Here is a 288,358-nt window from a genome sequence, read left to right as displayed (position 1 = left end):
AGGGGAAGAAAAAGGGTCACAATGGGGGATGATAATGGGAGGAACGAGGTGAATGACACATTACACAACTGGTATCACAGGCGTAATGTCTCCGTGGCTTCTGAGGATTCGACAAAATCAAACGCTTTCTCGTAATCAGTGAAAGCTATATATAAGGGTTGGTGATATTCCGCACATTTCTCTATCTCCTGATTGATAGTGTGAATATGGTCTATTGTTGAGTAGCCTTTACGGAATCCTGCCTGGTCCTTTGCTTGACAGAAGTCTAAGGTGTTCCTAATTCCATTTGCGAGTACCTTAGTAAATAGTTTGTAGGCAACTGACAGTAACCTGATCGGTCTATACTTTTTTTAAGTCTTTGGTGTCCCCTTTCTTATGGATTAGGATTATGTTAGCGTTCTTCCAAGATTCCGGTACGCTCGAGGTCTTGAGGCATTGCGTATACAGAGTGGTCAGTTTTTTTTAGAACAATCTGCCAACCATCTTTCAACAAATCTGCTGTTACCTGATCCTCCCAAGCTGCCTTCCCCCTTTGCATAGCTCCCAAGGCCGTCTTTACCTCTTCCAGCGTTACTTGTGGGATTTCGAATTCTTCGAGACTATTCTCTCTTCCTTTATCTTCGTGGGTGCCACTAGTACCGCTTAAATCTCTATACAACTCGTCAGCCACTTGAACTATCTCATCGATATTTGTAATAATATTGCCGGCTTTGTCTCTCAACGCGTACATCTCATGCTTTCGAATTCGCAGTTTCTTCACAGCTTTTAGGCTTCCTCCGTTCCTGAGAGCATGTTCAATTGTATCCATATTATACTTCCTCATGTCAGCTCTGTTACGCTTGTTGATTAACTTAGAAAGTTCTGAGAGTTCTATTCTAGCTAGATTAGAGGCTTTCATACATTGGCGTTTCTTGATCAGATCTTTCGTCTCCTGCGATAGCTTGCTGGCATCCTGTCTAACTGAGTTACCTTCGACTTCTATCGCGCACTCCTTAATGATGACCATAAGGTTGTCGCTCATATCCACACTTAGGTCCTCTTCATGAGTTAATGCCGAATACCTGTTCTATAGCTTGATCTGGAATTCCTCTATTTTTTCCTTGTACCGCTAACTCATTGATCGGCTTCTTATGTACTAGTTTCTTCCGTTCCCTCCTCAAGTCTAGGATAATTCGAATTCTTACCCTCCTATGGTCACGTCAACGCACATGGACGAGCACTTCGACATCTTGTATGATGCCAGGGTCAGCGCAAAGTATAAAGGCTATTTCATTTCTAGTATCGCCATTCGGGCTCCTCCACGTCCACTTTGGGCTTTCCCGCTTGCGGAAGAAGGTGTTCATTATTCGCATATTATTCTGTTCTGCAAATTGTACTAATAACTCTTCCCTGCTATTCCTAGGGCCTATGCCATATTCCCTCACTGACTTGTCTCCAGCCTGCTTCTTGCCTACCCTGGCATTGAAGTCAGCCATCAGTATAGTGTATTTTAGTGTATAGTGTATTTTAGTTTTAGGTATAGTGTATGTATTACATCGCCGATTCCACGTCTTCATAGAAATCTTTCAAGTTCCTGGTCCTCATGATTCGATGTAGGAGCGTAGACTTTTGCAACCTTCATTTTGTACCTCTTATTAAGTTTCACAGCAAGACCTGCCACCCTCTCGTTAATGCTAAAGAATTCCTGTATGTTACCAGCTATTTTCTTACTATTCAGGAATCCGACTCCTAGTTCTCTTCTCTCCGCTAAGCCCCGGTAGCACAGGACGTGCCCGCTTTTTAGCACTGTATATACTTCTTTTGTCGTGCTAACTTCACTGAGCCCTATTAGATCCCATTTACGGCCCTCTCATTCCTCCATTAGCACTGCTAGACTCGCCTCACTGGATAACGTTCTAGCGGTAAACATTGCCAGGTTCATATTCCAATGGCGGCCTGTCCGGAGCCAGGGATTCTTAGCGCCCTCTGCTGTGTCACAGATCCGACCGCCGCCATGGTCAGTTGCTTCGCAGCTGCTGGGGACTGAGGACCAGGGTTTGATTGTTGTGTGCATATAGGAGGTTGTGGCCAAGTACTGCACCAGGGTGGCCAATCCTGCTCTGGTGGGAGAGTGCGTTACCGGTTCTGGTCACCGGGATCGGGCCCCATTCCAGGCCTCCAGGCCACTTTCATACGTATGCAATGTGACGTATCAAAATTTACAGCTTTTTATTCGGAGAGTAAATATCCAGTATAGTTTAGTAGGAAACTCAAATTCTATCTTAGCTTAGTAGCCGTGAGGCAAGTGAAACTCACTGTCCTTTTTGAATTGTTCTGCCAAAGCGCACCGCCCATGGCATATGCGTCATCGGCTATTTGACAGAAACTTCGTTACGTCAGTCGTATTATGCGCAAATATTGCACGGTCAAGTATCCTGTTAATTTATGCCGACACTCTCTCATCTTTTTTTGAGCAATTACTAGCCCTGAATACCGGGCGATGCGAACTTCTTGTGAGGTGCAGAAAACGCGGGAAATTCAAAGTGGCGCGGCTGAAAGTTCCTGCTTTTACGTTTCTTGCATTCAAAGCCAACGCGCCCAGTATCACTGATTTATTTCCATTTCTGCTGAACTTGATCAATCTATTGTAACAACTGTATTTGGTCTTTAATGTCCTCCGTTTATTGTGTGCTCAATTTGGCTGCCAGAAAATTCCAGATTTTTTATCAATTTCCAATTGACGGCATATTTCACTGACTGCCATGTGTGAAACAGACAAGAATAAAAAATTGACAGAAAATTGATTTGATGTTCCTGTTATAGAGTTTGGACTCGAGTTTTCGTGAGGATGTCGATCGACCTTGGGCCTGGTGGCAGCACAGCCGACATGGCCAAAGTGTCGACTGTCAGTTGAATGCCCCCGAATCGACCGTCATCATCAGAAAATGAAGCAGAGAAGGTAGGGGGAATTTTCACTTTGGAACAGAATACTTACAGCTGCCTTATTTTATGAAGAACTCAATGATGTATTTACAAAAACAATCATCTTTTCACTTTGCGAAACCTACATAGAATTTGTTTTGCTTGTTATACGGATCTGCAGACAGCAGCACTTCTGAATCCTTTTTGCATGCACAAGTAAATAAAGAGGATTGCACTTTCTAAGGAAATCGATGCACTAAAATGTGCATTTGAGACCCTAAGAAATGCAAAATAACCAAAAACTTTAAAGCAGTAAAAACAATAAACAGGTTTGGAAGATGTTCTAGCATCCTAACCCGCCTTGGAATAGAGAACTAAATGTAACAACAACAGAGGTGCATGCAGAGAAGTTTTTGTAAATGTTTGCAAGATATGCACATTGTCTAAGAAATTGTTTTTATTTACTCGGAGATTCTTGCTGCCATGGCAGTGCAGTAAAACTTCAATATGTTGTCCTGCTCCCGATGAAGCACCTTTTAATTTTTAAATTAAATTCTTGGATTTTACACGCTAAAGTCACAACCTGAAGTTTTGGCCAACCGGCCTTCTTTAACGTGCACCCGAATCTAAGTGCATAAGCGTTATTGCATTTTAGCACAATTGGAGGGCAGCTGCCATGGCCTTCATTGAAGTTAGGACCAGGATGAGTGAGCAGCATAGCACCATAGTAACTGGGCTATAACACCAGGTCAGGCTGAGAAATACTGCTTAGGACTATCAACTTCTTGGCTCACAAGCACGTTGCACTAGGCTAAAGATGTAGGGAGTACTGACTACGACCATTTATGTACAAATTTCTTTTTTGGCTGTTGACTCCATTATTAGGATACAAAGCATCAATTAGTCAAAACGTATTAATACGTATTAAAACAATTTCAATAAATGTTTAGGCATCACTTAAACTTAACCATGCTTTTTTATCACAATGCAGGGAGAAAAGGTCCCGATAACATCATGCATTCAGTATGGTGGCCCAGAAGTTGTGCATGCGAGCCACCTCCTTCATGTGGACTAAGAACCACTCTTCAGTGTCTCACAAAGACTTCCACGCGAAGTTCTCAACATTGTCGTCAGTGTGAAGTGGTTGCTCTTCTATCAGCGTGACCCTCACCAAGACTGCCAGTTGTAAAGCTTCTGAAGCCTATTAAGAAAGCTTATTTATTTTTTTTACATTTTACAGTTGGCCTTGTAGTCTGAACATTCTTGATGTTTCTAACATATTTACCTAGCACAAAGTGGTGCAATAACTTTTTATAACAGTGTTTAATGTATTTAAGGGCTGCTCACTCTAATGCCTATCTAGTTTCAATAGTGTTTAAAAAATCTTAACGTCTGATACATAACAGCATCTGCATTTGTCATCGCGGGTCGTTAATGAGCTACAAAGAAATAAGACGTTACATTTACCACACGCCAGTTGTAGAATGTTTGTTTTCCTGACTGCAGTACACATGATTCAAAAGATTGAAAGTGTAAAAAAGTCCTCAAGAATATAATCACCCTAGAATTGTCCTGTCCGAGTAAAGAAGACCTTCTCTAAACAATAAGCACATATTCACTTGAGCTTAAAACTAGAGTCATTCACTACTAGTGACTGCTTATTAAATCATGCTGGCAGCTTACAGCTCTGCAATGACTAACGCCTCATACATCTTGGGAGCACATTGGCCCCGATGCCTACAGGTATATTTGTTAAGAGAATTGCTTGCACCCAGATTTGCCACACAGTTGATGGCTGATGGCTTTTTTGTGTCGTCTTCATGTTACTACCACGTATTTAATATTAATCTAGATGTAAAGGTCACTAGAGTCATTGGAGTACCAAATGGAACTTGCATCTCAGGGGACAAAGTGTCCAGCATGCCCCTCACGAAAGGTGTTCTAGGGGCTAAATTGCCTCTATAGGAAATGGACACCAGATGGTATGTGTACAAGTAATCGGTGTACTTGTCTGGATGGCTTGATAGATGTGCTCCGGACTGTACTGGCAGTTTCTGCTGATAATGCATGGTTCTAGAAGGCTCGCAGCTGAGCATCTACCACCACACTGAAGGAAATCTCCTAATTTGTTTTTGTCGATGTCGTTGAACCGTTAGGAGCTGCAATGAACAGTTGTGACTGTGGCAGTGCTGCAGAACTAAAACACAAATAAACACCTCGGCTCACACAGTTCACTCTGAAAGTTTTGCTATGTGGTATCTGTGTTTGCTACCTGACCTTATGTCACCTTTACGAGCAGTCGCAGGTGATTGCAGTTGCTGAAGCTTTGTCAAGTGGCAAGGTGAAAAAAGAATGCTGTGCAATCAGTGTGGCTGCACACTCCGAGATGCAAGCTGTCTTGAACTAGGTGCTCGGTAGACGGTACCTGTTCAGCCAAGACATGGTGTTTGAGCCATACAGACAACTGCCTTCACAACTGCACACAAGTGTGCTGTCACAACAGAACGTTGAGAACAAGCAGCATTGTTACTCTTATTTCTTCGCAACATTAGTGCAATTCATTCTTTCACCAAGGCTGGTTATGATGCATATGTATTGGGAACAGGAAATTTGTGGCACACAAGGCGTCATGGACCTAAAGCTTGAAGTAGCAGTTCTGCGGAAACCCGCAAGGTGGAGAGAAGTAATGAATAAAGGGAAATCAGACATCCACCCGTTCGTAGCAATTGCTACAAAGGAAACCCGTACCGCTTCCTCGAATGAAGAGCCTGATATTTGAAGAAAAATTCGTCCTGGTTTGGGACTCGAACACGAGCCCACCGCCTTTCAGGGCAGCCGCTTCACCATCTGAGCTAACCAGGCGGCTAGCAGATGGCAGAGCGAAGTCGAATTTGTCAACAACACGAAGCAAAGGCAAGAGTTTGACATAGTAGTTTTGCGGAAACCCGCTTAGTGAGACCCAGTAGTCTATGAGATGGATTGATAAAAGGTATATGTTTTGTTTCTCAGTGGTCTCTCTTGCAGAGACGTGACAAAGTTTCCGGCAGTTTTGACTTTTTATGTCTAAATCTAGTGTTTATATTGCAACTATAACGCACAGTCAGTGCTCTGTACTCTCCAGTTCTTATGCTGTATTTGTGATATTTGAAATATTTTGCAGTTGCTTCAGCTGAGCCAAGTACATGTCCTTATTATTACAAGTTTTCATGTTCAACTTTTGTGCAGTGCTTACTAGTTATTACTAGTCATGTTTTGTTGACATAGAAACACTCATACCTGTGCTTTCTTATGTGGTAGGATATTTTCGTACTTTAGGACAAGATGCAGTGCTTTTCGAATGAAAGCGTGTGTTAGTTTGTAGGGATATTATTTAAACAATCTGTTTTCTGCTTAAAATGTATTTGAACAAGCCTGTGCCATTATTCGATTCTTATGTCTTTGCATTGCTATGATTTTACTCCTTACTTTCCTTCTTGCTTTTCAAATGTGCAAAGTTTATTATGTAACCATTTCTCCTTAAGGATATAAGAAATATTTTGTTCTGACATTTTGTCGCAAATTTTATAATGATTCTGTTCAGTTAGGTAACCTTAGACTAGCTGATTGTTATTCTGATAGCTTAACTTACAATGCCTGTGGGATACACGGTACAAGCACAGGGTGACAAATAAACTAATTAATTTGGTATAAGTAGGTCACTGGCAGGAAATGGAGCATACAGAAATTTGAGGAAATAGTGCAGAGAACGTTGTCAGTTTCAGATTCCAGATGTCTTCAGATTACTTGGTCCGTGTTGCGACCAAGTACAACTGCCTTCAAATTTCCTTCTTAGGCAACATGTATAATTACGGTTACTTTACAGTCAGTAACGGGATGAACGCTAGAATGGCAGTACTTTTCTGGGCCTACCTGTTAAAAACAATTGAATCACGTGTATAAGAGACGTGACACTGCCACAACTCAATTAGTGCAGCACCTAAGGACTAATATCTGACAAATGTAACTTGTATACATAAATGTGCTCAAAGTGGACGCAGTTGACATATTGCACAAGAACGTGCTTTGTGACTGCTCGGTTCGCACAAGTTGATTACAGTTTAAATGCGAAAGGATGAATGAAAGTTGGAAGTAAACCTTGCATATATTTTGATTCCACGCAGTGCTGAAAGTTGCCTAACGAAAGTTAGAGTGAGCCGGCAAGACAAAACTCGGCTTATTCATAAGTCATGGGCAGCGCATGGCGACAACGAAAGCATCTCCCGTAGCGACGGAATGAGCGCTAACTCTACACAGTTTTGGCCTTTCAACCCTACAAAAAAAACGTTCACTAGCCAAGACCACTTTGCTGCAAGAAGGTTTGTCCCACTAAGAGAGAACTTATTTGAAAGGAGGTATAGAGATCGGTCAAAGCTCGCGAGTTCGAGAGGCTACCTGGGGGATACACGGTAGTCTACATTTAGCTCCCCGTCGCACAAGCCAAGGCGACGGGGACCTAAATGTAGCCGACTAAAACAAGAATTCGCTCAGTTTTCCCATTTTTGCTATTCAGCACAAGTCATGTACTAAGCCTCTGAATGCACTAGGTTGCATACTGACGATGGTAAGGGTGTTTGGTTCAACACTTGCGTATGTGGGCTAAACAGTAGACCATCAGCCTTCTGAGCAAGGGTATCCATGTTGACACCTGTATCCTTATTGATAATTCTTTACTGGGACTGGGTTCCGCCCCTTATTTAAGGTTATCGCTCCGTGCAAGACCCGCATGCATGATTTGGAACATACTCGGATGTTATCGGATATTCTAGTTGTGGTGTATGTTCTCTCCGAGCTTTGTGTAATACGACTCTATGCGCTTTCTGTAAGGCACGCAGGGGCCAGTGATTACGCTGGAACGTTCGAAGAGTCATTTATAAAGCCGGCGTACTTTACCTGCTGGACCCGCAGATCAAACTTTTGACGATAGCCGACTCTGTCCACAGCTATCATTGTGCCTTAAATGTTGCTTGCTTCTAGGGGCACAAGTTTTCCCAGTAAAGGGTAAGTTCGGTCATTCACAGTTTTATAAAACTTATGGAGCTTTACGTGCCACAACGACGATATGATTATGAGGCACGCCGTAGTGGGGGACACCAAAAATTTGGCGACATGGGGTTCTTTAACGTGCACGTGAATCTAATTAAACAGCTGTTCTCGCATTTCGGCCTCATAGAAATAGGACCGCCGAAGCCGTAATTTTATCGCGCGATCTCGCGCTTCGCAGCCCAACGCCACAGCCACTAAGCAACCAGGCACAGTTTTGCTACAGTGTTCTTTAGCGTCACTACAACGTGGCAGTATTCTAAACCCATCATCTGGCTCGTGTATATATTATTGACTTACAGCACGTCATAAATTAAATTGTGAGGTTTAAGTGCCAATACCGCTTTCTGAGTATGAGGCACGACGTAGTAGGGGACTCCGGAATTTCGGACCACATGGGGTTCTTTACCGTGCACCTAACTTTAAGTACATGGGTTTTCTCGCATTTCGCCCCCAACGAAAAGCGGCCGCTATGGCCGGGATTCGATCGCGTGAACTTGTGCTTAGCAGCCCAACACCATATCCACAAAGCCACCACGGCGGGTAGTTAGACCATGTGCTGAGGAGTAAAGGAGAGAAACCGGCTGGCTCAGCCATGCTGATCTTTAATCGGCGCGAAAAACGATGCTATCACGCTAACCGGAAGAGGAGTAGGAAAAGTTAAGCTTCGTTTCGAAATATGTGACCTGCCGAGGTAAAGCAAGGTATTTTGTTCTTTGACTACGTAATTCCACGGGCCAACTTTTCAAACGAATGACATTCTACTTTCTTTTCATCTACACAATTCGCATTAAGTTCCATTCTTAGTATAACAACTGTGCGGCGCAAACATATGTATAAATACCTTGGCTTCAACCATCACGGCGGGAAATCCCATGTCGATTCCTTTGGCTTCCCGCACTGAAGGCGAGCAGACCATGCCGCCACTCTCCGTCATTGCGTACAAGTTGACGATGCACGTAAGGTTCACGAAAGATTTGAAAGTGGCGTCATATGTTGTCTGCGGAAGTGCGCCTCCACCAACTCCGATGCGACGAATGCTCTTGATCCGCTCTCCAGTACGCAGAATCTTCTCTGTCAGAGCGTGAAGTCGGGTTGGGAATGTAAACATGGAAGTTATCTGCGTGGAAAAGTGCACGATGACGACAGAATGTGAAACGTGGGCACGAAATTTGTTGCAGGCCTTTATCAACCAAGACTCATACTGCAAGCGCGAAGACATAACTTGTATCGGTATTGGTACTGGGGATAACCGTTGATGGAGAATACGTTAGTAACTTGCGATTCGCTGATGATATTTCCTTGCTTAGTAAATAAGGGACCACTTGCAATGCATGCTCACTGACCTGGAGAGGCAAATCAGGAGGGTGGGTATAAAAATTCTTCTGCAGAAAACTAAAGTAATGTCTAACAGTCTCGGAAGAGAACAACAGTTTACGATACGTAGCGAGGCCCTGGAAGTGCTAAAGGAATACATCTACTTAGGGCAGGTAGTGACGTGGATCCAGATCTTGAGACTGAAATAATCAGAAGAATAAGAATGGGCTGGGCTGCACTTGGCAGACATTCACAGATCATGAACAGCTGGTTGTCATTATCCCTCAAGAGAAAAGTGTATTACAGCTGTGTCTTACCAGTGCACAGTACGGGGTAGAAATCTGGAGGCTTACGAAAAGGGAGCTATGGAAAGAAGAATGATGGGTGTAACGTTAAGGAGTAAGAAAAGAGCAGATTGCGTAAGGGAACAAACGCGAGTTAATGGCATCTTTGTTGAAATCAAGAAAAAGAAATGGGCATGGGCAGGACATATGAGGGAAGATAACCCATAGTCAATAAGGGTTACGAATTGGATTGCAAGGGAAGGGAAGCGTAGCAGGGGGCGGCAGGAAGTTAGGTGGGCCGATGAGGTTAAGTTTGCAGGGACAACATAGCCACAATTAGTACATTACTAAAGTACAGTTATTACTTTAGTTTTCTGCAGATTAATTTTTAGACCCACCCTATTGCTTTGCCTCTCCAGGTTAGTGAGAATGCATAGCAAATAGTCCCCTAAGTTACTAAGCTAGGCAATATCATGAGCGATTCGCAAGTTACTAAGATATTCTCCATTAACGCTTATCCCCAATTCTTCCCAATCCAGGTCTCAGAATACCTCCTGTAAACACTCTGTGAATAGCATTGGAAAGATCGTATCCCCCTTCCTGACGCCTTTCTTTATTGAGATTCTGTTGCTGTCTTTATGGATGCCTACGGTGGCTGTGGAGCCGCTATAGATATCCTTCAGTATTTTTACGTACGGCTCGTCTTCTCCATGATTCCGTAATGCCTCTATGACTGCTGAGGTTTCGACAAAATCAAACGCTTTCTCGTAATCAATGAAAGCTATATATAAGGGTTGGTTATATTCCGCACATTTCTCTATCACCTGATTGATAGTGTGAATATGGTCTATTGTTGAGTAGCCTTTACGAAATCCTGCCTGGTACTTTTGTTGACACAAGCCTGAGGCGTTCCTGATTCTTTATGCGATTACCTTAGTAAATACTTTGTAGGCAACGGACAATAAGCTGACCGGTCTATAATTTTTCAAGTCTTTGGCGACCCCTTTTTATGACTTATTGATTCTGGTAGCATTCTTCCAAGATTTCGGTACGCTCGACGTCATGAGGCATTGCATATGCAGGGTGACCAGTTTTTCTAGAACAATCTGCCTCCCATCCTTTAACAAATCTGCTGTTACCTGATCCTCCCCAGCTGCCTTCCCCGTTTGCATAGCTCCCTAGGCTTCGTTTACTTCTTCTGGCGTTACTTGTGGCATTTCAAATTCGTCTAGACTATTCTCTCTTCCATTATCGTCCTGGTTGCCACTGGTACTGTATAATCTCTGTAGAACTACTCCGCCACTTGAACTATCTCATTCATATTAGAAAAGATATTGCCGGCTTTGTTAACGCATACATCGGATTCTTGCCTATTCCCAGTTTCTTTTTCAGTGCTTTTAGGCTTCATCCGTTCCTGAGAGCCCGCTCAATTCTATCCCTATTATAATCCCTTATGTCCACTGTCTTACGTTTGTTGAATAACTTAAAAAGTTCTGTCAGTTCTATCCTAGCTCCAGGGCTGGTGGTTTTCCTGCATTGGCATTTCTTGATCAGATCTTTCGTCTTCTGCGATATCATACTTGTGTCCTGTCTAACGGATTTGCCACCGACTTCTATTGTAGACAACCTTAAAGATGCCCATAAGATTGTCGTTCATTGCGTTAACACCAAGTTCCTCTCCCTGAGTTAAGGTCGAGAACCTGTTATGCAGCTTCATCCGGAATTCCTATATTTTTCCTCTTACCGCTAACTCATTGATCGGCTTCTTATGTACCAGTTTCTTCCGTTCCTTCCTCAAGTCTAGGGTAATTCGAGTTCTTACCATTCTATGGTGACTGCAGCGCACCTTGCCGAGCGCGTCCACATCTTGTATCATGCCAGGGTTAGCGTAGAGTATAAGGTCTATTTCATTTCTAGTCTCACCATTCGCGCTCCTCCACGTCGACTTTTGGCTATCCCGCTTGCGGAGAAAGTTATTTATTATCCGCAAATTATTCTGTTCTGCAAACTCTACTAATAGAAAGTTTTAGAATTGGAGGCGCATAGCTCTGGGCCCCCAAGCCTCGTTGCGTCGGTTGCTCTTGGGCTTTGAGTAGCAGCAGAGTTTGAGGATTCGGTCGAACGCAGACAGCGTTGGGTTGAGCGCTCCGGGGCGCCGCAGTTTGGAAAATAGAAAGGTGCTTGAAAGCAAAAAAAACCCCTTTTCTTACAAGTAAGAACGAACAGAATGCATTTTGAGCAAGAGGAGCAAACAATAAAATGTAAAAAACGTAATCACATTCTTAGTACCGGTTAGTATTACTAATTAAGTGTGCGATTCTAAGCTAAGTAAAGCCAATCGAAGCCAAGTGCTCTTACTTGATGTTTTCTTGCGACGCGCTGCTAAAGAAGTACGAGTTCACCCGCGTGAAATGGCGAAAATCATAGAAGTAACTAAAGCTTGCTCTGCGGCCATCTGCTGTACGCCATTGCTGTCACCCGCGAGGGCGGCCCAAGACGGCTTGGGAGCCCACGCTAGTTTTCAATTTTCGGGTCTTGGGTTAACGCGAGTGCAAGAACCCAAGACTGGCTTGGGTTCTGCGCATGCGCACTTGTGGCGCGCAATTTTCTTGGGTCCCCAAGCCACTTGGGCGCCCAATTCTAAACCTCTCTTATAACTCTCCCCAGCTATTCTTAGAGCCTATGCTTCTTTCCTCCACTGACTTATCTCCAACCTGCTTCTTGCCTACCCTGGCATTGAAGTCGCCCATCAGTATAGTGCATTTTGTTTTGACTTTATCCATCGCCGATTCCACGTCTTCATAGAAGCTTTCGACTTCCTGGTCACCATGACTGATTGTAGGGGCGTAGTCCTCTACGACCTTCAATTTGTACTGCTTGAGTTTCACAACAAGACATGCCACCCTCTCGTTAATGCTATCGAGTTCCTGTGTGTAACGGCTATATCCTTATTAATCAGGAATCCGTCTCCTAGTTCTCGTCTCTCTACCAAAAGTTGCCAGGTTCAGATTCCAATGGCGGCCTGTTCGGACCGAGGTATTCTTAGCACTCTCTGCTGCATCACAGGTGTGACCGCCACCGTGGTCAGTTGCTTCGCAGCTGCTGGGGACTGAGGGCAGGGGTTTGATTGTTGAATTCATATAGGAGGCTGTGGCGGTTCTGATCCCGGTGACCGGTTCTGGTCAGCGGGATCAGGCCGCGCTCCAGGCCTGTGTTATGCAATTTTATCAACACGCGAATGTTTTTTATTGAGGTGGAAAATTGCGCGACAGCGCGATTCGAACCACGGTCCACTTGTACGCGACACGGATGCTCTACCTCTACGCCACCGCTGGGGGGATCAATATAGCGACACAACATATTACCACCGCCAAATCGAGGTATGAATGATGAGTACACTGCAGCGGGAATCCCCTTTCTCGCTTTCAAAGAAACACTCGCTGCCATCTAGTGCCGCCGCTGTGAAGCCTGGGCGTGGCCTCCGATATGCATGACAAACCGGTGCGTTCGAACGTTGAGAAACGCGTCATGCGGCAACCGGGCTCCTGTTTCGTGCTTCTTTCTGAGCACGCTGCGCGACCTAGTTGTACTGCCGAGAAGTCCGCGGGTTGCCTGGCAGACAAGAAGCATGGCACGCCAGTGCCGGCGAACACAGGTAATTGTTCCCTCTCTAGCCGAACACACAGTGACACATACTCAATGACCCAAACTGGCGACACATTTTTAAAGAGTGACACTTACCCTGTGGATTTGTTTTTACAGCCTTCCAATGTGTCAGATTTCATGGAACGCACCTAGTTACCCAAGTTGTCGTGAAAGAAGTTCACTGATGAGCGGCACACGCCTAATGGCACATACCCGCCGTGACACAAGTCACCTTTCATCAAAGATGTTCATTGAAGACGGGCGCAGATCGAGTGGCATATAGCCAGGTGTAAAAGATCTTCTTCGAACAGCGCTGACTACCTGGTCCGTCGTCTACAGTTAAGCATGTCGACGTGAAAAAGATTCGTTAGTCACGTATGTACACCACTGACACATATTGATCACCCGATTTGACCAATTGGTTTGTTTCCAACCGTGTTACGTGAGGATACCTGCCCGATGTGGTAAGAGTTCGACCACACTACCCGTGTCTCAGGTAGGCAGGAAAAGGGGTAGATACATAGATAGGCACATAGAGAGATGGCCCACGCAAAGTATGTGATGTACCCAAAGAACGCTCACGCAATCATATCAGCGTGTGTATGAAAGTTCGTAATACTAATGCCGGAGCCTCTTTCGTCGTTGTTATAAGAAAGTCATGACGGCGTCAAAAATGTGTGCCAGTGCAGATAATTAAAAAAAACAGATAGTATGGGATTTGAAATGGCAAAACTCTACCAGCGTGCATAAGTTTGATCCAGATTCCCCCTACTGTGTGCTAGTCTTCGAAAAGTTTCTGCAGAAATGGGGAGACCTTGGCGAATTCTCCGGCTTTACGAGAGGCACTCGGCATGTTTTAAGGAAGTTATGTGGGATCTTCAAAGCGTCGATGTCACCTTAGTTCGCAGCGGTACGGCCTGCTCATTGCGCCAAAATGCAGGCACCGACGTTACAACTTTCCCATTGAGAGCAGCGCAAGGAAACGCCTACACTGTGAAGTAAGAACGTTGCGCGATTGCTCAGGGCTCGTGCACCTACAGCTACAAATACCATGCCTAATATATTATCTGAGCGAAAGTTTTGAACTTTCCTTGCGGTAGATGACGCAATTCTAACCTTTGAGATAAATTACCCGATGAGACGGCCGTAATTTGGAAGTGTAATCACAATTATTCTTTGACAAAAAAACCCAAAAAAACTAAATAATTTCTGATTAATACTGTAGGGCACTTTTTTTCTATCTACAAGATATAGCTGGCGAGTTCGCAAGGCTGTCGACTGAGAAATAATTCTCAGGGCTACACCAGTGTCAAGACAGTAATATTCAATCTGTTTGAAGAAATGCAGCGGTGTCCTAGGTACTTTTCTGCTGCAGTGTATAAAGCAGCGTCTTCGTTAAAAGGTAAGTGGAACAACAATGGATTCGCATGCAAGTTTGGCGGCGCATATTTCGAAGCAGGTGTCGTGCTGAGAATTCGCAGATTTCAATATGTGCTGTAAATAATTTTTACATAGTTAATTTGTGTAATTAGCTTATTAGGTATGTTCTTATGCATCAATTATGCATCTAGATTTCTCGTAGAAATAATAGCCGCCTCATCGAGTAATTTATCTCAAGGGTTAGAACTGTGCTATATGTCACAGGCAATTTCTAACAATATGCAGCAGCTAAAAATGTACCTTATACTATTGTTACGGAGGAAGACGCAGACGAAAAACTATGTACAAGTATATTTACAAGAAAATAGGCAGCGCTTGACCAAGAGGCAACAGCCCGCGCTAGCTTCCAATCGTCGTCGTCGTCTTCTTACTGCTCGGCTCTTCGTCATTGGAAATACTATCCCGTAGCACTACCCCCGGCGGCAAAAGCGCCGTCCCGGAGCGACTAAAGGCCGGAGTCTGAAGTAATGTAGTAGGTCTTGAGCCTACTGACGTACACGACATCAGTATATGCCAGAGTAGATGACGAGGTTGAGCTCACAGGAGCAATTTCGTAAGTCACTGGCGTCACCTGGCGCAGCACGCGGTAGGGCCCTGTGTGTCGCGAAAGGAGCTTCTCGGAAAGTCCGACTTGACGAGAGGGCGACCACTGGAGCACGAGTGCACCAGGCGAAAACTGTACGTCACGGTGGCGGGCGTTGTACTGACGCTGCTGCGTGGTTTGCGAGTCCGTCAGTCGAGCACGGGCAAGCTGGCGTGCATGGTCGGTGAGGGCGATGGCCTCGCGCGCATACTCGGTTGTTGAGATCGCAGCAGGAGGAAGTACCGTGTCAAGGGGCAAGGTCGGTTCGCAACCGTAGAGTAGATAAAATGGAGAAAATCCGGCGGTGTCGTGCCGGGAAGAAATATAAGCAAATGTGACGTAAGGAAGGGCAACGTCCCAGTCGTGGTGGTCCTTCGAAACGTACTTGGACAACATGTCGGTAAGAGTACGGTTTAACTGCTCTGTCAGGCCATTGGTTTGAGGATGGTATGAGGTAGTCAGCTTGTGTTGAATAGAGCAGGAACGGACAATGTCGGCGATAACTTTCGAGAGGAAGTTACGACCACAGTCAGTAAGCAGCTGTCGCGGGGCGCCATGCACTAAGATAATGTCCCGCAAGAGAAAGCGCGCGACGTCAGTGGCGCAACTGGTAGGGAGAGCTCGCGTGATAGCGTATCGCGTGGCGTAATCAGTTGCGACGGCTACCCATTTGTTCCCAGAGGATGACGTGGGAAAGGGACCATGGAGGTCTAATCCAACACGAAAGAACGGTTCCACAGGGATGGTGATCGGCTGTAAATAACCGGAAGGTAGCACCTGAGGTGTTTTCCGACGCTGGCAGAGATCACAAGGAGCAACAGAGCGTCGGACGGAGCGAGCGAGACCAGGCCAATAGAAGCGGCGGCGGACGCGGTCGTACGTGCGGGTTACCCCAAGATGTCCTGCAGTGGGTGCGTCATGCATCTCAAAGAGCACAGTCTGTCGTAGATGCTTTGGCACGACAAGAAGAAGATCAGGGCCATCAGGGAGGAAGTTCCTTCGGTACAGAATGCCGCCCTGGAGGACATATAGGCGAAAGGATGCGTCGGTAGGTGTAGACCGCAGACGCTCGATGAGTACTCGCAGCGATAGGTCTCAGTACTGCTCATCGGTGATGTTAGCGAAGGCAGACACAGAGAAAATGCCGTCGGCGCTACTACTGTCGGCTTCGTCAGGCTCATCTACCGGGTAGCGAGACAGGCAGTCAGCGTCCTTGTGTAGTCGGCCAGATTTGTAGGTGACAGAGAACGAATATTCTCGGAGGCATAAGGCCCAGCGACCAAGTCTTCCTGTAGGGTCTTTCAATGAGCATAACCAGCAAAGCGCGTGAATGTCTGTGCCAACGGAAAAGGGTCGGCCATATAAGTATGGGCCGAACTTCGCAACCGCCCATACTAAGGCCAGACACTGACGCTCAGTGCTGGAATAGTTGCGCTCCGCTGGCGACAGGAGCCTGCTGGCGTAAGCGATAACACGGTCGTGGCCACGCTGGCGTTGTGCCAGTACTGCGCCAATTCCGTGACCGCTGGCATGAGTACGGACTTCGGTAGGCGCAGAAGGATCGAAATGGGCCAGACCGGGAGGCGTTGTGAGAAGGTCGATCAGAAGCGAGAATGCAGAGACCTCGTTATCGCCCCACTGGAAAGGGGCGTCGTCTTTCAAAAGCTCGGTTAGTGGTCGTGCTATGGCCGTGAAATTTTTCACGAAACGGCGGAAGTACGAGCAAAGACCGATGAAGCTGCGCACATCCTTGACACACTTTGGAACAGGGAAGTGCGTAACAGCATGGATCTTGTCTGGGTCCGGTTACCCTCCGTTCGCGTCAACAAGATGTCCAAGGACGGTAATCTGGCGACGGCCGAATTGGCACTTCGATGCGTTGAGCTGCAGACCGCCTCGCCGAAAAACGTCCAGGACTGCTGAGAGGCGCTCGAGGTGCGTAGCGATTGTTGGGGCGAATACTATAACTTCGTCCAAGTAGCACAGGCACATGGACCATTTGATACCGTGAAGAAGGGAGTCCATCATGCGTTCAAAAGTGGCAGAACCGTTACATAGACCGAACGGCATCACTTTGAATTGATAAAGACCGTCAGGTGTTACAAAGGGAGTCTTCGCGCGGTCGAGATCGTCCACGGCAATCTGCCAATAGCCGGAGCGAAGGTCAATAGAGGAGAAATAGCGAGCACCGTGGAGGCAGTCAAGGGCGTCATCAATCCGAGGTAGGGGATACACGTCCTTTTTGGTAACCTTGTTAAGGTGCCGATAATCCACGCAAAAGCACCATCAGCCATCCTTCTTTTTTACCAGCACAACAGGTGACGCCCATGAACTACATGACGGTTCAATAATGTTCTTGGCAAGCATTTTGCGAACTTCGGTGTGAATAACTTGTAGCTCAGCTGGTGATACTCGATACGGGAGGCGATGAATAGGAGGGGCATCGCCGGTATTAAGGCGATGTTTAACAGCTGTTGTTTGGGCCAAAGGACGATCATTCAAGTCAAAAATATCTTGGTAGGACATCAGCACGCGGTAGAGCACACGAGCGTGCTCGGAGGGCATGTCGGGTGCAATCATTTTCTGTAAGTTGGCGATGGTACAAGTTGCCGACTGCGACGGTAGAGGAGGATCGACTGAATGGTCGTCTACTGAAATCGATGCTACAGAGTGATCCTCGAATGAGCAAAGTTGGGCCAGAGACATCCCGCGTGGCAGCACTTGTGTCGTCAAGCCAAAATTCACCACTGGCAGGCAGACGCAATTCGCCGTAATAGATAAAACTGTATGAGCTACTGTGATCCCGTGTGTTAGGAGGACGTCTTGCATAGGAGCCGCGATGTAGTGACCGTCGGGGACTGGTGGGGATGACTCGAAGTCAACGTAAGTCAGTGCCGAAGGTGGCAAGCGAACGAAGTCGACGGAACTGAGGCGATTAGGGTGTTGTTCAGCGGGATCCAGAACAGGCAGGTCAAGGCGGAGAGTACTGGCGGAGCAATCGATGAGAGGAGAATGTGCGGAGAGGAAGTCTAAGCCGAGGATGATGTCGTGGGGACAGTGAGCGATCACTGTGAATAGCACGATTGTTGAGCGACCGGCGAAGGAGACGCGGGTGGTACACATACCAATTACGGGGGCTGTTCCGCCATCGGTGACACAGACAACAGGCGTCGTGGCGGGCGTGATAATTTTCTTGAGCCGGTTACGAAGGTCAGCGCTCCTTACGGACAAATGCGCCCCAGTGTCTATGAGTGCAGACACAGAAACACCGTCGACTTGCACGTCAAGAAGGTTCAGATGAGTGGGCAACGTCAGGAGAGGATTTGGCGGCGTAGGGAGCAATTCAGCGTATCCTCGAGGCGCTGCATCGTCTAGTTTTCCGGCTGGGAGCGGCGCCCGAAGGGAGTCGGCGAATAGGAGCGACGGGGCTGGGGAGAGCGAGATTGTCGTCGTTGGGGCGAAGGCGAACGAGAATAGGAGCGGTTCGGTGCAGGAGAATCAGCGGCGGCGTTATCGGAGCGTGCGGCATAGGGACGAGAAGGGCCACCTGGGGGACGAGAGTAGGCAGTGTAAGTAGGCCGGGTCGGGGAACTCCAGCGACTGTGACAGTGCCGAGAAATGTGCCCGATTCGATGGCAGTGAAACAAATGGGCTTGTCGTCAGCAGTGCGCCATTCGGATGGGTTGCGGAAACCTGGTAGGTAAGAAGATGCGGGACGGGGCGGAATCGAAGAAGCCGGGCGGGTATCAGGACGATGGGCCAAGAAGATGGTGTGAAGACCCATGTTTTCGAACTCTTGGCGGACAACTGCCTGGATCAGTGAGACCGTGACTGCAGATGTGTTGGTGGGACTAGAGTCGAAGGCAGCCGGATAGGCAGCCTCGATCTCACGCCGGACGATCCTGGTAACATCGGCAGTGTTGCTGGTACGAGGAGTGTCGGCACAGGAAGATGTCGCTGGGGTGTGGGGCAGACGGGCAAACTGCTGGTCAATACGTCGGCTTTTAGCGAGTTCCAGGCGGCGGTACTCTTTTATAACAGCATCCACCGTCACTACGTTGTTGCAAACGAGCAAGTTGAAGGCGTCATCGGCAATGCCTTTGAGGATGTGGGCAACCTTCTCGGACTCAGTCATGTGGGTGTCAACTTTGCGGCAGAGCCAAGACGTCCTGAATGTACGCGACATAGGGCTCTGTTGACGTCTGCACACGGCCGGAAAGCGCCTTCTGCGCGGCAAGTTGGTGACCGTAGGGGTTGCCGAACAAGTCTCGAAGCTGTCTCTTAAGTGAATCCCAACTGGTGAGGTCATCTTCGTGCGTGCGATACCAAACTATAGGTGTGCCCCCGAGGTAAAAGACTACGTTGGCGAGCATAATAGTAGGGTCCCACCGGTTATTGCGGCTGACGTGTTCATACAGGCTGATCCAGTCATCGACGTCTTCCCCATCTTTGCCCGAGAATACGCCAGGATCATCGGGAGCGCGTAGAGTGATGTGGGTCGTCGAGGTGGCAGCAGGTGTCGGAGCCGGCGGAGTCGGGTTGTCGTCGCCAGGAGCCATGAAGGACGGCTCGACGTACCATCCACTGCGAAGCTCCGTGACGAGGTACAGGGAACGTCCACCTCCAGCAGATATGTTACGGAGGAAGACGCAGACGAAAAACGATGGACAAGTATATTTACAAGAAAATAGGCTGCGCTAGGCCAAGAGGCAACAGCCCGCGCTAGCTTCAAATCGACGTCGTCGTCTTCTTACTGCTCGGCTCTTCGTCATTGGAAATACTATCCCGTAGCAATATTAAAATAGCTGTGAAGGCTACCGCGCTTTTGTGATCTAAAATACGCTAAACTGAAGAGTATCTCTTAAAGATTTCCAGTTGAGTGGGAAACTGCTTAAGTTCACATGCAATTTCCTAATCATGTGGCGTTTCTCAAAAGGATAGCGCACAGGTTAAGACTGCTCATGTCCTTGTCTATTGAAACACCTGTACACTCCGTGTTAAAATCATGAGATTGTTGCACTACTTTATTTCAATCATTTTTATTTGTTTTGAACACTACTGGAACAAAAGCGCATACATGAAATTTAGAGAATCGTGGCATGTATTGAAGATGGTTTCTCTAAGTTGGGGACCTGGCATCTTAGCCTAAAGAGGCCGTTAGTATGTGCAGCTTGTGAAATAACTCAAGCAAACATTAATTCTGCTAAGCAATGCTCTTAGGCGCTGTTTCCGAAAATTTATGTTTGGTGCAGGGAGCATATTATAGATAAGAAAAAACTTCTCGTAGAATGAGTTTCTCTGAGAACATGTGGAGCGTCAGCACATTGTGACTACTTTAGAGCTCAGCACCAACATTCCAGTGGTCGGCACTTCTGGTATTCAATAGCTTTTGTCAAAACAAAGAAATAGCAAGCGCGACAGCGGAGCTGTAACGATGATACCGGAGATAGCTACAAAACGCAGCGCCAGCTCACGCTGGCTGATTTCATTCACAATACCGCATTTCCTAGAATTTTTGTCGAGAGATAGAGAGACAGAAAAAAAATTATTGGAAGGCAGAGAGGTCAGTCTGAGGTGCACTCCACTATTCTGCTACATTTCGCTGCGAAAAGGTAAGCGGGAAAGAAAGAGAAACATGGTGGATGACGATAATGGACACTCCTCTTTATAAAATAACGCTATAGAGAACATAAGGTTAGGCTTGAATTTATGAGTGCGTATTTGCCGCAACTGCTAGACGCTTCCAGCTGCAAGAAGGTTGTTGGTACAAAGTGGAAAATGTTGCTCCTTTTATGAGGAGACAAAGGGAAGTTGAGTTGTCCTAAAGTACCGTGATCATACAAGCCACGGCAAAGGAAGCCTTAAAGGTTTGAGGCGCCACTTAGGACAAGTTGAGACGCCCGTTTGTTGTGACTTGTCTATTTAGCTTAGTTTGTGAACTGGGTCGTGATGGCACGAGATAAAAATGAAGTTTGCGTTATAAAGGTAGATTAGAAAAAGCGCAGCATTTCGACGCATATTCAAACTTTTCTCCATAGAAGGCCTTTTTTCGTCCGCCTTACATTCAAGGAAATGATATTTTCTTAACATTTCAAATTTCGAGAGGTAGCCTAGAATCTAGATTGGGTCGAATTAAGTAGGTCTTGATTTAAGTATGTTGTTTGTAGTGCATTAATACCTTCGAAAAACAGTCACGTTATGACTTATTTTGGTGGTGACGCTTGCTTAAGACATCAGCGAGCACGATTAGAAATTCTAGCCTACTTTCTATCCGGATTTTTCCTCTCTCAAATAACCGTGAATTCCTTTTTAATATGCTACTTGTATGACCCAGTGTTTTTCTTAGATTTCAAACGTTTGGAATTAAAAAGTACTTATGCAGCTTTTCACGTAATCCGAAAAAAAGGCTTAGCGATGCCAGCGTGTTACTCCATATCCTTTACTTCCTTTCAGAGAAAGCTTATTTTTACTGTTAATAACTCTCATCCATAGACTACCCCATACGTCAATACAAAAGGAGACTGTCCTTTATGCATCAATAGGCCAAATATTTGAGAGTGCTAGTTGGAATCGGTTTGCGCAGGACAGGGGGAATTGGAGATCGCAGGGAGACGCCTTCGTCCTGCAGTGGACATAAATTGGCTGATGATGATTATAGTAATGAGGATGAGGAGGACATGATAGAAATGCTACATTCGCCACGTTTTAATTGCGTATAAGAAATAGCTTAAGCAATTATTATTTCAAATATTGGTACTATGGAGGGAAGGGGAACAGATGCATGCATCCATTCCTTTATTGCGTTAGCATTTAAACGAACGCTCAAGGTGTATTTTTTCTGTCGCCGTCGGCGTGACGTTTCATAAAACGTCCAAGGCCTAGAAAAACGTCGCCACGGTCCATATGCTGTATGTGCGATGAAGGCTTGCGAGGGTGGGCGGGCGATCGCGGCTCAATCTCGCGCGGTCAAGGGAGAAAATCAGGTAGGAAGCGTGCCGTCTTTCGTTGCGCACACGGAACGTGGCAGCAACACGCAGTGATGCGGGCTTTATCTTGAAAGCGATCTACATTGGGAGCAGACGCTAGATGGGCCGAGAGCTCGAAGCTTTGCAAGTGCTGCGTTCTCACCGCTCAGTTTGCGTTGAGGTGATAGACAGCACGAATGCCACTTCGCTCGCTGCTGCTGTAGCGCTTCCTTACGACAGCAATTCGACAGAGAGTGTCCGCGGTCATCGAGTGAGAGGTGGGCATGTGTACCTGTGCGTGCTCATATCTTGTTATTTAATTTAGTTTGTAAGCGAGTGTTTACAACTTTATGCGGTCTATCCAACTACTATCATCAACTCGTATGTCTGTCTACTAATGTGCTATCGTAATCTATGCTTTCCCTTTAGGGCGAAACTGTTACTTTATTTACATAGGTTGGTAAAGGAATATTTTTTTCACATGATAAAGTACTTACATTGTGCTCCTTGATAAGTTTAACCATCTCCTGCAACTTGACGCCTGGCTGCGTTAGGACACACATTGATCCATCGAGCACAGCCATCAAACCAAGAAGCAACCCAGATAGGTGGGCGATGGGAGCTGAAGCTAGCACAGTATCTTTTTCGTCGGACGAACTGCATGGTCTGAAAAGCAAGAAGGCTTGTTTTCCCAAGTTGTCCGGCCTATTTTTACCAATTTATTATACACGCGTGATGACAATTCAGGGCTTGCTCTTTAGACGTCCTTGGTACACAGTCTCGTCCGACTTTATATGCTTGACTGTACGAACGATGCCTTCTAGTAGCATATCACACTCCCGTACTCCTCAATGCTATCTGATATTCCAAGGCAAACATCCTAAGAGTACGAAGCTGGCAGCAAACAAATCACTGTGTTAACAAACAAATGTAACTTTGCAGCAATAACTGCAGGTCGCAGTACCTTCGCACCACATCCCATGGCATGCTGGTGTTACAAGCCGAATTCCTCAATCGATCTATCAAAAAAGAGAATGAGCAGTGCTTGTTCAAGTAAGTAGTGTCAGCTAGTACCATAAGGGGCCATATCACAGAATGGTTAGTTAGACACGATTGAAACATGGCCTGTCTTTGCCTTCCTAGGGAAGAGAATGTCAATGTTGTTTTTCTAGTACTTCAAAGTTTGCCAATACTGCCTGCAGAAGCACGGCTCCCTCGGAGGATGAGGTAAAATTATGCATATAGAACGCGCACGTTTAGAATGCATGTAACGCAAAGCTTTACCAAAGCGGTTATTTGATGCAATGCAACTAACACTCCCGGTCCGTTACTACTACACGTATTCCTGGCGATCGGCTAATTGCGGTCAAATACCACCGCAGCTGGCTGTTAGCATTCATACCAGCTCAATAACTGACCCTCATCAACAAAACAGATCTCATTACTTTTTGTTGTCGTCCTGAACTGAAATACATGCGCCCTGTCCTAGCAACCACTACACCCGCAACCAACCATTCGTCAAAATTGCAAAGAAGCCGGTCTACTTCGCCGCTAACTGGTCGGTCCTTCTCAATGTTCTCTCGTGGGCGCTACGTTTCGCGCAGCTACGAAATACAGCTCCCGGAGGCGGCTGACATGGCTGCCCATCTCCTCTTTACAATACTTACACAGCTTAACCGACTCAACAATCATGGAGATGGTGTTACGGTATTCGCGGACACCCCAGCTCAGGCCTCAGTAATGAGGGCTGATCTGCGGTATCAGCTCCGAAGAGCTTCTATAACAGTGGCGCAACCGTCGACATCGGCCGTTCTTTCTTTTATTGAAATGAAAATAAAAGAAAGAGACGTAGTCACCTTATAATCGTGACGGCTACTCCATTTCTCATAGCGGGAACAACAATATAAAATATACGCAGGAAAATGAAAATAAATCACTTCATACGGTCAGAAATCCTCAACACAGTCATATATGCCCATGAACATACCAGCTTAAAAGTCAAATGGAATTGCACCACGATGAGTTCGAAAACAGTCACAATCACACACAAAGGCCATGATGTAGACATCAATGAGCATATAAACAGATGAGGAATTACGCAGTCTTAAAATAATGCACGCACAGAAAAAACAATCTATAACACGTCATATGCGAGTTCTAATAATTACAAATAATTGAGAAAAGCTATAGTAACATCGTGCAATCATTCAGTGCAATATCTTTACTCGTTAAGGATGCCTGTTTCTTCATAAAAATGTTCAAGTGCGTTCTGATGCTTTTCACTGTGCTATTTTCGATGGCCATGGGCCCAACAATATTGCGCGTGAGAAAGGCCAGTGAGGATCAATGGATGGTAGCTCTTGTTCTAGCTGCTGTCTTTGCATCTTGTATATGGGGTATTAGAGGAGTAGATGGCGAAGATCCTCATCGTCGTGGCCACAGGAGCAAGCCAGGGAAGGAGGCCGTTTGATGCGATATAGGAAATGTTTGGTGTGTGCTGCCCTAAGGCGCAGTCGATGAATTAGTGTCCCGGTATTTTTAAAAAGTTGAACATCCAGCTGGTATTTGAGCTGAGGGTGCACTTCGTAAAAAAATGATTCCTTAGTGTTTTCATTTAACCGTGTTGACCTACACGTCTTTCTTTGGTACTCTCAATATCCGTTTTGTGTCCATTGGTGTTAAAAAAATAGGTTGAATTTCTGCATCTGTATGGGCCGATTTTACCAAATAGTTCAGTAGTTCGTTGCCTGCTCTACTAGCATGGCCCGGTGCATATTGTATTATCACTTCATATTTTCTTTCCTTAGCCTGAGTTAAACTGTTCAGCACTGCATATGTTATTCGTTCGTATGGTTGGCTGTCATCAATATTTTGAAGACATGCTAAAGCCGATGAGGAGTCCGTGCAAATTACCCACTTTGTTGGTGTCTCATATATTTTGATAAAATGAGTGGCTTGGAGAATTGCCAATAATTCTGCTATTTTTGGTGACGACGTGCATCCTAGTCGACAAGCGTACTCTACCACTAAGGATGGTATAACATAAGCTGCAGTCGCACTTCTTTGATTACAGAACCATCCGTGTAGACGTGAATATATTCCTGGTACTTTTCAAATAGGTGGCATGACGCTAATTGTTTTGCTGCTAATGTGGAAACGTTTCTTTTATTTTTAAGCCCTTCGATTGACGTTTCTATTTTCGGCGCTTGCAGAAGCCATGGTGGGTAGCAGAGGTCTGAGTGCCGAAAAAAGTGATCGTGGGAGTGGTGATTTATGCTCTTCAAGCATGGCGTGTATCTGTGCACCCGAACGGTTCTCTCTCAGAGAGAGAAAGGGGTGTGCAGAATGCTAAGTAGAAATTCTGAAGAGATCTCTGCAAGTTTCCAGGCTGCGAATCACCGTCAAATGGGGTTCCTGCGCTTCTGCAATGGTGACGTGAATGTACGTAGCTTGCAGGACTCCTAGGCGCACTCATAAACTCCGATCCTGCAACAGCTGTAGCTGATGGAGGGACGTCGCAGATAATTTGTGCAATATAGGGGCGGAGCAAGCAATTCCCTGACGCACAAGTGCTGAGTGGATGTGAAGCAGGGACGCTGTTTTGCCACCCCACTTCGTTCCTGCAATTCTTCGGAGAACATTTATAACACAACTAATTTGTTTTCTTCTTGTTTTTGTGCACCGTGCGTATAAGCAGAGCCTGCTACCAGAACCGTGTTTTAGTTGGCGTGCTCAACCAGCGTCCTCTGTTTTGCACTTCCAATTCATACTGATACCCCCAATGTAACATGCCGGCTATACTTTCTAGAGCTCATTCATCCACAGCCTCATAGGCACCCCTCCTGCCGTTTTCGCCATCATACCTCAAGTTCTAGACGGCGACTGTTTCTTATCTGCAGTTCTTAACATCGTTTTCAACCACTCTGTAACTCTTACGGAAACCATGGGTACCTTCTGCGAAAACAGTTCCTCTTGCAGCGCTTACCTTTCGTTTCTCCACTCAGGCGCTCCCATCAAAACTGCCTTATAGACACAGCCTCCGGTCTACGACAGTCGTATTTCTGCGTGTGAATTTGTCTCTTTATGCTCATCAATTTCGTTGTGTTCGCCGCACCCAACAACGGCAAATTCGGAATGATAGTCCCGGCCTGTTCCGAACCCGAGCACAAGGTCTTCGTCACGTGCTCAGCTATTTCCATTATGACTGCAGCTTTTACAGCAGTGCACGGGGCCAGGCTAACTCTGCCAGAATAATACCAGTGACTCAAACTTTGTATGCGTGCCGATTACTCTTCATAGCGAGACTCATCGAAGACTGTAACTGGTCTACCCTGCGTCATTCCCACGTCGAAGAAAATATTATGTCTCAATGTTCAGCAATCCGGCGGTCTGCTACTAGCCCTTGATCACATTGGTTAGCAAACAGTTTTATAACTGCGCGAACAAACGACCAGAGAGAGTGCACACAAGAACAGGCGCATGTATCTGTGTGCTTTCTTTGAGGTCATTTGATCGCGCAGTTATAAAACAGTTTGCTAATATGCCACAACTCGCCAAACACAAGTTCTGAAAGCTCTTATAAACTTACATTGGTTCCATGCGTCGTCACTTTCTCGGAATGCGGCTGCAGAATTAGGCTCGCCCATTATCAGAACACTTCTCTGTTGCTTGTGCAGTATTCAATCATCATCATCATCCTCCTCATCGTCATCAGCCTGGTTACGCCCACTGCAGCGCAAAGGCGTTTCCCATACTTCTCCATGTACCCCGGTCATGCACTAATTGTGGCCATGGTGTCCCTGCAAGCTTCTTAAATTCATCCGCCCACCTGACTTTCTGCCGCCCTATGCTACGCTTCCCTTCCCTTGGAATCCATTCGGTACATCTTAATCACCATCGGAAATCTTCCCTCCTCACTACGTGTCCTGTCCATGCCCCCATTTCTTTTTCTTGATTTCAACTAAGATGTTATTAACTCGCGTTTGTTCCATCACCCAGTCTGCTCTTTTCTTATCCCTTAACGTTACACCTATCATTCTTCTTTCCATAGCTCTTTGCGTCGTCCTCAATTTAAGTAGAACCCTTTTCATAAGCCTCCAGGTTTCTGCCCCGTACGTATTCAGCACGTACAAAGAAATTTGCATAAGCTTCTCGAAATAAAAAAATTGTGCGTCAATCTATCTCTACGGATGCTTCATACACCAATGCTTAAGCACGACGTGCCGGCACTTTAACAGCAATGATACAATCGTCGGCCGCGCGCATGCAACGTCCGGAACCTTAAACCTTAGCACACTAGCCCTGCGTACTTAGAAATGAAGTAGTTGGCGACGAAGCTGTAGTGCGTGTGCTCCACGCCCTTCGGAAGTCCCGTGGTACCTGACGTGTAGACGACGACGATGATCGCTTCACGGGGATCTTCAACAGGACACCCTCTGAAGGCTGACTTGTCCAACTCTTTGAAGGAAGCCGTAGAAACAAATCCGCTTGCAGTGTCCATTGCGAATAAGAGCTGCATAAATTACACGTTTTGGTTAGTCATTCGGTGGGTTACTGCAAAGGACTGTGCTCTTTATATTGGTGCATAAGCATCTGAGAAGTATGACCTGTAGGAAGAAACAGTTTCAGGTAATATCCTTCACTGTAGTTACAAATGCAAAGTGTTAAGCGATAATAAAACGCTTAGGACGAGGAGATTGAGCACTTAATGGCGCGTTTGCTACATTCGAATACGTTGCGCGGCAAATACTGTACCTGTACGGATCGAACTTGGAGACGTAAGTATAGTTGTAAAATAACTGACGCACAAAACAAAGTTAACCTAATACCGATCTATGAAGCAAAAACATGACGGTGATATCGATGGTTCATTAAAACTAAAATTCCTTTATTTTTTCCTTACAACAACTTTGGGGAAAGGACCTCAAATTAAAAGCTACAAATGGAGAGCTCGAGTGCGCCTTAGGCCCAATAATTCTTAACCGAAAGCAAAAATGAATGACTTTGAATTCGTTTATTACAACGAAGCTGTTTACCTCTAGCCCCTGTATGCATCTCCGTATGGTTTCCTCGGGGTTGGGTGGGGGGGGGGGGGCACCCTGGCCGTGTTATGTCCGTATGGGCTACAGGAATGTGTGAACCAATCCCCCAGATAGTGCAAAACCATACATGCCTTTCCCCGAGGGGTAACTCTGGTCGGCTAAAATCCCTATAGGTGGCAGGAATGTGTGCACCAATCCCGGACATGGCGCAATACCGGACGTGCGTTCCCAGGGGCGGGGGCACAGTGTTGCCCTGGCCGGCTTACGTCCATATCACGGCACGTGAGCCTATCCCGGAACACGTGCAGCAGGCTTCATGCACTCTACCAACTTGGAAATGTAGGTTTAATGTCATGGATCCAAATAGCACCCCATAAACTTGGCGTTGCAAGATATATATATATATATATATATATATATATATATATATGCTCACATTATTAGCCTGCGTTATCTCGGAGATCCGCCCAAGGTAATTGGTACTTGAACCATGCCTAATACAGAAAAGTGGTGGTAACTCTCTCAGAACGACTTGTTCTTACATAGTTCAGACATTTTATGTCTGCTATCTGCATACCTTAAGTTTGAGGTTCGAAGTTGCGTTCTTCACTTTCTCAGTCAATTCAACGTCTGTGAGAACGTGCGTGCTGTCGCTGTCGATGATCTGACCACGTAGTTCATCTGCACAAATGAATAGATCCCAAGATGTGTACCAAAAATAAAATTGCGAGATCATTGCCTAAGAGAAAAACGTTTAAGGTGCCGTTGCCTATATTTTGCGAAATATTTCACCAAATACATGGATGAAGAACTATGCAGTGTCAGTGTCACAAGAAAGAAAAATAATAAGTAGGAATTGATTGTTTATTGGTGCACTTCCTTTACTTTTTTTCTACTTCCCGGAGTAAGTTTTTCTGTTTGAGTTCGAAGTGGCTAGTTTTCTCACTTTATGAAAAGGAGCCGCGACGGCTTCAGTTAAGATTACAGTTTGCGAAAGAACTGTCTCTTCTTCTTCAACAATCAAGATAGCATGTTGCTACTGTAATGGAAGCATTGTGCAATAACCTATTGTGGTGTAGGTAGTTTATGTAACGTTAAGTGTTAGCACATTCGCTGTAATCTAAAGGAGTAACGACCTTGAATAATTTCTTATCCGTCGAATTCACCATATTGTGATCTGAAATTGTAGCTGTAGTATCGCCACTGTGACAAAAATTGCAAAACTGTTCAACATGCAAGAAACAAATAACATAAGAACACATCAGCGAGACTAGCACAGATCATTGTGTTATTCCGGTCGGGATATATTTGACGAGAACACTATTTGTTGCCGTATCCTGCAGATGCTCATTCATTAAACTAAAGAACAGTTAAGGAGCGTCGGCAAAAAAAAATGTAGTTGCACAATTGACGTCACGATTGCTGTCGATGGTAATAATATTAACATTCGGACACTGTAATGACCCGCTAAAGTGCTGAACAGTGAAGAGACGTCTATTGACAATTTGTAGCGGTTATTCTGAGAAGTCGATGTTTCGGCTGCATGCGAAATTGACTGCATTTGGTACTGGCCAACTTTGCTTGAGACTGTTTTCCGAGGTCACGACGAGCATGTAGGAATAACGACGGCGGCATGAGAACGAGGCAGTGGCGATGATACAATGGCCAAGAAGGAGTTAAGTCGATGGTACCGGTAAGGCGCCATAATGATTACTGCATAACAAAACTGAGCTGATAATTCTGCAATGATGACGATAGTATAATCACTAAAGCGTGAAGGCATTTAAGGCAGGAAGACAATAGATTGATGATAAGTTTATCAGGACGCCTCCATGAAGGCGAATCCGTGAGGATGACGTTGAGGACAGCTGTATGAAGAAACTGTATAGACGATAATAAGACGACCACGATGGCAGGACACCGCATGCACGGCGACGAAGTAATGCGCAAGACAACGGCGGCGTAAAATCACGATTGAACGGGAAATCATAAATACAGTAGAATGTCTAAGAACTGTTGATGTTTGTGGAACGACGAGGGCGGGCAGACAATGATGCCACGGCGACAATGTAAGGATGTTTAAGTAGTAGTGACGATGATAAGACGAAAGAGTAACGATGACTGTCTGCCGAGAGTTACGCGACAAATTTAGTATTACGGTGATGCGGGAACTACAACCGCATTACAAGAAAACTATGGCAATGGATGCGTGGCGACCACTGTAGAAGACGACGCATTGACGACGATGGCATGCATGACAATGCTAACGACACAGTGTGATGATGACGAGGGCACAGCGACAATGGCGTGACGATGAATGTTTGGCAACGATGGAATGACGACGTCGTGAGAAATATCGGATGACGGATCTGGAGCGACGATGATGAAATGAGAAAGACGATATCACATCGAGGGTATAGACGAATGTCCGAAGAGTATGTGTGTGACGACAATGACATAACCAGAATGAATAACGAAGCTGGAATGAGAATGATGGAAAGGCCATGACGGCAGAACAACCACAATCACATTGCAATTGTCATGTGCTATTAAACAGCTTCGGTAGTGATGGCGATGGCATTGTCACCATCTCAACTACTTAAAACTACTTGACGCATTGCTGCTATACTAGGCAAATCACTCTTTCAACTCATGTTTTTTTTTGTTTGTTGTGTTAGTCACCCACTGACCGCCTCACCGGCTCTTCTAATGCCACAAAAACATGCCTCCAATGACACCTCTGAATGCTCCCTAACCTCTCTCTTCCCCAATGCCCTCCCATGCCCCCTCCTTCCTTTTTGTTTTTTTTTCTTTCTCCTTTTATTATTTTTTCCTTTTAGTATCCCTATGGGTTTTCTTTTCTTCTTTTATTTCTTTTCTTTTCTCCCCGCCTTCCCGATCTCCCGCTCTTGTCCCCTCGTCTTGGGAACGACGCTCACAGACGTCAGGCCACAGCGCTTATTACCTCTGAAGTCTCTCCCTTTATAACCAACCACCACCGACAACACTCGCACGTGACGTCACTGCACTAACCCTCTAAAACTAGCATGCCGAGGATGACGAGGCCGCCTTTGACGAAGATATGTCCTCCTGTCGAAAGGTTGGCCAGCCTTTCTGAGGCAGCTTATCTCTGTTTACAAACTTTATACTACTGTCTTGAGCTGACGGCATGACAACGATTGCATAAACACGATTGAATGACGAGAGTATGATTGCTATACAGTGGAGATATTGATGTCAAAAAAAAATCAAACGACAAAGACGATGTAAAGTCAATTGACTGACGCTGCTGAACAATGACGACGGCAAAAAGCCGATTTGAGGACGACAGCATAACGACTGATATGACGATGACTGTGTGAGGGTGATGCCCTGACGAGGATGCCATTTCTAGAGTTGAATGACAATGTTAGAATAACGACAATGGAAGATCTCATGACGAAATCAAGACTTCGGTGTGACGATCAATGCACGATCACTGGATGACGAAGATGGCATGACGATAGTCAGCTGAAAGGGCTTAGAGGAGAGCGATGTAACTATTTTGAAGTCATAACCACGACGTGAACACGCGTAGTAGCCCAAGGTGTTAGACAAGCACCACTGGGTGGGAGTAGAAGGCGTGATGACGACATGACAAGAACCAATTCACGAAGCTTCAATGACGACGATTGAATGACCACCATGGCATCATGACAGTGGTGTAGCAACATATGACCACTGTATGACAACGATGGCATGACGAGAGTCAGATGACAAATCTGGAAATGCTACGATGCAACCACCACGATGACATCATTACCACACATACCTAGTGGCGTAATCTATGAGGCGACCTGGGTCACTACGTCGTGTTTTGAAGGCTTGATGAGTATGGTACGACGAGAAAGAGATGACGAAGCAGGAATGACGATGATGAAATGTCCATACACACAGCCCGACCACACACCTAAAGGTCCAAGCAGATAGACAACTTGGTCCACTGGTTTGGTGCAGGAGGCTAGATTCATAGACAAGCTCAAAATAGCTGAAGTAGGCAAATAATGCTAATCGCATTGTAGATAGATAGCTTAGAGACGCCAAACTACCCAATGAATGCTAATCGCATTGAAATCTATACTGCCGCTCTTTCAGAAGAGCATTCCGAATGCCGACTTCCTGGTCGCATTTAACGTCATCATATTTTTGATCAAAGACAGACTGGGATTAACCGACTAGGTCAAAAAGAGTTCTCCTTCCATGCACAATAATGTTCAGTATTCTTAGAGAAGTGTACTTGAGGTTTTATTCGTGTTCAACAGAAAGGGAGAACGTGCTATCTTTTCGAAAATATGTTATATTACCAAAGCGCCACTACATTATTCTAGCAAATTTTTGAATAATAATAATAATAATAATATTAACAGTAGCCACTAAAATGGCCTTGTTCAGATTACGTGGTCACCGTCTTTCATGTATCTACAATCCCACCCATCAATCAGTCAGCTGCGACTCCGATCAAAGCGCGCGATTGAGTGTCAGTGAGCACGGGTGAGTAAAATTTCAGTGAAACACAATCAGAGAGCCTTAAGTAAGAATTATACTTTGTAAGTGAGTCTGAGCGAGTTTCATTTGATTTGTCGACCTAAACAAGTAACATTGGAGACAGAAAACTAAGCGCACTGGGCCGAGCCTGTTTTGCGAACAGAAACTGAACCGGAGCGAGGTTGCATTATATTGTAGTATGCTTAGTGTGAGTGAGCCGGCTTAGAATTTTGACGAGTCCGAGTCCAATTAATTAAACAGGCAATTTTTCTTACTTCGAAGCCTTTCAAATGATACAGAGAAGCAAGCGTGGCGCAATTGAGGGTGGTGTGGCTTTCCGCGCGTGTGCGTATTCGTTGTTTTTTTTTCTTTCTTTCTCTACCATTCGAAAGAAGGGCGCATCGCTGCAAACGATACGAAAGACGGAGCGCTCCACACAAACAAATTTTTTTTTAATTCAGGAGGGCTGGCTCTATCGACATCACCCCTGTATAAAAAGCCAGTCTCGTTTTGAAACTTTGGGTATTTAACAAAATATTTTTTTTTCTTTATTGATCTCAATCATTCGATAAAAATGTGGCGCTCATTTGGCTAAACACTACAATACCGGTCTCTTGATTGGACACTCTGTGCCACCACACACAAACACAAGAGTGACAGTTTCTGACCAAAATTGTTCAACATAAAATTCCTATAAATGTGGCAGAAATAAATTCACAGTCAATGCATAGCAAGTAGTGTACAATGCCAAGTTGGCACAAAAAAGCCAGTACTACGCCGCAAACATTGCGAGCAGATTTCCTGGAAAATTTCTTACTGTGAACATGGTGTAGTGTGGCTATTCACCGAGGTAACTGAGCAACTGGGAAACTTCAAGAGGCTGACGCACAAATCACGAAGTACCGTTATCTGACCAGGCTTTCTTAAAAATACTTAACTTCTTTTTGTGCATATTACTCTCTTAATCCAGATTTGGGCATAGCTCTTTGAACCGTGTTATTGCGAATGGTGGCTCATAGCTCAAATTTGGCAATTAACACCCATTATTTCAAATATAGTAGGAGGATAACCAACCGACGTACTTTTTAGCAGAGAAAAAGAACAATGAAAAAGAACACAACCAATGTGTGGTGCTATAGTTACTAGCGCTAACAAGACACACAAATAAAAAGGTCGGACTCCCACCTTTTTTTTCGCTAGTCTTGTTAGCGTTAGTAGCCATGTCAAAGCAAATGCGTCAAGATCAACTAGCGCAACTTTCTACGTTAACAACTAATAAGATTTGAAGCTGTCACGCATTACCAAATACGATCTCGTCCAGAAATACAATCTATGTTTCCTGTTCCACAGACGAGCATCACTACATTCCAGAGACGAACACGGCACCTTCTCGAAGTATTTCGTAAGCATAAGGTGCCTGATAAGCATAAGGTGGTGTTTCCGGGAAAAGCGTATACGGTGGTGACGACTCCGCCCCCAGTCTTCACGGCGAACGCGTCAGCCCATTCCAAGGCAGGGCTCTCGCTCGTCGTCGGCTATGCATAGAGTGCAACGGCCGCACTGTGGTTATTTGCGTAGATCGCCACGCATCAAACCATCATCCATCATCCATTTTGACACATCTGGCCTCACACGCAGCTGGAACACATAGGCTGGTACAATTTTGCCGTATGCTTAAGATGTTCTGGCTCTATAGAAGACGCCATCGTTTTGGTTTACCCACATCACGAAACGCTGGAAATGAGCCCGATAGAGCTCCGCTGTAAAATCATATACGGCCCCATTTTGCTATTGGTGTGAGAGACGTATCTACAATGGGGTCCGAATTCAAAAAGCTTTTCACCTGTACCTCTGCTCAGCCACTGGCCGGTGGCTTCGTGATAATATTGACACGCGCAATAGTTTATCTTTCTCCTGTGACCGCTTTTCACCGGTTAACAAATGTTAAAGGTCATCGCTGAGCGCAGGACGCACTTAAATGTATTCGAAGTTTCTCGAATGTTATCGACGGTTCTGTCGGTTGTCTCTTGTTACTGAACTTTGTCTAATCTCATTCTACTTGGGACGGGAATTGCGTACTACTTTCTGGAAGACACGCGGGCACCATCGATTACTCTGGAACTTTCGATGACTCACGTACAAAGCCCACTTGCTTGTCCCGCAGATCAAATTTTCTAGGATCGCTGACTGTGCTCGGCGCTATCGTTGTACATTTAGTGTAGCCTGTTTTTGTGAGGTCTGGTTCTCCCAATAAAAAGCTCGTTTTGTCATTAACACTTTTGCTACAGTGTCCAAGACCGTAACTAATAGGAGACAATATTCCGAACATCGCGACTGTCTAGCTATTCACCCTACGAACCTCACTTCCGTAAGGACTTCTTCTCGACAAAGTCATCCGATTGAGTTCTGGGGTTTCACGTGCTAAAACGACGATTTGAGTACCAGGCATGCCATAGTTAAAGTCTCTTTATGAGCTTTAAAAGCTAATTACGGAAATGTTTGCGGCGCCGCTCACGCACTACTTTGGACAGCGCCCACTTCCAGCTGGGAGATTCTTCCATCCGCCACGTTCTTCCTAAGCCAGTCCAGCTACTAAACTCGATGGCGTCAGCACGCTTGTATCTTGCGTGTGCTGCTGTGTCGGCTACAGATTTTCATCGAAGGTGACTTCTGCAGATTTGTCGCTGTTTGCTGGAAGTCACCGCACCTTTCAAACGCTTCTTGTTGCCCGCTGCTGCGATGTTTCATTCTTCGCCTCGAGACAATGATTTACGCATAATAAACGCACAGATAGCAGAACTGCAGGCGCAGTGCACGTTTCAAAAAGCCCAGTATCAGTTTGATTAGCGCTAATCAGATTTGGCTACGAGCGGAAAATTTGGCTTTGTGATCATGAGTTCGTTCCTGAGCGCCAGTGACGCGTAACCACTCAGTGCTACACCCTACTCAATATCGCTTACTTAAGCTATTGTTGAATATTTAAACAGCAACATAAAGGATATTCGGTATTAGTTTTAATACCGTACAAAACGAAAGAAAATGACGCTGCCGACCGCGGTATTTGCTATATGAAGTTTTGTGTACACAAGCTGCGGCCGTCAGAAATAAGACGGATAGGGAAAACATGGCTAGGGGAGGGACTGAGGATGGTGAGCAAGGACAGAGAAGGAGTTATGCACACTGTTTACTAAGTACGAAAATAATATTGCACCGCTCGCACGTAAGTTTTCAGGCACACTTTTGAATTGTGCCACGGGCCAGTAACCATTGCAAATTTCTACAATACCACGCTTGACATGCAAAGCTGGAGGCGCAGTTCTGCATCGTACTCCGTAGGGGTGACTGATCGAAGCATATGCAATAACACTCTGCATATGCAAAAATGCGCGCGTGACAGTTCCCTCACGAACTAGGCAGCCGCACTACGACTACGCAGTTTCACCGATCGCATCACCTATGAGAAAACAGCACGTGAATAACAGCTGGAACGCACTACTGGCACGTTTCCCTTCTTGCCAGCACCTAACTCATTTGCCACGTTCCTTTACTGCCTCTCACAGCAAAGCCGTGACTGCAAATGCATACCGTTGATGTGCATACAGCGCGTACAACCTCGCCGCCGGACTGCGTCAGGAAGAACATGGCGCCCGACGCGAGCCGCGAGGGAAACCGTGGCAGGAGAGGAGGGACTTGTCGCTACTTGGCAAAAGCCGATCTAAGAGATTTCAGGCGTAGTGAGCGACACCGGAATAATTTTTAGCACCAGGGGATTTTAGCGTGCCCCCAATGCACCTGACACAGGTGTTTTTCCAATTCGCCGCCATCGAAATGCGGCCGTCATGGCCGGGATTTGATCCCGCGACCTCGTGCTTAGCAGCGCAGCCACGTTGCCGCTAAGCCACCGCGGCGGGTCAGTCAGCACATTGTGCGTGGTCTCAAGCTTTAAAGCAGAGCGTACAGCACATTTCTATGGCAACCGCAAGAGAATGCACCGAGCAGCTGGAAACTGTTTTTGCAAACAATATTAGAAGTTAACTGCACTAGTAGGTATTTCCAGCTGCGAATAACGTGCACGCTTTTGGTGAGAAAAGCCTTCACCAGCGGCAAATGTAAACAGAATGTCGTGACCCCACAAGTTCGCGGTAACAAAAATAATGTGCGGACAACAGCTTGTTATCTTACCTTGTGATAATTGAAGACTAGATAATATAAATGGGAATTTTAATGTTTTAATGGTAGATTTTTAATGGCTAATGATCTACGCACTTTCCGTGAGAGAAGTCTTCGCAAGCACCAATGTAGCCCCGGTGAAGATACAACCATACATGGCAGCGAGATTTTCCACGCTGTTCTTCAGGTGAGTGCACACGCGGTCCCCCGGGCCAACACCGTGCAGCTGGAAGCCAGCGGCATAGCTCTCCATCAACGCCAATAAGTCGCCCCTCGTGGTTCGTACAGAACCCTCCACCTGCGAAAAAAGAACAATTCTAATAAACGTCTACCATACATAAACTTGAAGGTAAGCGGCTCTCTGTCATAAAGCCGAGACCAGCATAAAATTTGCAGTGTACTGTAAACAAGACATATGTAAACATTAAACATCGAGAATGGGAAAGGGTACGTTCCTGAGACGACAAGCCTCCAGTGGGGATACCCGCCGCGGTTGCTCTGTGGCTATGGTGCTAGGCTGCTGAGCACGAGGTCGCGGGATCGTATCCTGGCCACGGCGGCGGCATTTCGATGGAGGCGAAATGCGAAAACACCCGTGTACTTAGATTTAGGTGCACGTTAAATAACCCCAGTTGGTCGAAATTTCCGGAGTCCTCCACTACGGCGTGCCTCCTAATCAGAAAGGGGTTTTGGCACGGTAAAAACCATAATTCAATTCAATTCAATTCCAGTGGGGATGACCAAAGTTGGCATGATATACTGGAGTTAAAGATGTAATGTTGATAGGTGGTCGTCAGATACAGCGCCCCTCGATGTCTCAAGTGCACAAAGGCGGTGCGATGGAAGACTCGGCGTTCGCTAAAAGAAAGACTTCATTTCTTCAACAGCGCCTGGAGCGGCTGCATCTAGACGCCTCTATCTCGGAGCGCTAGTTTTTTAAGAGGGCTGGTCTAACTCTCCTGTGTCACTTTCCACACACTACAGTGGAGTCAGATATCCACGACAACAAAAGATGTTTGCTTTCAACCTTTATTTGCGCTTGCCTGCTCCCGTCCCAACAGGAGCAACGCGACATTTCGTCCCACCGCGCAAGCATTTCAAGTTAGGCGCGGCCAGCTGCCGCCGATCATCACACGCCTGTGAAATCAACTATCCGTCCTCACTCCTCTGAAGCACCACATGTCGAAAAGCCGCACCGAACGGGAATTCCTTTCTCCCTTAACAAGATCCCATGGAACGGCTTAGCGAACGCTCCCCATTACCCCATCCAGCGTCATTTCATTCACTACCCTCATGCGCATAACTGAATGACTTTGGCACTGCTCCAGCCGAATCCAGCACGATGAACGTGTTTCAAAAATGACTGTGCAGAGAAAGATTGCAAAGCGCTGCAACAGCCTGAACCGTTAAACTCCGAACTCATTCCTAACCCCTCAGTATTGTTACTGCACACTTGCTGTCCACGTAACATACGGTGAAACAGCGTGCGCTTTATCAAATAAGAAAAAGAAAAGAAATACAACAGTATCGCTTCCTCAGTATGAACTACTACCCCTTCAAGATTGTTTCAGGCGATGCCAAGGAAGGCCGACAAGCACACAAAAAAAAATTCGGCGCCTTTCCTCTCTGTAAAGGTGGATGACCAGCGAAGCGTCTTTACGGCAAGCTGTCCATTGCCGTGCCTCAGGCGTCGTATGCACATAAATGGAACGCGAGGCGCAGCTAGTCGCTCCTGCACGATCTTGAGCCTCCGAAGATGATGAGGCACTAGGGGGGGGGGGTATATGCACGCATGTATTGATGCAAAACGCGGCACGACACCTTTTAATAACGAATCCCAGCACGTAGAACAGACACGCTACTCACCGCGCTCAGAGGCACACACTGGCTCACTGCCGCGGCAGCGAAGGGGATCGTGCGTCGGTCGATGTCCCGCACTGGCGTAATCGTTGTGAGGTGACTCGAAAACCACAAGTGGTCACACACAACACAGGCTACACAAAATTGGTTCCCCACAACCTTCCTCTGGAACCTGGCCGTTGCTCCAGTGAAACGTACCAAGGCTGCGGCATCGGGGCCACATGGACGGTTCGCATTTTTTTCCGCTTCTGGGTACTGGCGGCTAGCACGTTTAGCGGAACGCCACGCAGTGACATACCAACTATTTTTCGAGTGGGAGGGCTAGCCACCGTTTTTCGTATGCTTTACCCCAAAGCCCAACACAGAGCGTTCCTTACAAGGGGAGCACAGGTTTGGTTAGCGGCACCTACGCAACCTCCCTATCACCCGGCTCCTTCCGTGCGGGAGGGAGCCGGCGTGCCTCCCTAATCTGATGGGGGTTTTCGCGCGTAATACCACAAGTTTCTTTTTGCTTTTGCTGTGGAAGTTTTACGCAGCTAACAGTCCTTGGGTCAGATCTAAATACACACATAAATACCCAAGACTGGAGGACGTGGGGACTGCTGTCGTCGCCTTAGCACAATTTTTACTGCAACGCGCGCGAATGCAGAGTTGGTGGATTCGCCTCTCACCATCAGCCATATTCCATATTCTCGCCCTTGATCTAGCTTAAATCCAGCGTGACGTACTGATTGGTCTGAAAGGCGTGAGAAACGAAGCGATTTGATTAGTCGCGCGTGAACGAGCTAAACCGTTCCGATAATTACGCTTTTACGCACTCCAAATTTCTTATTTGTCTGCCCTGTTCTAAATCTGAACGTAAAATTTATTCCACTTGGTTTTGATAAATTAGTTCACTGACACGCTTGCCAAGCGTCTACCAATCGAATGTACTTAGTGACGCCGCTTAACCAGCAACGTTTAAACGCTGCGGTATCACACAGGTTTTACAATATTCAATTACATGCACATTCGATAGGTTTTGTAAGTAATAAATAAACTTCAACTTTGTGACCACAATGTCAAGGCTGTGGTGACCACTGTCCTGTGAAACACTACCACAATGTGAACGCTACAAAAGGAAAGGCAACCGTTGGTTCATCATGGTCAAGGAGCCTACGAATCACACAGGGAGTTTCGGCCACCTACAAGTGGCTTTTGAATATGAAAGCGCGTTCGATTTTGAAGGCCATTTTCCAAGGAATCTTTCTAACTTTTAAGTAGTTAAGATATCAGCAACTTTTCATTAAAGTTAGTAAATATGTCACTGATTACTTGATGGTAAACTCCGCCGTAAACAGGCAAAAGAGTCGCAAAATCTAGCGTCGAAATCGTTAAAAAGGTAACATGGCTAAAATACTGGTAAATTATAAAAGCGAAATTGATTTTGTGTTTTTAAAGATAGTTAGGTTGGATGGCCCCAACAAACAGGCGTTGATGCAAGTGATGGTAGATTAAACTTGTATTGGACAGCCTAGCGATAGCTTACTCAGCAATACAGGCTTGCAAGGCACGTCCTACAGGCACCTCGCACCGCACAGTGCGGAGTAACGCGTCACCTTCTGCAGCAGGTGAAGGCGAGGCCCGAGTACAGGGGATACGTAATAAATAAATCGTACCTATCTGAGCCCAATTCTGATAGACTAATCGGCCTCAGCTGTTGTTGTATTTGTGCAGTTGGCAGCAGTTAGCGCTCCTCTTCGCGTGCGCGTAGGGGGGCGGATAAATGGCCGACATTTCCTTTTCAATTCTGACGGTGGGGGGAGGGGCACAATTCCCCTCGAAGCGATAGATGCATCTGTGACGAGCATGGTGCGACGCACGTACAGTATGACGTGATGGAGACTACCGACAGCGAGAAGCGAACAATTCGTGCTGGCTCAGGTTCCTAACGAGAACACCTTTCAGTACTAAATAAGCGAAAGCATTCTTAAAGGTTCTAGGAACCTCTATTGCACTATTGAGGTTCAATTGAATTTCTGACAAGCCATGTAGCCCGAATCAATATACAGATTAAGACTTGAAAGACTACTGTAGCCTTGCAGAGGTGAGGAAACTTGCAGACTGTCACAGAGGAGATTCTGTGTGCTGTATAAATAGCAGTGATGAGTGCGCTGAAGAACCAATGTGGCCGAGGTTTCACGTGCAGCTAGTGGAGAAGCCAGACCTCCATTCTCAGTGCTTCAAACCAATTTCTATACAGCCGAGTATCTTCCTTCGGACTCCAGTCTCATATATTCCCGGGTTTCAAAAGTCGGTGGGCAAGTGGCCTACTTTGCCCTCCCAGTCCTCAGAATAGCGCGGGGGGGGGGGGAGGGACAAGTGCCCGCCTTGCTCGTCCCTCCGGTGGATACGCCTATGCCGCCACCACGAGAGAGGGGCCGGAAAGGAAAGGAAATACGCAAGCCCTTGGAACGCAAACAAAGAGAGGGCGGTGCGAATGCAAACATGGCTGACGAAGGTCAAGTTCAGTATCTATAATTAGGAGCTTTATATGAAATGCGGGTTGTGTTGGCGTAGTACTTAAAGCCTGCTTCCCCTTCACCGAGCATCAGCCCGGTATTACACGATCTTCGCGATCGGCCCACGTGTGGGGAGAAATTGCCTATCTACACGGCTCGACAGACGCATGCAATTTTTTGCCGAAGCTAGCCATTGACAGCTTCTCTGAGAAAAACTGCACCTAAACCCTTTACCTGCATGTGTTCTTGCATGTGAGACCCATTCCAAGCTCTCTCCTGCTGTGCATGCTCTTTTGATGGGCGTAATTATAACATGGTAGTTCAGTGCAACTAATCTGTGCTGCTTCTATTGCACTGACGAATCGCTAACACATATTTTGAAAGCGCACTGTACCATCCAGCGCTTACTGAAAACCTATTGAAGGACTATATTACCAAAACTTAAAAATACACATTGCTGCACAAATTTCAAAAAATGATGCGATCTTTATCATAGTAAGCACAGTTGAAGTAGCATACACGAAAGAATATTACAAAAAATCCACCTCGCGCACTAACTGGCAGAGCCTCGACGAGCGTCGCTATATAAAGACCAGCCACACATTTCCTGCTACCCGGCAACTGCCGCTTCTGGACTCGTAATTTTTACCGGAAAACGCTTGCGGCGAACGCTGCAAAAAGGCGTGCTTTCCGGTTTTTTTATAGCAAAGCTGTTTTCCTCTGGTCGCGATGTGCGCGTCTGGTCGCCAATGCGTTCCCACAGCCGGTACCATGTCCGGCCTGCCACCGTATCGTGTACAGGAAGGCACGCAGCCGGCCATTGGCGCGAGTGGGGGAAAGAGTGTGACGATGGCGCCTGTGTATGTAGCCTGTGCTTCTGTGGTTATAACGTCAGGCGCGTCAGAGGTGCAGGCGGTGCTTGAATGGAGAATGGTAGGACAGAAGGGAAAATGGTGTGATGGCGGCACTGCAGCAATGTAGATACGTAGGGGGAAAGGAGGAAAGAGTGCGGCGACGGCGCCTGTCACATGACCTGCGCTTCTGTGGTTATCACATCATGCGCGTCGGAGGTGCCAGTGGGGCTGCAGCATCGGGTGCGCTAGACGCAGGGGACGTGGGGTGACTGCAGCGGCGCTTGTGTCTACGCAGTGTGGAGCCGTATGAAGGAAATGTATATCTTCATAGTGCATGCAGCCCATGTATGCACCATAAACAGCTTCGCGGATAATCCATCCCCGTATCAATGTTGCAGCCTCACGAGTTTTTTTTTTCTTTTCCCCCCGCACGGCTGCTGCCATGGTTGCCTGGACATGAGCGCCATCTGTTGGTGCTTCAATGTGGCGTCCTCTGCCTTTCCCATCATGCTTCCTCTCCAACCTCCTCAGCTGCTATCCTTCTCGTGCTCTCTGCTGTCACCGTCTTTCATCCCCCGCTGCCCTCCGCATTCGCTTTTTCATTTTTCGATGTGCTCGTTCGGTCAGTTACACCGAAGTACGACACCGACAAACAGAGACTGTCAAAGCAGGAACGTGCGCCTAAGAGCTCCGCTCTAAACATGGCGTTCTCCCTGCCATGTTATGCGTAGGGCACATTACCGGTGTACCATTATAGTTACAGAGTAGATGCCAAGGGCATGGACGTGCAGTCGAACATGACTGAAAATTCGATGGGGTGATGAATAACAAATTCGCAGGTACACTTTGGAATCGCGCAAGACAGGTGCAATTGTACGTGGCTGAGAGACGCGTTTGTCCTGCAGTGCACGTAAAAATAGGCTAAAGGTGGTGATGTTAACATATTCTACAGTGACCTCTGGTTCTAGTGACTCCGATTCTACCACTTTATTCCCTCACTTTTTACATCAATTCTCTAAGTGTCTCTTACTTATCTCGGCTGCTGACCAGTATATGCTAGAATCCGCTTTGATTCTCCCCGCTTCTGAAACTCGGACGATTCCGACGGGTACTTGCAATGATGATGATGACGATGATTAATTGGCATCTCTTTTCAAATGTGGCGGTGACAGGCAGTCACTTCATTTTCTTTTTCTTCTCAAGGACCCCCGTTTTGAGGGTATTGCATAAAGGATGGGGTTAACATTGGAAATTATAACAGTTCTCTTGTGCTGACAGGTGTGCCGAAATTTTGTCTATGAATGCTGATGAGCAGGTGGGAAGGTCGTTGCATTGACTTGCTGTTTGGATGAAAAATAAATTGGAAAAGGTAGTCGTACACAGACGTCAGCCTGAGACCTTAAACGGATGACCGGTGCGTTGAGACGTGCTTAATGCAGGTGCGCGGATGTAGTTTACTTCTTTGAGCTGGAAATGCTATAATTTCTGAAATAGACATAGTCTACAAATTCGGCGAATGAGGATAGGAGCGGATAATTGGGACTTTAGTTTGAGACATGGCACAATAATATTGTGTTAGAATAAGCGAAGAATGAAGCTCTCTTATGCACGACTTCTAATATATCAATAAATATGCGCCTCGTGGACTCCAAAGGGCAGATGCATATTCAAGTTTTGGTCTGATCAGTGGTTTGCAAGCAATAATGTTAAAGCAGGAGGGACGTCAAGTAGATGCCGTTTAAGGAAGCCAACTTTTCTGTTCGCGGGTGAAATTAGGTTTGTCACATATTCACGCCAAGACAGATCGTTGTTCATAGTGATGCCTAAGAAAATTTCCGACTGGAGAAGTTAGACAGGTGAATCAGGAATGGTGTATGTAAAAAAATGCGGGTTACGATGGTGATTAAAACACATAAGGTTCCATTTAGTGGCATTACCGGACATCAACCAGAGATTACACTATGCTTTAATATCATTAAGCTTGTCCTGGAGGAATTCTTCATCAGTGTTATTAGCAGGTGGGGTATAAATAATGCACTCGTCGGCGAACAGGCGGCCTTGACGTGATACATTTTGCAGGAAATCGTTAATATCGACACGTGTACTTGTTTATCTTTTTCGGGTGAGCGCTTTTCACCGACTAGCAAATGTTATTGCTCAGCGCAACAGGCGCCTGCAGGTATCGGAAGTTTCTGGAATGTTACCAATAGTTCTATCCGCTGTCTTTTGTCGCCAAACGTTGTGTGATCTGATTGCATGCATGGGCAACGCGAATGGTGTAGAACTTTCTGGAAGACACGAGGGCACCAGCGATTACTCTGGAACATTCGACGACTGACGTATAAAAGCCGACGCGCTTGACCCGCTGATCAGATTTTGACGATCACCGAATGTGTTCGCCGCTGTCGCTGTTTCTGGAGTGTAGCCTATTTTCGAGAACACAGGTTCCCCCATAAAACGCTAGTTTCGTCGCTCACTGTTTCGCTGCTTTCTCTGCCGTCACTACCACGTGATATCTGGTACAGGTGATTTTCGTTCATGTACCGGACGCCCCCGACAAGCCGTGATCCAAGCCATGACTGGAAAGCCAATACCAACGTCATCCCTGGCCATCGAGCAAGCCACCGGCTACAACAGTTGCCAATGGAACACGAACTTCTGCCTGAAACGACCAAGCAGATTGAGGCCAATACAGCCCCAATGGCAGCCGCAGCATCTGCCATCGTTCTGCAACAGCCAAGGGAGGCACCGACCATCCGCGGATGATCTTTTGATGACCCTTGAAAACCGGCTGGAAAGATACGAAAGGATGGCTGCTCTAAGCAACTGGAACAGCGACGACAAGCTACGGCGTGTGTATTTCGCCTTAGAGGACGCCACCAGAAACGTGATTTGAAAACCCGGGATTGACATTGGTTACATGGAACCTGTTTGGCAACGAATTCCTGCAGGCCTTCACGAGCATCCTACGCAGAGGCAGCCCAAGCTCTACCGGAAACCCGCATGCAGCTGCCCAAGGAGAACATCACAATTTTTGCAGAGGAAATACTTCGCCCTTTCCGCCACGCCGACCCCGATATGTCTGAAGAAAAGAAGTTCGGTTCTTGATGCGGAGTGTCAAAGAACAACTGTTCGCCGGATTCATAGGCGGTGGAGCCTCAGACTGCAATATTAAACCATCAGTGTAACCTACAAGTCCGCACGAAAACACTCTGATGCCGAGTGCCTATCGCTGCCCCTATTGACCCGCCGCCGCAAGATGGCGAGGACGACGACCCTAAGCTTGTTCGGAATAATAGGTGTGGAGGATTTCGCTCAGCAGTAACGAGCAGACACGGAGCGAAAAAGCCTCGTCAAATATTTGGAAGTGAACACTGACGCTGTCCCTAGGGCATTCATGCGAGGATTTTCTTCTCGCTACAAAGCAACCTACTCGTAATGAAGAAGTTTTCACCAGTCCATGCAAACTGCTTTCTTGTTCCCTCAGCGCAGCGTCCTGAGGTACTACACGCTCTACATGACGATCCGACCGCTGGGCTCCCTAGATTAGATGGGACGCTATCGAGGATACACGAAAAGTACAACTGGCCAGGCCTGAGAGCCGACTTCGCCCGTTACGTCAATACATGCCGAGACGGTCAGCGACGCATGACACCACTAACAAGGCCAGCGGAATTACTACAGCCGATTGAGCCTCCTTGCCGAACATTTCAAGAGATAGGGATGCTTTTGTTGGGAACCTTTCTGTCGTCATCATCAAGAAATAAGTGGGCCGTCGTGGCGCAGGACTGGTCACCTGGTTCGCTGAAACGAAAGCTCTGCCAAAAGGTAGCCTAACCCAAGTGGCGAAATTCTTCGTCCAGAACATCCTGCTGCGACATGGCACCCCCGAAGTCATCATCATCAACACAGGAACGGCCTTGACAGCGGACCTCACCAAACCCACTCTGCAATACAGCCAGACAAAGCACAGGAGGACATCTGCCTACCACCCGCAGACGAATAGTCTGACGGAGCGCCTGATTAAGGCTTCCTTAATGTGGAAAGGAACCGCGACTTCGAACGGCACGTGTTGAAGGCGTGGACAGGACGAGCGGTAACTAGCAATGCACCCTGTCCATTCCTTCGTCACGTCCCGTCTGAAGTCGCGGTTTTTTTCCTCTTTAAACTTGTCGGACCAACTGGCCCAAAGTTCCCCTCCTCTTGAACCTGAATAAGACCCTCGCCGCTATGCTAACAATGTATGTCGACGTCGAACACAAGACATGGGATGCCATCCTGCCGTACGTAACCTGCGCTTACAACACGGCGGTGCAAGAAACAACACCGATCACCCCGTTTCAGTTGGTTTACTGCAGCAAGCCGGCGTCTTTTCTCGACGCCATACTACCGCACGTCCCCGCCGAAGAGAACTTTGACGTCGCCACCCATAGACAGCGCGCCGAAGAAGCCCGACAGCTCGCCCGCCTGCGGATCAAGAAACAGCAGAGCACCGACCACCGACAAAACCTTCTACGAAGCTACGTAGAGTATCAGACCGGTGACCGTGTTTGGGTTGGGACGCCAATACGCCGACGGGGACTTAGCCAGAAATTTTACGTCACTATTTTGGAGCCTACAAGATCATCCAACGTATTGGCGCACTCGACCGTGAAGTCGTACAAGACGACATTTCGATATCATAACGGCGCCACTCACGACCTGAAATAGTCCACGTTCAAGATTCAAGATTCATTTATTTCTCCAAGAGAAAAATGCGGGGGACAAAAAGCTGCCTTAGAGCAGTTTGACGGGGTGTGAGACTAAAGCCGTTCTACGAGTGCTAATGAACTTTCGAACTTTGCTTAGCTGACATTTGAACTCTCTTTTACGGCGAAGCTTTCTTTGCCTGATGACCGGCACGAGTAAGAGGAGAAAGGCGACTGGAGAAACCCGTTTTCACCCCACCGTGTCGAATGTGCACAACGCCCTCTGGCAGTCTCTGGCCGTCGCCACATTAATCGCTTGACAGCTGTAATTATCGTGCCTCCCCTCAGAAGCATTGTAGAAACTGCAGCGCTTTCCTTTCTGCTAACGTGTGAGGCCAGACGGGACGCAGATAGAACAGTAGACAGAAGAAGAGGAGAAGAAAGAGAGGTAGAAGAGGCAGTTCCTATATAAGAGAGGTGGGGGAGGTGACGTGAGAATACAAGGAAACTCCACCACTATATGAAAGCGGTGGCGGGTAACATGATTTATTTATTTATTTATTTATTTATTCTTTATTTATCGATACTGTGGTCCTGTTTCCAGGAACTTAGCAGGGTGCACACCCAAAGTGAAATTACATCTAAGTACAATATACAGCGGTAGATAACGTAGGTCACTCGCGATGTGCAAAGGCAAGCAGTTACTGAACCACACAGAGTAAATCACTCGCTGCATGAACATAGATGCGACTGAAATAATGGGAGTGAGCATTGGGTTACAACGTCATCACTAAGATTATTCCATGCAACAATGGTTCTAGGAAAGAAATGAAAATTTGAAGCAATTCTTTTTCGTAGTTAATGGTGTTATTGTCTGTGAGTGTCAATGATGTGTAGCATAACCAGTAGAAAAAGTGAGCAAGCGTGATGTGTCAATGTTCTGCTGCCCTTTTATGCGCTGATATAAAAATTTTAAGCGGCATGCTGGGCTCCTTTGTGTCACAGATGGCAATCCACTTCTCTTTAGGAGCTCTGTAACTGAAGTGCGGCCATACGACTTATATATGAAAAGTACTGCCCTTTTTTTAAGTTTTTCTAGTTTAGTGATGTTTCGTTTAGTAAAGGGTTCCCATATGTGAATCACGTATTGCGACATTGGTCAAATGATGGCATTGTAAGAAAGAAAAAGCGCAAGACGTGTAGCATGTTTTAGAGAGCGCCTTAGCAAAAATGGATTTCGAAGGCAGTTTTCTGTAACAATCTCAACTTTGTTCCACGAGAGAGTGTTAGTACTCCAAAGGCCGAGGTATTTACATGCGGTGATCTCAAAAAACATGATGTTTTCGGCATTCTAGTTGTACAAAAAAGGGTTATTTTTTAACGATATCCTCATAAAGACAGTTTCGTCAAAGTTAATTTTCATTTGCCATTCATTGCACCATGTTACTATGTTTTTAAAGGATCATTTTGTCTAAGCTGATTGTCAGCAGAGAAATTTTTTTGTACAAGACACAGTCATCAGCGTACAGCCTAATATCCACAAAAATATGGTCCACAATGTCATTTATATAAAGTAATAACAGAAGCGGACCAAGAACTGATCCTTGGGGGACGCCAGAATCAACGGGCACCTTATCTGAACTGGCTGAATTTAGTGTTACAAACTGACGTCAGTTAGTCAAATAACTCCTTATGCAGCTGACTAGTTTGTTATTTTGCAGAATGTAGCTTAGTTTATACAGCAGTTTGTTGTGCGAGACCTTATCGAACACCTTACGGAAATCCATAAAAATTACGTCTCTTTTTTTGCAATGGTTTATGGCTGCTGCAAAGTCATGAATGACTTCGACAAGTTGGGTATTAGTTGAAAATCCTCTCCTAAAGCCGTGCTCCATACATGTGATGATTGGCATAATTGTGGAATGCGGCCAATCATCAGGTAGTGCAGCTTTGTTTAAACATCTAGTATACAGAACATGTATTTTTGCAAACCACTCAGCATAACGTTTCAAGAAAGCATTTGGAATGTTGTCTGGTCCAGGAGATTGCTGAATGCATTCGGGAATTACCCCTTTAAAAAAAACCACAGGTCATTCACCGAACAAATGTTGTTTCTGAAAGAGCCGTAATTAAATCTGAGAGCATCAAGAATTGACTCGTCTTCTGCTTTAGAAAAACTTCGAAACAACTTTACATCGCCTCGCTGTTCCAATGTGACGTCCTCTAACGTCAAGACTACTGCTTTGTGATCTCAAATGCTGGACGTGACGCTGCAGATCACTTTGTTATGTTCGTATGTTTCGCAATGAAAGCAGTTATATGTTTGTGAGTGATGTGCTCTAAGATTTTACAAGCTGTTCAGGTTAACGAAATTGGACGGTAATTGTGAATGAGGGTATTGTCACCAGGTTTATGCAAAGGCATGGTTCTCCAATCCCGCCAATCATCAGGTTGTGCAGCTTCGTTTAAACATCTAGTGTACACAACATGTATTTTTCACACCACTCAGCAGAACGCTTCAAGAAACCATTTGGGATTTTCTCTGGTCCAGGAGATATTCTTACCTCAAGGTACAACAGCAGATTGAAGATGCCATGTTTACTTATTACAACATCTGCAATAGGAGGTACGGACACTTCAAAAAGCGGAAGAGGGTCGTCATATTGCGCAAATACGTCTTTCAAATTTTGATTGAATGCCGTCGAAGCCCATGCATCATCACACACGCAACCACCATCAACTATATATCCTTCGTTAAAGCGAGACTCCGGGCTCACCAACCTCCAAATTTTGTCGGTGACGTTTTGATAATGGATGGCAGTGCTGTATCGAAATAGTTTTTCTTATCATGCGCAATCTTGTTCTTAACTATTGGTCGGATAGATATATATATCTGTCCGACCAATAGTTTCAAGTCAGACCTGTTTGTCGTTCTCGCTCTCCCCTTCAGGCATTTCAGTTTTCGCTACAACTGCAGCGTTACTCGTCTTATCCATGGATTACGAAAGTTATGTTTTTTAGCTATCCTTGGCACGAAACGCTGAATGCATTCGTGAATTACCCCCTTTGAAAAGAAATCCACAGGTCATTCACCGAACAAGTGTTGTTTCACAAATATTCATAATTAAATCTGAGAGCATCAATAATTGACTAGTCTTCTGCTTTAGGAAAACTAGGAAACAACTTGACATCGCCTGGCTCTTCAAATGCGACGCCCTCCAACGTCAAGGCTACTGCTTTGTGATCTCAAATGCTGAAGGTGACGCTGCAGATCACTTTGTCTTTAATATTCCGTCTTATAAGGAACAGATCAAGGATTGACTCAGAAACGTTTTGAATTCTGGTTGCCTCATTTATAACTTGTAGGAGGTCGAAGTTGAACACAATATGTAACATTTCATTCTCGACACTTTTGGCACTGGTTATCAAAAAAGTGTTCCAAAGCAGATTAGGAAGGTTAGAATGACCTGTCAGAATCACTTTGTCTTCAGGCTTTATATGGCGATGCATATACTCGTTTAGCTGCTCAAATGTTGTGGCCGATGAATTCAGAAGCCTGTAAACTGCTATTAAAAGGTAGCAGGCTTTATTTATGTAAAGTTAGCAAAATTGGATTTCCACGCCTGTTACGTCAGGCATTGCTATAACATGTAATGAACGTTTGACGAACTGCTACGCCTCCTCCTCTTCCATAACGATGTTTTCAAAAAACGTTGTAGTTTCTTGGAACGAACTCATTGTCAAAAACGTCTTCGCTCGACCACCTTTCTGTGAGCACAACTCAATCAGGATCGTGGCAGACCAACAGCGCTTTGTGGCACGCGATTTTATTAACGATGCTGCGGCAGTTACCATTAAGGATGGTGATGTTGCGCCTATCTAATATTATAGGTCAGGTCTTATTTTTTGCTGTATTTAAATGCCCTCCCTTCTCATTCCTCCCGTACAGCGTGCCATTTACGATTACCTTGTCGAAGACCAGCTGAACTCCCGCGCCTTCAGCTCGTTTTCCTACTGAGATCAGCCAAAATTTCTTCCTTGTTTCGCGCCCGCTTTTTGAAAAATCCTCTGATATTGAATAATCACTTCTTTTTAGTTTCGGACAAGCCTTGAGTATTGATACTTTATCTCGGTGATAAGGTTAAGTTCAAGGTACGGTACAGTACGTTGCTGCTATTTCTGAAAAATAGATGACATGTAAATATGTCAAGCGGGCAGCTTACCCTGGGCTTAAAGATGCAGAGCAAAATTAATTAAAGCGCCCGCAGGGTCCAGGAGACACTATGAAAGCAGTCGACCGTCAAATCAGCACTTGTGTGCCCGCCGCGTTAGCTTTGCGGCTATGGCATTACTGGAGGTCGTGGATTTGATCCCAATCACAGCAGCCGCATTTCGACGAGGGCGAAATAGAAAACGCACCTGTACCTAAACTTTGGGACACGTTAAAGAACATCACGGTGTCAAAATTAATCCGCTGTCCGCCACTACGGCATGCCTCATAATCAGTGTGCTTTTGGCACGTACAGCCCCATAATCCAGTTCAAGTGTATTACTACTGCCACAATGCCATGTGCCATGTGAGGAAATGACAACGCTCAACCCTCTCAGAGGTTATAAAATATGGCGCACAACAACGTCTCAAGCAAACACCTCTCGCTTTGTGTTCTGTGTACTATACAGACAAACATCAGTAGTGCACGAAAGGTAGCGTTTAACATCAACTCACCACTCTTGTGTTAGAATAAACGTTGAACAAATTCAGCTTTAGCCGTCAACCTCACCGCTTATTATTGTCAATCAAAGCATCCAGCACGAAAAGCTTCGCTTACATCGAATCCCACAGTGCGTGGGATCTGCATAATTTTTTAAGGACTGTGTTACCTTGAACTTCGTTTGATAAGTGTCATTTTGTGTTTAGCTCTCCTGTTATGTTTGTAGCATCGGGAGGATGCTTTTTGAGTGGAGGACATTGACACGTGGACTTGTCCAGCTTTTTCAGGTAAGCGCTTTTCACCGAGTAACAAAATTTATCGCTCAGCGTAGGACGCGCTTGCTTGTATTGGAAGTTTCTGTAAAGTTATCGATGGTTCTATCCCCTGTCTGTTGTCACTGAACGCTGCGTAATCTGATTGCATATGTGCGTGACGCGAATGGTGTAGAACTTTCTGGAAGACACGAAGGCACCAGGGATTACTCTGGCACCTTCGATGGCTCGTGTGTAAAAGCCGACGCACCAGACCGGCAGCTAAGATTTTCGACGATCGCCGAATGTGTTCGCCACTGTCTTTGTTTCTTGAATGTACCCTTCTTTTGAGGGCACAGCTTGGCACAATAAAACGCTAGTTCATCACCCCTGTTTTGCTGCTTTCTTCGACGTCACTACCACGTGAAAATATAAATTGGGAATCGGAGGGGTCCAAGCACAGTTCGTTGCGGAGCATATGATGTTACTGGTAAACTGTTGGAGTAGGTGTTATTGATAACAACCGACTGTGAGCAATGTGTGAGGAATTCTTTTATTCATGCGATAATGTCTGCATGCAAGTTGGGAATGCCTAGAGTAAGCGTTTGTGTGTTAGTTTATAGAATGGTTTGACAAAGTCCACGAAATATGCCAGCTGTTTGTACGTTAACAAGATTAGAATGGAGATTGTGAAGGCAGATGGCAAGAAGCGTCTTGGACGACAAGCCTTTTCGAAATCCTTTCTTGGGAAGAAGGGGAAAGGAATATTAAATCTAGATGCTGCATAACCTGAGAGTAGATGCCGTGCTCTAGAGTTTGTAAGGATGCCAATTAGTGAACTGGATCGGTAGTTGAGCAGCGAATTTCAGGTACCTGATTTGAACACAGCGACGACCTTCCCATGTTTTAGTCTTCTTGGACGATACGTATGGCGAATGACTAGGAAAACAACAAGGACAGAAACATCGCAGAAATGTCCTTGGTATTCCTGAGAAATTTTGGATTAATTTCACCGATTTCAGATTATGATGAAATTTTATTTCTCTATATACTAAATCCGATTTTCGAGAAAAATGATGGCTGGCATCGCTGACTCAGTAGTAGAAGGCAACGAAAGAAGGGGTCCTTCAGGTTTACTTGTGAATAATGATGAAAGTGCCGTGTTAAAAATGTCGGCACACAGGGCATCACGGAGAGTATCACTGTTATCGTTGGTAAAAGTGATGCTGCATGATTAAGTCGGATTTTCCTACTGCCAAATTTTCTTGGGGTATTGGGTACCATGTGGGTAAGTCTTGGTGAAAAAAGGGGCTTTTCGCATAATGAAGCGGGTATTACTATGGATCTTCAGTCGCATAGCATTTTTCCGATGCAACAGAACACGGCCTAAAATTCGCAGCATGGCATACGCCGATATCTCGTGGTTTTATTTCTTTTGGGTGTTTTGGTAAAGCAAGGATTTTGGTAATCAGCGTTATGATGCTAAGTGGGATATAGCTGTTTCATAGACAACTAATTTTAAGTTTGAAGGTGGACCACTTATCGTGGATTGTGTTCTGACAGCGGGGAAGTTCTAAATCTTGGGAAAAGGAATTTAAGTAATTATTTATTGCTATGTAGTCAGAATTAACATAGAGCCTTCTTTTTTACTCATTTTTTCGATCCTTCGTTCTGTAGAAATGTTAAATTCTGTCTGAAAAACTTTATCACTGCTGATTTCCCTAAGGTACGAAATCAAAGCTAAAGTGTCAGGGTGGCTAGATAAAATCTGGTATAGAATGTATTTTCATGTCTCTGTGGCGCGTGCTTGTTCGTTTATTGTGTGGGACCGATTAAAGTTGAAAGACAGGCTCACATATTCACGAGGCACCTTAAGTATCGAAACATGAAGCAGAGGGCACCAGTTATTAGATGGATATTTAAAGTCACCAGAAAGATTAATTCGCTCGTTGTGATACTTGGCTGTTATTTCTAACAAAACATTCTTCAGTTTGCAGGGGAAGTCGGTACTAATATGGGGCGGTGGGTGGCAGTAGCGATTTAGTGTTGTTATTGACGCAGTGAAGCATAAGAGCTACAACATATCAAGGTCTGAATAGACATTACCAGCTGAGTGTGGCCGTTTCTTAACAGCTGCAATTGAAACCTTTCCCCCGTGAAAATCGACATGGTCACTGCGGAAACGGTTAAAATTTTGTCTAATCGCGTAAACCTTAAAAATCACTTACGTTTGTGTTGAGCTACGTTAGTGTTGATCTATGTTAGTGCCAGATGATGATTATGGGAGGATAGATATAAGCTCTCCTTTTGGAAGAAAGCAGTGTATGCTTGTGAAAATTACCGAAAGAACAAAATTAATTTGTAGGTTGGTTCTAGGACGAAAACTGGGACGTGGGTATTGCGGAGGCTGGCGACGAAGAGGTGTATGCTATGCCAGTTCCTTCACTGATTCAGACGTCTCGTCGAAGAAATAGCGCTGGGAGCCAATATGCAGCGTCCTATAAAGAAGCGACAATCTTACAGAATTTTCTTTTGCGGAAGCCACTAATTGCTTAGGAATGTATTGAAGATGGCAGGAATAGTCTTCGCGGACACTGAAGCCGTTTCTTTTATAATTTTGACCAGTTGGACAGAATAGCTTTTTTGGTCCGGAATGATCTGAATTTGACTACGATACGGCGTTGGCGGTTCCAGGTATGACGGGCACGCTATATATCTTTAGGAACCAAGGTTATTTCCGTATAGTTAAGAAAATGACCGATGGTAGGCTTTTCAGATTCGGCAAATGTTTCACGGGGGGGGGGGGGCGGGGGGGGGCGTATGAGGGAGTCCATACAAATGGGGTTATTTCTACGCGAGTGGTTTTCGGCATAGTCAAGACGAAGCTCAAGGTCATGAAGCAAACGCGCTCTACGGTTTGCGGTAGACTGAACTGTTTCATTGTCGGTCTGCATTTTGGGCACAGCCTGGGACTGTTCTTCAAGTTCGGTGATGCGATTGTTGAAGTCAGATATCGCTCTGTCTATGGAAAGGATGCGCCTCAAGGTTTCTTGCAATTCATTGATTAGTATTGTCTGGCCAGCAGACAGATTTTTTTCGATTCAACCAGAGCGATATCCAACTTGTCAGGTCCAAGGTTTGTTTCGATGTTACCAGCAAGCAGTAACAAAGACTATACACTCTAAAAGCATTCCACATCAACAGCAATCAAGCACTGAGGGCTCGGCAGCTCTATCAGAAAATACCTACTGGATATCTTTCGCAAAAACTCTGCGCGTTGACTAACCTGCATGATGAAGAAAGCCAGATTCGATAACTGTGTCGTTGCGCAGCCGCTGAGCCTGAAGATCGCTAAAGGCAATTGCGGCTCCTTTATAGGTGGCTCGTTGAGTGATCTAGCCTGGCTGAGTTAATGAGCTACGCTATACATGGTTTTCAATTTAGTATACTCACCCAAATGAGGCAGCTGAAGTGCTCCTTAAGAGAGCGTTAAGCAAAATATTGCCCTTAAATATGTTTTGACGCCCACATAATTCATGCAAGCAAGAAATAATACTTCGCTATCATATTATTGTTCAAAAAGGATTAAAAATCAACCCAAAACTTGCAGTTTTGTTTTCACCAAGTATCATGTACGCCACAAACTAGCCTTAAACTTTGAGGTGCGCCAGCTAGAGCCGTGTTTATTCTTGTGATAGGTTTAAGAGCGCATGTGGTTGCATAAGAACATAATAAACAATAAAAAACATTTTTAGAGAAAACTGGTGTTTCAAAAGTGTCCTCATACCATGTGTCGTGAAACAGGGACACGCCTGATAGCTCTGGTGCCATGAATGCAAATTCAAAGCAGCCTTGAATTTTGTCGTCCTGAAATTGGTGTGAACATCAGGAATCATAAGACATTCGTTTGATTACGCTAAGTACAAATGTTTACCTTCAAGGATACAAGCAGCTTCCGTTCACAAGGACCTAAACTGCGCTGTTTTGCTGGTGCCCAAGCACGCAAGCTGTTGGTGCATGTACCTGTGCCATGGCAGATGAGCAGACTTGCCATATTGTAAGTCTGCTCACAATTACCACAATTACCATTTGGTATTGAGCGCACTATAGATTACATCATACCTTCTGCGCTTTGGTCATCATCGGCCCTTGAGTCTGAAAACCCCCTACATTATCGAAATCTTTATAGAATATTGTCACGTGGTTGTGACGCTGAAGAACACAGTAGCAATACTGTGTAAGACAAAACTAACTTTATTGGGCGAACCTGTGCCCAGAAAACAGGCTACGCTTTTATCACAAAGATAGCGGTGAACACCATCGTCGATCGTCTAAAATCTGATGAGCGGGTCAAGCGCATCGGCTTTTACACACCAGTCGTCGAATGTTCCAGAGTAATCGCTGGCACCGGCGTGCCTTCCACAAAGTTCTACATTATTCGCGTCGCGCACATATGCAATCAGATTACACAAGGTTCGGTCACAGACAGCGGATGGGACCATCGATAACATTCCAGAAACTTCTGATGCATGCAGCTGCGTCGTGCGCTGTGCGATAACATTTGTTAGGTGGTGAAACATGTCGCCCGATAAAGACAAGTACACGTGTCAATACCCCCTCTTAAGAAGCATCGACCCGATGCAGTAAACAAACGAAAGTAATAAAGAAACACTCATAGCAAACAAAACAACAAAATAGGAAAAGTTTGTCAGCGTCCGTAAAAGGGTTTAACACGCACCACGTTGACCACTTCAGATCACGCGTGGCGTCGCTGTGAATGCGAAATGACGTCTGGCACGACCTCATAGTCTAGTGCGCCAATACTTCAGATGACCGTTTAGGGTCCGAAATAGCGTCGCAATAGTTTCTCACTCAGTTCTCGTTGGCGTATCGGGGTCCATACCCAAACACGGTCACCGGGCTGGTACTCGACGAAGCGTCGTCGGAGTTTGTAGTGTGGGCTGTCAGTACGCTGCTGGTCCTTGATCCGCAGGCGGGCGAGTTGTCGGGCTTCTTCGGCGGGCTGGATATAGGTAGCGACGTCAAGATTCTCCTCGTCAGTGACGTGCGGCAGCATGGCGTCGAGCGTCGTCGTCGGGTTCCTGCGGGAAACCTGCTTGAACGCCGTGATCTGTGTGGTTTCTTGCATGTCATGTTGTAAGCGAATCTTACGTATGGCAGGACGGCATCCCAAGTCTTGGTCTTGTTGCAGGTGCCAAGCACAGTCCGAATGGCATGACCTTGAACTCGTAGAGGCCGTCTGGCGTGATGAAGGCGGTATTTTCGCGATCTTTCTCGTGGACTACTATTTGCCCGTAGCCAGACTTGGGATCCATCGACGAGAGGTATTTAGCGTTGCAGAGCCGATCTAATGCGTCGTCTATCCGTGGTAGGGGTTATACATCCTTCTTTGTGATCTTGTTTGGTCTACGATAATATACGCAGAAACGTAAGGTTCCGTCCTTTTTATCCACCAGGACGACAGGGGATGCCCCCGGGCTTTTCGACGGCTGGATGATGTCGTTGCGCAGCATTTCGTCGACTTGTTGTCCTATAGCTTCACGTTCTCGCGGCGAAACTCGGTAAGGGCTCTGGAGGAGTGGTCAAGCGCACTCCTCGGTGAATATGCCATGCTTCGCGACTGGTGTTTGTTGAATCGTCGACGACGTCGAAAAGCAGCCTTTGTATCGTCGGAGCAGACTTTTGAGCTACTGTTGCTTAACCACGGGGAGACTTTGATTAAAGCCGTAGTCTGGTTCGGGAACCATGGTCGTCGGGGTAGATGCGGCGGAATGCGAGCGGACAAACTCATTGCTGGTTTCCAGAATTTCCTCGATTTACGCGATCATCGTGCCCTTGTTGATGTGCTTGAACTCCTGGCTGAAGTTTGTCAGCAACACTTCAGTTTTCCCTGCATACACTCGAGCGATTCCTCTTGCGACGCAAATTTCACGGTCTAGCAGTAGATGTTGGTCACCCTCGATGACGCCTTCTACGTCGGCAGGTGTTTTGGTGCCGACGGGAATGACGATGCTGGACCGAGGCGGGATGCTGACTTGACTTTCGAGCACGCTTAAGGCATGGTGACTACGAGAGCTCTCCGGCGGTATCGCTCGATCTTCCGACAGCGTTAAAAATTAAATTATGGGGTTCTACGTGCCAAAACCACTTTCTCATTATGAGGCACGCAGTAGTGGAGGGCTCCGGAAATTTCGACCACATGGGGTTCTTTAAAGTGCAGCTAAATCTAAGTACACGGGTGTTTTGGCATTTCGCCCCCATCGAAATGCGGCCGGTGTGGCCGGTATTCGATCCCGCGACCTCGTGCTCAGCAGCCCAACACCATAGCCACTCAGCAACCACGGCGGATTTCCGACAGCGTTATTGACTTCGACTTCAGGTCGATGATTGCGCCGTGTTGCTTCAGGAAGTCCATGCCGAAAATGACGTCTGGTGAACACTGTTGGAGGATAACGAAGGTGGCAGGGTGAGTCCGATAATGAAAGGTAATTCTTGCCGTGCAGATTCCAGTCGGCGTGATGAGGTGTCCACCAGCGGTCCGAATTTGTGGGCCTTCCCATGCACATTTAACTCTCTTTAACTGGGTGGCGTGTGACCACTCATTACGGAGTAATTGGCCTCTGTGTCCATTAAGACGGCAACTGCGTGGCCGTCTAGAAGCACGTCGGGGTCGGTGGTTCTTTGTCGGGAGTCGCAGTTAGGTCTTCGCATCGGATCACGGCTGCGTCTTGTTGAACTTAAGCTGGTACGTCGCGTCGTCAAGTCGTCCTTCGTCAGCGGTGGAGGATCTTCGTCAGTTCGACGAAGAGCAACCGCACCTCCATCGGTCGCTGCTTTTAGTTTTCCGGATACGGGCTCGCAGACCTGCCCCGGGCTGGGCCAGTGTATGTCCGGCGCTGCGGCGGCACGTGGCAGGGACGGTCGTCGAGTGCTCCGCTGAGTGGCGGCGAGGCAGTCGGCGATATCGCGAGGTCGTTCCCCAAGCTGTGGTCGTGGCGAGTTAACGGCAAACCCTCGCAGTCCTATTTTCCCGTTATGGGCATCGCTGGTAGACGTGACCCGATTCTCCGCAGTAATAGCAGAGTGGGCGGTGGTCAGCAGCGCGCTAAATGTCTGTCTTCCTCGCGTGGTGGCGCTGGGCGATGGGCGGGCGTGCTGGCGGCGGCGGCGGTGGACGACGGAATTGCGGCGTTAAAGATCCTTGGCGCGGTCGTTCAGGGGGGCTTTGGCGCGGCGGGGGATGGTGGCGTATGCCATCGCTTCCGGCTGGGGCTGCGGTAATTCTGGTTGCGCCTCAGGAACTCCAAGGGATCGCTCAAACTCATCCTTGACGATTTCGGCGATTGTGGCTACTTGAGACAGCGACCTAGGGTACAACGTCTGCACCTCATAATGAACGACCGCTCTGATAGTCTCGCGCAGATCGTCGGTGGCCAGAGATTAAATTCCTGTGCAGTTGGGAGAGTTCGTGCGGCGGTTGAATGGTCGGTTCCGCATTTCGAGTGTCTTCTTGATGCTGGTGGCCTCGCGAAGAAACTCTTCAACGGTCTTATGTGGGCTTCGTATCATTGCGCCGAAAAGTTCTTCCTTCACACCACGCATGGGAAGGCGGACATTCTTCTCCTCGCGCATATCCGGGTCGGCGTGGCGGAACAGAAGGCTCATTTTTTCCATGAATATGGCAACGTTCTCGTAAGGTAGCTGCCCTCGGGCGTCCAGCATGGCTTCGGCCCTTTCCTTGCGCACGACGCTCGTAAAGGTGCGCAACAAGGCGCTACTAAACAGTTCCCATGTTGTCATGGTCGACTCCTGGTTCTCGAACCACGTTCAGGCTGCGTCTTCTAAGGCGAAGTATGCATGCCGAAGCTAATCGTCGGAGTCCCACTTGTTGAAAGTCGCGATTCGTTCGTAGGTCTCCAGCCAGGATTCCGGGTCTTCAGTAGCTGTTCCGTGGAAGGTGGGTGGGTCCCGAGGTTGTTGCAGGATAACGGGAGGCGCTGGGGCAGCCATTGGGGTTGTCTTCGCCACGATCTTCTTTGTCGTCCCAGGTAGAAGTCCGTGCTCTGCGGACAGTCCTTGCAATCTGCGGCTAGCACGCTTGTCTTGGGCGATGGCGGTTTTGTCCTCGGGCTTCGAGCTTGGGTCGTGGCTTTGCGGGGGCGTCCGGTACGTGAACGCACAAACACCTCACCAGATGTCACGTGGTGGTGACGTTGAAGAACACAGTAGCAATACTGTGTAAGACGAAACTAACTTTTATTGGGCAAACCTGTGCCCACAAAAACAGGCTACATTTATAGCACAAAGATAGTGGCGAACACGGTCGGTGATCGTCGAAAATCTGATGAGCGGGTAAAGCGGGTCGGCTTTTCTATATCAGTCGTCGAATGTGCCAGAGTAATCGCTGGGACCCGCGGGCCTTCCACAAAGCTCTACATTATTCGCGTCATGCACACATGCAATCAGATTACACAAGCTTCGGTCACAGACAGTGGATGGAACCATGGATAATATTCCAGAAACTTCCGATACATGCAGGTGCGTCCTGCGCTGTGCGATAACATTTGTTAGGCGGTGAAACATGTCGCCCGATAAAGACAAGTACATCTGTCAATATATGGGGAAGATTCCTTTTAATTATTTGCAAGTTTGCGTTTTCTGATAGGAATCATGCGTGTGAAAAGGAACACTTAAATGCCAAGAACTGTCCAAGAAGGTATCGTAAATATGTTAGAGGGAGTCGATGTTCTCCACGCAGAAATAGTTGGGCATTCTTGCAAGCAATAATTCCTCAACGGATATGCGAGGCCACGTTGTAATTTTGGCATAGCTGCCCAAAGCCACTTTCTGGATGCTTTGTATATCCACCTTATTTAGTTCTCTAGTTCATGTAGCCTGCTTCTGTTGTCAGCCTTCACTTATAAGGAAACATATGTGTCACTAGTACCAAGATATTATTCCACTGAAGTGCCTTATAGATTCGATCTTCCGTTTGGGTTAGCCAGCAGTCAGTTTCTACGTGATGTGCCTTAAGATGACATGTTCCCTTCAGAATTTGCCAGTATTGTATTTTGCAGGAGCTCTGGCATCTGACTGTAAGTGCATTATCCTCTACCATCTGCAGGTGTAACACTAAATTCTCCACGTGGCTGTCCTATTCGCCCTTATTTTGCACATGATGGGGTACAGCTTGTTAAGCCATTAATTTTACAGCTGCGCCATCAGATTAGGCACTTGCATCCCTTCCATTTGTTGGCAGGTTTACGGCCACGGTGCGTTGCACCCGAGAATTCAGCGGCTATCGTCATACCAGCTGCAGTCACCGAAATCTGCGCCATGGTTGAGGTGCGTCGGCTACTAATAAATTAAGGGCAAATCAGTTCTGAGAAATCCATCATGGCGGAGGAATCATTCATGAAAGGTAGAACTGTCATCCACCCGAATGTAGCACGAAGCTACTAAATGAACCCACACGGGTATTTCAGAAAAACCGCTTCACAGTTGAGAAAAAATTCGTCCTGGTACAGGATTCAAACCCTGGACCAACGCCTTTCCAGGCGGTCGCTGTAGCATGTGAGCTAATAAGGAGGCTAGCAGATTGCAGCGGGAGCGCGAATGTATTAACAACTCAAAGCGCCGGGACGGAAAATCCAGCAAAACAGTTCTGTGGAATCCCACAGGTGGAGGAAATATTCATGAAAGGTGAAACTGTCATCGACCAGAATGTAGCACAAGGCTGCTAAGGAAACCCACATGGGTGTCTCAGAAATAACGCTTCACAGTTGACTTACAATGACCATAAATGAGTTGTCGTACATTCCATCATAATTCCTGTTGGTTGCGCAGGTTCTGGAAGGTACATCACTATTCGCGTCACGCATACTGTCTGATTACAGATACCACTCTTGCGCTACAAAATTGACAACACTCGTGAATGTGGGCCTTGCTGTGAGCGATATGTTGTAACAGTTGTTAGTCTACAAGAAGTAGCTGGGCGAGATAGTGCATCTTAACAAAAATTTAGACTGCGCGGAACCGAGCATGACACATATGACAAGCGCAGAATTGCAAATAACTTTTATTGCACAAACTCCAGATATAAGTACAGAGCCTGAACAGAAGATTATTGTTCGTGTTACGTATTTTGCCACGCACGTGCAGTGGTGTATTTCTGGTCTGTTCTTATATACGGTCTTTGTGGAATAACAGGTAGTTGTACGTCAGCGCCTGTCATGTGTCATTCTCACCCTGTGGCCATTAGTTCGCCAAGTTTATATTTTTCTTCAGTTGTTAGTTGGCGGGAAACGGGAACCATAAGAACGTGTGAACCCATCAATGCACCTGTTTTAAAAAAAGGCAGCCTCTCCGTGCTGCAAACAGAATATGAAGACAAAAAAGTACACATGAATAATAAAGGAAACTAATAAAGCAAGTAATAAATAGTTTGCACAGTTCATTACCTAAAGCAGAAGAATACCCACGGACAGCGGTGTATGTTTTCGGTGGCTGAGAGTGTAGTTCACTGCAGCATGCTATGTTGCTAAGCACGTGGTCACGGGATCGAATCGCGGCCATGGCGGCCGCATTTCCATGGGGGTGCAATAGGAAAACACCCTTCTGCTCAGATTTAGGTGCAGTTGAAAGAACTCCCGGTGGTCGAAATTTTGACAGTCCCCCACTACGGCGTACCTTATAATCAGATCGTGGTTTTCGTCATAAAACCCTACAATTTTTTTTATTACGCGAAAATGGTCAAAACAGACACCACTTTTCCTTCGCAACCTTCTCGAATGATCCCGATTCTAAGAGTATACTGGAGAAAAGTGGATGCATTGGCAAGCACACGAGTGTCCAAGCGGGACACATCCGAAATATCACGTCTCGAAACTCGGCGCTTGCTTCGTCAGAGGGTTCAGGAATGCTGTTTGGCACGTGCTTGCAATCCCGTGTTAATGTGTCCCCGCCTGTACGTAGTTTCGCATGTGATGCATCAGCGTTGTCGGAAGTGCTTTCTTTTAAAGCAAATTACCGGTGTTCGTAACCTAAGCCTTTAAGCACTTTCTCAGGTTTCGCCTCATGACGCAGCTTTCCTGTTACGTTTAAATATCAAAATTACACATGCTTCTAGTTACATTTTCTCAGCTGATACCCTCCAATGGAGCTTCGTATGACAATTGCTTTGATGTGCCATGGTGACATAGTAATGTGACAACGCTGAAGACAGGACGGAATCTTTATTAAACAGCAAAATAAATTTTTCTTTCCTAACGCCTCTCGCATCTACATTCAGTAATAATGGGTTGCGCTTTCATGGTTAACAAAAAGATACCGCGCCATTAAGGCGCCGATGAATACACTCGGGCGTAGCACATCGAAGCTAGCGTTCGAACTGCGCTCCAAAATCAGAAACCGAAAGTCGGGTTCATTTACTCCTGCGGGTCGCTTGTAGTGCCGCAGTCAATTAGGCTGCCGAGGCCAATGGGTTGTCCACATTTCCGACTTTTTTTGAGCATTTCGCTGTGGATATACGTTTAAAAAAATGTGCACGTCGTAATGTATTGGTGAATAAAGGGAAAATCAGACATACACCCTTTCGTAGCAATTGCTACAAAGGAAACCCAAACGGGTTACTCGAAACAAAAGCCTCATAGTTGAAGAAAAATTCGTCCTGGTCCGGGACGCGAACCCGGGACCACCGCCTTTCCGGGACAGCCGCTCTACCATCTGAGGTAACCAGGCGGCTAGCAGATGGCAGGGCGAAGTCGAATTTGTCGACAACACGAAGTAAAGGCAAGTGTTTGACGCAGTAGTTCTGCGGAAGCCCGCAAGGTGGAGAGAAGTAATGAATAAAGGGAAAATCAGACATCAACCCCTTCGTAGCAATTGCTACAAAGGAAACCGGGTTCCTAGAAAGAAAAGCCATGTATTGGATACAAAATGTGCACATTTTGTTTTGTTTAAATTTTGTTTATAAAATGTGCACATGGTAATGTTCTGGATAAAAAGTCTAAGAAATACACCGGCATTTAGAAAATCATCAATATTAACAAATGAGGTTGAACTGCCGTCAAAATGTTTCGATAGATCCTACGGCGTAATACTCGACCGCCAATATTGAAACTATTCGCTTGGTCATTGTCCTAAATTTATTTTCACATCAAGTTATGCCACAACAAGATAAAATATTGCCCAACCATCATCTTGAAAGCCATGGGCAGAGAGACATTCGAACTTTTTCACATTCAGGAAGTGCGAACTCTTGTTTAGTTTAGTTGATTTGATCAAACTAAAAGTCCACGCAATGAACTTTCTGTGAAGGAAAAAAACACAAAATAAGGTCGCCTCGCCCCATGTATAATAGTCCCGTGCACAATAGGGTATTCGATATTTGATTGTGTAAATTGCGCCACACCTCTGAGACAAGCAGCTACAGACTGACAAATACAACACGTACAACTCTATTGTCATTATAGAAATGATGGGGTTTTACGTGCCAAAGTCACTTTCTGATTATGAGGCACGCCGTAGTGGAGGACCCCGGAAATTTTGACCACCTGCGTTTCTTTAACGTGCGCCTAAATCTATGTATACGGGTGTTCTCGCCCCCATCGAAATGCGGCCGCCGTGGCCGGGATTCGATCCCGCGACCTCGTGCTCTGCAGCTCAACACCATAGCCACTGAGCAAACACGGCGGGTTATTGTCATTTGGGAATTCGTGCAAATAAAATAAAGCCCCGACGATTTCTCAACGAAATGCTCACAACTTACTACATTTTACAAACCATAGAAACACAAGCTGATTCCTAGAACTTGTTAAAATTATTATTGTATGTCAAAGCAGGGGCATGGCATTCAATTCTGTTATTCTGCTTGAGGGCCTAGGCATAAGTTTACTTGGCGTGTGAAAGTGTGCGTTTCGTAACACAAACAAATCCTTACTGTAGTCATCAGAGAAGCCTTCTTACACACTGCAGAAAAATGCAACCAAGCCATAGTTGTGCAATGCTTTAGGAAGTGTTACGTTCTTCCATACAATAGCGACGAAAAGCAGCTTTTCAGACGAAATTTGGTTGTGTTATCGTTTGCATTCTGCTCCTATGCCAAGTACCATACCTATAAATGGAATAAACTTGGAATACACATGATCTCATAGCCTGTTCAACTGGCTTTAAAATTTCCACTCAGTGTAGCCAGCTCATAGTGGAAAAAAAAACATGTATGAAATGCAGTAGGAGGTTACATCTATTGCGGTACTGTGAAACTGCTATGTCTTTTGCAAGGACGCTATCAGAAAGTTTATTGTTTATTTATTTAAAAATAGGATGGCGTCAGACAATGTTGTAAGGACGAGAAAAGTGCTTTCTGCGATTCGCCAAACATACAAACATAATGTAAACGCTTCAAGGTATTCTATTCTAACTTGTAAAAATGACAGTTTGAAAAACGTGACTGCAAGGAAACCAAGAAGCCTAGAAGACTCACACGATTGCTCACTGATAAAGAGGAGTGACTTGTTTACCTATACAACTCTATTCCGTGACAATTAAACCCGGCTTACGGAGGGTGCTTCATAGATGGCGCGGCTCTATTGCGTGCATTGTGGTTGACGCGACAGGCTCCTTGCTGATTGCATTAAAGGGCCCCTCAACCAGGCCACACAGAAAGTTTTAGTTACACGTTGTAACGCTGATACGTGTCTTCTAGGGAGCATTCTACTGGAAGGATTTTTGAAATTGGTTTAATAATAGCTAGATAGAAATACTTCGGGGCCGCCAACCCATGATTTCAGGAGGCGAGCGTCACCACCAACGTAACGCTCTCTCCACTGGCCCCGTCTAGCCTCCCCAAGCGAAATTCCTTCCCTGGGTTCTCCTATACCGCTTATGCTGTCGCGCGCAAGCTGTTGCCTTTGTCTCATTTCACGCAGCGCCCGATTTTGCGCGCCGCGTACGAAAACCAGACTGTAGCAGTATAAATCAGTGCTACACGAACACTGAGGCAAACACAGGCAGATCATGGATTATGATATGCTATGACACGACGTAAAACAGAAACGCGAAGACACTACATGTTTGTATTATATTATTTCTCTAAACTTTAACTCGTCTACTGAAGCAACAGATTACACAAAAAAGAGATGTTGACTTGAATATTTCTCGAAGTCACGTGTCAATGTAAGCGACGTCACAGCATATACATACATGTACGCAGGTGCAATTTCGCAAGTACGTCCCATCTACGGCTTGGAGCATGGCGCTCGCAAGGAGTAGGGTAAAAGGCGTTAGGTTTCAAATTTCGGCTCTTTCCGCGGTGCGTAGTGATTTAATACTTAGTAAACACGATAAATAGCACGCTTTGTATACACAGCGCTTGTCTGCTCAATATAGCCAGACCTGGGGACAGGTCCTATAAAAATGTGTGCGTGCATGCCTGTTTTTGGACGCTGTCGCTAGCATAATTGCAAAAGGTGTGCCATCTCCCCGCACAATAACCAAGTACAGATAGCGATATAAGTTGGTGCAACCTGATGCAGTCGCCATAAATGCACGATAGCATGCTTGGGCGATTAATTAGGCATTTTACCTTATTTACTGCGACCGTATCCTTCTGCTCCAGTAAAGGCCACCATCTTCTTGTTCTTTTATGCTTGTAGCGCACATCCTCACTCTATAATTCGCCATAAATTTGATGGTCAAAGGAAACAGTCAAGAGAAGTGGGAAATAAAAAATTAGAAGTTCTCCAAATATACGTGAAAAATCTAGCAGTCTGGAGGAAATATAAGAAAAATTGAATACCAAACGGAGAATTTCATTACATAACTTATATCGATCGGCAGATAAATATAAATCGTCTTTGTTGTCTTGTGTTTCCTCCCACCTATTTTAGAATTTGTAATAGAATGCTACATAAGCTATCTATCGTTTTAAATAACCTAGATATGATATCTAGCGGCTTTATATTTATTTAAATTTACTTTAGCAAAGCTTGTTATTTTACTGACTGAGAAGATAAGAGTATTGTCAACTTTGTCGGTGGCAAGAAAAGAACCACGCTGGAGAACAATGTGGATGTAATTCTTAATACATTTCTCCGGCAACCGTCTCCGAAGTTTTTGTAGCCAGCGAAAATATTTTGGCGAAGTATAGGCAAAAAAAAAACAGCATCTGTGCTTCAAGAACAAGAGTGCCCCTCTGGCATACACATAGGCTCAACGTACTTCACAAAATAAACCTGCGTTCATTTTCTTGCAATGCTTTAAATGTGTATTGTGTATGTAATGTCACACACTGATCGTTTACGCCATTCTTTTCAAGAACTTACACACAAACTTCAGCTTCAAGAAGCATATTGTACGCACGAACAAAAAATAAACAAGATGCACGTACAGCGTCACCGGCTAAGTTCAGCACTTATCTAAGTATAGCTATGAATCGATAAAATTCATCATGCAGCTCACAAAAAACTACAATGTGGTGGTCCGCAGGACTATTAGCAAAATGGCGTACTAAAGAACACAGTGTGGTTCTTCTTTAATTATTAACAAATTGTGATAAAGTGTGGCGTATGCAAACTGCCCCAATACTGTCTATTGTGTCACATCACACCTGCCTATAAAATGTATGCGCTTTGTGAATAAATGCCACTAGGTGTTTTGTGGCCGCTAGGTCATATCAAGTGGCGACGAGGACGCTTAAACCCCGTAGGCAAGTGCGGCGAATGAACCGGACGGCAGAATAGTAGGCGCGCAAGTCTTTGGATGTCAACATTCAGGTGGATGGTAAACCGCTTAACATGCTAATTGACACGGGAGCGCCTATGAATGTAGTACCAGAGCACGTGTACGATTCACATTTCAGCCCACAAAAATGCAGCTTCAAACGCACACCAGGTGATCAAATGATACATAAAAGGCAGCGTGAAGGGGGGGGGGGGTTATACCGTAGTGTACATATCAGAGCATGATGCTGCCAATAGTAGTAGTTAAAGATAAGGGACCGAAACTACCATAGTGCTTGGGCGGCACGGGCTTGAACGTCTTAAGCTAGACTGGGGTGAGATCGGTCAGGTAACTGCAGAGGACACAGTTGTTTCATTGCTGAAAATATAGCCTGCAGTGTTTTTTCAGACACTAGGCACCATGAAAAATTTTGATGCATAAAAAGCCCTGAATGCAAACGCTGTGTCAATATTTTGTAGGGCCATGTCTGTTCCATTTGCACTTAAAGAGAAAGTGGAAAAACAGCTGCATGATATGGCGGAAGCAGGGATGCTACGACAAGTAACGCATAGAGACTGGGCAGCACCGCTTCTGGTAGTGCCCCCAAAAAAATAGCAGTCCTAGGCCCTGCGGAGACTACAAAGTTACATTTAATGCACTATTAAAAACAGACCATTACCCGCTACCCAGGCCAGAAGACATGTACTCAACAATTACAGGCGGTAAAGTGTTCGGTGTTCTCGACCGGTCCGCAGCGTATCAGCAGGTACAACTGTATCCCGAGTCACGACCATTTTTTACTATAAACGCCAGAATGGGTTTGTTCCAGTTTCAGCGCCTTTCATGTGGTGTGGCTAGTGCGCGCGCAATATTTCACTCCTTTATGAACGAGGAATTCCGCATGCACTGTGGTATATCGATGATGTGATCGTGGCAGGATCTGACACAGCTACCTGTCAAAAGACGCTAGAGCGGGGCCTTGAAAGGCTACGTGAGTATAAGATCAACTTGAAGGCCGAGAAACGCCGTTTCCTTCAAGGAACCGTAACTTACTTGGTTCACACAGTGTCTGCTGAAGGGATTTATCGCGCGGAAGCAATAATCATGGCGATTGTTGATGCACTTGAGACCACCAACATCAAAGAACTAAAAGCATATTTGGGCATGCTAAATTTCTACTCAATGTTCCTGAGGAACTGTGCAACGTTGCTGAGCCACTGCATCGGCTTTTAAAGAAAGATAAAAAGTGGTCGTGGACAAAGGAATGCAGCGATGCCTTCTCAGATACAAAACAGCGGCTTGTTCGCAGCAAAGTCATCACGTTCTACGACGTTGAAAAACCGATCGGAGTGCTTTGTGACGCGTTGTCCTAGATCTGGCGCAGTCATATTTCATGAAACTGCTGATGGAGAAAAAAAGCCTATCGCGTTTGCTGCGCGAACTCTCAGCGCTGCGGAGAAAGTACGCACAGTGTGAACGGGAAGCGTTGGCTTTGATATTACGGCTTAAAAAGTTTAACCGTTAGCTGTATGGGCGGAACTTTACAATATACACTGACCACCAGCCACTACTTCGTATCTTTGGCGTAGAAAAGCTTACACCAGCGTTAGCAGCAGCTCGAATGTAGCGCTGGGCAATGACCTTTGCAGCCTACAGGTACCGCCTTAAATACCGTAAGGGAAAGAACATGAATGTGGCTGACGCCTTGTCCAGATTACGTCAAGTAGTGCCGGCTGAAGAAGAGTCGGCAGAATGTTTGTTAGTATTTCAATGTTTTCCATTGAGAATCGACGAAATTGCCAAAGCGTGCAGAAGATGTTTGACATTAGGTCGTGTAGCTGACTTTACTCTAAGCGGTTGGCCTAGTTGCTGCTCAGAAGAACTCAAGGCGTATTACGTACGCCGAGATGAATTGTCACTGGAGCAGGGCTACGTAACGTGGGGAGTCCGGTTGGTTGGCTGGTTAGCTTGGGTTTAATGTCGCAACGGCAACTAAGGCCATGCGGCATCAGACACAAGACAAAATGAAACATAACGTTAGAGCAGGTAAACATGTATTACATTATAGTTGGTGTAAATCACCAGTTTTTTCCAAAAAGTCAAGCAGGTTAGCAAATGGCACTAGCGGATCATCTGCCAGTAATAGGGTAGGGTGTAATGGGGCGTGCAAATTATAGAGGCTGTGTAAAAACCTCCGTCTCAGTGTGTCGATGTGTGGACATGTTATTAGGATGTGCATGACTGTAAGAGGTTCATGGCATTTTTCGCAGGTTGGCCGGTTTTCTTTTCGGAGGAGGAAATTGAGCGTCACATGTGTGTGTCCAATTCGAAGTCGACACAAGATCATCTCGTAGAACCGTTGATGGCGCCTGCACGATTTCCACTCGCCAATTACACGCTTAATAAGATGTAGCTTGTTTTCTTTACAATGGTGCTATTCGTGTTGCTACTTTGAGGTTAAGGCGTTCCTAATTTCCCGGATACTATCTTTATATGGAAATGTTGTGTTTAATATGTCTTTGTACGCTGCCATCGATGCGCATCTATCCGCTGCTTCGTTACCCGGCATACCAACATGGCTTGGTACCCAGCAAAACTTAATTGACCTGCCGTATTTGTTTATCGTTATCATGTTTAAGATATCCCCTATCAGGGGTTCACATTCGGATTTCATGTGAAGAGCCTTCCGCGTGCTTAATGAATCGGTGTATATGATTGTGTTTTAGTGTTTTTCCGCGATGATCTTTTTAACCACAGTCCATATTACATAGACTTCAACTGTGGAGACAGAGGCGTGCTGTGGCAAATAAATACTTCTTTTCCAATTTTCTGTTATGGCCCCCACACCCACGTGGTCTTTTGTTTTAGAGCCATCAGTGTGAAATTCCGTGTAATTTTGATATTTGGCCTTTACACAGCGGAATCCTTGTATAATGTGTTCGTGTGGGGCGTCTTTCTTCCTTAAATGTGTCAATGTCCAATCACATATAGGTGCGAAATCATGCCACGGGGCAAACGCTGTGGCTTTCTCGCAACCTGAAGGACTTCGCGAGGAATGTCATAATCCCGAATATTGTCACCCAGCTATTACAACTAAAACAGTTTATCACCGACAGATTGGCAAAAAAAACGTCTGTCTTTAGCGATGGCTGGTCCTCGGAGAGCGCGCGCGCAACCACAAACTTCGTCGTTCTCGCCTTAAGGGTCCCGTGTCATCACGTGTAAACTTATTTCGCGTCATTGCTCCCCTCTCAAAAGCGACCGGCCCGATCGGTTCAAGGGCAGCGGGCGCGCACTATGGGCAAGAGTGCCAACATGAAAAGACAAAAAAAAACATACCGGAATGTACACAATGTTGAAGCGGTTTGCGAGGGTTGCTTATCCCTCGCGTGCGTAGTACGGCTTCATCCGTACTACGTGGATGACTTCAGCACGGGGACGGCGTCGGTTCGAAGCAGGATCAGAGCTTGGAGGCACCACCTCGTAGTTCACATCACTGAGGCGGCGTACAACTTCTTAGGGGTCGAAATAGCGGCGCAACAATTTCTCTGAGAGCCCACGGTGTCGGACAGGTGTCCACACCCACACGCAGTGGCCTGGCAAGTACTGGACATTAGTCGGCTCCCGTTGTAACGGTAGGCGTCGGTATTCTGCTCGATGCGGATACGATTTCGAGCAAGCTGGTGAGCTTCCTCGGCTTTCTCGATAAAATCTTCATTGGTGTCATTCCTTGTGGTACCGTGGTCTATCGGGAGCTGTGCAGGTGGTCTCCTGCACAGCGGTTTTGTAAGCAAAACGTATGGCAAAATTTCATCCCATGTTTTGAGTTCCACATCAATGTACATGCAGAGCACGTCGGCTAATGTTCTGTTTAGGCACTTTGTTAAGCCCTTAGTTTGGGGATGATAGGCTGTGGTCTTTCGGTGGTCGGTGTGCGTCAGTGTGACCACTTGTTGCAATAACTCCGCTCTAAACGCTGCACCGCGGTCAGTAATGAGTACAGCGGGTGTACAGTGGCGAAGCACGATTTTGTGGACGAAGAAGCTGGCGACTTCAGCAGCAGTTCCCCGCGGCACAGCTTTCGTATCCGCATAGCGAGTTAAATAGTCAGTTGCCACGATTATCCACTTATTCTGCAAGGATGACATGGGGAACGGCCCAAGAAGGTCCAATCCCACATGCTGGAATGGCGCCGGAGGCGGATCCAAAGGCTGAAGGAGGCCGGCAGGCTTGACGGGTATTTTTGCGGCATGCGCGCTAACGTCCTCGCGAAGCCTAAGTGGCCGGCACAAAGATCGTCGTGACACGCCTGTAAAACATCCTCGCGCAGTGTCGTCGGAACGACGAGAAGGAAGGTTTTCTGGCTGTTCTCGACATTCTTCTGGTACCGGACATCGTTTCGCAGGCAGTACGACGCCAGTCCTCGTGAAAGTGGGCCTGGGACGACAACGTCAGCTCCCTCGAGATATCGGATGACTGGAAGCAGCTCGGAGTCTGCACGTTGATAGTCAGCCATGCGCACCACGTCGACGACACCAAGAAACGGCAAATGTAGCTCCAAGTCGGAGGATTTCAAGGGAATAGGAGAACGTGACAAGCAGTCAGCGTCGCTATGCTTATGGCCGGATCTGTAGACAACAGTTGTGTCGTATTCCTGGAGGTGGAGGCTCGAACGAGTGAGGCGACCTGACGGATCTCGTAGATTGGCAAGCCAGCAGAGCGAGTGGTGATCCCTGATCGCTCGAAATGGCCGACCGTATAAGTAGGGCTGGAACTTGCTGATGGCCCACACGACTTCTAAGCATTCATTTTCGGTCGTTGAATAATTAGCTTCTGCTTTTGTCAGACTACGATTCGCGTGCGCAATTACACCTGCTGTGCCATCTTGCCATTGAACCAGAATGGCCCCGAGTCTTACGTTGCTGGCGTCGGTGCGTATTTCAGTTGCCGCAGTGTCATGAAAATGCGCCAGCACTGGAGTGAATTGAAGGCGTTTACGCAATTCGGTGAAGGCCTGCTCTTGGTCTTCCGTCCATGCAAAGGGCACATCTTGTCGCGTCAGTCTCGTGAGCGGTTCAGCAATCCTTGAGAAGCCTTCAATGAAACGATGGTAGTAAGCGCAGAAGCCCAGGAACCACTGAACAGCTTTTTTGCCTTTATGGTGAGGTTGGCCTTGCGCATTGCAGTAAGGACACTTCGTAGCCGGGCGAGATGTTCATCGAACGTGCTGGAAAACACAACGTCGTCTAGGTACACTAGACACGTCTGCCACTTTAGACCAACTAGTACAGTGTCCATCATTCGTTGGAACGTAGCAGGAGCAGAACAGAGACCGAAAGGAAGCACTTTAAATTCGTACAGCCCATCGGGAGTCACGAAGGCGGTTTTTTCACGCTCACGTTCGTCCACTTCGACTGGCCAGTAACCTGACTTTAGGTCTAACGAAGAACTGAGCATGACGCAGACGGTCCAAAGCGTCATCGATCCGTGGCAGGGGATAAACGTAGCGTTTGGTGACTCGGTTAAGCCGTCTGTAGTCCACGCAGGAGTGGTTTGTGTTGTCTTTCTTTTTTTCTAGTACGACAGGCAATGCCCACGGACTTGTCGACGGCTGGATGACGTCATCATTTAGCATTTCTTGAACTTGACGCTTAATCACCTCCCGCTCTATAGGTGACACGCGATACGGATGCTAACGAACAGGCCACACCGACTCCTCTGTAACGATCCGGTGTTGCGTAATGGAAGTGCGCTAGACTTTGGATTCCGTGGAAAAACTGCCGGAGAATCCTGTCAGTAGGCCCAGAAGCTGGTCCTTCTGTACATCTGCTAAGGCAGCATTAATGTGGACGCGGGTATTCAGGCTGGCGTGAGTTGTTGCATCCGGTGAAGTCACTGGTAACGTGCCGATGTCGGAGAAGTCAGCAATGTCGTTCAGGAATGCCACAGCTCTACCTTGAGGGACGTGCTGAAACTCATGGCTGAAGTTTGTGAACAAAACTTGCGAGCACTTATGCTGCATTCGAACAAGGCCCCGGGCGATGCAGATGTGTCTTTCGAACAGCAGCGGGATATTTGCCTCGGCAATACCCTCATAGCCGTCGAATGCATCGCAGGTGACGAGGGTCACTACGCTGCTCCTTGGCGGCACCGTGATGTTCTCGTCAACAATCCTCAAGGCGTTGACATACGCGTCGTCAGTGCTGCTCCCTGCTAAGGCCTCCGCCGTCGAAAACGTTACCCGCGACTTTTGTAAGTTAATCACAGCTTCATTACCCTGCAGAAAGTCCATTCCGAGAATTAGGCCCCTCGAACAGCATGGGAGGATAACGAAATCTCTGAGGTACGTAAACCCACGAATGCTCACTGGCGCAGTGCATCTTCCAACCGCGGTTAGCAGATGGCCTCCTGCAGTGCGAATCTGCTACGCAGTCAACTCGGTAGAAACTTTCTTCAGCTTGCAGGCAAGGTCCATGCTCATAATGCAGGTGTCCGCTCCAGTGTCGATTAACGCCGTTATTTCTTCGTCGTCTATGGTGACGGGAATGTTCGACGTTACTACATCTCGTAAGGTGTTTGACTCCGTCGTTGTCGTCGTAGTGGAGGATCTTGCGTACGGTCGTCGTCAGCGGCCTCACCTCCGGAGGTCTCTCAACTCAGTTTTCCCGACCCGCCGTGCTAGGCGAGCGGCGTCTGAGAGCGCCGCGAGTAAAGGCTTGGCTTGGTGATGGTGACCTGTAACGAGCAGGAGACGACGAACGGGGCTCCTGCCATTGCTGATCAACATTCCGACGATTCGCGACGAAACTCTATTTCCGGCGGCCGCTCACCAGGTCGTGCACGAAGTGCATTCGGCGAGAATCCACGGAGCCCCACATGACGATAAGGACACATTCTGTAGATGTGTCCGGCTTCGCAACAATGAAAACAAAGGGGCTTCTAGTCTGTGGTGCACCAGACGTCGCTCTTCCTAGTCCTTGCTTCGGCGATGTGCGGTGGGCTGCGAGGCGGCTTGAAGCTTACGTCCATTTGTTGAGTGGGGTGTACCATGCTGCATGCACTTGAGTGTGGCTGAGGGCGTACTGCTTCAGCGTAACTCATTTCGGCGTGCCGTCCCTGCTGTGGTGCCTCGTACTTTCCAGGAATATGGGCGGCCTGTCGGACCTCGGCGCGCACCATTCCCGCAATGGAAAGTTGTCCCATAGGGGCAGTGGTCGTCTGCATCTTATGCAGTTCCTCCTTGACGACAGCCCTGATGAGTTCTTGCAAGGCGCCAACGTCGTTACCTAGGGTAACAGCAGAGAGTTCCCTTGAAATCATGGCGCCGCGGTTGTATTGCTTGGCCCGCTGTTGAAGGGCCTTTTCCATAGTCGTCATGGAACTCTGCAAGTGTCGTCGGCGGATTTCGAATGAGGCCAGCAAATATTTCCTCTTTGACGCCGCGCATGAGATGGCGCACCTTCTTTGTTTCAGTCATAGAAGATACCGCACGTCTGAAAAGCCGATTCATGTCTTCTACGTACGTCGTCACTCGTTCATTCGGGCCTTGAATTCTTGCCTCCAACGCTAACTCCACCCTCTCCTTCCTGGCCGCCCTGGCGAAGGCATTGAGGAACTGCCTACGATATTCTTCCCATGAAATCAGTGTCGCCTCGTGGTTCTCAAACCAAGTTTTCGCGGAATCCTCAAGAGCGAAGTACACGTAGCGTAGCTTACGCTCGATGTTCCAGTCGTTGAGGTTGGCAACCCGGTAAAAATGGTTAAGCCAGTCGTCCGCGTCCTCTGAAGCACTTCCGTGGAACAGATTCGGCGTCCGGATGTGATTGACGACAACGTGCGATGCTGCAGGAGTGGCAGGAGGTGGTTGGTTCGTCATTCTAGTTCGTTCGGCTAGCAGACCGTGCTGCGGCTGGAGTCCCTGGAGATGTCGGCTGGCACGTACGTGCACAGAGGTAAGTTCGGCTGAACTACTCGCCGGGCTTAGGTCTGGGGTATCCTCCGGAGATCTTAACGTCGACCCTACCCAGCACGTCCACGAGAAATGTCACCCAGCTATTACAACTAAAACAGTTTACCACCGACAGATTGGCAAAAAAATGTCTCCCTTTAGCGATGGCTGGTCCTCGGAGAGCGCGCGCACAACCACGAAATTCGCCGTTCTCGCCTTAAGGGTCCCGTGTCATCACGTGCAAACTTATTTCGCGTCAACATATTCCTCATATAGTAGGACAAGCGACTTATTCATGTTTGGTTTGTTTGTATAGTGTAAGCGTGAGTTACACTGTTCGACAATGTTGAAGCACATGTGTGGTCGTGAGGACTGAAGCCTGAGTACGCAAGAAAAAGTTAGTAGTGCCCTGCGCTGCCGTAAAGAAGGTTCATTACAATCAACATAAAAACTCTGGACAGGCGATATTCTGTAAGCACCACTTGCCAGTCGCTGTCGAATGTTATGAACTGGATGGAGTCGTCGGACGCAAGGCTGTCTGGCTGAACCGTATATGACGCTACCATAATCTAATAAACTGCGCTCCAAAGTACGATAGATACGTAGCAGGCATTCATGGTGAGAGCCCCAGCGCTTCCGGGACGGGACTTTGAGGACGTTAAGTGCATTGTTTGCTTTTATTTTAAGGCTCTTTATGTGAGCAACAAAGTTCAATTTTTTTAATACAGAACACCCAGAAACTTTTGTTCTTCTTTTACTGGTAGTGTGGCTTCGTGTAGCTTAAGGGTGAGATCTGGTTGTAGGCCTCGTTTTTGTGTAAAGACAACAATATTAGTTTTTTCATATGAGTAACGAAAACCGTTTTCAGACGCCAACTGTGTTAGTTTGTTTAGTGTAATTTGAATTTGCTGTTCTCAGGATGTCAGGTTCGATGCACGGCACGCAATTTGTAGATCATGCACATATATTGAATGCATTACAGAAGATGGCATTACCTTATTGATCGAGTTCATTTTCCCCGCAAAAAATGTTGTGCTCAATACGCATCCTTGCGGCACACTATTTTCCTGAATGAATACACGTGACAGCGCCGTTGCTAAACGCATCTGGAATGTTCGGTCCAACATGAAATCAGCTAGACATTTGAGCAATCTACCTATGATTCCTAAATCTGCTAAGTCCCCGAAGATACCAAGCCTCCATGTTGTGTCATACGCCTTTTCTAGATCGAAGAAAACAGTGAGACAATATGGCTTGTGTAGAAAGGCCGCACGTATCTCGTGTTCCAGCCAGACTAGGTGGTCCGTTGTCGAGCAACCTTTCTTGTACCTACACTAATGGTTATCTGGCAGGCTCTCCGCTTGAAGGTCGAATGTCAATCTTATGTTTATAATGGCTTCATAAGACTTTGCCAGACAACTTGTGAGAGCTAAAGACCTGTATCTGGTTGCTGTTGTAGGAGGTTTTCCAGCTTTCACGAAAGGGATAATGATGGCTTTCTTCCACTCTTTTGGCATTTTTCCCGTTTCACAGATTATATTAAAAAACGAAGCAAGGTTTCAACTGCATTAGAAAATAGATGAGCGAGCACTGCGTAATGTACTCTGTCTTGACAAGGTGCTGTTATTTTGTCAGTGGTGAGTACTGTATTGATTTCCGGTAGTGTTAAGACCCCCCCCCCCCTATCTTACGATCTCTCTGAACTTTCAGTGCTCGGAAGTTGAAGTTTTTCCGCTGATTGCTTATATTTTAGAAATGCAGCAGAATAGTTTACCGAGCTGGATATATCATGAAAATTCTGCCGTAATATGTCTGCTTGTTCTTCTATATTTGTTTGCGTGCCTGGAGGTGAGAGCATGAGGATAGTGTACGAAGCGTAGTCGCTTATAAACTTAAGAACCTGATCCCACATTCGTTTGGATGTTATTGAGCTATTTATAGAAGAGACATAATTTTTCCAAGACTGTCTTTCGGCTTGTGTGCCTGTGTACCTGGCTGTCGCTTTTGCTTTTTTGAAAAAGAGTAGGTTATCTTCTGTTGGGTATCGCGGAAAGATACCCCATGCCTTGTTTTGTAGTTTTTTGTTTGCGTACATTCCTTCGTCCACCAGGGCTTTAGGTTTTTCCTTACGAAGCCAGACGATGGTGGGACTGCTTCTGCTGCTGCAGCAAGTATACAGGCGGTGATCTTGTCATTTATTTCGTTTATGGTTCTCTCAGCTGATATGTTATCCGGAGTGGCTTTTTCGGTAAAGACAGGCCAGTCTGCTAGATGGAGTTTCCAACGGGGTGGCCTCAGTGGTATGGTAGAAAGAGGAGATGTTCTTTCAATGATAGTAGTCATATTGTCACTACCATAGGGGTTCTGAATAACACTCAACTGAAAATCGCCAAAAAGAGATGGAGAGCAGAGTGACAGATCTAGGCAACTCATAGCTCCTGTGCTTGGGCAGTAGTAGGTTGCCACACCGATGTTTAAAAGGCATATGTCATTTGTTAGGATATAACATCTTCAAGTGTTTGACCCCTATTGTTAGTTGTTTTGCTACCCCGCAACGCGTTATGTGCGTTAAAATCACCGGCCATTAAAAATGGTTCAGGAAGCTGGTCTAAAATTATCTCTAGATATCTTAGGGTAAAATGTGAATGTGGTGGAAGGTACATTGAACAAATGGTGATGGTTTAGTGAGCTAAAACGGTGACAGCAACGCCTTCTATGTGAATGTTAATGGAACTTCTATGGCTGCTATACCGCCTGGCAGAACAATGGCTACACCACCTGACAGCCGGTTCGCCTGAGCACGTCGCGCCGCACAACAGTGAAACCGTTTAAAATGTTTTTTGTGTTTTTCGCCTAGGTTTGTTTCCTGTAAACAGAGGGCCACCGGAGAGAAGATAGTTAACATGTCTTTAATGTCTCCCAGGTTGGGTAAGCCACCTTTTCAGAACTGAGGTTTTTTAGCGCACGAAAAGGGACGAAGGACAGTGGCAAGACGCGGACACAGCGCTAACTTCCAACAATTGTTTTATTCCACAAAGCGGTACACACATATATAGGGAACGGACACCACCGTACGCATGCGCATATGTACTGATTTTTAGTAAGATGAGACAGCAACGAGACACGTGTAGGATGATATCGAAGATGAAAAACGACCATGCATAGCTAAACATTTTTTTTGTAATTGCAAGATTAAAATGTCAGCTCCATCAGGCCACCCTCTGTGTCACGTTTAAAAATCGAATTCTTTTTTTGAACGATCAATTGAAGGCGCGATAAAGCCTCTAAAAAACCTGAGTTATGCGCTAAAAAACCAACGCTCTTTCAAACCTTTTTAATTCCACTGGTTAATAAAAGCCGCTTTGAAATAGATAGGTAATTAGAAATGGCACTACGAAAAAAGTATTAGGTGAGATGTTAGGTGACATGAAATTAAAAAGGCTAATACAAATGAGCGATAACCTTCAGGTTATCACTTTCTTATTTTAAGTGGTTATTGGGATTTTGTTTCTCTTACCACGCTCAAGAGAGCGCTTGTCCTTCGGTTTCAATGACACCGGGGTCCTTGTGTCAATCTCCATCGCTTTCCAAGAAGCGCTGGAGCACACAGAGTTGGGCGCCGGAACACGTGTCTTGGGCCTTGGGGTTCGTTTGATCTTAGGGCACTGCGGGACTGGTGTCTGCAGGTCCTTCGAAGATGACGGAGCAGCACTGGCTGCTTCCACCGCGGGGGCGGTGGAAGCAGCCAGTGCTGTCCTGCGCCAGTGAGCAGCCAGTGAGGAGTCCTGCGAGCCCACGCACAGTGGGCTCGCAGGACTCCTCAGGCCTCTGTGACGATGCGCCCCCCCCCTTCCTCACATCGGCATAACTACGTCGCGAAATGTACGACAGTCGCTTTCTGGCTGCAAAGAATGAGACTGTTTATTTCACAGTTGGAGCAATTACTTCTTTTTCTTTTTTCCAGGTAGGGCAAGACCGCGAGTAAGCGGGATGATCTCCTTTGCAGTTAACAAAATGTGGTGAACAGGTGCAATTCACAGATTGGTGATCGTTGGAGCTGCATTCAGCACAAGTTGTTTGTCCTAGGCATGCTTGTAAAGCATGTCCAAATCTGTGGCATTTGGAACATCGTCTGGGGTTCGGGATATGTGTCGCAACAGACCAAACTTCGCTGACGCAAACACCCCTGCGGGGAGGGGGGGACCGGGTTGCTCTCCCTAAAGTGCTGAGGTATTGCGTACGCGACCTGTTACACAGTGGACATCCTGGGGCAAGTGGCCTGAAAATGCTGGCCCACTGCTTTGTTTGGTGGCGTGGAATTGACCAAGCCATAGAAGGGTACGTAAGGAAGCGCAAAATATGCCAGGCAGTGCAACCCACAGGCCAGACTGTACCACTTCATCCATGGAGTTATCCTACTAGAAACTGGTCACGCGTGCATGTAACATTGCTAAAACGAGTACAAATGTGTTTCTTGTTCTTGTTGACTCATTTTCCATGTGAATCGAGGTATGGCGAATGTCGTCCACGTCTACTGCAAAGACAATTGCAAAAATTCGAAGTACTTTTGCAGCTTACGGTTTCCCTGAAACATTGCTAAGCAATAATGGGCTGCAATTTACTGCAGCCGAGTTTACAGAGTTCATGGCCGCCAATGGCGTGAGACACATGCGCACTCTCCCTCATCATGCAGCTTCAAACGGCGCAGCCGAACGAACCGTGAAAACTGTCAAATGTGCTCTGACAAGGCAAGTCTTGGAAAGCAAATCGCCAGGTGCCCGTTATTTGTTCCAGGAATTTACTGACAGTTTTTTGATGCCATACCGCAACACACCCAGTAGTGTGACAGGAAAGACTCCATCTGAGCTTTTTCTCAAGCGACAGCCACGCACAAAACTTGCATTGTTGAAACCAGCCTTTTCGAGAGCAATGCTCACCAAGCAGCAGGAACTCAAAGAACAGCGAGATAGGTGTCGCGGAAGTGAGCGCTTGTTTGATGTTGGTGATCCAGTGTTTGTGAAAACTGTGCGATGTGAATGTGCCTCGTGTGAGAAAGGTGTTGTGCACCAGGTTGTGTGTGCTGTGACGTATGTTGTAAAAGTGCGCGGACAACTCCGGTTTACGCACGCCGACCAGTTGCGGTCGCGTTATGCTGCCGCGGCAGCAAGGCTGGAACCCGAGTCGAGACTAGTAAATCCTTTGACGCAGCACAGTATCATTGCAACAGAGCGCCGGTCATCGGCCGCAGCAAACGCAGCTCCAACGCATCCAGTTCAGCAATCTCAACAGCCTATCCCACCTGTCAGCACAGACTGCCCGACACTGTCAAGGGCATCTACGCCATTAACGTCGATGTCACAGCTGGAGGCACGGTTAGCTATACCGCCAGCGGAAAGACAACCGCTACGGCGCAGCACGCGCATCCGCAAGTCACCGGACCATTTCGAGCACGAGGACTTTGCAAAATGAACAAATAATTGTTAGATGGAAGGACATGTGATAAGGTGCGGCGCATGTAAACTGCGCCGATACTATCTAATGTGTGACGTCACAGCTGCCTTAGAATGCACGCGCGTTGTCAATAAAGGTGTTCTTGCTGTGGCCACTAGGTCATATCAGAAATCAAAATCAGAATCAACATTTACTGCTAGAAGTTGGGTCAAATTACGAGTATTTTGTATGCAGCAGGAAGTCCCATAGCCAAAGACTGTATCGGGATCTCCTGTACAAGAAGAGTTATGATAATTGACATCTCAAAGCAACAGCAGCATATGATAAGGTACCATAAGTACTTCGTTTAGCGCAATACAACGGACACAAGAAAGGCAACAGGACAGGTGTCCGTTGTATTGCGCTAAACGAAGTATTTATGGATCCACACCAACTAGCCCGCCAACGCATTGTGCTGAACTATGATAAGGTATTATACAAGCAACAGGAAATTAATGTTAACAGAGCAAAATACAGAATTCGTTACAAATAATAACAAGGTTTAGCCTATCTCATGGTAGAATAAATGATCGTATGGCAAGAAAATACCAGTAGTTTATTTACAAGCACAAAAACCAACAAAAAAGAAATGAAAGCAAAAACGAACGGACAAAAACGGTTACAGTAAATTTTCTCATTTGATTGTCAATAATAAATACATATTTAGTTCCAGCTTGATTTGGTGTAAGGATCTTGTATTTTTGATAATGAGAGGAAGAGTGTTCCGCACTGATAAGCAAGTTAATTCTGCGGTTTGTGTACCGTAGTTAGTGTGGGTTTGAGGTAAAAGAAAATTGTTATTCAGCGCAAATATGGTGGTACTATGCGTTGTCAGGTTATATGGTGAAAATGTGATCGATGGTTGCTCATTGCGTAGAAGTCTGTAAAAAAACATACCTAGGTTGTATTCAGCGAGCCCAGAAATAGTAAGATGTTATTCTCGTGTAGTAAGCAAGTGGCATTAGAAAAGCGTGAACTATGGGTAACAATTATGATGGCTGGGTTCTGAACTGTTTGTAAAGATGCAGTATGAGTAATATAGGTGTTTCCCCAACATATTATACCACAAATAATGTGAGAGTGGAAGAAAGAGTGGTAAAGGGAGAGCAATGCGATACGTGTGAAGTAAGGGCGTGCTTTAATTAATATGCGTATACTGTAAGCTATTTTCTTTTTTATATGAGCAATAAGATCATGATATTTCAAAATGCAATCAGAATGCGAAGGAAAGATGAACATGAACTTGGATGAAGGCAGTGGGGACCAAGGCTGATAGGTGGAATGGAAGCTATGTTTCGCTGATGTTATGAGAATACATCAAATTTAGTTTCAGTTACAATAATAGATAACATGTTAACATTACATCACCTTAGAATGTTTTCTAAGTCAAATGAAAATGTTCCTGTAGCTTTAAATGCACGCTGGGTACTAATGAGTTAAGCTTCACATGGCTGGTGGAGTGTTCACAAAAAATAGAATGTTGGGAGACCCGACTGCTAAGACAGCGGTAGGCACTTTGGCGATAGCTTCATTCCTACGTGGGTAGCCGCGGTCGAGCTTGAGCAGACGATAGTCGGCTTCTTCCCGAAGTACGTCATGGTTATGGGAATTCGAAACGCACATTTTTAGTTACCTCGTCACGTTTACTGCATCAACAATTATACACAGTTAGAGTAGGAAGAAACGCACTGATCTTAACACCTTTCTTGATTGATGTCAGCTAGAAAATGGCAGCCGTCTATGAGAATACCCATGCAAGCCATTGGCAGCCTCAAAACTGCGCAAGTGCAAGCCTCGTTCGGAAAAAAATGAATAAAGCCCGAGATACAGGGTTTGACCTTGCGCGTGCTCCGTCGTCTGATGTTTCAGAGTGCATAGAAACTATCTGATTAATGTGACCGATTCTGTGTGTTTATAATGTCATCCAGCCTTATGTAATGATCTTAAATATGTGACGCCCATAGCATTGTGCATTCGTGGATGCATGCGAGCGCTGGTGATTTCGCCTGAATCCGCGACGGGTCAGTCATATATAGCCAACGCCTTTGACCCACAGAAATGATTCGCATGATTGGCGCATGTACTTTAGTCGCGTGCCCAAAGGTTTCGCCCAATAAAGAGTTAGTTTTGATACTCGCAGTTATGTCACGGTCGGACTTTTCGCCATCGCGACGACGTGACGATATACACACAATGTACGCAAATAAACAAACACACAAATATACGCCGAAATCTTCGTTGAAAAACAAATTTAGTTCCGTCATTTTGGCCGGGGCCCTGTTTTAATGAAAAGTGGTTTCGCACACATAAGGACCACTGTTTTAAATATTTTGGCATTGCGCCATAACTACTTCACAACGAGAATATGAGGGTGCACAGTGCATCACAAGCAAACTAGTTATTGCGCAATGTTTCACCAACAATGTAACCGAAATATATAAAACAGCGTTGTCATGGGTATTCTAAACCATTATGGTAAAGGTTGGTCACCGATCGAAACGTCGACATTAAATTTGTTTTGAACGTCGTTTTCTTCAAATAACTATACAGTTGCCAGGAACTTTTATCACGCACACGCACGCACACACACCCATATATATATATATATATATATATATATATATATATATATATATATATATATATATATATATATATATATATATATATATATATATATATATATATATATATATATATATATATATATATATATATATATATATATATATATATATATATATATATATATATATATATATATATATATATATATATATATATATATATATATATATATATGGGTGTGTGTGCGTGCGTGTGCGTGATAAAAGTTCCTGGCAACTGTATAGTTATTTGAAGAAAACGACGTTCAAAACAAATTTAATGTCGACGTTTCGATCGGTGACCAACCTTTACCATAATGGTTTAGAATACATACATACATATATATATATACATATATATACGCACACACACACTCAAGAGTGGGGCCGAAGGCTTGCGGTTTGCGAAGCCCGTCCGTTCTATGAGCTTGAGTCTGTGTAATGCGACGCTCATCATATGTGCCAATCTTTGTTTTGCAGCATTTCATCAATATTTCAGGTCAGCCCTGCATGATCGAAGCTGCACTTGAAGCAAATTGTAGTATAGTGTCGCCCCCTGTCAGATCTCTGTGTTATCATACATTTATGTTTCATAGTAGTTTAGCTAGATAGCGCACCCCCCTTCTGTCATGTGACGAGCTGGGACCAATCAGGAGGTCTCATCTGGCGTGTGAAGTCCTATTTAGTAATAAACGGCCGCAAGCCGGCTGAGTCTTCATTCCGGTTTTCATGAGGAGCAGTTAGCTCTGAGTCTCCTTCACTGCGTCGGCGCTCGCCGCGCGTTCGCTGGCCGGGGGCCCCCACTTGCCTGCCGCTGCAGGCACAACACAAATCACAAGCGGCGGCGGCATAGCGGCCAGTAGAAAGAAATGTTCCCCCGTTCACGGCTGCACTAAATCGTTATTGGCACAACGCGAAAGTGGTGGCGACAGTTGTCGCACAAGAAGCCACTAAACTTTTGTAACTGAGAGGCTTCGAAACCTATAATGGCGCATAAAATCTTAGAGGCTATGTCTAGCAGACACATCTGCCTTTGTTAAGCGTAATGCGCCAAGAAGCCATGAACAGATTTCCGAAACAACGCCTAGTTGTCGCTAATAGTTTGTCGTCCAAACAACTTTACAAAAGTATAAAGCAAATGCAAATATGAGAGTGGTCGGATGAAACAGCAGAGGACGGTGTCCTAATAGATCCGGCATGGCCGGCTTTCACCTCGATGTCGCCGCCATGTTTGCCACGCTAAACCATCGTGTAAGGGCGATGTCCATGCTCTGTGAGAAGGGAATCACGCGACTCTGTGGTGACCATTGCATTCGCGCAGACGTTCCGCCGACCCGGCCGTCATCGATTCGTATGCACAGTGTTTGCGTCCATGCAGTGTGACAGTGGCGCCGACAGAACAAGAAACGCGGCACCGGCAGTAGGCAGGCCAAAATCGAAGTCGTGTCGGCTTCGCCGGACGAGTGACTGACGAGTTTGTGCCCATTCTGGGCCAGTTTCCCAGAATGGATATGACACTGTGCGACAGGGTTTACGAAGCCACAAATGCATTAAAATATGCGTCACACTTGTGTGCTGTTGTGTCTCTTATCAACCTAAGTCCGTCGACAAACATCGTACATCGCGTTCATTTTCCCCTGCAGCTAATACGTACACACGAAACTGTTTTCGTGCCATGCAATACTGCTGCCACTTCGCTAACTCAAACAAATTTTTGCCATTTCCATTGCAATATTGCGTTGGAACTCCATGTTGTTTTACAGTTTGTAGGTTTTCGAAAGTAGAGCCAAAGGTCGTAATATATGCGTAGTGAATTTTACGAGAACTCTCTGAATGACGCCGAAACATTGGACCACGTGCAGCCTTTTCCAGCGTCCGCGCACACTGTATTGCACATAAGGCGATCCAGTCCGTTTCCCTCCGGCAAAAAATGACACCTATTGCAACGGATTTGGCACGTAAGGCAGTAGTTTTTATTGAAAAGGTGAACTGGATGCTTGTCTAGCTTTCCGGCACGAAATGTTTTGATTGGGGTATTTTTTATTGAAATAATTTAACATTATTTCCAAAGAAATTGCGCTTAGCAATCAACACGCCCTAAACATACATTGACAATTTATGTGATGAAACCACTCACCAATGCCACCCGTTCCGGAGATTTGGACAGAGCTTCTTTGATGAGCGTGTAGGCTGACCACAACGGAATATCTACGGTCGGAAATGGTGAGTACACGATGCCGTTTTCTATGCGCGCCTTCATGTTGCGTCTGGGCTCCACTGATTTTGCTGCACTTTGCCGGCTACAACTCGGCACAGCCGCTACCGCCGGGAAACCTTGCACACTGGCGAGGAGGAATATAAACAGTTGTTATTTGGGTTCTCCCGACGCCCTACAGGCGGCACGAAACTTCAAGCTGAGGTTTTTCATCTCGCCTGTGCCGACAGCAGTGATAACACGCGCCACATTAATGAACCCCTTATCGCGCTTTCGCCATTGATAGCTTTCCCTAGTTCTGTGTTATCGTGGTCGTTTGAATTGGCACTTCATATGACAGGCAAAAGCGTAAAATCCGCTGCAGTCTGTCGACGAGAGAGGGCGTGATTTCAAAGTGTAAAACAATTTACTTGCGTGTTTATGTTCGAGGTTTTAGGATTTTCTTTCATACAGGGATAAATCGCGCAAAAACTGAAATTCATACTCTATCAGCGCGCAGAGCAGGAACTCTTACCCCCTTGGATCGTGTTACGGTTGGAACATTAGTGTTCAGCCCCTCAACATAGACACGCCTACAAGCTACGCATGCACAAAAGCTTGACAGTCGCTTTTGCATACGCTCAAGAACATCAAGGCAAAAAGCTTCGCGTTCACGTGACATTAAGTAAATTACTTGACATTCTCATTCGAATGTGTTATTACTTCCTATGGTTTCTCCCCAAAAAAGTCGTGGATTGAAGTGCTCTAATTAAATCTATCTTAATTGTTTTAATTCATTCCGCTTTATTTAACGCCAAAAGTCGCGGGTTCGATTTCCATAAATTTTGATGGCATTGAATAAGTCCCCGTCGGCGAAAGCTCTGCAGAACTATAAAGTTGCTACCGACCAAGTGAATATTGGTGCTAGAACGCGGCACGGTTAATTTTTGATAAATTCTAATATCGGGTCTTTCGACCTGCGAGCCACGTAGTCCTTTCGCATTATTAACACTTCAAGCAACTTGAACCGTTTCATCGCACATCATAAACTTCAATGAGAATCGCACTTTTTGCCACCCACTTGTGTAGTTCCCATAGCGATGAACAGAAACGCCTGTAAATACCTGCGCGCAATGATTTTGTACGTTTGTTAGAAATACGTACCTTTATAAGCTTTTATACCTCTCTTAATCTTAGCAGGTGTGCAAGTTGTCTATAACTGCCAAAGAAAACATCTCCTGCTATGAAGCCAGAAAGCGACTATTGTACATTCGGCGAAGAAGGTATGCCGATGTGACGCAGAAGGGGGCAGCGTCACAGAGGTCTTAGGAGTCCTTCGAGCCTAGCACAGTGGTGCCGCAGTGACCCCTCCCGCCCCCGCGCGTGAAGATGTCAGTGCTGCTTCATCCTCTTCGAAGGGCCTGCAGACACCAGTTCCACAGGGCCCTAAAATCAAACGATCCCCAAGGCCCGAGACACGTGTCTCGGTGCCCAACTCTCGGCCCTCCAGTGTTTCAGGGAGAGCGATGGAGGTCGACCCTAAAAACCTCGGTGCCATTGACACCAAAGGACAAACGTTCCCTCGAGCGTGGAAGGAGGGACGAAATCCCGATAACCACCTTAACTAAAAAAAGCGATAACCTAAATGTTATCGCCTGTTTGTACTAGTTTTTTTTAATCATTCACCTAACATCTTATCAATTATCTTTTCATTCTTCAATGCCACTTACTAACTTTCAAGTGCGGAATGGCCTTTATTATCCAGTGGAATGGTAGAGATCCCTTACACAACTTGGGTGACATCAAAGACATGTTAATAACTTCTCTCCTGTGGCCCTGTGCTTACAGGAAACAAACCTAGGCGAACACACAAAAAGATTTTAAAAGGTTTCATTGTTGTACGCCGAGACCGTACGAAGGCGAAGCGGCTCTCAGTTGGTGTAGCCATTGTTCTGCAGGGTGGTATTGCAGATAGAGAAGTTCCCACTAACAGTCACACAGAAGCCGTTGCTGTGAACATTTTAAAAACCGTCACCATTTGTTCAATATACATTCCGCCGCATTCACATTTCACTCTAAGAGATCTAAAGTTAATTTTGAACCAGCTACCTGAACTATTTTAACAGACGGTGATTATAACGCATATAACACGTTATGGAGTAGTAAAGCAACTGACACTAGGGGTCAAATACTTGAAGATTTTATACTAACAAACGAAATATGCCTTTCAAACATTGGTGTGGCAACTTACTACTCCCCAACACAGGAGCTATGAGTTGCCTAGATTTGGCAGTATGCTCTACATCTCTCTTTGGCGACTTTCAATCGAGTGCTATTGATAACCCCTATGGTAGCGACCATATGCCTGATATCGTTAAAAAACATATCCTTTCTACCATACATTAAGACCACCATGTTGGAAACTACATCTAGCAAACGGGCCCCTCATTACTGAAAGGCCACTCTGGATAACATATCAGATGTGTTAACCACAGACGAAATGAATGATAAGATTATCGCATGCATATTTGCTGCAGCATAACAGACAACCCCACAATCCTCTGGCTTCCTAAGGAAAACCTAAAAGTCTGGTGGACGAAGGAATATACGCAAACAAAAAACTATAAAACAAAGCGTGGGGTATCTGTCGGCGATACCCAACACAAGATAATTAACTCTATTTAAAAAAAAGCGAAAGCCAAGTACACACGCACACGAGCCGAAAGACAGTCCTGGAAAAATCATGTCTAGTCCTTACATAGCTCGATAACTTCTAAAACAATGTGGGATCAGGTTCGTAAGTTTAGAGGCGACAACGCCCCTTACACGATTCCCATACTTTCAGCCCCAGGGACACAAACAAATTTAGTAGGACAAGCAGACAAATGAGGGCAGCATTTTCATTATATACGAAGCTCAGCAAACTATTCTGCTACTTCCAAAATATAGGCAATCAGCAGAAAAACTCAAGCTTCCCACCACAGGAAGTTCAGAGAGATCATATAATGCCCACTTGACACTACCGGAAATCAATAGAGTACTCACCAGTGGCGAAAAACAGCAGCTGGTCCGGACAGAGTACCAAGCAAGCTCAGCAAACTATTCTGCTACTTTCCAAAATATAGGCAATCAGCAGAAAAACTCAAGCTTCCCACCACAGGAAGTTCAGAGAGATCGTATAATGCCCACTTGACACTACCGGAAATCAATAGAGTACTCACCAGTGGCAAAAAACAGCAGCTGGTCCGGACAGAGTACATGACGCTATGATCGCTCATCTATCTCCTAATGCAGTTGAAGCTTTGCTTCGCTTTCCTAATATAATCTGGGAAACGGGGAAAATTCCGAATGAGTGGAAGAAAGCCACCATAATCTCTTTCTTGAAAACAGGAAAACCTCCCACAACAGCAACCAGCCACAAACCTATAGCACTCACAAGTTGCCTTGCAAAGTCTTATGAAGCCATTATAAACATAAGATTGACATACGTCCTTGAACTGCAGAACCTGCTAGATAACGATTAGTGTGGATAAAAGAAAGTTGCTCTACAACGGATCACGCAGGCAATATTGTCTAATTGTTTCCTTTGATCAAGAAAGGGCGCACGACACAGCATGGAGGTTTGATATTTAAGGGGCTTAGCAGATTTAGGAATCCGCGGGAGAATGCTCAAATGTCTAGCAGATTTCATGTTGGACCGAACATTCCAAGTGCGCTTATGAACGGTGCTGTCACGTGTACTCATTCAGGAAAATGGTATGCACAGAGATGCGTATTAAGAACAACATTGTTTGTGGCGAAAATGAACTCGGTCAATAATGTAATTCCATCCTGTGTAATACATTCATTATATGCCTTTATATGTTATTCATTGTATGTTATATGTTATTCATTGTAGCAATACTGTGAAAGACAAAACTAGTTTTTATTGGGTGAACCTGTGCCCACAAAGACAGGCTAAGTTTCTTCTCCCACTCATTGTACCAGATAACTAAAGATGCTCTTGACATTTTGAATTTATTCTTTGCCATTTGGCTCCCCGATGGATGAGCATTCCGACTCCACCTCCCTTTCTTTCCGACTTAGTTCTGTTGCACCCTTCCCAAGCATATTCCTCAATCACTGGCGGCTTTTCCGAGTCTCTAATGCGCGTTTCTGTAACCGCACACGCCCCTGTTTGTTTTCTACTTAACTGATCCTCAATCTCTGCCCACATTTCCTTTCTTCTGCCGCCCTGCGTGTTTATGCAGCCTATTGCATGCCGAGGTTTCGTTCTTCCTTTCTTCCTTTTCCTGTTATTGACGGTGATACTATTCTGAGGTTCCCTTAGAGGACCTTCTTTATTACTACCTACTCTGGCCTCCTGAGTGCCTGAGGGCCCCCTAAAAAAACAACAGTGCGACCCGCAAGTCGCCAGCCCAGTTCTCACGCAAGCCTGTAATTGAAGTGGATTCCGTTTCGCTCAAAACCACCACATCTTTTTACTTCGTTGTTTACTTCAAAAACCTCTAAAGCTTTCTCTCGGCTAATTTTCCTTATAGCCTCATTAGCAGCCACTACGGCTCTTCGTACGTAAATGTGACGTACAGGCACTTCCGGCACCATGCACACTAGGATCTGCACCTGAGGGGATAGCTGGCGCAAGTCGTCCACCCCTTTCGCCAAGCGATGGGCTAGTCCAGTCGCTTACCTGTTTGATGTCAGCTTTGCTTTTGCTCTCTTGATGACAGAACCCAGTGTCTGCCTTGTAAATGTCCCTACCGCTACTCTTTTATCGCCTTTCACACTATCCACAATTGCTTCTGAGCACTTAGCCAGGTTTGAGTCGCCGGCGATAATAACAATTTCACTCTCTCCTACCTCTCCCTGCTTTCGTTTGTCCTTTTCCGCGTGATTCGGACTCGACAAGGGGTACTGATCCCTGCACTCCTGCTTTTTGTGTTTGGCAGCCTCAAGGTAGGGCCTTTCTTTCCAGCTACCTCCTCCCCAGGTTTCACGCATTCCACTTGCTTTACTGAAACTCCCTCTTCTGTCACATCGGGGGACTGTGCTCCACTGTCTCGACCATTCTCGTTCCCAATGACAGCGCTGTTTAGCTTTTCCTCGGCTGGTTGAAGTCTTTGTTCCACTACGTTCCCTGAATCACACTCCATATATAGCTTATTTTTGAGCTCTTCAACTTTTTTGCTAAGGTCTTCCTGGAAAGCCTACACTTGCTTCAGCCTAGCATCGACATCACAGTGTGTGCGGATTGACTCGATTCCCTCTCCAGTCTCATACCCTCCTCATCTGCCTTGAGGGACCCCCCTCCCTACACTGCCCGTTTTCCCGGCTTTCATGCCACGTATTGCACCGCTTTTTCTGATGCAAATGCTATAATTCTATATTAACGCAGAGCACGTGACTTGTAACAAAAACCAATACGCAAAGGATATAAATCCTTAAAATGTCGCAAAGCAATCGTCACCAATGTTTTAAAAGCAAACAATGCTGCTGAGACTTAAGCTGTGACATGTTTTTGCACGTGTTCAGCCACGCGGCCAACCTCTCTCTTTCATACCAAATCAAAATTCCCGATACCAACGCACACACAGCAAAACCACTAATAGCTATTTTTCTTGCCCACTTCCAAGCTACCATTTAAAGGTTAAGCGTACTTAACATCCTACCCGGTTGCACGTGTTGAAGAACGTGGCCCGAAAGGAAGCTCTGACTATCCTGCAAAACCAAATGTACACGAAAAAAAAACCAGCGCACACAAAAAATGGGAGACAAAAAAACTACCCAATTATTATTTAAAGTGTAAAAAATCAGCAAGTAATAAACAGAAGAAAGCTCACAACATGCACAAAAACTTATGATTTCGTTGCCGCCACGGAGCCCTGAAAACACGTCCATTCGCAAAAACTCACGCCACACCACTTAACTTCCTTGGACTGACGCACGCTTGCTATAAACATTGCAATTAACTATTTAAGGCTTGGCATATGGCGTGGAAGGAGGCGCTCTTCAGCGGTGTGAGTGTGTGCAACAGGGATGACTGCTCCTGCAAGGGGCGATGGCCAGCAGCTTCAAGTAAGGCTTGGCATGAGGCTTCCGTGGGTGTTCTTGCCTCTGACACTGGTGGCACGATTTCCCCGCAATGAAGGGCAGCACTTGTCTTTTGTGGGACGAAATCTTGAGAAGAAAAGCGTAGTATCGAACAAGACGGGCTCTGTGGGGACGACGACAACAATATTACGCCAGAGTAGCACCCGTCGCTTGTATGAAAACAAAACGCTGCATGAGTTGAGGTCTGTCTGCTGCGGCTCCTGTGAATGGCGCCCAAGCGTCACCCACGCGCTGCCTCTCCCGGTCTACTATTAGTGAGGCGTTCGCGCCACACTTCGCTCCATTTGCAATGTGCCATGTGTGACAGCTTGTCCGCGCGAGCTACGATACTCGCAGCCTTTTCTTCTTAATATAAATGGTGTATTTGTATAATCATAATACAAAATGATTAGACACGAAATGAAAACACATATAGAGCTGCATTCAACTTCCCCATTAGGGACTGCTGCGCTAGATTATATTACCTAATTTTCTCGCTTTTCCTGTTATTAGCAATGCTACGGGTCAGTAATTACTCATGTGTAAAAGTTCTTGTGGTATGGAGGGCAAGCTACAGTCTTCTAAGTTGTGAGTTACTACGTGGTATGGGGGGGTGGCATAAATTCTGTCTATCCTGCTTGCTGTATGTTGCAATGCTCTTGCTGGTGCAAAGTTCTTTCCACGTTTGGCAATCTATGCATCCGGCAATTGGTTGTGTATGAGCGATTTCTTGAGTTCTTTTGCGAAAGAAGTAGAACCGCCTTGTCGCGAACATCGTATGTCAAGAATTGAGTCTAGTACTTAATGTATCCCAGTATTATTATGCTCTACGCTTAAACATCTATTATATTTAACTGTTTAGGGAAGGTATTGTCCATAGTTGTAGTAGCTGTGCCTAGACGTTTATGATCATCACTGTTCGTGAGGTGAAAACGATGTCAACGGTATTTACTCGGCCTTTAGTCTCATGTGCAGTGTGCACGTTTTCTGTGTCTATTTGACATAAAGATAATTCCGGTACCGCAGCTGCGGGCTTAAGTAAAGGAGAAAAATGCTTCAGCACTGCATCTGCTTTGCAGTTCTAATATATCACGCATTGTTCTAAAACTTCTTTCCTGTAGGAAAAAAAATGTCTATGCCATTTTGGTTGGCGAAAAAAAGTATTTCACTTTCTTTGCTCGTATCTCTAAAACCTCATATAATAGAAAACATTAATTTCAGTATTGCCATCTATTACTAAAGGGAAGGCTAGAGGAGAAAGGGAATATGTTAAGGAAAAGTGGGCGGGCTTTCTTGGACTGACGCACGCTTGCTGTAAACATTGCAATTAACTATTGTGGATTGTATTGTGATGAGCACATTATCACGAGTCACGCTTTGTCGTGTGATGCAGTTTTTCACACATCAGCAGAAATGTTTGCGACAGGGGCATAATTCAACCTCTGGCATGCCATTTCGCATTCACATGAAACGGGGGCAGAGTATGCGAAAAGAAAGGTTTAGGAGGGCCAGTTGTGCGGAAGAGCATTTGCTGAGGCTGGTGCTGTTCATTAGTCAGTTTGGTCTATTACACAATTCAAATGTGATGAACGTGTCGGTGTTCATTAATTTCTTTCTTGTCAAGGGCAAGGACTCCTTTGAATCGATTTGAAGTTTTGTGAACGGGCGCCAATCTGAGCATTTGCTCGTGCGAACTCTGTTCGTCCACCAATTCATTGGGTGTTCTCCCGTCTATCGAAAGAATCAGATACTAAGAGGGCTCTCCTCCTTGTCACACAGCCGACCAAGATGAGACGAGACTTGTCTGAGCCTAGAGGAACGCGATGTCTACACTTAGTCTTCAACTCGCATCAGTGCAGTGCATCATACACATTCTAACGCACTCGGTTGGTTGTGCGCATCAATGAACGGAAATGAAGGGGACGGGATACACACCAATGTGGATATTTTGAGTAAAAGAAAGGAAACAATACTGGTTCACTGGAATTTCAGCTGCACATGGTTGAAGTCAAACACATAAACTACGCAGAATCTTAGACTAGAACCAGCGTTGAGATATCCATCCCCAAATTATGCCATGAATCACTTTATTGGCTGAGTTAAAAATGTTTCAAAAGACTTTCTCGGTAATTTAGGAAACACAATAGTTGAAAACTACAAGAAATGTTGATGCATTTTCAGGAAGCCTAGGGGAATATATCTCAATACCAGTTTTTCTCAAGATTCTGCTAACCCTTGCAACACCGAGCACTCCCTGGGAAAAGCACCAAATATCCTGCGATTGCTTTTAGTCGTTGAAACAAACGTAAACACAAAGAAAGAGCATAGAATATGCCGCCTATATATTTGCTTCAGAGAGAGGCCCTGAAAAAAAATTATTTTGAAAAAAGAAAACTGAGTTTGCTTCTGCACAGTGCTAATAAAGACTGTACTGCGCAGCTTCAATTTGTAAGGTGATCTGAAAAGATGGGTTCCTTGCTCTAAACCAACGATACAATCACTTGGAGGAATGTCCGGGTAACCTGGCTTCGACGGCTCTGAAAATTTGAAAGTAAGAAATAGTGCACAGTACCATGGCCGCAGTGTTCGCACCTTGTCTTGATTTGCTCGGAAGTGGTTCTCTTTCAATCACACAAGGAACATTTTAAGCACACGAAGTATCTGCTCGTTCGCTTTCGATTTTTAGCTGTCCGCGTAATGCACATGAAAAATTGGGCAGTGGCAAGCAGTGACATACTCGCCGTGGTGGTGTGGACGTTATGGTGTGTCGCTATTAATCCCGAGGGCGTGGGATCAAATTCATTCCAAGGCCGCTGTATTTCAATGAGGGTGAAATGCAAAAATCCTCGCGCATTTTGCATTGGGTGAATGGTAAAGAAGCCCAGGTGATCAAAACTAATCTGGAGTCTATCACAACGGTGTGCGTTACAAGGAAAGCGTGATTTTGCTACTTACAACCGTAGAATTTAATGTTATTTTCACTGCTGACATGAGGTGCGAAGGATTTGCATTCTGCTTTTTTTTTGTTTGTGAGGTTGAGTTCGGGAGTTGCTAATCAGGGCCTTTACAAGACGATGACGGCATTTTGGAAAGCTTACTGCAAGTATAGAAACATGCTGCACGGTGCTGTCACCTAGCGTGCGTCAAAAAGCATGCAAGGACGCCAAATTTATCAGCGGTGAAGTCAAACTTATGTTTGCAGGTTTTACTTCTGTTGGGTCCAGCTTATCTCCAGTAGGACAGGTATAAATTTCAACGGCAAGCCTGGCTTGTTCTCAGTAGGGAAAGGGTAAAGTGCACTTGAATTCATATTTTTAACTCCTGCAGTTATAACGTACAGTTGTGTTCAGTTTCTTGGGACAAAATACTGAACACAATTTTAACTGATCACTGCGAACTATCATAGAAGTACTTGATGCCTCTCTTAGCAGTCTACCTTAAACAGAAGACCAGGTATAAGTGATTTTGTTTCTAGCAGAAAAGACAAGCTTTTGTATGTAAACGTAATATCTTGAAGCGTACAATAGTAGTTCAATGCCTATGACATCTAGCAGTTTCAGTACGACTTCAATAGGGATAAGTGCAAAAGCATTCATGTTACATGCTCTTAGCGCACGTTAAAGTGACTTTAAAGGAAAACAGAGTTAAGGTAGATTTAAAGTTAGGCTTCTTAAATACAAATTCTTCATTTGTAGGGACAACAGACCTTTTGTGAACAAGAAGATTTAAAAGTGAATGGGCGCTAACTGATAAACTAAATTCTGGAGTTTTCCGCGCCAAAGCCGCGATAACATCATGAGGCAAGGAATACGAGGCACTCTGGAATAATTTTGACACCCAGGGGTTCTTCATCATGCGTCCAATGTAGGGTACACGGGCGTCCTCGCATTTCACCCCCCTCTAAACGCGGCTGCCACGGCCAGGATTTGATCCCTCGCCCTCTATATTAGCAACGCAACGTGCAGCCCCACAACTGAAACGCCATGCTTCTCGGCAACCTCCTTCAGTGAGTGGGACACTTGTCGCACATGAGGCACAAACTACAGCTGCTTAAACTGCGCACTGTTAGCTGTTGCTGCTTTTAAGTGCTTAAAGCTCTACTAAAACAATGTTGATGGCTGGAAAAAATGCATCAAACAAGTATAGCATAGATTTCGTGCTACATTTTACCTTTGTAAAACGAGGATATGAGTCACAATACGCTCGTTGGCATTGAGATAAAGGACCGCCTGCAGCTGCCTGCAGTGCTGTAAAAAGCATGGAGGCGACGGGGACTCGGGTCATAGCCACTACCCACCAGGTGAATGCGTCATCTACTTAGGTAGTAGTAAAAGACTGCGAAAAAGAAAATTAGTTACCAGCCCCGCGGCTCTGTCAAAGTTGCTTGAGCAGTATCTCAACATTATCATTTATTTTGAAAACCTGTCCCAACAACCTGCAATTACCTTTGTGTAGCGCTCTCTGATTGAAACTGGTTCCTGCGAATGTCCTAATATGGTCACCCCAGCAAATTTTCTGCCCTCTTCGACAGTGCCTCTATTCCTGTGGCTCCCATCCTGTAACTTTGTCGGTTCGCCGGTTATAGACTCTGCACAACATATCCTGCCCAGTTGATTTTTTTTCCTTTTAATGTCAACTAGAATATCGGCTATCCCGATTCGCCCTCTGATCCACAAAACAGCGTTCCTGTCTTTTAACGTCGCTCTTTGCATGGTTCTTAACTTCCTCTCGATGTCCTTTAGTAAAGTGCAAGTTTCTGCCCCATTCCGGGTAGAATGCAATTATCGTGCACTTTTCATTTCAACGACAGTGGTAAATTCCCAGTGGTGATGTGGTGATGCCTGCCGTGTGCAGCCAAACCCATGTTTATTCTTCTGCACATTTCGTTCTCATGGTAAGCTTCCCCTGTTAGTAATCGACTCAGATAAATGTACTCGTGTACAGACTCTAGAGGATGACTGGCAATCATGAATTCATGTTTGCTTGTCGGGTATCAATGGAACTTGAAAAGGCAGCAGCGTAACAAAATACGGACTGAGACGAGAGGACAACGATGAGCGTGGAACTTCCTATAACTTGTATTGTGAATGATTCATGGCGTTTTTTACTGGTCGATCTGGAGCGGCCACTGAAATCCTCGAGCGAGCGCTCGGGTTCCACTAGAATGTACTCTAGGTTTCACAAATCCAAATCGGCCAGCGGAGCGCAAAAACGCCCCGCGGAGGATCACCCAGGAAGTCTGCGTACAGGTGACACAAACCGGTTCTGGAAACCATGCCCGACTTCCGTTCTGTACGTTTCCACGGCAAGTAAAGTCACCGTCCCACGTTCACAACGGGCATAGAAGGATTCGTACAGCACATGCGTCACCTCGTCACCGCTGTCGTGCGAGCTTTCATCGCTAAGCGCGAGCTCTGCAGCACCACCGAACGTAGCCATTTAGCGAAGCAACACAATATTTGCGTACCGACCGAGTACCGACTTCGCTTGAAGACGGAAGCGACGCGAGCTATTTGCGCCCGAATCCGCGCCTCGGTAATGGTGCAAGTGAGAGCGATCCGGCGGCGGAGCGAGTTGTTCCGAAACGACGAGCGGAAAGCGCGAACCCGCTCCAGATCGACAAGTGAAAATTGTATTCGTTGCCACGGAGGAAGAAATCTTACTCCAAATCAACCAGTGAAAAACGCAATCATAAATATGTACATGCCCTTGTGGCCAGGGGTTATAATCGGCGCATGTGCAAATATGTCACATCTTTGCCTGAGAGCGTGAAGGCGGCCGTGCATACATATCCCTGCCCGAGTCCACAAATCCCTTCAGATTCTGCGATTTCGCGCGCCACACACGTTAAACTGTTCTTAATAAGATAAGTTTTTACAAGATCCGATGAACAGTCCTTGCTGGTAAGATAAGCACTCGTCAGAAAACCTCGGCCTCTTTGTATATGTACCAACAGACCCAGATCCCCGCAAAACTCAGTAGTGTCTACTGCTCCTGTATTACTTTATTAGCCAAAGTAAAATTTCGTTGCATTTGCACTTTAAGCGTTTGCAGCATGAGCATTGAAACTCTGCTGTGCTTTATGATATTACGCCGTCAGATATTTTAAAATGCCCTCGTTCTCAAAGTGTTCTTATAGATGTTATGGTTCTTTTACAGCCTCACAATAATATCATGCATGAGAATATGGTACATTAAATTCTAATTTTTGTTTCATTTGCACGAAAAATGACTAGCCTTATTGCATGCTGCACAGGCTGGCATAGTGAAAAGGTTGTAATCAAGGATGCTGTGCAGGAGCGCAAATGTCCAGCGTTTCAACAATTTTTCGCCTTGGCGACAGTTCTGATTAGCGCCGTGACCCTTCACGACGAGACAAGACTTATTGGACTTTCAACTGCAACAACCCAATAAAAATAAGCTGCAAATCTTAGATAATAATTTCATGTTCACCACGAAGCATGCTTGCTGGTGTTACGAGCCAATAAAAATAAGAGATTAGTTTTTCATAAGTGAATGCTCCGCTAGGCTGATGAGCGGTCTTGGTGCTGCGTTCTGCGCCTGTTATATTTGTCTATATATTGGCATGTGTTGCCGCCAATGAATCAGTTGAATGTTACCGCCCGTGTCATAGCTTTGAGTTTTCTCCCCCTGTCCTTGTCCTTATTAGTGGACATTATGATATGGTCATGAATTAATACACAACCAGTTGCACATATCGAATGGCGAAATGAAAGAAAGTCAAATATATATAAAAGCTGTTGAATATATTGCATTACTTATTAACAGGCCGGCGCTCTTTCGAATGTTAGACAGAAAGAGCTGCGCTTACTATTGCGTCCATTTTAAGTGAAACTCGTGGGTTTCGCAAGCCGGTTCCCTGATATTTTCATGAGGCATAAACATAACTATGGCATATACAGTGAACTCTCACTTGAGTGAACTTCAAGGGACCAAAGGAAATAGTTCACTTAACTGAAAGTTCACTAAACTTAATATTCACTAGACCAACATAAGACATGGCATACATAGTCAAAAGTTTGAATTGCAATTCATGGAGCAAAAGACATGGCATCTACAGTGTTAGAAATGTGTGAAATGAAATTTGTACATATCAACAAGTACAAGGTTCATAACAGTTATAATGCTGCCTTTCTCACTTAAAAAAATTTGTAATCTTCTTCTGTACTTGTGCTTTTAAAGCACAGGAAGCAACAAAACTGTCCAAAGAGTAATTGTTTTTGTACACTTCTTCTGGCACAGCTTCCTGTTGACACAGTCTCTCAACTTTCCAATGTACCCTACAACCTCAGCCAGAGGGCTTGAAACTGGCTCGGCAGTTGCCTCTTCTTAATCTCTTCATCGTCTCTTCTTCGAAAGAAAGAGGCGGCGACCATGCCACGACTAGCCGGTCGGAAAAAAACACACACCACGTGGTTTGTGGTGTGACAGATAGCCGCTTTGCTCTGGCGGCGTTGTAAGCGCCAGCGATGTTACTTTGTTCATGGCCTCCGAGATTACATGCTAGCTCTTTTTGTGCGGGAAATCTCGGAGGCCATGCCTCGTAGCCGTTCGTTTTCCGCGCCGCCGCTTTGACCCAGGGGCGCTGTAGCGCCAGCGACGTTACATTGCCGCTGAAGCAGAGGTTTGATGAGGGCGGGCATCGGTTCTGATCGTAAAAATAAGCATTGGTCCTCTGAGCGAGTTCGTTAACCTGAAATATTGACTGTTCCGAAATTCGTTTAAGTAAAACACTCTTGCATAGAATCTATAAAATCTACACAAAAACTGCCGGGAATTTTTAAAAAGTTGGTTATTCCTAAATATTCGATAAACCGACGTTGGTACAACGTTCGTACTGTATATCTATAAATACATGCGGTAATATAATTACCGGAGCAGCAGCACACAGCATCCTATAGTACGGCCAAAAACACCGCCTACCTTCACTGAAAAAAAGCCCTAAAATGTTCACCGTGTTTGTTCTTCAACTCCTACAACATGCTGAATTGACCTTTTGTTTTCCCTGGCAACAGGATCTTCATCAGCAAGTGCCAGTCTATATAAAAAAAGAGGAACTACGGCATGGGCAGGGTGACGCTTCAATAGAGACCCTGTAGGTTCTTCCCTTTATTAGACGCGATAATACGCACATCTGATGAGTGGTTGGCAGCGTACACTCATCTTAACGCCACTCATCTTAGCGTGTTAAGGTTTGTCATACCGAATCTTTTATTTGGCATAAGTCAGGCTAGATTTAGGCTCGCATTAGAGAGCGAACCAGTGCCGGTCTGTTCACTTTCGCCGTCTCAGTCTTCGGTAGAGAGTCCACGAAGTAAACGCCGCCGTAGAGGTGCTTGTGCACGGCGAGGCTGGCTGCGAAATCAAAAAAAAGAAGTTTATTGAGAAACCTGCTTTAAATTTTTACTAAAGCTTATAAGAACGTAAGGCCTTCAAGAAAGCATCGCTACTTAAGTGCGCTCTTTGTGCCGAGTCCGCAATTGTAACAGTTATCATCTCAAGAATTTATGTGCTTGAGAAAACTTCTAATGCGATTTATATCACGGTGAATATCCATATTCTAAAGCTTGTACTAAGGCAGGCAAACGGCAGAGCCGGCGTAGTAATCTTCAGTTTCTCTCCAGAAAGTGCTTGCTGGCGGCGCGTTGCAGCTACAACTGTTCATAGAAAAGTTCGGTGTGTTTTGATAGTCTGAGTGAGCTGTGACCGAGCCGGTGAACGCTCACATCATTGTGATGTAACATCAACGCCACCAATTTCTTTATTGCTGAAAGCAAGAGGAGCAGTGTACATCGGCTTGCCAATGCAAGTAACGCATTATTGATATTTTGAAACCACTATTTTATTAGGCTATTCATGAGCCTTAATTCAGGCTAACATGCTCCAAAATGGTGATATAGCCGTTTTCTGGTGAAGAGGCGCCGCCGCCTTACCCATCGTTTAGTTGGATTTGGACGCGTTTCAGTGCCAAGCCCGGGTTCTAGGCTAGTGCTCTAGCGAGAGAATCGGTGGCTTCGGACTGCTGGTCTGATCGGTGGCCTATGTTCGGCCTGAACAACGCCAAGTCCTTTAGCTACGTTACATAATTAGGTAATGTGGCTCTTTGGTGTATTCTAAACATGGTGCTGCCGTGAGTATGCCCAGGGTAAAACATCATTATAATCATTATTATCATTATCAGCGTACTTACGTATACTACTGAACAGAGCATCTACTAATTATTTCAATTACCCTTTGTCTTGTGCCAGCTGACCCTATACAACGCGTTGGAATGTCAAAATTTCATCACACCACTTTCTCAGCCGTCCTTAACGGCGCTTTTGTGATTATAAGGAGGAGGTGTACAAGCGAATATAAATGGGTTGGAGCGCAAACGGAAGACACTACCAAGTGACGACTGGAAGTTGAACGCTATCCTTGAAAAGGGAAGTGTAAGGTGACTGCATGCTACTGGTACAAATGTACGAGTTGAAGCGGAACCGTCAGAACAAGTTCAGGATTACGTCAGAACCGATGGAATGAAAAATAATAGATACCATAAAAATACCGCGGTGTGGATTAGAGAGCTACCGGGATTATAGCCGACATTCTAGTTCACAATAGAAAAAAGAAATACATTTGGCCAGGCCATGGAATGTGTAGCGAACGTAATAGGCATATTATGATTGCAGACTTGGCAGCAGAAGCCGTGGCAACAATGAAACGTCGCTAAGCCATACTTTTTGGTTGCGCACATCGGAGCACAGTCACTGGCAAACGCTGATTTCCACCGCCGTTGCGGTGACAAGCATTCAGATATCTTGGCACGTAAACATCACGGCCACCAGCACCACCAGTTAACATTACCGGGAACACCTCGTGACATCTCGCAGCTCTACCACTGATCTCGATATGGAGCTACCATCACAATAATAAAGGATCCGCCTGGCCCCCTGCTTCACTTGGCAGCAGCACATCTTATTTTGTTGTAGCGCAAGCTGAACAAGGACCACAGGAAGGCACGTGTGACGTATACAGCACTAAATTTCAACAATAGTTTTATTTCCAGTTCTCGTCGCTGTATATGCACCGTCGAAATGTCATACAACTCGTGAAAGAATTCCGGTAGAAAGGAAAAAAAAAAGAAGATGACGTTCCAAGAAGCCCCCATAGCTATCCTCATCGGCAACAGCAGCTGTGGCAACAAGCAAACACCTCTAAGCCATACTCTTTGACTGGGCGGCTTAGTATTCGCTTTTATACGGCATTTGTTGGTTCTGTTCAGTCACGCCTACTGCTGCCAAGGTGACTCCCGCGGTTTTTTAGCGATGTCTAGTAATGCACAACTTGCTCGCGATGTTGACGCCCTTAGGTGAGAAATCGTAGAAATGTGTGAAAGTTTGCGCATGATCAACCAGTTGTATCAAGAACATAGGGGAAAAGGAGGCGCTGTGAGTGCGGAGAGCAAGACGCTCGCAAAATAATACGAAATGATGGCTGGAAGGGTGGCGGACCTCGAGTAGTATTCCCGTACAAACACTCTCGAGATCAAAGGTGTGGCGTGTACACAGGGCAATAACTGTGCCCCTGTTCTGCAAAAATCGGTGACAAGATTAGTCGCCTGTGGCACTATCTGACATAGACATTGCTCACCGTGTCCCTGCGAAGGAGCATAAGCATAAAATAGCACGCTTCTGTTCCCGCACTAAAAAGGCTCAATTTTGAAGTATAGCCCAGAAAGCACGACTAACCACTAACACTCCGGCCTTCCCCCCGTCTGCAGATACCAAGGTCATTATTGACGACCACTGCACACAAGACAACAAATGTCTGTTTGCTCAAGCCCTCCAACTTAAAACACAGCACAGCTAGAAATTCCTATGGACGGAGAACCACGGGATCAAAGCACGAAACACAGAAGGGAGCCACGTTTACGTCATTTGTAGCACACACCACCTTTAGCTAACCACATCGTAGCCGTTGGAACCTTTTCATAATTCATGAAATAAATATTCAGAAAATGTATTATACTTCAGAAGCACTAAAACTATAAATAACACCAGGCTTACCCATAAATATCTGATACACTTTAACGTACGTAGCATCTTAATTACCTATCATATCATGATCGACTTCTTTTTTAATCTAAATATACCTTTCACTATCATCTGCCTTTAAGAAATATGCCTGACTAAGCTTCATAGCAGGTTATTTGGTATTCCCGGATACACAATAGAAGTATATCTACGTAAGGATGTTCGGTATGATGGTTCAGCAATTCTCGTCCAAGAACCCTGCGCCATCTCAATAAATGGCCAGATAATTTCTTATGAGAAGATTCGCATATTTATTGGCATAATCATTGATAGAGATATCTCATGGAGGCCGCACGTGACAGATTTGAAATAGCGTCTGACAGCAATTTCCCAGCGTTTCAACTTTCTGGGCGGAAAGACTTGGCCAATGTCAGTGCGTACAATGTTGCAATTGTACAGGGCTCTTTTTCTGGTCTTCTTGAGATACAGTGTGCCCGTACTAACCAACACTTGCCAGACAAATCTTCGTGCTCTATAGGCTATTCAAGCTCAGGCTCTCAGGGTTTGTCATAGTTTGCCAAAATGCACATCGACAGTGGCTGCTATTGCAATCAGCCGGGACCAACCCATACAAACCCACATTGCAGTGGAAGTGTTCAGGGTGCACCTTAGGCACTTTGCCCGTGCCCGTTCCCATCATCTGGTAACACTACCGCCAGAAAAGCCGCAGTCATCATTTTGTACTATGAATTCGGATTATTACACCCGCCTTCCAGCAGTCTTCACCCCCGAAACTAGGCTATTGATTCCTCCGTGGTGTTTGACTCGACCTGCTGTGCACCTCAACGTAGCAGGAATCAGGAAAAATCTGAGCTGTTATCCCCTGCTCTTAAACAACTAACTCTGCTCCTTTTGCACGAGAGGTACGCCGATCACGTATTTATGTATACTGATGAATCGGCAACTCTCCAGTATTCCTCTGGAGCCGTGGATTTCCCAGCGAAGGCCATCAACATCAGTTCCAAGATGTGTCACCCAAAGATACCGACGGCTGCGGAACTAGCAGCTCATCGCGCTGCACTTCGTCTCGCCAGGCAAGAACAATCTCGAAGAGGGTCAATATTTAATGACTCGAAGGCAGCACTAGAGTCTTTGCTATCAGCCCTGTGGCGTGGGCCACACGAACAACTGGTATTCGAGATTACAGAAGTAATCAATGCCTTGCCTGAGAAAGGACAACACGGGACACTTCAGTGACTTCCAAGTCAGTGCGGCGTCATAGGGAACGAACACACCGATAACGCTGCTCGGTGGGATCTTCAAGGCGACGAAGACGAGCCGATACCATTATCAAGGACAAATGCGGCTAGAAAACTTCGAATGCTCGCTCGTTCTCCTTGTGGAAAGCAGGAAGTATAAAAAGAACCGGCTGCACAACCTAGACTTTAGTTTACGTATTTGCATTCCAGCTGGACTCTGCCGTCGCGAAGCTACACTGTTTTGTCCAATATGGCTAGGGTTGGCCTTCACTAAGTTCTTTTGCATTCCGAATTGGATGGGCGGACGACGCCTCGTGTGTTGACTGTGGTAGCGAGTACATTCTTCAACACCTTCTCTGTGACTGTCCTCGCTACAATTTACAGAGACGATCGCTCGCAATCGCGATAGCGCGCTTTGAACAATGTCCTATAACAGAAGAACTTATTTTGCAATGCCGACATGACAAGCCAAAACAGCGGAGAGTGATCATGGCACTGTTGCAGTTTTTAAGGGCACCAGAATTGGACAAACGGCTGTAGCCTGAACAGATGTTCATAGTGTTGCAAATCCTATTGTGCTTTGCGGTGGTGGTGTGAGGTACAGCTACCGACTGTGATTGTATGTCTATGCTCCTTTCTTTCTTTATCTCTACGTTGCGATCACTTGACCTCCCCTCTCTCCTTAGCGTAGGGTAGCAAACCGAATCTTCGCATCTGGTTAACCTCCCTGCCTTTCATATTTCTTCTTTCTCTCTCTATCTCGTCCAAGATAAGCAACCACATCGTCGTTGCCACCATCTTTCTTTTGCTTGCACTAACGTTGAATTTGTATGCTTGGAATTCGATAAATCTTTCCTTTCAGCTAACAACAGAAAAACAATATCGGATCAGCACATCATTCCCTATCTTCTTGTTCCGTTAGTTTTTGTTCCCAACTAGATGCTATCTTGAACATCATTGCAGACGAAAACAATAATGTCGTTATCCTTGGTAACGTAAACATAGATATTATTAACTCCTCTGATAGGCATTGCTCCAATTACACCAACTGATATGCAGGATATGGCCTAGATTCACTAATAAGTGTACCCACAAGATGTCCTCCGTCGGGATGATATAACTCATTAAAATACAGTGTATTATCGAACTTCCACCTAGAGGAATGCGCTCGCTTTTTCACCGTGCCCATATTGGACAACTATCTCGTGCTCGTGCTATTAAAATCTATTAAACTACCGTACCAACGCGGCATAAAACGAGCTAACTTTCACGCCACTAACTTCTTTATTCAGACTGAAGAATCAACTGGAACCCGACTCTTACAATGCCAGACCTAATCCTGTTTTTCTGGTCATTCAAAACCAAAGCTGGAAGCATGTATTCACAGTGTACGAGCCGAACAAAGGATACTCACTGGTTCTCAGCCGCGACAAAACCCTACAAAACCCTGGACAACAGGATACCTCTTACAAAGTAATAATAATAGCGTAATAATAAACGTGATAATGATGAACGTGAGACTTGAAACGCCAACCCTTCACTGTAAGTCTAAAGTCGCGCTACATAACTTATTTTAATACAGTTACCAGACTCTTGAAACAAGCCAAGCGCTCCTACTTTGAGAAAGCGATCGTTAAAGACAGAAATAATACCCGCAAAGCCTGAGATACCATTAGGTCATTTCTTCATCCGTCTTCATCAAACCGCACACTCAACAAACTTATTACAGAAACAAGGGTAGGAACGAAAACCACTGATATCGCAAATGACTAAATCCTTTTTTCTGTACTACACAGGTATTCACCAGACAGTATTCCACAGCCCGTATTCAGGCAAACCCCAAATTCAATATACTTCTATCTTACGTTACGCAAAGAAGTGTCCAATTCAACTGCTAATTTACGAACTACAGGTCCCCGCCTTCATGATTTAGAATTGTTGAAAATAAAATTGATATCATCCCATATCACCGACGGACTCGCACATAATATTGACTGCATGCCTAAAGCAGGCGTCTTCTACGACGAATTGAAACGTGGTAAAAGAAGTCTTATATTCAAGAGGGGTTACAAAGAACTTATTTCAAACTATGGCCCAATCTAAATACTACCCTTTTTTTAGGGAACTTACTGAGAAAGCACTAGTACAACCTTTAACAAACTACTTTCACAAATTTAATGTTCACTCGCGTGAGCAACACCGGTTTATAATGGTTATCCGACTGATATAGCTATAACATACTTCACTGACGAAATAAAATAACCCTTGACGACGGCTATATCATTGGCTCCATTTCCGTTGACTTCAGTAAAGCATTTGACACAACCTGTCATAACATTCTTTCTTACAACTTTGAAGCTCTGGCCATTCCTGGCCCAGCTCTTTCGATCATACGCAGTTACCTGACTTCCAAAACGCGTTGTAAATTTTGGTGGCTCACTATCACGGTGCTAAATCAGTCCCCAGGGGTGTCCCACAAGGCTCGCTCTTAGGCCCTTTACATTCCTTCGTGTACAATAATGATGTTCCTCACTGTATAAGCGGTATTTTATCTACACTATATGCTGACGACACTACTATCTTTACTAATAGCAAATGCATAAATACAGTAATAAACCGATTAAAATCTGACCTAAACAATTTAATGGCGCGGTGCACAAGTAATAAATCACAGATCGATCGTTCTAAAGCGCTTTCTTTGCTTTTTCATACACATAAATCTGTAATCGCGCGCGCACCACCGTTCTTCTTACAAACTCATGTTCTTTTACCTGCACGTGAAGTTGTGCTCGTTGGCATCAAATTTCAGCCCCTCCTTAAGTATAACTTGCCTACTGACATGATCTCAAAAAATAAAGGTTTCGGAATAAGAGACCTAATTTTAACGCGATTGCATTTTCCGCAAAATATAAGAACTTCAATTAATTACGCATTTATACGTTTCCACTTAGAATACTGCATCTCACTTTGGGGAGACACATATTCCACGCACATGAAATATCTACAACATTTATCAAATCAAGCCTTCAGATCATCAATTTATCTAGCGACATATCACATGCAGTACTATATTTCCCTTCCTTAAAAATCCTACGATTACAATGTGCCATCGAGCTCAAATTGGTTTGAATAATATGCTGCACACTAAACAATGAAATCATTTATTGACACATCTATATATATGATATTATCAACACTAACAATATGTCACTTCCCTCGAAAAACAATTTTTTACTCCCTGGAATAAGCACTACTTACGGAATGTTTACTGCCTTCCTTACGGCCATTTAATACTGTAATGAACTACGACCCCATAATAAAGCCTACGGCACAACATTAACATTCAAGAGAGATATGAAGACATATTTATTAACCACACTCCCCGTTACAGACTCATTACTACGAACACACATTTTATACAAACTTATTTTCTAGTTTTATTGCCTCTGTATTGGCCTAATGTATCGATTTTATTCTCTATCTCCCATTGTCTGCTTTAATTTGTGTCTTCTCAGAAATGTTAGGTTTTCTATTGGCTCTGTGTTTGCATAATACATTAATTTTATTCTCTATCTGCCATTGTCTCTAGATTCTTTTTCGAAATTGTATATTTTTCGTTGCATAGCATATATTTGACTTGTACTTCGCATATTGCAAGCATATTTCTGCTTCTAATTATCGGCAACAATAACCTCGTATTTGAAATATGTCTTTCATATGCTTCTTTAATGTGTCAACTACAAAATTTTTATTTACTGATAATCTGTCTTTATTTTGCTTATGTTTGACTTAACTTCAGTTATTGTAAGAACGTTTCTTGTATTTGATTATCTCATTCATTGCCTTCGTGTAATCTGATGCCTTTCATAGCTATCTTGCCTTGATATATTAATTTCCATAGTGTTATTACTAATAGGTGGTCCCTCTCTGTTTTTGTTCTTATGACTCTGGTACTTCGTCCTTTACTAATATTGAATAATTAAATAAATAAAGAATTAATAGCTTGCTATTTACACGTGGACTTGGTTATCATCGTCACTGCTGTTTGTATCGTCACTAGTACGTGACACTATTTGCTACTTCATATATTTGCGCCGTACATTGAACGATGATTCACATGCTGGTTCAGGAGCCACTTTGGTTGCAACAAATCTGAGTATGGAGCAGTTGGTTGAAGCAACACCTTTGGAAGGGACACTGCCGAACACAGGACAAGAGAGTGGCAGACAAACATGCAACGCTCTAGTCCATGTGTTTGCCAATCACTCGTTTCATCTTTTGGGCGCTTCCTTTAAAAGATTGTGCCTTTTTATTTCTTTCGGCACTTACATGGGCTACAATAGCCACATTCTGCGAAGCTTCTTGCACGTTTCAGCGTTCGAAAAAATATCATATGGGACGACAAATAGAAGAAGACGAAGAAGCCGACTAGTGCGGATGCGATGATTTCGGCTTCTGGTTTTTTTCGATAATTCGGTTGGTTTACTTCCTGGAAACCGAGTAAATTAGGCGTTAATCGACGCAGCAAGTTGTGAGGACTTCCCCGGTACCGGACGTTTCACGGTGGGTGATTTTTTTGACGATTTACGAGTGTGTGAAGTTCCGACTACGCCGCGGCACAGCCAACCCCAGCGCGGTAGCTAGGCCTAACCTCGGCGAGGCAGTGCGGGTAGGCCCGGCCCTAGCGCTGCGACCACGGGCCAAGATGAAGCGCAGGATGGAGATCGTGGAGGGAAAAGACATCTCTCAAGAAGAAGCAAGCAGCCCCGGCTGGATGACGGCATATGGCCGCAAGAACGGAAAGGGGATGAGAGCTGCGACTACCACCCGCGAAGGCAACCCAAGACGTGGCGAGGGAAAGGACGGAGGCCGCACCGCCGCCTCACGGAGCTCGTACCAGCGCATCGTCGCCACCTCAAGGCTCCCTCGACTGCTGAGGGACACGTATCGCATCATTGTCAGGCCAAGGGATGGCCTGAACGTGACCAAGGTTAGCCAAATACGTTTCGAGCTAGGCCTAGCCATGGCGGCGGCCCTCGCTCCGGCTGAAATTGAAAAGGACACCATTTGCCCCAACAGTACTCAAAATATCTATGTGGTGTGTACTCCTTAAGAGAAAAATGCATGCGCCTACGTAAAGGCACAGCAAGTCCGGCTAGGCGAAAGCACCTACCGGGTCTCTGTTTACCCGGCTCCCCACGACGACATGTGTAAAGGAGTAATACGGCGTGTCGACGTGGATGTCAACGAGGCTCAACTCCGAGCAAGAATCGTGAACCGCCGCAACACAGGAGCCATCGAGGCCAAAAGTATCAAGAACACCACGGCTGTGTTGGTATTGTTCAAGGGTATGAAGGTGCCCAGTCATGTGTCTTGCGGCGCATGTTTCACTGCACGCTATACAGGAGACACACGGAGGTTTGTTACGGCTGTGGAGGCTTAGGACATCGGGCCGGCGTTGGCCCTAATCGAAACAGCAAGTGGTGCCACACGCGCGGACAGAAATCACCAGCGGACGATCATCAGTGCATTCCAAAGTGTTCGCTATGCGAAGGTCCACATCCCACTGCGGACAGAATATGCAAACACATATTTCAAGTCCCCTACATCGTCAGAAGGTGAAGACGCCAACGCCACCGGCGTGTCGTGAAGACGCAGGTGGCCCGAGAAATGCAGTCACGCGACTCCAGCGTAGGTACCAGCGTCGCCAGCACCCTCGGAAGAGGTCGCTCCAGGACGCCATCTACTAGAGTCATTGGAAAAAAAATTTACAGTACCGCATTCGTTTTTCTCGCGCCGCCGACGCGTTCATTGGCCCAACCGTACCACGTGACTTCGGGGTGCCATATAACCTCCAAGCGCCGGGCCGTCCAGCTGAGTTCGAGCGCCGGCAGCGCAGGTTTCCTACGTATTTTTTGTGTTCCGATTGTCGCGCTCGAGTTTGACTGCAAGGAAATCATCCCTGGCTGCTGCGCCTTTGGATGCAGCAACCGAGCCGAGCCTGGAAAGACTTTTTATCCGATTCCGACCATGAAAAATGACCGAGAGCGTCGTTCTGCGTGCTTACACAGAATCGGCCGCGGGAACTTCAAACCTACAAAAACCACCCGCATGTGCGAGAAATAAGCACACCTTGTTTGTACTTTTCGGCACTGTTTTAGAATATATTTAAACGAAGTCCACGCGGTGTTAGCGATGCTACGAAAATAGGAGTTCATTGCAGGGATCGTTCGCGTCTTGCATAGAGTTTCCTAACTTCATGGCGTCTTGCACGCTTGACGCGGGTACACGTGTACGCGTTTGTTGCTCAACACACGCGGTTATTCCATGGTCGTGGCACGCGAATGCACACTTTTCGCGCGAGAATTCCTCGTCCTTACGTGCGCCAGGTACTCGCATTATTTCTCCGCGCACGTTATCGCGCTCTCGCCTCGAGTCACTCGACCCATATGGCACTTGTTTTTCGCAGATCGTGACGAGCGCAGTCAATAAAAAACATCGTGAGTGCATGTCGTGCGTGCACATAACGGCCGCTTTCTGTGCGGTTGTGTTGGTGCTAGTAGAAAAATAGAAATGGTTTAAATGTTAGCATTCGTTCAAGCGGCGTGTTTGCCGCCACATGCGCATGTTTACATCTGAATTTAGCTAATTTAATTGTCTCACTGCGTAAAATTCTAAATTTTTATAACGTATTCTTCGTCTCTTTAGTTGGGCCTTTCAACTTATTATTACAGCTATCTTCCAAGTTTTTCTTGTTTCACTTGTCTGAAACAGGGCTTAATTAAAAAAAACCCTGGGAGCCTCCTTGGGCAGCCCAGCGTTAGGGTGACCAGCATTACACTTCTAACCATACAACACGCATTTGCAGGACCACTTTTGTGCTGAAGACATTGAGAAGCCTAAGGTGGATTGGCATTCCACTTATCCTTTGCTCATTTATACATACCCATATTGAGGTTAAAACCAAGGCCAGGTGATATTCACAACACATGCTTCAAATTTTGAGCTTGTAAGACAAGCAGATGCAATGAACTTAAGTCGGTGGTGGTGGTGGTAACAACTTTATTGAGATTCTGCTCAGTTATCTGGCAGGCCCGAGTCCTAGTCAGCATACATATTATGTATTATGTTGAAATGCTACGGTGCATACCCAAATAATGTTGTGCTTGATGCATAACAAGAACCACAAAACAATAGAAGACCCGTCAGCTTTAGTTTCACTCTGTCGCTATACGTGTTACATAAACCGCTCAGAGAGCACAAGAATTTTATACTTCGCGCATGTAACTTAGAAAAAAACTGCTGCGTCACTAGCGGGCACTCCTGCCTTTTTTTACACAGGCAGCAAATCTTGGCAGTCTAAGAAAACAGTCATAAATACGTTGAGAAGAGTAGCCGTTCATGAACGCACTAGACAGCCGCGTTCATAAATCACAATGTAGGAAACTCTCGCTCATTATCAGTGTACATCAGTACATATACGTTGCTGTAATCCCGCAAATGGCTCATATTCGCCTGCCACAAGAGTTAACGCGCAAAATGGTCACCGAAGTTGGTTTTTACACCTGTTGTGGACAGATCGTCTTGCGATCACGGCCGAACACTGTCAATGGCAGTCAATGTGTCGAGCGTATACGGCGGCCGAAGTCGCCCGGCAGAGTCGAGAACGCGCGGCATCCGATGACATACTAAATTAAATGTATTCAATTTAGCTTTGAAACTATACGATGTACCTACGTACCTGCGACACTGCCAGGTGTTAATTTCGTCCTGCTTAGAAACATTCAATAGAAGCCGGCGGTGGTCCACGATGTTCATGCCCAAAAGCACAAACTTGCCTCATTGCGGCTCGAAGTGACGAAATGTTTCCTTCGTAGCTCGCTCCACGGAAGGGGAAAAAACGCGTGCATAAGCTCCTGATAGCAGCGCTAAGCTGCTGCCCACAATCGTAGCACAGTTCCAGCAGTAAACACGATCGGCGTGCAAAGCAACCACCGGCTGCGTTACTTCGCACAAAATAACATTTTCTTTTCGTTCTTAGCAACCATTGTCTCCAGGCACAAAGTATTTGTACTTCAGTAAACACTCAACCCGATGGGTCACCGAATAGCAAGCCCTTCCAACACGACGTCCTTCCCGCGACGCAGTCAGCTTGGAAGGTATATGGCGGTGGCCGAACAGTGTTGCCACTAAAATCCGGAAATTTTTTTCCAGTGACTCTGCCATTTACGCTGCGGTGCGACGCCAAGAGGAGCCACTCCTGTTCCAGAGTCGCATCGCCACCCGCTCCGCTTTCCACGTCTATACTGATGGCGCGTACACGAGTACTTCGGCGGGGGCGGCATTTGTTGCATTTAACCCGGCTGGTCGCCTGGCATAGTGCACAGCGTGAAATCCAACTGCTACCATCAGGGGATTGCTAGTCTCAAAGAAGAGCTATGCAAGCAGAAAGTTGCGCAGGCCATTCAAAGCAGGGACGAGGGTGCGAAAGCGGCGGATAATGCCGTGCAGGAAAGCACGCAGGAACCCAAAGTCGAGGTGAGCAAAGCCAAACGTCCCCATCCGATCAGAGACTGTCTTCTCCTCCCTGTTTATGAAGGCCGCTTCGCTCGCTTGAGAGTCACCGTTAGTAATCGCGGGTGAGTTGAATGCCCCACACAACGCATGGGGGTACATCAGGTAGACGGCTAAGGGCACAAATCGAGCGCGGGCCATCGATGACCTAGCGCTAACAGTCATCACCGATCCCCGTTTCCCCACGAGAGTGGGCACGTCGGTAGCTAGAGACACAACCCCCGATCTCGCCCTCATCAGAAATGTGGAGCAAACAACATGGGATTACAAGCAAGAAAACCTGGGCAGCGATCACTTCATCAGTAGTGTTACCCTTCAGGTCAAAGTCCCCCCCCCCCCAGGCCAAGGAATTTAAAGTGACGAAATGGGATGCTTTCCGTGAGCTAACAAAGGAGGACACGGGCGAATACGCCAGCTTCAGCGAACTCGTCGAGACACTCAGAGCAGATGTTGAAAAGGCTACAAAAACTATTCAAACTGAGCTCGACGTTTCCAGGATGGACCCGCACCTCGCGCATCTCTTGGAAGCTAAACCCTCAATTTTGAGGCGATGGAAAACACAGAGGCTTAACCGGAGGTTTCGAAAGAGGGTTGCCACACTTAACAGGGAGATTGAACAGTACCGCAGCGAGTTAGCTAGGCTACAATGGGATGAAATCTGTTCAGCAGTCGATGGGCGCATGCGCACAGGTGGAAAATGGAATCTCCTTAAACACATGCTAGATGACACGCAAACCAAAAGCAATCAAAGACAGACATTGTGCCGCCTCATTCACAGGCACAAACAAGATGGAGGAACGGAACAAACGCTCTTAGTTGAATTAGCCAATAGATATCTCCCGCTAGGCGCAGTACACTCAGAGAATATCCTGCCATCGAATGTGACACGGTAAAGGAGCTCGATGACCCCTTTACCGAGTCAGAAATCAGAGCAGTACTTCACAACTTAAATAGCTGCTCGGCCTCAGGTCCGGAAGGCATCTCAAACAGACTGCTAAGGAACCTGGATGATAGATCAATTGAGCTGCTAACGAAACAGGTCAACAAGACTTGGGAGAACGGATGAGTCCCGGACGAGTGGAAAGCGGCCTTGGTTGTGCTTATCCCGAAGCAGGGTAAGCCCCTAAACCTTGACAACCTAAGGGCGATATCGCTAACATCTTGCGTGGGCAAGGAAGCGGAGCATGCGATCCTTCACAGGATATCGGATTACATAGAACGCAACGAACTGCTCCCGCACAAAATGATCGGCTTCAGGACCGGCCTTTCCATGCAGGATGTAATGCTACTCCTTAAGAAGCGCATTTTCGATAACAGCACTAGGGATGTGAGGGGCATCTTAACCATTGACCTGACCAAGGCCTTTGACACCGTATCTCATCGATTTGTCCTGCAGGCCACGGCCAACCTAGGTCTGGGAGCAAGGTTTCAGGCTTTTGTTAGATCATTCCTCATGAACAGAACAGCCACCATCCCGATTGCGCAACTTAAGTCAGATGAGTTCGCTCTAGAGGCCAGAGGCACTCCTCAAGGAGCAGTCATCTCCCCCTTACTGTTCAACATAGTCATGAAGGGCTTATCGGGAAGGCTCATATCCCTTCCTAGTATAAGCCACTCGCTCTACGCGGACGTAATCGCGGTTTGGTGCCCGGGAAGATCACTCGCAGAGGTAGAGCACGCGCTACAATCAGCCCTAGATGCAACGGAGTCCTACCTGGAAGATACAGGCCTCCAACTATCCCCCCAAAAATCTGAATTGTTACTGTACAGGCCGGTCAGGCAAGGTGTTAGGGGGCTCACCCCCCTAAACCAACTTCACATATCCCTCTTTGCAAGAAACGGACAGCCCATTCCTCAAGTGGAATCTATCTGAATCCTAGGATTACTGATTGACGCGCGTGGATGTAACGCCCAAACGCTCACGCGCATCATGGCGAAAACCGAGAGCATGCTGAGGCTAGTTGCTAGAGAATCCAGACGAAAGAAGGGACTAGGTGAAGACCACCTCCTCAGGATCCATCACGCTTTCCTGATGAGCCTCATTAACTATGTAGCCTCGGCCCTTAACTAGACCAAAACCGAAAAGAATAAGCTTAACATTATCACGCGCAAGAGCATCAGAAAGGTACTGGGGTTACCAGTAACCACTTGCTCGGACAGGTTAAGCAAACTCGGTATGCACAACGACATTGATGAAGTGATCGAAGCGCAGGTCACCGCTCGGGTAGTCAGGCTCTCGCCAACCAGGGCAGGGAGACGCATCCTAGACGAGGCCTGCATGGCTCCAAGAATATTCAATGAATGGAAAATCACCTTATCTAGGGAGGCACGTGCAACATTTGTGGTCAGCCCATTCCCTCGGAATATGCACCCGCAATACAATGTAGGGAGGCGAAAAGCTCGAGCACGGGCGATATTACAGAAGGCCAGCGAGAATCAAGATTCGACTGTCTTTGTCGACGCGGCTCAGTACGGCAACTCTAGCACGTTCGCGTTGGAAATCATTGAAGGCAAAGGGGAATTACGCTCATCGACCTCACTTAGGTTAGCTACGAGAGGAGTCGCGGAACAGGTCGCCATAGCCCTGGCCTTGACCGACGCCTCGCGCACCAACGTCTTCACCGACTCACGAGCGGCCACCAAAGCTTTCAAATCGGGTAACCTAGCCCAAGGGGCTGCCTCCATTGTGGAAAAGACAACAAACGCTGACACTAACTTCATCTCTTGGTTTCCCGCCCATATGGGTGCGGACGTTCATCAGAACTTTCCTAACCTCAACTAGCTTGCCCATGATCGTGCGCGAGAACTAACACGCCGCGGCGGCATGGAGGCCTAATGGGACAAGTTGAAATCCAGCAGAACCATCCGCTCCTTCCTTTTCACAGACAACATCTCACTATCGGCTTAATAGAAGGGCCTATCCTCTTCCTCACCCGAAGTTAGACAGGTCTCAGTCAGTTTCACTTAGAATGCTCCAGACGGGCTCTTTCCCCTCGCTTGGCTTTCTCAGCCGTATCTAACAAGACGTCGATTCAAGCTGTCCGGACTGTAATGAGATTTATTGTTCCTTAGCGCACATGCTCTGGCAATGCCCCGCGTTACCTAACGGCCCTCCATCCAGCCAAGCCGACTGGGAAGAGGCACTCCGGAGCCCATCGCTCCAGAGACAACTAGAGGCAATCCGGAGGGCCCGAGAAAGCGCGGATCATAACGGTATTCCTGCCCCGACATGGACGCGGCCAGTGGCTTCCGCGGGTACCCGATAGGGGCACCCGCTGAAGCTTCTCTGGATCAAATAAAGTTTACTGTCTGTCTGTCTGTCTGTCTGGGTGTCTGTCTGGGACGACAAATAAATGGAAGCTAAAGGTATGTGGGCATTGTGTTTATTTAGTTGTCCCCTACATGCGTCAGTAGTGAATGTTAAAAAATGGATAGATGAAGGCACTGGCCTCTATGCCAGAGAAGCAGGGAACAAAATTGAAATGCATTGTATCGCATCCAGAAACCCCGGCACAGCTATCAACGTGGAATTTTCATTCCATAACGCCGCCCCAAAATCTTTCTTTTACAGAAAGAGGCCTAATTTTCATAAAACACAGAGTACAGGAAAAGATGTCTGGGAAGCAGTGAAATCGCGAGCCAACGGGCGACACAAGTTTTTAGGTATCAATTCCGAAAACTTGCTGGTATTCCAGCTACTTTTCACCTCCAGAGAACAAAAAGGCTGCTTGATAAAAATTCGAATTGTAGTGCATTTTTGCAACAAATTTCCCGACTCCTATCCCGATGGCCGTATGATCCTTAGAAGTTCCTACAGGTCGATACGCCTTGCTAACTCAACCGCTAGAATTCGCAAATTGCAACAGGAACCACGAAAATGTAATTTGAAAATAAATTAGTTGGTGACGCACTTCAATTTATCGTTCAAGTAATGTTCACCATTACATGTAATTCAGCTAATTTACTAGAGTTACTGTATCTTCCGCAGACTATTTTAAAGTTCTATATAGACTTTCATGAAAACCTGATTTTACAGACGCTTCCCTTGACTTAATCTTCTGGTGCGCTTATCTTTTTGTGACTAATAAAGATCCAGCTCCTCGGTTTCTATACGTCTCTCATTCATTCACCGCAAGGGTCTCGAATCTTGACCCTTTAATGTCATAGGTAAATACGAGGGTTTTTTCAGTTAAGAGTCTGCTCTCCTAAGTTGGCGTATTACGCGACGCCGCCGGACAAAACTAATGATGTTCCACATCCACCCACTACAGCTTTGAGTCGTGTTCGCTAACACTCCCAGTGCTTAAATCTAGTAAACATAAAATACCCAGTATGGTGGACGGATCGATGACCGAAGCAGCAGGACCATTGGTAGTGCAACGCACGCGTATTACTAATGGTGTGGATTCGGCTCTCACCAGCGCCAAGTTATTTTTTGCTCCACTGTCATTTCCCACGTCTTCCTTATTTTCTGCATTTCAATTTGGAGAACAGCTAACTTCCTTGTTGATTTCCTTGGCTTGATTGTTTGTGGGCTGTGAATGACGATAATTAACAAAAATAGGGGATCTCAATTTTCCTTTTTCTGTCGTTCACACACACACACACACACACACACACACACACACACACATATATATATATATATATATATATATATATATATATATATATATATATATATATATATATATATATATATATATATGCACAAGAGTGGGACCGAGTGCTGGCGCTTTGCGAAGCCCGTCCCTTCTATGAGCTTCTGTCTGTGTATTGCAACGCTCATCACATGCGACAATCTTTGTTTTGCAGCATTTCATCAATATTTAAGGTCAGCGCTACATGGTGGCCACTGCAAGCAAGCAAGCAGCCAAACTGACAAAGACGAAACTAGCCTTTTATTGGGCGAACTTGTGCCCTCAAAAACAGGCTCCACTCAAAGAACGGTGACAGTGGCGAACACAGTCGGCGATCATCGAAAATCTGATCAACGGGCCAAGCGCGTCGCCTTTTATGCATCAATCGCCGAATGTACCAGACTAATCACTGGGACCCGCGCGCCTTCCACAGAGCTCTACATTGTTCGCGTCGTGCACACATGCAATCAGATTACACAAGGTTCGGTCGCAGACAGGGCATGGAACAATCGATAACATTTCAGAAACTTTCCACACATGCAAGCGCGACTTGCGCTGTGCGATAACATCTGTTAGGCGGTGAAACGTGTTGCCCGATGAAGACAAGTACACGTGTCAATATATATATATATATATATATATATATATATATATATATATATATATACGGTGTAACCGATCTTAAGAGCATTAGGTCGCGGGATCGAATCCCGGCCGCGGCGGCCGCATTTCGAGGGGGGCAAAATGCGAAAACACCACTGTACTTAGGTTTAGGTGCACGTTAAAGAACCCCAGGTAGTAGAAATCTCCGGAGTGCTCCACTACGGCGTGCCTCATAATCAGAAAGTGGTTTTCGCACGTTAAATCCCATAATTTTAAACTGATCTTAAAGCAGTCTCTGTTAATGTAATCGTCCATAAATTGAGACCACTTTAACTCCAGTCCCCACACCGGCCGCCAATGGCCACCGGCAATATTGAAATATTTCTCCAAACTCCATAATTTCTTAAAGGGCCCTTCACCAAGTCTGGCTATGTTGAGCTGATAATCGGAGAGCAAACATTGCGCGATAATAATCGGGTCTGCAATGTATTACATCGCTACGCACCGCGCAAAGATATGAAATTTCAGCCCAAACGAAGTTTCTATATTCACTCGCGGCCGCCGCGCTCCAAGCCGGACAGTGACGTAATCGTTCCCCTGCGCCTACGTAATCGCGTCCGCAGTGTGACGTCACTCTTGTTGACACGTGACTTCTAGAATTATTCAAGACAACCTCTGTTAGCTGTGCGATCTATTGCTTGAATTGACGAATTGTAGTTTAGGGAAATAATAAAACACACAAGCGAAATATTTGCGTGTTTTTTTTGTTTTACTTCGCACAGAAGCAAGAGAGATAGATGAACTTCCGTTTCGTCTACTTATTTGCACGGTCGTGCGGTCACGTGCGCAGGTACCGAAACTATGGCAATTTCTAACGTGTTCCAGCATGTGATCACGCTCTGCGATCCCTTTTTCTGCCTCAGTGTTCGTGCAGCGCTGAATTGTACCGCTAGTCATGCTCCATTGCGCACAGCGCGCAAAATCGTGCGCTGCGCGAACGAGAAAGCTCGCGTGCGTTGCCGTCGGCGGAAGTGCGTAGCGCCGAAAAGAAAACGAGCAGCAAGAAAAAAAAAAGAAAATGAAGGCGGGGCCTGTGACGTATGCTTCGCGGGACCTTCGAGATCCGGTACGGGAGAGCGCAGGGCAGGAATTTCACTTGCGTAGGCTAGACGGGACGAGTGGAGAGAGCGTCTTGCTTGGCTACGGAGCCTGCCTGCTGAAATCATGCGTTCGCGGCACACACATATTTCTATCTCGGTAATAATGAGTCAACTTGAAATTTTTTTCCGGCGGAACGCTCCCTAGAGGACACGTAACAACTTCCAGCGTATAACGAAAAATTGCTACGTGGCTTGGTGAGGGGCTCTTTAACAGCCGCTGAGCCAGCACGTTTAACTTATTTGTATGTAAGGCACGTTTTTATAAGGAATGGTGTGCTGTGTGCTTGCCCGCTCTGTAATATGCAAACAAATGTCGGGTGTTTCTTTCATGGTGTAATTGGAGATTTTCACCCAACATACTCCTGTAATTACAGGTGGGGGTTAAATCGGAAGGGGGACCTTTTTGTCAATGTAAATATCTTACTTGCAACAGTTTCCCGTATCCGGTTAGCTAGAGTGGTCAAGTCTTCCTTTTTGACTTCTGTGACAACGATTGCAGCAGCAGGAGCTTCTCCGTACTCGGAGTGTGGAAGGCCTACAACAGACACCTCGGCGATCTCATTGGCGTGCTCGCGGAGCAGCAGATCTTCCAGTTCAGAAGGAACAACTTGGTTGTCCATGCACTTGATCATTTGCTTGAGGCGTTCGCAGAAGTACAAATGACCATCCTCGTCGTAGTATCCAGCGTCCCCTGCAGAGAGCGCACGAACAGTATTAGCAGTGCCTGAAGGATGATGGCAGAATACAGGATATGTGTGTACCCCAGGAGGCTAAGGGAGTTAGTTTTTCTTTTCTGTCCTCAGTAACGCAGCAGTCATTTCTGAAGTTTACGAAGCAAACATAAAAATTATTAATGAGGCAAATACTCGTATGAACGGATAGTAAGCACAAGAGACATGACAACAAGATAGTGATAGGACATCTGCCGCTGATAGCACTGTCGTAATCCTAGTTCGCTCTGATTAATTTTTTGGCAAGACCGTCACATTTAAAATTGGTGCCTCTACTTAAACAGCTAGGAAAGGGTCCAAGCAATCATGACCGAAAGCCCATGCTTTTCTTGACAGCTTAGGAAGTCGTCACCATCCACCTTGTTGGGTCTCATAGGCAGAATTTAGTCTACACCCGCTTGGCATATTGCATTGTTTGCTGAATCTTTGTGTTGCGGTGTAGCTTGGCTATAAAGACGGTCATTGATTGCTAACCAATATTGGCAGTGGCAGGCAGGAGCCTGACTTCAAAACAGTATCATTATAAGGTACTTTGATAAAAACGGAGGGTTATATTTTAGTTAGTGCAACATACGGGGCAGACAGTGCACCCAAAAGTTGAATTATAACCTTTCATGCATGTGTACATGAATAATGTCACTGATTTTAAATGAGGATAGTGCTGATGAAGCTGCCGCTAAAATTGCATGTGGCGGCAGCACATGGAGGAGCAAAATCGCAGTATTGTCGACATATATGTCATACCACGGGGGTGCGCCTAACACAGTGTAAAATGTTAACTATGTTTCTGAGATTCAAATTATATAAATTCGTGGTGCAATATTTTTATGTTTGCTATTAAAGTCACACTTGGGTACGATGCTGTATGTACTCTGCGCTGTTAGTGAGAAATGAAGGTAAATATTTCAATTGTTGTATTGTGGTTTTCACAGCTGTGCAACAGTCATTTACACCGCCGTTGGGACCATTCTTCATCCAGATGACCTGAAGTACAACCTTCGAGCCCTACCACATCCTGAATAGGCAACGTCTTTGCGCAGTGGAGCACGGATTGCCACACCCTCGACAACCATCAGCCAGAGCAGGCGTTTCTCTTAGCCACACCAAGTAGTCCTCAGACAGTGCGCATACAGAATGTAGGTGACGCAGAAGTGTGCTTCTTCTTTGAGATGTCGATGTGTGTGTCCTTAGATATGACACCGGTAAGCCTATGTCAAATACTCTAAAATCAGAGACTGCATACCAATATTGCTAGAGCTTTTAAATGCAAGCGCAGTGCGTGTATGCTGCTGGAAAAACAAAGTCGAATGTTTGGAGCACGTGTATATTTTACCTAGGTGGGGAAACGCTAAAGCTTATTCTCTAGGTGGGGAAACGCACAAAGCTCATTCAGAGGTGCATAAAAATATGGACGAGGCCTGCCATGTACGTTCCGGTGAACTTCCTTAGGTGGCGAAGACTGATTCAGTCGTCGCAAGAGAGTCAGGAAAGATTGGGACACTTGAAGCAAGAAAGGTATGGCTCATACACGTACGTTACATATTACTTGGACGCCTGCAAGGACTCACAAGCACAGCCGAAACACTCCTAGCTGTATTGCTTCTAAGTTTTTGTTTTGGCTATCCGGTGATTATAGGGCATTTAGTCAGCTATAATTTAAGAAACGGCTACTGAGCACCTAATTAAACTGTAGAACGGACACTGAAAGGTCACCAAAGCGCATGTCATCAATGTTCTGAAGCACACGGAGCTTTTATGGTTGTATGTAGTCCAGAGTAGTACTTGCCCAAAAATCACACTTCTGACTTATCTAACCCGCTTTGCGCCTTAGCTTCGCATAAAGCATAATAATTTTTGCTTCATTCCTGTGCGTACGCCACATAAGTATTTTTTTGAAATGCTAGCGTTAAGCAGCCCTCACACAAGTTGTCCTGAATGCCAGCTGATGTTAGGTCCCTGCGAGACGATGGTTCTGGTTTCCAGATACCCCCAAGCCCATTAACATTTTCCCTTATGTTTAACAGTCCTATGTGCGTGTGAGGCTACTCACTAGGGTTTCAAAAATGTAACCGCGAAATACAGCCCCATTAGTTAAGCGGCGAAAGGGGGGTCCTTCATTACTAAAAATCTGCGTGAAAAACAGTATGTGGCGACAATTGCGAAATATGTGATTGAAGTGGAAAAGTTGACCCACGATACCTATTACTTTTAAACTGCCGATGATTGGCGAAACAGACAGTCGGAAATAATGAAGAAAGCCATGAAAGTAGAACGACTTGGCAGGGCGTCAGCAGACTCTCAGTCAAGTGCCACTTATAATAGTGGCTAATATCCACGAGAACACTTCAAAATAACAATATATAGGACAAACTATATATGAAGTCCCGTTTTATATGGCCCCTAAAGATGAAGCTTTTATTAGCAGCTGAAGCAAATATTAAGAGAGCGGTGCTTACGAAGGCGCCAATCGCATATATGGGTAATACTTACGTGGCAGAAAAGTTCAAATGAAAAATGCTTCGCACGCAGTTTGCCGAGAAAATGGATCATATTGTATGTGGCACGAAAGTACTAAATAACAGCTCTTCCTATGCGGCCCAAGGATATGCGGGCCGTGGTTCCAGCTTCTTTAAAAAAAGTGTGACAATCTCTGTTTTTACAAAGTAAAACTGCGCTAGCGAGTACACAAAGGTTCGTACATAAGCACACCGTGCTATTTCACAGATCCTGTGCACAACATAGAGCATGATTTGAGCACAGGACTGCCGTGTGGTAAGCGAGCACTCTAAGTACCACACCACAAGCACATACAGTGTTAAAGCGAAATTTTTGTTGCCTATTTCTTCAGATTTCCCACCACTGCTTTGCGAATGTTGGGCAGACCGAGTCGCAGCTTTTTTAGTTATCACTTGCATGTAATCATTTAGATCTTGCGAAACAAGCAATAACAAAGGAGATAACCCTGAGAAACTAAATTTGGCGGCAAGTATGGATAAAGACGTGTTACATGGATTACGCTCATTCGACAATTCGCCCACTTCATCTACGACTCGATACCACGAGCCCAACAGGCCTGTATAGTTGCACACCTGTCTTGAAAATCCTACCTCTGAGCTATTCTTTTATAATAAATTGATTTTCACCGTTTTCAGGAAGCGCTTTTAAACTTCCTTCATAAATGGTAAAGCTGCTGCTCAAGTAGTCTTTGCATAGAGCAGCCAATTACTTCTCTGATAAAGAGTGATGTTTTGGGTGTTAGGCAGGATGTGAATGAATAAGCTGGAGTGCTGACGTTGAAACGACCACGACAGCGCCACGGCGACGGGGAAACTAGTGTATAAAGACTGTATGGCTAAGACGACGTCGTGATGACGGCATGACGTGAGCAGGGGGATAAACCTGGAGTGATGATGATGCAAATGCCACGAGCAGCTTGGGCCTAAACACCCAAGCTGGTCAATGCCAAGCCCCACTGCTCATGACATACGAATCGCATTGATACGATCCAAAATCCGCACACAAAATCATCATCATCATCAGCAGCAGCAGCAGCAGCTGAGCAGCAGCAGCAACAGCAGTAGCAGCTGAGCAGCAGCAGCAGCAGCAGCTGAGCAGCAGCAGCAGCAGCAGCAGCCTTGTTACACCCACTGCAGGGCAAAGGCCTCTCCTATACTTCTCCAACTGCCTCTTTCATGTACTAATTCTGGCCATGTCGTCCTTGCAAACTTCTTAATCTCATCCGCCAACCTAACTTTCTGCCGCCCTCTGCTATGCTTCACCTCGCTTGGAATCCAGTCCGTTACCCTTAAGACCATAGGTTATCTTCCCTCCTTATTACATGTCCTGCCCATGCCGATTTCTTTTCCTTGCTGTCAACTAAGATGTCACTAACTCGCGTTTGTTTCCTCACCCATTCTGTTCTTTTCTTATCCCTTAACGTTACACCTATCATTCTTCTTTCCATAGCTCGTTGCGTTGTCCTCCATTTAAGTAGAACCCGTTTCCTAAGTCTCCAGGTTTCTGCCCCGTACGTGACTACTGGTAAGACACAGCTGTTATACACTTTTCTCTTGAGGGATAATGACAACCTGCTGTTCATGATCGGAGAATACCTGCCAAACGCACCCCAGCCCATTCTTATTCTTCTGATTATTTCAGTCTCATGATCCGGATCCGCGGCCACTACCTGCCCTAATTAGATACATTCCCTTACCACTTCCAGTGCCTCGCTACCTATCGTAAACTGCTGTTCTCTTCTGAGACTGTTAAACATTACTTTAGTTTTCTGCAGATTACTTTTTAAACCCACCCTTCTGCTTTGCCTCTCCAGATTTGTGAGCATGCATTGCAATTGGTCCCCTGAGTTACTAAGCAAAGCAATATCATCAGCGAATCGCAAGTTACTAAGCTATTCTCCACTAACTATTATCCCCTATTCTTCCCAATCTAGGTCTCTGAATACCTCCTGTAAACACGCTGTGAATAGCATTGGAGAGATGGTATCTCCCTGCCTGACTCCTTAGTTTATTGGGATTTTGTTGCTTTCTTTATGGCGGACTACTGTGGTTGTGGAGCCGCTATATATATATTTCAGTATTTTTAGATACGGCTCGTCTACACCCTGATTCCGTAATGCCTCCATGAGGGCTGAGGTTTCGACTGGATCAAGCGCTTTCTCGTAATCAACGTATATATAACGGTTGGTTATATTCCGCACATTTCTCTATCACCTGATTGATAGTGTGAATATGGTCTATTGTTGAGTAGCCTTTACGGAATCCTGCCTGGTACTTTGGTTGACAGAAGTCTAAGGTGTTCCTGATTCTATTTGCGATTACCTTAGCAAATACTTTGCAGGCAACCGACAGTAAGCTGATCGGTCTATAATTTTTCAAGTCTTTGGCGTGCCCTTTCTTATGGATTAGAATAATCGTTCTTCCAAGATTCCGGTATGCTCGAGGTTGAAGTTGATGAAGTTGAAGTTTATTCATAGGCAAAACATAGGTACATAGATCTAATATACAGACGAGGGTCCCAAAGTAATGATACTGAAAGCGGGACCCCCGGTTAGTAACTACAACAGAATTGTAAAATTGTTGGCTGCATAACTGTGGATAGCTTAATAATATATTAGATGCGAGAAAAGCTGATGACAACGAAAGAAAAAAGAAGGAAAACCCAACAAGCTATGCTCTAATCGATGTAGTGTAACAGAAATAACAACGGGAGTGACAAAAATTATACAATTGTTAAAGGCAAAAAAAAGAACGAACAAAGAGAAAAAAAATGTGGCTCCATGTGAACACTGCCAAAAAAAAGCACAGGTGATACTTATTAGTTAGGTGACCATGAAAATACAAATATTTATTAGGAAAAATTATCACAGGTTAGCAGAAAATCTTTTAGCGAAGCTTTGAAACGCTGAAATGTAGGTAGTACTTTAAGCGATGCAGAAAAACGATTCCAAAGTATAATGGTAGCGAATGTACATGTTTTTTGCCATAGTTAGTGTGAACTGATGGTAACAAAAAATTATAATTAGAAGCGAACCTAGCAGGGTTTGTATTTCAAGGGAGCTGCTTTGAATATATTGAGAGGTCAGCTGGGAATCAAGCAATTTAAAAAAAACATTATTGCTAAATTTTCGTTGAATAACCTTTTTTATACACAAAATTTTGTACTGATCAAGCACGCCGAAAGCATTACGGCGTGGTGAACTGTGGTTTATGATACGGATTGCTCGATATTGTGTATGCTGGACTGAATACAAATAACATAGATATGTATTACGCCAAACGATTAATCGGTAGTTAATGTGTGAATGAATGAACGCAAAGTAGAGTGAAAGCAAAGCAGAAGGAGAAAAATAGTGTCGGTGCCTTTATAAGCGCACGGATACCAAAAGCGCACTTCAGCTTGACATGATTGATGCGTAGGTGGAACTTCAGATGGCTGCCTAGGATAACCCCTAGAAATGAAACGGAGTCTCTAATGGGAATATAATGATTACCTAAGCTTAACAAACGAGGAATAATTAGTGACTTTCGGTGCGATTGGAATACAAAAAATTTCGTTTTTGATGGATTAATGACTAGATCGTTGTCATTACACGAATTCATGAAGTGGTCAAGAGACTTATTTAGTTTGATTACTAGAGAAGAGATACACTTATCAGGTATAGATATAGTTGTATCGTCAGCATATAGAACGTAATGACTTATGTCAGTGACGTCTGGCATATCATTATTGTAAAGAGAAAGAAGCAAAGGTCCGAGTATTTAGCCTCAAGGTACCCTTTGGTTAAGTTTTTTAGAATTGGTAAATGTTTCACACGCATAAACAATAAGTTCCCTATTAGACAAATAACATTTTATTTTTTTATTTGAATATCCTGCAGGCCCTTCACGGCCCGTGCAGGAGTGGCACAGAAATGCAATGAAAAAAAATCATGATGACAAGTCAATACACTGAATGCGGTTAATAAAAGAGTCGATGTTACTGCAACACACAATATCGTTAGTTAACTTGTTCCACTGGGAAATGGCAGACAAAAAAAAGGGAATGCTTGTGAACATTAACACGACTTGGGGGAAGATAGATTGTTTTGGAATGATTTAGTCTGGTTGAACGTTTTGGATGATCTTGCAGGTAATGAGAACGTGCTATCTGGAAATGACCATGGTATAATTGATAGAGGAATTTCAGTCGCGAAATTGCTTGTCTCTGCGAGAGGGATTTTAGGTTTGCCCTTGCTAGCAGACCTGAGAAAGTGGACTGCCTTTTGTAGTCCAAATATACAAACCTAATTGCTAATTTTTGTATGCGTTCTATTTTATCTATAAGGCATTATTGATGAGGGCTCCAGATTAGATCCGCGTATTCTAGGCATGGTCTTATTAGTGTTTTGTACGCACTTAGTTTGAGGTGTGGTGGTGCTGCGCGCAGTTTCCATTTTAAAAAGGACAGTTTTCCTATGACTTTTTGACACATGGTCGAAATATGAGGCTCCCAGTTAAGGTTATGCGTGAGTTTAATGCGCAGGTATTTTACCTGGTCGCTTTTGTTGATTGTTACGAAGTTATGAAGGCTAGGGCAGGGCCACTTATTCCATATGCTTTAAGTTTACGAAATAAAATCACGTGAATAATAGTATCAAATGCCTTAGTAAGGTCTAAGAAAACTAAACCAACGAATTCATTGTTGTCAAGACTATTCTTAATAAAATTAGTTAAGCAAAGCATAGCTAAGTTGGTGCAGCTTCTAGGTGATGGGGCATTGCGTATGCAGGGTGGCCAGTTTTTTCTAGAGCAATCTGCCAAACATCCTACAACAAATCTGCTGTTACCTGATGCTCCGCGGCTGCCTTCCCCCTTAGCATACCTACGAATGCTTTCTATACTTCTTCCGGCGTTACTTGTGCAATTTCGAATTCCTCTAGATTATTCGCTCTTCCATAATAAGCGTTGGTGCCACAGGTTCTGCATAAATCTCTATAGAACTGCTCAGCCACATGAACTATCTCCCCCATATTAGTAATGATATTGCCGGCTTTGTGTCTTAACGCAGAAATATTATTCTTACCAATTCCTAGTTTCTTCGTCACTGCTGTTAGGCTTCCTCCGTTGCTGACAGCATGTTCAATTCTATCCATATTATACTTCCTTATGTCAGCTGTCTTATGCTTGTTGATTAACTTCGAAAATTCTGCCAGTTCTATTCTAACTGTAGGGTTAGAAGCTGTCATACATTGGCGTTTCTTGATGAGATCTTTTGTCTCCTGCGATAGCTTACTGGTATCCTGTCTAACGGAGTTACCACCACCTTCTATTGCACACTTCCTTATGATGCCCGTAAGATTGTCGTTCATTATTTGAACACTAAAGTCCCTATCCTGAGTTAAAGCCGAATACCTGTACTGTAGCTTTATCCGGAATTTTTTTTTTATTTTCCCTCTTACCGGTAACTCATTGATCGGCTTCTCATGTACCAGTTTCTTCGATTCCGTGCTCAAGTCTAGGCTAATTCTGGTTCTTACTATCCTAAGGTCAATGCTGCGTACTTTGCCGAGCACGCCAGCATCTTGTATGATGCCAGGGTTAGCGCAGATTATAAAGTCTATTTCATCTCTAGTCTCGTCATTTAGGCTGCTCCACGTCAACTTTCGGCTACCCCGCTTGCACAGAATAATGTTGGCCAAAACGTTCACCACACTGTTCCGAAATTCTTGTAATATTGGGTCTTAGGAATCATCCTGAAAGCTTATTCAACAAGTTGCGCTGCGCGTTCCCGGCAAAAGGACGAAGTTTGTTGACCCCCGGCGCGTCACATACCTTGGCTAGGAACAAGCAGCGCAAAAGCGCTACTTGACAATGCAACTGGATGTTAATTTATTTATTTACAATTACCTCGAAGGCTCCATGTAGGAGTATTAGGTGGAGGGGACTAGACAATAGTTTTTACAAGAAAATGCAAGCAAACAAAAAAAGTTCAAGAACCAGGTATTATACAATGGTAAAATGTAATACATATGGTGTAACAATGTAATAGTACAATACTTAGTAGATGTTATACTTAGTAGGTTTTAGCATCTCTCTATACCACACACACATGTGTTCTTTATAATTTGACCTAAAGTGCCGAAGCCTAGGTTGAATTTCGAATCTTTCCTGTCTTATTGAACTAGTCAGAGAACTCAGGATTTAAGTAGGGTTGTGCGAATAGTACTTTTGACACGGAATTGAATACGAATGAAATACAGAAAGAAGCGAATCGAATCAAATCCAATATATTACATAGATGTATTATATTAAACCGCTGATCTTATCATTATTATGTAACTGTCTTCACATCTTGGTATATTCGCAACCTTAGGAAGATTGGGTCATCTCATTGTACGCTATGAAGCATTGTTATTTAAAAGCATAAATGGAGTTTGATGAGTTTGTTGATGAGTTTATTTGCATAGTCTGGACTCATTGATGAGTGACTTTCTCTGCTCTACTACGAAGTTCCCCGTGTTTTATATCAACTAAGACCACAGGGATGAATTTGTTGCGCAGTGCTGCTCCAATATTATCTTTTATCGCGCACGTGAAGCAATTTGAAATAACGCAGAACTATGCGAAAACTATGTGTTCTTCATAGATAGAGGATATTACTATTCGAATACCAACTCAAGTATGGCATTATTCGATTGGGTATTGTAAAGTTACAAATGTTCGCCTAGATTTCACCATGTAGCGAACAAGCCGAATCACCACCTTGTGAGTGAATATACGCGCTTGCGCAGTGAAAGTAAAATGCAAACTACTTTGTAACCATTTCAAGTTTTTATCGAAGTGAATACACACACACACACACATATAAATATATATATATATATATATATATATATATATATATATATATATATATATATATATATATATATATATAGTTACGAAGCCTTGCGAAGAAATGGTTTTATTTACAGGAGATGGACGATGATCGTAGCGTGATCGTAACGCAGCCCGACATCCCAAACTTTTCATTCTCTTCGTCTTCTCTTCTCCCTTCTTGTCCGCGCGTTTCGTTTTCGTTACATTTCCCCACAAGCAGACGAGTAGAAATGGACAAGCAGGGTAGAAAGGCTTCAGGCGAGCAGTATGAGTCAGCTGAGTTCTGCTTGATCGCCGGCCATTGCCCAGGAGGCGAGCTATGACGTAATTGAGTTCGCTTAGGCAGTCCACAATTACAAATGGGCCTGGATATTGTGACAAGAACTTTTGGCACAATCAACGCTTGCGTCGCGGTGTCCAAAGAAGGACCAATTCACCATTTTCGAATGATACTTGTACGTGACAGTCATCGTATCGCTCTGTCGGACGACTTTGCGAGGCCAGAGTATGAAGACGAGGTATTCGATGGGCCTCTTCGCCGAGAAACAGTCTTCGAAACAGAATCGTCACTGTACAGTATGAAGGGTAACAGTCAGAGGGCTAAGCGGTAACCTTGCATACAGGTGATGAAATAGGCTATAGTTCGTGGTCTCGTGTTTCGCCGTCTTGTGTGCGTAAGTGATGAATGGAAGCACGTCGTCCCAGTTCTTAAGATTGGAGGAGACGTACATGGCAAGCATTTTGGTCAGCGTTCTGTTCGTCCTTTAGACGAACAGAACAGGCCATTAGTCTCTAGATGATACAGCCTGGAATGACGGAATTGTGAAGTGAACAAACGAATTAACTCTTCAATGGCACCAGCAGTGAACTGGCGACCACGGTCGCTGATGATGACAAGTGGTGGGCCATGACGAAGGACCACGGAACGCAGCAGGAAGACCACCACGCAAGCAGTGGTGGAAGACGGTATGGCTGCAGTTTCTGTATACCGTGTAAGACGGTCTACGCAGACAATTATCCAACGGTTGTTGTTATTAGATAACAGGAATGGACCCAAAAGTCAATGTCTACTTGCTCGAACGGCGTACTGGGCGGTGTCAATGGCCGAAAAGGACCCGGGGCTGCGGTCGTCGGTCGCTTGTGGCGCTGGCACGTTTCACAACTAGCGACATAGCGCTTGGTCGTTTCGTACATCTTGGGCCAGTAAAAGCGCTCCTGCGTGCGGTGCAGCGTTCGTACGAAGACGAAATGGCCGGATGTCACATAGTCAGGCATGACGAGTAGAACGTCGGAGCGGAGACTCTCGGCGTCAACAAGCAGAAAACCCTCTCCATGGCCGAAGTAATTAGTTTTCTAAAGCAATTTATCACGGACAGTAAAGCGACCGCTGCCTTTATTAGTACGGCCAGCGACAAAAAGCGGATCGACGGTAACATCATTCCGTTGTTCTCGCTGACAGTCTGCCGCGTCAGGGAACGTAGAAGTCACAGCAGCGAGACAGTCGTCGAAATTCTCAGCATCGCCGTCGGTAGTCGCAGGAGGAATCCGAGAGAGGCAGTCTGCGTCAGCATGACGAAGGCCACTCTTGTACGATACCACAAAGTCCTATTCCTGGAGGCGCAGCGCCCAACTTGCGAGGCGACCAGAGGGATCACGCAAACCGACCAGCCAGCATAAAGAATGATGGTCGATGATAATCTTGAATGGTCTACCGTAAAGATAATACCGAAACTTTTGTATGGCGAAAACGGCTGCCAGGCATTCGTGTTCCGTAACCGTAGAATTGCGTTCAGATTTGCTCACGCAGCGGCTGGCATATGCGACAACATGTTCTGCGCCACAGTGACGTTGTACAAGCACCGCTCCAATCCCGATTCCACTAGCATCAGTGTGAACTTCAGTCGGGCAACATGGATGGAAGTGACACAAGAGGGGTGCTGTCGTTAGTATAAATTTCAGTTGAGAGAATGATGCGTCACACTCTGGTGTTCAATTGAAGGATGCATTTTGTTGCAAGATATTTGTCAACGGGTAAACGATATTGGCAAACCGGGGAACAAAACGACGAAAATACGAACATAGGCCAATGAATGAGCGGAGTTCTCGTGCTGACTGCGGTGGATTGATGGAGTTTACCGCTTCCATCTGACGAGAATCGGGTCTTAAGCCATCCTTGTCGACTAATTGTCGAAGGGCCAGTGTTTGACGTTCGCCGAAGCGACACTTCTTTAGTTTAGAACCAGTCCAGCTTTGTCAATGCAGTCGAGAATGAGGCTGAGGCGTTCGTTATGTTCTTCAAACCTGCGGCCAAAGATTACAGCACCATCGAGGTAACACATGCACATATTCCACTTTAGATTACGCAGTACTGTGTCCATGAATCTTTCAAAGGTGGCAGGAGCATTGCAAAGGCCAAAAGGCATAACATTAAATTCGTATAGGTCATCTGGAGTCACGAAAGCGGTCTTTTCTTTGTCGGCAGGGTCCATAGGTATTTACCAATAACCCGATCGCAAATCAAGTGTTGAGAAATAAGAAGCAGCGTGTAAGCAATCAATGACGTCATAGATTCGCGGTAGTGGATAGACATCCTTCTTCGTAACTGCGTTTAGACGTCTGTACTCCACGCAAAATCCCCAGGAGCTGTATTTTTATCGGACCAAGGTTACTGGGGTTGTCCATGGACTAGACGACTCTTGAGCGTCACCTTTGTTCATCATCTCCTCGACTTGCTCTGCAATAACTTTGCGCTCGGACGATGACACTCGGTAGGGCTTCTGGCGGATGGGGTGTGCTGAGCCGGTATATCTTCTGTGACGAGCACGGGACGACGGTAAATGAAGGGGTGCTTCTCCAGGCGTGAAGTCGAATGCAGCCCTATGCCTGGCAAGGACCTGCACCAGTGCTTGCCGTTCCGATTTACCGAGAGCCTTGCTGATCATGCTAAGTATTAGCTCTTCCGAATTGCGATTATCGCAAGGAGAGCAAGCTGTACAGAGGTCCGTAGTTAGTGCCGCTATTGATCTACATGTGGCTTTATCGAAGAGAGCGATTTTCATACCGCGAGGAAGGACAACCGGCCTGGCGGAACAGTTGAGCGCCCACAATGTACCGACTCTTTTCGTCATGCACACGACTGAGCAGGACACAAGTATACCTTTTTAGCACAGTTTATGCGGAGAGCCCTAAATACAAGGTCAACACAATCAGCATCAAGAGTAGTTGCAGAAACACGAACAGGCGTCAGGCACCACGATGGTGCAATGACTTCATCAAGAACACTGAATGTATCCATGTCCCTGTCTTCACTAACCGAGCTTTGTTCGGAATGTGTTCCTATAAATAACTTGTTCATTGATATGTCGCCACAACCACAGTCCACGGAAGCACCGCACTGTTCAAGAAAATTGGTACCAAGAATAACATCGTGCGAACAACGCGAAAGAACAAGGAATTCCGACACAAAGACTTTCCCAGCCAACAAAACACTCACAGCACAAACACCAAGGGGATGTAGCCACTCCCCGCCTACTCCACGAAAGGTAATACCGTCGTTCCAAGAAAACATAACTTTGTGGCCTAGACGGTTTTTGAAAGCGAGGCTCATCACAGACACAGGCGCCCCAGTATCAGCTAACGCCATGGTCGGTATTCCATCAACCGAGACATTCACTTTGTTTTTGAACATCACAACAGGCAGATGTATTTTTTGCAAAGACCGTCCGGCGACCACATTTCCATTAGCCACAGATGCTAGTTTCCCGGCGGCGGTGAGGAAGAACGGCGCAGGAGGGACGGACAGTGACGGGGACGGTTTTTTCGTGGCGTCAAACTGCGCTCAGATGCTGGCGAATCGCTGCGTCTGGTCTCGTGCGAGAAGTGGTTCATTTGAAGCAAATCGGTCGTCCTGAAGTCATATGAGGAACATCGGTGGTGTCCTACGTGATTGACGGCCTTGGCGACAATACCGAGCTATACGGCCTGTGGAACCGCAGTTGTAGCACACGGGAGGGTCGCGGTTCACAGTGTCTTCCTCGAAAGCAATGGTAGTCGGCTACGGGCGGTGAGAAAGTTCGTTGTCATGTGGATAACGTGTCTCTGCTGCTTGCTGAAATCCGTTATATCGTTCATAAGTCATGTCGTGGTAGTAGGGTCGGTGGTGTTCTTGTCGCGCCTGACAGAAGTCCCAGGCCCTCGGGGTAAAAACGCGGTTGCTCTCGTTGTGGCCGAAAGTCATAAGTAGGGCATCTTTGGTAGAGACGTGGCTGCTGTCGGGGCGCGAGTTCATAATCCTCAGTGCCCCTTGCAGCAGGATAAGGGGAGAAGGATGCCACATTTGGCTCGAACTCTTCTGGTAGGCGGAAGCTCTGAGTGCCTGGATGTGTCACTTGTGCGTGCACCCTGAGCTCTTCCCGAACTATTTGTCGGATCGTTGATGCAAGGTCAAGGGCCTGGTTCATGTCCACGCTTGCAACTGTCGTCGAATTGGCTAGCCTGCCAAACTTCGGCGTGATGCGCCTCGTCTGTATTTGCTCGAAAGTGCGACAGTGCCGAATGATGTCAGCGACGGAAGCCAGGTTGTCTTTTGCGATGAGGAAATCGTAAACATATTCAGCAATTTCTTTTAATATGTGCACGACTTTGTCTTCCTCAGACATTCCAGAGTCCACCATCCTACACAGTTTTATTACTGCCCCAATGTAGGTCGTGCAGGTTTCGCCTGGCACTTGCGCACATTGCAGTAGCGTCTGTTCTGTCCTTTTCTTTTTCTTCGCGGAGTCGCCGAATCACTCTTTGATTTCCGAAACAAATCTTCCCCATGTTGTGAATGTTTCCTCGCGGTTGTCGAACCACAACAACGCATTACCCGTTAGAAAGAACACGACGTTCGAAAGCTGAGAAGCGCTGTTCCACTTGTTGGCGGCACTCACCCGGTGATAATGGATGAGCCATTCCTCGACGTCTTCGTCCGATCTTCCGGCGAAGAGACGCGAATCTCTGTTGCAGAACAGAACTCGTCGCTGCAGCAGTTGGAATGGGCCGTTGTTCGCCTGCGTCATGGGACACATTCGACTCCGGTGGATTTGGTGGGAGCAAAGGGAGGCGACGGCTCCGTCGAAAAACTCGTGGTTCAGCCTCCGTCTTTGGGTGCTGATTACCCCGCACCTTCCACGACAACTGTTACGAATAGTTGTAAAGAAATGGTTGTATTTACAGGAGATGGACTACGATCGTAGCGAGATCGTAGCGCAGCCTGGCCTCCCAAACTCCTCGTTCTCTTCGTCTTCCCTTCTCTCTTCTTGTCCGCGCCATTCCTATCCATTACAATATATATATATATATATATATATATATATATATATATATATATATATATATATATATATATATATATATATATATATATATATATATATATATACATACCGGCTGTTTAAGTGAACACTTTCACATATCTTTAAATGTTGCCTGTGACAGATATCACAATTCTATTTCATGAGCTGCTCTACTCGAAGCAGCTGACAATACATGCACAAAAAATTTAGATGCAAATGCGACTATTTATTAAGAATTCACTTATTAAGTTATTAACTAATTACATTATTGCCCATATTGCAATTTACAAATTATAGGCGTAGATTTCGCAGGGCGGATCCACTTGCAACTATTTTCGATATGACACCAGTTTCAAGATATAAATTCTCGATCTTTGCTGAAAAATGCATTGACGTTCCAGGTTATTTGTTCACAAAACGTCGTTTCATTAACGGAAACACTCAAGTAACTGGAACGCAAATGCATTTCTCCGAACAGCTCACTGTAGTATAAAGTTTATAAACAGGGATAAGGTGCCTCAGAAAGGCTGGCCCATATCCCCGTTTACAAACTTTATACCACAGTGTGCTATTCCATCTGTCAGCCCCTTCCTTAATTTTCGACTTCCGCACACTTCAGCAATTTATGTCTCGCTACCGGTGACACACTGAGAATTCGTTACAAGTGGATCTGTCTGACGAACTACACTGCTAGAATTTGTACATTGCAATATGTGCCATTCGATAATTCGTTAGAAATATAATTAGTGAATTCTTGTTAATTAGTGAATGTTGCATTTCAATTTTTGGTGCAAGTGGCGTCCGCCGCATCCCGTAGATGTCAGATGTTTTCATGACTGCTGCGTTGATAGTGCGGCTTGCAGCGGAGCTAGATGAAAACGAACAATGTTCTCGCAAATTGTTCGTCCCTCGTAAAGGTGGCATCATATCGACACATTTCCAATCACCACTCGAACAGATTGAATTTCACTTCATGGTACGCTGTGACGTGGAGGAAAAAGCAGTGCGAGTTACTGTGCCAAACGAAAGAGCGGTGTTGATAATACTCTTCACCTGATTTGCACCATCCTTCTTCGTCAAAGAGCTCGGCGGATTCTTTGGGTCGCTTGTAGTATCCCCTCACCATCGACAACGTCCGGAAGCAGATCTCCCCTACCTGATGTGGACCAAGCTTTTCGCGTGTGCGCACGTCCACTACCTAGGAATAAAAGCAGAGCACTGTTGACTTCTGTAGGTGAGAGAAGGCACTTTTAGGCATGATACTGTATTCGCTTTGAGAATACTTTGAAATCGTAAAAAGTGAGGTCCTCTGAGAAATAAACGGAAAAGCCTTGCAAGTTTCTGGTTATTTGCAGTCTCAGGAAGATGCAGTTTGCATAACCGATCGTTAATGTTTAGCATTCCTAAACAGTCATAGCGTTTCCTACGATGCACGAAGTGTTGAGCGTACAGTTTAGAGCCAATGCGGCGCCTTCCTAACGCAATAAAATCTCTTTAGAAAGATTTACAAATTGAAAGCCACATACAGGCTTTCGATACGTTCTTGCAGCTAATCAGGAATACTCAGACATCTCCTCGTATATCTTTTTGGTACTAAGCTATTGCACGTATATCATTGGAGCCACCCCTTTTTTAACAAAATGAGCACTCAGGAGCAAGTGCACTCACGTGCTCCACTACTCAATTCTGCTAACGTATCAGGGTATTGTGCGCACTAGTCTTGATCGCATTCATGAAACCACTAAGCAGCATAATGTAGCAGTTGATTGGTGTTGTGCAGGGGTGCCATGTGATGTATAGCACAATCATTGCGACTTAAGATATCAATAAAATTTTTCCATCTAGTAGACATATTTACCCACAAACATATTCTCGAAAAAAGGTAACAGAGCCGGCTTCTAGGTCACGTTCGCAAAGTGCTTAGCGCTAAACATTTGGAGCATTTGCGAACGACAACACAGTGCGCCGTCTCTTTTAAATGGTCAGAATTTCTAAGGCTACCCAACGAGAAAACCCGTCCGTCCGTCCGTCACATTAGATGAGATCGCTTTTAAGATTGGCGGCGAGGAGTTACGGAGTCGCCACCTATCGGAAGCCCCTCGCTGGCGTAGTATGAGGGATCACGCGGCGCGTTCCTCATAGGTTTTGCTGTCAGCGCTCACTGAAAACACCACGCGCGAGCTCTCCCGGACATTTCTGTAAGTACTTTCGAAACGACAGAAGTTTCTTACTGTCTAAATATTATTCTTGGGTAAACTGAAAGCACACAATCGTTTACAGACGCTATCTCTTTACCGAATACGTACAGTGAACGCCGCTGCGCGCGGTCACCGCGATGGCGTCTCCCGAACCGGCTTCTTGCCTGAAAGCTACGTAAACGCTGAGAGCAAACTATGTGAAATATAGTGTTTGTATAACTAAATGGATCGTAATAGAACGAAGACTCAATGCAGCGATCGCGCAGGTTCACAGCGACCGACTGCGCGTCTGCATGCTTGTCCGCGCACTGTTTCGCTTTCACCGCGCGCGCGTTTTCGTACCGCACCATGAGCTTTAGGCCGCAGAATATGAACGTTTGACAGTATACAAGCAACCATTGTTGCGTGGGCGCTATCAGAGCTGTTCAAAAATAATTTCATTGTAGTGACTTCGACCCCTACAGTGACTGTGATGTGCCGTCGCGACGATTCAATCTTTTTTGTTCTAAATTGTTCGACCTTTGAATATTATTTCTCGAGTTGCGTCGCACTGTATGTTTATCGGTGTTCTCGACGTGCAATTTCCCGCTGCTCCTTTTTTCTAATCCAGTGGCGAATTCCTTCATAACACAAATATGACCATATGCCATGCTTTCTTTAAATGAGCTTCTTACCGCTGCCTTTCCACTCCACTGAACTTGCCAGTATCCATAGATTCGGCAAGTTCAAAGACCAAACCGTCATGACATTAGTCGGGCAGCGGACTCGGGCGAGCGTCTCACTGCGCGTTCTCAGAACATCGCAGACCGGGCGCCGTAGCAGAAATCTTCTTCGCGTCTGTGCTTGCTGCACACCCGAGTTGTAGCCGATGACTGTTTGGTGGTTTTATGTTTCGCGAGCCAGGCTTTACGCAGCTTCTTGTTCTGCGGCTACGTGTGAATAAGGCTGACACCGGCCTCCGTTACGTGCGTCCGGCCCTACGGCACCGAGCAGTAGCCTACCATGCTGCGCGCCTTCAAAGGCAGCCACTACCTATTCTAGTGCTTTCAAGCGTTGTAAAGGAGACACTCGAAGCGGGAAAATTAAGGACCGCAGCATACGAGAGTATTTAAACTCGTTTTCAGCTCGCTCCGGCGCGCCCGAAGCAGCCGACGCGGCCTCTATGTCCACGTGGTCCCTCCTAGCAAGTCACGCCGGCGGTGGCGCCAGCATTTCCAGTGGTGGAGCTCGACGCCGATAAGGATCGCGCGTCTCGCTTCAGCGAGAATCAAGCGGCAAGAAAAGAGAATGCACGAAGCTATCACTAGTTGGCGCACACTATCCTCATCGCAGATCACTTTCCAGATAGAGCACTCGTGGGGCATCCACGCCTAAGCGGCAAGAACATAGCTCACACGAAGGTATCAGTAGTCGGCGGGGAATGCGCCCTTCGCAGATGTCTTTCGATATATGGCCCCAGAGGCGTTGCCATACACAGCCTCCTAAGCGGCAAGAATGTAGTTAACATGAATCTATCACCTGCTGGCACAATATTGACACGTGTACTTATCTTTATCGGGCGACCACGTTTCACCGCCTAAAAATCGTATCGCACAGCGCGGGACGCGCCTGCATGTATCCGAAGTTTCTGGAAAGTTATCGATGCTTCTATCCGCTGTCTGTTGTAGCCGAACCTTGTGTTATCTAATTTCATCGCCTGACGCGAACGGTGTAGAACTTTCTGGAAGGCACGCGGGTCCGAACGATTAGTCTGGAACATTTGACGACTGCTGTATAAAAGCCGACGCGCTTGACCCGCTGATCAGATTTTCAACGATCGCCGACCGTGTTCGCCGCTATCGTTGTGCTATAAGTGTAGCCTGTTTTTGTGGGCACAGGTTCGCCCAATAAAAGTTAGTTCTGTCTTTCACTGTATTGCTACTGTCTTCTTCAACATCACCACCACGTGACATCTCGTGGAGGTGCTTGTGCGTTAATGTACCCAACGCCCCCGCAAAGCCGCGATCCAAGCCCGAAGCCCGAGGACAAAACCAACATCGCCGAAGACCAGCGTGCTAGCCGCCGACAGCAAGGACTGCCCCCAGAGCACGGACTTCTACATGATACGAGCAGGAAGGCTGCAACCAAGCCCACCCCTATGGCAGCCCCCGCGTCCCCAATCGTGCTGTAGCAGCCCAATGTTGAACCGCGGAACGTTGGAGGCTCCCTCCAACGTTCCGCGGTTCAACATTGGAGGACTCGGAAACCTGGCTCGAGACGTATGAGAGGGTCGCCGCATATAACAGCTGGAAGAGCGACGACAAACTGCGACATCTCTTCTTCGGATTGGAAGACGCTGCCAGGACGTGGTTCGAGAACAGAGAAGCCACCTTAGCGACCTGGGACCTTTTACGAAGCGGCTTCCTGCAGGCATTCACAAGCGTCGTATGCCGAGAAGGAGCCCAAGCACTACTAGAAACCCGAGTGCAGCTGCCTAATGAGACCACCGCGATATTTAGAGAAGAAATGAGCCGACTATACCTCCACGCCGACCCGGAAATGTCCGAGGAAAAGAAAGTCCGGCTACTCATGCGTGGACGGCTGGCGCGGTGGAGCCTTCGACTACAAGAATACGACATCACTGTAACCTACAAGTTCGCACGAAAACACTAAGATGCCGATTGCCTATCACGCGCCCTCATTGACCCGCCGCCGCAAGATGACGAGGATGACGACGTCTTCCTTGGAATATTAAGCGCGGAAGACTTCGCTGAACAGCAACGAGCGGACCCGGAGCTAAAAGACTTCGTCGATTATTATGCGAAGCATATTAACGTAGGTTTCGGGCCTTCGCGCGACGCCCGGCGGTGGCCACCATTGACCCTGAAGTGGGGTCACGTAACATGACGTCACGTGATGACGTCACATAGGCTGCAGATGGGGCCTCATATCCCGCCGTGGGTCGCCTCCCGGCGGTGGCTACCATTGACCTTCAAGTGAGATCACATGAAGTGACGTCACGTGATGACGTCACACCGGCTGCAGATGGGGCCTCATATCGCGCCGTCGCGCGCGACGCGGCGGCGGCGCCACCATCGCTGCATAACGGGATATGTGACGTCACGCCAGGGATGAAGTGGCGCGCGCCCGCAGTCGCGTCAGTCTCTGTGCCCGCAACCGCGCCAGCGTCTTTGCGCCGGGTGTGTATGCGGTCAAGATGCCTCCAAACGCTAAGGATACGATAAGGTTAAGCCCAGTGGATGCTTCGCATCCACTGGGCTTAACCTTGATAAGCCTCCAATTTTTTGTAAGGGCACACCGACGTTGTTCCTAGGGCATTTAAGCGGGGACTGTCTACGTTCTCGCATCAAAACAACCTACTCGTAAAGAAGAACTCACCAGTGCGTGCCAACTACCTTCTTGATGTCCCGTCAGGACTGCGTCCAGAAGTACTGCACGTGCTACATGACGATCCGACCGCTGGACACCTCGGATTTTCCCGGGCACTATCGAGGATACAGGAAAGGTATTATTGGCCACGCCTGACCATCGACGTCGCCCGTTATGTCAGAACATGCCGAGACTGTCAGCGACGCAAGACACCGCCGATAAGGCCAGCCGGATTACTACAGCCAATCGAGCCTCCTTGCTGACCATTCCAGCAGATCGGGATGGACTTGTTGGGACCCTTTCCAACGTCAACAACCGGAAATAAGTGGATCGTCGTGACGACGGACTACCCCATGCGCTTCGCTGAAACTAAAGCACTGCCGAAAGGTAGCGTAGCCGAAGTGGCGAAATTCTTCGTCGAAAACATCCTGCTGCGACATGGCGCCCCAGAAGTCCTCATCCCCGACAGAGGAACAGCCTTTACGGCGGAGCTCACCCAAGTCATTCTGCATTACAGTCAGACAAGGCACAGGAGGACAACGGCGTACCACCCACAGACGAATGGTCTTACGGAGCGGCTCAATAAGAGCCTCGCCGACATGCTAGCGATGTACGTCGACGTCGAGCACAAGACCTGGGATACCGTCCAGCCGTACGTAACATTCGCTTACAACACCGCGGCAAGAAAGAGATCACGCCGTTCAAGCTGGTCTACGGCAGCGACCCGACGACGACGCTCGAAGCCATACTGCCGCACGTACCACCACGTCACAATATGCCGATCACAGATCGCTTACAAGATAGGGCCCCAGTGGACGACCTATAATACACAGCTGCCTAAGCGGCAAGAACATACAGCACACGAAGTTATCACCAGTTGGTGCACAATAGCCCCATCGAAGATTTCTTTACAGATAGGGCCCCCATGTTCGTGCCATACACAACCGCCTAACCGGCAAGAACATAGCGTACACGAAGATATCAGTAGTAGGCGCACCATGTCCCCACCACACATTGCCTTCCAGATAGGGCCCCCGTAGTCGTACCATACACGGCCGCCTCAGCAGCGAGAACAGAGTGCACAGCCACCGCCGGAGCACGGTTGATCACGGTAGTTAATGGTGCGGCGCGGATGGATAACCCGCTAAAGAACGAGAATGGCTTATATTGATGGGAACGTTACAAGCCCGCCTGGCTCCACAACCTGCAGTAGTTTGTTTGCGTTATCAATTCACCTTGCGCCACCCTCCTCATTAGTTCGTGACGCCGCGGCGCGGTCGTTTATACTGGCCGGAGCAAGTTTCCTAACATTGCATAATGACATCACGCTGCCTGCAGATGAGTAACTGGCAAAACACCTACGTATACATAGATACCTCCCAGAGGAACTTTTGCATGCTTTCCTTTCGTTACTTTTTCCACCGGTGGCATAGTGGCTTCATGTGGTATGAGGAATCTGCCGCATACTGTACCTTAACTGTGACTCCTGTCGATGGTACTCCAATATCTGTGCTATCCAGGTACTCGCCAGTCTTCGGTTGAGTAGTGACACTGCCACAGGACTCCGTCATGCCGTAGCCCTTCGTCAAGTGCTCGAGACTACCGAAGGCCTCGCGGGCTGCTTCTGCTACGGATGGCGGGAGCACGCTGCCCCCTGTTGCGATAGTCCGCAAGCTGGGTAACTGGCGTCCCGTGCGGCACAGCTCGCGTACCACAGCTTGCAGCTGGGATGGGAACAGAATGGCCGTCGTCACCTGTGAGTGAGTTCCTACAGTGATAAATGTCGACAAAGTACACGTGCGACTATGTCACATGATTTACATGCCATCATTTCAATGTAATTTCGCGCATTAGCTGGACCATACCAAACTACGTTGGTGAAGTGCGCTAGCTGTTACACATGGAAACGAAGCATTGAGTAGGACTAAGCAAGTTAAAACGAAATTTACAGACAGCTGCCCCTCAGCTAACAATTATGGCGTGGTGCGCCCTAGTTCTAAAACAACATGTAGGGAAGAAGACAAGAGGAAGAGAATTGCAACAACGTGAGTGCATGCGATTTCATTTTACGTACTACTATACATCCACACACGCGAACATCCCATATGAAAATTCTCTCTATTTAAAATGTTAAGTGAACGTGTGCTCGCGACCACTATCCCAACTTTAACCCGCTATTTACTATAGTTCACACATTTTACGCATTTTCTGGTTTTCAGAACGTTTCAGAATTTCAGCATTTCAATGAATTTTCGCGTTTTCAGAACAATCATGGCGCTTTCCTTAGCTGGGCGCGATAGCTGCAACGGGACAGCGATCTCCCGCGGTATCCGGTGCGCGCATTACAGGCCTTTCTGAAACGCGTCGCAAAAGCCACGGTACTTTTTTCTCGCTATGCGCGTGGTTCCTGACGCAATTGGGCCGTGCGCCGGCGTGGGTCTGTCGCTGCTTTCTACTTATTCTTACCTGCGCAATGCTTGTTCTTGTCTGCCACCAAAAGCTGCAGCTTAAGCACTTTCCCAGCTGTCAGTCATCACAGTTGCAAATTGCTTGATTATGCAGTGAATGTGCTTGGACTGTATTGCAGTGCTACCAAGAAATTTTTCAGGTGGAGAAGGTCGCGGCAGGACTAGCGCGAAATTTCGCAACTCTGCCGATGCATCATTGTATTGGCCCTGAAAAGAGCCATTTTAAATAACAATGAAAACAGAGACATAGGAGAGGATTTTCCAGAGTAGGGTTGGTGAAGCACCTGTACGAGGTCACCTTAGAGGGGGTACCGGTGGCCGACTGCCTCCATTAGCCGAAGGAAGCCGTATGTGATCCGCGGTCACGCGTTGGCGAACACTCACCACATTTACCCAAGGTGCGGGCGCACCAGATCCGGTGAGATTTTGCTGCCATTCCGAGCCAGTTAGTACTTAGCCTTCGGCCAATTGCTCTTGATGGGTTGTGTGTTAGCCCCTGTTACAGTCTGCAAAGCTAATGCTGTGACCGGCTCCGACCGGCGGCAGGTTGTCTTTTCATCCACTTTCATTTTAATTTATTTATCGTTTCTTTATTTAATTTATTAAGCACAAGTAATTTCCCCTATGTTGTCCTTGGTGTCAGTGTTTGTTGGCTTCTTACCATATACAAATTGTGATATTTATAGAAGGTGCTGCGTAGATGCCGTATGAAATGCAACCACCTCGAGTGAAACGGCACCAAATAAGGAGACAGCGAATGTAGCCGCTACGTGGAGGCGAGGGAGAACGACTCTGATTGAATTGCTCGAAATAAGAAGATATCGAATGCAGCCGCGACATGAGGGCGGGGCAGATCACATAGTCGTCGTCCCGAGGTAGACGAGTCGAACAAAACCATGCCATATCAGAAAAATCGACTCAACCTGGATGACGCGAACGATCACGCGATTGGGTATGCCTCGGCTTGACCTAGTGGCTGCGTTCGAAATCTTTTTATTTGGCACCGTTGGCAGAGTTTTCCTCTTGTGCGTAGCGACTTCTATTAATATATCAGCGATTTCCAGTTCTCGGTAGGTGCAGCCGTGGCGACGCCATGGATGGACAACAGCATGTTGGACATTTCGGACATACTGGGAGACAGTGCCCCGGAGGGGGCCTTCGAGCATCAAGTCCTGCCGTGCCGGCGCCGACAGATGGACCTCAGAGGAGAGTACACGAGCAAGGCCACTGGCCGAATTCGGAGCACTGGGGCATCTCCCAGGATCTCGGCTTCAATCCCAGCGAGCGAGGAGGCGACCGAGGTGTGGTGACTTAGTCACCGGTGCGGAAGGTACGAGACAAGCAATAAATGCAACAGATGCAGAACGCAAGTCTCTCAGCTCCGCGGGACAGATACGCTATGCGGGCAACAAGGAAATCCAGGCTCATTCTTTGCTTGCGCAGATGAGCTTGGAGATTCGAATGTTAAAGCGACACGAAGGGAGAAAATCTGGCACAAATACGTCCTTGTGAGTGGGCTCTCGGCAAGGAGCACTACAAAGCTGGTTCAGAAAGTGTTCAAGATGAGCAACAACACATGCGCTGGCTGGCGGAATTATATTAGAGAGGTGGCGGTGGAGCACTGCGGCATCTGCAATGATCTCGGCTACAATTCCACCAAGCAAGGTGGAGACCGAGAATTGGCCACTTACAACCTCCTCTAAGACGACCTCTATGAGCTGCTAGACAGCCCCTGCCGTGGAAAATCGTCTTTTTCAAGTTGATTTTCTTTCTTTTCGAAAACGGCTTTCACTGGGAGTCACTCCAACGATGCATGGGCAAAGATACGAAATTTCGCACTACAGCGGCCGCTACCCTATTCACCCGACCAATACCTCAGTTTCACTGCAATACGGTGCAAGTGCATTCATTGCATGTTTTAGAAATAAGCAGCTGTGATGAAGGAAATCGCTGAAAGTGCTTAAGCTGCCGCCATTGGAGACAGGGAAGAATAATTATTGTACACGTGAGAATAGCTTGCAGGTAGCAACAGATCCACGTTGGTGCGCGACAGAGTTGCGCGAGGAACTGCGTAGGCACGCAAAAAAAACACGGCCATGTGGTTTGGAGAGGCGTTTCAGAAAAGCCTTTAATGCGGGCAGTTAAAGCCACGAGATATTCCCGATGCGAAGCATGGCACAGCAAACGCTTTGTGCCGTTGCAACCATCACGCGCAGCGAAAGAAAGCGTCCAGAGTGTTCTACGACGCGTTTAAGATTCACGTCAAGCGTTCGCTTCAACGCGTACGAAAGAGCCCTAGCGCACGCCGCCAAGAAAAGTTATCCAACAGTTCTCGGACACGTGTCCGAAGCGCAAGCAGAAAAATACCCCCAAGATATTTCCGAGGCTAATGAAGGCAAAGCAAACGCCTTGTGCCGTCACGAATAAGAACGCTGCTCTTGCTGCAGTTTTCATAGTCCATGCAAGGGAAAACAATCGCTTTCGTCCTGCTGCAGCCATCGCGCGTAATAATATTCGCAACACGTTTCAAAAGCTTCATCCCGTGTGTAAGCGAAAAAAAGCGCTTCGTACCGTTGGTGAACAGGGTCTGCAATGAGAGAGAGAGAGAGAGAAAGCACTTTATTTGCACCCGTCAGAGAGTATGGGTGATCGGGGTGAAACGCAGCTCCCCCTTTCACGGCGGAAATCCCCCCTAGACGTCGGCCGGAATTGGCTTCCGACGACGGCCTGGGCTTGACCGATGACATGTTTTTGGGCTTGTTCTTCCTGGCTACGGAGGGAGGATTCACATGAATCTTTGTTCCCATGTAGACCGTTTAGCACTGGGCAAGCCCAGAGCATGTCATTTAGGATTGCTATGCCTTCACAGTTTTTGCATTTGGGAGAGTGCACCTCAGGATGCCATTTGTGTAGGATATACGGGTTTGTGAAGGTACCCGTCTGCAGTTTTCGCCAGAATACTGCTTACTTCTTTGTGAGAGATCTATGGGGGGGAGGGAGGGTTCTCCTGCCCATTATATAGTGTTCTAGGATTTCTCTGCATGTAGTTAAGTCTCGCTTTTTGGACAGGGAGTAGTCTGCCTGCGCTGGGGCCCGGTGTGTGAGTCCTCGGGCTACCTCGTTGGCGATCTCATTCTCTGTGAGTCCACTATGGGCGGGCGCCCATTTTATTCTAATTAGGTCGTTGGGTACGTTCTCCTTGCCTGCCTGAAGAATTTTGCCGGCCTCTTTGGACACCTTGCCAGTGCAATAGGCTTTGATTGCTGTTTTAGAATCGGTGATAATTATTCTGGTTGATCCACTTGTGATTGCCAGGGCAATCGCCGCCATATCTGCCTCCTCTGGTGAAGAGTGTCTCACGCTACTGCTCGAGATTAGCTCGCATTTGTCGATCACTACTACAGCAGCGCAGTGCCCTTCTGGGTACTCTGCCGCATCGGTGTACACTACCACTTGTTTTTGGAGGAGGGACCTTCTGGCGTATGGAACTACCTCGAGCTGGGTGTGTGCATGTGTTAAGCTCCCGGTCTGGTGACACTGTGCGCCTCGGAAAAGGCGTTGTTCCGTTCGTTAATTTGACGGTATTCTCCCTGTTACATTTGGCAGGTAGTGGGGCAACACTAACCCTAAAGTCTGGCAACAGGCTTCTCAAACACCAGTCAGAACTGTGCCGGACGGCTGTAAGCTTCAAAAAGAGGGGTGTGCATAGTGTCAAGCCTCGCGCTCGTGCTGAGCGTTTTCTCTTTGGCATGCCTCAGCATGGAGTAGGCCTCTAATCTCAACGCCGTGGGAAGCCCTAACGTCTCCCATTACGTGATTTCCTGGCCATCTTGCCCTACGTTGACATACCAGTAGACAAAATGACGGACATCATTTATAAACAAAACTTTAGTGCCTGAAGCTTCCCAGCCGAGTCACCTGTTGCTGGGTAGCTCCACTTCCCGGACCCTTTCGTAAGGATGGGGTGGCACCACACCTACTAGAGCGACGATCGGCAGTTAAAGAACACTGTCGGAGAATTTTGCCGTCCTATTCGAAGGTCGTTAGAAGAGGCATCGCGATGGCAGCGCTGTGAAATGCTCATGTCTATTCGTGCCAGCATAAGGGAAACACGATTTCGACACCTGTCAAGAGTCTGCTAGAAGTAGCACCTACAGAATCGTTCCTTGGAAGCCATGTGGAAGCGCTACTGAGAGAGAACGATTGCGCAAGCGCATCAAGAAAGGGGAAGAATGCTCACGGCTGTGCTTCAATACGTGCTCCACACGCTCAAGGGAGCGGCGGGTCACGGTGGTGTGCGAATGGTTTTCTGCGCGCTATATCAGTTGAGGAATATGTGCGCATTTGTGATCTCATACAGGTGAGAGGTCTCCTTGTGCATTAAGAAACACCAGAAAAAGTATGGCGCCTGTACCAACAATCTTTTCTCTGACAGCCCTATGTCATGTGGCTGGTCATACATTAGACAAACTGGCCGCTGCTTTACTCACCGGGTGCGCAACTGCACGAATATTTGAATAACTGCACCGACAGCAAGACTCGCAATTCATTGCAAACAGTGCGGATGTTCTACAGATCTGAGTGATACAGCTATTCTAGCAAAATATGCAAAGAACATTGTAGATCTATCAAGCATACAATCGCAGTCTTTTCGTCAAGCAGGTACAAGTTTTGATGCTAAGCATCTTGGTCCACTGTATGAAAAAGCCGGCGTCTGGAGCAGCGAAACGGCACCTGAATTCCCATTGGCGGCGAGGCCGCGTCAGGTGCGCGCAGCGATGGGGCATAGCCGGGCGAAAGGGGACATTGCTGTCACGTGAGGGGAGAGGGCATATCTGCGACGCACCGTCAACCTCACTCTCGAAGCCTGTTCTAAGCGGGAGACACATGAGCCGAAACCTGACCGGCGCGCCGCCCCGGTCACCGCTTGCGAACTGCCGCTGAACAGCGGGGACACATGGGAGCGAAGGCAGCAGCGGGGCGGCGGCGGCTCCGGTTCGGTGAAGCTCCGCCTGTTTCCAATGTTACTAGACTCCTGTTCACTTCTTTGGAATCATGCTGAAGAAATCAAAAACATATGAGCAATTCACGTTCTTTTAACTTGTGGTGCCATCGTCTTTAATTAAAAATGAACTCACGTGAACATGGCGTGTCAGAATGGTTGCAATAAAAGATGTCTAACATGACCCTCTATGGCAACATGTTTCTAAAGCGCGTTTTGGTTATCTTTTATTGAGGTGCGCCGCTTACTTAGCAACAACGTCATCGGGACGCGGCGCTCTCCCCACTCTCATTGGCTGCTGCTTCTCGCCAGTGCGGTACTTCAAATGTGGCATGCCAGCCATATCTTCTCCACTGGACGCAGGCGGCGGCCCTCAGTCTGCCGTGGCGACCAGTTCCGCACCGGCGCACCATTGCGAACTTCGCAGCGCTTTCCGCTCATGTGTCCCCACCTGGAACCAGGCGTTCCTTGTCCACGCAAGGTCTCTCCTGCCTTCAGACTTCGTCTCGGTAATATTTGTAAAGAAATAATATATAAAAAACAGAATAAAGTCCAAAAGAAATACTGTAGCGAGTTTCGAACCAGGACCCCAAGCTTACAAGCTGGCTGTCTAGCCCACTCGGCTAAAGCAGCACCTCCAAGATAGCAGGCCAGTGCACTCTGCTTCATGACATCGGGCTGCTTGAACCGAAATTTCCACTTCCACGCCCGGGGGTACGAAAACGGTGACGTAAAAGATCACCGCAGATTACTGAAGAGCGTCTACATTAAATTCTATGGCAGTCGGGCAAGCTAGCATGACGTCACAGATCGAAGTGCACGGGTTTGTGCTATCTAGGAGGCGTTGGCCTCCTAGAGGATGCGTCAACGCATCACTTGCCCGGGAGAAGTTCCTAACCGAAAGACTCCTCAGCGGCATGTCCTCTTACTTGGCTGCCCTCGGATTTCTCGATTGGTATCCGCGGCGCGGCGTAGCTGTGGTTCTTTATGGGCAACGACATGTAATAACGCTGTCAAGACTCCCTTTGGCTTGTGGTCTCCCCTTCCTGTCCATTTTACACCTGCAGCAGGCATTAAATATGAGCTGAAGGTCAGCGCTTTGCTGGTTTTGTTTTTGTTTCTGCCATCTTTCGCGTCGTTTAGCGATCGACTTAGACTACCTGTGCAAAGTGCTCGCTTTCGCAACTGGCAGGAAAGGGACCATGCAGAAATTTTAGCTGAACACGAGTGCAGGTTGTTCTACAGCATTTTACATGGCACCAATTACTTGAAATAATTTCGCTTACAAGTTTCTTTACGATTAGTTTCCCAATACGGCATATTGCTTATGAACACGGCATAAGGGACTACCAAGTACGAGTACTCACAACGGTCACCAGGCGATTGTTGTACGATGAGGTTTTCGCCGTCACAATTTCCCTGCATGTTTCAATGATAGTACAATTGGCGTGCCTATAATAACAAATATGAAAAAGAAAGTTTCTCTCAAGCAATGATAAGGCCGTATTCAAGCGCGCTATGTAGTGGGACCATCCTGAGGATATGATGCTATCGTATGCACCGTAAATGAGACATAAGCTATGCTTCTCTGTTCCGTGCATCTTCATCCCTTGCAATTTTGCACTCTTTATTATCTTACCTTATTGGAAGGCAGATCCTGATGTTCTCGGATATACGTACGTACAGAGAGTGGACACGCTTGTGAGAAAGTCACCTTGGCGAAAGTGAATGGCAAGTGCCAAGGAACTTGATTATGTTTTTACACATAAAAAACGTGGTGTCTTGTACAAAATAACGAGGATGCCTAAGAACTCATTAGTACAGAATCAGAAAGCATTCGTACCTAATTGAATGCCGCTGAGCGGTCCTTGAAGTTATGAACTCCTCGTGGGCGAGGGAGCGCGTTGGCACGCTTGGCCAACGCTCCCCAGGTAAAGCAAGGCCGGTGCAATCCGATCCATGACGTCATGCTACCTCGCCCTACTGACCTAGAAAGTAATGGGGATGCTCTCGAGTAAGCCGCGCAGATTTTTGGCGTCCCTGCTTTCGTTAAGCCGGGGCTTGGCAGTGGAATTTGTGGTCCGAATAGCCTGATGGCATTGAACAGAGTGCACAGGCTTGCAGTGTTGGAGGCCCTGGGTTAGGCCAAGGGTGAGACACTCGGCTTCTGACCAGGGAGTCGTAGGTTCGAAACTCACTACAACCAACGTTCTTGCTTTTCAGTTTCTTCTGTTTTTATAGATTAATTTCTTTACAGCAAATACCGAGGCGAAATTAGAACGCAGGCTAGATATTGTGCGATGAAGGAACGTACGGATAACACAGGTTTCCGAGAGCGAGGGTGAACTGACGTCATGTTTATGCCCTCTCCCCTTAAACAACAAATGGCACAGCGGCAGTTGTACGCTTTCTCCTGCTCTGCTTCGTCGAGGCACGCAAGCGACGGGACGTCGCAGCCAATGTAATATGAATTTACCGTAGTTTCGCTTCTATGGACACCGGCTTTTTCGCTCATGGGCCAGTTTATGGTCTCTGATGAAAAAAGAACTGCATTTGAACGCTTCGGTAGTCACGCGGGCGTGCATCGTGGGCGGGCTAGAACCTTTGCGATTTTGTGCGCACTGCTCAAAGATCGCCTACGCTGAAGTCGCTTCTCAGTTTTCTGTGAATTAGCTGCAAAGTTGATTGTTGTCTGTATCCCCTGCCAGTTCCTCACATCATTCGCGTGTGGAAGATAGCACTTTGAGACGCTGCGATACAGTGATCTGCCTTGGGATCGGCACACCTATTTCTTATTACACTGCATTCAACTTCCGCCCACACTTTTTGTCAGGCAGATACCTTCAAATTGTGTGAGGGCCACCTAAAATGGTACCGCATTATAAACGAGACACAAAAATAAAGAACCTTGTATTTCTCGATGGTGTCTGCAGCTTGTGCAGGTGTCATCATGGTCGGCACCAAAACACAGGTGATGCTGGCCAGCGCAGCCAACATGGTGAACATCATGCCCGACTGGTGGGTAATGGGAGGGGAAGCAAGCAGGACACTTGACGTTTCCGCCAGCATATGCCACCTGCATAATGTTAGGCACAAATATTATGTAAATGAGAGGAAGATGCCCTTCCTTCACGAATTACACAGAAATACTCACACTTTTCGGAACCGCGGACATGAATGGTTAGAACGTAAAGATGCTGCTAGATGGGGCTGTGACAGTTAAGCGGAGCACGAACATGTTGAAGCAATGGTAACATACATTTGTAAATTTCGTGCTGCGTTCGTAGCGGCAAATGAAGTTCAACTGAAGAGGCTGGAACTAGTGCGCCTTTGTCAATTCATTTTACTTTTATGTTTTACCTAAATGATAATAAATAATGACCACCCGTTAACTACTGTGAAGAGGGGTACAAGCGAAGCTCGGGATGCGCGGCTCTTCGTTTTCGGAACGCCTCGGCTTCGTGCTTCCTCACAGCGAGTTCGGCACGTCGACGACGAGGCCCTTCTCGAGACTGTGCCCGACGGCGTTCATCAAACACTGCCTGTTCTTCGGCAGACCGCATGACGTGTGGCCCTCTCCCGCTGCTGTTTCTTCAACGCAGCTTGCTCTTCTGCAGAACGAATCAAACGCGGCCTCCCCATCTGAGCACCGGGCCTGAACTGTAAGGAAATTGCGGGCGCGAAGGAGCGAACACATCCGGATCATACCGGTTCCCTCCTACGGAAGAAAGGAACACCAGTGATTGGCTCTCGCCTTCTGCTGCATCTACTTCATGCATACAAAAGCCAGCTTTGAAGGGCGCGTAGGATTAACCAACATTTGCTTAATCGGTTGGAGTGGTAGTCCCGCAAACCGGGGGTCGGAGGTTTCAATCCAATTTCGCACATGGAGAATTCAGACAGGTATATAGATTCAACGGTTCTCTAGTACTGGATGTATGGGATGACCAGAAATTTATAGCACTCAAGAGAGGAATAGTTGTCATATGAAGGTAACGTGGCAATTTGGAAGCAGGCCGTCATATATGGACAACGCCTTAGCCTCAGAAATTGTATATGGACAGCTAAACGAATTGATAACATACGAACATAGCTAAAATAGCTTGGGAAGCGATCACAAACGTTTCACCCTAAAATATGGGAGAGATACGAATTCAAAACACAAACCATAGGCAAGATCACTCGGAGTTTCAACAAAAAATTCGCAAATGGCTATAAGGATTGAAGACAGTAACAAATTCGAATTGTGATGATGCGAGGCGGTACATCACCGACGTTAATATAAAACACTTCTACATGAAAGAAAGCATATTTCAGACACAAACAGATAAAGGAACAAAAGAGAATACTGAGAGATCAAAATTTAGTATAGAAATCTGTTACTGAAAAAAACCACAGGAGAATCTCCCTCATAAAACGGAAGGAGAGCCCTTTGAAATCTTAATAGAACTTATTTTTGATAGAACGAAGTATATTTTTAGACTTCGCTAAAGCGTTTGATAAGCTCTGTGATAAACTTCTACTTTATAAACTAAGTCAGCTGAACCTTGACACTAACATCTTGAAATGGATTGATTGCTTCCTATCTAATTGCTCTCAATTTGTACCTGCAAGCGGCCATAACTTCCCACTTCGAGACCTAGCTTCCGGTGTATCTCAAGGTTCAGTACGCGGGCCTCTTTTGTTTCTCATTTATATTAACGACCTCCCTTCTTTACTATCAACTAACATTCACTTATTTACTGATGATTGCTATCTATCGTAAAATAGCTAACGCAGAGGATGCTACCCACCTTCAATATGGTCTAATTAGTGTAGCAAACTAGTGCAAACATTGGCTAATGGAAGTAAAGGTTGGCAAATGTGAAGTGGTGCGGTTATATCGACTAACTAACAGCATGCAAACATATTACCTAAATAATGTTCCTTTGGAAATAATTCATTCTTATAAATGCCTAGGTGTGCATATCTCGGCTAATTTATCTTGCAATGTTCATGCCAACTACGCAATTCGCGATGCTAACCGCATGCTTGGCTACCTACACCGTGACGTTTCAACTGCCCCTTCATCCCTGAAAATGCTTTTTTATACTATCCTCAATCGTCCGAAACTTGAATATGGATGCGCTGTTTGGGATCCTGCCGTTTACAAACTGATTAAGTCAGAACTCGTGCAAAATAATTTAGTTGGTTTCATCTTATGTAATTACAACAGAACTGCAAGTGTGTCTGCCATGAAAACCAACCTCGCACTTACCCCACTTTCTCCTCGTCATAAAATGGCATGTTTAGTTCTTTTTCCTAAATTGTGCCATCATTCAACACTGCGCAACGATTTTTTTTTCATCCACAACACGTATTGCCTCGACTCGATCACCGTTATAAAGTTGGTCTGGAATCATGTCACAATAAACCTTTTTTGCAGTCATGTTTTCTGCGGTCATCCACGGAATGGAACCATCTACCTGGTAAAGTGGTATCCAGTTACGATAACCAACGATTTCAAGCAGTTCTAGCTAACATTGTGTGATTGAAGCATTTTTGTTCTTGTTGTTTACTGTATGGTTGTAACGTCAGTACTTTTGTATTTACCGCATTATCCTAGTTTGATACCAATTGATGATGACGTTGTTAAGCCTATAGCTAAAGCTGTATAATCGGAAGCCTTTGCACTTCAACGTTCTAACTGCTTATATTTGTTTATTTTCTTATTTGGTGTAACGCACTCTCCTCTTAAATGCCTTTGCCGGTAAGGGTAATATGAAATAGGTAAATGGGCAAATAAATAGATAAACCAAAAAACTCGGTCCATAGAACAAGGTACTGCTGACGAGGCATGCCTTAGAGCAATTTCTTTAAATGAACAAATTCTTGTTGAGTGGCCTAAAAACCTAATATCCAAAGACAAAAGTGATATGGATAAGACGAGCTCGTACATGCTCGTTAGAGCAATGTGGGTCATACAGAATGGCAATGCAAGCCGAAAATTCAGCACCGTCGAAGTGGCTGGAGAAAAATGAAGTACTTCTGTAACTACATAATGGGTTGAGACGAGCCAGACGCTTAGTGGACATTTTGTTTCTACTAACTCAGTGCACATAGATTTCAGTAGCTCAGAATACAATTTTATGGATAGCATTGCAATATATATAAGGACTCAACGACAAGAAAGACTGGGAATTGCTGTACAATGCTCTGAGAACTAAGGAATAGATGACGATTTCATGGAGCTGCTGAGGGAGATATGTAGAGACAACTGAGTACAAGCTAAGGTACAATAAGGTGTGCATAAAAATAATTTTCTGGTTTATTTAATTTTTAGACAAATTTTGGTCAGCATTTTGAAGCAGTAATTATAAATATATATTTCTATAAAGACGGTAGAGCAAAACGAGGACCAGGTGCATCACTATATATACTGTGGTCAAGTGTGGTCAAGGTATATATACTGAAGACAAGTCCACTTATGGAAAAGTTGGCGCCTACTTTCCCCTTGTTGTCGTTTTGGTCATCGTCTTGAATTTCCATCTCCTGCCTTCCCCGTGTTATACTGATTGTTTTACCACGGGAAGCTTTTGCTATTGTTACTTTCAATTATTCGACCTGCGGGAATGGGAATATCGTGTAAGCTGATGGATGAATCTCAACATAAAAGCGTAACAACTGTTTATTCGATTAGCGGTGGCAGCGGACGAGCATACCAACGCGACGCTCGTCTCGGTAGCGGAAGGAAAAAGCAACTCTTCCCAGCCGGGCAGCCTGTTCTTGTAGCCACCGTCAGTGACGCATACCTCGGGCGGTGCAGTGGTGGCGCTGTGTTTTATCGATAACACAGTCCATCGTGTAGCCGTGTTACGCTGCGCCGGATGATAACAAGGCGGAGGCTGCGCCGCAATATGCGGAGAGTGTGTCGCCACAGACCCTTGTTGTGATGTTTACGTGTCATCGCAATAATATACAACTCGGTTGTACTGCATGTAGTCTGTAATGTGTGCCCGCTATTTCTATTATTCCGAAACACCCGACTTCGACCCACGAGAACTTTTTTCTAGCCCACGAAATTTTTTAGCGTTGCGTAACAGCTCGACTATTGCACAGCACCAGCAGCAGTGTTGCAAGTTCTAGCGAATGGGCCTCTCTTTAGCATTAAAACTGGTTTCTGCGCGAAATTTGCATTGTTCTTTCTCCGCCGAGCCAATAAATTCAAAACCCGTAAATTTTTTCTTCGCGATGTTCCATAGTGTTTAGGGGAGTGAAATGCAATAATGCATGTCCTGTGGATTTGGCGCAATCTAAGGAAACCCAAGTGATCGAAATTATTTTGCAGTCCCCACTACGACATGCCTCATAATCAATTCGTGACTCCGGCACGTAAAACCCCACAATTTGTTCTTATTAACCTTTATAATGTGCAATGCTCAGCTGTCTCTACTGCGCAGCTGTGGTATTTTCACTTGAATGACAGCAAATATAGGGACAAATGCACTGCTCGTGTTATTCAAATTCAATATAACCTTCCCTTCAAGTGCGTTAGTGGCTTTCAAGTGTATAAGAAGCCTTTTTTTATCCTATAGAAAGCAGGATTCATCATGGTGTGTTCCGCGTTTTATGGCAGAGATGGCTGCCACAACTTTTAAAGTCGCCTTCATTTTCACCGCAAGCAGGTTCACGCTTCATCAGCATTCATACACAGACAGCCGAGTGTTACTTTGATCAGAAAGATATATTCTCCGGTAATCCCCAGTGACCATACATTAGAAATATTTAATTGCCCGTGTTAACAGCCATACGTGAATTCTGCTAAATAAATCCTCTCGTTTTGCTGCTCAGGTGGCGCTCAATATAGGGGTCTTGCTTCGAATTGCCTATTCAAGTCGAGTTGTGAAATGAGCTTTTTGAAAATCTACGCGAGCTTTGGCTGTATAACAACATGATGCCACCCAGTTTTACCAATGAACTTGGCACTATTATTAGAATCACCTAATCCTCCCGACAGATCATATACATTTTAGGGACTAGTTATAATCTTGCGCCGGCACATTGATGTAATCTCACCTTTGGCACTGCTGCGCTGTGTCAAGTACAAGACGTCGCATTATTGACTGTTCTACAGCACGGTCTATTGCCACCCTTCACCAACTGGCTGAGGCTGGCTCGCCAGAGCCTTGCTCCTCTCATGCCTTACTGTCCCAGTTAAGCCGCTTTCGACTTTAGCGTATCGTGTTGCAATGGGCTTGATTCATGAGGGAATTTGCAGAGAATTCTAATAGGACATTCGCCGTGTCCCAGTACACACCTAAACGGACATTATATGTGCACCTTCCACTTTTTCTTCGTCGCGATCAAACATCGCTTGCTCTCGTCATACATTTTACACTTACCGAAGTTCACGCCTGCGTCCCTCATGATTGTCTGCGACCTCTCCTAGATGTCTAAACGTTCTTAGAAAAATTCTGCATAAATAAGCTCATCATCGACATAACTATTCGTCATGTAAGCTAATGTCTTGCCTTCACGTGCGGTGTCGAAGTAACAGAGGTTAGTCGCCATTGGCTGAAACGGAGTAGATGTTGACGCAAAGTGCCCCGGAGATATATGCCATTCTACTATGCTACTGTTCTGGCTACTGGGAACTGTATCAAACCAAAAAACGAAGTGGAACGCCTCACGACGAGGTTTATGTATCTCGATTTCCTATGTGTGTGTTTATGGTTATTGGGTACTAGCGAAAACCTATCAAGACATGCAGCAGTTCCCTACTCAGATTTTCCCCTTTGTCAAAGCAGTCACTAAGGGAAGGGAGACCGTGCGCATTCAACGACTCGTCAAGCACTACTGTGAGCTTCGTAGGCATTCATTCCTCTCTGATCACTTCTCGATGAGGCACATAGTAGATAGCTCTTCCATTAGGAAAGTTTTTGGGTGCTATTTCCGTGCCGCATCGCTGTAGCTGCCCGTGATGCGGCGATAGCCTTTTAGCCCGCTTGCGTACGCGTCTGAGAGCCGTATCACAGTTATCTCCGTGTAGATGCTTGCGCTCTTCTTCCTACGCTAGCGCGACGGTATACCTACCATTAGATTTGCTGATTGTCTTGTGGAATAATTCCGGAGATTTGTACGTGATTGAGTCGCTTTGATCAGTGATACCCATTGCTTCGATTTGCCAAAACGACTGCAAAATCAGCGAGGTTGTTTCATTGTCAGAAATACTCTTCAACAATAGTGCAGAGAAGATCAAGTTCGTGTCGAGTTAGATGAATACTTTGTATTGAATTAGTCTTTGGAATACCCTCTGCAGAGGACTGAGCAAAGCTCATTGAGTACCAGATATTTTGTTTACAAGAGCATTTCAAAGCTTTTACGACGCTTAGGGAGTCCCTGCATAGAATTGTTTTGTGAAGTTGTAATTTCCCTTTATGCTTCCCAACCGACAATAGAGCACTGGCCTCAGCCGTAAAGATAGGTACTGTATAGTGTACACCACTTGCGGGTGGTGTACACCGGCTTCAGAGAAGGATGAACCGAAGGATGCGTAAGATATCCCGACGTGTGACTTCGAGGCGTCTATGTAAAACTCTTTGCAGGAGTGCTTGCACTGTAGTTCTAGGAAGTGCATTGGGATTTCAAGCTCTGGAGCATGGTTTGTAACTTCTAGAATGCATACAATACATTGCACAACCTTCCCCTGCAAAGGGGGTAACAGCTTGGTTGGATGCATTAAGGAACGTTCAAGGAGGGGGGCATGCATTTCATTGCTAAGCTTCCTCACACGCAGCGAGAAAGGCAGTCTTACAGAGGGACGATTATGAAAAAGTGTAGCACACGTCATATTGTTAACGGTATTAGATCATAGATGTTCATGATGGGTCATAGGTCTTAAGGAGACCGCAAAACACAGGATGAGCAGTTCACTTCACCGGAATTGCGCGAGTAAAGCAGAAACGCGCAATAATACCGTACATCCACGATATCTCAGCACACGTCATATCGCTAACGGTATTAGAACATGGACGTTCATGATTGGAGCGTATTTCGAGAAAATATGTGAGGCTGATGTATGTTCTTTGCAGATGGAGTGACCACTTGTTTGATTATGCGTGTAAGCGTTCAATAGGGCTTATTCTGAAAGCGCTAGCGGTTGAGGGGATACCTAAATGGTGGAAAGGATGTACCATCCTTAGTGCGCTCGGGGCGGCGGAGTTATGTACGACGGCACCATAGTCCAACCGTGATCTAATAAGGCTCTTGGAAAGATTTATTAAACAATTCCTGTCACTGCTCCATGTTGTATGGGTTAGAATTTTCTGTAAGTTCACTGTTTTTAGATATCTTGCTTTAAGCTATTTTATGTGCGGTATGAAAGTAAGCCTGGAGTCAAGTATGATACCTTGAAATTTGTGCTCTCTGCTGATAGATATTGGTTGTCCGCACAGTTCTGCACAAGGATCTGAAACCAGGCCTCTCTTGGTTGTAAAAAGAATACAAGTGCTTTCGTGGGGGGTGATTTAAATCCGTTTTTCTCTGCCCACTTGCACGCGTTGTTCAAGCCATGCTGTACCTGCTTCTCGAACACTGCGAGATTACAGGATTTCCAGCCTATTTGTGTCGTCCGCACAGACGGAATGAAATATAGCTGGTGGTAACGAGGCAAGGAGTGCGCTAATCTTAATGATAAAGAGCATGCAAATAAGTACGCCTCCCTGAGATACACCGCTTTTCTGTATAAATTGATATGATACAACATAGCCTGTTTTGACACGGAAGGTACGATTAGACAAATAGCTTTCTATTAGCTTCAGCATATTCCCAAAGATTCTGACAAGTCTCGCAAGATTCTGTAGTGCCACGTTCTGTCGTACGCCTCCTCCATACTGAGGTATATCGATAAGGAAAACTATGTATGTGCAAATGGGTCACAAATATTTGCTTCAGTGCGCACAAAATGGTAAGTTGTGCATCGCCCTTCTCTGAAGCCACAGTGATAGGGATCAAGGATTTCGTTCAGTTGAAGGAAATGTATGAGTCATCCAGTAATATTTTTCTAAATAGCTTACAAAGGCAACATGTGAGGGCTATGGGGTGGTAAGTTGCCACCGAGGAATGGTCTTTATTCTGCTTCAAAACGAGGACCAAAATTGCCATTTTTTCTATGCGGATGGAAGGGATCCAGTAGCCCAAATAGTGTTGAAAAGTGCGAGTAGTGCAACTTGTGTGTCGTTGTCTAAGCTTTTGATGTCATACATAGCTCTGTGGGGTCCCGGTGCGGAGCTCTTGCATGCGATCAAGGTAGCTCTCAACTGGGGAATACTAAACTGCCGGTTGCGCGTTTCGTTATTTCGGCATTTATGCACGACGTGCTTGCATTCTTCTATTTGTTTATGCTTAGGGAAATAGGTGTGTATAATAGATTCAGATTGACACATGCTCATAGTGCTCCCTAAGAGAGTCTGCCTGATTTTCCAACATATTCCCTTGGTCATTCACCAGAAGCAACGGATGGATTTGTTGCCCTTTTAGCTTTCTTAAGCCTTCTACACTTTCGTCTCCTATCTGAATGAATTTATACCCGAGAGGAACCTCATCCAGCCTTTTCTTTTTGGCTGACGTTGTGTCCGCCTTTCCAGTGATTTATTGTTTTTCCATATAATTAGATTTTCTGCATTTGGTGAACCATGCAATGAGCCCCTTGTCTTCTTTTGCCTCTTTGTGCCTCTCTAGTCTTCGTTTCACCAGGGAACACGCCTTGTAAATGAAGCAGCATTCTTTTGTGGGATAAAATTCGGCTGCATCAATAATAAAAGCGATAAACTTTCAAGAATATCTTCTATACCAAAATCGTTTATAAAATATCGTGGTTCATAAGTTGACTGTTTAAAATACTCCCAGTAAGACGATGCTATTTTCTATCGAGGAAAATGGGGAGGGTTATCATGGAGAGTTATGAGGTTTAGAGTTGCAGCAAAGTGGACACTTCCAAAAAGTTTGATTCCAGGTGAGGAAGAAGAGAACCAGAGCCAATTGCTAGAGCTATCGATGAATAAAAGTTGCGTTGGACGCTGTAATAGGTCGGCTCCTTTTTATTAAAGAGGCACGGTCTAGCGGTTAGTAGAAAATCTTCAATGAATCAACTGCTCGGGCCATATCGCGAGTCTCCCCACATCGTGTTGTGGGCTTTAAAATCACTATCGAGTATTTAGGGGACCGAAAGCTGATCAGTGATGTTATTGAAATCGCTTTTTCTGAGATAATAGTTATGGGATATGTATATAGAACATACAGTGACCCAATTTATTAAAAAGGATTGCCCAAAGTGCACTGCCTCAAGGGGTGTCTGAAGGGCAACGTGTTCACAAGCTACACTCTTGTCGGCGACTATTGTTACACCACCGAAGGCGTTAGGCTCGCCATGGTCTTTTCGAAACATGGTGTGAATACGAGCAAAGTTAGTGTTCGTGGGTTGCAGATGCGTCTCCTGAACGGACAGCAACTTTGAATTATGTTTCTGTAAGAGTTCTATAATATTATCGAGGTTATGAAGAAGTCCTCCAACATTCTATTGTAGTATTTGTGCCTCCAATGTGATAAATATGTCTTAAGCTGTGTGTTTAAGGGATGAAGGCTTGCTCACTGGACGTTTCCAGGCACCAATTGTCTTTTCGGGGGCCATCGCGAGAATCTCACTGGAGTCACCGGTGGTGCCGTGTGACTGATAGTCGTACCGAGCACCTCTAGCAAGCCGCTGTACGCACGTTCTAGCGAGTACTGTGTACTGTGTGAGTACCGTGAAAGTCTGGACACGTCGGACTCAACCTCTGAGGTCAGCAGCCCAGAGGTTGATGAACTCTAATGCTGAGGTTGCAGAGCAGGGCCAGCTGATGCCGCCGAGGGGGCAGACGGCGTCAGCACCAGGTCACTGCATGCGGGCCTTGCAGCGGCCTGAAGCCGTTGTGTCGCCACCCCCTCACACGTCACATCAGCAAACGTATTCTTGGGCAGCTAGGATAGCGGCCTGCGTAGCTCCTTGAAACCTATATTTTGCTTTACTTTAATTCCTACAATTTCCTTTTTTGCAAGGATGGGCACGACATCGAGTATGTATCCTACTCCCCATCACAGTTTATACAGTGGAGAAAGTTTTCATAAAATTGAGAGGTGGGGTCATGAGCACTGCATTTCGCACAGGTTTGGCGGCTTCGGCCGCCCTACGAACTGGGGCCGAAACGCTGGCATCTGAAACATGCGGGGGGTTTGGCACGTATGGACTAACACAAAGCTTGAATTACCCGGCGTCGATGGTCTCAGGCAGAACACATGAGCCGAAAATAAGTATCAGGGGGCTTTGTCATGATTTCCTTGATGCCATGCCTCATATCGTTTAACGTGGATGACGTTCTGCTCACTGAAGCCCTCCAGGAGTTCATCTTCACTCAACTCCAGCAGATCACTATCTGAGATTATGCGACGGGTGGTATTCATAGTGCCGTGCGGGGGAACTGGTACCTGGGCATCACTAAATTGCACTAGACTCAGTAGTTTTTCATACTGCTTCTAGTTGCGGAGCTCCAAGAGGAGATAACTGCTTGCAATCCTGGCCGCTTTATAAGTTGTTCCATAAACTTCGCTAAGTGACTTAGAAAGGAGGAATGGTGAAATTTCTCACCCTGGTTTGTCTGCTTTTCAAGAGTGATTGACATGGAAACGAGGAAACGATTATTCTTGACGACCAAAAAAATTGAAGCCTTCATCGGTGCGCCCCTTTTCCAGGGAGCAATCAAGTAGTGAGGATAAAGAACAAACCATAAGAGGGCGTATTTTTCGTCAGTAACGCCAGCCACCCTTCCTGGAGCTCTACAAAGGGTCGCTACGTGACCTATAAAACAGGTCCTGAAAATGACAGCTGTACGTTAACACCATAACCGAATAGGACATAACGTAGTTTGGCTACTCACACAGCGTGAACCTTTGCTGCCTAGAAAATCGGAAGTAATGCAGAAGAGAGGCGAAAACAGAAAAATAATAAAAGTGAGAAAGAAAGACGAAGAGTGTAGATGAGGACAAGAAAAGGTAACTACCGATTTTGTCCCGGATGCGACACTCCGGATGCGCCATCTACGTGAAGCCGAGGCCAAATGGGTGTGTTGCCTCTGGCGAGGGGTTTTAAAGCTCCAGACTCTGAGCATCAGCTATACCCTCAGGATCCCCCTTTTCCCAGTCACGGCTGAGCCGCGCACGGTTACTATTCGCACGGTTAGACGCAGGAGGGTCCAGCCCCTGTGTGCTCGTATACCTGGTTTCGCAACATACCAAACGCCTGATTACTTAGACGCCCCGCCGGGGAAAGGCTTGTAAATTGGAGTGCAAAGTGATTAGCGAAAATTCAGCAACCATTACCTGGCTAAGGCGTCCCTTTGTTGTTTGAGACGCCAGTCAATATTTAAGGGCACATGGTTATTCGATTAAAGTTTGTGTGCCAGATCATGTTACTTCGTGAGACAAACAATAACCGATCTTTGTTCCATAAGAATGAAGTCATTTTGAGTCCAAAAGAGCGGAGCAACTGCCGTATTTCACTCTCGCTCGTAACAAACCTGCGAAGGAAGGTTGTATATTACACGTTGTTTGACCTTGGCTGTAAAATAAGTCGAATATTATTATGGCAACGACGATGATAATAATGTTGACCAGGTACGTGAAATATCTCGGCGCTTACTTACGTTGTTGTGTAGAAGGCGGCCACGTAGTTGTAATGCGTGATCTCGGCTCCCTTCGGCAAGCCGGTGGTTCCAGATGTGTAGCATACAGCGAGGACTGTGTCGCGAGGTTTGCTGACAGGAAACTCAACGAAATCTCGCTCGTCCAGGTCCAAGAACTCGGTGACTGAGACAAAGCCTGGTGCAGATTCCATGCAGAAAAGACCCTGATGATGAGAAAGGAGAATTGCTAAAGTTTGCACGATATGGGGCTCTCAGAATCTATTGTGATATGGCATGGTTAATTAGGCGCCTAAGTCATCAGAGTCAGAATCAGCGTTATTTTGACAAAAACGTAGGTTTACTGAAAAATTGCGTACACGAGATACCGAAGCGAAAAGCTGAAATGGGGACCATTTTTTCAAAAATAAACATAAGAAAACAAAACCAGTCAGTAGTTGAAACAACTCCTGAACAAGGAAAAATGAAATTTTTGTAACATATTGTCACGTTGTAGTGACGGAGACTAATACTTTAGCAAAAACTGAATCATGAAAGTAATCCTTTCTTGAGCGAACCTCTGTCCAGAAAAGCAAGCAACAGTCAATCACAATGACAGCAGCGAGTACAGTTAGCGATCATCGAAAATCTGATCAATAGGTCAAGCGAGTCGGGTTTTATCATGACTCGGTGAAGGTTCAAGCGCAATTGCTGGTGCCCGCCTGTTTTCCAGAAAGTACTACACAATTCGCGTCGGGCATACAGTTCGATTACACAAGGTCCGGTTATAAAAGACAACGAATAGAACCAGTGATGATATTTGAGAAACTTGCGATACCTGTAGGTACGTCCTACGCTGAGGGATGGCGTTTAACATTTGTTTGCCGGGGGAAAACGGTCACCCTAAAATGATCAACACGTACGCGGGTTATAATTTAGTTAATTGGTTGAATAAATACGAATGAGCGTTTAGTGCCGCATTTTAGATTACCTTGTCAGATGCTTATGCAACATAAAGGTATGATTAACATGGGACTCTCATCTAATAATTAGGGGAGATAATAATATATGCACGATAGGCACGTAAACTGCATGTGCATTCTGACATAAGGAAAACTAAATGAAGACATATGAGATGATCGAAATAATGTTTATAAGTTATAATGTCACTGCGTATCAACAGAAAATAAGATATATTCTTTAATCCTTCTCTTGTAACCGTGCAACTCGAACGTTTTTATATACATTTTTGGGGTGCTTCAGAAAGCCACGATGAAAGAATGGGCAATCTGCTTGGCCCTATAAATATATATTTTGGGTAAAATGAAGTTCTTGCTTAATGAGAAGCTCGTAAAATTTATGTTCACTTATGAACACGGCCAAATCAAGTATCAAGTTCTCGCATCATGTGTTAGTGATATGCGTGAAAAAAGTTTACCAAGGGTTGTTGCCAATGGTTTATAACTAACAATGTATTTAACGAACTGCTCGACTGATACCATCGGTCAACTTGTCACACGCATATATATATATATATATATATATATATATATATATACTGTTGTGAAAGGAACTACGTGAATGTAATTACCCTAGCATCCTGGTTCTGCAAATTTCGCAATGAGCGTAGGTGGGTTACGTGAATGCTTCCCAAGCAAATAATTCAAAACTTAGCCTGCGAATAAATAAATGAGGAGTATAAGAAAACTAGTGCTGCATAGGTAAATGTTGGTCGTTTTTAAACGCGCACTAATTCCGTACGCAATCTTCCGGTTTACTTTCGCAGTCTTCTGCTTTACTTTGGATACTGGTTTATTAAATGTTAGATTGAAACAAAGTTCTACTTCAAGGTAATTACAATAAAAAGTCTGTACTGATAGAAGTGATGCCAACTGAATCCGGACATATTGAAGGAGTTGTACAGTCGTAGGAATTTAATGCAAGAAGTCTTCTTTTGCATGGGTTGATCTGTAGCTTGTTAGCATGGCACGAGTACATCAGCTTGCACAATTTTTCATTAACTTTGGATATAAGTGTAGTGTGACTATTGCCGTAGTTACTGATATTAGTATCGTCAGCATAAAGTATATACTTCGAAGAAGAAAGGCAGTTAGGCAGACCAAAGACACATAACAGAACCAGTAGTCGTGAACATATCTTAAGAATGAACGCCTCAAATACTCACTGTCTGTATTTCGTCTTTTATGCAATATTTTCCTAGCTGTAGCGCTGGATTATTATTTCATTTCATTAATTATACCTCAAGGACCCCAGTAGAGGTACTATATGAGGGATGGGTTTTATTTACACTGAAAGTGTGATTCTAGTGCCGCCTTGAAGTGATGTGGATCGGAGTGGTGCACGGCAATTGCAGGTAGATGATTCCAGTCCCGTGCGGTCATCCCAAAATTGGAGTGAAGATGAGGGGTAGTTTGCGCTGAGAGAGATTAAACCGCTCCGGATGGTTTGTGCGACGGGACAAGCGATGAACTGGCAAGATAGCTGGAACTTCGAAGGGAGCATTATAATTTTTTTTTGTAAAGCATAGTCTAGATGTGTGACGTTGAAATTCAAGGTTGGTAAGGTGACCACGAGCATTAAGCAAGAAAGCGCTGGAATGATAAGAATAAGCAGAGTAAATAAAACGTGCTGCACGATTTTGGAATGATTCGAGAATATTAGATGGGTTAGGTTGAGGAGGGTCCCAAACAGCGCATGCGTATTCTAAGTGTGGGCGAACAAATGCAAAATAAGCTATTAGTTTCACACATGGAGGAGCAATTCTTAAGTGCGTACGAAGAAAGCCCAAAACGGGATTCGCGGAATTAGCTATGTTTGCTACGTTGTCTGACCAGGAGAGATTGCTTGAAAATGTTACGCCAAGATATTTATAAGATTGAGTGATGATATTGCAGAGCTGGAAATGATATATTGTGCTGGCTGGTAATGCGGCCTACGCTGGGAAGATAATAATGAAGTTGTCTTTATATTTCTGGACATTACCATGTGTTACACCAGGACTCAAAAGGTTGATGTCGTTTTGAAGAGTATCAATATCTGTGCTGTTCCTAATAGAACGTGACACGATCTTGTCAGCTGCGAATAGATGAATGGTTGAAGAGATACTAGCTGGGAGGTCATTAATATTACGGGGGATCGGTTTGCTGAGTGGGTGTCAGCATAGACAAATTGTTGTCGATTTGCGAGAAAATTGCGAATTCAATTGTATACAGGTGTGTTAATGTTTACTCGAGAACGCTTTAGTAGTAGCCGTTGATGATGAACTTTGTCCAGTGCTCTTTCAAAGTCTAAGATGAAAGAATCGACGGGTATGTTTAAGCCAAGGCGGGAACTAACATTGTTATAAAATCAAGCTAACTGGGTACCACATGAGACTCCCACGCGAAATCTGTGTTCACTAGAATGAAAGAAATTATTGCACTCAAAGAAATAGACAAAGTTTGAGTAGATCACATGTTCCATTAATTTAAAACAAATGCTAGTAAGTGAAATAGGACGATAGCTGCTGCACAAAGGTTGAGGACCTTTTTTGGTTAATGGAACACGCTCTCCCACTTTACAGTCTACCAGTTCCACCCCTGTTGATAGTGACTGCTGGAAAATATGGACTAGTATCACAGAAGTATTCGTTTTTGTGTTTTGGGGTATTTTCGCTTTGACACCGTTCATGCCATATGGAGATTGAGTTTTGACAAGACGATTAGTTTTGCAACGCCGTTCTGACAAAATGTTATGTCGGGCATCAAGTTATAGTCAAGATAAGGAAAGGGAGGTAAGTTGTCGGCAGGTTCGGCGGTAAACATGGCAGAAAAAAAAGTGGTTAAGCTGTTCGGAAGCCTCACGATCGGGATTTGGATGGTTTTGTTCTTCGCACGGTGCTAATGGTTGGGCGTTATTAGGGTTATAGGGTATTTCAGAATTTTTAGCGTTAGTTTGTAACATAGCGGGCAGTGTCTGTGAAAAAAAGGATAGTTTTTCTCTGCTTGCGAGCCTTTCGAATTCTTTCTTTATGGCATGGTATCTGCTCCACGCGCTACATAAGCCACACACTAATTATTCAAGCTTACGAAATAAGCTTGAATTATTTACTGCACGAATGACTGCGATGTCAAAATTGGCTGAACCATACCACTCTAAAAATAAACGCATGGCATACTTCCGCCTACGGTACCGCATAGCCTGCATTTGAACGGCCACCATGCAGCCTACCCAACGTGATGTTATAAGCGTCAGCTGTAAACCATTGACTGGTGCCATTGATGCTTTTGTGTTTCCTTCTTATTTACTTTTCATTGGATAGCTGATTTCTAGCGAATTTTTGGCAGGATGATTCAGGTAAACGTTAGCAGTGCCACTTTTAAATTACCTGTCAATACCTTTCAAGTATTTTTTTCTGTGATACAAAAATTTATGCAAATTAGCAACCCTCGAAGATCGCATATTCGAAATATTCTTCACTGGAAATATTTCAGCAAAGTACCTGTGGCAATACACTATGAACGGTTACAAATTCTATTCAACATTCCTGCGATGGTCGAGGACCACGCTTGGGACGCTTAATCTTGACAGGTCCTTCTATGTAATCCGTCTTGTAATATCCTGAAATGAACTCACCACGACGACTAAAACACAGGGCTCACCATCGGGCTGTCTGATTTGATTAGCCTATTTAATATCTGCGTTAGTAGTACCTCTGTGTTCTCTGCGTTTGTTCTCTGTGTTAGTAGTCTCTCTGTGCTTGATCAAAGTGTAGTGGTGTCTCTGTGCGCATTTACCTTGTAATGCGGTGAGTGTAACTCAGCGCATTACAAGATGAATGAACACAAAATAGTCCAATTCCTCTCTCTACCCGTCTACATCATATGCCGCGTAGATACGTACCCGCAATTACTGTGCAGAGTTAACTGAGCTTGCTGCATTCTGGAACCTAATTCAACTGGGATGGCTTCTTGTTTGCCTGCTGGCGTTGCTTTTGCAAACTTGAATATCCTCGTCTCGCGCACAATTATTGTTTTAAATGTGGAAGTATGAACGTTTAACCAATATTTACATTTACATTCCACCTTCAAACATAACGAATAAAACCTGGCAGATCTCGTTATTGGCATTTGCGCTGCTGGGTATTGAATTAGGCAAGTACTGATGATGTGTGGCGTTTTATGGCGCAAGGGCCAGTTATGGCCAAAGAGCGCCATGACAAATGTAATGTTTACAGTGCATTGTGAATGGTGTAGACAATGAATTCCTCATGATATATCTGAGATGGCTGTAAAGAGGCCTAAAATCTGTTGCTGTGGATGGCGTAAAATGTATTGTTGCTAAAATAATGACACGTAGTGGTGCTGTGGGCTAAGGCAATGATTAAAGGCATGATGCGATAAAACGTTGATGCGTTAAAGTTATGATGCGATAAAAATAGCGATGACCCTTTAGCTTCAAGAATTTGTTTGAGTACAGGGGCTGTTATAGTGCGCTAAAAATTCCCTGGCCAAATTATTTCGAGAGTGTCTGTTTCAGCTAAAAAGTCTAAAACTAGTTTCGGATTAAAAAGCGGTTCATTGCTGAGAAAAAATTGCGGGTGAAGAGGAATATTTTCGCGATATGCGGAAATGAAATACCTTTTCCTCTGTGCTTCTATTGCAGGGCATTGAATAAGAACATGCAGGAATGTGAGATTTTGGCCGCACTTACTACAAGTGGGAGGATACCCCCCAGTGAAAAGGTAAGAGTGAGTGCCGTAAGTGTGTCCTATTCTTAATCGGCAAAGGAGCACTTCGTTATATCGTGATGTTCTCTCCGATACCCAATATTCTAATTTGGGTTTCATCAAGTGCAGTTTATTTGATATCTGAGGATTGCACTGTTGCTGCCAATGGATTTTGAGCTTGTGACGCAGGTATGCTTCAAGATCTGTGGCTAGGATGGGTATGTTTATATACGTGTCACTATAAGCTACTGAAGTAGCTTTCTCGTCAGCAGCTTCGTTGCCCTTTATGCCACAGTGGCCAGGTACCCAGCATAGGATGATCGTTTGCTTAGCACTACAAGCTGAGCATAGCAATGTATACAGCTCATTAAAGACAGTGTTTTTATGTTTACGTATGTTTATAAGGGCTCGCACTACACTTCACTGCTTCACTGCAGAGAGTATTGCATATGCTTCCGCTGTAAATATACATGTATGTGGGTTCAATGTACCGGATATTAAGAATGCTGGTCCTAGTGCTGCGTAAGCAACACCAGAAGAAGACTTAGAGGCATCTGTGTAGAATTCAGCACAAGAATATTTCTCCTGAAGCTCAAGAAAATGTGACCGTATGTGTGCCACAGGTGCTCGTTTTGATATTTTTGCAAACAAGACGTCACATTCGATAGACTGCCAATGCCACGGCGGTGGAAGCCGCGTAGTTGTCATTATGACATTCTCTAAAATCGGCGCACCTATTTCTTCGGACAATGCTTCCAACCGAAGGGACAGAGGAGGTCTAGTGCCGGGGCGGTTACGGAAAAGCCTAGCCGTAGAGAGGTCGTGAATAACTGAACGGCATGGATGATGGAAATTTGATTTGCCCTTAAGGGCGTAAAAGAGAGTTAAATATGTTCTTTGGAGATGTAGGGACCATTCGTTCGATTCAGCATACAGGCTTTCTACAGGGCTAGTCCTGAAGGCACAAGTAGCAAGACGGATACCCAAGTGGTGGACGGAATCGAGCATCTTTCAAAGCACTAGGCGTGGCAGAGTTATACACAATGGCGCCGTAGTCAAGGCGTGACCGTATAAGGCTTTTGTACAAGCTCAAGAGGCATCTTCTGTCACTTCCCCAAGATGTGCGGGACAAGAGCTTCAGTGGATTCATTGTCCTCAAGCATTTCATTTTCACATGTTTTAAGTGTGGGATAAAAGTTAATTTGGAGTCTAAAATGCGGCCTAGAAATTTATGTTCATGGCTAACAGATAGCCGTTCTCTATTAAGATCAATAACGGGCTCCGGTATTACCCCTCTCGTATTGGAGAAAAGAATGCATGTACTTTTTTCGGGGTTTAGTTTAAATCCGTTCTCGTCTGCCCACTTAGACAATTTATTCAGGCCAAGCTGCACTTGTCGCTCGCAGATACTAAGATTACATGACTTGTAACCTATTTGGATATCATCCACGTATACGGAATAAAACATTGTACGAGGTATGATAGTATGGAGCGAATTCAATTTTAGAAGGAATAAAGTACAGCTCAGCACTCCACCTTGTGGCACACCTGTTTCCTGAGTAAATAGACGAGATAGGACATTACCAAAACGAACATGAAATGTGCGGTTGCACAGATAACTTTGAATCACCTTTAGCAAGTTGCCTCGGATTCCCATTCCAGCTAGATCACGAAGAATTCCGAAACGCCAAGTAGTATCGTATGCTTTCTCCATGTCTAAAATACTGATAAGAAAAACTGTTTGTGCACAAAGGCATCCCGGATATTTGTCTCGATACGGACAAGTTGATCTGTTGTGGATCTATGTTCCCTGAAGCCACACTGCAAGGGATCTAGTATCTTGTTACTTTCAAGAAAATGCACCAAGCGACGGTTAGTAATTTTCTCAAAAAACTTACATAGGCAGCTTGTTAGGGCTATAGGCCTATAGCTGCTGGCCAAAGACGGGTCCTTGCCCTCTTTCAGAATAGGGATTATGACTGCTTGCTTCCAGGCTGACGGGATGTAGCTGGCAGAGAATATGGCGTTAAAAAGGGAGAGGAGTGTTTTGTGTGCTTCGGGATGCAGGTGTTGAATCATCTGGTAAATTATTCGATCGGTTCCAGGAGCTGATTTATTACAACTATGTAGTGCAGCCTGAAATTCAGCCATATTGAAAGGACGGTTGTAGGATTCATTGCTCTTTGCTTTTAGGTCCAGAGGCAGTCTCTCAGCTTGTTTCTGGTATCTAAGGAATGCATCGGAGTAATGCAATGGGCTAGAAATGTTTTCAAAATGTGCCCCCAGAGAGTCAGCTTGGTCCTGAAGAGTGTTTCCTTGTGTGTTTACTAATGGTAGAGGATGAGTTTGCCGACCTTTGATTTTATTCACTCTGTTCCAGGCTTTTCGTTCGTCAGTATAAGAGTTAATGCTAGAAATATATCTCTGCCAGCTTTCCCTTTGGGCACGGCGCCGCGTTCTTCTACCCTCAGACTTTATTTTCTTGAAAATAATCAAATTCTCCGTAGTTGGAGAGTCTCTAAGGTTGTTCGAAGCTTTATTTTGATTTCTACGCGTTGTTTTGCAGTCATCGTTCCACCATGGAACACGTCGCTTACAGGATGATCCATTTGTTACGGGGATACATACTGACGCCGCATCAACTATGAACGACGTGAAATATGCCACTGCATCTTCGATAGAAAGATCACTGATATCATTCCAAGTCAAATGTCATCTCCCTGTATCGTGTCCAGTCGGCACAATCGACTTTCCACCGGGAGACATGTGGAGAGCACTCATCACCTTTTGTTAGTTTTATGACAATGGGGAAATGATCGCTCCCGTAGGGATTCTCAATTACGTTCCACTCCAGATGCGGCAAGAGTAAACTCGATGCGATGCTTAAATCGATAGATGAGAATGTTTTGTTTGCGACACTGTAAAATGTAGGATCTTTCCCATTAAGCAAGCAAGCATCTGTAGTGAGGAGGAAGTTTTCAACTAAGCGTCCTCTGGCGTCACAACGACGGCTTCCCCAAAGGGTGTTAACAGTGTGCATTAAAATCTCCAACGACAATGTACGGTTCGGGCAGTTCATAGATAAAGGTGTGAAATTCTGTTTTTGAAAGTTGGTAGTTCGGGGGGATGTATACAGAGGTAATTGTGATCAGTTTATTAAACAGTACCGCACGGACTGCAACTGCCTCTAGAGTTGTTTTAAGCTGTAGTTGCCGGCAAGCAACACCCTTATCTACTATTATTGCCACGCCGCCAGACGACGTGAGCGCGTCGTTGCGGTCTTTTCGATAAACGGTATACTGCCGGAGAAAGTTCGTGCGTGAAGAATTAAGATGTGTTTCTTGGACACACAGGACCTTTCGACTGTACTTGTGTAAGAGTTCCTTAATGTCGTCTAGGTTGTGGAGTAAACCCCTGACGTTCCATTGTATAATCTGTGTATCCATAATGTATGTGTTTTGTGCTGTGTGTCTAAGATATATGGGTTAGATTATCTCACGAGACCTTTCCAGGCCCCGTGAAACGAGATCTCTCTATCTTCCGGGCGCGCTCAAGGGAGCTGCGCTGTTCCTTCGGCGTCTGAGACGCCGCATTTGTACTTGTATCCATCACCTCGTCTGAGGCGGTGGATAGTGCCTGCGCAGCGGGCTCGTTCGCAGGGGTGACGGGCCTATCTGCACGCGCAGTGGCCTTGGGTCCAACAGGCTCGAGGGTGTGCTGGTCCTGCTTTGTGGGGGCCGGTACAGAGCTGGATGTTCCAGCCGGGCGGGCTGATGGCGTGACCGCCGTCACACTCCGTGTGACTGGGGCGGCCGCCGAAGGATGTAGCGCTGCCCCCCGGCGCGCCACATCGGTGTAGGATGGACTAAATTGATTGATCGATAAGCGTTTGCGCGCCTCTTGGAAGGAAAGGTTCACTTTTACTTTGATTTCGATTATTTGTTTTTCTTTTTTCCAGGATGGACAAGAGCGAGATTATGCGGGGTGATCTCCTTCACAGTTAGCGCAACGGATGGTGGATTTGCGAGTGTCGGACGAGTGCTCATTTGATGCACATTTTGCACAAGTAGTGCGCCCTCGGCAGCTTTGCGAACCGTGCCCGAACCGCTGACACTTGAAGTATCGCCGTGGGTTAGGAATGTATGGCCTTACACGGAGTTTGCAGTATCCTGTTTCTATTGAGTCTGGTAAGTTGCTAATTCTAAAAGTGATGATTATGTGCCTTGTTGGTATTTCTTTGTCATCTCGCCTTATTTTTATCCTTTGTACCTTGACAACGTTCTGCTCTTGCCATCCTTCCAGTAATTCGCTTTCGGTAAGTTCGATAAGATCATCTTCCGAGATGACACCGCGCACTGTGTTCATCGACCTGTGTGGTCCCACAGAAACGGGAATGTCCCCAAACGCTACAAGTTTTGAAAGTTTGTCATACTGTGGCTTGTCGCGAACTTCCAGTAGAAGATCACCGCTTCCCATCTTCGTTACTTTATAACCCGGGCCTATTGCTTCAGTGATAGATTTGGCAACTAGAAATGGTGATATCATTCGGACTGTCTTCGTTTCGTGCTGACTATGGACAACATGGTATTTCGGAAAGGACACTTTCGGTTGCATGAAAAAGTTGAATTGTTCATCGGTGCGCCCCCTCTTCAAGGAGCGATCAGGTAATGGGGGAAAAGCTTCTGCCATAAAAGATTGGAAAATTCGGCGGCGATGGTGGCCACCCACCACGGAGCCCAACTAGGGGACGCTACAAGATTGGAAGCTTGAAGACGCCAGCCATGCATCGCCACAATAACCTACTATAGAATACCCAAGGTTGGAGGTTAATACCAGGTTAACCCTTGCCGCCAGGAACTACGGAAGTAAAAGAAGTGAGGAGAAGACAGGAAAGATGCAAAAGTGGGAGAGAAAGACGAAGATTGGAGAGGAGGACAGGAAAAGGCGACTGCCGATTTCTTCCAGGTGGGTCAGCCTGGAGGTGCCGTCTATGCGAAGCAGAGGCCGAAGAGGTGTGTTGCCTCCGCCGCGGGGCCTTAAAGGTCCAAACACCCAGCATCGGCTCAACCTCCAGGATTCCCCTTTCCCCAGACACGGTTAAGCCGCGCACGGCTACACACGGGAGGGTCCAACCCTCGTGGGCTCGCGTACGTGGTGTCGTAACACACCAAACGCCTGCTGACGCAGACGCCCCTGCGGGGTTAGGCAAGTACTGAAAAAAAGTTTTGTTACATGAAAAATAGTTTCCCCACTGTCTCGTATTTGCACTCAAGGAAGGAAAGGTGTCGTTTCTATGACGCACCTTTCAGGCGCTGTTGAACTAAACCAGTGAGGAATGAACCATGATACGCAAACAAGACTAGCTGAGCATGAATATTGGTAAAATGAAAATAAACATCAGCATTGTGTTGTTGCAGAAACGCACATCATACCATAATACGGCCAGCCTGATGCACGTATGAAGTAGTACATTTTTCTTGGAAAGGAAAGAAGAAAAGAGAAAGAAAGAAAGAATGAAAGGAAGGAAGGAAGAAAGAAAGAAATATGGACATAATGCAGCAGAGCAGGAACAAAATGCACATGCTTGTTTGTTACTAATAGCCCAAACCTGCTGCTTCAGTTGAACAGAAACTTCACATAATAACTACGTGAATTGATGAAATTTCATTAAAATCCCAGTTTTCATGTGGCTGCTTACCTTCATATTCAGTGCCTCCGCTACTTTGACGACTTTCTGCGTGTACTTTTGATCGGTGAGAATCTGTGTACTGTCGCTGTCTTCGGCCAGGTAACGTAGCTCGTCTTCAAAAAAGACAATGGAGAGGTGATCAGGTCAATATTCTTCGCAGATAACACCATAACTTGTCCATACAAACCAGGGAACCATTCCTTAGGTTTATATTATTTTCCAAAGTGTGGAACACACATCGGCATTTGAGTTAATGCTGCACTTCAATGCATAAAAGAGCGTATTGGTAAAAAAATTGCAGAACAACAGTTCACTTTTACGGAACGAATGATGGCGCATATCGCCAAACTAGTATCTTTCTGGAACTTAATTCCAAGTGCACGCGCTTTGAAATATTACCGACTACAATTCGCAAACTCAAATACGTGACGGAAAGCTAATAATCAAAAAAATGTTGCGGAATTTTTTATTAGTTTAACCTGTGTTGCAATTTCTCGTCCAAGTGATGTCCACCTCTCTCTCGGATGCAGCTCATGTATGCGCGTGTGTGTGCCTGTGTGCATGTGAATGTGTAAAAGCAGGTTGGCTGCATTGGTGTAGCGTCAAAAATGATAACGTTGGATGGGTATACACCTTTTTTACTTTCCAAAAGTTTTGGCTAGTGGGCCTGCCTTCATCAGAATGACGAGTAAAAGGTAGTGCGCAGGCTTTTAAAACTATTTCTAAAATATTGCTGAAATGCGCTGGAAGATTTGGCAGTGTTATGGCTGTCGATGCCGAGGATACTCAAAATACAAGATTCAACCGCGTGCGAAATAATCACAAGCATAACGTGCAACACTAATCGCCATATGAGCATTACGCATATCAAACAGAATTTATATAGGAAGTGCGCACGTACATTTGTTTTGCTTTAAAAGAAATTGACAGAAAGCGCATATGGCAAGGCAAGCACAGGTGAAGAGATCCATGGGATTAGAAGCAAATACAAAAGTTCGAGCAATGCGGTACATGAAAAATTCGTAAAGGGTACTGAATGTATAAAATAACACAATAACGCTGTTCGACGTTCCAAGAAAACGCGAACACGTTATTATAAACTTGACATTAGCATGACGTTATTGTAGTTAGCTTTCCTATCATGCCGGCGAAATATCGAGAAACGCAATGAACTGAGGTTAGGTATGGGATGGCAGGCTTGCGAGTTTGCCTCTGTTGTGCCTGACACCCGAGTGCTGAATTTTGAGGTGAATTAAGATTCGCGACTTTCCCTTCCTTTCATGATGCCAGCAAAAACTGGATTTAAGCATCACTTCTCTGATTTCATCAAAGGAGTCACCTGACATTTTGACATGCTTTGATGGGGGTACTTTGGCAAGGGTTGTGGCGTGAGATTTACGATTGTGCTTTCATTTCAGTGTGGCAGTCAATTTTTTCGCGGATGTAGAGTAAGCCAAGATGAGTTTCACCTCAGATATGTTCGGAGTTGTGCGATTGGCGTTGGCATCGACCTGCTTTAGCTGGTCCACATGCTTTATGGCCGTATCAACTATTTGCGGTCGATATTTCAAAACAACGACGTATTTTGGTTATTGGCCGTTTGACAGGAAGTCATCACGATTGGAGCATAACCTGTTAATTCTATGCGTCTTGCTATAGGGTACTTGCGTCTGACAATGCCGGATGTGACTGCTCTGAAAGTTTATGAGCGGGTAGCTGTAGGTCGGTTTACAGAAAAGTTTTGTGGATAGCCATCTTTTTAAGACTGTCAGGGTAACGCCAAAAACATTTACAGCTGGGGATGAGTAATGATAAGAAAAGGTAACGCACGGATGGGCTTCGTTGTAGTTGATATTCGAACATCGTAAGCTTGCCTCAGCAGTTGCGACTTACCATAGGGCGAACTGATTTTGTCTTGACTAAAACGTATGGTAAATTATTGTATACAAAATTGCTTAATTCGAGGATGAACTTCATGAGATTACCAACAGTATCAATATCAATGGGTTGATCGAGCTCTTATTCCGCATTTGCCTTCATGACAGCGTAAGGGCTTCGCTGTGCGGCATATTTGCATACAGGGACGTGAACTGAGGTGTCACCAGAATGCTACTATCGGGAATTTCGGCGTCCAAAATTATTTCCCTTAAATTATCTCTATCCGTTGTAAATTATGAAAAGTATCCGGAACCTTCGGCTCTATAACATAAAACTATTCTGATCTCCAGGCGTAAAAATTACGGAACCACCTACGCGAGCACAGGGCGGTAACCAACAGCTTTGTTTCAAAAGCATAGTCAAACGCTCTGCTCATTTATAAGAGCTAACATTTGTTTACTTTTAAAGTTGATAGCACCGCCAACATTGAGGAGCTTTCCTTATTTCCATGGCTTACCAGAGGCGAGGAGCAAGTTCACGTGGAGGGCGTTCCGATTTGGTGAAGCCAGAGCAGTGAAGGTAGATAACTGGATGAGGAGAGTAGTGCCGGTGTCAATTGGTCTGCTTATGCTTACTTAACTTGCGGTGGCTCGTCGAAAATAGTGGCGGTGTGGAACGGCACTCTAAAAATGCCGCTAGAATGGATCTTTAGCTACGATGAGTTGGCATGAAGATCTCAACGGTGCTGGGTGGATCACCGCCCTCTGCACCCGTATAAATCAGGGGACGAAGAGCAAGCCATTATGAGATGGCCAATGGGGCACCATGAACAAGCCGCCTGGCTATCACACTGCCAAGGGACTGGCTAAAAATCTTTTGTCGCAACTAACTGCCGCTTCGCGACTTTCGAAGCTCCTCAAGCAACAGATCAAAATTATCGCGCACTCTAAGGGAGGCCTCAACGTATCCAAAGCAGACGTAGTACTCCTAGCTCAAGCCCTGGTCATGGCGGTGGCCCTGTCTTAGCAGCAAGCGAAGAAAGACACCGTGTACCCAAATAAGGTACAGAATACTTTATCTCCAAGCATACTGAACAAACACATATTCTGAACCGCTCCCAACCGGCTCAAATCCAGACGGGGGCGCCAAAGGTTTCTGAAAATTTCAAGGTAAACAAGATGACGATCAAAAATAACAAAACCGTCACAATGTGGTAGTGAAACTGCGCTACCTTCCAGGGGCGCAATGCTCCGTTAGGTCAGCTCGTCAGGTTGGTGGGAGGCAAGCCACATCTCATCTTAGTGAAGGAGACGCTCGCCGAGAAGGAGATCCCTCTATCGAGCTATCGTACAAGTAGGGTACAAAAGTGAAACGGGGAGAGGCATTGCCGCCTTAGTTAAAAAGAAGGTCTCCTTTGTGGAGCACACTGTTCAAATATATTGGAGCACACTAAAAGCGCAACTGATCCAGATCGTGCCCGCTAGATCTAGGAACACGAATGTCTTTATTCCTAACGTCTATAGTCCACCTGTGCATAGGAATATAGACTCTCTTGCACTAATTTATTGCGCAATCAAGGCAGCCAAATACACGCCCCCCTTAATAGCGGGGACTTCAATGCTCCCAACACGGAATGCGAAGACGGGTTTAACAGCAAGAAGGGCACAAACAGCCGAATATATTTCCGATTCTAACCACACTTTTGTTGCGGATCCTAGGTTTCCCACCAAAAGGGTTATTTCGGGCAGTCGAGACACAACGCATTCGCATTCTTCCGATATATTGGGGGCACGTGAGGTAATCTCCAGGAGGACTCGGGTAGTGATCCCTACGTTCTCGAAATCGCGGTGCAGGTCAAACCCAAACCTCCGCTCAAGTGCGAATAGGTCGATTGTGATTTTTTCCGAAAATTTCGAGCCGAAACGGGCCTCTCAAGCTAATCCTTCAAATATCTAACTGCCAATATTACCTAGGACATCAAAAACGCGACCAATGAAATCATCACACATCTTGAAGTCCCCAAAATTGACTCGCAGTTGGCGCATGTCCCGGAGGCTAAACACGCTCTCTCAGAGAGGTGGAAAATGCAGAAATTACGAGCACTGCGAGCTAAACTAGCGTCGATAACCATGGAAATATACTGGTATTCAAGGCAGCCGGCTCCGCAACAGTGGGGCGAGACGTTCAACGTAACGGATGGTTGTATGAAAAAAGGTAGTAAGTGGAATCTTCTTAAAGTCCTCCTGAACGACAAACCGTAAATGAGTGTGTTAAATCTCGCCGTCGATAGGCTCATACATAAGCTGGTCATCTCGGGCCTCAAGAACGAAGCAATTGTCAACGACCTGACGCAAACCTACCTAGCCGCCAAGGAAGAACATTCGCAAGGCAGAAACGCGAGAGTGGCATACACGGGTCCAGAGAGGCCAGAATTAAACGAACCCTTCACAATTTCGAAAATAGGACACGTACGTGGTCACCAAGAAACTCCTTCGATCCTGGAGGCCAAGGCCATCGATATCCTAACGGCAGAGATAAACGACGTGTGGAGCTCGGGACAGGTGCCGTCGGAATGACGTACTGCTAAGGTGGTGTTCATCCCCAAACCAGGGAAACTTCCGCACATAAATAACTTGCGCCCCATGTCTCTAGCATCGTATAGCTGCAAAGTGGTCGAGCATCCATTGCACAATCAAACGGTTGATCACATAGAAAACCACTAACAATTTAGGCATAATCTAATAGGCTTTAGAAAGAGAGTCTCCATGCAGGACGCGATGCTCCTCCTGAATAGATTCACATTCGACGAGACGCGGGACCTCCAAGGAACCATTGCACTCGACCTCACAAAGGCCTTTGATAACGTGGCCGACGAACACAGCTTGAACGAAATTTCTTCTCTCAGCCTGGTGCGGAAATTATTTAATTTCACGCTATCGTTCCTATAAGAAAGGAAAGCGCTCCGTCGACTGGGGACGATCTCGGCCGGCCGTTACGAACTGGGCGACTGGGGAACCCCGCAGGGTTCGGTCCTATCCCCGCTACTACGCAATATCGTCATGCATAACCTGTGCGAAACGCTGGCCGAACTCCCGAAAATAGGCCATGCAATCTGGGCAGATGGAATCAAAGTACGGTCCCCGGGGGATGTCTGGCAGATCTAGAGCAATCTCTCCAGCCGGCTATAGAAATAACCGAATAATTTCTTACATGCACAGGTTTCTAGGCTTCACCGACCAAATCCGAACTCCTTCACTTCAGACAGTCCAGGCAGGGCGTTAGGAAACCCGAGCCTCTGGAAATGCTGCCAGTCAAAATTGCGACATGAGAAGGACACCCCATTTCTAGGGTGAACTGTATCAAAATTTTAGGAATTTTAATCAACGCTTGGGGCTGTAATATGCAGAAGCTCTCAACATGCTAGGCGAGCAGGCGAGCTGTATACTCAAGGGAAGACTCAAGGAGTACCATTTACTTAGGGTCTTCCAAGCTCTTTTCACCAGTCATGTTACACACACGGCATGGAATGGAACAAAATTGAAGAGAACAAACTCGACACGCTCATCAGGTCTGGCGTCACAAGAATACCCAGTATTGCACAGTCCGCTAGCACAGTAAAACTGCTCGAACTCGGAATGCACAACACCAAACGTGAATAATTTGGAGAACAGTTTATTGCTCAGATCTCCAGGCTTTCATCAACTAAGCCGGGCATTAGGATTCTTGAAGAAGATGGTGTACTCCCTATACTGGCTCGACAGATACCCCCTTATAAATCATCCCGGGAGCGTATAAAGGTAGAGCCCGTACCACGGCACATACACCAGATATATAACGAAGGTCACAGAAGATCACGAGCTAGAGCCATCCTTCAGGGAATCGGTCCTTACGCGGCAGATGCTATATTTGTCGACGCCGCCAAATACGGCAGCGAAGACAGGTTTGCAATCTCGGTCGTTGACACGCGCCTATAACTTATCAGTGTCGCGTCAATCTACAGTAAATACGTGAACGAGGCTGATGAAACCGTGATAGCCTTGGCTCTTCAAGCCTCAAAAGTCCCGACGACCATTTTCTCTGACTCGCGGACGGCAGTCAGGGCTTTCTCGTCTGCTCTAGTTTTTAAACACGAAGCTGCCATCGTCAACTGATCCCTTCGTAGTACTACGGGTGAGGAAACTGCAGGGACATAGCTTAGCAATTGGTTCCCAGCCCACGTGAACGATATAACTAAGGAAGCGGGTTGCAACCCTAACGAGCAGGCCAACTCCCTGGCGCGCTGATTCACGAACCGCGCCCGAGATAGCCGTCCAGCTCACCCAAAGAGATGCGCCTTCAAAAATCCCTTTACCACCTATCGCAAAATTACGTCCCATTAAAGACAAAGGAAGAGGGAATTGCCTCCCGCAAGCCCGAAACTGAATAGGGCTCAGGCCGCTATTTTCAGGCTCTTACAGACGAGATCGTATTTCACGCCACGAGCACTTAGTTGGATAGAATCAAACTTGCTGCAGTTGTGCTCCAAGTGCAGTCACGCATGCTGTACCTTTTACCACATGCTCTGGCTGTTCCCGTACAACGCAGGCTCCGGACTTCCACACAAGTCCAAGTAGGACGCCTTGCTGAATAGCTCGGAATTCACGCACCAACTACCGGCCGTCCAGAGTGCCCATGACGTCGCAGAGAGTCACTACCTCCCGGTCCCGACGTGGGCGGTGCCACCAACTTGATTGGGGTGCCTTCAGATCCCTCCAGTCAAGTTTCTCAGAACGCTTCAGTAAAGTTCTTGTCATTGTCAAGAGGTGGGTGAGCGATGTCGCATATGTACCGAAAGGGCTCCTTAATGGTACGCTGTCACGCAAAAGGATTTATTACACGGAAATAAATCGATGCTCAGGGCAGCTCCGAGCAGCCAGTGCGAGAACCATTGTCGGGTAGCCATCTTTTTTTCCTTTTAGAAGAGGGCAGTCTGAGGCTATTTAGAACAGAATTCACTTTTGTTAGGCATACTAACACATCTTGAACGCGTACACGTACCTTTGACGCGGTGAGCTTTCGCGGTTTTGTGACTTCGCGTAGCAGACAAGCGATGTGGGCAGAGTGCGAAAGCTTTGAACTAATGGCAAGGGCTAATGGCGAAAAAGGCGTAAAATTAGCGCTAATTATTTGTCTTTCATTCGTGGTAGTCATGTATATTCGAGGTGCTCACGTCATACTGCGGCTTTCGCGACGTCGCGTGGGAGACAAACGAAGTGGCGGTGGCCTAAAAATTTTTGCACAGTCTTCGAGGGCTGATTGCCATATTGGAAGAGAAAGAAAGTGAGACAGCGTTATGTTATAGCGCGTGGTACTAACAACACAGTCCACATACGTAGATTTATTTTCAATTGCAGTGCCTATACCAGAAATAACGGGGCGCCCCGGTTCATTTCCCTAACGCATCTGGGACAGGATATAAGTCGTAGGATTGAAAAGGGAAGGTGTACGCCGCGAAAAAAGCGGCAAAAAAGATGGCAGCACTGTCGATTTGATAAAGCATCTCAAAAATATTGCTCCGACGCCGAAGGAAGCGCAAACGGAAGCCACATGGCCAGCACAGCAGGTACAATTTAGTCTCAAAGTGTTGCACCGGCAGCCGCTGGGTCATGACAGTGAACCCCGTCTTCGTCGTTTTAGTTTGCTAGTCGGCTACTTTCATGCGAGCATACGTCGCCGGGAATCAAACGCCGTGCCTCAGCAAGCCATTGTGGTGCAGTGCTCACAGTCATGTAGTTTTTCAAAGAAGAAGCGGTAATAACATCCGCTTTTGTTCGGACTGACGATGCAGCACAGTCGGCGGCATAAATTTGAATATATGTGGCATCCGAAATTAGTCGTAGGATCCTGTAGGGAGCTGAATAACGCGACAAAAATTATTTGTGTAGGCCAAAATGACGAGAAGCTGACAACAGGAGCAAGAGGGAACCAGAAGAAAACTAAAACTCTATAGGGTGCCTGCTGCAGTGGGACTTTCGGTAAGCCTCGGAATTCCTCGGTGGATGCGTGCAATCTGACAGGCCTGGGCAGCGAGGTATATTGCTTATTGGAGACAAGTGCTAGTCGACTGTAGTGCATTGGAATATACGTTGTCCAGATACAAAATTTGATCACGGCGAAAAAGTACGTAAAGCGGCGATTAACGAGCTACCTCATGGCGGGTGGGCTATATGTTAAAGTAACATACGGCCGAACGATGTCCTAGTAGCGGTGCTCTACGGCACCGTACAGAGCAGTCATGTCACTCAGTATTCTGTGGAGGCGTTCGGTAAGGCCATTTCCTTGATGGTGATAAAGGGGCGACTGAGCGGGCTGTATAGCCTGGTTGATGAATTTCTTCAATGAGTTTCCATAAGTAGCAGCATTTGTGATTCCTGTGTATAACGCGACGAGTGCCGTGGTGCAACAGAATTCTGGGCTTTTATGGGCGAAAACTACGATTTGTTTATGAGGTACGCCGTGGCGGGGGACTCCGGATTACTTTTCACCAGCAGATTATCTTTCACTGGCGCCAAATGCACTGGATATGCGCAATCTTTTCGATGCGATGAAACATTGTGCAGAAGGAATACCCGTGACGCCCGTGGCCTAGCAGATTGCCAAGGATGGTGCAGCGGTGGAGGGGGTGGCCTTATCACCCGCAAAAGACACGCATTTGGTGCAATGGACATTGGAAAATGGTCAAGTAGATCGAGTCCTACACCAAAAAAGAAAAAAAAGTTGGGTAGAAATTTTAATCGGCTGAAGAACACTAGGGGGAAGCGTGGAAGGGAGTTAGCAGCGTTGTCCTACGTCTCAAGCGCAAATGTATCGGCGCAAAAGACGCTGAAGGCCGGGCCAGAAGAAACAAGCAGACTCAGTCACAGGTGCAGGTAATGCTGAAGTGCCGAGTGGTACGCTCGTCGCGCAGTCAATAGAGGGTGATAGACTGAATGTGCGCAGGAACGACTAAAAAGTTGCGGCGCCATCAACATGCAAATTCCCGTCTGTGAACTAGAGGGATTCGCTCTATAGAGAGACAAGGAGAGAGTGCCTTGGTGTAAACGTTCGGATTTATATTGCGTACTCCTGCAATCGCTATGCCCAGCCAAGTTGAACTGGAAGTTCCTTCAGCAACAACAGTCAGCATGGTGAATGGTGATCAGCAATCACATGAAATGAGCGACCATGCAAGTACGGACGCAATCTCGCGACTACGCAGACTCTTAAGAACACCCTAATTCGTTTATAAAGTAACTGGGTTTGGGGACGAAAGCAGCCCGTTAGCATAAGCGAGCTCGCCTTCTCAATCACTCAGGGTCTGAGCTAGAACAGTGCTGACGTCGTATCCACTAGCGTCTCTAAAGACCTCCGTGGGTGCAGAAATGTGGCGTGGGGATAAAATTGGGGAGTCTGAGAGGCGTTCAACGAGCGTAATGAAACCGTTTTCTTCCTTTTAACAAAGTGACATCCTTCATCAGAAACTCGGTGCGAGGACGAGGAATGTCAGGAAAATTTTAGCAAAGTGTTGGTAGTACGAGGACAAGCCAATATAGCTTTGAACCGAGCACGGACGAAGGTGCGGACAACGCCACATTTGCCACGTTCACGCTGAATCGGCTAAGTGTTGAGGATGGGTCCAAGGACAGTGATCTCGTGGCAACCGAAGCTATATTTTGACGCATTTCACTGAAGGTTGGTGGCAAGGAAAATAGCAAGCACAGTCGCAAGCACAGACGGTACGTTTCAAATGTTGGGGCAAAATTGAATAGATCGTTGAGATACGAAAAGCAAATTGGCAGTTCCAAACCTACTAGAAGAGTGTCCATCTTTCACTCGAATGCGTTGGTGGGTTTCAGACGCCGAAGGGCTATAACTCGGAATACGTAAAGACTTCCTTGTGTAATAAAAGCAGTCTTCTCGTTGTTCTTCTCGGAAACAGGAATCGGCCAGTATTACGAATGGAAGCCAATAAATGAAAAATAAAGTGCACCATAAAAACAATAAGAGCAGGTTAGATGCGAGACAAAGAAAGGGGACTTTTTCGGCAACCTTGTTTATATGGTGGTAGTCAACGCAAATCCACGTGTACCGGTTTCATTCACGAGGATGACTTGCCAGGTACACGGGTAAGCCCAATGTTTCACGAAGTTATCTGGCACCTTTGTCACTTCGCTCACCTCGATTTCCACCTCGGCAACAGAAACACAATACGGAGCTCGATGGATGGGAGTTACAATACTAGTGGTAATGTGTGGGAGGCGGCGCAAAGAGGTGGCCGCCGTACCCACGGTATATTTAGGCAGGCCAGCCATGCTCCCGCGGGATCTAGGGAGAGGCTAGCACCGCAGCCACTCAGGTCAAACGGGCTAGCGTGTTCTTTTCTCGTGCTGACTACACGTGAAGCCATCTTCTTCTTCGCTTCCTTTGGAGGTGATAGTCGCACCGCTACAGGGCCCCCCTCCTAGTGGGAAGTGCGATTCAAATAAAGTCCTACGGTAAAGTCCAGGAAAATTGAGCAGATCATGTCATCGTTGGCAGTACCAGATCCAAGCAATCTGAAAGAGATGTACTAAGCAGCACCGGCAACCTACGCTGTGAGCGAGGCGCAGCTACTGTGATACTATAGTGGGAAGTCGCCCCACAGCTGCTGCTTCCGGTGGAAGCTCGAAAGCGGATAGCATCAGGGTCGCGGTGGTCGGTGAACGCATCGCCAAGGTTGTGCTTGTGACGTCAACGTGCCTGCAAGAGTGAAATTTGCTCCTAGTGGGTGGGAAAGCCTTTGTATAGGTAACCAGTGAGGTGTCCCTGAATGGACAGCGGATAGCTTGCAAGGACGTCCAAGAAAAGAGAGCCGTGTGCCGTAGAATAGCTCGAAACGCTTAGGTTCGGTCCAGTGCCTGCTTTGGAAAGCATCGTCGTGCAGCGGACTTGGATCTGGGGAGCAGGCTCACGAACATAAAAGAGGTCTGATTCTGGGGCCGGCGCGTGCTGACCATGGGTACCCGGTGGACGCAGGCAATGTGGGACGACAAGCCGCGGAATGACGCGGCGGTTGAAGTTGCGAGAGCAATTTTTAGTGACCACTCACGGTGACATAGTGAGCAAAGACGGCTGCCCGAAAGTCGTCATAGCAGTCGGGTCCCGGAAAGGGCAGCCGGAGCCTGGAACCTAGCCGGAGCCTGGAACCTATCCGGAGCCTGTAACCTTGTTGAGAAAGAAATGACAGGCCATCTAGATCAACCAGATGCCCGGCATGTCGAAGTAGAACTTCCAGACATCGTACAACTGCGGTACGTCTGCCAGACTGCGTGACGCCACGTCACTTGCCTTAGTAGAGTCGGTGTGCTGACACGGACATGTCTGGGCTCGGTCGGCCGGTTCACCAATTTATGGTTTCATGCTGACTTGGCAGGGCTCGCTTGTCCGGGTCATCAATTTGTGGGCGGTGGTGTGAAGAGGTAGCCGCGGTATCCACTTGTATCCGCAGCAACATACGAGGCGCGCTGCCAAAACGGGCGTTCTTTGAGGATGAGAAATTTCCGCGTGAATGGTATACAGAAAAATAACGGCAAGGTTTTTGTTTGCAATATTCACGCGAATAATAAGAAAAAGCAAGTAACAACAACACCTGGCTGTAAAGTTAACACACAAGATTTCAGCACGTCAGAACGAACGTATATGCCTCCATTCCGTTCGTGTACATCTGCAGTTATTCTTTCTTGCTTATTTTCGTTTGTATTCGCGAGAATGATATTGCGACCGTCATTATCTTACAAGCGCGAAATGTTCAAGCCATGGCTAACTGATCGAAGAAGGCAACACTGTAGGTTAAATGAGGCGTACAATTCCCAACTGCCTAGCGTGTAGGCCCGCAGCTTTCCCAGAAAAACTACGGGGTCAGTTACCCCCCCCCCCCTTTTCGTCCATCTCATTAGCTCCAGTATAACCGCTGTCCAAAGCTGCAGAAAGGCCGAAGACACCACTGGGAGCTGTCAAGGTCGCCTGCTTTGTGCGATGCTTAGAGGGGTGTTGATACGGCGGCGCGACTGACCATTCTGAATAGCTAACCGGGAGCGCTAGTTTTCGGATGCCAAGAGACAAGCAAACGCGACGAGCGGATGATACGCGACTCGGGGCCTCTCGGTAAGCGCGGAAACTTTTCCCTTTTTTATTTTTACACACGAGTTTTGCAAGTTGTTCAAATTCAGCGAAAATATATCGTGTACCTAGGCGCGTTCAAGATAACGTGCATGCGTGAGATTCGGGAAACAAGAATTTAGGGCCACCAAAAATTGTCACTATATCGCGCAATCTACAACAATTTAGCGGATCTCTTAGGCATGTAGGGCCCTCTGGGCCGGACTTATCGGCAATAAGGTAGCCTTGCTGCCTGCTGCGGGACTATCTTAATGAGCTATGTAAAATGCTCGGTTGCGGTAGCCGGATGTTGAAATCCCCCGCCCGCCGTTTTTTTTTTACATTCTCCAGTGCACCACATCTGCAGGCTTGGAGTGACGACTGACACTGACTAAAGATGTCGAGAGTGAGTGGGGCTATACAAATCCACTTGCAACCAAATTAGGAAGGCCCACTATGCTTGAACAAACGCACTCCCTCACCAGAACAGGAATTGGCCTCGATGGTGCAGTATTCGGGCACAACCTCCCTAATGATAAATAATATCTACAATTAACCAATGGCCCTCAGTTCTCAGCATCTGCGGAGCACCTGACGAAGGCGGTGGTCAGACCTGTTATCCAGCAGAGGGTGCTAAGAATCTCTAGTTCCGGAAAGGGCGCCAATGGAAAGTGACCCTTGCAACGTTTAACACCCGAACCCCCTCGAATGAGGCTAGCGTAGCAGGACTCTTTGTGGAACTATCAGACGTTGTTTCCGATATTATTGGCCTCAGTGAGATTAGAAGAACTGGTGAGGCTTGCATATTGCTAAACAACAGCCATGTCCTCTGCTATAGAGATGTACCTGATAAGAACTAATACTAAGTAAGATTCCAAATCCATAAGGACATAGTGGGCAACATTGAAGAATTCTACAGCAATAACGAGAGGGTAGCAGTAGTCGTAATCAAACTTAATAAGAGGAATAGAATAACTGTAGTGCAAGTGTACACTCGCACATCTAGTCACGACGATGAGGAAGTAGATCAGTTTTATGCAGATGGTGAATTAGCGATGAGAAAAGTGCAAATCGGTATACGGTAATAATGGGTTACTTCAGTGCAAAAGTGGGCAAAAAGCAGGCGGCTGGACATGCAGTTGCTAACTACGGCGTCGATTCCAGAAATGCTAGAGGAGAGATGCTGGTAGAATTCGCAGAAAGGAATACGCTTCGAATAATGAACACCATTTTCAAGAAGCGTAGCACCAGAAAGTGGACCTGGAAAAGCCCTAATGGTGAAACAAGAAATGAAATTGATTTCATACTTTCTGCTGGTCCCAGCGTAGTGCAGGATGTAGAAGTGATAAGCGGCATAAAGTGCAGTGATCATAGGTTAGTGAGGGCTAGGATTTACCTCAATTTGAACGTAGAAAATGTAAAATTGGTCAAGAAAAAGACAGGTCAACGTAGAGGCAGTAAGGTTAAAAGCAGACAAATTTAGGCTGGTACTTCCAAACAAATATGAAGCCTTAGAATACAGACATGATGATGATGATGACATAGAGGCAATGAATGAAATCGTAATGAGGCTGACTTCACAAGCAGCAACAGAAGTGGGAGGCAAGGCACCAAGGCAACCAGTAGGCAAGCTATCCCAAGTAACAAAGGACCTAATAAAGAAACGACGAAGAATGAAAGTGTCCAACTCAAGAGATAAAATAGAATTCGCGGAACTGTCAAAACTGATCAACACGACGAAAATATGTTATATTCAAAATTAAAACGTGAGAAAGACTGAAGAAGCCGTACAAAATGAACGCAGCTTGAAATCAGCGAGAAGGAAACTTGGCATAGGACAAACTAAAATGTATGCACTGAAAGACAAGCAGGCTAATATCATCAGCAATCTCGAAGGTATAATAAAAGCAGCGGAAGAATTCTGGGCTTACCTGTACAGTACCCAGAGGACACAGGCGCACTTTATTCGAAACAATTATGAACGGTATACAGAAATTCTTCCTTTAACTAGAGATGAGGTCAGAAAGGCCTTGCAAGGCATAAAACGGGGAAAAGCGGAAGGAGAGGACGGAATGACAGTTAATTTAATCAAAGATGGAGGAGGAATAATAACAGTAAAACTGGCGGCTCTCCATACGAAGTGTCTGTCGACATGAAGGGTCCCAGAAAACTGGAGGAATGCAAACATTACACAAATCCACAAAAAGGGAGGCGTTATAGAATGGAAAAATTATAGAAAAATTAGCTTACTACCATTATTATGAAAAATATTTACCACAATAATCTCCAATGGAACAAAGGCAACACTGGACTTTAGTCAACCATGGGAACAGGCTGGCATCACGAAGGGATAATCTACAATGGATCACGTCTATGTCATTAAGCAGGTTATCGAGAAATTCACAGAGTACAATAAGCCTCTCTATATGGCTTTAACAGATTACGAAAAAAACATTTGATTCAGTAGGCATACCAGCAGTCATAGAGATATTGCGTAATCGAGGAAGCCTTCATCGCAATAAACAAACAAAAAAAAGTACCGTCCGTTTACGTAAATACCCTGGAAAATATCTACAGAGATTCCACAGCCACCTTAATTCTACACAAGAAAAGTAGGACGATAGCTATAAAGAAAGGAGTCAGACAAGGAGCCACAATCTCTCCAATGCTGTTCACTGCTTGCTTGGAAGAAATATTCAAGCTATTAAACTGGCAAGGCTCAAGAGTAAGGATCGACGGCGGGTACCTCAACAACCTTCGGTTTGCCTATGACATAGATCTAGTCAGCTGTATTGCCAACGAGTTACAACAAATGATTCAGGACCTTAGAAGGGAGAGTGTAAGAGTCGGACTGAAAGTATAATGCAGAAGACAAAGATTATGATAAATAGCTGGACAAGGGAACATCAGTTCAAAAGTAGGCAGCGAAGTTTCGTATTCTAAGTAGGAGTATTGTCGGCAGCGATCCTCTTGTCATTAGCGGGTTCAGGCGACGAACGCGGACGAGAGGACGTCAGCGTTATGCTGGCAGAGGCAGAAGCATCGGCAGTGAGCAATGAGATTTGACACTCACCCGAAGGTGTTAAACGGGCCAGGACAATGTTCAGGAGTGTATGGTAGACAGTTCAGAGGTGAGGACAGGAAGGGAGGCGGCGTGGTCCATAATAGTGACGACAGTACCAGGTAGGGCGACACTGTACGTCAAAGCAATGTGAATAAGTTGAGAGATGACATAGTCCTCGTCACGTAGAAGCGGATGCGAGTTGAAAATCACGGAAACAGCTGCTTCAGATGCTAACCGGCTGAAATCAAAAGAACATAAAGAAGGAGGTACAACACGAAATGGGGACAGAGACGCAAAGCACGTCTAACCAAACAATGCCTGTAGAGTAGTCAATGTGGTTATGGTGGGTCGGATGTCGAGACCAAGAATCAGGTCATAAGGGCAGCGCTTCGGAATAAAGAGAACGGTAGTTCAGTGGCCGGTAATACTCACTCGCCCAGCGCACATGCCAACGACTGGAGACCTGGATAGAAAGTTGGGCGAGTTCGTACGGTAACATATTGTCATAGAAAAAGCCACAAAAGACTTCGGTCGACGCTACAGATCTTTTACTTAGCTGTCCTGGCACCTTCGTCGCTGTCTTCTGCTCGGAACCACCCAACATATGCCTAGCATGTGGCACCGAACTGCACCGAGTGGTTGTCAGTTGTGTCAAGGTCGTGGCGTTACCCCGCTCCCTAGAGGCATGCTCTCGATGAGGAACATTGATGCACTGGAGATTGCCACGGTCATACCGTTGATGGTGACGTAGATGGTGAGAGAGGTGTAGAGCTTTGCGGTCAGCGGGAGTTGTATAGCTTCAACCTAGAGACGTGAACTGCATTGGACAGACGTGGGCGTCGGGGACGGTGAGTGGTGCCTTTCCTTCAGGAATCACTTCGTATGTGACATCGCCGGACCGTTGCACGATCCTATAACGTCGAAAGTAGCGGCGCATAGGTTTCTGCGACCGACTACGCTGGCGGATCAGTGTCCACACCCATACTTTGTCACCGGGTTATTAAGTGACGTCTCGGGGATGAAGATTGTATGGGTCGGCGTCTTTGTGTTGTTGGTAGCGGATACGCATTCGAGCGAGCTGGGGCGCCTCTCGGCGCATCGAGCGAATTCGGCAGCATCAGTCACAACACTAGAACAGTGCGTGGGTAAAAGCATTGTGCCCAGCGTTGTGACAGCTTCCCGGCCATGGATCAAGTGAAAAGGGGTGAAGCCGGTAGCTTCTTGAAGGCAGTATTACATGCAAACGTAACATATGGAAGAACGTCATCCCAAATTTTGTGGTCGATGTTAACGTACATGGAAATCATATCAGCGAGCGTTTTGTTTAGCCTTTCTGTGAGCCCATTCGTCTGCGGATGGTACGCAGTGGCTTTGCGGTGAACTGTACCAATGAGAAACATGATATCTTCTGTGAGCTGCGCAGTAAATGCTGTGCCCCGGTTTGTTATAACCACTGTTGGAGCGCAGTGACGGAGTACGATACCATGTACAAAGAAGGTTGCAATATCATTAGCAGTGCCTTGTGGGAGAGCTCGGCTTTCAATGTAACGTGTAAGATAATATGTGGCAACAGCGATCCAACGGTTACGAGCCCCGACGTGGGGAATGGTCGAAGCAAATCTGGGCCAGCCTGTTGAAAAGGATTACGCGGAGGATATGCGGGATGGAGAAGTCCAGCGGGAAGCACGGGTGGTGTCTTGAGTCTCTGGCAGTCGCGGCATGTCTTCACGTAATGCTTTACGTCACGGTGAAGGTTAGGCCAGAAGTACTTTTGCCGCATGGGTGAAAACGTCCGTGCGAATCCCAAGTGGCCCGAAGATGGCTCGTCGTGAGAGGCCGACAGGATGTCGTGACGTAGTGAAGACGGCACTACAAAGAGGCAGGCGGTTGTGGTCGAATGAAAACACAATTTGTAGAGGACGCCATGACGGAGAAAAAACGAGGATAACTTGCGCACGAACATACGAGGCGGCTCTAGTAGATAGTTCTGAAGGTAGTCGATGAGAGTCCGGTGTTCTGAATCATCGCGCTGTTGCTTGCTGATGTCACATACTGTGATAATGGAAAGAAATGCGTCCGCTTCATCAAAGTCGAATGGCGGCCGTTGAAATGGAGCACGTGACAGGCAGTAGGTATCGGTGATTTTACGCCTGGACTTGAACACTGTGGTCATATCGTATTCTTGCAACCGAAGACTCCAGCGTGCAAGAGAGTCAGATGGATCCTTCAGACTGGCGAGCCAAGCCAATAAATGGTGATCTGACACAACTCGAAACAATCGTCTGAACAAATATGGTCGCAACTTAGCAATTGCCCACACAATGGCCAAGCATTCCTTCTCCGTAGTGGAGTAGTTACTTTCAGCTCGATACAAAGTGAGGCTTGCGTGCGCAATAACACGCTCGGCTCCATCTTGCCACTGTACGAGGATGGTACCAAGGCCAGCGTTCCTGGCATCCGTGTGCAAATCGCTGTCACTGTCTTCAACAAAGTGTTCTAGAACTGGAGGTGTGTGCAGACGTTCCTGGAGTTCACAGAAGACATCTTGTTGGCCCTGCTCCCAGACAAACGGAACATTATCCTCTGTTAACCATTGCAAAGATTCGGCTATCCTTGAAAAGTTTGCCACGAAGCGTCGATAATATGCGTAAAGCCCTAGAAATTGGCGGAGTTAGTTTTTGTTCAAAGGTGTTGGAAACGAAGCAACAGCAATAGTTTTGTCGGGTCTGGTCGAACGCTTTCGTAGCGGATGACATCGCCTAAATTTCAGTTCGTCATACCCGAAATAGCATCTTCAGGCTTTAAAGACCGGCCAGCACTACGAAATGCGTCAAGAACTGCTTGTAAGCGCTGGGGATGCCGCTGAAATGTTTCTGAAAACACAGCGATATCATCTAAATAGACAAGACATGACTGCCACTTGAGACCCGATAGAACTGTGTCCATAATGCGCTGAGCACAATCCGAAAGGAAGGACGTTGAATTCGTAGAGTGCGTGAGACGTAATAAGTGCGGTTTTCTAACGCTCACGGTCATCAACCTCTATATGCCAGTAGCCGCTGCAAAGGTCCATCGATGAGAAGTATCGAGCAAGTCGAAGGTGGTCCAAAGAGTCCTCGATGCGGGGATCAGGATAAACGTCCTTCTTCGTACCGTTGTGAAACTTGCGATAATCAACACAAAAACGCATTGTACCGTCTTTCTTTTCCATCAGAACCACAGATGACGCCCATAGACTGGTGGAGGGCTGTATGATGCCGTTGGTAAACATTTTTGGACTTGATTTCAGATGGCATCTTGCTCTTTAAAACAAACACGGTACGCACGTTGGCGCACGGGTGTTTCATTGGGATTTGTAATAATTTTCTGTTCCGCAATAGGCGTTTGGCGTACCTTCGATGATGAAGCCAAACAGTCTGCAAAAGACTTTAAAGGCTTCCAATGCTAGCTAGTTGTTCACCTGATAATTTAGAATCCACATCAATATTTCTGTTGGTTGCTATGTCGCAGTTAGAATCTCGATCATTGTGCCCTACAGTTATACAAGCAGGAGAGTCACTGAATGGCTCCAAATAGGCGATGGCAGTTCATGAGGCGAAGTGCTGGTATTCACGACTGAAACTGGTCACTAAAATGTCAGCAGTCCATGACGACAGCTGCAAGATGCCGCGGGCTACGCAAACCTGTCGAGCCAACAAGACTGACAGATTGCCTCTAGCGATTCCGAGATGGGGAGGATCATCGTCTGTTTCTACAGTGATCAAGGCAGTACTCGGGCGTGGTAAAGTAGCGCAGTCACCCGAAACGCATAACACCGTGGACTGTGGGTGATAGTCGTCCGAATGAGTTGCGTGTTCGCTGGAAAAACTGACAAGGAACTCGCGAAAGTTTGTGATAGAGCCGTACTCCCGAAGAAAGTCCATGCCGAGTATGACCTGCCTAGAACACTCTGGCAATATAATAAATGAACCGCCAAATGTGACCTCACGAATCTGTATTGTACCCTCGCAGTGCATTTGCCGATCGGCGTGAGAACATGACCGCCGTCTGTACTTGTCACTTACAGATGCACTGCGGTATTTGTCAGGCACCTAACTCGGGGCCTTAAACCTCAAGTCGTTTCGATGCCGTCGTGCTCGTTCCATCGTCGTTATTCAGCGTCATCGCATTGTCACCATGCTGTCATCACCAAGTCGTCCTAGGCACACCACATTTGTACCATCATTACACCATGTTAATGTGACGTGTGACAACTTCCGCAGTGTTGACAGACCCTACGGTGTGCTTGAATGCGGCTCTCCAGCACAATCTGCGTAAGTTGTGCGCTTGACAAATATGTGTGGCATTTATTTTTCAGAAATAGCAGAATCGCACCGTACGATACCTTGCACTTATATTTAACCCATTTGCACGCAACCAGTGTCGTGTGAAGCGCTTCCTTGCCTTCTCAGGTCACTTTTACCTTATCACCCACCTCCACCTTGTCCTGGTCACGGTGTTGTTACCTTGCGAAGTGCAGTAGCCTGTTGTCCGCTCATGACACAATAATCGGCACCAGTATCGACAAGAGCGGTTACCGGGCGTTTATCTACAGAAGCAAGTATGTTGGTTGAACAGGTTCACATTTTTAGAAGGAAGGTGCCGAAGGTACGCAATCGTCGTTGTCGTCGTCGCTATCGTCGTTATCGTTGTGGGGTATCGCAGCGGAGGCTCTTTCGAAGTGCGTTTGACAGCGGCCCCACCCCTGGAGGTCGCTATTCATAGTTTCCCCGACCTGGGCGCGTGGGCCGGTTGCCCATGGAAGCGCAGAACGTAGTGCAGCGGCTAGGTAACGACGATCGTGAAGGAGGTGGTGATCGTGACTGGCGCCTCTGCGGAGACGGAGATCGGGTCGTTAGCAGGGACTGTTCAACTGGTGGAAAGTGCGCGTACGGCGACGAAGGTTGACTGGCCAGATATTGCCGGCGCTCATCGCCCACGGGCTCTGTCGCTCCCGTGGAGAATGAGTGCCGGCGTGATAGCCCTGGAGTCGTATTCCTCGGGAGTAGCAGGCATGGTGCAATTGCCCACTTCGCCACAGTGGAAGTAGAGTGGCTGATAGTCAAGTGTGCGCCACACGTATGACTTTTGCGTATTGATTCGGGGGCTCGTGGACCCGTACATATTTGTATGTGCAGCATGGCGCTGGAAGTTACACAGCGGTTCTTCAGAAGAAGGTGGGTTAGGATGGTTCACGGTTTGGGCAGGTAGCCTCACTGCTTGCGCATAAGTCAGTACGGTGGCGGCTTCAGGTCTGGATTGCACGAATGGCTGTGCCGCCTGGCGTACTTTTTTGCGGACGATATCTGTGAGGGGTGTCAGGGTTGGTTGAAATCGCACTCCCCGTAGTCGATCGAGCTCCTCCCGCATGACACAATGCACATGCTCTCGAAGCGCATCGGTGTCATAGTGCAACGAAAGAGAAGATGCTGATCCTAGGCTGATTTGGCGATAACGTTGCTTGAATGCTCGCTCCATTGTTGTCGCTTCACTGAAGAACTCAGCTACGGTAGCTGGATGCCTTCGCATCAGTCCAGGAAACAGCTCCTCTTTCACTGCCCGCATGAGCAGGTGGACCTTTTTCGCTTGTGTCTTGCAAGCGTCAGCACGCATGAAAAGCCGCGACATGGCCTCTACGAACATGGCTACGCTTTCTTTCAGCTTTTGAACCCTACTCTGAAGAGCTTGCTCTGCTCGCTCTTTTCTTGCAGGACTACTGTACGTATCGCGAATCTGCCCTTAAAATTCTTGCCAGGTGGTGAGGGATGGCTCGTGGTTAGCGAACTATGTTCGGGCAGAGTCCTCTAGGGCGAAGCACACGTTGCTTAACTTTTTCTGTCCATCCCAATAATTGACGTCAGCCACACGATCGAAATCATTGAGCCACTCTTCCGCGGCAAGCGTGGCGTGTGGAGAACAAGCGACGCAGGACGCTGTCCCGTGCCGTATGAATCCTGTGCCTGGCTTGCGGTTGTGGTGGACCTCCTTGGCAGATTTTGCAGGCCGTATACCGGAGGCACTCTTTGAAGCCGTCGACGTTTGCGTTGGTAGTCCACTTACAGTTCCTGGGGGCCAGAGTACGTGGACGCGTACCCAGCAACTCCACCAGTATGCCACAGACAAAGCCACGAAAGACTTCGGTCCACGCTACATATCTTTTACATTGATGTCCTGGCAACTTCGTAGTTGTCTTCTCGATGTCACCCAACATGCCTAGGCATGTGGCACCGAACTGCACCGAGTGGCTGTCAGTTGTGTCAAAGTCCTGGCAATATTCTTGTATTATAGGGCGAAGTGACACACACAGAGATTAGGAGCAGAAAGGAAGAGAAGTCGTCCTGTCTGCTTCTAGTCTCTGTGTCGGTCACTTCGCGCTGCACTTCAAGAAGACTGGATACCTATTACCGTCGGTAAGGCGTACGATGCAAGACACGGCAGGCCTGAGCACCTTTCCGAGTTATTGATAAGGTGCAGCACTTGTCACTTACAGATGCACTGCGGTATTTGTCAGGCACCTAACTCGGGGCCTTCCACCTCAAGTCGTTTTCATGCCACCGTGCTCGTTCCATCGTCGTTATTCAGCCTCATCGCATTGTCACCATGCTGTCATCACCAAGTCGTCCTAGGCACACCACATTTGTACCATCATTACACCATTACTATCAATCCTTCGTCGTCGCGCGTATTATTCGCATGTTGTAGCACTACAAGGTTTGTCAGACGCAAATTGGGAACTTTATTTCTGTCTGCATAGGCAAGAGCACTCACAACGTTTACAAGGGTCCAAATAAAAAAAATAAAAGTTATGCAGGTCGCACGTGCTGTGGAAAACAATGTAACCGAATCATTCTGTGATGTTTGCTTAGTGAAGATATTGACGGCGAATGTTTAGTTTCTTCAAAGCTTAGTACAACGGGAGGGTGGCGAGTTGATGTTAAATTTTACCTTACGTGTACTACTGCGGTTTGTGCTCTTAGTAAAAAGAACGCAAGGGGAGGTGGTGGCGAGTTTCTTCAACGCTTAGTCCAACACGAGGGTGGCGAGTTGCTGTTAAATTTTACCTTGCGCGTACTACTGCGGTTTGACCGCCTAGTAAAAAGAACGCAAGGGGAGGAGTTTCGCGGAGGTGTTGTTGTGCACAATACTTTATAACCTTTGAGGCTGTTGAGCTTATTCGTTGCCTTACATGGCACAACGCATCGTGGCAAAAGTAATGAACATTTATGTAATTATGGGTCTGTACGTGCAAAAACCACAATTGGTTATGATGCACGGCGCCGTGGCGGTCAATTTTGACACCGTGGTTTTCTGTAATGTGTCCCTAAATTTGTGTGCACGAGCGTTTTATTATTTAGCCCTCGTCGAAATGCGGCTGGCGTAGTCCGCACCAAACCCATGACCTCGAGCAATGTCATAGCTGCAAAACTAAAACGGTGGGCACAGAAGTGTTAATGTAACGTGTGACAACTTCCCCAGTGTTGACAGACCCTACAGTGTGCTTGAATGCGGCTCTCCTGCACGATCTGCGTAAGTTGTGCGCTTGACAAATATGTGTGGCATTTATTTTTCAGAACTAGCAGAATCGCACCGTACGATACATTGCACTTATATTTAACCCATTTGCACGCAACCAGTGTCGTGTGAAGCGCTTCCTTGCCTTCTCAGGTCACATTTACCTTATCACCCACCTCCACCTTGTATGGAAACTGCAAGCGAAACGTGGCAAGGCTGTTCTTCACTTGATTCGCGACTGTGTCGATTTTACTCATTCTCTGCCTCCTCTCCACCCGACTCTCTATCATTCTATCTAGTTTCCTTCTGCACTTGCACGTTAGTAGGGAGGTCAGCGCTGGAATTTCTGCAGCGTTTGGAGGCGGTCAGACATTTTACAGATGTCACGAGGCTAATGTAGCGACGCCCAGGGAGCTGGAGAGGGCATTGTGCACGTTCGCCGCAGTGCAAAGGTTCACACTAGTTTCTCGCGTTGCCTTTTCTCTCTGCCACACTCCTTCTGCCGCACTCCTGTCATGCAAACACAAGCTCTGAAGCACCGCCCGACGTGGTGTTTAAGACAATAGCAGCAGTAGCAGCCATGGGATAGTAGAAGAATGAGTGAATGAAAGCTTCGCTTTAAACAGCGATAACTGCGCATCATATCACGTAGCTTTCACCTAATCACGGTAGCTATTATTTAAAATTCCATTTCCCTAAAGCATTTCTTTGCAGGGTATTTGAAGCAATCTTGCTAAACTGATGTCCTACACATATTGACAGATACTGAAAGAACTACAAACAAGACGAGTGGTGGTCTCACCTAACAATTCATTATGTTTGTTTCGGAGTACCCAGCATTAGTTTTACCTACGTTTTGTCTCTTCGAACGCAGAAATACGCACTTATAAAGACAGAGAAAGTGGTTTCACTGCCAATGCGGGGTAGTTTGCTTTGCTGAAAGACAGAGATAGAGAAGGCAGGAAGGAAAAGGAGGGAGGTCAGCCAGACCTTATTCAGTTTGCCACCCTACACGTGGGGAGGTAGATAGGGGAGTCGAAGAAAAATAGAGCAGGTGCAGAAAGACAAGCTTTACGGTCAGTGATTTGTGCATAATCATAAACTTCTGTACACAATTTTCGATTACTCTTCTTCTGTACCCAGAATTGCTCTTTCTCGGCCACTCACACCTCCTCGCCCCCCCTCAACTCTTCGTTCCTCCATTGCAAGCAAACAAAAAGAAAATAGTGTTCCACTTACTTTCGGTGAGCGAAGGCTTGGCTAAGACAACGACTGCTCCAGCGAGGATGCAGCCATAGATGGCTACCAGATTTTCCACTCCATTGTCCAGGTGTATGCAAACCCTGTCTCCAGGAACCACGCCATTATTCCGGAAACCAGCAGCATAACGCTTCATGTGAGCCAAGGTTTGGCTTCGAGTGAGGCTCACGACATCGCTAACCTGCAAATGGTCGTAACGTCACTCGTTTGCAACGCTCTACTAATGTACCGCATGGCACAATTGTACCACCTTCCATCTGAAGTTTATTTGACCTAACTATGTGCTTCTCATTGTCCTGAAGCAGTCTATCCTTCGAGCAATTCAGCTGCTCGCCATAGGAGCCACCTCCGAGTCACACCCAGGCTTCAAAATCCTCGACGACATTACATCCACCACTTCCTGAGTTGCAAACGAAAGACACCAGATGGTGTCATAAGCTTAAGGACAGTGTCTCATTGCCTACAACAATACTATAGAGGTTCCCACACGTACGGGGATGAATGCTGGAATGTGCAGGTGCTACAACGATATTCATGTTAGCGGGGATACATCGTCCTTACGTTGCACAGAGTACTCTGCGTATATGGGTATTGTGGAGCAAAAGGGGCTCGTCTTTGCGCGAAAGAGTAGGTTACAAGACAAAGAAGTTTTCAAGCTGATATCTCCATCCCCTTGGCATTATTATTTTAGTTCTGAAATATTTACCGACTGAAGAGTTTACCAGCAGAGACTTGGCTGACGGACACTGCTATTACGCCTCTAGGTGATATGAAATCGCTTATAGTCTGGCAAATATTGCCAATGGGTATACTACGACCCACTACGATTGATAGACACTATCTCGCTCTGGTAAGTGACTACGCTGTAACCCATACTTCATAATAGAAGAGTGTAGTATTCATGCACTTGTGAAGCGGAACTCCTCTACAGGGCACTCCATTACAGAGCTTGAATTTTTTTATTGAGCCTATGGTAACGCTGGAAATCCTTTTGAAAAGTTACCGCGAATGTTTGATTAATTGTCAGTTATCAATTATTTGGAATTGTCAATTATTTGTAATGCCACAGAGTGTAACAAAGATCTGGAATTTAAGGTATGAATTAGTAGTTTTATTTTTCTCAGTTGCGCCGTTATTCTGGCAGAGAAATACTATTTGTTTAAACCGAGAGCAATCGAGTATCGATAGGGATTCAAGGTTCTTTTTCAGCCAGCGCAACGTGGTTCGCGCCGGTGCCTACCATGTGGCTGGTCGCTGCTGGGCAGTCGCATTGCGTGTCTGCGGCTCACTTGCTGCGCGCGCAAATAGGTTCACTTAGGTGTCACCGTGGAATTCATGGCAACTGCAAGAGACTTTCGTGTTCTTGTTTTTGCTCTTTCTTATTCTTGTTCTTGTTGCTTAAATCATTTTATGAAGGTGCGTGGCTCGCCTAAAGGCTTGTAAACGACATCTTAAAGTTATTTTGCTTACTATTCGTGTAGAGAGCGAAGAACACACGTAGAAGTGTTTAAATATAATATTCAGTCAATCCTCTTGTATGAAAGTCCAAACAACGTCCTAGATACATGATGTGTGGACAGAACGTGTAATTTGAAGTAACTTTTTTGTGATATCGACTGCCGCTCAGAGCCAAAAACATTCTGCAATACTTCAGCGATAAATATGCGCATGTGTAAAGGACTGTCTCGTAATATTCATGAGCGCAAATGACTTGTCCTGCAATGAAACACTGGCAACTCTGGCATTAGCGATGATGTTGACATAGAGAAAGAGTGTTGTAGTCAAACCGCATATATATATATTCCTGCGATATTACACATACCTACGTAAATGAAGGGCTAAATTTTCTACCTTTACTTGAAGATATGCATGAATGTATGATTGTAGCAATAAACCGGTACTTGCTCTGACGAAATAGAGAGGTGAGCACCAGCGGCCCACTCACAGAGGGTCTATGTGGTGCGTCCTGATATATAATGTTTTCTGTTTACACAACAAGGCACATCGCATTGCCATGTATTGCTACTGGCGCTGACTTTGCCTTCGCAGTCTGCGACTCTTAATTCGAAGCGGCGAGCTTCATCTGCGAAAAAATCTTGAAAATAAGGTAGTAGAACCTTATAGTTATAGTTCTCATGACTTCAGTAAGTCTTTCGTTCGTCATACATGTGAATCTCCTTATCTAGGCTAGCCTTTGTAGTAGTTCTCAGTGCAGTTTTCAAACCGTCTACACGTACAGTAGACGATTTGCGAAATGCTGAACCACGCATGATCCTGGACTAGAAATAAGTCAGACACACACAAGCTTTTGCCGATTAATTAGCCATAAAATGTGTCTTACTTCATCATAACCGTTTGCAAACTTACTCTCGGTACAATGGTGCGTGAGCAGGAGGTCGCCCTTTCCGTGCCGCGAAATCAAATAGTATGAAAAAGCCTACTTCGTGTATTTCACACAATCTCGATGGACCACCGGAAACCACGTGAGCTGCACCGTCGCTTGCCATCGCGTGATTCCAATTTTGGAGCTCCGCTAATAGGGAAGCCTCTGACCCCAAAGGCAGCTTGGTGCCAATAAATATTACCATGTCTCTCGCTTCTTAGTTACCTGCCGTGGTCAACACCTGTTAGCTTCATCGGTATTCCTATTGTATTTTTTATTGCGGAAGTGCTCTCCCGTGGTTGAGTGGTCCGTAATTAACCTGATGCAATGTTCTGCGACACAACATTCATTTGTAACATGTATTGCTTTACTGACATCTGTATACAGTGTTTCTTTACTGCAAGTTCTCACCTATCATACAAGAGAACAACTTATTTTCTCATACTCAGGCCTTTTCTTTTCAAAGATAAAACAATTCTAACATTTTTCTTGTCATTACAACGATCCTTCCACGGTCATTAGACCTCACACCTTTTCATCGGGCTTTTGGATTAATGTATAGCCGGAGTATTCATCTAGGACCTAATGTTGTTTTGACATTCTTGATAATAGCAACTTATTACCAAGATGCCCAGGCACCAATTCAGGCGAACGTCTTTTATATGTAACACTTTCCCAGCATTTACTGCGTCCGACTTTTTTTCCACCAAACTAGAATGATAAAGGTGGTCTCCCTTCAGCAGAGGCAAATTTCTGTTCTTATCAATCTGAAGTGATCGTTTTTTTTTCTTTGACTGGCCACTTACTGGCACGAAGTCGTTGTTTGAAACGCGTATAAGCAGGTAAGCAGGTACGTGTATGCATGGGCTCCTTTAGAAGGAATGTACGTTTTTTCAAACGGGCCTAGGAAAGCAGACTTTTACTCTTTCCACGTACATCGCACTTGCATGGCGTCACAGCTTTGCAGAAACACGAGCTCTTCTCAATAACAGTTGCTCCTTAAAACAGACGTGAAACTGCAGTGCCATGAAATCTGACGTTGGAGAACATATGAGCCATTGTAAAGCATTTGTTACCATAATGATATGTATTAGGGTAAGTAATGCTTTACAAAAGAAGAATTGCTACGTTCCATAGTTTAAACATAGCGCATCATTCCTCGCGCAAAGCTGTCCGACACGAATTAGAAACTGTACTCGACAACTACATTACTTCCATGAGTGGAGGAGAGCACAAGCCGGCACTCGTCCGAGTTTTCGTTTCTCTCCCTTGATTGGACGCACCCGCATTTACAGGGCCGCATCAGGAAACCTGGCCTGCTTTACTATCTTAGTCTAGTGCATTAGTGACTTGCTGGATGATTACCTTCTTGTGAGTGTCTACAATGTGCCTGAAATGCAATGTGGTGCGCTACCGTTGCAAGAACTCGACCGTGACTTGCAACACAGCCACGACTCCGGATGTACATGTGATGTGATCCCGAAACAAACATTACTGTGTACTCACCAGAAGTAGTTTTTCAGGGTTCACCAGCAGTTTCTCCTTGGCCAGATAGTAGAACGAGCACTCAGGAATGTTCACATTGGGGTATGGCGAGTAGATGACACGATCATGTATACGAGCCTTCATATTTCTTGGTAATATTATTGGGATCACTGCATCACAGAGCAAAATTGAAGCACATAAAAGCTTGTGGACATTTCTGAAATAAATATTCCTGATTTGTAGTCTCATAACTCTACGTGCAATGGACAACGTTGCCCTTCTGTACTCGCAGCAACCGCACGAAATAGTTCTGTACAGTACGGCTTCTTAGGGAAATGTATTGTAGCACTTTAACCACCTCTGCCTCTTTAGGCTGCTTCAGGCACAATTGCAACTATAGCATTTTACATGACACGATTGAGATTGTTGTAAATGAGGCACACAAGAAGGCATGTCGCTTGATTTATTTAATACATTGCGGACTTTCTGCTAGAGTTGCGCAGTGGCTACGCGAAGTTGAAATGATAATCATTTCATGTTTTGCAACCAGCGGAATGGTTGTCGGGCAGATGAAATGGAAAAGAAATTAAACATCAAAATTCCGGAATGGAATTTGAATCAAATTAGCACATTGTTCTATACCGCTTAACTTTCATTTTAAACAGCACTACAAGTGCAGTATATCTGTAAATTTCTCTAAACTAGACTTGGCCAATTTCTTACAGGTTTCCGTTTTTTTTAATCACAGCTCTTTAAGTATCCTCCATAGGTGACTGCCTCTGCCGCAATAGTTACCAAGAAAACGGTATTCTACACATTCAGCACCTCTGATGACCATGAAACTTTTCTGCATTACAAGGATTGCGTGCATTTAAAGTCCGCACCAATTAGCTGCCGAGAATGATTGACCACTCTTGAATGACCACAGAAATTTTGAGGCGAAAGACGAAGCCGCATATGATAACAGCCTGCGACAGTCCATGGTGACTTTAAGCACGCGCTTTGTTTTTTTTTTTCCACATTGCCTAATATCGAGAAGGCGGGATAAAAGGTGTTCACAAAGGTGTTCGGAAAAAATAATGCCACCTAGCATATTCCAGTAAATAGAAAACGCGATATTGTCGTGCCAAGCAAGAATGCTTTTCGAAGTGACAAAATAATAGTACGTACGCGGCAACAATTATACGCATTATGATTGGTGAGATTGTTAAGGTTTCAAGGGTATGTTATTGTTAAGGGCCATGTAAGCGAAAGTATTCAGCCATTATAGAGAAAGCGTTTCATTTACTGGAAAGTAGTTGTAGAATCGGTCAGCTAAGCCAGTTAAAGATTGGTAATGGCCAAACTCCTATCATTCCAAAGGATTTCCAAACATTTCCGCACTCCGCAACACCGTGGGAGCGGAATGGTGGGCCGCAATCCATAACTCAGCTGATTAAATTAAAAGGCACTGCGTGAGATTTTTCGCAGAGGGCCCTACAAACTTTTCATTTGAAGTTTTACCCTATATTCGGCACTTTTGCAGAGGGTAATTATTCTTGAATCAATATTCAAAAGAGTCACTTTATTAAACTGTGTTAACCGTTACATACAGTAACCAACATGCAATCGGTCCCGTTTTCCCAGATTGCATTGCATATATCTAAACCTTGGCTAAAGTTATCCGGGAAATTAAAAACAGCAGTATAGGCAAAAGGTTCAGCACTGGCTAAATACCAAGGTTAGACTTTGTTCTGGTCACCGGTAAGATGAACGATAGATATAAAACACTTATAGACAAAATAGACAAACAAGAACTCCTCCTAGAGTTGCATCTTGAATACGTCTCAGTTTATGTCTTACAGGGTAGCAAAAATTTACGTACAACGTCAAAGTGACTTCCAATTACTTGTGGAAAAAATACAGCGTGTGTGCCGTTGAGATTCTGTGGGTGTGCCGATAAAGGCTTTGTTTTGTGATACCTCGGATAGTGATTATGCAGTTCATATAGGTTCTGGTACGGATACTCGTACTCGTGTACTCGTAGATTGAAACCAACGAGTACACGCAGGCTGCGGTCTGCTTGGAGGCTGGTAAGAGCGTGTATCGTTTCCTTATAATCGATGAAGCAGCCATCGGGGAATGGCCCACGCGTAGATTATAGGAGTGATCTGCATGCAGGTCTGTGGCGCCTCTCTGAATCAATTAATGCCAACGTGTTTATATAATAATGTAGTTGTATGCGTATGCTTGGATGCTGCACATTGTCTTTCCCTACGAATGCGCCAGCCGATTCCAGGCACCGCTTCTTGTTTTCATGGTATAGTACGCACTCTGATACTTTTGGCAGTCTCTCTGCACCGAGAAGTTGGATTTACGCCATCTCGACGTTATGCGGTCGCTCGTAGAGATTGTAAATTGACAGGTGGTGGAAGCGGTAGAATGCAGCGGATCGACCTGTTTTCCTGCGCCATAATAGCGACTCGGCTTGTAATTTAGCGTACCAAATATTCTGTAGCACGCTGCCTATATGAAGTGTCTACCTTCTTCCGACCTAGCAGATACAGTTGATAATTTGAGCTGCCGTTATGTAGAGGCCGCCAAACATCCGCTTCAATGCGACTGCCGTAGAAGTATATTAATATGCCATGCTATTTTTGTTCAAGATATTACGAATTCAGGATTTCCACTGTTTATTTCACCTGTTGAAATCTACAGCTAGACTAGACCCCTCTAGATACATAGCGAAGTTTGATTGGCTCAAGTTTTCTGCGATTGAATTTATTAATTAATACTGTTCTGCTAAAAAATGATAATCGAAGGTTGTGTAACCACTAAAACCTTCCACAAAATACTGTTGTTAAACAAAACAAAACAAACGTACCTACTCATGTGATGCAGTATTATTCTACGTAGAAAAGTAAAACCCGAGCGCCCATGAGCAAAGAAGACCGTATGCTGCTTTTAGCCACGGCGATCGCAGCCAGCGACAAAGCAAGCCGCGTGCTTTGTTCACATAAGTTAGACTATCATCTCTCACTATTGAGAGCCAATCGTAAAATGTCCACCAAGATACCGCCCGAAGTTCCTTCCGGCGTGAAATAAAACATCATTTACGCATCACGTTTAGTAGGTTGGCGTAGTTCTGTTAATTCTGCCAACTGAATATTCGTGCGCTTCTTAAGGAGCAACGAATCCTACGGAGACTTCATACGGACCACTAAAATGATGGTCTCGACAATCACAGACATTTAGCGACAGCAAAAGTTATCTCTGTGCCACTAAGAGTGCTTTATTTACTGTCCGCTGCTAACTTTTGCATTAGCGACTCATCGATCAACACAGCGCAATTGCTGCTTCTGGCGTTGGTTCCAGAGCGCACACCACCATTCGCTTGGCCTGAGCAACCTCATACAAATGTTTTCACTATAGGTTTGGTGATAACATACACGAAGGCGCGTCTTGGGCCAACATGTATCCCCTACATGTCGTCCCTACTTATACAAGTTCACATAATTGCAACTCAGAAATATAAACAAATATCTACAATGATAATAATATAGGTATGATAACACTTGAGTTCGCTCATGCCTTGCGTCAATTCTGCGTACGTTCCGTTCATTAAATAACGTGTTGAAGGCTTACCTGTGTGTGAACCGCCAGTAAACAATGAGTTGCACGTTTCTGTCAGGTTCACGACCTGTGTTCGCTTGGCTGGAAGCGAAAAGGAAGCCATGAATTGCAAGCAAACAGGGCCTCGAGGGAGCTTACCGAAAATACAGCGCCAGCCGCTTCTGCTGACGGTGCACTGGAAGCGTAAACCTAATCAAGCATGATGACGCCGATCGAATCTCCGCACTCGCCTTTAATCTAAGGACTTTGCGCAGAAGAGGCGTCGTCAAAGGAAAGCCACGGTATTATCGTGTTTTATTGGCTTCTGCGCTTCCAACCGTATCTTATCTGGCTACGCAAACAGAGAAGAACTGTCAGAGGACTCTCCAAGTTTCTCTGCTCGCCCCTTTGTATGTAGCATTTTTCTTTTGTCGATAAGAGCCTACTCGAGCGTTCACGCTTTTGGGTGGTAGGAGGGGCTCGCTATCAATTTTTTTGAGACCTTATATGACAATCTCTAGAAGCCAATCGTTTCGAAAGTCGGAGAGCTCATGTGATAAGGTCAAGTGGGTTCGCCTAAATTGGAGTCACGTACTGTCCTATGGAGAAATTTCACCGACGTCTTGCAAAGGCGCTGACTTTCTTCTTTTATTTCGCATTGAATGGGAGGGCATATGTTCTGTTTCGGCGAGCGGAAGACATGTAAACTGCGAATAGGGAAGCGTTTATGCCGCAATGACTGAATTGAACAAGCTGTGCTGAGGCCCAATCACAAAGGTCTCGCCGCAAGCGCCTGTCTAACCAAGGTAGCCGCGGGGGAGATGCAGGTATTTGCCCTTAGCAGATGCGAACGTACGCGATGGAAGTGCAACCTCAGCATCGATACCACGTGGTCAACCAGAAAACTTCCCGGATGGGTGCGGCAATAGGTTGATTCTGTGAATTTTTCCATACACTCGTAGTAAGCCCTCGTTTTTGCTAATTCTCTAATTCAAAGCTGTTCATAACTCTACTATTGATTACTTTTATTCAGCGGCAATTACTATACTGCCTAATGCAAAATTTGAGTGCAGCTTTATATGCGTTTTGATTTCGCGATATATTGGCTGGTGCGGAGAATCTGTCTTGTGCGGCACGTTCCAAACTGCCTGAAGTGTGGCGCGTTTTCGCCGCTAATCGGGAGATCCCGAGACGCTGCGTGTGGATGACGCGTGGTTGCGTTTCACAGAAGCCACCGCAGACAGGCCCCAGCGCATGCACAGCTTTGTTTCAATGCATACGACGTGTGCTACTTTGGCGCCATATCGTGGCCATCGTCACTTTTCTTCTCACGCTTTCGTTCCACCAACGAAGAGAGCAGCCCTTCTTCGCCAGCAAGTCATGGCGCCCGTCTAAGGAGTAACACCCAAGGTAGCATCACATCAAGCCTTACTCGTAGCCGCTGATCGTAGCCCCTTACTGGCGCACTGATCCCCCTCACACACGCTGGTGCAGCAGACTGTCCTCACGTTGCAGTGTTGGCACGTGCAAAAGAAGAAAAGTGGCCACGAAACTGCGAAAAGTAGCCATAAATGTATCTAGTTCATTGCAGATGCTTAAAAAGTAACCAGAAAAGTTACCATGCCGCCACCATGACCAATCACTTAAGGATAAAACATTTCTATGGTCGATTGCGAGCGCTATTTGTGGAGCTGTTATGTTTAGAGCCTTCCATTTCCTTAAAACGTGACTTCGGGGGTTAAGTTAGAACTCGTGGCTTCGTATTCGTTTTCGGGAACTGGTATCGCTGCATAAATGATTTGCTAAATACAAGTAGTGGTCACTGAACTCTAGTACCAGCGAATATGTCATGGGAAGTATTCTCACTCTTTAGATTTTCGCCAATGTATCCCTGGACCATATCTAAAGATTGCGACGAAATTTCAGATACTAGTCAGGATTTGATATCACCTAAAAAGTGCTTTTGAGTACTCTTTATAGCCATATACTGATGCGCTGTCCCATGCCTTTACTCAATTTCATCACGGAACCCTAATAAAACTTGTGTTTACACCTTGTAATTTTCTGACTACGCAAGTATAAAAGGAGACGTTCCATAAACTCGGACAGAAGATCTTCCTATGGAACGAATATCGTCGATTGCAAAGGGGAGGTTAGGTCCTTCCTTCAAATACACATGGTGAGGATGCCCATTGCACATCGTGTATGTCGTGAGAGGCGTTGTACAGGGCATCGTCAAAAGCGGCCTTGTCATCATCGGCATGTTAGCTTTAAAGGGTTAGTGTAGTGATGTCACGTGCGGTTGTTGTCATTGGAGGTTGGTTGTAAAGGGACCGATTTCAAAGAGAATGAGCACTGTCGCCTGACGTCGGTGCGTCGTTCTCAAGACGGAGAAAAGAGCGGGGGAGTGAAAAGACGGGGAGAAAAGAAAGAAAATGAGAAAAAAAGGACACCAAGAGGGAAAAAAGAACAAGAAAACAAAAAGAAAGGCATGCAGGCCGTTGCGGAAGCGAGCGATTAGGGAGCATGCAGGGGTGTCGTTTCCGACAAGTTTTTGTGGCTTTAGATTAGCCGGTCAGGCGGTCAGTGCGCGAGTAAAAAAAATACCCAAAAAGACATAAGTTGAAAAAATGAGCTGACTAGCGTCGCAGCAATGCATCGGGTAATTTTGAAAGAGTTAGGATGGCGACAACGAGTCTGCGGTGCAATGCATGGGGTGGCTAGAAAGTAGCGGCATGCCCTTTCAAGGGACATTACCGCAGTAGCTCAGCGTAAGTCTCATCACGGCCGTATACAGAAGTGGGAATACCCTGTGTGGCTGAGGCACCGAAAAAGGTAGCCTGGTATCTTAGACTTTGGAATGTGTTGGTGAGGCTCTTTAAAAAATATATATATAAAGGGGGGTTAATCGAAACCATAATAGTAGGGTGGCATGAGTAGAAGCAAGCGGGGGCTGGTGTACATGGTAAAAGGGGTCGTACAGTTGATATAAACGTAAAAAAACGTCTACACAGAGAACCATATAATCCCTGAAGCTCTGACGCTGAAGGAAATACAAGCTCTAGGAACGCGCCCACTACACCATCGCGCAAACTGAGAAACATTGAACAATGCCTAACTTTAACTTTTGAATATCATCAAGGAACACTGCGAACACTGCGAACTCAAAAGCTTTAGCCACAGACTTCGGAACGCAGCTTTGACACCGGATGAGAAGAAAGAATTAAAGCATTACGATGAAAAACAGTCTGGAAAATTGGTTCAAAAACAATGGAAAAAGCTAATTTTCATCAAAAACAACCTTATAGGAAAGCAGCCACCTCACGCCAGCATGAGGGACCTCGATCCTAGAAATACCAGACGTGGCGGAAGCTTCCACAAAATTAAACCTGTCTATTGTTGCAGACATTTTAAAAACATTAAGCAAAGAAGAAATAGCCGTGCTCACCAAGGGCCTGAACTTTTGTCCGACGAACAGGAAAATAAATGCATTCGAGCTTCACAAAGACCTTCCAGAATTTTCTCGACGAATGCGTATGAGATACTTTTTCGCAGACAACCCACCAGACATGGGGACGACACCATATTGGAGACCAATCCGTTTCGACTATCCAACCAAAACAAGCCATATAACTTCACTTTTATCTTAAAACTATTCGCAAAGAAATTATAAGCCAATCCAAGACATCTGAGTGACCTAAAAACATACCTGCGGCGGATTTCAAATCCTAGTTGCCAGAATGACCTTGGTATTAAGGAAGCAGATAAGGTTGGAAGCACAGTAGACTCTCAATAAACGGAACTCCAAGGGACCTAAAAAATTATTTTCATTTAACAGGAATTCCGTTTACTGAGAGAGATGTGCAAAAGTGCAGATTTATGTGCGTGCCCTCTTAATACGCTTTTATGGAACTCTAAGCACTAGAAGGTGAATGTACCTGATAAGTTTTTCAGAAAGGAAGAAAACCGCAAGAGGTTTTGGTACAGCACTCACAAAGTTTATTTGGCAACAATTAGTCATTGTGGACTAAGAAATGCACCAATATTGCTTTGCTTGAGTCCTTGAAATTGCATCTTTATGATTGTTTTTTCCATGGCGCTTAAGCTTTGGACAAACATTTCAGATCCTCCTTCAGACAAAGAAAAAAATTGAGATACTGCAGAGCTGATTCGGCTCCTTGAAGTGTCGAAGGCTCCACGGTAGCTACCCCTTCAGATTCCTCTTCTGGCTCCCTTTCTTCTTCATCATACTCCTTAGCAACAATGCTCTCCACCCTGTTTTCAGGGCAAGTCACAACATCACCATCGACGTGCACGTACTCATCAAAGTCGAGATGGATTTCCTTTAAAGCACACTGCTCTACTACCTCCTGCCTCTCAAGGGCATCTTCACCGTCACATTCAGGCAATCCTCAGTCGGATTCCTGGTCTCGAAAAAAATCCCGCGTGCCTAAAGTAATTTGCTATAGTATTAGCAGTCAGCTGCCTCCAGGCATCGGCAATAAGATGAATGGTGCCAAGAATGTCCACCTTGTACTCTTTATTCTGGTTCATACACACCAGCATCATCTGCAAGAAACACTTGCGGAAGCGGGCTTTCAGGGCTTGAATAACTCTCTGAGACATGGGCTGCAACAGTGCCCAAGTACTGGCCGGGAGAAACTCCAATTGAATCGACTTCAGTCCTCTTACAGTCCCATGTCCAGGGCAGTTATCAACAAGAAAAAGTACTTTCCTCTTCTGCCGCTAAAATCGCGCATCCTCGGTGTGCAACCATTTGTTGAAGAGGGCTTGCATCATCCACGCTTTTGAGTTTGACTCGTAAGTCACGGGCATATTAGTCATGCCCTTAAAACAGTGACGCTTTTTCTATTTACCGATCAGAAGCAGCTTCAACTTGTCGCTGCCTGACATGTATGGACAGCTGGGCTAGTTGGTTGTGATTAGGAATATGAAACATCGTTCCAGCGCACAACTGAACACGGACGATCAGAGAAAGACAACACGAACGCGTTCGTGTTGTCTTTCTCTTCTCGTCTGTGTTAAATTGTGCGCTGGAACGATGCTGCATAATGCTGCCCGACATGTTCACTCTTACAAAAACAGTCTTTCTTTGCTCACTTTGCCACCTGTGCATTTCTCTCCTTTGAAAGCCATCGATTTCGTTGGCAGGAGCTTAAAGAAAAGCGTGGTTTTATCTACGTTGTAGATGTCATCGTTTTTTAATTGACGCATAATCTCCGAAAGCCGCCCTGCGTGCCAGTCGCGAAACGCTGTCGCGTCAGCTGCTGCGGCTTCTCCTCCAATGGTGCGAAAAATGAGGCCGTTTCTGTCTTTAAACCTTGTCAGCCAGCCCTCACTGCACAAGAAGTCTGTTACCTCAAGTTGAAGGACAAACTCCTCTGCCTTCACAGGGATTAGTGGCCCGTTTATGGGAATGTTCTGACTCCGGGCTCTCCTAAGCCACAAAACGAGACACTTCTCTAGTTCTTCGTGGTCGCCTTGTCGCAGACGCTTCCTCTGGGGCCCCAATCGCGAACTTTCGAAGCCATCCCTTAGCTTCTCCTTGTCGTGCAGGATCCTCGTTGAGCTGCTTTTTGGGACGCCGTGCTTCGTCGCGAGCGCCGACTTCGTGTAAAAAGCCACTTTCGAAGTGGACTTTCGGGATTTGCGGCCGAACCTTGCTGCTATTCATACTTCTGTTCTTCACCCTTAGCTGACGGAACGACTGTGCCGTGGACGCCAATCTACACGGATTTGCTGACTGCGGACCGTTCGTGGCAGCTACCTGCCGCCACGTGTTCACTAGGATCACTGCCGGATCACCAGTTCACCGCCCGTTCTTCAACTGATCGCATGGGTTAAACAGTCCACAGGGCAAGCGCCATCGCTGCCAGTGGTGGCACCCCCTCCCGGAATCGCTATAAAAAGGACCGAACATCAGCTGCCGAGTGGGATTTGCGGCCGAACCTTGCTCCTAATCATACTTCTGTTCTTCACCCTTAGCTGACGGAACGACTGTGCCGTGGACGCCAATCTACACGGATTTGCTGACTGCGGACCGTTCGTGGCAGCTACCTGCCGCCACGTGTTCACTAGGATCACTGCCGGATCACCAGTTCACCGCCCGTTCATCAACTGATCGCATGTGTTAAACAGTCCACAGCGCAAGCGCCATCGCTGCCAGTGGTGGCACCCCCTCCCGGAATCGCTATAAAAAGGACCGAACATCAGCTGCCGAGTGGGATTTGCGGCCGAACCTTGCTCCTAATCATACTTCTGTTCTTCACCCTTAGCTGACGGAACGACTGTGCCGTGGACGCCAATCTACACGGATTTGCTGACTGCGGACCGTTCGTGGCAGCTACCTGCCGCCACGTGTTCACTAGGATCACTGCCGGATCACCAGTTCACCGCCCGTTCATCAACTGATCGCATGTGTTAAACAGTCCACAGCGCAAGCGCCATCGCTGCCAGTGGTGGCACCCCCTCCCGGAATCGCTATAAAAAGGACCGAACATCAGCTGCCGAGTGGGATTTGCGGCCGAACCTTGCTCCTATTCATACTTCTGTTCTTCACCCTTAGCTGACGGAACGACTGTGCCGTGGACGCCAATCTACACGGATCTGCTGACTGCGGACCGTTCGTGGCAGCTACCTGCCGCCATGTGTTCACTAGGATCACTGCCGGATCACCAGTTCACCGCCCGTTCATCAACTGATCGCATGTGTTAAACAGTCCACAGCGCAAGCGCCATCGCTGGCAGTGGTGGCACCCCCTCCCGGAATCGCTATAAAAAGGACCGAACATCAGCTGCCGAGTGGGATTTGCGGCCGAACCTTGCTCCTATTCATACTTCTGTTCTTCACCCTTAGGTGAGTGTGACGCAAATACATAGCTACTGCAAAAAAAAATTTGTCTTGGCCGCAAATCCCAACTGTAGTTTTCTGAGCTGTCAATTCTGTTGTGATGGGTGTTGATATTTGCACATTCCGCGTCCGAATAGGTTGTTTTGTGCCATTTGGGAGGGACACTGTATCATGTTCACCAGTATGGTTTCGTCCAGGCTGTGCTGCCACTAGGATATGCGTAGGCGTTCGACTGACTTTAGCTGTGTCTTGTATATGGCTCCTGCTAATCTGTGCTGGTGACGTTGAGACAAATCCCGGCCCAGATAAATCTGATCAAGTTCTCGCTGCAATTAAAGAAATGAGATTAGTCAGTGAAAATTTTCAAAAAGAAGTTCTTGGAAAAATCAAAGATGTACAGCTGAGCGTTACCGAAATCAAACGGCGCTTATCTAAGCTAGAAGACAGCTCGGCCGCTGTCACTGACATCTCTAAGGAAGTCAACACCTTGGGCGCGATGCTGAAAGAATCTCAAGACAGGCTTCAAAGCATAGAAACAACTCAAACGCGACAGTCTAGAAAACTTGTTGATGACCTCAATAATAGAATGCGTAGAAATAACTTGATCTTCAAAGGCATTGCTGAGCAGACAACGGAAACATGGAAAGATACCGAAGATGTGGTGACAAAGTTTGTAACCACGAACTTGGGAATGTCAATTGGCGAAATCGAACGAGCCCATAGAATAGGAGAACGAAGGGAGAACAACACCCGCCCAATAATTGTGAAATTCTTAAATTTCAAAGACAAGACCTGCATTCTCAAAAATGCCCACAAACTGAAAGATCTTAAATCTGCTTCCGTTTGGCTAGAAGAGGACTTTTCACCTAGAATGCAATTTATTAGGAAGCAGCTTAGAGACTTTGCTCGAAAGAACAGATATCCTGGTGAGCAATATAAACTCTTCTTCGATAAACTTCTTCTTAATGGTACCCTGTATTCATTCAACTGCACCACTAGAGAAGTGACTGCTCTTCCCAAACGCCACTCTACAGGTAGGGCTGCTTTTTCAGAAAACGGTATAAAAGAAATGACTACTCCCCATGAAGGCGATGCGACCTCTCAGGACAACTGACTAAAAAATAAAGGGATAATTTCAACGTTGTCAATTTTGGTGACAAATTTCCGTAGCCTCCTTCCAAAGCAAGATCATTTCTGTTCTTATGTCGAAGCATGCTCAGCTGACCTGGTGTTAGGATCAGAGACTTGGTTATCTCCCGATGTTAATAATTCCGAACTATCCTTGTCCAGCCAGTTTTTATTATTTAGGAAAGACCGCATAACTTCACGCGGTGGTGGGGTAATAATCGCTGTAAGGAAAAGCTTGGAAGCGTTTGTTATTGATGCGGAATCGTGCCTGGAAATTTTGTGGATTGCATTACGTCTGTCACCGTCTGTAACTTGTGCCGTTGGGGTGTGTTATCGCCCACCTGATTCACCCGAGGAATTCCCTGAACACCTGAATGAATCTTTAACTCACATTCAGAACAAATTTCCACGCGCACCAGTATTCCTGGCCGGCGACTTCAATTATCCGAATATTGATTGGAAAACATGCAGGCCCCTTCACGGCGCAAGAAAGCGTGAATGCCAGAATTTTCTGGATGTGTTAACACTTTTCAATCTGCACCAAATAGTTTCCACACCTACGCGTGGTCATTCGCTTTTAGATCTTGCACTGACAACGGAACCAGAGAAGACATCTGTACACGTTTTAGTTGGCATCAGTGACCACATGATACTGCAGTGCGATTATACAGTAGTCAGGAATAAACCAGAAAAACAGAAAAAAGTTATATTCGATTATACCAGAGCGAATGTTGACGCTCTTCTTGATGAACTATCATTATTCTGTACAGATATTTTTCACTCTTTCAATATGCGAGATGCAAATGAGAACTGGTTCCTAATTCGTGATAAACTAACTCTGCTGAAAGATAAACACGTGCCTAAGGCCACCATTACCACATCTACAGAAAGCACATGGTTCACAAGACATGTGAAACAATGCATAAACAAAAAGAAACGGTTGTACGCAAAAGCTAAACTGACAGCATCTGAACACGATTGGAACAACTACCGCACACATGAGCAACTGTGCAAAAGTGAAATTGAATCAGCAAAGGACAAGTTTTATAACAGTGACCTTTCACACATGTTAAAAAACAATCCTAAAAAATTTTGGCGGGTTGTTAATCCAACTTACAGTTCAAACTCCTCGGTATGCATAATTAAAGAAGGTAATCTTCTTACTTCCCTTGAAGTAGCAGAGGAATTTAACCAATTTTTCTGCTCAGTATTCACCCATGAAGGCCCCTTACCTACTGACCTACAATTTCCAACGCTGTGCCAAACTATGCCTGACATAACTGTCACGCCAGAAGGCATATATTCTGCCATAGACCGTCTCCCTATTAACTCGGCACCTGGCCCCGATGGAATATGTCCTAAATTGCTAAAAATAGCAAAGCCTGTAATAAGCCCAATCTTAGCCGCAATTTTTCAGCAATCTATAGATACGGGCTGTGTCCCAAACGACTGGAAAATTGCGCGTGTCATACCCGTTTTCAAATCTGGTGATGCCTCTAACCCATCAAATTACAGACCAATTTCGCTAACCAACACCAGCTACAAATTACTAGAACACATAATCTCATCGGCCATCATGAGCTATCTGACGAAGCATAATTTCTTTTTTCGAATCAGCACGGCTTTCTTCACGGTCGATCTTGCGAAACGCAACTGTTCGAATTAATTACTGACCTTAATCGTGCTGTTCATTCTCACTCTAAAATAGATGCCGTATTTGTAGATTTCGCCAAAGCGTTCGACAAAGTTCCACACAAACGTCTAATTAGAAATCTTGACAATCTGAACATTAATTCGAAGGTTATTTTTTGGATTAACAATTTTTTGGCCAATCGCTACCAATCAGTCTTTGTTAATGGTCATTCATCAACCCTCTCCCACGTTAAATCTGGAGTACCACAGGGGTCTGTACTTGGACCTATCTTATTCTTAGTTTATATTAATGACATAAGCAATAACCTGAGTTCTACGGTCAGATTGTTTGCAGATGATTGCGTGATATACAGGCAAATAATTGAACCTTCTGATTCACTTCAACTACAATCGGACTTAGACAAGATTAACGATTGGTGCACACAATGGCAAATGGAAATTAATACCTCGAAAACAAAAGTCGTGACATTTACCACAAAAACTGACCCAGAACCTTGCCATTGCATTCTAAACGGCATGACTGTAGAATCGGTGCAGGTCATAAAATATTTGGGGATCCATTTAGCATCCGACCTTTCATGGAACATTCACATAGATACGGTCATTAACAAGGCTTCTAAAACACTCGGATTTCTCAGACGAAATCTGCGTTCAGCTAATGCCGACACTAAGTATTTAGCATACACTACATTAGTGCGCTCGCAGTTGGATTACGCCTCTTTGATTTGGAACCCATGCCAAGCATACTTAATAACAAAATTAGAATCTCTTCAAAATAAAGCCTCTCGATTCATATCGAAGAACTACTCGCGTACGGCAAGCGTCACTGAAATAAAGAAAGCTCTCAAATTACCTCCTCTTGAAAGACGTAGAATGCTTTTCCTACTGTCCTTTTTCCACAAATTGTATCACAGCCACTCTTTCTTTGCTATATCCCGTCTCACGCCAGCGCATCGCATATTCCCACGCATTGACCACCAACTCAAAGTCGAACCCATCTTTGCTGGCACAAACCTCTTCTTTCATTCCCCGCTCGTTCTAGCCATCCGTCAATGGAATCTTCTGCCAGGCACCATTGCATCTGTCATTGATTACGAAGCGTTTGTAACCAGCCTGAAATGTCACCTTGAGCTGTAACCTTCATTCTTCCCCTCTCCTGACTTCTTACATGTGTGTATATATAGATAACGCTACTCTCTGTAACAATTGAATGTTTGTTGATTATTGTTGATATGTATCTTTATATTTGGTTTTTCTCTTCAACATGCTGTTAATGGTGAGCGACTTCTGTACACATCATAGTACTGCGTTGCTTTGTACTAACTGTTGTTCCCCCCCTATGTAATGCCTGCTGGGCCTTTAGGGTATTTGAATAAATAAAATAAATAAGAATAATGTCCATCTTCTTTCCTAACGTAAGCGCATGGTGTGCACGCTCCTGTGCCGCCATTGAAACAAGAGAGGCTAGGCCTCAACTGCGCGAGCGCGTACAAGCCACCGATGTTAGAAAACGCCAATGCGGATATGACGCACGAATGGTACCACGAGGGCACGAACGAGGCGGTGGGGGTAAGCCCTGTAACCTCGGCTACTTGAACTGACGAACGACTAGAATAAGAACTGCGCTAACACAACACAAGAACTGCTCCGTCGTTGCGCAAACATGGCTGACTACCAAAGAGGTGAGGCTTACGACTAAAAACAAGAAACAGCCGGAACTGGAAAAAACTGACAATGGGTCTTCCAAGAAGTTTCATTTTCGGTTCCGTTTACACGGCGACGCGGAAATTTTAGTTCCGATTACCGAAAGTATTTTATCTTACGTGGATACAAAACCAACCAAACTGCAGGCGACTGTACCGTTTAAGTGGCAATTCCGTTTAAGCGATTTCCGTTTATCGAGATTCTACTGTATAGTTAATTGGCCAGTAGAAAAATACAACCATGGGGTTTACAGACAACTAAACAACGCAGAACATCACCGTAAGCTAGATAACGATCCGACTTTAGGCTAGTGCACACTGACAATTACCAACAGGCTGAACTCACCTGTAGCTGATGAATTGGCAACAAATTTCTTAAATACAAATTTCCGAATACAAATTTCTTAAAACAAGCAACAAAAGTACCGGGCGCTTCTACCTCCTTCCAAAAATTCATAACTTTCCATGCACGGCACTATACACCGCTAATATCCCAGGGCGTCCGATAGTATCAAAGAACAAAACCCCAACAGAGAGCATCTCCACATTCCTTAACCACTTCCTTGGTGACTTTCCAAAAACACTTCCGTCATTTGTACAACATAGGCCCCACCTACTGAGAAATATGGAGGAAATTAATACTAAAGACACACTAAGCCAAAACCTAATTCTAGCTACACTAGACGTCACGGCCCTATACACCAACATTCCTATCCCTGATGGCTTATCTTCGATTAAACAAACGCTATCTAAACACAATGCTCAACACTCTATTGAAGTCTACTTGTCTCTCCTTGAATTAGTTCTAAATAGTTATTACTACTGGACAGAGAAGAGAGAGGAAACACGAGCGACCAAATGTTTATTGCATTCAAGCAGGCCAAAGAAAGAAAAAAACCGCGCGCGGTAATTCATATTAATGCAGACATACCGACTCGCCCAGCTGGTTACCATACTACAGCATCTTCAGGCAGCTTTCAAGTGTAGTTTGAGTCGGCTTATTCGGTGCGAAGAGGCTGCAGAGAATCGATTAGGTGCGTGAGCCGCAGCAGCTGAGCAAGACCATGCGTTTCCTGTGGTCCGGCACCTCATTCGCCACAAAGAATTCCTGCATGCGATCCGGGTACGCTTGGCAGGGACCACAGTGTGGATCTAACGGGTCGAGGGAACCGTACTTTGGCACATTTTACCTTATGGAGTGTTACCCTCGTCGCCAAAATCTGTTGCAATCTCAGCCTGTCGAATTGGTACGCACGTTGCTAGTGCTGATGCTCTAAGGGCCCGCCCAGATCTATCTGTCTCGTGCCCAGACCAATCTCTCGTGCACAAGTCTCGCGCTTGAAGGGCGCCACCAAACAACTACACATATTTAACAACTCCTTTAGATGAGTTCTTGTTCCAAGGTAATATTCGAGAACTGAAAGCTAAATGCATCGCTATCAAGAATTTTTTTCTAATACGAGCCCCCTGTGGTACAACGCACATATGAAACATATTTCTAACGTAAAAAACCGATTCTTGAGCGCTGCTGTCAACGCTCGGTCTGATAAACGTTGGTCAGCCTAGAAGCTATGAAGTCTTCTTACTTATTTGAAATAAAACAAGCAAAAGTTTTCCTTTTTAATCAAACCACTTCTACCTATGCCTAACCTATTTGAAAAGGCTTTAGAGTGCTCTACGAGACAACGAACGCTGCACAATAGCACTTTTGTAAAAGAACCGAATCTGGACCTCGTACCTTAAGCAGAGTATGCGTCTGTCTTAAACTTCCCATTTATAAGAGCGTTTGCTCGTCTTGTAGGTACTGCAGTAACCACTTCATGCCGTTACCCGTTCAATTATACATTGACGCCATTGTTATCGGTTCTGAAAATGTTTGGGGCGTCATCAACAACCTTAAATACTTATCGTCATGTGACATGGCAAGTGTCACCAGGAAATTCTGCAAAACAAATGCTGTGGAATACTACTCCATCATATTGATATGCACATTTCCACCATCTTTATACATCGTTCAAACATTCTGGATAACTAGGTGACAGGGAAAGTTGTCTTTGAGCAAACGTCTGGGGTAACACACATTCCCTCACATTTCCGACCACTCTCGCTAACATCTATTCGATGTGAATTTTTCGAACACAATATTTCCACCCACTTTGTCAACATTCTTGAGGGCTATCAGTTTTTGGCAGCCTCACAACACGTCCTCCACAAAACTGTTTTCCTATACGCAGATTCTTGTCTTTGCTAATGCCCGGCACCTGTTAGTCGACTCTGCATTCCTACATCACTTATTACTTTTTACGCTTGATCAATTAGGTAGACGCTAAGGATAGTGATTACACTGACCAGTCGCTGTTCTCTCCTGTTCCACAGAAATTTGTCTGGCGCGCCCCATTTTTTTCTAATCTTTACCGATGACTAACCTGCTAAGATCTGACTAAATAAATTCCCGTTCGGAGATGACTGCATGATTTACTCTAAATTAGTTAATAAAACTACGTTGCCCCTCTTCAAATAGACCTAATATAGGGCCCTATAACGTAAAGCTATTCCAACATGTTTTTATTCCAATCTCCTGACGTCAGATTTGCGTAACCGCCGCCGCAAGCATCGGGCGGTCACCCGCAGGGTTGTCTCAACACACCAATCAAATGGTCATCTCGTTCATAGGAGGTCACTTTTGTTTGCTCGAAAAACGAATAACATTGCCCAAACTCAGCGGCTTGTCTTATCTAATTTGCTCACCAGAGGCGAGAAGCACGCTCAAGTGGAGATCGCTTCAATGGGGCCCAGCCACTACACGGAAAATTGATTACCGGATGAGGAGGGTGGTGCCGGCGTCTGCGATTGGTCCCCTTTCCCTTACTTAGCTTACGGTGGTTCTTCGACAATTGCGGCGGCATGCAACGGAGCTTAAGAAGGACGCTAAAACGGATCCTCAGAAAAGAAGACTTGGCAGAAAGAGGTTTTAAGCGTGCCGCAAGTGCTAGAAAACATTACACGGCCACGCAAAAAGAACTATAATACGCAAATAAACCCAAGCTCTCCAGCAGGTGCGAGTAGCCAGTGCGTGAGCGACCGGCGGCAGCCATCTTTTATTCCTTTCGGAGCGGGGCAGCCTGCGGCTATTCAGAAGAAAATTCAGGTCTGTTCGGTATATTAATGCATTTTTAACGCGTACACGTTACTTTGATGCAGGGAGTTGTTGCGGTTTTGTGACATCGCGTGACAGGCAAGTGAAGTGACAGCAGCCCGACAACTTTTGACCAATAGCCGAGCGCTAATGGCGAAAAGGCGTCGAATCAGAAAAAACTATTTTTCTTTTGTTCGGTAAAATCATACATAGTCAGTGTGTACACGTCATATCATATGGAGAGCTATCGCGATTTTCGTGACGTCGCATGATAGAGAGGTGAAGTGGGGGTGGTCCAAAAAGTTTTTCACCAATCGCAACGGGCTGATTTCAGTATTGGAGCAGAAAAGTTTAGAATAGTTTTACATTATAGCGCCCATACTTGCCTTCTGGAAAACACGGGACATGAAATTAAACATTTCTGAATGCAACTCAAGGCCCGTTTTACGCCCCTTATTAACACATGTCCACACCATACCCTTCATAACGTGTCTCTTGAGCCGTTTTCTTTTTACAAGTATCTCGATTTCCATGTCCCCGGCAACCTGACATGGAACTATCACGTCGAGTACATCATCGCCAACGCAAAGCGCGCACATTTTCACTTCAGAATAAATTTCGGTATGGAACCCCTATCGCTCAAAAACTTCTGTAGAAAACTTAAATTTGTCCGACACTTGAATATTTAACATTTCGGTGGCACAACAATAACATTGGAACTAAAAGCGTGTCGGAATCTTTCCATTTGGTTCACGATATCAAATTATAGCCGCAGGGCCAGTGTTATCTTGATCAAGTCACAGCTTAATGTTCCAGAAATTACCTTCCGGAGTAAAACAGCCGGACTTCGTATTTCCCATAAAATTATTATCAAAATAATCATGTGCGAGAATTGCTCATTGAACGTCCTTCATTCATATCATCGACACTTGACTACTTACAAAAATTGATGTAAAATTGTCACTTATTCTCGAGAAATTTCGCTTAGAGCTACTTCTGAATGAGATTAGGTATCAGGAGCACTAACTTCTATCATGCATACATCTCATTTGACAAGTTTTTGTATTAACATGCATAAACATGTTCGATGGTGTTATTTCATTTCTTCTTTATTTGTGCTTCTGAATGGCCTTGTTTTTCACTTCTGAATCCCGAGCGCGCACTGCTACACTGGTACTTTTATTTTTGTTGGTTTGGTCCAGATGTACTCATGCGCAAACGTGCCAATTGTTTATCTTGGCTGTTGTGTCAAGTGCTCAAAATTTTCACTGTAATATGTCACTTCCTTCTGCAATGACTAAAGCCTGAGGATAAAATAGATAAGAAAGGCTAATTACAATAAATTGTCGTTATAACATTAAAATATTACCGAGAAGGTTAGACCTCCGTGTTCTCACAATGGTCATCTATGTAAGCTCTGTCTTCAAGCTGTTAGATTATTCATGTCTAACCAACTATCCCGACCCTATTCTTACATATATACTGAACACCGCTGTTTAATTACGGCATGCGCAGTGTCACAGGAGCGAAGGCACTGTAGAATGACTTTGTAACATTACAGTCTGACGCAGCAATCGGTCTCCTGTAATACATCATTGTACCAATGCACTGTCTTCCCTTCACCCCGCTTGTGTGCCCATTACTTTCATCCGTGTCCATTTCGTTTTCTTTCACGCAGCTCTGCTGCAGGACCCTCTTAATTGTCGACGACAGGGTCAAAAGAAACCTCCGACAGAGCTGTGAGACGTTGGATAATAGAATCAGAGCGTATTGTAATGAGCAGATTTATGCCAGGTATATCAAATTAGCCCCTAATGACCTTACGAAGGAACTAAAATGATCATTTCTAATGCATGCCGGTATGTAGATGATTTGCATGCGCCTGTGGTGAAGCAAACAATTATTGAAGAAACCATCTCGGGGTCACAGTTCACATCAATGTAATTAGCAATGGAGCAATGTAATGCCACATTGCATGGCTCTCGCCGAAACAGGTCATGGATGCGGTGTGTACTACAGCCGGGTACCTCTTTCACTGTTCGTGCTGAAGACGCTGTGCCACCTAGCCCCACCGCCGCGAAGTTGGCAGCTCGCGCGCGTCGGTATATAGACTCAAACAAGACAGTCCGCATATAAGCGACACGGGTTTGATTTCTCCAGCATTAGCGAAATTTTAAATTCTTTTTTGTGGCCTAACCATGGCACATAATCGGTGGCACACACCCTGCAACCAAAACTGGTGTCAAAGATGTTCGTTGAAGAGTATATTTCTAGTGGCACACAGCAAGTGACTAAATATGTTGTGAAATAGGTTCATTAGGAATGGTAGAAACCCGGTCAGACCGAATGGATCATGTTAGCCAAACGGTTTGATTTCAAACGAGGTATCCTCAGCGACGCAGCGCGATGCTCGGCTTCTTATACCGTTGACTGCGACGTGATGCTAGTTGCCAAGAAAAAGGTTAGATACGGGCAAACAGATATGCAAACCTACCGCAAACTAGTTTCCCAAAGAATGGTAACCTCATTAATAACAAGGAATCCTATTTATTGAAACCTAAATATCGCTTAGTAGGCAGTAACTTTTGCCTGTCCATTGAACTGTCTCAATAATGTGAAATAATTTTTATTGCAAATTTTATTTACACTCTTCTGATTACCCCTCCATTTTTATTCTTACTCTACCCTCACTGACGCATTTCGTCTCCCTTTTTTTGCGATACCTCACATAGTTCGGGACCCTTATTTTCATCTATCCTGAGATGATGAGGCACAATGTTTGCAAATGTCGTTATTTCGATGTCACCGTTGTAAGCCAAACAATAGCTTGCCTTCGTGACGCCTTGTTGGCTAACTGTTTTGACCACTGTGTAAGGTCCTACTCGAAACATTAACTTTCCGTTTTGGCCCAATTACGAGCACACTCGTGGCGCGTTGTCGGTGGCAACTTTTTTCATGGTGGACTGGTAGCATGCAAGCTGCTGCTGTGTGTTCTGCTGTTTCGGGAAGCCGACTTTAATAATGCAAAAGGTGCAATCTGCCGGTAAACGTGATAGTGGACCGAATGCAGCAAAATTGAACTGCGTGCTAAACCAGTCGTCTGGGAGTAATTATGTCGCTCGACGGCAGCTTATAACGCGCCATGTATAAACCACAGAAGTTGTGGTAAAGTGAGATGAACGTGTTTAGGTCCCTTATGCGTTTTCCAGCCAGTGAATTTCCGTCGGGGTGATAGGACACGGAGCATCTAAAATGTGATGAGCCAATTTCCTGAGTTTCTTTCTGGGGAACACTGCCACATTATCCAACACTATATTTTCCTTGAATGAACTTCATTCCAAGAGGAAAATTTCCCATGGGCTAGTTGGTTCAGAATAATCAACACTGTTGCGCTGAGGTGTCGTGTCTTGTTTTTATTGCATAAGTCCTCTCCATTTGTCGCGTTGCGCAACGCGACGTGCTAATTATTCGTTCCAATAGCACGATGACCGAGTGCGCATCTCCTTCCTGCGCCTATGCTGTCACCCTATGGGTGCACTCCAAAATCTAGGGAGGGTATCGCAGGAGTGAAGCGGCCGATTTACTTTTCAGAGCGTTGTTCCACTCTCCAATAATGCTCAGTGCCGTGAAATTCTAACTTAGCTGCACATTCTGCGTATATGACATGCTATCGCCAGTAAGTCGTAGGAGCGCTTAGACGATGCGGTTGGCAACGGACTAAGCAAGCACGCTGTGTCTCTCGATGTCAATCGAAAAAGCCAGTCGTCGCGATACCTGCATGTGATTTTATTTCTTGCCGCTATCCTTAAGAGCTATTAAAATCGCAAGCGCTGCCAGAACCATGGTATGTTGAATAAAACGGGAGGCGAGAGGACGATTAAAATGGTTTGTTGACCAGACCACGATTCCGAGTCTATGCGGAGCGTGCATAGCGTGCGTTTTTTGAGCTTTAATTTATTTACTTTGGCAGTCTACTGTGTACGGAACGATGTTGAAATAAGGAGTCACATAAGAGAGGGCGTCAATTTGCTGGCGGCATCCTTTCGTTATAAACAAGCCGCGTTCTTGACGGTGTCTCACCCATGGGTAATCGGGGACCACTGCAGTGCAGCTCCAGTGCTAGTTAGAACTTTGTCGCATGCATTCAGCTGCATGCTGTAAAAGGTCAATTGAGCGCGTTATCTCGAACTTACTGAAAACGCATGAGGAAGCCATGTTTTCTGCTGAATAAAGTATAAACCCCATATAAGCGATCTTGTGCGCGACAGCTACAAGCGATGCGATGGAGATGGCTCTTGGGTTCGCTCGTCGCCTACAAGTCGTACTCCGTGCGAGCTACAATATTGAGCGACGTCTCCCCGGTGTTGTAGGTATGAGGGCTGCAAATACGCCTCGAATCTAGCGTGATGTGTGTTTTAGTAATTAAAACTTGTTGTATTTTCCTATAAAAAAGTTGCATAAAATATTTCACAAGGCCTTGCAGTAGGTTCTTATTCTTGCACGTATAAAAATTCAGTCGTTTGCTCGTCCCGCGCGACAATCGGTAGCATTTGAGCGATGTACATCCAGTTCCGGCTTCGCGCTATTAGCTAGTCGCTGACAGCATTTTCGGGGGACGAGCGACAATTTCTAGGTTTCCAGACCCAAGCGATGTGTTCAAGAGATTGTCACTCGAAGCCCTCGCTCGTCGCCATCGCTCACTAAATCGCTCTTATGGTGTTTAGCCCTAAGATTGAACGGTTTTTGCTCATGTAATGAAATGATGTGACTATATGTCGCATTTTATGTCTCCTGTTTCGGTTTTCGAGCACGGTTCGGATGTGAAAGGGTGCTTATGTCTACGACCTTGGTGAATTGTCAAGCAGGGAGTTATGCATCGGCATCTAATGTAACGGCTGCTGCTGTGTGGAATAAAAATGGAGGGGCACTTAGCATACGCTTATCCTTTTGGACATGCCTTGATCTTGGGGTTACAAATGCAATGTGTGCATCTTGCTACTGTATCGCAGATCAAAATGTGTATATCGCTTTAATATTTGTAGTGGAGAAATAAAGTATCAAAATAAAACTTTGCTTGAATTCCGCATTACCAGTCGTCTGTCGTACACAAAAGAAACAGTTGGTCTAATAAACTAATAAATGCGGCCTAACTGCACAATTTACATGCCTTCAAGAATGTAAAATGCTAGATTTCAAACTGCAGCAGTAGTCGAGTCTGTCAAAAATGAACTCCATGGCGCACCTCATCAATTAAAATAAGTTCATGCCTTTTTGTAAGCTTAGATGCAGGCCGCAGTGAACTTTTTTTTTATTGAAATGTGTGTAAGCTTGCCATAACAAGCCTTGTCGCGCTTTCTTATAGGCACACCCAGTCGTGTCCATTGAGCTGGATGACCATATTTTCATCGCTACTGAGCATCATGTTTGCAGATATGATCCTCAAATTATGGCTTGAGCAGTGGCACAAGCAGAGATTATGTGGGGGGCACACTGGGCACGTGCTGAGGATGCGTCATAAGTGGTGTTTGTGACACGCCAGAATATTGACAGACTTATGACATCTGACAATGACCAATATTCTATTTACTCCAAGCAGTATTTTAACATTGGTGCAGCAAGAGGATGAACTGTCGGTTCTTTCTTTTCTGTTTAAATCTAAAAATTGAAGTTAGCTCAAGAGTTCACTGCTGCAGTCATCTAGATGTTACGCATGCATTTCAGTAGGAAGACTAAGAGCTAAGACTTCCTTTTAGTGCGATGGCCTTGACTGTCTTGATGTTGTTTTAGACCATGTCCTCGTGTTTACCTTTGCACATGATATTTTTCAGGCACCCGCTTTATATAACGCAAGAAGGCCGCTCCAAGGACCCAAGCATGCCAAAGAGCCAGCCAAGCGCGACTTCACATAGTGCAGAGGAGCGCACGCCAAAGAATCAAAATACATTGCCATGCGATTCGGACAAGAAAACTAGAATGTGGGTATATTGGGTGCACCATTTGACTAAATGTCAACAAAAGAAGAACGCAGTATATCACACCAAGACGAAAATTGTCATGTGCTCTAGGCAATCGTCTTAACAAGGTATATTTATGTGATGTCTTCGATGGGAAAATCAAAATTAAGGATGCTCTCTGGAGACAAACACATAGGAGCAAGTGCCATTCAAAAGCTACAATATGTTTTAGAAAAAGTAGATTAGTTGTGAGAAGTGACTGCTTTTTGTCTAGCTGCAACAGATATATCCATGGGATAAAAAAATAGTGGCGCAATGAAATTGCATATTTGCTTAGTGATATGATACATACTTCCAATGTGCACGGTGACTGTGATCACTATAAAAAGCAAAAGCTCATGCTTGGTAAGGTGCTTACATGCATTTAACCTCTTTAAAAGCTGACATTTAACCGCACGTGAACGCAAGGCGCAAATACAAACTACTGTGATCCTGTATTTTAAATGCTGACATGAAGGAGGCAGATTTTCCTGTCTTCCCTTTTATCTATTTTTTACACCCAAGTTTAGAATTATGGCTTCGTTTTAGGTTCCAGAAAGGGGAAGCATTGTGAGAAGAGAGTCCCATGTTTAAGAAATCATTATCGTTTACGCGCATGCTCAATAAACCAGTTCATTAGACCCGCTCTTCCCTCCCGAAGCGAAAGCAAGGAGCAATTCAGGCCTTTAACTGTGTACACCGTGGTGCGCACCTTACGTATTAGAAGCCGGAGAGTCACTTGAAATTGAAAATTATTTTGAAAATGTAAAATTGTGGTTTCTCCTTCTGTGAAATAGTCAGATGTGAAATAGTCGGGCAGGTATTTGATATTTTGATTAGGGTGACCCAATCTACTTGCCATCCAAGTATTCTAGAGGAGGTAGAGATGCCTTCAATGCAAAGAACTGAGAGCATCTGAGTGGAACACTTGTTCATCAATTGCCGGATGTGAACATATAGTGTTAAGCAAGATCCCCGTAGTTTCGTGGCTTCTGTAGACATAATTGTATAAGGCAAAATAAAATTAAAACATTTGTTACATGGTAAATTTCTAGACTTAAAATAGCGTGCAGAGTCAGGAGATGTATAATTCTTCCTACACACATATGTACTTGTTTTGAGACGAAGATTCTGTGAAGTGCGATAATTTAATTTTCTTACTTCAGTGCATGTTAACCACTTCGGTAGAAATAAATGTTTTGGTTATAGGTATTTAGTTCATTGTGCAAGTATATGCATAGTGGAATGCTAAATCCACGTGCACGGTAGGGATATGTGAAACAGGATGGTGCCATTATAAATTTACGCTTTGCTTCTTTGTTTGTCTTTTTCGTGCACTGCCCTGCCTGTTCTTATGCGTGTGTCACCTTTGATGCATCATATTCATCACAACTGACTTTTGGTTCACATCTGAAGCCATGCTATACTTTAGTTAGATTGCATATTCAAGGAGTCACATTAATTTTTCATGTAATTATGCAAGCTGCTCCTCATAAGTATGGCATAGTTACCGCAATGGGATTGAAAAGTTATATATGAGAAGAAATTTGATGCGAAAGATTCTAATGCCAATGCTCCTGACAGTTTTATACTCATTTGCTACACACAGTGCCAGGAAACTATTTTCGTGAAGGGGCCAACCGAATAGGAATTATAATATGCCTTGCACTGGTTTGAGACCAGGCAGGATATTGCTGGAGAACCCCGAGAAGTCACACTTAGAAACATTGGGGTGGAGCCCATACATGAATAACCACGTGAAATATAACGAAAGCTGCTACTCCTACGGCTCCTACATGAGAATATACGACACCTCTTTAAAAACACTGTACTCTCAGTCGGGAACATCCATGCGCTGTATATGACGTTATCATATTAGCTGCTGTCTTAGAATATGGAACACAAAAATATTTCTTGTACAATTTATCTACATTACCCGCCCCATGCTTAAAACTTCATCTGGTAACCTCTGCCATATAAGTGCATGCGCTTTGTGCCAGAAATGTTTTTGCTGGCCACTAATGTGGCACATATTTCTCTTCGATCATAGTGCCAATACTTAGCGAGGTTGCACACGTTTATTCTATGTTTACCTGTCCCTTGTATGCTTTATTTTTGAAAAGAAGGAGCCGATCGATATTAAAGAATATTTATACGCTGTAATACTGACGAAAATTTAGAGAATATACTTATGTTTTATTACAAAATGTGTTCTAAAGTTCATGGGCGTCATTGTAATCTGATTATATGTATTTGTCAGTATGTTTCTCCAAATATTATTCTGTTTGTCTTGTGACTGATCAATAAAGATTTGACTTTTTAAGCGACAAAATCTTTCATTTGGGTAACTTGGCGACTACAGATTACATTCCATTCACCAAGTATCAGTGCAGGAGTTTGTTATGAAGGAATAAAATATTCCCTACAAGTAAGTATTGCGAATCCTTTGTAACGTGACCATGGATTTACATTGTGCTTTCACACTATTGTGAAGAGTACTAACACTCTGATCTGCAGGAGCACAATCACTTTGTTTGTGGGACTAGGATCACTCGGCTTGGAGGAGTAGAAGTACTCGGTCTGGGGGAGTACTATTATCCCTGTGGCAAGAATATTAACACTCTGCGGAAGAGTACTAACACTTCCTTGTGGTGGAGTAACAAAACTCTGTAAGGAGGAATTACCCTACTCTCTCTCAATTAGGGTTGATCTACTCTCGAAAAGAGTGAAATAGGGGACAAGCAGATACTGGTTCAATGAGAGTGCCCGGAACTCTCTTTGTTTTTAGAGTCTACACTCATATATGGGAAATGAGAAGGCTTGATTGTTGTGCTTTCCCTACACGCGCTTTTTCAGCTTAGCCATGTCGAGGTGCATAACTTTGTATTGGACTTTGGAGAAAACCGAAATTAACATTCTGTTCCCTTTCGGGTGGTACTTGCCTTTAGTAACTTGACTATAATGACAGCTTTGCACGTAGTTTCGTACATCCTCTTTCGTAATTCTTCAATATAACCGGCTCGTAATCTTCCAGTACGTTTTACAGAAGCCCTCGTTGCCTCTGGCGTTATGGCTGTCACGGTAAGTTCGCAGAATTTGTGGCACTAGACTTCGTAGAACAGAAAACTTGTCGCTCTACAATTGCTATATTCAGCGCCTTCAAAAAAACTATTCACTTGCCTGTTTCACTCTTCATCGGTACCTGTTATGTCGAGCCTCGACACCATTTCACATGTGTAATTTTGTCTACAGTCCTGTGGCTCCCATCGAAAACAAAGTGTTACATTTCGCTTATACAGCGTACCAGCCCTCCTTTAGGCTCAGTTAGCCCTAAGAGTGCCTCGCGGTCGCTAAGCAGTCGAAATTGACTATCTTGCACATAACTTCTAAAGAACTTAGGCGCCACGACCACCGCAATTGCTTCAGTTCGGTAGTCGTGTAGTGCTGCTGCGCCGTCGAGAATTTGCATGAATAATAATCGACCACTTTTAACTGTCGCCCTTGTTTCACGAATAGATACCAGAGAGCAAGTTCCATAGTTGGATGCGCCACTGCATAATTAAAACGGCTTGCTAAAGTTTTGCAGCACAATTACTGGGTCTGAAGAAATAGCCCGGAAAACGTGCTGGTAGCCTTCCTCGTAGCCATTGCTCTAAATAATACTTACGCCCGATTACGCCCAAATAATAGTTACGATAGCGATTGAGGTGGCAACTATCGACATAGATGATCTTATAACCGAAGCAGCTTACGTCTTCGGTGGTTCATCCTTTTAGCCATAGCGTCTTATCATGCGAAATTATCGTAACTTTTTATCATGACTGTACAACTAGTTTGAGACAACTGTCGTGTCACGAAGCATGAAATCTACGTCAAAGATAAGTGGTGCAGGTGGGTGCATTTAATGCAGGTTAATTGCATGAATTTCAACCTTATGCCACTCGCACTAGAAATATTCCCAACAAGTGTTGTATTATCAGGAGCACAAGAAAATATGGGGAACGTGCAGCAACTGCTGGTGGCGCAACAATTAAGTGTGCCAGTGCCATGAGGGGCCACTTCAGTTTCAACCCGTGTGCTACGGACTGCCGTCCCCGTCTGCTGATGCGCCGGCAATGCCTGGAAGTGCGAGTGCGCGATCGCGACAGGTGTAGTAAAACAGATAGGTTTCAAGAAAGTTAACAGTGCTGTAATTTTTAGGGCCTGAAACGAAGAGACAAATTATGCCGAAGCAATCATGTTTTTGACGTGACAGAAGGACGCGCGGACGTGTGACTGCGTGTTTTAAAATGGCGATGCGTGCGACAGGCCAATGTAAACCTGGAGGCATGCGCCTTCATCACCGAGGTTAGTATGCATTCTTATTTTTTCTGCTTATTACTGTGTAGACAATGACACTTGCGTCCGACATGTGGTGAAGCATCATCTTAAGATTATCTGACATTGAGTACAATAGGTGTCAGTCAAACGTACGATCTCCAAACGGTGTTGCAAATAATGGTTCCGCAGCTGTTGTGCGCAGTTTCCCTTACTGTAGGTTAGTTTCCTTTATGAACGTTGCTCGGGCGTCGTGAGTGCTTGACTAATAGGGGTGAAGCGTGGTGTTTCCGATTTTCAGTTTCACTCTCGGTATGGCCCCATGAAGCGTCATCTGTGACTACCGAACGGATTCGACAGGCATCTGAGTGTGTAGCAGCTGAAACCATAACGTTACGCCGATACATTTATGTATAATTACGGCTATAATTAAGTTAACGTTGCGTGCCCACTTTGCACGTGCTATTTGATCCGTCACGCAGCCCAATAGAAGCGTGGTGTGGCTTCGCTTGCATGCGCAGAGCAATTAAGTGGCCAAAACAGAACTCGTGGAGTTAATGCTAAAATTCGCGCGGTCCCTGACCCATTGTGCGACTCTTTCGGTGTTCCTTCCTTACTGTTCACGTTGGTAACTGTGCAGTCTGCTGATACGCAGCGCGTGGCTTATTTTTTTTTCTGAATTGCGCCCAACTGACTGCTCCTCTTTTTATGTACCCGTCAACTTGTCAGTTTGCCCTAGGTTACCCATATGTAGTAATCGTCTATGCGTAACAACACACGTGCAGTTTTGCGGTAGGTCGGCGGAAAAACAACAGGAGCGTACGAGGGAGAAGCCAGATCTGTCGATGGTTTTCCGCCTACGAAAAGTAGACTGCAGACTCGGGACCACTTTGCCGGCTGCGATTCGGTTCCGTCTGCACTGTAAAAATATCAATTAACTTGCGTGGAGCGAAAATTCACAGCAAACTACAGTTTGTAGATGTCCGGGATCACTTCACACGACATACACTGCGAATACAGCGTTCCCGCTGGTCTCTAAAGCATGGTCGGGCCGGCAAACTGAAAAAAAAATGTGTTCCATGTGGGCTGCTGTTGTAGCTACAAGCACAGTTTAGGACGCAGTTCATCATACGCGACATTGCAAAGCTCCCCTGACAACCTTACACTGCTCGACTCATGGGCCAGGTGCTGCACTGACCACGCGAGACGCTTTAGCCTGCTCCTACACTGGGGCCCCACCGGCTCATTGCACGTTTTCTACTGCATGCATTGTCTCTTCATCCAGCCAAGATATGTTAATATTAAGATGCGTCATGTCGGGACGCGTTAGGATGAATGCAAAGTAGCTGTATGAATGTATCGTAGCTGTCAACAGTTATCGCTTTTCCTTCAGAAATGTCAGTCGTGTCAGCAAAGTCCTGGTGCTCGATCCTCACCGAGGCTAGCGTCGACAAGTTTCCACCTCTTTGCTATTTACAAGCGTTCACAAAATTTATGTTGCGCCAAGTTCCTTCTGGTACAGCTTTAGAGATTTTCATGCGGTGCATATTACTCTCTTCAAGTACAGGCTGTTCAAACTTCACCTCATTAGGCGCACAAAACACGTCTTAGAGGCAGCGGATATAGTACGCAATCCTTTTCGGGCGCTGAGGTTACAGTTCCCTGTGAGGTTCATGGATCAAGCCTTGATTTATCAGTGACACGAGTGCAGATCCTAGCAGGTATGGTTGTGCATTCTGTAGTAATCCTGTCTTCTCAAAAGATGGTCAAGTCGTCCTTTCCTTTCGTTTGGAAAGTCAGAGCTGCATCCCACCTCTGAAAGGAATTTGTTTTAGAGCGCAGCTCTTTGGCGTCCGTTCCTGGGTTTCGCGTCGTCGTCGGCGTTGTCGTCGGCGTTGTCGTCGGCGTCGGCCTCGTAACCAGCTCCGCCCCCCTTTCATCCCCCCAGCGCTAGCAGCGACCGACTGATACCGCTGGATGCCGCTGACGCCGCTAGAGAGTCAAGATAACGTGACTGCATAGAACACCGTCGCCGCCATGCAGAAAGAGTATCAGTCAAAGGCATCAGTCAGTCGCTGCTATCTCTTCCCCCCTCCCTTTATCGTGTTGTCCGCTTGCTGCGCGCGCTTCTGCCCCCATCGTTTGCCGCTGGGTGTACACGCCACCCCCCTCCGCTTCCGCTTATTGCTGGTTGCTCTCGACGGCGGCGATGAGCCTCCGCTTCGGCGGCGCGAACTGCAGGGTCTTCTCGGCGGCGGCGATGAGCTTCTGCTTCAGCCTCGCTTACTGCTGGTTGCTCTCGACGGCGGCAATGAGCCTCCGCTTCGGCGGCGCGAACGGCAGGGTCTTCTCGGCGGCGGCGCTTAGCCTCTGCTTCCCCCACGGCTGTGACAACCTCGCGAGGCACTTGTATACATCTCGTCTTTGAGAATCAAGCATTGGTGTACCAAGTCGAACATATATCAGTCTATTTCTCCGACCACAAAGCTTCCTTCATGACTGTCGAGAACTGTTAGTGGAGACTTTGTTAAAGGAATAGGTGTGAAAAATAAAAAAAAAATTCTGTGATAGCGCATACATGTGTTGCTCGATTTCTTTGCCTCAATCTATCCAAAAGGTGAAACAGCTTATTTGCTGCGCTCAAATTTCGCATTAGGAAGTAACGTAATCGTCGGTAATTTTTTTTTAATGTGGTTAAAAATTATTCTCTCCACTAGTTCGATGAATCATTCGCTCGACTGAGAATTCGCAAGTCCAACCACTTTTTGCCAATTGCTGACAGAATCAGCGTCATGTTCCCTAACTTATGCTCTGATGAACTGCACTGACTTGTTCATGCGTATTGGTAGAACTATATCTACATACATGCTGAACTAGAGGTGCCGTCAAAATTATCTGGCGCTACATGCTGAGTGTATGGACTCTGGCATTCAAATGTGTCATATGTGAGATTGATAGCTTGGTGTAGCAGCTCCCACTGTAAAGCCCGCTGTTGCTGTAAGAGTAACGTCGAGCCAACCACCATGCTTCGATTACTGCCTTGTTCAAAGAGTTTGTGAGGTTTTAATGAGAATGTTGTTTGGAACGTATGAGGAGAAACAGGGTTATTCACAACTGCTTTCTCGACCAGCGCCGCTTGTGTCGGCTGTGTGTTCTGTACCATGACACGTAACCATAAGGAAGTGCACGTTTCTTCAAAATTCATTGTTTCCGTCACCGTCGGCATTGTAAAACTTCACCGCTGCGAGTTCATCTGCCCTTTTAACTAACACAAGGTCAATCCGAATAGCCAACGGCACCAAATGTATTATAATTTTTCATTATATCGGCTATTTAGAGACTGTTCTCATTCGCCACCTATTCTGTGCGAATCCTCACAATTAACAATGGTGTTATTGATGCATTGTGTCTACAGAAGTTGCTTTAAATATGTTAACATTGAGCAAACAAAACAAAGTTGCCGTTTCGCCCGCAAGGCTAAGCATTGATTGCGATAGCACATCAGTACACAGCTGTACAAAGTAAGGGTAACAGTTTTATGAGCCGCATAAACTTCTAAACTTTCGCTCACTAACTAAATTAGCAAGCATGATGTCACGCACGCACAAGCAATCATGAACACACCTCGCTGGATGACCGCGGAAACTCGCTGTCAAAACGCTGGAGTGAAGAAGCACGGCAGTAGCAGTGAGCAAGTCAGCACTCGGCGCAGTCTATCCCATCGCACATGGCTCTCCAAAGGGCGTCCGCGCGGCCCCGCCATATAAAGCAGCCGCAGGAATAGAACACACCTCCCCCCTCGCTCCCCGGGTGCCTTGCGTGCCACGGTAAGTGGCGTGCTCCCCCCCCCCTTCCCGCGCAAGATTGAGCCGACAATTCCTCGCGCTGGCATGTCATTAAAAAGAAAACTAAAGGCTGTTTACAGGAAACGATGGCTGAAATAACTTGTATATAATGTTGAGGTCTTTCTTTTACAGTGTGGTCCTGACGTGCCTCTGGCTCTTTATCGGTGCCTGCGGCCGAAATCAATGTAGCCAGATGTATGCACCACCTGTGCGCCTCGGACAAGCCTTCGAATGTCCAGTAGCACTGTGACGATTATTGCGCAATCAAGCATGAATTTGGCGTATGACAACTATTGGCTCCTAAACTATGGCGCACAAATTTGTGCTCCTTTTTGTCTTTTATGGTACAAGTGCGCCCAAATCCGTGCAGACAATAAATATTCCTTGGTGCCGCAAATAAAATTATGCGCGTTGTACAATTTGGAGGCGCATGCAAGACATAAGAAGTTTTAGGCAAGTCACCTGATGTGCAAAAACAAATGCTAAGTGGACATGCGATGTTAAGTCAGACAAATCTGTGTAATTGTTTTCGCGACTCTGAAAAGAATTGCATCTATGTTTCTATCTCATTAGAGTAGCAAATGAAAGTATGAATTCTTAATATTCTAATAAAGTTCCGCTATCAATATCCGCAGTCCGCCCTAGAGGAACACTCGGAAGCACTTGTGACACACAAAAAAAATTTATTGATACAGAAAAAGTAATATTCCTGCACTGGGCAAGAGATAAGGATAGAGTTTAGACACTAGGCTCTTATGAGAGTGCGAGCCAGGGCTGATCTGCTGATTTTTGATGTCTCCGTTTTCGGCAAATAATCCACGAAATAAACACCCCCGTACAGATGCTTGTGCAAACCAAGGTTACCTGAAAAATTGTCAAGCAAAACGCACAATTAGTCATTGCCCTTTGTAGGTTAAAGGCAAGCTGAAACGGTTTTCAATTTCCATGAATTGCTGGGGTTAGGAAAAACAGACCTATTTATTTACGGTTCTGAAATTTTTTCTTTGTATTGTCAAATTAAGGGGCAGAAATCGCTTTCTAAATCCACCCCGTGGACACGCCCCCGTCGTTTCTCGGAGCGCCGGGTGAGGAGGCAGCCGGAGGAGAGAACCGGCCAGAGTGACGTCATTCCCAGGGACCGTACTGGCGGACCGGCGTGCTGGCATGTGCTGGCATGTGCTGGCATGTTTCTTTTCGTCCTGCGCTTTACTAAACGACGCTACGAGAGACCTGCCGCCGCTCACGCTTTCTTTTTGCGATTTTCGTGAACTGTGCTTCCTTTCTGTGCTGCGTGAGTGCCTACAGCCAAGGGCGAACAACATGCCCTCGTTCTGTGCAGCATTCGGCTGTGCGAACACAGGCGGGCGAGAGGATGCAGTGTTTCACATGTTCCCGAAGGACAAGAAACTTGCAGCGCAGTGGGTCCATGCGGTGAGGAGAGATAATTTCTTGCCGACGAAGTCAGCTGTGCTGTGTTTGGACCATTTCCCCGACAGCGATTATCATCGGAGCTTGACAAGAATGCGGGCAATCGGTATTCCAATTAAATCGGCGCGACTGAAGGCCGGCGTTGTTCCGTCTATATTCTCCCACAAGAGAAACACCTCGACACTTCGAAGAGTGGCCTTCGTCAAGAGGAGAAAGGGTGAGGTAAGGGTTTCAATGTGCACACGGGCAGTTTTTTAAACGGATGATCACCTGAGTGTCGAACAAAGAGCCTTACAGCGGCCTATGGCGAAGCGAGGTGGAGGCACAGCCGGGAATATGCACATGGGTCCAAAGTGTTTTCCGTTTCCATCCTGTTTTGCACTCGGCTTTGTCACAGAACACTGTACTACAGCTGTTTGCTCGGCGCTGTTTTGGTATGGTGAAATAACTGGCCGGGGGTACGCTTGCGCATTCAGTTTTATTTGCTATTCGTCCTACCACGCGGTGCCCGCTGGTTTAGCTGTTCAGCATTCTTGTTCAAATCGCACGACATAAGCCGTTACGGTAATATTTTCATGCTCGCATTAGAGTAGTTGAGCTCGGCGTGTTAAAACTTCGTTCCGTAGATTTCGCACTCACAGCTTGCTACCAGCAGCGAAATGCCACAAAAACGAGCGTCTGCACAGCCGCGCCCATGGCAAAGCGAACGGGCTCAAATAATGAGGTAACGTTGTGAGGTATTGAACTTGTCAGCGTTCGACGAGGTCTAGCGAAATACAGGCATGGCTGCTGGACAAAAAGTACTTTCTTGCCTTTAACTGGCTATGCATTACGCATGGCAAAATTATTATTTGAAAGTAAATGTAATACATTACTCATTACTTTCTTATTACGATCATTGATTTGAATTAGATTACCAATTACCGCTTTCAAAAAAGTAATGGTATTACTTCACGATTGCTTCCAAAAGTTTTCATGCACACAAGAAGAAAAAGGAAAGTATAAAGGGACGCCAACCTTTCTTCAAGGCAACATACACTTGCCAACGTTTCATGCCCTCCCCCCCCCCCCTATGGGCCACCACGCCACCTCACGGCACCACCAACGTTCTGGTGCCGTACACAGCTTACTGGTTTAACGCAATTAATAAATTACTTTAGCCATGAAATTACAGACACCAAATAAGTAACAATACTAAATCACTAGAAAACTAATCCATCACGTAAATTACTGCAAAGTATTTCAATTACTGTATGTAATCCAACTGTTACCATGTTTGCTGATATACATGATATGGTGAAATTCATGACATCCATGCCCTGCACTCTTTCAGGTTCTAGCAGAGCATATTGAGAACCGAGCCCCTGATGAACCTGTTCCACTACCATCACCAATTGAAGAGTTTTAAGCAGCCAGTGTGACACAGGCAGATAATGTTGAAGAGTTTGAAGTAGCCAAACGCGGCACCTATGATCGCGATCGCGTATCAACAGGCAAAAAACCACGGAACTTTAAACAAGCAGCGGCAAGGTGCATGACATCGCGGAACTGCGCCCGTGTTTACAATCTAATGAGATGTTAGTGCTTCGGCATTCTTCCAGCAGCAAGTTCCCAATGACATTTTACGTGTTTTTTCTCCCGTCATTGGAACGTGCAGCTACATGAAAAGACATACGTACCAGCTAAGATTTCCAACGGGCGAGAAGGTACACACATCGCTCTCGCTGTTGGCACACTCAACATCGTCGTTGCCCCCATTGCCGCCATCGTTTTCTGTATCGGCTGTCGGTTCGAACGTGCACGACGAAAATACAAGCTCTCCGAGACAGCGAGAACATTCCATAATGCTTACAACTCAGCTGTGAAGCCAAAACAGAACAGCGTGCTACGCTCTGAAACGGCGGCGCCGACGGGCAATCCCCGTGAATGACGTCAAATAGGTGCCGACCAATCACGGGCAACAGCGACGTTCGAGCGATGCCCTGAGGCGCTGGTGCGCATTTTCTTGCAAAAAACAGCCGCTTGCGTTTGTTTCCGCCCTTTTTAAACGAGATATTCGTGTTCAGTGAACTCAAAATATAGATTGCCGCAGGGAACTCATTTTTTTTCGAAAAGTGTTTCAGCTTCCGTTTAAAGGGCTGGATCGCGTCACCATTTGGGTATTTGCTTTGCCACATGCACCTTTAGAACAAGCTCTCTTCAGAGCCTATTTGTTGAATCCAACGAATGGTCCCCGCACCTACAAAAACATACATATGTTTCACACATTTCATCAAAGTACCGTCTAGCCCTCCACATACTTGCTACACACGCGCTAACAATACGACAAGTGCTGCACTATACTGTAATCGACCGTAAGTGTGAAAGCATTCTGCCATGTGGTACATAAAACTTAAGTGAGAAAATATGTGTCCCTACCTCGAATAATAACTAATGACGCCAGTAAAGCTGTTAACGCCTTGGCAATGGCAAATCATTGTCTGCGACACATCATTTGTTGGTGTTGCAAAAGAAGCTGCGGATGTACACTAAATATTCACTTTCGAGAGAACCAGTCGAAGTACATCTCCCCAGGGTTTCACAAAGATGCGTCAAAATCACAAGTCGGCGCCTCTTACGCGGCTACCAGACCATCGTTTTCGCAATCTGACATTCTCTATCCTAGAACCAGTATCTTCAAGGCAGAGGTCTATGCACTAACGTCGGCTACTAAACACATTAAGAAAGCAAACCTCTCAAATGCCATTGTATTCAAAGATTCCTTCAGTGTCGTCAAAGCTTTACAATCGTTACTAAAAAAATATGGTAATATATGACCTCTAGCTACGGTACACATTCGCACCATTTCACTGGCGCTGAACCGCACCAATTTGGCAGGTGTGGCTAAAGGCTTCTTCCACGTCTTCTAGGAAGGGCGGAGAGAGGAGGCAGGACGAAGAAAGCACATTCATTTGGAGTATAAACAGCATATCCCCTTACATTCGACAATATTTCTTGGCCCAGAACCCCTGCTTGAACATAATGCAGTGCTTAACTTCTCACATGATGTTGTATTGCATGTTAGAGACTCGTAGCCCTCCCTCTCACAAGAGGGTATTGCTGCGAGTGCACTGTTTTGCAGAGCACGCGCCTCCCGACCTTTGTGCTCAAGTGTCTTAATGAGGCGGTAGCGCTAGTGCAATCTAACATCTTTTTCGTGTTATATCAGTTTAGAATATATTTTATGGTCATCGCCCACATCATGCTTTCTTATCATTATTTTAATACTTTTGTATTTACGCAGCTTGCAGAGAACACTTTAGGCCCCTATACAGCTTCCATATATCTGACAGCAGTCCTCCGTAACATTGACTTCAACGCACCATTTCTTGGCGCTTTTTGGCCGTCCCAGGCTATTCATCCCGTACTGTCAGGTGGTAGCGGGAGTCCGAGTAAATTGCCCGAGTAATCTTGGGTCATTTGGGTATTTAATGCCGAGCTTGTTCCTGCAAGCCCCTGTTTGATAGCAATTCCATTCTGTATAGCGCTGATAGCAGGATGACGAGGGAGATTGAGGAGGCCTTCGAGATTGCAAAATTAGAGGAAATGTGCGTAAGCAAGCCTTCCGTATCGCTATCTCAAAAGAAGATACGATTCCTCTGTTTATCTTTGTGACCACTGCAGTACACCTTTCCCCCATGCCTTGCACACGTGTGAGGTTTATATAAATCCCTCACTGAATGTTATTTTTTGCTGTTACGTTTGTTTCCGCTCGTACGGTATATATTTATCGATGCGGACGAAAATAAACTCTATAGTTGAAAGTGAAGCGCTATGTCTGTGTATCTGTTTCGTTCCACGTCCTCGTACAGTCGCGCTTATACACTTTACCATGGTAAACATAGTCGTAAAACTACAAACGGCGAAACTGGTGTTTAATTGGGCGAACCTGTGCCCTCAAGGACAGGCTACGCTCAAAGAACAACGATAGCGGCGAACACAGTCGGTGATTGTCCAAAATCTGATCTGCTGGTCAAGCTTGTCAGCGTTCATACACGAGCCAGTTCCAGAGTAACCACTGGTGCCCGCGGGTCTTCCAGAAAATTCTACACCATTCGCGCCGCACATACATGCAATCCAATGACACAAGGCTCAGTGACAATAGACAGCGGATACAACCATCGACAACTTTGCAAAAACACCCGATACATGCAGGCGCGTTCCGCGCTGAGCGATAACATTTGTTAGACGGTAAAAAGCGCTCACTCCCAAAATATGCACAAGTCCACGTGCCAGCGCCTCGCTTTCAGAAAGCATCGTCGTGATGCTACAAACAGGAGAGTGAAACACACAAGGACACTTACAAAAAAATCCAAAGTAACACAGTCCAGTAAAAAAGAAAGCCCAAATGTCAGCTACGCAAAGTGCTAAAGTACATTAGCGCTGGTAGAATGTCTTAAGTCGTACAACGTGGACTGTTTGAGGTCGCGAACGGCTCCACTGCGATAGTGAAATGCCGTCTAGACCGACCTCATAGTCAAGTGGCCCATTGCGTCGGTTGAGCTTGTAGATTCCAAAATAACGACGTAAAAGCTTCTCGTTAGGTCCTCGTTGGCGTATTCAGGTCCAAACCCAAGACGTTCCATGGGCTAGTATTCCACGTAGTAACGTGAAATGTTGTAGTGTAGGCTGGGGGTCCTCTGCTGGCTGTTGATTTGTGGGCGGGCGATCTGTCGGCCTCTTTCTGTGCGCTGGAGATAGGTGGCGACGTCAAGATTGTCTTCTTCGGAGACATGCGACAGCGTGGCGTCAATAGTCTTTGTCGTCTTCCTGTCGTAAAGCAGGTTTAACGGTGTGACCTGTGTTGTTTCTCGCACGGCTGTGCTGTAAGTGAACGTTACGTACGGCCCGACAGCGTCCCACGTCTTGTGTTCGACGTCGACAACATTGCTAGCATATCGGCGGGGCTCTTATACGGGCGCTGTATAAGACTATTAATCTGTGGATGTCCGGCAGTTGTCTTCCTGTAGCTTGTCTGACTGTATTGCGCAATGGCTTGGGTGAGCTGAGTGCAAGGGCCGTTCCTCTGTCGGTGATGAGGGCTTCTGGGGCACCATGTCGCAGCACAGTGTTCTCGACAAAGAATTTCGCCTCTTAGGCTGTGCTACCTTTCCCTAGAGCTTTTGTTCCAGCGCAGCGGGTGAAGTAGTCTGTCGCCACTATGATCCACTTTTTACGAGATGTTGACGTCGGCAAGGATACCAACAAATCCATCCCGATCTGTTGAAATGGTCGGTAAGGAGGCTTCATCAGCTGTAATAATCCTGCTGGCCTTGCCGGGGGTGTCTTGTAACTTTGACACAGCCAGTTATACCTTTCCTGTATCCTTGATTGCGTCCGGGAGAATCCGAGATGTCCCGCGGACGCATCGTCATGGAGGCAGTGTAGTACTTCTGGACGCAGCACTGATGGGACAACAAGAAGGTAGTTGGGGCGGACTGTTCAGAAGTTCTTCTTTACAAGCAGGCTGCTTTGAAGCGAGAACAAAAACAACCCTCGCTTAAATTTCGTAGGGCCAACGGTGGTGTTCCCTTCCAAATACTGGACGAGGCTTTTTACCTCCGGGTCGGCTCGTTGCTCATCAGCGAAATGTTCCGCCCCTATTTTTCCAAAGAAGGCGTTCGTGCTCGTGATGTTCCGGCGGCGGCTAAACGGGAGCGAGTGGTAGGCAATCGACGTCACAGTGTTTTCCTCCAGACTAGTCAAATACAGTGATGTCATATTCTTGCAGTTCGAGTCTCCACCACACCAGGCGTTCTGAAGGGTCCTGTAAATTCACTAGCCAACAAAACCCCTGATGGTCACTGACGACTTTAAATGTCCAGCCATGTAGGTAAGGGCAAATTTCGCTGAATCTGAAATGATGGCGAGGGATATCTTTTCTGTCGCAGAATATATGCCGTCCACTTCTGACAGGAACCGGCTACCGTTCGAGTGCGTCTTTTCACTGTACAAGGACGGCACTAAGGCCCATGCAACTTGCGTCAGTATAGATTTCTGTGTCGGCGTCCTCGTCCAAGTGCGCAAGTACTGGTGGCGACTGCACACATCGTTTGAATTCTTGAAATGCGTTGGGGCAGCGGCGTTTCGCTAGCTGAAATCGACATCAAATTTAGTTAGATGTGCCAGTGGCTCAGCAACGCGAGAAAAGTCCTTGGCAAAACGCCTGAAGTAGGAACACATGCCAACTCATCTACGCACGACCTTTTTGTCGTTGGGCTGCTGGAACGTTGCGATGGCAACTGTCTTCTGTAGGTTAGGGTGGACTCCAGATGTGCTGATGACGTGGACCAGGAACAGGAGCTCTTCGTAAGCGAAGCCGTACTTTCGCGGCTTCAGAGTGAGCCCTGATGACTTGATGGACTCTAGCACTGCCGCACGCCGCCTAAGGTGGTCGTAGAAATTTGCCATGAAGACGACGACGTCATCCAAATAAACAAGACAGGTATGTCACTTCAATTCTGCTAACACCGTGTCCATGACGCGCTGGAACGTTGTAGGCGGCGAGCACTCTCCGAGTGGCATTGCCTTGAACTCGTAGAGGCCCTCTCGTGTGAAGAAGGCGTTTTGTTTTGCGATCTCTCTTGTGGACTTTTACTTGGAAGCAGCCAAACTTGAGATCGATGGAAGAGAACTATTTATCATTGCAGAACCGATCCAATACGTCCGCTATCCGTGGGAGGGGTTCGAAAATAATCGACGCAGAAAAGTAGGGTTCCATCCTTTCTCTTCACCAAGACAACAGGAGATGCCCACGTGCTTGTCGACGCCTGGATTATGTCGTTATCCCTTCTTGTTCTCGCGCCGAAACACCGTAAGGGCTCTGGCGGAGGGGTAGAGTGCACTATTCCGTTGTTATGCGAAGATTGACGATTGGCTTTTGTCCAATCCGGGATGATGTCCACAATCAATCTTTGTATCATCGGAGAAGACTGCTGATCTGTTGCTGCTTATTCATGGGGAGACTTGAATTTATGTCGAAATCTGGTTCGGCAACTATGTCAATTGGGGTAGATGCGGACGCAGCCAAGAGGAAAAACGCATTGTTGGTTTCCCCAATTTTCCCGATGTATGGGATTGTCGTGCCCTTGTTGATGCGCTTGAACTCTTGGCTGAAGTTGGTTAGCATCACTTACACTTTCTCTCCGTGTAGTCGAGCGATCCCTCGTGCGGTGCAAATTTCACGCTTGAGCAGCAGACGCTAGTGACCTTCGATGGCGCCTTCTATGTCGACGGATGTTTCGATGCGGACGGAAATAACAATGCTAGAGGGAGACTGGATGCTCACTTGATCTTCGAGCACACTCTAGGCGTGGTGACTAGGAGAGCTCACCAGTGGCATCACTTGGTCTTCCGACACTGTTATCGACTTCGACTTCAGGTCCGTGATTGTGCCGTGTTGGAATGATGTCTCGTGAAAAATGTCGCAGGATAACGGAAGTGGCAGAGTAAGTGCGGTAATGAACGATAATTAGTGCCGTGCAGATTCCAGTCAGCGTTATGAGGTGCCCTCCAGCGGTCCGAATTGGAGAGCTTTCCCATTCTATCTTAACTTTCTTCAAATGGGCGGCGATAGGTGCACTCATGACAGAGGATTCGGCTCTTAAGTCACCTAAAGCGGTGACTGCGTGGCCGTTGAGAAGTACGTCGAGGTCGGTCATTCTTCGTCTTGCGTTGTAGTTAGGTCTTGGCGTCAGATCACGGCTGTGTCATGTTGACCAGTGGCTGGTACGTGGCGTCGTCAGGTCGTCCTTCGTCGACGTATTCATTGCTTCCAGACTTCGTCGGGATGGCAGCGTCGCGTTGATGTGTCGCTGACACAAGATTTTTGGCGTCTTCGTCGGCGGCGGATGATCTTCATCAGTTCGACGGACAGCAACCGTACATCCATCGATTGCTGCTTTTAGTTTTCCGGATATGGGATTGCGGAGCGGCCCCGGGCTGGATCAGTGTATTGTCGGCAGGGCGGTGAGAGGTAGCGGATTCGTTAGGGTCAACAAGACGGTAGTCGAGCACTATACTGAGTGGCGGTGAGTTAGTCGGCGATGTCGCGTGGGCGTTCCCCAAGCTGTGGATGCTGCGCGTGGACGGCGAACCCTCTCAGTTGCATGTCGCGGTATCGGCATCGGGGGTACAAATGGCCGGCTTCTTTGCACTGATAGCAGAGCGGGTGGTGGTCAGGGGCTCGCCATATGTCCTTCTTCCTCGGGTAGCTGCGCTAGGCGACGGATGGGCATGCTGACGGCGGCGTCACTGGACGACAGAATAGCGGTGTTACAGTGACCTGGCGCGGTCGCGGAGGGGGACCTTGATGGCGGGCGACGGTAGCATATGTCACCGCTTCCGACTGGGCCTGCGGTCATTGTGTTTGCACCTCAGGAACTCCAAGCCACCGCTGAACCTCTTCTTTGGCGATGTCGGCGATTGAAGCCACATAAGGCTGCCACCTTAATAAGAGCATGTGCAGTTGCTCGCGAATGACCGCTTTGATGGTCTTTCGAACGTCGGTATAGTTTGCGTTCAGCAGTCGGCGGTTATCTTGCCTTGTCCGCATATCGAGCATCTTCTCAATCATAAAAACGGCAAGTTGGGCCAGTTGGTTGGGATTCATGGTAAGGTTCGTTACAGCGCGATAAAAGACAAGGAAACAAGAAGTACAAAACGACGACACGGCGCTGACCCTCAACTGAAATTTTATTGAAGATATGTCTATGACATGCACGAGACACAGAGAGGCATCGAGGCAACTGTGACAATGTGACGCATAATCAAGATTGACATAGGTAACGCAGTTCCTTGTCATGAAGAGTGATAGACGGTTCGCTGATACACGCTTGATCTTTATTCTTTATATTGTGAGCCTCGGCGATTTCCCTTGTCAATTGACTTGCGCGTTTAAAAATGACACTAGTTTTTTTATAAATTCGGGGCGACAACCGCATGACTTGGAATGCTCCGGGAGATCAAGTGGCGCAACCTCTTGAAGAGATAGCTCATGCTCATGAAGTCGAACATTCACACATCGCTTCGTTTAACCCACGTACTCTCTACCATAAGATAATGGAATGGTATACACAACCTGCTTAGCACAAGTAATGTACCTGTTCACATGCTTGACAGTGCATTTTCCCTTAACTTCCTTATCCTTCAGCAAATTATCAACCAACGGGCATATGCGACCTATATTATCTTTCGCAGAAAAACGAACATCCATGCTGTACCTTGAACCAACGTTCTTAAGCCCATGCGATAACTTGTGTACATGCGGTACTACGGCATTTCTTTCTTTTTTATTTTAATTTAGTTTTAATACCTTCGTTATTTAGTCTCTTGACGCCGCGAATCATACTTTCACTCACAGTTGAAATAATCGCTTCGGGGTAATCAGGGTCCATTAAACGATTTACCTGATCAGAAAAAGCAGCATTCGACGTATGAAAACACGCGTTTTTTTAACGCAGTATTTAGGACTCTTTAAGGCAGACAGGGCACTTGCAATGCTCATGCTTTCCAGAAAAAAAAGCGTATCATGCCTACACATAAAGGTTGTTTGCGCGGTTTTCCCATCGGCAATTACTGAGATAATACATAAACACGTGCGAATGGTAATTCTTCAGCTGTTTGTAAGATTGAAGAACGGCGACACACAGAAAAAGCACTGAGGGGGCAATGGAAAGCTGGTCGAGTTAGCGAAGTTGGAACATGAGACTTAGCACAGAAAACCAAGTCATAGACGAGGTGACAATGTGGAGGAACATCTTTTTGTCAGCTTTCTCTACCTTTAAGAGGTACGTGTAGCACAATGAAGGCGCAACGAATTCCGGAGCCTCACGGAGCACTCACATGCAGCACATACATGCAGAGGGCTGTGTTCGTGTACATGGGTCTTCTTATGTCCTTGGGTCTGCGCGCTCACCTGTTGTCTTTAGACATCCGGAAGAGTCTTGCAGGGCTTGTTTTTGAGGTTTTCGTGCACCAATGCACGATGCACGAGCGATGCGAGTCGTGAAACAGGAGAAACCTTGCGGAGCACAAGCACGCAACTATCTAGGAACACGAAACTGACGAAACTGCCCGCGCCGGTCAACGCACAGAATAGCGCGCTTCCCGATAACAGCAGATAACGAACCATGAAATTTCATGCAGCGGGCTAAGCTGGCGCCGAGTCGCCATCGCGCTCAAAGGCAGCGGAAAGTGAGGTAGTTACATGGGACGGCAAGGTGAGAGGAGTTGAGAGGAGGGGCGAAAGGGCAACTTCTGGAAAAGGCACCCTCCTGGATCGGCGCGCGCAACGCGCTGATTGTGATCGCCGATTGCCGGCATGATTGGGCGGTGGATTGGTACTTTATTCTTCTCCAGCGGAGCATGCGAGTTATGGACCAGTGGTGCGAGAAACAATCTGCCGTTGTTATCCGCAAGGAAAATAGGGGTCACTAGGCGTTGAATGTCCGGCACATTCATGACATGGTGAGGGAACGACAATGATGTCAAGTAAAGGGCGAGGTCAGGGACATGCGCTGCAGCATTCTCGAACATGGAGGCAGCAAGGTAGCCGGCGAACTGCGTGATGAACCGACAGCGCATCAACATCGCTGTTGTCACATGCACTCTCGGAGGCGAATACCTTTTAGACTTGGCCTAAGCATAACTGTATGCCCAAGGCCACAAAAAAACTATAGTGTGTGTAGGAACGCTTGTGACTGTTAGGGGTCATTCGGCTGCGAGTTCGGTCGCTATCTCAATGTCTTCATTATTTTTCTCATATTTAATTTCCTTATCTAGCTTTTCTGCTAATAATGCTTTAGCATGACGAGTGTCAAAGAGAAACAAAACGCATTGTCTGAAGCCTAACACGTCACGTGGTCGAGGAAGAAGGTGGGAGCTTAGGAGAGCATGCATCTACACACACACGCACGCACGTATATATATATATATATATATATATATATATATATATATATATATATATATATATATATATACGTGCGTGCGTGTGTGTGTGTGTGTCGAGTGACCTCCTGAAGTCCACATTGCAACGTGGTGAACGTGGTTTTAATCATGGATCCGGGACCTAAACTGGGTGCGAAAGCATGCCTACCGCATTTCTCTTGCGTTTACCGCTAAATTTCCAGTAAATCTATCCCCTCCGAAGGTGTAGGATAAACAGGGCAGGTCCATGGTTAGCTTCCCTGCCTTTGCCACTTGCATCCTCCGTCGTTTTTTTCTATAATGGGGTTTTTTTTCTAGGTGACCTGCCCCATATCTCCTAGGGCGAAGTACGAAGTGAACGAAACCTGGGTGATCTGGTCGCGAGCAGCTGTTTTCGGACTAGTGATAGGTCAATTTAAAATCTACTTTTCTTATCTAACCCTAAATGACAGCGATATAGGTGAGGCGAGTTACGGTACCTCGTGGGTTTGCACTAAGGAAGCACTTAGCAAAGAACTTAGGCCAGTGTGTTGTTGTGGAGCGGAGTTAAGGGTAGGAGGGTAAAACGCATTCCCGAAGTATGAAACATTCAGAATAAAACTTCGTTGTACCATTGGACTAGTATAAAAGGCGCATGATACGAACCACCGTAAAGCTGTTACTAGCATGTATTGGGGGAACTCAGATGAGACGTTTTCAAGCAGATAAATAAATATACATAAAGAGAAGACAGGAAAGGCAGGGAGGATAACGAGACGCACGTCCGCTTTGCTACCCTGCACATGGGGAAGTGGTACGGTGACGCAAAGAGAGAGGAGATAGAGTCCAGTTTCGCGCAAATTTGAAGGATCGCACCGAAACCTACACGCGGTCGCCTTGCGTGAGTGCAAGAACTGTTTCGTGGCTTTCTGTGCCCTCGGTGCGTACGTTCTTGGTTCAAGGATCTTCATTTCTGAAAATCGTCTTGAGTCCAGCCGCTTCAATGCTGTCCAGAGAGCTTCACACTCTGGGCCGTACTAGGGACACAGACACAAGGGGTGTTCAATGTTATCAAAAATACCACGAGATTCGCACATGTGGAATGAGTAGGCATTTGTAAATGCCACCCCGAGGCACAAATGCTTCTAATTGTCATGGGGATATTTCTATTCAAATTGTCCTCCCTGTCACCAGGTGAAAGCCACCAAGTATTTAAGTTTTCTTCATTGCGGAGGCCTCCTGTTAACCTCATCCTGATCTACCTCATATTTCCCTGTTGTCTTTTTGGGAACTTCTTGCATCTTATTACATGCCTGTGATGATGTAAGCCCGCTCGCTCTATGGGTCTGAAGAAGACCGACAGTATTGATGAATAAATAGAAATGATGTATGTGATGCTGTCTTTCACAGCTACCTAAATTAAAAGGTCAGTCCTGAATAGTACATTATTTAGTTAAAAGCATTATTGCGCAAGCAATAAAAATGCTAGTCCATGCACCAGTACTCACTCAATGAAAATTTAGCCCATGTATACAGTCACTATGTAGTGATGTAAAGAACAAGGCCTTTACAAAGGATCAGTCTGTAATCCAACTCATTATTAGGCGAGCATGCGTCCTTCGGCGGGAATCTGATCGGCGGATGAAGACATCGGTTCCCCGCACTTGAATGCCTTTAAATTGCAAGCACGATCGTGGTTGCCCGAATGCGATCGAGAATGTACACCTGTTTTCGCTTCACGCACGGCGCCTGATTAGCGAATGGGTTTTCTTCATTAATCGGTTACTGCATTCATGATATTTGAAATACACGCGGGCACTTCTTGAGGCGAGCTATACCTTTGGAACAGTGGTTAGATGCTAAAGACAGCTCACCCAAAAACAAAAATAAAAGATATACAGTTCCCCTGAATATTAGGTGAAACGTTGTGCACATAGTAGTAGGGTTCCGCAATACTGTACATAGTGTCGACGCACCGAAACTTCATACGCTAAACACTTTACTGGCAACATTACTGCCATTTATTAAACCAGCATTTCATGTGTCAATGCAGCCCTGAAATCCAGGGGCTATCCTGCGACTATCCAGTCCTGCGGTGGCTATCTTGACGTCTCAGGTGCTTTTCTTGCATAAGATTCGCTTTCAGAAAGAGATCATCCTATAAATGCAGTGTCATCCGTTCTTGTCTTGCTAAATGTGAGTTTAAAGAACTGTCCCATTCGTATTCAAGAGACAAAAACACAAACCCACGCAGATAAGAAAGTCGTTCACCCACATGCATGCAAACGCACAAAGTACACATGCATACTAAAATGCCCACATACACAAACGCGCGTATGCTCGAACAAGCGTAGATACACTCCTTCGCACGCAGCCTCAAATACGGCGACAAGAACACGCGCGCACCTGCAAATGCATGTACATATGCACGTACGCTCAAGGAATGCACACGCAATGTACAATCTCTGCCCCTTCCTTCCTCTCAAGAGCCTGGGCGTGCAGGATCTCGCTGTGCAATTAGTGTTTCAATGGCAGCTATAATATTGTCACGTGGTGGTGACATTGAAGAACACAGTAGCAATACTGTGTACGACAAAACTTACTTTTAGTGGGCGAACCTGTGCCCCAAGACAGGCTACACTTATAGCAGAACGATAGCGGTGAACACGGTCAGCGATCGTCGAAAATATGATCAACGGGTCAGGCGCGTCGGCTTTTATACATCAATCGTCGAATGTTCCAGACTAATCACTGGGACCCGCGCGCCTTCACAAAGTTCTACATTATTCGCATCGCGCACACATGCAATCAGATTACACAAGTTTCGGTCACAGACAGTGGGTGGAACCATCGTTAACATTCCAGAAACTTCCCACACATGAAAGCGCGTCGTGCGCTGTGCGATAACATTTGTTAGGCGGTGAAACGTATCGCCGGATAAAGACAAGTACACGTGTCAATATCTCGCCTTACGGTGTAAATTTGGTGCTTCTTGATGACAATGATGAATATGAAGTTCATACTTTATTCGCCTTCCCTTTGAAACCGGGCGTTGACAAATTGTCATATAGAATTTTGGCATGCTATAGATGCTTTTCAATTTAGCATTTTTCTATACATATCCTTAGCATATTTTTCTATTATTTTTATGATTTTGTCCATAGGAAAGCAGTCGAGCCTCAAGTTGCAAAGTACTGCCCTTTTTGTTATAGTACAGATTTTCCCTTCTTGTTTATTTCTTCCGATTCTTGTTATACTCCACAGTTTTTTTTTTTTTGCTTACACTCTTTGCAACCATTTCACTGCCTCTGTTTTTCTGGCTTTTCTTCTGATGACTCCCGATTGTCTTTCTACACTTTCAGTTACCCTGTACTTGGTTGCCAATTATTTAGACCACTTCCTTCATTCTGTGTCCACGTTTTGCAGCCACAGATACTTGTTCACTTTATATAATAATATTTGGGGTTTTACGTGCCAAAACCACTTTCTGATTATGAGGCACGCCATAGTGGAGGACTCCGGAAATTTTGACCACCTGGGGTTCTTTAACGTGCACCTAAATCTAAGCACACGGGTGTTTTCGCTTTTCGCCCTCATCGAAATGCGGCCGCCGTGGCCGGGATTCCATCCCGCGACCTCGTGCTCAGCAGCCCAACATCATAGCCACTGAGCAACCACGGCGGGTCTTGTTCACTTTAGCCATCCATTTATTTTGATCCCATTCCTGTGTCCTAATTACGAACTAATTTTGCTCTGCTCTTCTTTTACTTCAAAAGAGCCCCAACCTATTTCACCCTGCACTGTCTGACTTGTGGTTTTACCGTGGGCCCTCAAACCCAGCCGTCCTACCAATCTCTGGTTAATTTCCAACCTTGAGAAAACATTGTATTTTAAGACCACAATGCCATTTTAAACGTTAGTGCTGGTACCATTGCTCGTTTCCACATTAAACGCACCACCTCATACTCGTGGCACTAAAGTGCTCTATGATTGATAATTGCTGCATTCCTCCTTATCCTTTATTTTCTCGTTATCTTGGTGGGTGCTTGATTTTCTTTCGTTTGTTTATATACACGCGCGGGTATTTACGTTGTTTGGCTATGGGTGTAACTTCCTGTTCATTTGAAATCATGCATTTACTAGTCTTTTCATTTAATGTCATGATTCCTGATTTTTCTGTGCTAAGCTTAAGGCATAGATTGGCCACTGCGTTGCCAGCAATATTCGCAAGTGTCTAAATCTCTCGCAGTCTCCGCTAGTAGCAGAATGCCGTCCGGATACATCAGTCCCGGGACCTTCTGCAGTGCCATTTGTCTATCTCGCATGTAGCATAAATCTCACCCTAATTCACTGTTTTCCAGTCGCCCAGCGCCTCCGACGACCGTGCCACTGTGAAGGGATCGTGCATTCCGACAAGCTTGGAAAGACCGGTTTTCCCACCTCCCAGTTTTAGCCACCCAAACGCAGTGGCTTCTACGTTACGCTGCCAAGCCCTAGGGTGTGGGATCGAATGCCGGCCGCGGCAGCGGCATTTCGATGCGGGCAAAACGCTATAGTGCTCGTGCACTATGCATTGTGTGAAAGTTGAAAGATCGCTCAGGAAAAAATAATCAGGAGCGCCCATTACGACGTGCCTCATAATCATATTATGGTTTCTGCTCGTGAAAGCAAACAATTTATTACAATTAACCTTAGACAATCTATCTATTTGCCTCAAAGCATTCATCTTAAATTTTCGATATGTTCCGTCCCAACACAAATCTAATCGGATTCGCACTGCCCCATCTGTTACCAATTACAGAAAACAAATATCCGATAGTTTCCTCCAGGCAGCTGTTATTAGGGCGAATGGGAAGATTTGCCTATACTTCAGGCATTTCGAGCCTATCATCTATCTATCTTTCTTTATATAAGCATATGCCGACCCTGTGGGCGAAGTAGTCAACCTGCTTGGGCCACTAGGTATGTCCTCCTTTCATTCCTAATTACGCAAGAAAACCAAGCCTGATGCCGCCAGCGATCATAAATCAAATCGGGAGCGCAGGTGACGTTCCCACACCCTCCTTATGATCTACCGTTGAGCTTAGGTGTTTCGCGTATAATTTCCATTGAAAAACTGAGGTTTTTCAGCGCAGGAAAAGGGACAAAAGACAGTGGTAAGACGCGGACACTGCGCTAACTTCCAACAATCGTTTTATTCCACGAAGCGGTACACATATATATGTGTAACACACACCACCGTACGCATGCGCATATGTACTGATTTCTAATCAAATGAGACAGCAACGAGACATGTGTAATGGAAAGTTAAGATGATATCAAAGATGAAAGAATGACCATGCATAGCCAAAAAAATTTTGTGGTGGTGTGTGTTACCCATATATATGTGTACCGCTTCGTGAAATAAAACAATTGTTGGAAGTTAGCGATGTGTCCGCGTCTTGCCACTGTCTTTCGTCTCTTTTCGTGCGCTGAAGAACCTCAGTTATGGAATACCAACACGCCCTAACCTACGCTCTTTCAGGTCCATTGCAAAGTCAGAGGCGTACAGCAGGGCCCATGCGTTCTAATTTCACAAACTTGAATTGCCACAAGACAACCTGTCTAACAATTCGCACCTGCTTTAAAAAGCGTACTGCTCCTTGAATGTACCTAGGGTACTTTTTAATGTCACCGACTTTTAAGAAATACACCAGTGTAAATGTTCCTCCCAATATTGTGATCATTCGAGTGTTCAGATTGCAACCTACGGATACGCAACAAGTTGAGCACTTCTGTGCATAATTCACGAATCTACGTTAACAACTTTTACATAATTGTTCTTAGGTGCCTAAATCAAATGAGTAGTTTGGAGCCTACCTTTAAGAGCGCGCAGCTGAGCAAATATATTGTTACAATGGGGTACCTTTATTTATAGATGAATTGATGAAAAGGGACCGCGCCGACGCCGAGCCACTGCAAAGACAAGCGCACTTCGTTCTCCCCTTTCTTCGTCCCAGCTGTAGCTTTCGCCTAACACCACTCCCTTCACAGACGAAGCCCGCTGGGTGAGTAACTTATGTCGATCGGACTAACGTGGATGACAGCTTCTCAGGCGGGTGACGTGAACAAGCTGCGTGCTCTTATACCAGCAGCCATTAGAAACGAGAAAACCAGTCGAATAGGCCACATAACTTAGGCGATTGGTGATGATGAAAGGCCCGGTATAACAAGTGAGGAACATCTGGCACAGGCAGCGCTTGTGAAGTGGTGTCCAAAGCCATACTATGTCCCCTTTGTCGTACAACACATTTTTGTATTCTTAATCCTAGATGATCTTGGCGCCGTCCTGGGATGCCAACGCACGAAGCTGAGCTATGCGGCATGCTTCCTTAGCGCGGCAGAGAGTCTAGGCAATAGAAGAGCCCGCATGAGGAGTAAAAGATAGAATGCTGTTAAGGAAGCGGCAGGGTGCTCTGACATAAGGAAGGTAGAAAGGACTGGAGCCGGTAGTTTCATGCTTTGCAGTGTTGTAGCCGTATGCGGTAAAAGGCAATATGTCATCCGAATTTTTGAGCCTGGAATCGGCGTATCTTGAAAGTCCGTTGGTCAAAGTTCTGTTAGTGGGCTCAACGAGACCATTTGTCTGCGGGTGATAGAGGGTCGTTTGGCGAAGCTGCCAAGCACATGAATGCAACAGCTATTCGACTGCATCGGCCACGAACTGGCGACCACGATCGCTCAAAATAACACGAGGGGGTCCATGACGCAGTATAAAGGAGGAGAGGAGGATGCTCGAAACATCAAGAGCCGTGACCGTTGGCATCGCTGCGGTTTCAGCATAACGTGCCAGATGGTCGACGCCGACTATAATCCAACGGTTGTGGTTTGCTGAGCGCGAGAATAGGCCGAGAAGATCCACTCCAATCATTTCAAAAGGAGATGACGGTGGTGCAACAGGGTGAAGGAGTTCGACCGGAGCAGTACTTGGACGCTTAAATTGCTGGCACTTGATACAACTTGCGACATACTTTTCTATATTCCGTCGCATACCAGTCTCAGTAGAATCGGCCCTGAATGCGGTGGTATGTTCTGGTGAAATCGAGGTGTCCAGCGGTGGAGACATCGTGCATAGCACAGAGCACGTGGGTTCTTAAATTCTTAGGAACCGCTAAGGAGAGGTGGGCACCATCAGCCGCACATTTCTTCTTGTAGATCAGGCCATCTTAGATGACAAAGCGTTTGTTACCTGTTGGTTGTGCCGCTGAGGCGATGAGGGCATCCAGGCTGCAATCGTAACGCTGCTCTTCCTGGAAAGCGGCGAGATTGGGAAAAAGAATGCCGTAGATGGCTGCCAGAAACTCGTAGAAATTGGCGGCCATGCACTTGTTGGTAGAGGGAGCCTCGAAATACAGTCGGCGTCCGCATGATGTCGGCCACTCTTGTAACGGACTGCAAAGTCAAATCCCTGCAAACGTAGCGGCCATCGGGTGGCGCAGACTAACCAAACAACATAGTGAATGGTCATCAGTAACGATCGTGAATCGGCTCCCGCAGAGATATGGGCGGAACTTCTGGAGTGAAAAGCCGACAGCCAGACTCTTGCTCAGTGACGGTGTAAATCTGTTCGGCCTTGCTCAACGAACGGCTGGCGTAGGCATTAGCATGCTCGGTTTCACCAAAACGCCGCACGAGGACGGTGCTGAGGCAGATTCCACTCGCGTCGCTGTGCAGTTCTGTTGTGGCAGACGGGTCAAAAAGGCGAAGTATGTGTCTGAAAAATAGCAGGAACTTCAGTTGAAACGAGGAATCGCAATCGGCTGTCCAGTTGAAACGGTTATCCTTGCGCAGCAATGAAGTCGGAGGGTAGGCAGTATCGGCAAAGTTAAGCGCGAAACGTCGGAAGCAAGGACAAAGACCCACGAAGCTCTTAAGCTAGCGTTGTAACTGAGGTTGTTTTAAGCCGCTAGCTGTAGTGGCCTTCCGTGGGCCTGGTCGCACCCCCTACTTGTCCACGTGATGTACTAGCGCCTCTCATTGGCCAAAGTAACATTTCTTGGAGTTGAGGGTAAGGGCATCTTGTTCAAGTCACGTCGGAACAACGCCAAGTCGATGGTTGTGCTCTGCAAAAGTGCGGCCAGAAATGACGGCATCGTCTGGATAACTCAAGCGATCCTCCAATTTTAGGGCGCGCAGTAGTGTTCATAAACCTTTCGAATGTTGCAGGCGCGTTGCGCAATTCAAGCGGCATGACGTTGAATTCAAAGTAGCCATCAGGTGCAAAAGTGGCTTTCTCTTTGTCAGCTTAATGCATGGGTATCTACCAGTAGCCCGATCGGAGCTACACACATGAAAAGTTGCAGAAGGATGACCGGCGCAGCCCAAGGGCTAGAGCAATCTCAGATGACGCCTTTGGCTAGCATATCGTCGACCTGTTGAGCGATGATCTTGCGCTCTGACGCGGACACGCGGTGAGGCCTTTGTCTCATGGTATGTGCGGAAACCGTGTTGATCCTGTGGCAAGCCTGTGTAGTTGGAACGAGAATTTTGTTAGCGTTCTGCGCGAAATCATATAATCACGCATGCTTGCTAAGACCATGCACTGACCAGGGCATGACGCTTCTCTGAAGAAAGTGACTTGTCAACCCCTTACTGCATGAATTCTTTTTTTGCGTGAAAGAATTTCAGTAGCCTTGACTTGTAAAACAAACACCCGAACTAAACTTTGTTGTTAAAAGTAATTAGCGGTTTAGATTTATTACAGCTTTTTATTCGCGTATCACATATTATACACCATGCAGTTAGGGGTAATTTTTTGGACGTGCAGAAAAACAGGATACGAAGAGAAAAAAGAAGCGGCATTGAAAAACGAATAGAAAATTGGGGAAATACCATTTATTGCACAATGGTGTTGCAACTTCCCTGAAATGTCATCGATAAAGCAAGGGTGAGGATATCATTCGCTTGCATGATTAGTACACTTTTCCCTCCTAGTGAAACGATGCGAAGCAGTTTCGCTCCCTGCTGAAATAGAAGGCCGCATTGCACTTTTTGCATGATACATTTGTGAGGTGGTTGCAAGAAGGCAGCCTGCAGCGCACTCGCTTGTCAAGCCAATGCGGCATGTGGTCCATTTTGTCGAGGCGAACATCAGCAGTTTGCAGTGGCGCCAGCGTCGTCCTCTTCTTTGCTTTAATGAGTGACTGGATTTCAGTACTGGGTCTCCCTGCGCGATTCCTTTCATGTAACTTCCCTGCCCTGCAGAGTCCTTCTGCGACAGAAAACTTGAGCTCAAGCACGGGAGTCTTGGCACTTTTTTGGCTTCGCCAGAGAAGCCAGGCATTCACCACAGTGAGATCCATCAGGTGAAAAATTATGCGGTGATACCATTTCCTTGATCGACTCTTGATTCGGTAATAGCCTAGTATCGAGTCAAGGAGGTCTACACCACCCATATGTGTGTTATAGATCAGCGCAACATTTGGGCAGGGAACAATTTTGCGCGCTTTTTCTTTTGCGAAGTACCGTTTTACTTCGCTCGCTGGTTCACTACCGGCGAACATGGAAAGCAATGTGACTGTTTTATTGTCGTGCCACGCTACTGCAGACAGCTTGGTGCCCAACACTTCGCACTACCTTTCTTCATATGTTCCTCTCTCTTTCTTTTTCGTTTCTTTCGAGAGCGTGCAGCCAGGTTGACGGTTTCGCCGCGCATTGCCAGGGCAGTGAATCCCTTCGTTCACTAAAAATACTTGCCGAGGAATAGAAGTAAACCAGTTGTCAAAAAACAACTGGTGACTATTTTGCCTGGTAATGGTGCGAGACAACCTGACGACAATATTGCTGCTTGCGCCTAGGTCAGCCTCACCTGGTAGCTGCTTGTTTTCGGCGGCACCACTGAAGACCTCAAAATCGTAGCAGAAACCCGACACCCCACTCCGAGCAAAAACTTTGTATCCCCAGCGGTGTGGTTTCTTCGGATTGTATTGCTTCAGTGAGCTTCGTCCCTTGAAAGGAACAATTTGCTAGTCGATGCACAGTTTCTCTTCTCGCGGAATTATCTTCAGCTGCTCAAGCAAATTGTTCAAGAGGGGTCTGACCTTGTGCAGCTTGTCGTGGCCAATTTCTGCAGGGGCAACAAGTCTCATTATGATTGAAGTGAAGAAACCGTTTTAGTTCTTCCCAGCGGTTGGGGCACATCAGGTCTGCAACCTTGTGATGTCCGATGCTGGAGCTCCAGTAGTCTCGGGTGCTTCGCCGCTGAATGATCGACATGTAAAGTGCCATTCCGACGAACCTTTCGAGTTCCTCTACGCTCACCGTGAGAGACTTTTCAGGACGACACTGAATTGAGTAGCGCAACGATTCCTCGCGAATCATCTTGAACACCTCAACGGGACAGAGGAATTTGAAAAACTGGAAGGGAGCGTCAAGGTCCTTGATAGTCGATGGCGTCACGGTGCTCCCAGTGAACTCATTTTCTTTTGGGCCTCTTTCAAGGCATGTGTTTGTCTACTTTGGTGCACATTTTGCAGGTCCAAAAGTCGATGTTGCAGGAGGGGCTTTATCTTGACTGTCATCCTCGCTTTCAGACGACTGCTCTGCTAGCGCAGATGGAGCCCGGCACGGTAGCAGTTCCTGCCCATCGTCGTCCGAGAGCTCGCTATCGCTGCTTCTGTCACCATCACCAGGAATGGGCCGAACTACCCGTCTTGTTCCACCGTAAAGAGTGCCGACATCAATTGCCAAGGACAAAAAAAAAGATACTTGACTTTCCAGCAACAAGAAAGCACACAAATATGCTCCATTACATTGCAAATGTAAGTTTTCTGTGATGACGACACCGACGCGCTTCCGAACAAAAAATTGCCCCTAACTGCATAGTGTATCATATGTAATGCGGGTCTAAATGTAGTCCTTGCTGTGCATTGCAAAGGTGTCGGGCGTTCAAATTGTTACAAGAGGAAGACAAGGAGCCATATAAGGCGCTAATAATTTTTTTTAAAGGATAGTATATGTCAAAAGCACAAAAAATTTTCGTTCACTTACCTGTTCGAAGCCTTGAGAACGTGACGCTGCGTCCACGTGTTGCGGCACACAAATAGGATTCAAAATAGCTTCGGAAGATGGAGCCACTGCGGGTGTAGTTGCCAGATAGGATATAAGATCAAGCAAAATGTGGCAGAACGCTTTTCGTTTCACTCGCTCTCCGCGAGAAAAAGCAGTTGGGTGTGTATCATATATGATACGCTATGCGGTAAGGGGGAAGGGGTAAGGGTAAGCTGACGTAAGCATGAAAGCGTTCCCCTAAGTTTAGCAGCGAGATGTATTCCAGAATGGATATGTGTGTGATAGTGTCAAAGGCTTTGGCGAGATCTAACGCTAAAATACATCTGACATCCCTGGTGTTCACGTAGATGAGCTGCCTTTTTATGAGAAGCGTGACATCTAGCGCGGATAGAGAGGGTGTGAAGCCTATTATGTTATAAGGGAACAGTTCTCATCTCTCGGTGTATCTCGTTACTGTGTCATGGAAGATGTACTCAGCCACTTTGCCCACGCAGGACGTGAATAAGATTGGTCTGAAGTTCTCGGGTGGAATTTGCTTTACCTGATTTTGGGATAAGGACCACAGAGGCCATTTTCCAGTCCACTGGGAACCAACCAGTCTCCCACGTGCGGTTGATTTGCTCCGTAAGTTTCTTAATTGATGTCTCATTGAGGTTACGCAAGAGTGTGTTGGAGATGCCATCTGGACCGGGTGCCGAGTGGCCGTTTAGCTCGTGTAGTACCTTTCTCACTTCTGCTTTTGTCACCGGGGTATCAAGCTCCTCTATGGTTTCGCCTGTATACTCTGGGCAGGCCTCGCGCCTCGTGGGGCCTACGGGGAGATACCTGTCTGCTAGGCTCTGAAGTACGTCTACATATGTTACCCCCTTTCCTTTAGGATCGTGGATTAGTCTATGAATAGCTAGGCACTGATTGCTTTTGAATTGTGAGTCATCCAACAGTGGCTTCAGATGGTTACATTTGCGTCTCGTATGCATCTGTCGGTCAATTGCCGAGCAAACCTAGTTCAATTGCTGCTTACTCAACTCTTGGCAATACGCTTCGATTTCATGATTTAGTATCACTACTTTCTTACACAGCCTCCGATTGAGTCTCTGCGTTTGCCATCTGGCGAGTAAGAAGTTTTTGGCCTCTACCAGGTGTGCCAAGTGCGCATCCATTCTGTTGACTTTTAAGTCTGTTTCGACTGTTTAGGTTACAGCCTTGACGTCTAGATTAAGGGACCACCCTTTCGTTGTGGTCTGTTGAAACTTTTTGTTCCTTGGCCAATATACTGAAATAGGATATTGTTACATTTTTTCCCATTGAGTTACACTTGTACGTTGCCGTGAAGATCCGAAGGGGAATGTCCAAAATTCCTGCACATGCTTATTTAGTTTCCAGATTTGTAGTTCATAGAATAAATGCTTATTCATTCTGTATTCCCAAGAGTGTCTGACTTAGCTGTCATGGTAAGTTTCTGCACAGTCTAGTTCAAGTTGAAGCTGACCAGGACTATCGATTACCCCCTTCCACTTAGGAAAAACCGCCTTCTATGTTTCAGAAAAAAGTATCGCTAACTGTTGAGAATAAACAGTGACATTTGTAGCGCCTGTCAACATCAAAGATGTTCCATGAAGTCCATGGAAGAAAAGTTGTCTCGTTCATGTTACCCGGTTTACTGAACGAAGCAGGGTGTGAGACCGGGCTAGTTGGTATTCCATGCTGAAGGGACTAGCGCAAGAGTGGACACGGGACACAATAAGGCGACAAGGACAAGCGCAAGCATTGCTTTGTCGAGTGATTTCTGAATGAGTCATTCCTTGACTAATCATAGCAAAGGAAATATGCAAAAGGCAGTCTAGTAGGTCAATAAAACAAACACAAACGCTGCAGTTAATCTGATATTTTAATCTTAAATGTTTAGAACGTATAAAGTCGGTCGAAATGGCAAGCACTGGGGCCTTGCAACCTTTCACAATTTGTACGGCACCAATCAATTAATAGTCATCGGTATAATGCAGGAGGAAATAGCGTGGCCCCTGAATATTCCTATAAAGATTTACACAGCACGAAGTACCACCACAGAGTAGAAAAACGAGCTGCCAATAGACGAACCACAAAGTAAACCTTAAGGCATTACCAAGTGTGGCCTGCATGAATGACTGCATTAAAACGTGCGAACTATCGCGAAAAAAGAAGATAAGAGACATTATTTGCCACATGGAAATATTCACTAAGCGCAGACAGTCCTATCTAATTGGCCTGAAAACATTGTCACTCCTCATAGGCTCAAAAATTGAAGACTTTATGAAGGCCTAACTTCGGTGACACAATTAGATGTGAAGCCTGGTACATTGAGGAAATTGTAATACGTAGTGAATGCATGCTTCTAAAGGCATAATAAACGCTTCAGCTCTTCCAGAAATAGAACTTGACAGGCCACGATGTGCTCAAGCCAGTTCGCAAAATTTAGACACAGTTGTTTTTAATGCCAGACCATTACTTGGCTCTTTGTGCGACCCCGCCGTCATCAGAAGGCCTGGCAGAAAAGAACGGCACGCAACTTACATCACCTTCCTAACTGAAAAAACAAGTTGCCACTGGTAATATTGGATCCTCTGTCGATCATCTGCCCCACCGCCAACGCTACTGCTCCGTAGCCGAGTGTGCTAGCATATACACCACGTTTACACAAGGCAATGCACCTGCACCCTGTTGGGCTGAGGGCGGCAGGCCATTCACTGCTTGGCACAGTGAGTGGCACTGATGGGAGCATGGCGAGCTGCAGACGTCCGCTGTGCCTTTCACAATGTCGGGGACCCGCACACGACGTCATTGGGTCCCATGGACGACGACGACAAATGAGATTTAAGGCGCTTCAGATAACCGTCGGACGACGACTACGACATCCCCTCTGAGTATGCGGTGGAGTTCACCTACGAAACTGATGAAAAAATTTAGTGAGAACAGCATGGTGTCGTTCGCAAAAGTACTCTCATGGTTTAGCAAAACGATGACATCGTGCTCAAAAGTGGTGTCACCGAGAAAGAACACTCAACGCGATGTGCCTGAAACACTACCTTAATGATAACTCCGCAAATAAACCTCAGCAGATAAATCGCAATAATACGGGTCTGTCATCTTGCGTTGCCGCGACTTCCTAGGCAGTAACATTAGACTGAGGAACAACGCAGCAGCAATACATTTACCAACATAACGGCGCAAGACTAACCTGAGCTGCAAGTAATTCTCTCGCATTTACAAATCGTAAGAACTGCTCAGCTGCGCCGAAAGTGTTTTTCTTTTTTTGAGCAGCATCGACTACTTTAGATAGTCCGTGACAGGGGACGCCACCATTCTAACCGCTGAATTAAATTGCTCGATGAGACGGCCACTATTTCTACAACGAATCCAAATGCTAATTTTAGTTATTAAAACAATTACACTAACTATCTGTTTATGTAGTACTATAAGGAACATATTTCAATTTACGAATTGCGGCTGGAGAGTACGCACGGCGCATTTACTAGGAAAGAATTACCAGGACTACGTAAGTCAGAAGTAAATAATTTTCACTGTCTCACGGAATGCACCTGTGTTCCACTTACATTTGTGCTTCAACGATTAAAGTGGTGTTCTCTGAAATACGTAATTGACTCATATGTGCTTTTTTACCGCAAGTTTCATGGCGCATGTATATTTCGAAACTGGTGCGCCCATACAATTTGTTCTAAGTTGATATGCCTTGTATACTCTCTAGCTAGTATTCATGCTTGAGTATACGTGCTCTAAATTAATTAATAAGTTAACTAGTGTAATTAGGTGAGCTGTTCATTAATCATTTTAACCTCTTCTAGAGGTTATGGCCGCTTGGTGAAGTAATTTATATCAATAGTTATATTTCTGCTTTCTGCTATTGTAAAATGTAAAAAAGAACTGATTCAGGCAAAAAATCGCTGTCCATCGCCTCGCTGCAAATTATTGTTTGCTAATTTTCACAGTGAAACATTACAGCAAGCACATCTCTATAAAAAAATTGTATTTTTTGTGTCTTCAGTTAACTATCATGTTTGGGACATGTTAGAGACAATTGAAAACTATTTTATTAGCTGTAATGATACCCTCCTAATTTGAAATTCCCTGCAACGTACTCTGCGAGTTGGAAATCAACCCTGTTTGGGCGGTGTACCCATTGCCAACCTGTGATGATGATTTATATCTTCAAAATATTTATTATGGGAATGCACACTTTGGAGAAAGCACAAATCATGGATCGCAGCGCCCAAGTGATTTTACCAACATGACTGCATTTGATCGAGATGGCCGTCCATCTCAAACATGTTTATGATAAATGTGATACTCATCCAAGCTGGTAGCAAACTTATTGACGTACTTATTCCTACCACCCTTCTAAACCGGAACCTGCATTTCCACCTAAAGAAGAAGCAGTGTTTGTGATTTAGCGTCCTTTGTGTGTAACTGTCATTGCGCCTGCCATTCTGCAATTATGGACATTTGGGGACTGTTTTGAGGTGTTTTATGTTACTGTATACGTAATGAAAAAGAAATATCCTTTGGCGCAGAAGACATTGTGTTTGGATTTCACGTTAAGATACTCGATTCGAATCCTACCTCCATGCATTTCTCCGGCAATTTTTATGACTGAATTATTTGGCCTTTGATTCAGTATGTAGCGTTCCCAAGGAAATAAACGCTACAAAGCTGAGATCTCTTAGGAAGAAGTTTTAATTCCATACTTGAACTTAAGATTGTTCCAGAAGGCTGTTATTCATGTAATGGTGTTTCCATTTACACCTAAAATTATTGTCTGGTCGACAAGGCTATTTTAATCTTTAGGGAGCAAATATTTTACCGCATATTCATTAGGCGAAAAAAAAACGAGGCGTATAGGGTAGTCTCTTTTATAAACGTTGAAATCGCTATTCTTCATAGTATTTCTCATCACTTTACAACGTACAATCTGTGATATGTTCAACTTACCTACGTTCCCAGAGCTGTACACAATGATATTCGCAGCTGTATGCTGCAGCTCCTTTGCGCGCCGGGTTTCAACAGTTTCTAACTGAGGCTAGCCGCAAGATAGTTTGTACGAAGTCATTCTTGCGTAACGCTATTCGATGTTTTTCTAACTTGATATAATTGCATGGTTGAGCTCGCACTTGCAGAGCCGCCTTTGTGGCACCAATTTCGTCGACGGCCGCTTGCTCACTTATGCCGCCACCTGGTACTGGGAGAAGAAATGAGTCACGACGTCTGAGCGATTCAAATTTTTTGAAAACAGGTGCTGTATCCAAAACGCAATTCAGAATGATTCATCTATAGCACGTTTTTACTCACTCAGTATGACTGGGAGCATTTTTGTGCCTTTGGAGCTTTCATTGTATTCAGCGTTTTGTACACACATTCACGTCTTCTAAGCGTTTCTGAAACGCCACTGCCTGATGTGATAAACATTTATTTCAAAGCGGATAGCGCAATGCACGTACACCGCTACCAGGCCCTACGCTCCGCCCTCCCTCTACAGGCTGTTTGAAATTTTTCCGTATCTTCGACTAGTTTCCTGCTCATTCCTGGTTGTGCTAGCAACAGGTAAGAAATGCGCGACAGTACTAATAATTATCATCAGCCTATGCTATGTCCTAAACTAAACTAAAGTAATATTTAACAGTCTCGGAAGAGAACAGCAATTTACAATAGGTAGCCAGGCACTGGAAGTGGTAAGGGAATACATCTACTTAGGGCTGGTAGTGACGGCGGATCCGGATCATGAGACGGAAATAATCAGAAGAATAAGAATGGGCTGGGGTGCGTTTGGCAGGCAATCTCAGATCATGAAGAGCAGGTTGCCATTATCCCTCAAGAGAACAGTGTACAGCAGCTGTGTCTTACAAGAACTCACCTACGGGGCAGAAACCTGGAGGCTTACGAAAAGGGTTCTGCTGAAATTGAGGACGACGCAACGAGCTATGGAAAGAAGAATGATGGGTGTAACGTTAAGGGATAAGAAGAGAGCAGATTGGATGAGGGAAGAAACGCGAATTAATGACATCTTAGTTGAAATCAAGAAATAGAAATGGACATGGGCAGGACATGTAATGAGGAGGGAAGATAACCGATGGTCATTAAGGGTTACGGACAAGATTCCAAGGGAAAGGAAGCGCAGCAGGGGGCGGCACAAAGATAGGTGGGCGGATGAGATTAAAAAGTTTGCAGGGACGACATGACCACAATTAGTACATGACCGGGGTTGTTGGAGAAGTATAGGAGAGGCCTTTGCCCTGCAGTGGGCGTAACCAGGCTGATGATAATGATGCTATGTCCACTGCAAGGCGAAGACACCTCATTGCCATTTCCAATTACCCCTGTCCTGCGCCAACCGATTCTAATTAGCGCCTGCAAATTTCTTAATTTAATCACCCCACCTAGACTTCTGCCGTCCTAAACTGCACTTTGCTTCTCTTCGCACCCATTCTGCAACACTAATGGTCTACCAGTTATCTAACCTACGCATTACATGGTCTGCCCAGCTCCATTTTTTCTTTTCTTAATGCAAATTACAGTATGGCTGAAAAAAAGGATAGCCGACTTAAACAATCAAATCGAAGAGCACTGCAAAACCTTGAGCAAGCAACAGTGGGACGAAGTCTGCAACGCCGCGGATGGCCGACTCCACAACGGAAGTACGTGGCGACTGCTGAGGCACCTGCTGGGCGAATCCCAATGCAAATCCAAGCAAAGAGCCGACATGCAGAGATTTCTGCACTAAGGAAAAGGGGTGGCGAGCGAGAAGCAAATGGTCATGAAACTCTGCGACAAGTACCACCCGCAACGAACCATGGTCGAGCACGGCCGGTACACTGGCAGTCCTAGTCCCAAGTTAGATGAAGACTTCAGTGAGGCGGAAATCAGAACGGCACTCCAAGGACTCAACGGCAAGTCAGCCCCAGGACCGGACAGGGTCAACAACTGACGGGCTATATGAACAAGTGCTGGAGAGAAGGCCGCATCCCGGAGCAGAGGAAGAGGTCCAAGGCTATCCTGATACCCAAGCACGGTAAGCCGTTGAGTTTGGAGAACCTACGCCCCATCTCTCTCACGTTGTGCGTGGGTAAGGTCTTGGAAAACGCCTGCCTGAACCGTATAAACAGCCATCTAGACGAGACGGAAGCCTACCCCCCACCATGATAGGCTTCCGATCCCGCCTGTCCACGTAGGACATCATGTTACAACTAAAGAACCAAATCCTTGACGACAAGACAAGAAACACCAGAGCCATCCTAGGACTAGCCCTGGAGAAAGCATTCGACAACGTCGCTCACGAGTCGATCCTTAAACAAGTGTCTGATCTGAACCTGGATGAAAGTGCCTACAACTACGTCAGGGACTTTCTGAGCGATCGCAAAGCCACCCTGACGGTTGGCTAACCTCGAGTCCGAAGAACGAACCCAGGGAAGTGCAGGTACCAGGGCTCAGTTATATCTCCGCTCCTTTCCAAATTAGTCCATGCTGGGTCTCCCCAGCAAACTACGGGAAATCGAAGGAATCCACCACGCTATATACGCAGACGATATAGCTATTTGGGCGGGCCGCGGCAGTGACGGGAAAATTGAACACGCACTACAAACGGCCATTCACAAAGTCGAAGAGTACCTCCAAGGAACGGGCCTCAAATGCTCCCCGAGGAAGTCCTTTACCGGCCCACGCGCGGAGGCATGCCACCAAAGAGCTACACAGGACCCCGGGACTACGAGGAAATCGGCCTGTACACCCAAGAGGGAAACGCAATCCCCAAAATAAGCAAGATAAATATCCTCGGAATGATCATTGAGACCAACGGAGCTAACGGCGAAACTGTTAGGAAGATCGAAGGCAAAGTCACCAGCGCCACGAGACTCATAGAGAGAATAACCAATAGACACGCTGGCATGAAGAAAGAAAACGTCATTCGACTGATCCACTCATTCGTGGTCAGCCACATCACCTACGTAGCCACATCCCACAACTGGTACGTCGCTTAAAAAAACAAGATCAACACGCGCATAAGGAAAACGTACAAGATAGCCCTGGGCCTCCCGGAATCGACGAGCACCGAGCTCCTGGCTCAGCTGGGCATATACAACACCATAGAAGAAATAGCCGAAGCACAACGCATCTCGCAGCTCGAACGCCTGTCGACCACCACGACGGGAAGGTACATTATGAACACGCTCGGCATAACGTATCACAACCAGCACAGCCAGAAAATGCAAATCCCCAACAAAATCAGAGAGTCCATTACGGTGGCAACCGTCCCAAGAAACGTGCACCCTGATTACAACCGAGGTAGAAGAAAGGCAAGAGCCGAGGCTCTGCTCCGTTCATTCGGCAGGGAGGGAAACGCGCGCTTTATCGACGCAGTCAAATAGGCGAACCGTCAAAAATACACCACCGTAGTCATAGACGCAGAGTCAAAAATCAGAACCACATGCAGTGTATACACCAAACATTCGGAAATAGCGTAGGAAGTAGCGATTGAGCTGGCCCTCACAGAACAGGAATGCGAAGTTGTACCATGTGGCTCGCAAACGACAGTAAAGAATTACGCCAAAGGTCGAATTTCCAAGGAAGCCCTGTCCATTCTGGCCAAAGCGGGCAGACCCAAAACCACGAGCTCAAGGATCATATGGTTCCCCGCGAACAACACCACGGAAGGTGACGCGCTCCCGAACCTAAACGAGACGGCGCACCGGACGGCACCAGACATGACCCGCCGCGCCGAACAGGGCAACGCCTCTCGCACGACAGCGAACGCTTCTCTAGCAGAACGGGACAGGCTCACCAGATACAACGACATAACCAGCACATATTTGAACGTTAGAAGGATATACCGACCACCGAGTCCCAAATTTAACAGGAGGCTGGGCGCCGCCTGGCGACAACTCATGACGAACACCTTCCCTAATCCATTCCGTCTGAAACGTATCTTCCCAAATAAGCATCAGGCCGACACGTGCAAATTGTGCCAGGAAGGACCAGCCACACTCAAACACATGGTGTGGGAGTGCAATTTAGCTACAGGAGAGATGGTAGTTACTTCGGAGACGCCGTCGTCGAGGTGGGCCGCCGCTCTGCGCAGCTGAGACCTCAATATCCAGACGTGGACAGTCCAGCAAGCCCGTGAGGCGGCGTTGAGGCAGAGCCTTGACGTCCCCCCGTGGGTGACCTGAGGCCGGGTCGCGTCAAACCTTGCCGGACGTAAAAGAAAGTTGTATCCATCCATCCATAACGCATTCTTTCACAGACTCTAGAGGCTGACTGGCGATCCTCAACTTTCGTTCTCTTGCAGGCTATTGAGAATGATCTTTATCTTCTGCATATTCATATTCCACCCCACACATACACTCAATAATTTGTTGTAATTCGTCCCCAGTATTGCAGAACAGGACAATGTGATCTGCAAACCGATGGTTGTTGAGATATTCGGCGTTGATCCTCACTCGTAAGCCTTCCCTATTTAGCAACTTGAATACTTCTTCCAAGAATGCAATGAATAGCATCGGAGAGACCTGTCTCCTTGCGTGACCACTTTAGAGGGACCTTTCTACTTTTTCGTGAAAAATAAAGATAGCTGCGGGAATCTCTAGATCTTCAAAGATATTTACTTGAGCTCCTTGTACTCCTTGTTTACGTAATGCTTCAATGACTGCTGGTATGTCTACTGAATCTAATGCGCTTTCGAATGCTAAGAAAGCATTTAGAGAGGCTGATTGTAACCTGCAGATTTCTCGATTATCTTATTGATGACATGGGTGTCATCCATTGTAGAGTATCCCTTCCTGAAGCCAGCCTATTTTCTTGGTTATATGAAGTCCAGGCTTACCTTTATTCTATTGGAAATTATCTTGGTGAATACTTTGTACAAAAACGGAAGTAAGGTATTGAGCCTACAAATTTCCTATTTAACATCTTCATTTTCGTGGATTACTATAACGTTGGAATTCTTCCAGTGCTCTTGGATCCCTTTAGTCGTGAGGCATTTCATATAGAGGGATGTAAGCTTTCAAGCATGATATCTCCTGCAACTTCGGTGAAATGGACTATTATTCCATCTTCTCCTGCCACGTTTTCCTGTTTCATGTCTTGCAAGGCCTTCATAGGTTTAGAAGGAGCCTCTTTGGGCTGTTTATTATTACTTCGTGTGGACGTATCATGGCTCCTCTCGCTAGTGTACAAGTCACTATAGAATTCTTCCGCTGCTTGAACTACACCTTCGAGATGGCTGATAATATTACCCTGCTTATCTTTCTGTGCATACATCTTGGCTTGTCCGATGCCAAGTTTTCTTCTAGCTAGTCTCATGCTGCGCCCATTTTTTACTTCTTCCTCCGTCTTCCTCGCGGTATGATTTCGAATATCCCTTACTTTCTCCTTGTTGATCAGTTTTGACAGTTCCGCGAATTCTATATGATTTCATCATTTAGGCCTTTCATTCTTTGTCGTTACCTCATTAGGTCTTCCGTTACTTGGGAGAGCTTACCTGCTGGTTGCGTTGCTGCGATACCTCCCACTTCAAGGGCTGCTTCTGAAGCTAGCCTGCAGTTAGTATTTCATTCAATACGTGTAAGTCATCTTCATCGCCTTGTGGTAAGGCTACATATTTGTTTGCAAGTACGAGCCTGAATTGATCTGCTGTTACCCTTTCTTTGCCTAGGCTGGCCTGTTTTTTCTCGACGAATTTTACTCTTTCTCTCTACATATTGAGGGGAATACTAAACCATCCACGATCGCTGCACTTTTACCCTACATAACACTTCTACATCCTGCACTATGCTGGGATCAGTAGAAAGTATGAAATCTGTTTCATGTCTTGCTTCACCAGTAGGGATTTTCCAGATCCGCTTTCTGTTGCTACACATTTCCTCAGGAAGGTGTTCATGTTTCGCAGCTTATTCCTTTCCGCGTATTGTACCAACACCACTCCTCTAGTGTTTCTTGAATCAATAACGTAGTTGTCAATTACTTTTCACCAGCTTGCTTTTTCCCCACTTTTGCATTGAAGTTGCCCATGACTACACTATCCTAAGTTTGCAAATTCCTCATCGCTAATTCAGCATCTTCATAAAACTGTAGTATTATAATTTTTAATCCCCATGAGTGGACATCAGAGCGTAGGCTTGTAGCACCTTTAGTCTATACCTCTTGTTAAGTTTTATTACGACTACTGCTACCTTCTCAATAATGCCATAGAATTCGTCAATTTTGCCCGCTATGGCCTGATGGATGAGGAATTCTACACCGTATTGCTTTTTGTCTGGGATTCCTACAACAGAAAGCGTGACCGTTATTCGGCACTGCATAAGCCTGACCAGTTCTTCTAATCTCACTTATGCCAACGAGTTCCCAAACAATGCGTGATAGCTCCAAGCTTCACTCGCTTGCTTGACATGGTTGGCGTATTGAACGTTGCCAGGATAAGTTTCCATTGGCGGCCCATCCTGAGGTCCAGAAATTCTTAATACTTTCTGCTGCGTTACAGGTCTGACCGCGGCCTTGATCAAGCACTCCGTAGCTGCTGGGGACTGAGGACTATTGGCTGACCGAAAGAGTCATAAGGGAGGTAGTGGCCGAATACTGCGCCAGCGAAGCCACTTCCTGTTCTGGTGAGGGAGTGTCTTGTTGATGCTTAGTGGGCCTTCATGATTTAGATTTAGTTGGATTTGTAGAGCCCCAACGGGGCTCTACACCGGGGACACTCCAAGCCGGGAGATGCAATGTACTGGAGGTGAATTCGAGCTTGCCACCTTCAGAAAAGAAACAGAAGATTTGAACTTCTGACTATGGCAACCGAGCAACTGCAACATACGGCTCAACGCAACTCATCAATTTCGATGCGACGTCCAGTTCCCGCGCGGTGGATAACCATGTCAAAAGTAATTAGAGAGCGAGTTATGCGCTGAATATGGTAAACATCTATCCACCGCGAGTGAGTTCTATGTCATGAATAACTGAAACTATAAAGAAGTGAAACGCTATGGGAGCGCTCCTCACCGTGATATGTTGGACGGTACTGTTTATTTGGCTCAGAAGCGAGCGCTAATCTCACGTGTCTGGCCGTACCGAGGGACACGCGAGAAGAGGGGTTAGAGAACGGCTAAATAAATTTATAGACGGATCTGAGACAGCGTCGTTTTGAAGCGCGTGCGACCAGGTGGCCGTGAAGGTGTTCAGAGAAGTTATACAATTCCTGCAAGCTTTGTATTTGAAGCAGGAAACCACCCTGAAAATCACTCAAACGGGAACAGAAAGATTCTTGGTTTTCAATCTTCATGCTGGCTGAACAGAGATTATTCTTTGGCGCTCGCTACCGTCGTAGCTAGAAAACGTATTGCCCATTTTGGAATTACAAAACTAGGCAACATAATAACAGAAAGAGAAAAGAAAGGAAAGAAAAGGAAGTATTTCCGCGCTGAGTCGAAAATCACTGCCCCCCCCCCCCCCCACGCTAATGCTACACAGCTTGCAGCCTACTGTCGCCTGCTGCTACAGGTATCGTAGAACCATTTTCCCGCTGACGGGATGTGCACCCGAACAACGTGCCTCATATAATCCAGAGTTATAGAAATACTTTCTGTAGCCAATCGCGAATGCTATAGATTGGAGAACAAGGGAATGTCAACGGGTGTGCGAATAGTGACTTTTTGAGGCCGAATCGAATAGTAATTTAAGCCTGCAAGAGGGAATTCGAATCAAATATCGAACATTCTTCGAAATGTTCTTGAATAAGCAAGAGCTGTTATCACAATTATTATAAAACGATATATGCAAATCTCAGCATTCTTAAATTTGTCACGCTTCTGGCATTACGTGTTCGATTATGAAACGTTAGCTAATAAAAGCACAACTGAAGCATTAGAAGCAAACAAGTAGATTATTCGCATGCACAAGGCTCTTCAAATAATGATCGCTCTACATCATTCAAAACATGGCTACTTAAGTGACGTAGCCTACTCCGTTGTGCAATTTCTTTTGTTTTATGTAAGTACTATGCCCGCGGGGATCAAAACTTGCTGTAGTTTTGCTCCCCTTACATGTTTATATAGGCGTACTTGGCTTTCTGAAGTTATCGAAATGTTTTCCAAAATATTCGCATTTACAAAGAGCGATGATTCGATTCGCAGACCGAATCCAATGGGACGCTGTCTGATTCGTTTTTCGATACCCTCGAGTATTTGCCTCATCCAGACGGTACCTAATCCCGCGACAGCAGTTGAACACAGAGAACAAGGGTTTGCATTACGACATACTGAAAGCAAGATCCTCGTTTGATTTGAACCTATTGTATTACGTAATTTTAATAAATAATTTTAAGGTGCATCTTCTTTGTGCAATGCGCATGGGCTTTATATAAAAAATGAGGACAGTGGACACTTGGCATGTTTATATGTAATGCGCTTAAATTTAAAACTACTAAGAGAAACATCTCCCTCGGGACGAACCAGGATAGCGATATTGAAGTACGTGTAAAACGCAGAAACGCTTTGGAGAAACGCTTTAGTTGAGTTCTCTAGACAACATCTCAACAGCAAAAATCTAATTTGCGAGTTTAGAGCTTCCCTAAAATCGGTAAAAAGTTTACGACGTTCTGCGAAAGTCTTACGCGTACTCATTAATCGGACGTGCGTTTTGGTCCATTGTATATGTCGGCAATGGAAGTCTCCATAGCTGTAATTACTGAATAGAGATATCAATTTTTGTTGCCAAGTTACAAAAGCGAAAAAGGAGTGCTTCAATTTATTTTTTTTTACAAAGACCCACAATTATTGGAAAATAATTTACGCCATATTGAGAGAAATATATGTCCTACAGCAGGTACGTTTGATCTTCTTTTTTGAACAGTGCATTTCATCAAATTCGTCGAACTGGACGCCAGACATAACCATTTTCTTTAGTTTACGTTTATTTAGATAGAATATCCGAAGAAAGGCTTCCTACGAAGTCGCTTCAACGAATGTTAAGTGTCTAAATACGCGTCAAGGCAGCTAAAATATTTACTGGAATTGTGGTGCTTCCATAAAAGTGTCTTCACACTGTTCGAATAAAGCCTCCGTAAAATGTCAGTAACATCATCCTACTGCTTGACTTGGTCTCAGTAAGTTTCGGCGATAAAGCCCAAGCGCGCATTTAGAAAATAGGAAAGTGGCCACTGTTATGGTCACTATGACTGCAATAGCGGATGTACACCTGAGGGGGAAGTTCGGCTCCAAGTGTCCGTCTATAGCTAATGGGAAGGCCATCCGAAAAGTATGGTTTAGGGGTGAGAGAAAGTTTGGGTATGATGAAAGAACCATCGTGCTTCTGATGCTACGAGCAGTGAGATCTAATAGAAGAGAGAGATATAATTAAATTGCAAGAAGGCAGAGAGGATGGCCTGAGCTAACGTGCTCTAGCCTGCTTCTCTGCACAGGGGGAGGCGGAACGGGGACATAAAGGTGTGATGAGGGATGATGATGACATAGCAAGAGAGATGCGCAAAGGTGAAAGCAAGTTCAACATTCTGATGATAAACATTCGCAAATCTTGTCCCCGAGGCCACTATCAGGTTCCGTATCAAGTGTGTAGAGACCAATTCGAGTGAACTTAAAGCTAAAGGCCCCAGGACGAATCTGGTGTGTGGGCCTCCCCTGCGTGATCAGCGCAAGCCCCAAACAAAAATTTTATAGCATGTAAAGAGCTGCGATAAGCGGATACAGCACGGCAAGCACTTGCAGGGCACCTTTAGCGGCCGGATTCTCGAGACCACGGAAAATCACGCACATTGGCTCTACCAGGTGCTTAAGCATTTTCTACACGGTCTCATTCCCTTTGTGTCCATCTCCTTGCTTGCCCATAGTGTCAACGGTTTCATAGGCCCTATATTTCTTGGCTTCATGGCGCAGAGGAACACTAAAACTCGCTAGCATGGCCATGCGCCTAGAGGGCAGCAAAGGCCATTCTGTGTCTGTATCAGCCGGTGGAGGTAAATGTTTGCCGCGTGCTGTCACCGACCTTGAATTAGCATTGGCGCCGTTACCGTCCTCGATGCACGCACAGGCAGAGGTGGTCGTGGCGCCTGTGCCCACTATATACTTCTGAAATGGCTTTGTGACGCTTCTTTCGTGAGCGTGGGTCACTTCGACGAACAGATTGAGCAGCCTCTTTGCCAATGCCAAAAATGCCAACAGATTGGTCTCCTGCTATTTTTCGAAGTATACGAACTTGTTTCGTCATCGGGAATTCTTTCGAAGTCGCTTCATGAGAGCCAGTACAGTTGGGATATTTAAATGAGGACGCCCCACACTCGGATCTAATGAATATGTCGCTATACCAACCAAGCATTGGGAGCATGAATTTTTGCCTCGCCATTAAAATGAAATCTTTTCAACTGCAGAGCCTTATACTAAATTGGCATGGCCAAATAATAAATTGACTCTTTCTGTGCTTTCCAATTAGTTGAACACAGCAGTGACGAATGTATTTGAGATTCGCTGAAGCGCTGCATTGTGGGTCTTGCCTTTTGAATATATTTTAACTGATACGGCATTTGAATTAAGAAGCTTGCCAAAGTTTATATTGCGACCTAACTTACTTAGTGCAAGTTTTATGGGTCTTAGGTATACAGCCTTATAGTGCATGCATGAAATTTACCTCAAGAAATCTTTGATGTTGCTAGTGCTTTCAAGAGACTACACGTACCAGCCCGTTGAACCAATTATTTGCACGTTTACAGCAATGCATGTAATGTGGTATGACATCGTGCCGAAGTCTCCTTTCTGTAACAAGATAACACAGCCTAACAACAAGGGGATGTATATTAATGAGAGTCAAAGTATGACACAATGACAGAGCGATCTGAAACTGTTGTCACCACCTAATTATCACATGCATGTGAGTCCGCGTGCGACAAACCTGTACAACATTATGAAATCAGGTAGCAATAAGGTGTATGTGATGCTTTCTCTGTTGCAATACCTTTCAATATTAGTTTTTCTTTGGCAGATTACTAGTTTCTTTCTTTTCATTCGCAGGAGACGGAGTGTTTCGCTATGGCTCATAGCGTGCCCTGACAACGGATTATAATCATTAGCGCCACGATCGCTCTTGTTATGGCCTGGACGGGAGCAGAAAATTGTACTACCGAAAGTTGCATAAGAAAGTGTATTGCGGAAATATGGCATTGGCATACTGGCATGTGTGTCTTAGATACGTGCCTTTGCCGCATGAAGTATAGAAGCCTACTTTCTAGCGTCCCCGAACTTGATAATTCAAAAAAAATATTATGCCAATAAATGATGGGTGTAACGTTAAGGGATAAGAAAAGAGCAGATTGGGTGAGACAACAAACGCGGGTAAATGACATCTTAGTTGAAATCAAGAAAAAGAAATGGGCATGGGCCGGACATGTAATGAGGAGGGAAGATAACCGATGGTCATTAAGGGTTACGGACTGGATTCCAAGGGAAGGGAAGCGTAGCAGGTGGCGGCAGAAAGTTAGGTGGGCGGATGACATTAAGACGTTTGCAGGGACAACATGGCCACAATTAGCACATGACCGCGGTAGTTGGAGAAGTATGGGAGAGGCCCTTGCCCTGCAGTGGGCGTAACTAGGCTGATGATGATGATGATGATGATGATTATGATGATGATGATGATGATGATGATGATGATGATGATGATGATGATGATGATGATGATGATGATGATGATGATGATGATGATGATGATGATGATGATGATGATGTGCATATAAAACTATCGCTTTTTGTGACTGATGGAGGTAGTTAGCACACTGTGATGCGTGGTGCGCGACATGGTGCGGTGATTGGGACGGTCAGGAGCAGACGACAATTAGTGCACGCGCGCCGAGGCGGATTCCGTGGTGGAAGAAGGAAAACAACGACGCCGAAGAGCGTCCGGCACGAGAACGCGCGGCGCATGAAAAACAACAAGAACAGAAGCAAACCAATTAGAAAAGACCACAGGGCGTCAGTCAGCGAATCCGAGAATGCCAAATCGTCCAGACAAGAAGAAAAAGGGTGATGCGCTGGCAGAAGGGGAGGAGACGCAAGGAGACGCAGAGGAGACGCCGGGGAGACGCCAGGAGAGTTCCAGGAAGCAACGGCAGGAGGAGGTCAACCACCGGAGCGGGCGTTGAAGACGGGCCGTCGGGTTCCCGACCCGAGTCCACCAGGACTTCACCCGACCGGGCCCTCCTGCCAACCTGTTCCTGCGCGTCGCCCGTCTACCTGAGCGTGCCGCCAGCTCCTAAAGGCCGGTGAGCTTCTGCGCCAGTGGGCAGGACGAGAACAGTTGGGCTTCGGGCCCGAGTTCTAAGCCAGCTGCCCGGCCAGAACGCCACCCCCGTCTGTCGTGCCGCCTGCTGCCCGAGGCCGGCGTTCGAGCTTCTGTGCCCGTGGGCAGGGCAAGAGCAGTCGAGCTACGGGCCCGAGCTCTACATCCAGCTGCCCGGCCAGAACGCCTCCGCAGTCTACTCCTGCCACCAAGCCGCCCGCTTTACCTCGCCTAGCCAGGAGCTGGCGCGCTCCGGTCGCCCGGTCGGTCAGCTTTTGCCGCGACCTATGGTGAGACCGGCGCCACTCCTTTCGCCAGCTTGTCGCCGCGTCGCCGCGTCGAGACTGTTACGCGTCCCTGCCCTCGTGGCAAGCACGGACTCGCGCACTCGTTAACCTCATGCAAGCCCTATGTGTGCTCCTTACCATAATGTCTGCTTGAGTTTTTATTTTAGGCATGCTTTCTATTTCCTTCTATTTACTTTATGCCTCTTTTTAGTTTGATTAAAAGTCTTTGTGTGTGTGTTCAAAACAACGGCTTTGTCCTCAATAGGGTTCTCGGAGGCTCCGCCTAAGGGAACCAACCGAACCATTGAGTACACGAACCTTTGCCCCGTATTAGGGTCATCACACATACAGCGCATGTATCATTATTGTTGCAACTATCATTCCTTGCATGCTTCACGCATTTTTCGTTGTCCATCAGCTTGACTGTCCGTCTGTCTATCTAACTGTTCTTCTGCCTACTTGGGCGAGTGGGTAGGCCACTGCCTAGTGTATAGAACAATGAGATGCTATGCTAAGGGATCCAGGCTGAAAAACAAGCGCCAGGCCAACTAGGGTCATTGGGCGTGTGACACTGGGTGCACATCAATCTCCAATAAACCTATTTCACGCAAACTTGGGTAACTGGATACGTGCTACTGGTTATGTGCTGTTCTTCAATGAACATCATTGAAGCTAACTTGGGCCGCTGCGTTTGTGCTAATTGGTACGGACCCCTTTGAATGAACAGCTTTGACTCCACCCTTGGGTCACTGGGTATGTGCCGACTGTCAGTGAACCTCTTTGACGCCATCTTAGGTAACTGGCAATGTACCATGGGGTATATGGTACCTTTCAAGGACAAGAATATTGATGAAATCTCGCTCTGCGGTGAAATCGAACAGGCGATGGATATAATATGACCATCTGCATGTATTACAACGGTTGTATTGGGAACTGCACCATGAAGACATTCAACAATAGCGGACACTCCCACAGAAGCCAGCGACCTAATTGACTGCAGCGCACCAAGCAAATGGGATTATCATCTTACGGTGTCGGTTTTAGGCGCGCGTTTTGAACGCTAGCCCGCGTTACGCCGGCTGCTATAATCGGTGCGGTATTCTTTCTTTTTTTTTTTTTGCTCCTGCCTCTGAACCAAGCGCGCTCTTAGTACGGAATCGACTTATTTAGTGCAAATGATTGTGAACTATCTTTACAAGCCACCATCGAATATTTGCCATGTGCAATTGCCTAAAGCAGACACAAGACGCCTTGTGAAATGAAAAAAATGTTTATTTCGCGCTATATAAATGCTTGCTCCGGGCTTTTTATGCGTTAATCCACCGTTCTGGCAACAGGTAAGCAGCGGCAGTTCTCGTATGAAGCTCCGCCGGACGGCATCAGCTGAAAAAAATTACAAGCATGTGTCATTTTACAGTTAGAAATACTGCGTGTAGAGGCAAAGCATGCTACACTCGTGTAAGGGCGGCATTAGCAACCATAGCAATTGGCTTCTACGTACACATGGTGTAGAAAATACCCAAATCGTGCAAAGCAATACCATAAAATATGAAAACGTCTTATTTGCAACCATTCCTGATTCCCAGTGATTATTTCCTGCACTTTAAGCGCATAAAAACGCGGGCGACTTTGCGTTTCCAAAACAACTTGGCCTCAGATGACGCGATGGTAAGCTACATACACCGAAGTGGCCACAACACAGGCTCTCAGCCAGATCATGCTAGACGCTGGCATAAGTCCTTCTACTTGCAATCAAGACGAATGCGTGGGTGCAAAGCCTGTTTTCAGTCGTTCAGAAGACAGAATTTTCAAGTTCTTGGTTTTTGAGCTCCTCGGCGTTATATTTTGCGAGCTCTTCATACGCAATGAACACACTCAGGTGTTATCACTCCTGGAAATCGCTAGTCGTGCTTTCGCAACAGTGAGCACCGAAAGAAGGTATATGTTGTTTCGGGGTCACAGCAATCGTCACAAACTTGTCCCACTGGGATACGGTATACGCCAAACTTACTTCCACGCCACGACCAAGTTCCTTTTCCCTAACTCCGCCACAACGCAAAGCACGGTAAGCGTGCCTCAAAAGTATTCCAAAAGCCAACGAAGTCAATGATAATAATGCTCGCGGTCAGAAAAGCGCCTAGGCTTGTCCCAGTAAGATTCGGTATACCAGAAAGTAACTGCGTCACACGGCCTAGCTGCTTTCTGCTAACTGCGTCACAATGCCGGGCGCGGCCACTGTGCTTCAAAGGTTTCCCAAAAAGTAACGAAGTTAGTTACGATAATGTTGGAGGTCAGAGAAAGCGTCGCAGACACTTCCCAGTACGAGTCATTACCCCATATTAACTACGCCAAGGCAGCCGAGCTGTTCTTCGGGAACTGCGCCACAAGTCTCCGTTCCGTGCCGTAAAAGCGTTAATTGGTTGAAATTAACGACTCTTAACCAAGATTTGTCACCTTACCCTTGTCCAATGGTACCGCGCCGCAGTGCGAAAGTGCACAAGGAGCGCAACAATACGGCGGGAGCCCAACAAATAAGCTACATCCAAAAGAAACGGGTCGCGGAACAGGTGAACTTCGCATGTGCAGCCGGCCTCGCTCATTTCGGTCGCGTGTCGGAGCATGACGCATGCATATGGTGCGTCAGGCGTGCCACTCGCTGGTTGCTAGGTAACGCGAGAAAAATAGGTCTCAACGTAAAGTAGTTTTAGCGGGAAAGAATAACAACATAAAACGTTGTCTAAGTTCATTTCACTTTTTTTTTTCGATGGTCGCGTCAGCTAATGGATGAGATCAATACTACGCGTGACGTGTTTCCTGTTGCCAGTTTTTGCCGAGAGTCCCTTCTTGTTGATTTTCTTTCTCTACGACTGCACTATAAAACAAAGTGTGCGCGGTGAAGAGGAATGCGAAGCTAGAGAAGATGCTGACCAGTGCTGCTAATAAATGAACTTATTGCAGTGGTCGCTGTAACATGCGACACATGCCCCGGCTGAATGATCCTGCAAGAATGCAATCTTCGCGAGTTTTAAACTGAGTGAGCCTAGGTTGGTATGATTTGTTTTAATGTGGAGGCTGAGTGAGACAAGCTGGATGAGTCTGAAATAAGTACGAGTCCGACTGAACACGGCTCAATCTGACTTTCGTGAGTATGAATGACTACCAAACTGCAAATAAATGTTCTGCATGAGTGGCAAGGACGTGTGCAAGGTGCGCGATTATAGTTACCATTTTTGTGTACTTCACACCCTTTTCGGGGGCCAAGTAACTTCGTTTGTATGCGTGTACGCATGTATGTATGTATGTATGTATGTATGTATGTATGTATGTATGTATGTATGTATGTATGTATGTATGTATGTATGTATGTATGTATGTATGTATGTATGTATGTATGTATGTATGTATGTATGTATGTATGTATGTATGTGCTGCAGCGATAGCGCAGAGGTAGAGCATCCGCCTCGCTTTCAGGATGACCGTGGTTGGAATCCCGGAAGAAATTCCGTGTGTTGCTAAAATTGCATAAACAGGCCTGCAGTGCGGCCTGATCCCGGTGACCAGAATCGCTAACAGACCCCCTCACCAGAGAAGCGTTGGCCATCATGGTGCAGTACTTGGCCACAACCTCCTATATGAATACTTCAATCAAATCCCGGCCCTCAGTTTCCAGCAGCTGCGAAGCAACTGACCACGGCGGTGGTGAGACTTGTGACGCAGCAGATGGTGCTAAGAATCTCTAGATCTCGACAGGCCACAATTGTTATTTGAACCTGGTAATGTTTACCACTTGAACGGTATCCAGTGAGGCCAGTCTAGCAGTGCTATTGGAGGAATTAGCGGGCACTAAATGCGATATAATAGTTCTCAATGAGGAGGGCAAATGAAGCATATACAGTGCTAAAAAGCGGGCACGTCCTGTGCTACCGGAATTAACGAAGTGACGAGAACTAGAAGTCGGATTCCTGATTAATAGGGATATAGCCGGTAACATACAGGAACTCTATAGCAATAACGAGAGGATGGCAGGTCTTTTTATGAAACTTAATAAGCGTTACAAATTGAAGGTCGTACAGACCTACGCGCCTACGTCCAGTCATGATGACCAGCAAGTAGAAAGCTTCTATGAAAACGGGGATCGGCGAGGGGTAAATTAAAACAAAATACACTATACTGATGGGCGGCTTGAATGCCAGGTTAGGCAAGAAGCCGGCTGGAGACAAGTCACGGGAGGAATACGGAACAGGTTCTAGGAATAGCAGGGGAGAGTTATTAGTAGGGTCTGCTGAACGGAATAATTTGCGGATAATGAATGCCTTCTTCCAGAAGCGGGATAACTGAAATTGGACGTGGAGAAGCTCGAATGGCGAGACTAGAACGGAAATCGACCTCATACTCTGTGCTAACCCTGGCATCATACAAGATGTGGACATGCTCGGCAAGGTGAGCTGCGCTGACCATACGATGGTAAGATATCGAATTAGCCTAGACTTGAGGAGGGAACGGGAAAAGTTGGTACATAAGAAGTCGATAAATGAGTTAGCGGTAACAAGGAAAACAGAGGAATTCCGGATCAAGCTACAAAACAGGTATTCGGCTTTAACTAAGCAAGAAGAAATTAGTGTTGAAGCAATGAACGACAATCGTATGCGCATCATTAAGGAGTGTACAATAGAACTCGGTGGTAACTTTTTTAGACAGGATACCGGTAAGCTATCGCCGGAGACCAAAGGTCAGATTCAGAAACGCCAATGTATGAAAGTCTGTAACCCTACATCTAGAATAGAATTGGCAAAGCTCTCAGGAACGGAGGAAGTCTGTAAGCAGTGAAGAAAAAACTAGGAATAGGCAAGAATTAGATGTATGCGCTAAGAGACAAAGCCAGAAATATCATTACTAATAGGGATAAGATAGTTCAAGTGACTGAGGAGTTCTATAGAGATTTATACAGTACCAGTGGCACCCATGGCGATAATGGAAGAGGGAATAGTCTAGAGGAATTTGATATCGCACATGCAACACTGGAAGAAATAAAGAAAGCCTTGGCAGTTATGTAAAGGGAGAAGGCAGCTGGGGAGGATCAGGTAACAGCAGATTTTTTTGAAGGATTGTGGGCAGATTGTTCTAGAAAAACTGGCCACCTTCTATACGCAAAGCTTTATGACCTCGAGCTTACCGGAATCTTGGAAGAACGCTAACATAAACTTAATACATAAGAAAGGGGACACCAAGTAACAGAAATATTATAGACCTATCAAAGTACTTAATAAGGTAATCGCAAATAGAATCAGGAACACCTTAGACTTCTGTCAACCAAATGGCCAGGCAGGATTTGGTAAGGGCTACTCACAATAGACCATATTCGCACTATAAATCAGGTTCTAGATAAATGTGCGTAATATAACCAACCCTTATATACAGCTTTCATTGATTACGAGAAAGCGTTTGATTCAGATGAAACCTCAGCAGTCATGCAGGCATTAAGGAATCAGGGTGTACACGAGCCGTATGTAAAATTCATGAAAGATATCTATAGCGGTGCCACAGCCGCCGTAGTCCTCTATAAAGAAAGCAAAAATATCCCAATAAAGAAGGAAGTCAGGCAGCGAGATACGATCTCTCCAATGCTATTCACAGCATGTTTACAGGAGGTATTTGGAGACCTGTATTGGGAAGAGTTAGGGATAAGAGTTAATGGAGAATACCTTAGTAACGTGCGATTCGCTGGTGATATCGCTTTGCTTATTAACTCAGGGGAACAATTGAAATGCATGCTCACTGAACTGGACAGGCGAAGCGGAAGGGTGGGTCTAAAATTAATATGCAGAAAACTAAAGTAATGTTTAACAGTCTCGGAAGAGAAAAGCTATTTACGATAGGTAGCGAGGCACTGGCAATGGTAAGGGAATACATCTGCTTAGAGCAGGTAGTATCCGGATGCTCCGGCGGATCCGGATTCTGATCCGGACTCTTCTGATTACTTCAGTCTAATCATCCGGTCGATCCGGATGAATAGACTGATATAATCAGAAGAGTAAGAATGGGCTGGGGTGCGTTCTGCAGGAATCCTCACATCACGAACAGCAGGTAGCGATTATCCCTTCAGAGAAAAGTCTATAACAGCTGCGTCTTACCAGTACTCACCTACGTGGCAGAAACTTGGAGGCTTACGATAAGGGTTCGACTTAAATTGACAATGACGCAACGATCTATGGAAAGATGAATGATGGGTGTAACGTTAAGGAACAAGAAAAGAGCAGATTGGGATAGGGAAGAAACGCGAGTTAACGGCATCGTAGTTAAAATCAAGAAAAAGAATAGGGCATGGGCGAAGCATGTAATTAGGAGGGAACGTAACCCATTGTCATTAAGGGTTACAGACTGGATTCCAAGCGAAGGGAAGCGTAGCCGGGAGTGGCTGAAAGTTAGGTGGGCGGATGAAATTAAGAATTTTGCAGGGACAACATGGTCGCAATAAGCCCATGACCAGAGTAGTTGGGGTAGCATGGGAGAGGCCTTTTCCCTGCAGTGGGCGTAGCCAGGCTGATGTTGATGACGAAGTATGTATGTATGTGGACAGCCGATGCAGTATAGTCCATCGGCTTGCTGTGCTTAGAAAACAGGGTTAGAAACCAATCGCTGAACCCACTTGAGTCGCTGAGTATGTCGCTGTGTTTACATATCTGCCGCACTTCATCGAACCTTTTTCACGACAACATCGGTAACTGAAAATGCGAGATTGGTAACTAATTGGTGTACGAAGGAAGTCTTTGTTGACGCCTTCTTGTATTAAAGGGTATGTGTCAGTTGGTAGGCGCTAGTCTGTGGTCACAGGGTATCGGTCTGCAAGTGTGCTGCGCCTTTCAGTGAAAGTATGTGACGCCGAAAACCGTAACTAGGCATCGGCCATTGGAAATGTGCCGTTCTTACAATGATGAAAAAAATCCCTTAAGCTTTTCCGATCCTGAGCCGAATGAAACCCACATCACAAACTTTCCTCGAGAACAGCCACCCGAAGCAACATGGAGCGGCGTCTTATATACCCTGGGTACGTGCCCCTTTTAAGTGAACATCTTTAACGCCAACAATTTAGCGAACACTGCCTTGAATGCACTGGGTATATGCCGCACTACAATGAACCTCTCGCCATCTTGGGTCAATGATTATGCGCCCACTGAGCGTGCCGTACGTGAAGGGGCGATTTTCAACGTTCGCAGGCACCGGCGTGCCACGTTTCTTGTCTCAGAAACCATGACAGGACTTCTCAGCAGAGCCGCTAGATGGCGCTGCAAGGCTATAAAGAAGCGAGAGAAAGAAGCCCTTTTGCCTCACAACCCGCTTCAAAGCGTTCGCACCCACCGACGCGCCGCGCATACTGGAGTCCACGCGCCGGCTTCGATTTCGTGGAGGCAGATGGGGTCGAGGAATCGCGCTGCAGTGCATGCCTCATACATTACTTGTTTTGTCGATGGCAAAAGGTTGTGTCACTACACTCATTCAATGCTATACACTCATTACTGTATACTGTCATCTTCACATGGGTTATGCCGAACTTTTATTTGTCTTTTGGTGAAATTTACAGCGCAGGATGTGCGCTTGAAGTGCCGCTGTTGCATGGTGAAACGTTCGCGCATGGGGCGACATTTTTTCGACATTCATTTCAGTGCAACATTCAGTGCAGCATTCCGTCTGAAGTTTCGCTCAAATAACTATCATCCTCATGGCACTGTCATCGTAATGTTGTGACGCCAAACGGGCGTGGTGTGACTGCCGATCTTTGCATATTATAGTTCAACGTATAGTTGGAAGCGTTCAGTGAACTGCGTTGCGAAACTGGTTCCACAGCCAAGTTAGACACTGAGTTTACCTCATTGAAGGTGAATTGTGCAAATTTCATTATTCCTTTTTGTTGCATTCTTGCGCCATCGACATACGGCGGCCACGGCCCGTAATAGACAGATAATGCAACGCCTTTATCGCTTTATATCAGCCCTATTTATGACAGGCAGGTTAAACAATAAAGTGATGTTCAGTTTTAAAAAGAACGGCGAATGATGCGTATATATGACACCTGTTGCCGCAAACATAAGTTCCACATCCAGAACCACGGTCTGAGGAAGGCTATGTGTTCGTCAGGCTTAATTGCTGTGCAAGTTTTATTCCGTCTATGACGATCGCCGCAAATTTTTCAAAGAAATTGCCAGAAGCACCTTTCATTACGATATATCGTAAAAATGCTTGCATCAGTAATAACTCCATAATGAAACGTTGTCAGGCATTAAAATGTTCAATCTTCAATCTGAAAAATAGTGATGGGCCAAGGATCATGAGCCTACTTCGTGTTATGTTCCTTTTATAAAGCCAACAACGAAATGTAAACGGGCGATCCCACCCTCAAAACTTATTTATTTCTTACAAACATATTTTAGCAGCGCACTGTTCCACGAGTGCTGTTCTGTTTCTTTTTCCAGTTTCAGTCTTGGGCAACAAGGCCAGGAAAAAGACTACTCCGTAAAGTTGCTTGTGGATAGCCAACTTTTCTTGAAAGCGAGAAAAATAGAGTTCATTAGAAACAAAACAGTATCCAAAAAAGAATCTCGGTAATAAATAGTGCAGAACCTTCAATGTTGGTCATTCGCAATCACTTCGTTTATAGATTTATTGATCTTCTTCTGTATTTATAAAAGCACTACAGTGTGTGTAGACTCTTGTGCGTGCGTGACTATTTTATTGCACATCCTGTAAATTGATGACCCAGGCCTAGGCCTCGCGGGGGGCAACAGAGACACTCTGGCTCCCGACCCCTCCCCGTACTTGCTGGAGGGCCCGAAGTTGGGCCTGGAGATCTGACTTAGTCAGTGCGGCTCGCCACCTGGACGGAAATCTTTAGAAAAAAGGATATGATACACTGCAAGGTAGCTAGTAAAGCATTGTATGCTTCAGCACCCATGCGAACCAAAATAGCCGCTGGTACGTACATATGAAGGTCGGCGTCGCACACCTCAAGATTCGAACACTGCGATACAAAGAGCATGTTTTGATTTTTAATTATGGGGTTTTACGTGCCAAAACCACTTTCTGACTATGAGGTACGCCGTAGTGGAGGACTCCGGAAATTTCTACCACCTGGGGTTCTTTAACGTGCCCCTAAATCTAAGTACACGGGTGTTTTCGCGTTTCGCCCCCATCGAAATGCGGCCGCCGTGGCCGGGATTCGATCCCGCGACCTCGTGCTCAGCAGCCTAACACCATAGCCATCTTTTGATTTTTGACAATCATTATAAAATGTGTCCTGTAGGGAAAAGTGTTGAAAGATTGTTGGATCTCAAAGCCTCGCTAGTTGCTGACGTTGCCTGATGAGGTGAAGCTAGTTCTCGTCAGGACCTTTGACATTGCTAGTCAAATCCACGAAGCTGACACAAAGCGCCAAGTTAGCATCACAAGCGTACACCGCTACTGCATTGGCATACACAAAAATAGTAAATTTCTTGATGAGATTCAATTTGTTAACAAGCACTTTGATCTGTTGAAATATTGGTGTTCAGCATGAACATAAATATTTCGAGAGCGAATAACGTCTCCTACTTTTATTTCAAATTTATTTTCCCCATTTACGGTCGCATTTTTGCTTTCTTTATACCACGACTACAGCTGCGTAATTTTTGCGTAATTCCACGTCTTCACAAAAGCTTTCGACTTCCTGGTCATCATTACTGGATGTAGGGGCGTAGACCTGTACTACCTTCAATTGGTGCCTCTTATTTAGTTTCACAAGATCTGCCACCGTCTCGTTAATGCTATATAATTTCTGTATGTTACCAGCTATATCCTTATCAGTCAGGAATCCGACGCCTAGTTCTCTTCTCTCCGCTAAGCCCCGGTAGCACAGTACGTGCCCGCTTTTTAGCACTGTATATGCTTCTTTTGTCCTCCTAAGCTCACTGAGCCCTATTATATCCCATTTACTACCCTCTAATTCCTCCAATAACACTGCTAGACTCGCCTTTTTAGATAACATTCCAACGTTAAACGTTGCCAGGTTCAAATTCCAATGGCGGCCTGTCAAATACAAGGTCAAATAAACAGCGCCTGTGACATGTATGACATGCGTTCCCCTAAACCGGAGGACATCAGGTTTTATGAAAGCTCAAGTGGGTGTACAGAAATACCTACGTAACTTATACTTATCTTTTTCACTTACAAGTACACGCCAACACTTTACCTTACATTTTCCACCCCAAAATTACGTTTTACTGTAGATTTGTGAAGCAACCATTATAGCAAAAAGCGCTGCAGTAAGAAGAGTACAAGTAATCAAACATGTACTAAACTTGCAAGAATTACATTTGCATACTTGTAGTAAATACAAAAATGAGGTACTGTCTTTTTCAGGGTGCATTTTCTTGTAGGTCATACATAGAGAAGGTACTCGTGGGTCATACAAAACTCGTTCGTGATGCGTCACACCAGTGTTGGTAGTGCTAATCAATTTATGCCGAAAATTGCGTTCATCTTTGCATCAAGCGATGTACCAGGCAAACCTACATGTGAAAGTGGCATTCCTAGAGCAAACATAATGCAGACGTACTTGTCTTCAATTCTTCAATGCTGATCGCAAATGGACAAGTGTACAAAATAGGTTCAAAGAGTAAAATAAATTAAGCGTCTTCAATCAATTCTGAATGGACCTCGTATGAATGTAGCAATAAATATGCCTGGAAAAGGGCAAACAGGTCTGGGTTATATGAGCAGGATTAAACTGGTCAGGATTAAATAGGATTAAGCAGAATTTCAACGGGTCAGGATTAAAAAGGAGTTAACCAGGTCAGGACTGAACACGATCAAACGGCGTCCCGTTCCATAACCCTATTTGATGAAACCTGTTTAAAAACAAACACGATTTTCTAGTAGGGAACCTAAGGGAGCGTGAAGCAAAGTATTGCCAAGATGTTATGAAAGATGTTTTAGACGCCCATATAATTTATGCAAGCAAAAAATATTACTTAGCTCACATATTATTGTTCAAAAAGCATTAAAAGATTAATACAAAATGTGTCAATTTTGATTTCACCAGGTATAATGTACACCACAAACTAGCTTGTAACCTTGAGGTGCGCAAGCTAGAGCCGTGTTTATTCTTGGTATATATGTAAGAGCGCGTGTGGTTGCATATGAAAATAAAAAAAAGTTTTAGAGAAAACTGGTGTTTCAAAAGTTTCCTCATAGCTTAACATATCATAAGAAGCCAACAAACACTGACACCAAGGACAACATAGGGGAAAATTAATTGTGCGTAATAAATGAAAATGAAGAAAGAATATTTTCATTTATTAAGCACAAGTAATTTCCCCTATTTTGTCATTGGTGTCAGTGTTTGTTGGCTTCTTGTGATATGACTAACAAAAATCGGGCCCCTCGGTTAACCCCCTTTCTTCTCACTCATACCTTAACAGTTACGTATGTCGTGAAACGTGGACACGCCTGATAGCTCTGGTGCCATGAATGCAAATTTAGCGCCGCCTTGAATTTGGTCGTTCGGAAAATGGTGGGAGCATCAGGAATCATGAGATGCATTGTTTCATTGCGCTGAGTAAAAATGTTTACCTTCAGGGATGCAAGCAACTTCCGTTCCCAAGAACCTAAATTGATCGGTTCTACTGCTGCCCGAGCATGCAAGCTGTTAGTACAGGTACCTGTGTCATGGCGGATGAGCCGATCTTCGTGTGATCGCCATAGTTTTGGTACATGTATAGCATATCGTATGCTTTTTAAAGAGAATATTTTACGCAACTATAGAACCATTTCACAAATACATTTTGGTATTGACGGCACTATAGGGTACATCATACCTTGTGTTCTTTGGTCAGCATAGGCCCTTGAGCCACAAAGCCCCACACATAATAGAAATCACTATAGCATATAAGCGAAAAATTCCCTTGGATTATCAGCAAATTTGTGTTTTCTGTCAGCAACCATACGCGTGTGAAAAGGAACAGGTAAATAACTGTCAGAAAATGTATCATAAATATGTTAGAGGGAGTCGATGGTCTCCTCGCGGAACTACTTAGGCATTCTTGCAAGCAATTATTGCTCACTGGTTAGCCGCAGTCATGTTGTAATTTTGGCAGAGCTGCCCAGAGGGAATATTTCGTTTCATGGTATATCTACCTCCTTTAATTCTGTGATTCATGGCGTCTGCTTTTTTTCACAGCCTTCACTTATACGCAAACAAGTGTTCACTAGTACCAATATGTTATTTCAGTGAAGTGCCTTATAGATTCGATCTTCCGTTTGGATTAGCCAGCAGTCAGTTTCTAGGTAGTGTGCCTTAAGATCACCTGTTTCCTGCAGAGTTTGCCAGTATTGTGTTTTGCAGGAGCTCTGTCATACGACGGTAAGTTCATTGTACTCTACAATTTGCAGGTGTAACATACTGAATTCTCTACGTGGCTGTCCTATTCGCCCTTATATTGCACATGGTGGGGTAATGCTTGTTAACCCATAAACATTACAGCTGCGCCATCGGATTGAGAAAACAGGCACCTGCATCCCTTTCATTTGTTGGCAGGTTAACAGCCACGGTGCGTTGCACCTGAGATTTCAGCGGCTGTCATGATATCAGCTGCAGTCAACGAAAATCTGCACCTCGGTTGAGGCGCGTCGGCTATTTATAAATGAATGACAAGTTAGTATTGCGGAATCGCGCAAGGTGGAGGAAGTATTCATGAAACGTGAAATTGTCTTTCAACCGATAGGAGCACGAGGCTACAAAGAAACCCATATATACGGTCCTCAGATATAACGCTTCACAGTTGACGAACGAATACCATAAACGAGGGATCGTGTATTCCATCACAATTGCTGTTGACCACGCAGGTTATGAAACTTACACAGCCATTCGAGTCACGCATGCTGTCTGATTATAGATAACACTCTTGCGCTTCAAACTTGACAACACCCTTGAATGTAGGCCTTGCGCCAAGCGATAAGTTGTAACAGTTGTTACTCTACGAGAACCAGCTGGGCAAGTTGGTGCATGTCAAAAAAATTTATACTGCGAGGAACTGAGATTGACACCAACGACAAACGCAGACTTGCAACTAACTTTTAGTTCACACTCTCCACATTAAACTAGAGAGACTGAACAGAACGTTTTCATTGTTGAAACTGCTTTCGCCAGGCACGTGCAGTGGTGTAATTCTGGTCTGTTCTTATATATGGTCTTTGTGGAATAAAGGTAGTTGTAAGTCAGCGCCTGTCTTGTTTTATTATCTGCCTGTGGCCGTTAGCTCGCCCAGTTTAAATTCTTGTTCATTTGTTAGTTGACAAGAAACCGTCACCAGGAAAAAACACGTGCACGTATCAGTCCACCTGTTTATAAAAGGCAGCTTTGCCAGGCTGCCAACAGGATATGAAAGAAAGTACACATAAATATAATGAGAAACTAATAAATCAACTAAGAAATGGTTTGTACAGTTCATTAGCTCACGTTGAAGGACTAAGGCGTCTATTTGGGGCGCTGAGAGTGTAGTTCACTGTAGAGTGCCGTGTTACTCAGCACGTGGTGGCGCGATGGAATCCCGG

General features: G+C 45.8%; 2 protein-coding genes across 5 annotated transcripts in view; both read right to left on the bottom strand.

Annotated features, from left to right (window-relative positions):
* LOC142578449 (putative 4-coumarate--CoA ligase 1) overlaps positions 1-85,928 on the bottom strand; it is a 234,005-nt gene extending 148,077 nt beyond the window's left edge. The window contains exons 1-6 of the mRNA XM_075687831.1: positions 85,738-85,928; positions 37,046-37,247; positions 28,833-28,936; positions 27,524-27,726; positions 22,712-22,880; positions 8,825-9,100 (exon numbers count right to left, since the gene is read on the bottom strand). Of these exons, the coding sequence (XP_075543946.1) occupies positions 8,825-9,100; positions 22,712-22,880; positions 27,524-27,726; positions 28,833-28,936; positions 37,046-37,247; positions 85,738-85,860 (1,077 nt within the window). The 5' untranslated portion in view covers positions 85,861-85,928. The remainder of the gene's footprint in view (positions 1-8,824; positions 9,101-22,711; positions 22,881-27,523; positions 27,727-28,832; positions 28,937-37,045; positions 37,248-85,737) is intronic.
* A 14,035-nt stretch (positions 85,929-99,963) lies between these two features.
* On the bottom strand, positions 99,964-205,380 carry LOC142579983 (uncharacterized). Of its 4 annotated transcripts, XM_075690685.1 has the most exons (11): positions 205,271-205,380; positions 205,145-205,213; positions 201,542-201,690; positions 197,632-197,833; positions 173,754-173,857; positions 162,352-162,554; positions 150,545-150,713; positions 141,640-141,921; positions 135,654-135,798; positions 119,581-119,847; positions 99,964-100,260 (listed from the first exon to the last, which is right to left on the bottom strand). In XM_075690685.1, exons 3-11 carry the CDS (start codon positions 201,662-201,664, stop codon positions 100,142-100,144), a joined length of 1,614 nt encoding a protein of 537 aa, XP_075546800.1. In that variant the 5' UTR covers positions 201,665-201,690; positions 205,145-205,213; positions 205,271-205,380; the 3' UTR covers positions 99,964-100,141. The 4 variants fall into 4 exon arrangements, with proteins under 4 accessions (XP_075546800.1, XP_075546801.1, XP_075546798.1 ...); XM_075690686.1 differs by lacking the exon at positions 201,542-201,690; XM_075690683.1 differs by lacking the exon at positions 205,271-205,380 and having other exon boundaries at positions 205,145-205,264.
* Between the last annotated feature and the right edge of the window lie 82,978 nt (positions 205,381-288,358).

The sequence above is a fragment of the Dermacentor variabilis genome, chromosome 4 (assembly GCF_050947875.1).
Source record: "Dermacentor variabilis isolate Ectoservices chromosome 4, ASM5094787v1, whole genome shotgun sequence".
NCBI classification, from domain to species: Eukaryota; Metazoa; Arthropoda; class Arachnida; order Ixodida; family Ixodidae; genus Dermacentor; species Dermacentor variabilis.
The sequence above is the reverse complement of the archived record's forward strand: the minus strand, read 5'-3'. Positions and strand labels throughout refer to the sequence as shown.

Excerpts from the sequence above, each read along its gene's own strand:
- LOC142579983 (XM_075690683.1), bottom strand. The coding sequence starts at position 205,235 with ATGGCTTCCTTTTCGCTTCCAGCCAAGCGAACACAGGTCGTGAACCTG. Across the intron at positions 201,691-205,144 it reads TACTGGCGGTTCACACACAG|TGATCCCAATAATATTACCA; the intron begins GTAAGCCTTCAA and ends TCTGTGATGCAG. Across the intron at positions 100,261-119,580 it reads GATACGGGAAACTGTTGCAA|CCAGCCTCGCCGTGCACAAG; the intron begins GTAAGATATTTA and ends TTGATTTCGCAG.